At 37.2% G+C, this 288,358-nt stretch overlaps 1 long non-coding RNA gene across 2 annotated transcripts; it reads left to right on the forward strand.

Annotated features, from left to right (window-relative positions):
- Positions 1-85,782: 85,782 nt before the first annotated feature.
- LOC110136081 (uncharacterized) lies at positions 85,783-214,080 on the forward strand. 2 transcript variants are annotated; one of them, XR_011487024.1, is made up of 4 exons: positions 85,783-85,878; positions 146,191-146,349; positions 188,975-189,070; positions 194,155-194,224. It is a non-coding gene; the product is annotated as an uncharacterized lncRNA (long non-coding RNA). The 2 variants fall into 2 exon arrangements; XR_002313522.2 differs by lacking the exons at positions 188,975-189,070; positions 194,155-194,224 and adding an exon at positions 213,767-214,080.
- Positions 214,081-288,358: the final 74,278 nt, after the last annotated feature.

Below are 288,358 nucleotides of genomic sequence, written 5' to 3' on the forward strand. Positions count from 1 at the left end.
CAGGGCTCCAAAGAGCTCTGACACTATAATCCTTTATGTCTCAATGCAGAAGGGAATTCAGCGAGAGGCAGTGATGGATAAGAAGTGATTTATTAGAATAGGATGCTTGTAAGGTTCACAAGAGGGCAGGCAAGCATCGCGCTGCCCAGGTACTCAGTGGTTTACATTTTTATAGTCAGAGGAAGAGAGGGGATGAGAAGATGATCTTTGTCTTTCTCGAGTTCTTGAATAGACGTCACATTTTCATCATTTCCTCCCCCAGGTAGGGCCAGGAAGTTTATCTGTCCCTCTATATACGGTCAGGCCAGGACAGTCTTAGCACTTTGGAAAAAGTATTTTCAAGTCTCAGTACAGTGAGGATCTTTCATTTTGAAAAGTCAGCTTCCCATAAATGATCATTTTTTTGTGTGTGTGCAACAGAGCCTATTTTGGGAGTCATTAACTTGATACCACTGAGCAGGTTGTAGGCCTTATTTTCTAGTATTGTTTGGGGGCATGGGTGCAAAGAACATGCCTTAGGGGCCAAAGAACACATTTTGGAGGTTACTAACTCACTGAGCTTACTGGAAAGATGTAGGTCTCTTGCCACCATTGTTTGATTGTTTGGGGGCATGTCTCCTGTTTCTGTTCCATGGTTTTGTTTCCAAGCAAGTTAGCTGGACTTGATCATTAAACAAGCCAATCTGACTTTGGTGCCACATGACTTGCTTTGTTAGTCAAGCAGGCCCTCATTGTTGCAGAATTTTCCCATTACTTTCTTGAGTGATCATTAGTCTTAGGGTGGTCTCCCCAGTCTCCCTAAAGTTGCCTCTGTATCTATAATTCCCTATTTTGTCCCTATCACCATGGGCTTGTATTTTCTTAAGTCCCTGGTCATTGTGACTCTAAAGCAAAATTTCTCTAAGCCTTCTGGAATAAACTCATGCTCCTATTTTAATCTTCCTACTCTCTGAGTTTGGGTGAAATAAAGACACGAAGTAAGATAAGGAATGAACACTTGAGAAAGAAGCAAACCTTGTAGAATTATAGGCCATTTGTTATTTTAAAATTTTATTGTTTAATTTTCTGTTAAACTTAAAGATTCTCATCTTTTACTTTAGTCAACCAGTTGTGGGAGGAAGTTAAAAAGGGATAGTGACTCAGAATAGACCAGTGTTTTCTTGAACTCACCCTGAGATGATCAGGCCTAGAAGAGAACTGTTGTTTTTCTCTTTCTGAAAGATATTGGTCTAGTAAGCAATAAAAGTAAGCACCACTGTAGATGACTAACCTGGCCTGCCTCTTAACTCTTTTTCCTAGCAGAAGAAGCATTATTACATATCAAAAAAGACAAGATTCTTAGTAAATTGCAATTTAATGGGTCCCACCTTCAGAAATTCTGATTTAGTGTATTCTCGCAGCATTCAAGAATCTGCATTTAGGTGATTTTGATGCTAGAGACTTGGGTCACACTTTGAGAAAAACTGCTCTAATATATATATATATATATATATAATATATATATATATTTAATTACAATTTTGCAGTTGAATCATCTTTCCCCAAAGACTGCATTGACTGTACGTTTATAGTTAGTTGTAGGTTTGATAAGAACAGCTGAGGAGTCCTGAATAGTGTTTAATTGTAGGACAGCTAATTAGCATCTCAAAGGACAGATAATACATTGAGTTATAACTTACTTTAATAGCCACAGATTAAATGGACAGCACTATGAGGTGTAAGCATTCAACTTGATGAATATACTTCAGAACCCATTGAATCTATCATTTTCTTTTCCACTCCTTCCTCTTTGATCTTCATTTCCTCTTTTTACATAGGTTTTTAAATCTTCTTTCAACAGATTATCTCTGTATGTTTCTTCCTCATCTTTTCTCTTGTTTAACATTGAATTCCCCAACCCTTTTTTCTTCCACTCCATCAGGATATCTTTATACCCCACTCAAATCTACTCCTATTTCTTTTTTATTTCCTCCTCTTCCCTCTCCAGTAGGGGTCTTTCTACCCTACAGCCACACTGTGTACTGAAGCACCCTCTTCCTGGTAACATTCCAAGTGAGTAATAATGTTCAGAATAACATTATTGATGACCAAATGAGATCATTTCTATGGAAGCGCTTTGACAATTAGTGAAGATTTATTAAGCTAAAACAAAGACTTGTTTTGGGTTGAAAAATTGCAAAATGATATTTGAGAACAAGTTCATTGCTTTCACAAAGAGTGAGAAGAATACACATGAGATAAGGCTACAACAAATTGGGACACTGCATTCTCTTCCTTGAGAAACATCAAGGTTAGAGAGTGTGCTCACGTGGAGGAAGGAAGCCACGAACCAGAGGAGCTCAGAGCTCTTTTCTGTTGGGAGGAGTGTGGGGAAAAACACATAAGCACTTAGGAAAAATTAGGAATAGTCTTAATCTTTAGAGAATTTAAGAAAATTTTGCCTAAGAGATTTCAGGAAATTTCTATTTTTACATCTTTATATACTATGTAGTTCTATTTATTGCTGTCCTGTCTTATACTCTTTGCTTACCCTAAATGTAATTCATGAACTGAATGCTCAATTGTTTCCCTCCACCAGTTTTCAGAACAGTGAGTGGATATTCTGATTACCTCCAATGATAAGCTATATGTTTTAAAATACCATTATGAACTTACGAAACTTTATTTATTTGACAAAGCTCTTTACATTGCAGTTATTATTATTACCATTATTATATTTTGCTAAAACAGCTCCATTGCTGGACAGCAAGAGCCTGTCTTCTGGTTGGCTCCTGTATCTTTTAATACAGTGGTCTTTGTTTTTTGCCAAAATAGAGTGTCTCAGACATCTCTGGTCTTCCCAGGTGGTACTAGTGTAAAGAACCCACCTGCAATGTAAGAGACATAAGAGATGGGGGTTTGATCCCTAGGTTGGGGAAATCTCCTGGAGAAGGAAATGGTAGCCCACTCCAGTATTCTTGCCTGGAGAATCCCATGGACAGAGGAGCCTGGTGGGCTACAGTCTGTGGGGTTGCAAAGAGTCAGACCAGAATGAGTGACAGCACAGTACAGACATCTCTGATGTATTATCTGATCCAGCTGAAATTATTTGTCTAAGAAGCCTTTGTTCCTCTCAGTAAGGAAAAGTATAGTTATAAATTCCATAATCTAAAAGTTCTGTGGTACCTTAGCATTTATTATAAGTCAAAATAATAACTGAGAAGAAAGGACATTATGATCAGAGGAAGAGGACAGTAGTTTGTATAAATACTTTAAGAAAACAGCAACACTTGAGACCTCAATAATTTAAAAACATTTATCTGTAAATTAAACTTAAACTTTTATTCTAACTTTACTTTTTCTTTGTATTTGACATTTGTCCTCATTTTGCAGATATCTGTTCATTATCTCTTTTTCTTGTTATATCTCCTAGGTATTAACTTTCTTAACTAAAAATTAAAATAGCCACCATATGTGAATTGAACAAGCACACACATTCCCTATGTGTGTTTCTTTCCTGGCTGGTTTATATTTTGCTGAGCAACTTGGGAAAGTATGTTTGGGCTGAAGATCTGGCTCATTAATCATCTACTACTGTAGCCTCCCTTCTAAGTATTAAAGCTCTTGTTAATGAAACTGATGAGTAGTGAAAAAGATCGAATGAGTCCTTGAATTGCATTAGCAAAGAAGCATGTAGAGAACAAGGTGTCTTCGAGGTGTAAGACCTGAAAGAAGTTCCTATTTTCTATCTTAAAGATAGAAATCCAAAGAGATCAGGTAATTTCCTAAATGTCACATAGGTAATATAAGAAAAAAATATTAATTAAAAATCTAACATTTAATGAAATGTATTTTCATCTTCATATATCAAACTTTACTTGGGGAAAAACAGATGAGCATTCAATTTTATTTTAAAGTATGCTTAAATGGTATTAAAATAAGATTGTAAATATTTAGTTGAAATAAGTAATTATATCAACAGGGAAACAAAGCATATTTTATATAGTATCCTCATCATGGAATTACCTCATAGAAGGAAAGGTCAATATGTTTGAAAAAATGTTCAACTGATAATCAAAAATATATCCATTCTCAAATGAGAGTGTTGAAGTCATTGTCTCACTTTTTGGAAGGTTTATTTTACAATATGTGTCCTTTCTGAAGGTGATTTTATAAGTTTCCTTATACTGCAATTCCATTCGGTGTACAAAATCCAAATTAGAAAAGGAAAAAAAATAAATCTAAACAATTGTTTTAAAAGAAATTTTGCTTTTTTTCCCTGAGGACACGTAGCTCGCATTTCTGTTAGCAGAAGTCAGACTGAGCATATTAGAAAGGCTGGTAATTTTCATGAGTGCTTAATAACCACTAGGTGTTTCCCCAATTTTAAAAACATGTTGTTGTCTTAAACATTTGCATAGACATATGACTAAGACGTAATGCCACGGTGACCCTTAAATTTTGTAGAGTTAATATTAAGTAAAGATAAATAACAAACAGTGCCAAATAATACAGGAGATACCCTGGTAATTGAGTCCCTAACCTAAAGGACTGGTAAGAATAAGGGTATCTAATAAGAGGTGCGCAGTAGAAATGTGGCCTCACGTTCTCTGCCTCAGTGTGGAGTCTGTTTCTTCGATCTTTGAATGGGAACCGAACCTATCAGTTCTCTGAGCAATAGAATGAGATGGAAGTGACACTGTGCAGCTTCTCCCTTGTTCTCTTGGAATGCTGCTCCGAGACCATCATGTCAAAAAGCTGTTACTACTGACTGAAGAATGAGGGGCCCCTCGGCAAGGAACCAAGGCGCCCCAGCTGGTGGGACACATTAACTGCCAGACCTGAGCTGGAAACCTGTTCTGCAGTAACAAAGCCTAAACGGGTTTAATATTGGGACAGAGTGACAGAGGCAGGGAGACTGAAGGTAGGTGAAAGCTAGGAAAGTAGAGAAGGCGCGGTGGGAAGCTGTGGCGTCTGGCTGAAGCGTAGTTAAAGCATTCACTCACTGTAATTCAAAAGTTAGGTATTGCACCAAATACCCATATGGGTCTGACCGTCTCTAGACAGAGACTAATGGTGTTTGTGTGCTTTTCCTAACTGTGTATGATTTAGTATGGGGAACTAGAGATGCACTAAAGAAGGAAATGTCTGATTAGAAAGCAAATGTTAGAAGAAGATAGAAGGCCATGTGATTTCTAGATCAAAGAATATTTGGTACTGAATTTGTGAAAAGGGTACCAACTTGGACTTGCCCTTTAGGGATAGAAGTACTTAGAAAAGAGACCTCTGGATAGAGAGTATGTCATGAGAACCACTTAAACATGTGCAAAAGTGTCTTTGAGAGCAGAGCCATGAATGGAGAGAAAGTCCAAATTTACAAGAATGGATTGCGGAACCGAACCATTCTTCGGGAGCATATATGGGTTATGATCAAGGATTATCCTCTACCTTCAGTGTTAGGATAACTGGCCATAGTGGTGGGCTGCATTTCAAATTTAGCCTGAGCCAGTAAATTCTGTGTGTTCCCATTCTCCCTACTGAGTTTATGTATTCACATTATTTCTATTGAGAGTATTTTGTCCGCATGTTACCAATGTATGTTACATGAATGGATGGCTGTGTGTGTGTGCCTATCTGTGTCTGTGTGTGTGTGTGTGTGTGTGTGTTTTGTTACATCAGTATATTTCTAGCTTACAAATCTCTGGACAAGATACAGATAATCAGATGTTGGAGTTTTAATCCAGTGCTACTTGTGGTGGAGAAGGCAGTGGCGCCCCCACTCCAGTGCTCTTGCCTGGAAAATCCCATGGATTTTCTGAGCCTGATAGGCTGCAGTCTGTGGGGTCGTGGAGAGTCGGACACGACTGAGGAACTTCACTTTCACTTTTCACTTTCACGCATTGGAGAAGGAAATGGCAACCCACTCCAGTGTTCTTGCCTGGAGAATCCCAGGGACGGGGGAGCCTGGTGGGCTGCCACCTATGGGGTCGCACAGAGTCGGACACAACTGAAGCGACGCAGCAGCAGCTACTGCTGCTGCTTATGGGGTAAGACTCGCAGGATCCTTTAGGAAAGGTAAATGTATTTTACATATGGGAGGATGTAAATAATTATGGCCAGATGATGAATGGTGATAGATTTAATATGGCCATAAATTCTTCGTAGCTTCTTCCGTCAAGAAGTAGAGTGTCCTCTACCACACCTTGAGTCACATCTGGCTTTGACTCACTGACCCTAATAAAATAGATGAAATGAAGTGGGATCTCCAAAGTCTTGGACTCATGAGATCTTGCAGCTTCCTCCTTTGCCCTCTTCGAATTCTGCTCTGAGACCACGATATCCCCGAGTCGGTCTTGCTAGCGCAGGAGGAAAGGACGTGTTGAAGACAACACCAGCCACACCCGCTGGTAGCAGCCTGCCCTGCCACACATGGGGGGGGTGGGGGGGGAAGGGGGCGCGTTTGGAACTTTCCCGCCAAGTGCAGACACTTAACTGAGAACAGGCAAAATCAGCAGAGAACCTCCACGCCAGAACTCGGAAACATAAGAAATAATAAATGTGGTCGTTGTTATTCTCTAAGGTTTTGAGAGGAGTTTGTCACAAGCCAGTCTTTACTGGGAACAAGTTGCAATGTTCCATAAAAGAGCAGAAAAGATATTTTGGGTAGGGAAGGACCACAGTCAGTTATAGAGAAATGAATGTGCTATCTGAGATTTGTGCTAAAAGATGTGTCTGAATGATGAGCTGAGGACGTGTTGTAGAAGACCTTTACAACTGCGTTGTGGTATTTTAAACTCTGAAGGCAGTGGGGAGCTGGCCTTGTTTGCTTAGAGAGGAGTCACACAAAACCACTGCAATGCTCATAACCAATAGAGGGGCAAGAACATTGAAGGCACCTCTTGAGTGACCACTGAATGTATGACTAGAATTGCTATTTTTTTTCTAAACCATCCGCTAGAATCCAGTGCAATCCAGTGTAGTGCAACTCAATCCAATGTGAGAAAGTGCCAGGTAAAAAACACTTGAATGCTCATCAAAAGGCATGATAATAGAACTAATAAAATGTCTTCATGTATTCTTGAGTATATGGCATGCTGCTGACCTACATGGGTATGTTTTGGACAGATAAGTCTTGGGAAAAAGCCTGCAGTCAACAAAATGACTTTCCTGGCAAAGTGACTAACACTTTTTTATGCATGGTCACAAGGTCCTTTATGGCATACAGCATTCGTGTCAGAAACATTTGCCCTCCTTGGTCATTTGGATTAATTTGTACCATAAATGCCACTTCTACTATTCTGTTCCCAGATTCCTGGGACTGATACCATGGCACTGTTTAGGTCTTTATTTTTTTTTCCTTTTAAATTGGCCTGAGGGAGTGTCCCCATGTGACCAGGCTGATTGATGACCCCCTTGCAGTGACTGACCTCACAGAGTATGGTGAACGGCTTTATGGCTCCTGGAGCTCTGGGAACATTGCCAACTAGTTTCATTTTGTTTCCCTTGTTCTTTGCTCTCTTTCAAAGAGAGGTTTGCACTCACTTTCTTACTTTAGTTCACTCTGGTAGGGAGCTACTCTTGCGTCTTGATTTCGGCTGCGACCTCCTCATCTTGACTGTCTGACTGAGGCAGTCGGGGAGCACTTGGCCTGAGCTCATTTCTGCTGTGTCACTGGCTGCCCTCCCGCCTCTGCCTGTGGGTCGTGTCTGCACCGCGCCAGGCAGAGCCGTGTGTTAGAGAGGCTCAGTACATGTTGAGTATTGCTGATGAGACTCTGTTGTATTGATGTGTCAGTACATTCAGTTTTCTCTGTATTATACTTTGTTGCACATAAGGCATGTGCTGTGTGAACTTGCTGAAATGTCAGTGATAATTTTTAGCATTTAGATTATTCAGTTTCTTGTGCTTGATTCTATTTTCTAAACTCCTGCTAACTAAAACTGCCCTTCTCTTGTCATGTCTCCTGCTAGTTCAAGACACAGTAGGTGTTTTTCCAGTTATTAGACTAAGAAACAGAACACATCAGTTATGGTTAACCTAGAGTAAAGAGCAAAAGCTTTTGGCTTAAAATTCAAGGTTCTTTCACCCTTTGCTTCCATCTACCTGTCTTCCTTCCCCCCTCCCTCCTTCTCTTTCTTTTCTTCTTCCTTGTTTTCCCCTAAGATAATAGTGTTTAATTTCTGCTTGTTTAAGTTATATGAGTCCACTGATAAAATTTTGGCTCAGTGGTAAAGAATCGGCCTGCAATGCAGGAGACTTGCAGGAGATGTGAGTTCAATCCCTGGGTCGGGAAGATCCCTTGGAGGAGGAAATGGCAACCCACTCCAATATACTTGCCTGGGAAATTCCATACACAGAAGAGCCTGGTGGGCTACAGTCCATGGGGTTGCAAAGAGTTGGACACAAATGAGCGACTAAACAACAGCAACAGCAACAATGGAAAAAACCTCCTGGGTTGTTTCCATCCCCTGAAGGTCCATCAAAGTCTACTTTTCTTGCACAGTTCTTCTTTCTGGAACCAAGTGAGACATCTTCTCTCTTATATAGTCAGTGTTGCCAGCAGTTGTTTCTGCCCTGTAAACGTAATGATAGTGATGCTGACATTAATAAGAGTAATGCCAATATTCACTGTACACTCATCATGCATAATCTCATTTTAATCCTTATTTCCAGTTAGGCTGGGTAATTGCCTGGTCACCACCTGTTTGCAAGGTCCTCTCTGCCATGCAGAAAAGCCAAAGCCAAGGCCTTCGTTGTTTAGAATTCCTCTCCCTGTAGGTTGCAGTTGGCCTATGCCAAGCAGAAGCATTTCTGTTTGATAGAAAGGCAGAAGGAAGGAGTAGGTCACTGTTGTCTGCAAACAGTTTAGCCAAATGCTGTGCAGATGAGTGAACACACTGGCTTCCTGGCCAGCTCCTGAGAACCACCCCCTCCATTACTGCAGACAGAGTCTATGGGAGCAGAGTCAACTGCAGAGTCAGTGGGAGCTTCTGTGTGTTTGCAGGGACTGCAGCAGCTTCATGTGAGCTCTTGAAAACAAAACAAAGGCTTAGCACTGCTTCGGGCTGAGGCGGTCAGCTGTGACTTCTCCGGACTTCACTGCCCAGCCCTTTCAATGGCTGGGTAATTCTCTACTTCTTGTATTAATCACTTCACAGTTAGAACACGTAAAGTGGCTTCTGTTTTCCTGACCAACATTGATAACGTGTTGGTATTGATATTCTCCTCTTCTATTAAAGGGACAGGTTTACTGAGTCATGAACTTGAACAAGTGCGCAAAGCCAGCAAGGGAGGAAGAGCGGTAGTCTACAAGCCTGGCTCGGTGCAGCTATTTCTGCTACCTTCTGGAGGCTTCTTGCGCTCACTTCCAGTGGTGTCGCCCCCTTGTCCCCTCCTGTTCTGAGGCTGCAGTGACTCCCAGTACCCAGCTCAGCCACTGATGCTCTGAAATATGAACCCCCTTTTTACTCTTAGGGTTCTGCCCTGGGTCCTGAAATTTGAGTGTATCTCTTTTTACTACTTTATGAGGATAAAGATGCTTCTCTCCCTTACTCTGCCCCCAAAGGTTTCACTGCCTGTGAAGACTCCACCTATATGTTCTGGTTGCAAGGGAGCTGCCTTTCATCTTAAATCTCATGACTGATAGTTGGGAGCAGGGTCACTAGTTTCATTTCTACCATCATCCAAATTCCCCTGTCTGCAAGATTCCTTGTGTTGGTAATCAGTATGTAGATTTATATCCTCTTGTTTTTTTTTTTCTCTTTTAAATAAAGGATCAAAGAAGTATGAAAAAAGTTAATTGTTCAGCGTGTCTGACTCTTGCAACCCCATGGATTGTAGCCCACCAGGCTCCTCTGTCCATGGAATTCTCCAGCAAGAATCCTAGCGTGGATAGCCATTCCCTTCTCCAGGCGATCTTCCCAACCCAGAGCTGGAACCTAGGTTTCCTGCTTTGCAAGCAGATTCTTTATCATCTGAGCCACCAGGAAAGCAGATCTGAGATCAATTTGTGTTTCTTATTTCACAGTGTTTCATTATCTTCTATATCTCTCTACTAAAGCTCATTGAACTTTAGTTTCTCCTGAATTAATGAAATACTTTTTTTATTTTTTATTTTTTTACATCTACATTTGTGACCACAACCCCCAAATCTAAGGTTGCTGTTTTGGAATTCTGTCTTGGAACTCTCTGTGTTTCTATTAAGGGTTATTCATGGTAAAGAGTTTGTATATTTACAGTGAACATTGTAACTATCACATAAATCTGGCATTGTTTGTTAATTTTAGAAGTAAAATGTCAAAGTTATCTAATTTTTTGGTCAAAGATTGACATTGTGTGACAGTTAACTAAAAACTAATTGCTAAATACATCAGTAACTTCATTTTTCTTTAGAGATAAGTGATTCATGGAAAACTGTGGAATAGGATTTCAGTATGTCCTGCTTTATTTCATGAAGCTTTCCAGTTAAATGAATGCTTCTGCTATCAGTTATCATGGGAAGATAAGTTAAATCCACTCAATTAAATACTCATTTTTGAAGATTCTGAATCTAACTTTGACCTATCCCAATATTAATTTGGCCTCGTTTCAAAAGGAAGTCAGTGATTTACCTAAGGATTTCTGTTCATGGTTACAAATTAGTGAACCCATCTGACTCATGTCCAGAAGAGATAAGAGATAATTTGATGGATTATGATAATCTTAAACTTGTCCCTACTCTCTTTCCAGTGCTATGGAAAGATACAAATGCTTTTCCCTCTTGAACTTTATTAAACTGTTTTTACACCTGCTACTGAAGTAAAGTATATATGACTACAAGGAAATATAGCACTTAATTTTAGGATGTGGTTGTACTGACTTTTAGTCTTCACAGTTCTGTACTTTATGTCTTCTCACCTTGTTTATGCAGTAATTCCAGATCTTTATTGAGTCTCTGTTCTAGGTACTCAGTATATCCTATGCATCAAAAATAAATATATATGGTCCTTTATGTGAGGGACTCCAAATTTCAAGGGTAGGACAAATGTGTAAAGTAATAACTGTGTAAAGTAATAACTGTAATGCAAACTAGGAATATTGAAAGAGGAATACAGTTGCATTGGATATCATAAAAGAGGAATGGATAGGATGTGTTTAAATTGTCTAGGAAAGCCACACCCGAAAGACAGAGAACTGGGATCCAAGCAGTATAAGCAGGAACTCTTTAGGCAAAAAAGTGGATTGGAGGATGGGTTGAGAATAAAGAATCCCAAAAGAAGGAACAGTGTAGGGATTTCTTTGGGGGTATAAGAATAATAACAAGAATATGATAGTCATCGTTTCTGTATTTAATATTTATAACTAGGTTTAATTTAAAGTTCCATTTTGTATTTCCTCTCTTATACCAACTAGACTTACAACAATAGTTTGCCATGTACTTGAGGACATATATGTACACTTTTGGCATTTTTCTTAGTTGTTACATAATTCCAGTTGCTGTAATTTAAGCTAAATTAGGTATGGAATGCATTAAGAACTTAGTATTTGTATAGTTACGGTGAGTTAAATGTGGGTATAATGGTTTCTTCAAAGAAATGTTATCAATGATTCCTTCCAGGAGTTAGCAGGAGCTCATAAAACACTAGCTCAAAGTAATTCTAGTTGCTTCTCATAAAAGATAGCCATATTCCCTCAAAGGTTGGGCAATTAGATAATTTGGGTGGGGATTTATTAATTTAGACGGAAGTGCTATTAGCACATTAGCAAATTTTTCATGTGCCTTGGCCTCTCTGACCAGTCTTTTTGATATATGAAATCTTTATGGGGCCCTGGACCAAGAGAGCTTTCTAATCAAATAATAAACCCACAAGGACTGAGAATATGTATGTTATGGTACTGATTTTGGCACTTTGTAGCAGAATGCTCCTATAATTTACTTCTTATAGGTGCAGCAGTTTCCCTACCTGTTAGATTCTGTTCTATGGAAAGGTGAAAATGAAATAATGTAGAGAGGAAAGAGCTATGTAAATTATAAACTACTTTATCAACTCCCTAAACAACACCAGATATTCTTGACTCAAAAGTATGCACAGTGTGGAAGGCACCCTTCCAGGACAGATGAGGGACCCATATGATGCATGGAGTCATTCAAGGGAAGGATAGAATCTTATCTGATGTCTCTTCAGGGTTCTTTCTGCTACGGGATGTTGAGTTTCTCTGTGGGGTTGTGTTAGGAAAATGGACTTAGAATATTGCTGTGTTAGCAGTTCTGCTACTAAAAATGACCACTTGGCAAAAAGAATATTTGTGGCCCATCTGCTTTCATTGTGGGAGTTGTAAATGTAGAAGCAGATACACTACTTGCCATTAATCTGTGCCTAAGAGTGCTTTTCTTTTAAAATTTCTTGAAGCATCTGTCATTTCATACTTAATGCTATAGTAATTCACACTAAAGACTCGAGTATTCCCAAGAGATAACTAAAGTTTGCAAATGAGTAGCAATGAATGTTAAAAGACAGCATTATAAAATTAGGAATGTGGAATCCTGAGATGTACTTGCATTATTTATTTTGACAAGGGTAGTTTACTATTGGTAATTCATAATAAAGTGCTACTGTAAAATAGTAAATGTACTAAAATTGTTTTATTAAAGTAATAAAGCCTGAGTGGGAGTCTTCATCAATGCCCACTACCATAAAATTGTTACTAAATATTGAATTTAAAATGTCAGGTTATTGAGTTTTTTATTTTGGTATTGTAGAACTTCCAAAAAGAAAAAAAAAAACCAAAAAACATAAGGGATTTGGTGGCTATTCTTTCCCGTACTTGTTTTCGGAAAGAAAACGTTTTTCTGATTATCTGAATGAGCCAAAGCGTTCCTTTCCAGTTGCCTAGAATACTTGACTAATAAGACCAGATCATGAGCAGGTTCATGGAAAAGTTCCATGCTGAAAGAACTATGCTGAAATCTTACTCTTACGGCACTTGCAAGCACCAGGCAGAGGCACAGGTAACAATGTGGTCAATGAGTGGCTTCAAGGAGGCACACCTAGACAGTGGGCCCACTCTGGTCCCTGAACTCCTTTAGCTCAGTCTTGCCCACCCGTGGTGTCCATGGCCATTCACTCAGCCTCAGTGTGGTCATCCGTTTCTCAAAGTTCGACACCATTCCTTCGTCTCTTCTGTTTTCTCTCAGGATTCATGATTTATACAGATGCTAAATGCATGTTGTTGATCATAAGAAGCTTTTTCAGTTTTGCTTGTCATGCTAAGGAGAAGGGGAACTATATTTTTTATTTCCTGTATAATTTTTTTTGATACCAAATGCATGTTGTTGATCATAAGAAACTTTTTCAGTTTTGCTTATCATGCGAAGGAGAAGGAGAACCATATTTTTTATTTCATGTATAATTTTTTTTATTCTATAAATTTTAGTATAAGATAAACCAAGTAGTTCACAGTGAGAAAGAAGATTCAGTGGTTAGCAGTACCTGAGAAAAATGTATGGCATCAGTACTCTTGCTTGTATTATTAATAAAGCACCACATAAATGAGTTTGAAAAGCTTAGTAAAACCCATCACCATTTCTGAAAATAGTAAGTGCTAAAGTGCTACTGACTCATGTCCTTTATTCTGGATGATCAGTAACTCCTTTTGTTAATTGTGTGGAACTTGTAGCTACACATAAATGATCTCTGGACTCTATTCATATACCCTTCAGTTCAGTTCAGTCGCTCAGTCATGTCCGACTCTTTGTGACCCCATGGACTGCAGCATGCCAGACCTCCCTGTCCATCACCAACTCCCAGAGTTTACTCAAATTCATGTCCATTGAGTCAGTGATGCCATCCAGCCATCTCATCTTCTGTCGTCCCCTTCTCCTCCTACCCCAATCCCTCCCAGCATCAGGGTCTTTTCCAATGAGTCAACTCTTCGCATCAGGTGGCCAAAGTACTGGAGTTTCAGCTTCAGCATCAGTCCTTCCAATGAACACCCAGGACTGATTTCCTTTAGCATGGACTGGATGGATCTCCTTGCAGTCCAAGGGACTCTCAAGAGTCTTCTCCAACACCACTGTTCAAATGCATAATTCTTCAGCGCCCAGCTTTCTTCACAGTCCAACTCTCACCTCCATACATGACCACTGGAAAAACCATAGCCTTGACTAGACGGACCTTTGTTGGCAAAGTAATGTCTCTGCTTTTTAATATGCTATCTAGGTTGATCATAACTTTCCTTCCAAGGAGTAAGCATCTTTTAATTTCATGGCTGCAATCACCATATACCCTTAGTATCATTTAAATTCATGTTAAGCTGAATTCTATTCTACCATTTTTTCACGGTCTGAAAACTTAGTGTGTATAAGTCAGATTGTTAATCAAAACTTCTAATAGATTATGACCCCATAAAAACAAACAAAAATAGCAAATTCATGTTTTCTTCTTTTGTTCAATTTTTATTGTCAACATGGTTTATCATGAAGTAGAAATAGTATCATATGATTTATATTTGATGCTTGTTTTAATTGTAATTTTTATTTGATCTCTTTTTATTAAGTGGCATGTATTTATCAACTGCTACTTGTGGTTCACCAGGTTACAAATAAATTTCTGACCTAAACATTTAACAAGAAAGCATGAAACAGAGTTAAAGTATATTGATTATTGCATGGTTCCTCCCTCTCTTGTTTTCCCTTGGCTTCTTTACTCTCTTATCTGGACTGCCCTGGCTCATTGTGTGTCATGGACTGAAAAGTGGAGGTAGATTAATGATTTGTGAATTTTGAAGACCCAGGGAAAGAACTTAAAGCCTTGTTTGTGGAGTATGATGTAATCCAGCATGGTCAAGGTTAGAAATTCCCAGATCCGAACGAGAGCAATGAGTTCGTCGTTAAAATATAAGGAATTGAACATTTCTGTGGATAGTAGCTTTTGATATCTCACAGGCTCTGAAATGTTCCAATCTTTCTCCTCTGCTCCTGTCCTGTTTCAAGGTTCATGAAGTAAGCAACTCAAGAGGCCTGAATTTATATTTTAGCCTTATCAGTTGCTAGTTACATGGCTTTTGAATGTGTTAACCTTTCGAGCCTTTGTTTCCTCGTTACTTTCATAGAATTAGTAATTGTTCTAATTGTTCCCTCCTCTATGAAATGTAGTGGGGATTGTGTGTTTTAATACAGGTGATATTTGAAACTTGGATGCTGCCATATTTTAGGTGTTTAATAAGTCCATATATTGAAGAGAAAATTTACTCATGACTCATCTAGCCCCTTATCCCATCGATCTAGCTTCTTAGTAGAGTCTATATCGTAGTCAGGTAGTATATTAGGCATGAGAGAGAGATCTGGTCTGGGCCCTGGTCCCCTCCCTGGTGAAGCTGGTGATTAATAGAGGAGATGGGTGTGCAAGCAACCTGTTATGATACAGTGGGCCAGGTGCTGAAAGATCCATATGAAATCCAATGTGGCCCCAGGAAGAAGGAAATGTCAGCTGAAATATAAACAATTCAGAAAACTCTCTCGGAAAGACGGTTCTTGAGTCTAGACCATCAACAAGAAATATATCAGGTAAACAAGGGGTTGGAGTATCCTGGTCATTCTTGACAAATAACAACCTGGCAAATGCCACTGATACTTAAAATTTCGTTAAGTTTGGAGAATGCTCAATGTTTTCCCCATGGCAAAAAGAGATGTCTATTGAATAGGTATAACTTTAAAAAAAATGGACAGTTAGTGTTATATCCATTATTTAATAAGATTGAATTAAACTGCAAAGAAAATCAGTTTCTCTCAGATTTATACCCTGGGCCAACTCTTAGCTGGTATGAGAATGTTTATTTCTTCTGCCTATGAAGAAGTCCACTAAGATAATACAAACTACTATAATTATCTTGTTTTATGTAAGTAAAAATGTGTAATACTTGTCAGTCTGAGTGGACACTGTGTTTCAGTAAGCAAATATTTACTGAATATACTCTATTTTGGCCATGACAATCAAAGATGTGTTATCATAAGGCATGGTTTCTATCTCTGATCATAAACTTTACAAAATAAATGATTTTTTCTTTTTTTTTTTTTTTTTAGTTCTGCCAGTTTATTGCTACCAGCCCATCTCCCTCCACCCTCATGCACACCTGCTCAGTCATGTAACCCCATGGACTGTAGCCCGCCAGGCTCCTCTGTCCGTGGACTTTTCCAGGCAAAAATACTGGAGTGGGTTGCCATTTCCTTCTCCAAGTAATTTTCTTATCATGGAGTTTTCACAAAGGAATTTATATGGATCTTACTTTTAGTTAAAAAATGTTGTCCTATATTCTACAAAAAGGTGACTGCCGGAGCCTGCCGGCAAACGAACTGGTCGAGAACGCAATTACCAGAGTACCTAAGAAAAATAAGACTCAGAAAGACTTAGAAAGATGGGGTTGAGAGGGACAGAGTCAGCTTGTGTCTGACTCTGCCAACTTTATTGAAGAATACCACACCTATATATATGCTAACAGGAGTTACTAATAGATTAAAGGTTTGCATATGTGCAGAGCTACAGGCACAGATGTTTTAAATTCCTCCACTTAAGATCAGTAAAGCATCACCCTAGCGCCCAACATGATTAAGATCAATAGAACATTAACTAGATAGAAAACAGGCTTCAATCATGACGAGTTTATCAGCACCAGGAAAACAGGCGAAAGGTCACCGGGGTGTTTTTTCCCTGAAGGGGATAAATGCCAGTCTATACTTTAACAAGAAGGGGTGGCAGGACAAAGAGAGACCCTTTGTTCTCTCTTAGGGCCGTAAGGGACCTGTACGTTCAGGCCGGCTCCCTGCAGGTGACAGGTCCAGTAAATGTATTAATTGTTTATAAATTGATAAGTACTTTGCTATGTCTCTTTCAAGTGACAAAGGGATACCTCCTACTTATAATTTTACTGACTGTGATTAAATAAACACAAAGCAGGAATTACCAATAAAGGTCTAGTCAAAGCTATGGTTTTTCCAGTTGTCATGTATGGATGTGAGAGTTGGACTATAGTGAAAGCTGAGCACTGAAGAATTGATGCTTTTGAACTGTGGTGTTGGAGAAGACTCTTGAGAGTCCCTTGGACTGCAAGGAGATCCAACCAGTCCACCCTAAATTAAATCAGTCCTGAATATTCATTGGAAGGACCAATGCTGAAGCTGAAACTCCAATACTTTGGCTATCTGATGCGAAGAAAGACTCATTGGAAAATACCCAGAAGCTGGGAAAGATTGAAGGCAGGAGGAGAAGGGGAAGACAGAGGATGACATAGTTGGATGGCATCACCGACTCAATGGACATGAGTTTGAGTAAACTCCAGGAGTTGATGATGGATGGGGAGGCCTGGCGTGCTGCAGTCCATGGGGTCGCAAAGAGTTGGACATGACTGTGACTGAACTGAACTGAGGAATATTTAATTGCATTTTATTGCTGTGTATCTGTGTGCTTTGATGATTTTATACCTTCATCTTTCATTCCCTTTTTACTTGAAGGACTTTAGCTTCTTTATGTGATATTTAAGATAAGAAACTTGAGATTGCCCAGGGAGTTTCAGAAAAGAGAGGACTATGGTTTGTGACATTGGAAAAAATCATATTTCCTACTTTGTTCTAGCAACTTACTAATGATACATAGTATTTTGATAGTAAAGATTTGTTCAAGCTGCCTTTTTTTCAAGCTGCATTTAATTTTAAAATATCTTCTTCCATAGTGGTAGTGGGGTTTTTTTTCCCAAGTATATTTGGAGGTCAGTCCTTATGGAAGTAAATTCTATATCTCCAGGGGTCATATAAGAAGGGGAGAGTAAAGGGGAAAAAATAGTCTCTTTAATGGAATTAATTAAGCTTAGAATAAAAGGCTGATTGAAGTACTTTTCTTTAAACCAGATATTTGTGTTCTGAAGTTTCTGCACTTATGAGTTTATATAATATAATCACATATTCATGAAATTGAGGTAAATTTTATTTCACTATCTCTGATAACTTTGTCAATATGTTGAAACAAAGGTAATTTTTAAAAAACTCATTTAAGAGGCCTATTTCTTTCAATTTTCCTATTCTACTTTACTAACATTTAAATGTATAAAGTTAAAATACTCCAGATGATTTCAAGTTACTTAAAGACAATTTATGTTCTTTCTTCCATTAAAAAGTGTGTCTCTGTATGTGTGAGAGAGGAAATGTTTTATCTCACTAATCAATTTTTAGTAATACAAGATTTAAACACTTTCTCTTAAAAATATACATGAAATTTTTTCTTAAAAATATACAGCAAAAATTCAAATTCTAGGTGTTGTTAAAAATTTATAAATGAATAATCTAGTGTGTAATACTAAGGGCCATTAACTAAGATTCTAGATGTACTGTACTGATACTGATTCCCTGAATAAAGCAATAAAGCAAATAAAATAATTCGACTTTTTAATTTTCTTATTACTCTGTGAAATAAGTTTTAACCTGCACACATCAGGATACTCTATATAGAGCAACTGTATAGATTCTTTTAAGTAAAACATAGTCTGAGCCAAACTTGAGTTATCGTCCTAGCACCAGCAGCATCAGCATTTCCTGAGAGTGTGTTAGAAATGTGAAACCACAGGCAGCACACCTTAACCGCTTAAATTCTGCTTTTTAGCAAGATCCCCGGGTGACTCACTGTAGATAAAGTTGGAGAAGCACTGCTCTAACTGCACTTCTCTTAGTGAAAAAAGAGTATGAAGCATAGAGTTTAAATTTTCCTGATGGAATGCAAAGTCCTTTTACCAGTCTTTTGCTGATACACAAACATTTCAAAGAATGTTCAGAGAAATCCTTTGGTACTTGAAACAGTTAGTAAAATCTACACTCATACTTTGAGAGAGAAAACCATTTCCTTTTTTTTTTTTTCCCACTCTTTTCTTCCTGTATTTTCTTCTTTTCCATCACTCCCCTTCCAACAGTACATAGATCCTATGTTCACTGCCTTAAGAGACCAATGTGATATGATACAAAAGCAGAAATTGTTGGGACTGACTGTGGTTTTCCAAAGGCTAAGTCCTTAAATCAGAAACCTTAAAATTAGGATCTGCAGACTAAAAGCACACCAGAGTTGTGTTTTATATTTTCTGGTAAAATGTTTGGTGATTTTAGTTTTTAATTAGAAAGTATGTGGGCAGAGGAAGTCCCCTGTGCCTGCTTCCATTGCCACGGAAATAGGGCTGGGGGCTCCTTCAAAGGCCAATTTAAACTTCCCCATGAAACCAGCTGGAAACCAAAATCAAAATTCAGCTAGCAAAATATATATATATATAAATATATATATATATATACACATACATACATATATATATATATATATATATATATATATCTCAATCAATAGTCAACAGTGACTGTGTGCTAGGCACGGACCTGAGTAGGCTCACGGAGGGTGTTAGCCAGGAAGAAGCGTGCTCCAGGGAGAGAAGAGCCATTTCAGAGCCAGTGGACACCTCGGTCAGGCAGCCTGTGTGGCTGGAACAGAGTGAGCCAACAGGTGAGAAAAAGAAGCTGAGGCCAGAGAAGTGACAGGGACCTTCCTTGCTTTAGGGCCTCAAAGGCCACTGGAAGGCCTTGAAGGCTGTGGCCTTCAACCCTGAACGAAGCAGGAGCCATGTGCAGGCTGACTCTTTTCTTGGTTCTACATCATGCTTGCTCTTTGCACCTTTCAGTTGTTAGCTCTGATTTCGTTGCCAGAGAAAGACTTCCCCCAACGCCCAATGCAACTGCCTTTCCAACCTGATCTCTATCCATTTACCTTGATTTGAATTTTTAACGTTTCCTGCCAACTGAAGTTGCTTGATGTAGATGTTTCCTTTTTCTTGGCCTCTATTGTCTATGGATTTCATTCATTAGAATGGAAAAGCAATCGAGACAAGGCTTTTGTCTTGCTCATCTCTGAGTCCCCCAAGCCTAGAGCAGTATCCAGCATACAGGAGCCATCCAATACATATTTGCTAAATGAACTGACATATTTAAGTGGTAAATGATCAGTGTATATGCATGTTTTATTCAGGAAGTGCTCAGAACCAGCCTTGGAAGAGTAAGAAAATTGACCCCATGCGAGTTTGGAATTTGTGTATGAAAGAATGAAGGATGTTTTAAAGAGGTTTATAGGAACAGAACTCTCTGTATGAAGTATTAGATTGATGGTTTTGAGGAGGTTAAAGCACTGACTGTGGAAACACTGCTGGTGGAGGAAATCAAGGAGACCAGTGGTAGTGTTTCAAAAGTGAAAAAATAAATCAGAGGAAGCCCAGTAAGTAGGTAGATACAGACCTTGGACTTGAATAGTTGAGGATACAAATATTGGAGATGAAGAATTCAAAAGTCCAAGAGGTGCTGGGTGTCGGCTGTCATATGAATCATTTAAGTGATGGTGAGTTTCCCAAAAAGCAGTGACAAAGAGGATGACAATAAGTCAGTGTCTAAATCTGTATGAATGGTCATATCTAAGGCTGTTAGTGCATTGCCTTAATTTATACCTTCCACATTATTCTCTTGTTGCCATAATGGTTCCCCCTGCCTTACAACTTTCTCTTATTCCAATGTGCCCATCATACCCCAGAGCATTTTACCTTTCTAAAATGCATCTGTGATATACCATCAACCATGCTGACTCCTTTAATAACTTTTCATATCTGAAACAGTTTTTAATTCTTTATGTTTCAAAGAACTTCTTGATGTGGCCTTTACTTTCTTTTTCAGTGTAATCTCCTATGATTTCACCCAAGACATTTTAGATGCAAATAATAATGGTCTGCTGTTAAATGCTTTATTGTATGCAGAGTTAACATCTCTATCCTCTGCTCCACTTTTATTTCTCTTTTTTTTTCATTTATTTTCTTTATCATAATGTCAAATTTTGTCTTCTTCCTCTGTAAGACAGTAAATATGTGGGGATTCTCCAGGCGAGAATACTGGAGTGGGTTGCCATTCCCTCCTTGAGGGGAATCTTCCCAGCCCAGGGATCGAAACCAGATCTCCCACATTGCAGGCCACTAGGGAAGCCCATTTAATACATAGTTGGTGTTTAAAGCAACAAGACCATCAAGGGAGCCCCAGGTCCTCTTGGGAGATTCTAATGAGTCAAAGAAATGCAGAAGAGACTGAGAAAGGGCCAGAGAAGTAGGAAGAACCAGGCAAATGTGTCTGCTAAAATCCTAGCAAACGAATGACACTGTCTAGTGGAAATTAAACATCTGTGTGAAAGGCTGCTGAAAGATCGGGTAAATGATCTTTGAAGTCTGACTCAAAATGACTCAAAGGTCACTGGAGACTTAAAAAATCTGACTGGAATGGGTTCAGGGAAAAAAAAAAAAAAGTGGAAGTGAAACAAATCAGCTGTGAATATAGACTTTTCAAGGAGTTTGCTGTCAAACAAGAAACGCGGTGTTTCTGTTGGTTCCAGTTAGGACAGACTGCATCCATAAGAGGAAAGGAAGATATGTGGGCACAGGTGGCATCTTTTAGAAATGCTTTTCTGATTGTTTTTATTTTCCCAGTGTGGACAAGGGAGCAAGGCCAGAGGAAGGAGGTATCAGAAATGTGAGGGGAGAGATGAACCCATGAAATAATCATTTGAGATGAATGTAAAAAAATGGGGCAGGAAGCAACCAACTAAGGTTACAGGGATGGTTCGTCTGAGACTGGTGAGCACTTTCAATTTAAAGAAAATCCACTCTGTAGTCTGTTCTGTTCTTTGGCTGAATAGCCTCTCAAAGTAGTTTTTCTTCTGAGTCCTAGCTTCCGTGACCTTAAGGCAGAGAGAGAATCGGATCTGCATTGAAATATACACGGCAGTAAGAATAGCAACCTACACAGAAATGCATCCTTCAGGGAGCATTCAGTATTTCTCTTCACAGACATATAGGGTATGTGTGCACACATATACGTTCAGTTTCATATACATATAGGGCCTAACTGGTTCCCACCTTGGCCTCTATGCTCCTCTTACGGATCTTGTGTTACTTTTGTTCCTAAGTCTTATTTTATCCCTTCCCTGCTGTAAATTTTCAGGGTCTCTTCTCTCTTTTTCTATTCTTGTTTTGTACAGACCTGGCCACTTCCAATTTCTGGAACCATTTTCTTTTGTCAAAAACCTATAATTTCTTCCAGATCTTTCTCTGCATTGACCCAGTGTCCAGTTGAAATCTTTATATGACATACGTGTATAGTACTGAAGCATCGAAATAGCAGTCAAGACTTTTGCCATTATTTCAGCTGAGCCACTATTTATCTGAAAAAAAATCTAATGAGATCATCTTACAACAAACATTTATTTGGCAGACCGTTTTGTAGAAATAGACCCTAAAAATCAAACTGCTTCTTCTTTAAACAATAGACAGGTGGCGATAGTGGTAAAGAGACCGCCTGCCAAGGCAGGAGGTGTCGGAGACGTGGATTCAATCCCTGAATCAGAAAGACCCCCTGGAAGATGGCATGGCAACCCACTCCAGTATTCTTGCCTGGAGAATCCCAAGGACAGAGGAGCCTGGCAGGCCATGGTCCATAGGATCGAAAAGAGTCAGACACGACTGAAGCGATTTAGCTCACATGGAGAAAATAGATATACAGCTTTAAGTTTGCTGTTGATAGGAGCTTTGTTGCTTCATCCCGTCTAGAACAATAGTATTTTGGACATTTGGGGGATTTAATGTAATGATATGTAAATATAAGCCATTGCCACAAAGTGTGCAAGATGTCTTTGTGTTTGCTCGTTGTTTTCAACCAAGAGCAGTGGACTAGACGGTGTGTGCCACACCAACATCTCTTCCACTGGGAGACCCTCTTTATTTCCTACTCCAGGGTGGTTTTCTCATCTATCAAACACAGTTCTTTCACCCTCTACAGACACAAGGAGAGGCTCTAGCCCCAGCTAAGCCATCCCGAGGCAGCAAGCTAATGGGATGGTCTGAACGTCTGCCGCTGCATTTGCCCTGATCCTCTTTCCTATGGCCTGGTGGTTCAGTTCTTTTGTGATGCCATGAATTAGTCTGTATTCTTATACATGTGTTCCTTCAATTCCTCTGGTTTTTAAATGTTCCTACCCCTGGAAAATAAATGGTGGCCTGGATATTTGAAGAAAGCTTGCTGGTGGGGGACGCGGGGGAGGCCAGGCATGGGAATGGAGGAGTGGTTGTCCAGGACACAGAAGCTCCGTGTAAGTTTGCTGAAGGCTCTTCCAAGCCACTGTGGGACTTGTTGTCTGCCTGCTGGAGCCTGATACGTGAAACCGATATGATATCTTTGCTTACATGCTTCTTAGACGTGTATACAGGAATACTTCTTTTTTCCTTATAAGGAACTAGACTGTCTATACTACAAAAGATGAGTTGCCACACAGAGGGGACATTTTTACCCAATATCTATAATTAGCCATCATGAGTTTAATATAAATATTGAATAAAGAAAACTATTCCAAGATAAGGGCTTCAGGAGACACAGGTTTGATCCCTGGGTGGAGGAGATCCCCTGGAGAAGGAAATGGCAACCCACTCCAGTATTCTCGCCTGGGAAATCTCATGGACAGAGGAGCCTAGCAGGCTACAGTCCATGGGATTGGAAGATAGCAGACACGACTGAGCAACTAAACAACAGCTCCTAGATTAAAATCTTTATAGTTCACCAGGTGCCATCTAAATCCTGGCTGGCTTTGTCGCCAATATATTTCAAGTGAGAGTTTGGAAATCAACATCTTGAAGAAGAAAAACTAGTCTAATGTTTCCCAACTCATTCATGGTTCACCTGTATCGTAGACACTCTGTTTTTTTTCTTGTAGAAAAATCAGTTAAGTGTAAATTGCTTTTGTGGCTTTTACCGTCAGCTTTGGACTGCAAAAGGCAGGAATTGCTTATAGGTCATGCTGTATAATCTCAATATTGATCCCTACCTCTTAAGGCTTTTTCAGAGCTTTTGTTAAAGGACTTGCACTAGAATTGAAATGGTCAGAAATTGCTTTCTGAGAGCAAACATCTGAGATCAAATTAAAAAGAAAAAAACACAAGACTACGATCTTACCACTCTCCTTTTTCACTTTTACTAGCTCAATGTATTATAATTTTAGATGTTTTCTTGTCTCAGTAAATAATAAGATAAGCATCTTTTTAGATGTTGCTTCTGTGAGCATTGGGAATAAATTGGAAAGAGAAGGGAAACTGTGTATAATCTGCTGTTGGGGACTAGAATCTCAGGTCTGACTGGTTTAGATATGACCTGATTCCTGTGAGCTGAGTACTGACACAGGGAACTTCAAAAAAGCAGCTACACAGCATGATTCTTAAATTTGGCATCCTTTGGCCAAGATATGTGCGCTCTTTTGATGCCCATTGCTTTCTCTCTCCATCAACATCCACCAGGCCAAAAGAATTGTAAACCTGTCCCTAATATTTTTTCAAAACCCCTTTCCAAAAAGGTGAAGCTCAAGACCTGGAACCCAGCAAGGCAGACATCTAAGAGCCACATGGGGGCTGCGAGCCTGGCAGGTGAAATCTAGGACAGGGCGTCTAGGGTGGTTCAGAAGAAAGCATCAGAAGCTGAGTTCAGATTAAAGTCCCAGTGAATAGTGCAACTGATGGCTCTTTCCATATTCAAAGGCACTGGTATAAATTCCAAGATGAGGTACTGAAATCTGGGGACACAATGACACAACAAATTTATAGGATATCAGAGGCAGAGAATGGGTGGATCCACTGAAGCCTAGGAACTGAGATATAGGTGATTTTCACAGGGAGTGGTACATCTGCCTCTGGTTGAGGATGGAGCTGATAAGGACCAGTCTCCGCAGTCCTCTCCGAAAAGTTTAGGGCTTCGTAGTTTTAACTATTAGATCATAATATATATTTCTAGTGCCAGCAGTTAGACTCCCATTACCGTTGATTCCTCCTGCCAAACCCTTCCTAGAGAACCAGGTACTGCATCTGATCTTGACATATTATTATATGGCAGCGATACTAGGTGTTCTGAACCTTCCTTGCAACATAACACACTTCTAATGCAGGACACTCGGGTAGGCTTCTCAGGAACAGAGCAGAAGTGAAGTTCTCAGTGGCCAGGGCATAGTGGAAAGGAATAAGATATGAACACCCAGGTGGAGTCATGTGGATAACGGCAATTAGAAACACAAACTGATCAGACTGACGATTTCCACCAGCTAGACTGAGTGATGCACGTATATCAGAAAGGGAATTATACAGTGTCTTTCATTCATGTGCTCTCTACCTGGACTCAATATGTATTTGGATCTTCATTCTTCCCAGCAGTAGTCTGTGAAGTCATTCTATGTGGTCTGTTTCTGATTTTTAGAACCTTGGTCATAGCATTGGGTGAGATAGGTGGGGAAAGCTGGTGGTGAAGGCAGGTCATGAGAATGCAAACCATAGTTTCTCGTAGGAAAAAAAAAACTCACAACACTGTGAGTGGGTATATGCAGCAGTAATTCTGTCATGGTATTGCATGAAGAAAAACCATGCTGTCAATCAAACACAGATATAGACCATCTGTTAAGAATTGTTGCTTGAGAAAGGGGTCTTTAAGGTGCAATTTTGCACCTCATTCTTCTCTTTTTTGAAAAAGAAACTCAACAATAATACTGAAATATGCAGGACCTACCAATTTCAGGTACTTTAATGGCAATACTTGGATAGAGTGGATCTAGCAACAACTCCTCCAAATTTTAAGCAAATGGAAGCTTTATCCCAGAAAGAGAATATAAATATATAGGCATACATATTTTCAATAATCTATTGATTATTTTAATATTCAATATTTCAATAATCTGTTGAAAATATTCTGTTACCAACTCTCAAAGTTTACAGCACGAACTGATGTACTAACATACTAATCCTTTCCTCAATGAGGATATGGTGAGAAACTTTAGCCCTTATGACTAAGGTGTTTTGTTTGCTCTTTCCTCTAGTCTTTAATAACTTCTGATGTGACTCTTGGTTTCATCTCAGCTAATTTGATACGGAAGGATCAGTTTTAACAGAAGGTAGAATTTATCAACCTAGTAGGTATTGGCACTGGGCCAAGTACTGGAAACATAAATGAAGGGAACAAAAGAGCCACAGTCTCTGTGTTGTTAGAGTTTAAAATTTAATTTGGAAGATGAGACATCATTCAACTCATCTTCTAAATGAATATAAAATTGCCATTGTGAATAAATGTGAAAAAGAGGCATGGAAAAGCCCCATTTGGCCCAGGTTAGGAAGTTAGGAGAAGGCGTCCTTGAAGAAATGATCTGGTTCATTGGGGTATGGAAGAGGGTCGCTGGAAGAGAATAATATTACAAGCAGTTGGGAAATGATCTGAGAAGGAATGAAAAAAACTGAGGTGGCTGAAGTGGAGTCAGCACAGGGAAACGTGGTGTGAAATGAGGGTGGGAATCATGGTGGTGGGTCGGGCCAAAATGATTCTGGACCTTAAAGGATGTTGCCTTTATTCTAAGAGTATTGAGTGTCCATCAGAAGAATTCAAAAGCAGAAAGAAACATCTGAAATGATCAGATGTTTCTTTGGAGATGATTTCTCTAGTATTAGGCTGGAGAACTGATTGGAAGTGGAGACCAAGCTTGTCTTTTTCTATTTCAAGAAATACCTTAGTTTTTGGATTTGCAACTCTTACAATTTTCCCTTTAGTACATTTTTGTTGTTGTTGGGGATTGTTTTGAAGATGTCTGTCTCTCTCAGTACTGTCTGCTAAATGTGTGATCCTAGCTACTCATTAGAGGAAACTGTTGTGTTTTGTGATGCTGTGACTTCTAACCTGAGCATTCGTAGTTGCATCTGTTGTAGTAAGTCGACTGCTGTAGTAAGCATCGTGTTCCCTACTATGGTCAAAACAAAACAGATCTTTCTTCTGCTTCTTCTGGAGCAATTGTAAAACCATAAAATACAAGTTGAGAGGGAAGTTGTCCTAGAATTACTCCCCTGACATTTGGACAAATCTCCTACCCAGTTGTTGAAGCCAGATCTCGCTAATTTCCTTTCTGTGAGCATGTTGTGTTTTGTAAGTTAATTTGTAAACCTTAAAACCTGGAACTGATTTTTCTGTAGAAGTAAGATTTTCAAACTGAGATAACAGTTTGCATATCAGGTTGACTCACAAAGTTAAAGGAAAAGAGAGAAAAGGAGGGAAAAAAACGTTAAAAGTTATATGGCAGTGCTATTGTGTATTTGACAGATGATATTTCTCACGCAGCCCTCACATTCAGATGAGAGCTATTATTAGAATCCTTATCCTTCAATACTATAGCTGAGAAAATGGGTTTATTATTTCATATGTTTAACTCATATATATCATTGTTTTCATAAACTAATACCTTCCAGTTTCCAGATAAAATCCAGGAATACATCTTTTCTTCTGTAGTTGTAACAGCCAAGTTAGATGGTAAATGTTTATCTTTTAAAGAGAAGTTGGTGAGTCTCCTTATTCCTAATAACTTGTGATGGCAGAAATGGGGAAAAGGTTTCAGGCAGGATGGGTGTAAACTGATAGGTGAAGGGAAAGATTTTTCAGGAGTTTCGATCCATCATTATCACCCCATACCTACCACCTTTGCCGTTACCAACACCTTCCAAGCTACCATAATTGCCCTCATCATTGCAATTATAGCCGCTTACTATTGCTCATAGTATCAACATGGCTCTCATGAAAGCCATCATCGAAAACACCACCACTGTGCTTCTGCCTCCCTATTACTACCCCAGGTCTCCTCCCAATAGGACCACCACTTCCTCTGCTGTTTACCTTCACCAGCATCCTGGTGATGACACTTCATGTAGCTAAGTCAGCTCCTAATCCCACTGATAAGTGTGCCTGGGCTTAACTGTAAGGGATTCTGACAACATTTTCAAAGTTCTGTACAGTCCCCCGCCAGCTCCTCAAATTAGGGAAGAAAACCAAGGGTAGACAAAAGCTGTAGGCATATAGCTAGGGTAAAGCACTTAACCATGGGAAAGGGTGAAGAGGTATACCCTATAGAGATAAGGTGAACTGAAGGAGAACAGGCTATCTCAGATAAGATTAAAGACTAGATGCGTTAACACCATCAAAAGAGGGTAGTTGTGACTACAGGGACTGAAGGAGAACTTAATGAGAGAGAGTTTGGTGTTGACTGGGAGGGGTGCAGAAGTGCAGACTGTCACTCTAGATTCAAAGCTCTTTATCGCTACTGTGGGGGAATCATCATTCACCAAACACAGGAGAAAAACTAGCCATCTGCCATTTGCTTTACCTGACTAGTGAGAACCTACGAGGTGATCTAGATAACGATCATTCAGAACAAAATATAAAAATAAAAAGGAACAGGGGTAGATATATAAACTATGGTGGTAATAGGTAATCTGATATGATACTCGCCTCCTTTCCTGATGATTTATAACAGTATTGGTCAAAACCTACATGTTTTGCCTATTTATTTTCCCTCCCCTGGCTAGTAGGAAAGAGAGAGATGATTTCTCAAAGTTCCTTGAATTGATCATTTCTATTTGAAATGAAGTCTCAATAGCTCACCCTTGATTGAGAAACAAGCAGAACCTGAGGGCATCCACATGAGTCCACTCCGGCCAGTTCCCTTAAAATGAGAGAAGCACAAACAAGTTTCAGACCAAAACTGTAATCATGACTGCTTAAACCCCTTGGCTAAACAGGAAAAATACTCTCTAAACCTACAAAATTAAGCCTTATGACTGTAGTTCTGAAGAAAATTTTCACATAGGCTCCGAATAAGTTAGAAAAAGAACTAGTGAAATTCTATCTACAACCTACGTGTTCAAATTAAGGCCAGGATGGAGTTTCCTTTGCCAAAAATATGATGTGATAAACAAAAGTGCTCAGTGACCTTGAAAACATCTCAACAGAAAAGTAAACAACCAAACAAAAATAATCATAGAAACAAAAATAATCATAGTAAACAACCAAACAAAAAATAATCATATAAATAAGCATAGAAAAATAACCATGGAAATCATAGAAATAATCATAGAAATAAACAAATGAGCTTTTTGTTAGTCCAAACCATAAATACAAATAAGGTTTAAAAAAGTGCAGAAAAAGTGTCTGGCTATAGACTATTTGAAAGTGATATAGAAAAACAATATAACAGAAAAAATGAAAATAATAGAAAATACTATGTAAAGAATAGAAAAGAAAGTAAAAAGGAAGATAAATTTTAAATAATATAACTTAAAAAACAGTAATAAAAATGAGTACATGATTAAGGTTGAGATTTTTCTGAAAATATCAATATATAATAAGTTATAAGCTTTTAACTGTGGAAAATTCTTAAAGAGATGGGATCACCAGACCACCTGACTTGCCTCCTGAGAAATCTGTATGCAGGTCAGGAAGCAACAATTAGCACTGGACATGGAACAACAGACTGGTTCCAAATTGGGAAAGGAGTATGTCAAGGCTGTATATTGTCACCCTGCTTATTTAACTTATATGCAGAGTACATCATGGGAAATGTTGGGCTGGATGAAGCACAAGCTGGAATCAAGATTCCCGGGAGAAATATCAATAACCTCAGATATGCAGATGACACCACCATTATGGCAGAAAGTTAAGAAGAACTAAAGAGCCTCTTGATAAAAGTGAAAGAGGAGAGTGAGAAAGTTGGCTTAGAACTCAACATTCAAAAACGTAAGATCATGGCATCTGGTCCCATCAGATCGGGCAACAGTGGAAACAGTGAGAGACTTTATCTTCTTGGGCTCCAAAATCACTGCAGATGGTGATTGCAGTCATGAAAGTAAAAGACATATGCTCCTTGGAAGAAAAGCTATGACCAACCTAGACAGCATATTAAAAAGCAGAGACATTACTTTGCCAAAAAAGGTCTGTCTAGTCAAAGCTATGTTCTTTTTTAGTAGTTATGTATGGATGTTAGAGTTGGACCATAAAGAAAGCTGAGCCCTGAAAAATTGATGCTTTTGAACTGTGGTGTTGGAGAAGACTCTCGAGAATCCCTTGGACTGCAAGGAGATCCAACCAGTCCATCCTAAAGGAAATCAGTCCTGAATATCCATTGGAAGAACTAATGCTGAAATTGAAGCTCCAATACTTTTATCACCTGATGCGATGAAATGACTCATTTGAAAAGATCCTCATGCTGGGAAAGATTGAGGGCAGGAGAAGGGGACGGCAGAGGATGACATGGTTGGATGGCATTACCAACTCAATGGACGTGAGTTTGAGTAAACTCTGGGAGTTGGTGATGGACAGAGAGGCCTGGCATGCTGCAGTCCATGGGGTCACAAAGAGTCAGACATGACTGAGCAACTGAACTGATCTAAGTTCCTAAGTATATCTCCATCTCCACTTATTTTTTTAAATATAGCTTTTAGTCACCTATCTTAATTCTGCATCTTATTTGCATTCCTGAAGAAATTAATTATAGTTAGGAGGTTTTATTATGTGTCTAACAAATCTAATCTCCAGCTCTCCTGTGAATATGTTTTTATTATCATTATTCTCTTGCACTTTGAGTGATCCTTGTGCTTTTTTCATAACTGATTATTTCTTTTATTGAGTATTGGACATTATAGGTGAAAATTGTAGAGTTAATTTTGAAGCTCAGAATGATGTTATTCATTGGAAATAATTTACTTTTGATTCTGTCAGGTAGTTAGGATTAAGAGATCATCTTGAATTTCACTGCGGGATTGAAGTTTCATTCTTTGTAGAGTTTAACTGTTTCTGGTTCACTGTTACTCTTGAAGTTTAGTCCTTCGGTATTCCTGCTACCTCATAAATGCAAACAGACAAGACACCTGCCATGGTCTCCACCTCCCTGGTGGATGTGCACCGATTCGGTCTTGCAGTCCTATCAGATTTTCAGGAGTTCTGCTCAACCTCCCAGTCATCCTAGATTAGTAACGCTTGCTAACAGTATTCAAGTGATATTGGTTTCGAGTGTTTTAAACTATTTTTACTTCCAATGCAGTAAATTTTTTTCACTTCTCTTTGTGATTTAAAATTCTCTCATTTTCTTGGAGGTTTGAAATTTCATCAGGAAGATTTAGATGTGTCTTTTTCAGGGGAAAAAAAAGCAAACAGTCTTGATTGGTTCTTGAAAGGCTCAATACATGAGATATTTTGGGATTTCTCTTTAGCAATGACAAATTTTATTTTGTTGTGTTTAAGTAGTTCATTCCTTCTGTTCTTTCTGGAGCTTGTAATATGATAGATTTTTGATTTCTCTGAATCTATTCTTTGCTTTGTTAAGAAAAAGCAGAATAGTGAGGTAGTTAAGAAGGTAATCTTCAGATGAGCAATGTTATGTTTCAAATTCTCATTTTAACATTTGGTTAACTGGGTGACTTTAGGCAGGTTAAAAAAACTGTCTGTACACAAGTTTCTTATTTAGTAAAGTGTATTAAAAATATCCATTTCATAAATTATTGTGAGAAAAAGTAAAATACAATATGTAATTATTATCATGCATTTGTCCAATGCTTTGTTTTTGATTAAACTTCCAGATTACTAATTTACTTTCCACTTGTTGCCATTTTAGTGTGTTTTCTCTTTTTCCTTTAGCAGTCAAATTTAAAATGCCTAATATCTCTAATTTAATTATATAATTATTTCTTTTTGGAGATTGCCTTTTTGAGAATAAAGATTTGCATTTCAAAATTCTCTTATTTGCATTATCTGTTTCTTTTAAATTTATCTTAGCCGCCCCCCCTTTGTTTTTGCTGTTGGAGTTTTACTCCAAATATTTGATAATTCTTGATTATTTGTTTATATTTTTAAACAAGGACTGAGAGTGATGAATATGAGTTGTTGTTGTGACCTTTGCAATTTGTCAAATAGTTTCTTATTTGAACAGAATTGCCTGTGGGCTCTGAAGCAATGGAAAATGTGTGTCAAGGTAGTTTTGATTTTTATTTATTTTTATTGAAGTATTGTTAATACATTACACCATATTATGGAGAAGGCAATGGCAACCCACTCCAGTACTCTTGCCTGGAAAATCCTGTGGACGGAGGAGCCTGGTGGGCTGCAGTCCATGGGGTCGCTAAGAGTCAGACACGACTGAGTGACTTCACTTTCCCTTTTCACTTTCATGCGTTGGAGAAGGAAATGGCAACCCACTCCAGTGTTCTTGCCTGGAGAATCCCAGAGATGGGGGAGCCTGGCGGGCTGCCGTCTATGGGGTCGCACAGAGTCGGACACGACTGAAGCCACTTAGCAGCAGCAGCACACATATATAAGTTACAGGTGTATAATATAGTGATTCACAATTTTGGAAGGACATAATCCTTTTCCAGTTACTATAAGATAATGGCTACATTCCCTGTGTTGTACAGTGTATCCTCGTAGCATGTTTTATGTGCTGTGCTATGCTTAGTCGCTCAGTCGTGTCCGACTCTTTGCGACCCCCATGGACTGTAGCCCACCAGGCTCCTCTGTCCGTGGGATTCTCCAGGCAAGAACACTGGAGTGGGTTGCCATGCCCTCCTCCAGGGGATCCTCCCAACCCAGGGATCGAACCCAGGTCTCCCACCCAGGTGTCCCACATTGCAGGTAGATTCTTTACTATCTCAACCACCAGGGAAGTCCAAGAATACTGGAGTGGGGAGCCTATCCCTTCTCCAGGGAATCTTCCAACCCAGGGATTGAACCAGGGTCTCCTGCATTGCAGGGAGATTCTTTACCAGCTGAGCTACCAGGGAAGTCTCAGCATATTTTATACATAATATTAATAGTTTATATTGCTCCTCCCCATTTCTCTCTCTCGTCTAGTTACCAGTAATTTGTTTTCTATATCTGTAAATCTGTTTCTTGTTGTATTAACTAGTTTGTTATATTTTTTAGATATCACATATACATGATCTCATGTGGTATTTTTTCTCTGTCTGATTTAGCATAATACTCTCAAAATCCATCCACATTGTTGCAAATGGAAAAATTTCATTCATTTTATGACTGAATAGTAACTCACTGTGCAGGAGATATATATGTAAATATGTATATATAAATATATACACACACACTCATCTTCTTTATCTGTTTGCCATGTGTTGAGAGACATTTAGGTTGTATCCGTATTTTGGCAATGATAAATAATGCTGCTATGAACATTGCAATACATAAGTATTTTCAAATTAGTGTTTTAGTTTCTTTCAGATATATACCCAGGAGTGGAATTGCTGGGTCATATGGTAGTTCTATTTTCAGTTTTCTGAGAAACCTCCATACTATATTACATAGTGGCTGTATCAAGTTACATTCCCACCAACCACGTACAAGTGTTCTCTTTGCATTTGTTATTTGCGGTCTTTTTGATGATAGCCATTCTGACATGTGAAATGATGTCTCACTGTGGTTTTGCTTTGCATTTCCCAGATAATTAGTGCTGCTGAGTATCTTTTCATGTCCTTGTTGGCCATCTGCATTTCCTCTTTGGAAAAATGTCTATTCAGGTCTTCTGCCCATTTATTTATTTATTTATTTTTTTATTAGTTGGAGGCTAATTACTTCACAATATTGTAGTGGTTTTTGTCATACATTGACATGAATCAGCCATGGATTTACATGTATTCCCCATCCCGATCCCCCCTCCCACCTCCCTCTCCACCCGATCCCTCTGGGTCTTCCCAGTGCACCAGGTCCGAGCACCACTTGTAAAAGAATGAAACTAGAACACTTTCTAACACCATACACAAAAATAAACTCAAAATGGATTAAAGATCTAAATGTAAGACCAGAAACTATAAAACTCCTAGAGGAGAACATAGGAAAAACACTCTCCGACATAAATCACAGCAGGATCCTTCTGCCCATTTTTCAGCCAGACTGCTTATGTCTTGATGTTCTGTTGTTTAGATGCAGTGGCATATAGATGAAATATGGGGAGGGAGGGGAATTAAATGTACGTTCAAAGCATGCCATTTTGAGCTAAACATCTTTTAACTTTTAAAATATAACTAATAAATACACTAGCAGCAGTTTAAAAAAAATCTTCCTCTCATCTATGTCACATTATTAGGTTTTTATTTCTATGTTTAGAGATACCTTCCATGAATTAAGATCCATACATATCCAGGGAATAACTTAGTCTTTACAGGAACTATGGTAAGGTTGTATGATGCAGCTTATTTTCTTTCCCCATCAGAAATGAAACATTTGTTATAGTTCTCATTCAGATCTGGTGTCAAGCTGTTGGTCTGCAACCTCAGGAGCTTCCTGGGTGAAATTATAAACCAGCCCCCACACCCTGGCAGGCAAGGAGAGACTGAGCAAAGAGGTAAATCCCTCGAGGCGGCAGGGATGGTAAACCAAGGAACTTAGAGATGACTCTTGTGTTAGGTGATCACATAATGAGTAGATCTCTGCACCTGTCATTCCAGAAGCTGAAGAAAGTTTATGTGGAGGCCTTACTCGGGTTCAGTCACTTACATTATCCCGATGGTCTCAACAACACATGACTATCTCAGGCTGTGTCCTAGCACAGAGATGGTGAGCAGAATGCAGAGTTCAAGGTCAGAAGTGGGGTGAGAAACCTCGGTGGCCCATGTCTAGCTAATGGTTCACCCAGCAATCATGTTTTCTCAATGACCTCCTCCAAAACAAGTTCTGTGCACTTCTCAACCAGGGTTATTATTATTATTATTATTTTTGGTTGCACTGTTAGAATTTATTCTCCAACCTAATCTTTATTATACGCTGTCAATTTATACAAGTATAAAGGAGGATGTGTCAGAATTCATTTAGGAAATTTCAGCTATACTTTTAGAAGTTTTGAGAAAAAGGAGAAAATGTGTGGCTTGGAATACCAATATCAAACTTACTACCTTCTGAAATTTAATGAACTTTTACTGGAGGATATAAAAAGATAGTAAAAGATGAAATTACATTTTCCATCCTTTTTGAAAATTTTATAGGCATGGAGAAACTTTCATATATTTCCTGAAATACTTCTAAAAAATGAACACAGCTTACAAATAGTGATGTCAGAAATATCCATCGCATGAATTAAGATGTTGCTCCCGAGTTGCTAAGTCATGTTCAACTCTTTGTGACCCCAAATTCTTTGGACTGCAGTATGCTAGGCTTCCCTATCCTTCAACATCTCCTAGAGTTAGTTCAAACTACACCTATCGAGTAGTGATGTCATGTCTGTCGACCCCTTCGCCTCCTGTCTTCAGTCTCTTTTCCAGCATCAGGGTCTTTTCCAAAGAGTCAGCTCTTTGCATCAGGTGGCCAAAGTATTGGAGCTTCAGCATCAGTCCTTCCAATGAATATTCAGGGTTAATTTCTTTAAGGTTTGATTGATTAGATCTCCTTGCAGTCCAAGGGAGTCTCAAGAGTCTTCTCCAACACCACAGTTTGAAAGCATCAATTCTTTGGTGCTCAGCCTTCTTCTTGGTTTAACTCTCATATCTGTACATGACTACTGGAAAAACCAAAGCTTTGACTATATGGACCTTTGTTGGCAAATTGATGTCTCTCATTTAAATATGCTGCCTAGGTTTGTCATAATTCTCTTACAAGGCATGAGTGTCTTTTAATTTTGTGACTGCAGTCACTGTCCACATTGATCTTGGAGGCCAAGAAAATAAAGTCTGCCACTGTTTCTACATTTTTGCCTTCTTTTTGCCATGAAGTGATAGGACCAGATGCCATGATCTTAGCTTTTAAATGACGAATTTTAGGCCATCCATTTCTCTCTCCTATTTCACCTTCATCAAAAGGCTCTTCAGTTCCTCTTTGATTTCTACCTTTAGGGTGGTGTTATTTATGTTTATCATGGCAATCTTAATTCCAGCTTGTGCTTCATCCAGCCTGGCATTTCACGTTGTACTCTGCATATAAGTTAAATGAGCAAAGTGACAGTATACAGCTTTGACATATTCCTTTCCCAATTTTTAACCAGTCCATTATTCCATGTCTAGTTCTCTTGCTTTTTGACCTGCATAAAGGTTTCTCAGGGGGTGGATTAGATGGCCTGATATTCCCATCTCTTTGACCTACACAGTCAAAGGCTTTAGCATAGTCGGTGAAGCAGAGGTAGATATTTTTCTGGAATTTCTTTGCTTTTTCTATGATCCAACAGATGTTGGCAATTTGATATTCAGTTCTTCTGTCTTTTCTAAATCCAGTTTGTACATGTGGAAGTTCTCTGTTCCCATACTGTTGATGCCTAGCTTGAAGGATTTTGAGCACTACCTTTCTAGCATGTGAAATGAGTGCAATTGTGTGGTAGTTTGAGCATTATTTGGCATTTCCCCTCTTTGGGATTGGAATAAAGACTGATATTTTCATCATCTTCTAGGATTTGAAATAGCTCATCTGGAATTTCATTACCTCTATTAGCTTTGTTTGTAGTAATGCTTCCTAAGGTTGACATAACAAACATCAGTTTTTTTCTGATATTTGTCCATTTGTAATAACAGATGACAGAACTTTCCTCTTCCTAAAAATAAAAAGATAAAGGATTTGTGAACATATTCACAGATTAGTCATTTCAAGTCATAGTAAAAAGTCAGGTGCTCAGTAGAATAATAACAATGATGATAACAGTGAAGTAATGATAAGTTTTCTTATCATTTATGTGCTGGTTATATCTATGATTCTTAGTAAAGGCTACTTTGCACTAATTATATCCAATTTAATTCCCTAAGTTATCTTATCCTATTACCATTCTTTTCTTTTGAAAATGAGTGAGCCAAGTAAGAAGCAGTGTGTGTAAAAAGCCTGATTTTTGTTGAGATGAAGTCTTCTTACATTTTTATTAAAAGGGATGTATTGTATATATATCCAGCAGAGTTATTTGCTCAAATACACATATCAAGACAACATAAAAACATATTTGAAATAAACCAGCACAAAAAAAATGGGAAGGAGAGAGAGAGGGAAGGAGGAAGAAAGGAAGGAAGGATGGAAAAAGAAAACCTTTTCTTCAAAAAAAATCATCTTGCTATTTTAAAGAATATTCCTATTTCACTTGGGTAATAAGTATATTAATATGACAAATCATTTTAAATTTCTTCCATTTTTTATTAGAATACTATAAATATGTACAAAATAGTTAATAAGGAGTAATAGTTATTCTAATTATAATACAAAAGTTTAATTTCTCAGTTTAAAGGAAAAAAAACTTCTCAAAAATGGAATGAATTAAAGAAATAGAAAAAACCACTAAATTTAGATCATTTAAACATGTGAAAAACAAGTGCTGTATTAAAATGCATCTGTTCCAGTGTATCCGTGACAGTTCAATATTTTTCCTACATTGACATGCTCATCAGTTATTGGCATTAAATATTAAGAAATACAGGATTAAAGATTTTAAGTACCTGGATGAAACCTGGGAAAAGCAAACCATCTTGTGACACCAAAAACCTAGAATATGGGGTAAATTCATATGAATAAATGCCTTTTTAACAGTTTGCTACTTTTAATAGTATTCTTTTTAATGTTTTAATTTCCATGAACCATTGACTTATAGTATCTTTACTTTTTTTTTTTTTTACTGTGAATATGTATACACAGGAGCATATATATCTGAACAAATATGTATATTCACATATAATGGTCTTTTTATGCCTTCCTGCCTAAGTTTCAAGGATTCCATATAGTATTAAGTATTATCTTAAGATAAAAAATATTTTAAAATAATGATTTTTTAAACAAGAGGATTTCAAAATGATCAAAGAATCATTTTCAAAAATTTAAAAGAAAAAAAGATAAATTAAAAAGTTTATAGCAAACATGATAGAAAATGTTTTATATGATCACTCAGCAACTGTTTACTAAACACAACTCTAAGTCAAATGTGTTAGATGCTGAAGACTGCGTGAAGAGCTCACAGAAGTCAATAAAGGAAAGTTGATGAGCCCAGGGATGCTAGATCTTTGGTCTGCTTCATGTACCACTTTTTGCCCAAGGCCTGACATAGATTAGCTGTTTAACAGAGAAATTCAAGTGACTGATGATACACAAACGTTCAATATTTCTTGAAATAAAAAATGCAAACTAGAGCAACAGTAGTTTCCAGTAGTCATGTATAGATGTGAGAGTTGGACTATAAAGACAGCTGAGCACCGAAGAATTGATGCTTTTGAACTGTGGTGTTGGAGAAGACTCTTAAGAGTCCCTTGGACTGCAAGGAGCTCCAACCAGTCCATCCTAAAGAAAGTCAGTCCTGGGTGTTCATTGGAAGGATTGATGTTGAAGATGAAACTCCAATACTTTGGCCACCTGATGTAAAAAGCTGACTCATTGAAAAAGACCCTGATGCTAGGAAAGATTGAGGGCAGGAGGAGAAGGGGATGACAGAAGATGAGATGGTTGGATGGCATCACCGACTCAATGAACATGAGTTTGGGTGGACTCTGGGAGTTGATGATGGACAGGGAGGCCTGGCATGCTGCTGTTCATGGGGTCGCAAAGAGTTGGACACGACTGAGTGACTGAACTGAACTGAACTGAAAGCAACAAAATTTTTTATCTAGCAAGAGTTTGAGGATTAAAATATAGTATTGTGAAAAGTATCTGCTCTTGAATTTTTGTGGAAAATTTGTACAACCTTAACAGAAGGCAGTTTTATTAATACTTCCCTAAAAAGTATTAATAAATACCTTTAATAAATTAATAAAATAAAAATTTAATAAATACTTTTTAATATGTAAAAACCTTCATATACTTTGAAACACAGGTTTGTTCTAATAGTATATCTTTAGGGATAATTAAAAAGAAAATAAATTATTTATATACAGAGAAGTTTTATTCTGATGCTTTTCATAATAATAAACGCATGGGACTAATCATCCATTGATATAACAGTAATATAATGCAACTGGTCACTTAAAACATTCACAAAAAGCTTTAATATTGTGATCAAATGAATATATTTTGGCATTTATTAGCATATATTAAACACATACTGTGTATAAAACACTGTGCCAAATTTATGTTTATAATTTTCTTATTTTCATATTAATGAAATATGATGAATGATGTCATCATTCCTGTTTTACAGTGGGTAACACTGAGACAGAAAGATGTTGCATGAACTTCTTGAACTTACATCCTTAGAAGGTGACAGAATTTAAGTCAGTATAATTTGACTGTTAGATCCTATACTTTTGTTAACCTGTTTTTAATTTTTAAAATGGAGTATAAAATATGCAGGTCTTTTCCACACAAAGGAGACATGGGTTCGATCCCTGGGTTGGAAAGATCACTTGGAGAAAGAAATGGCAACCCACTCCAATATTCTTTCCTGGAAAATCCCATGGACAGATTTGCCTGGCGGGCTACAGTCCATGGGGTCACAAAAGAGTTGGACACGACTTAGCGAGTAAACAACAATACACACACATACACGAATGAAAATATAAATTAATAGGTATAAAATGGCCATATCTGGTAGAATTATAGGTGCAAATTTTAGACAAACTGTCAAGCATTGCCTTGAGCCTTATCATTGACTTAAAGTCTGACTCTCCAGTTTGAGTGTAAGCCCCCCAAGATCAGGGATTTGATTCATTCAATGCTGTGTCTCTGGAATGTAGAATAGAACTTTCATAAAGTGGGCTCTCCGAAAATAGTTGCTGAATGATTGAATGAATCAGCAAAATGGCTAGGACGTATGAATTGGATTAAAGTTGCTTCCTATTTGTGTCAAGTCCTAAGTTATAGGTTTATTGAAGTTTGCGTGCATGTACATATACAGAGATGAACGACCTATTCCAGAAGTATTTTTTAAATCATACCTCTCCAAAACAACATTTTCAGTGTGTTCTGTAGAAGATTGCCAATGCAAGATGATAATTTAACATCAGGCCCTATTATCAAACAATTTTGGAAATGCTACATGTTACATGTCCCTCTTACAGATTTAAAATGCTCACTATTAATATTTCAAGGAAGAAGTCTTATGGTTAAAAATAATTGTATTTCATTGTTTGGCCATAAAATCCTTGTAAGAAGTAATTGTTAGCATCCTATGTAACCGGTGTACCCTGGAACCTGTGAAACACTGTTTGGTTAATGATGCCATAGGTCATTGGCCATTCAAGATGCTTACCATGATATAATTTTCTCTTTTAATTTAGGAATGTCTTTCCTGGTCAAGTGTTCAGTAATTCAGGCATGAATTCTGACCATAGTTCCTTATTTGAATTTCAGTATATAATTACATAGTTTATGTTCCTGGATAATAAACCTATGTTGAAACAGCATCTGAGGCAAGAAATAAAGGAACTTAAAAGTTAAGTCTTGTTTGGAAGTCCATGGCTTTCTAAAGGTTTTTTCAGAATTAATTCACTGAATTTCTCTCATTTATGGTACTACTTACATTAGATCATCTTGGCAAGTTTTCTAGGAGTATATATTCAGATCAATGATTTTGCTTGCACTTGAATAGTATTGTTATAAAACGTATGTACATTCATTGGTTAAAAAAAAAATGTAGCTCAGAAGATATTATAAACTGTCTGAAATTATACTTTCTAGAAATAATTCCTACTAATATTTTGGTGAACAAGCTTCAAAATATCTGTAGTATATAAATCCATATATTTACAGCTCTACTAATTCCCATAAATGGGCATTTTATTCCACATATTATTTCAAATCCTGTCTACCTCAGCAACTTCCCCTCATCCGTCCATCTCCCTTAGCTCTCTCATCTGGCCTCAGTTCAGTTCAGTTGCTCAGTCGTGTCCGGCTCTTTGCTACCCCATGGACTGCAGCACACGAGGCTTCCCTGTCCATCACCAACTCCTGGAGTTGACCCAAACTCATGTCCATCACGTCAGTGATGCCATCCAACCATCTCATCTTCTGCCGTCCCCTTCTCCTCCTGCCCTCAATCTTTCCCATCATCAGGGTCTTTTCCAAGGAGTCAGTTCTTAGCATCAGGTGGCCAAAGTATTGGAGTTTCAGCTTCAACATCAGTCCTTCCAATGAACACCCAGGACTGATCTCCTTCAGGATGGACTGGTTGGATCTCCTTGCAATCCAAGGGACTCCCAAGAGTCTTCTCCACCACCACAGTTCAAAAGCATCAGTTCTTCAGTGCTCAGCTTTCTTTATAGTCCAACTCTCACATCCATACATGACAGCTGGAGAAACCATAACCTTGACTATAGACGGACCTTTGTTGACAAAGTAATGTCCCTGGTTTTTGATATGCTGTCTAGGTTGGTCATAACTTTTCTTCCAAGGAGAAAGCATCTTTTAATTTCATGGCTGCAGTAACCATGGCCTCAGTGACTTTCTAATGTTACCTTGTATGTCTCTGTTATCTAATGAGAATATCTTTGCCTGGGATGTTTCCCTTCTAGTTTTCCCCTAGTTAACACATATGACACCTTCAAATTCAGCTAAATAGTTATTTTGTCAGAGAAACATTTACACATCTCCCTTTCTAGACCAATTCCCAATACTATATGGTCTTATAACACATGCATTGATACCCCTCCATCTACACTGTAACAAATATAATAGTACAATTTCTTCCAGATAAGTTGATCATTACGTTCCACCCAGCTCTCCACCCCCGCTGCAAAGAGTAAGCCTTCCATGAAGGCATGGCTTAAAACCTTTCCTTGCCATTTGAAGAATATTTGTTAGTACCCACCCCTAGTCCCAGCTCTGGGAGATGGTGATGGACAGGGAGGCCTGGCGTGCTGCAGTTCATGGGGTTGTAAAGAGTTGGACATGACTGAACGACTGAACTGAACTGAACTGAACTGAACCCTTAGTCTCATGTTTCTGTGTTATCTTTACAGCAAGGGTCTAGAAGTTGAACATGACATTTTGCATTCTCTTTCAGTTGAGTGTTTCACAGGTTCTGCCAATAGGTATTCTTGGACAGAGAGATAAGATGTCTGATAGGAGGGTGTGCCATTCTATTTCTGGCTCTAATATTAGCACTGGTAGTAATTACAGGTGACTGCGGGCCCCCATCAGCAGCATTGGTAATTTCAGTGATGGGAACAGAAAAGCAGCTGCTTAGATGAAGCAGACACCTCAACAAACACCAGCAGTGGGTCTGAGCTCATGGAATCCTGCCCAGGTAATACTCCTCAAATCTAGGTGACATCATCATCTCCTCTGTGCCCCCTCCTCCATTTCCTCACCTTTGCAACAAATTTCTTGGGTTGGAACCCTCACTTCCTACTTCCTCTCATAGACAGGATTCTGATTTCCTAACTGGCTCCTGACAAATGAATCTAGTTCATATTGTGACTTTCCAATGAATGGATGGCATCTGCTTTTCCACTCAGTAGTATGCTATAGGTATATTTTATGTAAATAAATACAAGTCTACATCAGCACTGATTTTCCAGGTCTGTTTATATTACTTTTTTCTAGTTAGGCTATAACATAGAAATATAATTTGTTAAAATCTTCTCTTAGAACAGCATCGAAACATGTATATCTAGGGTGAAACAGATCACCAGCCCAGGTTGGATGCATGAGACAAGTGCTCAGGCCTGGTGCACTGGGAAGACCCAGAGGGAATGGGTGGAGAGGGAGGTGGGAGGGGGGACCGGGATGGGGAATACATGTAAATCCATGGCTAATTCATTTCAATGTATGACAAAAACCACTGCAATGTTGTAAAGTAATTAGCCTCCAACAAATAAAAATTAAAAAAAAAAATCTTCTCTTAGTTGAAGTTATGTTTAATGTTTAATGTTTAATGCTGTATTGTTCCATCATCCTTCAACCTCAAATAATGAGGTGTTGTAATTAGGACTCTAGAATTATATGAGTTTTTAGAGCACGTATGAGATTGCATTTAAGTTCAATTTTCACCACCGATTTAGATGTAGGAGAACTAGTTACTTATATTGATGAAAAAGTATCTTTCAACAAGTATTTTAATATATTAGTTGAGAAGTTTGTTAGAAAATAAATTGTTCATAAATAGCTAAATTTGATACTCTGAAATTTTCTTGACTTGTGATGCTATTGAAAGTGAAACTCACTCAGTCATGTCTGACTCTTTGCGACTCCGGGAGTCCATGGAGTTCTCCAGGCCAGAATATTGGAGTGGGTAGCCTTTCCCTTCTCCAGGGGATCTTCCCAACCCAGGGATTGAACCTGGGTCTCCCACAATTACAGGCGGATTCTTTACGGCTGAGCCACAACAGAAGCCCAAGAATACTGGAGTGGGTAGCCCATCCCTTCTCTAGCGGATCTTCCTGACCCAGGGATCAAACCAGAGTCTCCTACATTGCAGGCAGATTCTTTACCAACTGAGCTATCAGGAAGCCCATTAGGGCTAACAAATCTTCTAAGATTCTATATAGTCCTAATGACATTTCTAAAGCCTTAAGGGAGTAGGATAAAGTTTCAGGCATGAAGAACAATTGCCATATAATTGAATAGATCCCTAATGTTAAATTATTTGAAAGCAGAATAATATAGATTGAAAAGAGGAAATAATGAATTACAAACATCATTCTCCCTTTAAATTTAAAAATAATTCTAATTAAAGGGAAACCATGAAGCTGTATCTTTGTACTAAAAAGCCATTTGTTGTATTATAAACATGTTTCAGCTTATACAGAAGAAGAAACAAAAATGACAGGCATTTGAACTAAACAAAGAGCTGATTAATTTTCAATTGATTAATCAAAGTTAAATGAAGTTCCCTAGGAAGATTCTTTTCAACTATCTTCTCTTCTCTAGTAAAAATGATAGATTTTTCTATTATGTGATTTATCACACAATGTAAATAATTAAGGACCCTTATCAAATTTTGTTTTACATAATCTATGTCTACAAATCTAAATTTTAGACCTTTATATTTGAATGGGAGTTCATGTAACATGTTTCAAACACATGCAAAAAATTGAAACATGTCTTTGGAAGGAGATAAACTTATTTTTTTTTCTTCATTTATTTTTATTAGTTGGAGGCTAATTACTTTACATCATTACAGTAGTTTTTGTCATACATTGAAATGAATTAGCCATGGATTTACATGTATTCCCCATCCCAGTCCCCCCTCCCACCTCCCTCTCCACCCGATCCCTCTGGGTCTTCCCAGTGCACCAGGCCCGAGCACTTGTCTCATGCACCCAACCTGGGCTGGTGATCTGTTTCACCCTAGATAATATACATGTTTCAATGCTGTTCTCTTGAGACATCCCACCCTCGCCTTCTCCCAGAGTCCACAAGTCTGTTCTATACATCTGAGTCTCTTTTTCTGTTTTGCATATAGGGTTATCGTTACCATCTTAAGGAGATAAACTTATTTTTAAAGTAATTATTTTAAAGTAATTGTTAACTTATTTTTAAAGTAATTATTTTAAAGTAATTGTTATGTAAACTTAGAGTTTCTCAAAAATCTTTCCTCACCACTCTGGGTCTACAGTTTCTAAGAATTATATAAGAATAGATTAACTCATAGTTCTTGGGATATACATTAAATTTGAAACCTCAAATCTGAAGACATAACACACTTTAATTAAAAAACTCCTTTATATAATGCTTAAACCTAAAGACACTGAGGAACTCAGTTCATGCATTATGTCAGTATCAGTCCTGTGACTTAAGAGAAGCATCTATTTCCTTTGTAGTTGTGAAATCTTACTGTAAATTCTTTTCAGACGTTCAAATTTTTGAAAAGAATAAGAGTACCTCCAGCTCCATCTTTTCTCAAATTATGTGCTAGATAGAGGAAACACTGAAAGATTAAAATATATCCTCAAAGCTATCCTTCTAATGGAAAAGCCAGGAAGAGAGGCAAACAAGAGTAAAGAGGAGATAACATATAATACAACAAAAATTAATTAGATTAAAACTTCCCTAGAATAGCATAGAATAAGTTGCTCAGTCGTGTCTGACTCTTTGCGACCCCATGAACTGTAGCCTACCATGTTCCTCCGTCCATGGGATTCTCCAGGCGAGAATGCTGGAGTGGGCTGCCATTTTCTTCTCCAGAAAACGTCCCTAAGCTTTCTCTAAAAGTTGCCTAATTGCTGTGCAGAGACAACATACATACATGTACACACACACAAAATACAGTTATTGGTATTTGTTTGAAATACAGGTTCATAGAAATTTGAAATGATAGAACAGATTCTGTGTACCAATCACTCATTTCCCCCCAGTAGACACATGTAACTATATCAATATCAAAACAAGGAAACTGACAGTGATACAATGTAATTTTACCTATGTATTTTTTTGTCATTTTATTACATATATAGATTTGTGTAACCATCTTTGCTATCAAGATGTAGAATAGCATTGAAACATGTATATTATCAAGTGTGAAACAGATCACCAGCCCAGGTTGGATGCATGAGACAAGTGCTTGGGGCTGGTGCACTGGGAAGACCCAGAGGGATGGGATGGGGAGGGAGGTGGAAGGGGGGATCAGGATGGGGAACACATGTAAATCCATGGCTGATTCATATCAATGTATGGCAAAAACCACTACAATATTGTAAAGTAATTAGCCTCCAACTAATAAAAAAAAATCAGCAACTTCAAAAAAAAAAAAAAAAAAAGATGTAGACCTATTCCATTAAGAGCAGGATTGTGTTTCTGTTAATCCTTTATAGTTCCATCCCCCACTTCACTGCCAGTCCCTAAACCCTGGCAACCAGTAATTTAAACTCCAAGGTCCAACGACAAAATTCAAATTCTTCCAATAAAAGTGTAACAACAGCAACCAAGCAGGTTGTGTGTGTGTGTTCAGTCCTGCTTGACTCTTGGCAATCCCCAGACTATAGCCCACCAGGCTCCCCTCTTCTTGGGATTTCCTGGGGAAGAACATTGAGATGGATTGCCGTGTTCTGCTCCAGGGGATCTTCCCACCTCAGGGACTGAACCCAAGTCTCTTGCATATCAGCAGGCAAATTCTTTACCTTTGGTCCACCTGGGAAGCCCCTACTGATAGTTAGCTCAGATGGAGAAGAATCTGCCTGCAATGTAGGAGACCCGGATTCAATCCCTGGGTTGGGAAGATCCCCTGGAGAAGGAAATGGCAACCCACTCGGTGATCTTGCCTGGAGAATCCCATGGAGAGAGGAAGCTGATGAGTTACAGTCCATGGGATCAAAAGCAGTCAGACAGGACTGAGCGACTAAGCACACAGCATGCATGAGAATCAGACTGATGACTTCATTAACAACCTAGAACTTACCTTTGGAAGAGAAATTACTCCTGGGGAAACAGTAAAGTAGAAATGTTTATTTGAAGCAAAATAAGTGAGAACACTGTTTCTTATTCTGTAAATTTGTCAAATTTTATCTCTTCTGTGGAGTTTAGTTTTCCACCAAACAATAAATGAAAGAGGGACAGTTTAAAAATATCTATATGGAAATGTTATAAAAGAGGCCCATATAACATGCAATTTATTATTTTTCCCTAAAACTATTATGGGATTTTCACTGATAAAAAAGTTTCTTCAAAGTCTGTGAGTTGTAAATTTTAATATTTAAATGATTATTTATTGATAGTGAGAAAAGTTGTTCATATTTATATATACTATGTATGGTATGTGTTCTCCTAATTGAAGAAACATTTTAGAATCTCTCCCTTTCTTTATTTTTATTGAGGTAAAATTCTTCTAATATAAAACTAACCGTTTTAAGGGTGCTCAGGGCTGGTGCACTGGGATGACCCAGAGGGATGGGATGGGGAGGGAGGTGGGAGGGGGTTCAGGATGAGGAACACATGTAAATCCATGGCTGATTCATGTCAATGTACGGCAAAACCAATACAATGCTGTAAAGTAAAATAAATTAAAAAAAATAAAGTGTGTAATTACTGGCAAGTAGTACATTCTCGATGTTTTGCATAGAGAATAACCTTCATCTAGTTCCAAAAACTGTGTCATGTTTCTTTGAGGCCATTTGACTGCACTGCTGAAAGCCCCTCTATGTCACTTTCTGCTTATATAGTAATAGTACCCATACCCTGATGTAAACTCTTTACACATTGACTCTGGGCTTGTTTTTGTTGCTTGCTTTGGCCAAATGAAAAGACCCAGATGCTGGGAAAGGTTGAAGTGGGAGGAAAAGGGGACGACAGAGGATGAGATGGTTGGATGGCATCACCGACTCGATGGACATGAGTTTGAGTAAACTCCGGGAGTTGGTGATGGACAGGGAGGCCTGGTGTGCTGCGGCTCATGGGGTCACAGAGTTGGACACGACTGAGTGCCTGAACTGAACTGACTGACTTGGCCAAATGAACACAGAGAACATGACTCAACCAGACTTGATAAGTCCTTGCACACTGGGGCTTGCTTTCTTGAAACTCAGCCACCAAGTCAAGAAGTCCAGTAATTCTCTGTTGGAGAAGTTATGCGGGGAGAGTGGAAACACCCGGGCCAGGAGTGCTAGTTGAGTTCATGAACAGTGGAAGCCCTCTGGGACTTGCTGTCTCTGAACCAACACATGGAACTGAGATGCACTCTCCCGGATGAGCCTGTCAAAATGGCCAGCACCAATGGCAAAGAAATGGTGCTTGTTCCAAGCCAATACATTCTGAGGCAGTTAGTTGTGCAGCAATTTGTAATTGAAACAACGACTTTTAACATCTTTCTGTAGCACCACTGTCCACCCATCTAAGTGCAACCTCCAACCACTACAGACTTCCAACTTTGGAAAAGTCTCTGCTTTTTTACTGAATTTTTACTGAATTTACTGAATTCAGTATTTACTGAAATATTGCAGAGGGAAATACAGAAAGAGATGGTGGAAAGCAAAGGGTGCCTGAACCCTTCACGTGTTCATTCAAAGAGCCCCTTATGTCTGACTGCTTATGAAATGCTGTGGACTCAATTTCCTGTTAGCATTCTTAAAGCAGGAAGCACAACAGTCTGCACTGGCTCTGGGCGAGATCGCCCTGATTTATTGATGCTTCTGCTATCCCCCTGTATCATCATCTGGGAACGAGTGGCAGGGACTCTTTCTGATTATCATGACCTGAGGAGAATGGCAAGTCATTAGGCATGTATATTAAACAGGCCCATACTGCCCCCTGCCTCCTGTCTACCCTAGCTTTGCAAATACTAATGGTGTTCGTCCGACATTCCCAAGTAAGAGCTGAACAAAAAATTTCAATTAACCTGCAGTTCCTTTCACAGTGTAGTTTGTCATTTTCATAGCTGAAGTAACTGCAGCCAAAGTAAAGGCAGTCCATTTGTCTCCTTTTGTCATTAGCTGATTTGCTGTGCCTGTTGTTTTAATTTCATTCTAATACTGGGAAGTTCAGTTCTTACAGTGAACTCAAGTTTAAAATAGCATTTTTTGGATGCATGATTATATCAAAATGATAGGGTAGGTCCTATGGGAGATACAAAAATATGTAACAGATTATCTTTCACTGATACAAAATTAGACTCCAGTTAATAAGATGCTGTGTATATCCCATTTTGGCTGAGATGTGTGGGAGGAGTTGGTATTTTAAGCCTCTTAAAATAAAGGAACTGTTTGAAAAATCAACTCTATTTTAGATTATTTACTTAGACTTTTTGTGTGTATAAATAAATCCACAGAATGCTCAGAAGAGAGACAGACACAGACCTGTTATCAGAATGAGAGAGAAAGCAAAAACAGAGATAATCCAGATCACAGTGTAAATCTTGCTTATATCTTTATTATGTACTTAAGCTTAGGTTGTATGGCACCCCACTCCAGTACTCCTGCCTGGAAAACCCCAGGGACGGAGGAGCCTGGTAGACTGCGGTCCATGGGGTCGCGAAGAGTCGGACACGACTGAGCGACTTCACTTTCAGTTTTCACTTTCATGCATTGGAGAAGGAAATGGCAACCCACTCCAGTGTTCTTGCCTGGAGAATCCCAGGGATGGCGGAGCCTGGTGGGCTGCCGTCTATGGGGTCGCACAGAGTCGGACACGACTGAAGCGACTTAGCAGCAGCAGCAGCAAGCTTAGATTGTAAACATTTGCCTATAAACTTCACAGGCTTCAAAAGTTTGATTTTCAGTGACTATAGAGCATTTTATTTTTTGGATATAGCATGAAATATTCAGCTATTCACCTATTGTTAATATCCACTGCTGCATTTTATTCCATATCTAATGTTCTAGCATATTGAAATGCTTTTAGTTTCTATAGTGAAATGTTTTTTTAAAAATAATTCTAGACTATTATATATGCTGTTTTTAATTTCTTAACTACTTCTCCTTCTCCATGTACCACTCTCTCTTTACTGAATTAACTTCTCCTGACTGAACTCCTGTCCAATATTTAACATATGTACAACCAGGAACATAGGTGCTGTTGGAGGCCACATATAATTTTTAAAGGTATAAATCAAGCTAGCAGATGATATATAAAACAAGTAGCTTTTACTTACCCACACAAATAAACCATCATAAATAAAAAGTTTTTCAAAGCATGATTTTTCCACTATTGAATGATGGCAAGAATATCAGGATCAAAGATCACTCCATCTAATTGAGACTGCCGTTATCTGATGTGTTTTGATATACTGAAGATATTTGGATAAAACACATCATTTACAACTCCATAAATTTGCTTTCATTTCAACAAAGCACTGCTCAGGTTGTTCTAAAGAATATTTTCACATGATTTGATTCCATTCTTTTGAATCTTATGGATTTAAAATTGAATACAGTTATTTTGGCAAAGTAGTAGAACATTTCTTAAAGCAGTATCTAGATTGGAAAAAATATTTTATACATCATGTTCAAATATCATAAAAGGGTTGTGTATGATAAATTATCATAATGAGAAAGTAGTTCAACATATTTTAACATCATATAAATCAGTTTTATTTATAGTTACAATTCTCATAATCTCTTATAGCAATGTGTGGATCTACACAGAGTTTCTATATTCAAATATTTTAATGATAGAATGTTTATAAAAACAGCAACTGTAAAAAATAGTACTGTTTTCCTCAAATTGTTTATCCCTCTATTTAATCAAAGCTATTTCTTGGTCTGTAGAGATAGAAAATAAACTCTATATTAAGTAGTTTGCAATATTTGCATGTGAATCTTTTCCTCCAGGGAAACATTTTTATTTCTGTGCTGTATTTCATTGGCTAACTTTTTGCCAGTTTCACATGCAGTTTATTTTAATGGAAAAGCTATAAAAATTTTTTCATGTTTAAAAAAATTAACACTTTAAAATTTGTTCAGCTTTTTAAAGGTTTGTTAGCATTATTAGTAACAGATAAAAGTTACTATCAAATAGCTATTGATGTGCTGAAATTCAAAATTAATTTTTATTTTACTAGACCACACGTCATTCTTCATCTGAGAATATTTGATTATTTCCTTTAATTCTTATGGTATGTTGTAACTTTCTTGAATGTGATCCAGTTGCTTAAACAGCAGATTATATTCCTACCATATGTTTGAGAGAGGTTGTTGGGTAAAATATTTAATATGCTCTTCATATATTGGGCAGATTGAGAAAATGTCATTTATGATATCTAACTGTTTCAAATACTGTCATCAGTCTTGCTGCACTTGAGACTATTTCTTCCAATAACATAAAAAATAACTGACAAAAAGAAGTTCTTGGGATTTTTCAGCTAAATTTCTGGTTCATTCACATTTCTTTCACCATCTGTATTGGCAATATTATTGGAAACTTGATATCTTTATTTAAAGCAAGTTTTATTGAAATATAATAGATTTACAATATTATGTTAGTTTCAGATGTACAACATAGTGATTCAGTAATTTTCTAGATTTTACTATGATTAAAGCTATTATAAAATAATGGGTACATTTCCATTACATGGGTTGTTTTAGTTCTGGGATAAATGGGCTTCCTTGGTGGCTCAGTGGTGAAGAATCCACCTGCAATGCAGGAGACACAGATTCGATCCCTGGGTCAGGAAGATCTTCTGGAGGAGGACAGAGCAACCCTCTCAAATATATTTGCCAGAAAAATCCCCATGGGCAGAGGATCCCTGGGGTCACAAAGATTTGGACATGCCTGAAGCAACTGAACATGCACACACTGTGATAAATGTCATGGGTATTTTGGTTGGGATTGTATTGAATCTGTAGATTTGCTTTGGATAACATGGGCATTTTAGTAATATTAATTATTCCAAACAATGAACATATATCTTCCCATTTGTTTGAATCATCTTTGATTTCCTTCATGAATGTTATATAGTTCTCAGACTAAAGGTTATTTACCTCCTTGGTTCATTTTATCCCTAGATATTTTATTACTTTTGATGAACTTTTAAATGAATTTTCTTCCCTCTTTCTGATAATTTGCTCTTCAGTTCAGAGACTCAGTGGTGTCCGACTCTTTGCGACCCCATACACAGAGCTTGCTCAAACTCATGTCTATTGAGTTGGTGATGCCATCCAACCATCTCACTCTCTGTCATCCCCTTCTTCTGATTTCAATCTTTCCCAGCATTAGGGTGTTTTCCAATGAGTTAGTTCTTTACATCAGGTGGCCAAAGTATTGGAGCTTCAAGCTTCATCATCAGCCCCTCCAATGAATATCCAGGACTTATTTCCATTAGGATGGACTGGTTGGATCTCCTGGTAGTCCAAGGGACTCTTAAGAGTCTTCTCCAACATCACAGTTCAAAAGCATCAATTCTTCAGAGCTAAACTTTATAGTCCAACTCTCACTTCCGTACATGACTACTGGAAAAACCATAGCTTTGACTAGATAGGCCTTTGTCAGCAAAGTAATGTCTCTGCTTTTTAATATACTGTCTGGGTTGGTTATAGCTTTTCTTCCAAGAGCAAGTGTCTTTTCATCTCATGACTGCAGTCACTGTCCACAGTGATTTTGGACCCCAAGAAAATAAAGTCTGTCACTTCAGTCTTTCCTCATCTATTTGCCATGAAGCGATGGGACTGGATGCCATGTTCTTATCTTTTTGAATCTTGAATTTTAAGCTAGCATTTACACATAACCCCATGAACAGTATGAAAACTTTGTTCTTAGTGTATAGAAAAGCAACTGACTTCTGCATATTAATTTTGTATCCTGCAACTTTACTGATTTCATTGATGAGCTCTAGTACTTTTTTTGTAACATCATGAGGATTTACCATATATAGTACCTTGTCATCTGTAAACAGTTTTACATCTTCCTTTCCAGTTTGAATTCCTTTCATTTACTTTTCTTCTCTGACTGTTGTGGCTAGGAGTTCAAATAACATCTTCAACAAAACCAGTGAGAGTGGACATCCTTATTTTGTTCCTGATTTTAGAGGAAAGGCTTTCAGCTTTTCACCATTAAGCTTGACATTTGCTGCTGCTGTTGCTGATCAGTCGCTCAGTCGTGTCTGACTCTTTGTGACCCCATGGACTGCAGTACACCAGGCTTCCCTGTCCTTCACCATCTCCCAGAGCTTGCTCAAACTCCTGTCCATAGAGTCAGTGATGCCATCCAACCATCTCATCCTCTGTTGTCCCTTTCTCCTCCTACCTTCAATCTTTCCCAGGACCAGGGTCTTTTCTAATGAATCAGCTCTTTGCATCAGGTGGCCAAATTATTGGAGTTTTAGCTTCAAGATCAGTCCTTCCAATGAATATTCAGGATTGATTTCCTTTAGGATTGACTAGTTTGATTTCCTTGCAGTCGAAGGGACTGTACTCTCGAGTCCTTTGGACTCTCAAGAGTCTTCTCCAACACTGTAGATTGGTTATAAATAGTCTTTATTATATTGAGGTATGTTTCCCCTGTATCAACTTTGAGAATGTTTATCAGGAATGGAGTTTGAACTTCACCAGATGCTTTTTCTGTGTCTATTGAGATGTTCATGTGACTTTTATTCTTCCTTTTGTTAATGTGGTGTTAAAATTAATAAGTAATTTTATTTAGCTTTATTTTGATTTCTACTGTTACTCACTTTTAAGAAATATGAAAAAGTAAAATTATTATAAAGCATATAAATTTATATTTTCACAAATGGAAATTAATGTAAATCTAAACCATGAATATAGTTATTTTTCATGTTTTAAAAAATTATTTTTCCTATAAAATCCTTATACCTACTAAAATTTAATGGTAAGAGAAATTTTCAATTAATATATGAATTAATAATATACTAATATTTAATTTATATATGAATTGACTCATGTAAGTCAATATATGAACCAAGTTATTTTTTATGAATAATTTTGTACTTAATTCTTGAGCATTTAGTAGAATCTTATTAAAAATTTTTAACAGAGTAAAACTATAATTCTGGCTTTCCATTTGCATCTAGTCAGTATAACAGATTGTTATTATGTTTCATGTATTTGAAATATAGGACTACATATATACAAACTTAGAAGTAATGTGAATTTTCAAATTTCAAAATATTTCTTAGTTGCCAAGTGCAAATATTTAAAATACTGTACTTTTCACTGAGTACCTCTGGACCATGAATTATAACCCCCAAAGAAGAATAAAAACATATGTTTGACAAGAGTAGTTAAAGCTACTTTGTTATGCATGATTTGATTGCATTCAAGTAATCTGATAGGGAATTTCAACTAAGAGAATTTTTAAGTAATTTAGTTTATTTCTTTCTCATATCTAAGCACTTCTGTCAATCAGTTCCCCCTCACGCTATGAAAATGTCCATTTCTGATATTGACAAGGGTGTAATACACAAACATTCAAGGCATTTAGAGACAGGTATTGTTTGCCTTAAAGACAGAAAAATAGATATGTTCCTGAGGATCGAAGGATGTGTTGGTCATGAGTGTGGATGTTTTGTGCTGGACCCTGAGCGGTAGAGGAAGCCACGTGTTCTTGATAGAATATGTAACATCCTCTAAGAACAAAGCCCAGGCAAGGATCCTTCATGCCTGGGTCTAAGGGCAGTGCTATCAACCATCACGTTTCATTTTATATATCATTTTCTCAGAGGCTTTTGTAATTGCCCCAATAGCTCACATCTTTTACATACTTTCACAGCACAGTAATATTTCCTGTTCAGAGTGACAATTGTGCTAATAATTACGTGTTTAAAGTTTATATTGGCTGTTATTACACAGATTTCATATCTCATTTATTGCAGTACCCTTAGTACTATATTGCCTGGTATGTTGTAGGTTCTCAGTAAGTATCTGCTGAGTTTCTCTAGAAGAAAATGATGCTTATTTCTTGTATATAACTACTAATTTACATTTCTGATTGCTGTTTTATTTTTTAAATGGATTCTACTAATTGGAATTACTGAGTCAGAAGGCACAGACATTTAAATGTTCTTGCTTGCTCTATTGCTAGATTTCACTCAAAGTCTGAGCCAATTTACATGTAATAAGCATTCATAATAGTGTGTATTTTACTGTATAGAAAGTCCCATACATATGAACCTTCAAGTTTCAAAGTTTCAAAAGTGTGGACATGCTTTCCTGTGTCCAGTCACAAAGTTCACATGTCCTTCATGCATTGTCACATGCATGCATCCTCTACGGGTAGTTCTGCCTTTGTGTACTTTCCTGTTCAGTACTGTATAGCATACAGTATTACAGTATCTTTATTTTAAGCCCAGGATGTCTGGAAGCTGCAGAGATGTAGCTGGTGCTGCTAAGAAGTGCCAAGAGATAACATGGATATAAAAGTGAAAATAATTGAGTTGGAGTGAGGTGAAAAGATGGTAGATATCTCTCACGTTTGGAACACAGATCACGCAACCATCAGCAGGATACTCAAGATTGTGGAAATGTGAATAGTGTCAAAAATGTCAACAGTAATATTGAAGAAGCATGGAAAAGTAATGGTGGAGATGGAGAAACTTCTATGTGTGTGGATGCAGCGTCAGCATCAAGTCCTGCTCAGCTTAACGTTGATTCAGTGAAAGTGAAGTGTTAGTCAGTCATGTCCGACTCTTTGTGACCTCATGGACCCCATGGAGCCCCACCAGGCTTCTCTGTCCATGGAATTTTCCAGGCAGCAGCTTTGGAGTGTGTTGCCATTCCCTTCTCCAGGGGATCTTCCCAACCCAGGAACTGAACCCGGGTCTCCCACATTGCAGGCAGGTTTTTTGCCGTCTGAGTGACCAGGGAAGCCTAAATGCCTTTATGAAAACTTGAGGCAGCAGCATGGCAAAGATCAGAGCGTGTATCTTTTCATGCCAGCCACGGCTGGTTTCACTGGGTCGTGACTAGAGCTAACGTAAAGTAAGTGATGAGGCCACAAGTGCACATAACATAGCTGCCTGAGGATTTCCTGAAATGCTTCAAAGAAATTATTGATGAAGGCAAGCATTTACCCGAGCAAGTTTTGAATTTGGTTGAGACAGGACTGCACTGGAATAGAATGTCAGACTGAAGTTACATCAGTAAGGAAGAGAAGTTGATGCCAGGCTGCTAAGCAACAAATAGGCTAACACGGCTGTTTGGTGGCAGTGCTTCTGGCACTGTGAAGCTGAAGCCTCTCTTAGGTCATTCAGAGGCCCCAAGAGCCCTTGAACACATAGCCAAGGATTCTTTACTGTTATGTGGAAGAGTGACCCCAAAGCCTGGGTTACACAGGCCATTTCCCAGGACTGGTTCTTCCATCATTTTATCGCAGAGGTAGAGAAATATTGCTTAGAAAAAGATTCCACTCAACATTCTTTTTCCATTCAACAATGCTCCAGGCCACCTCCACTCATGGGTGTCTTTCATCCCAACATCAAAATAGTGGATCCGCCACCAAATACTCCCTATGTACCCATGGACCACAGAGTTGTAGTGACTTTCAAGAAATGCCATTTATAGCACACTTTTTGTCAGGCAGTAAAGACAAGTCACAAATCAGGAATAATCATACAATTTCCAAAAGACTATAACATCCTAAAGGAAATCAGTCCTGAATATTCATTGGAAAGACTGATCTTGAAGCTGAAACGCCAATCCTTTGGCCACCTGATGCGAAGAGTTGACTCACTGGAAAAGACCCTGATGCTGGGAAAGATTGAAGGCAGGAGGAGAAGGGAATGACAGAGGATGAAATGGTTGGATGGCATCTCCGACTGCAATGGACATGAGTTTGAGTAAACTCCAGGAGTTGGTGATGGACAGGGAGGCCTGGCGTGCTGCAGTCCATGGGGTCGCAAAGAGTTGGACACGACTGAGCGACTGAACTGCACTGAACTGAAAAACATCTACAAGGCCATAAAAAACATTGAGTTTGTTTGGTGTGAGGTTATAGCCATCACCATGAATGGAGTTTGGAAGAACCTTTGCCTGAAGTTTGTTTGCAGTTTTTGTGGCTCTGAGAAGGTGGATGAGGAATCCAAAGAGGGCTTCAGCAACTCAGTGATCCTCAGTGAGCAGCTGGAGTGAAATTTGCAAGAGGATGCCTTCATTGAACTTGCTGGGCAACACAAGGAACTTACTAATGAATGAAATCGGAGGCCCAGAGAAAGGGCAAAGAGAGACAGGAGGAAGAAGTCAATGAAGAACTGAAGGGATTCACAGCATAGAAAATGGCCAGGTGATGTTCTTTGTTTGAAGAGGCACTGTTGGTTTTTGCATCACAGGACATGAACCTAGAATGGAAGGGGAAGGTTGCAGCAGCGGTTCAGAAAGCAGTCCAGTGTTGTTGCATCATCAGTGATGAGAAAGAGAAAAAATAAAACAGAGAGATACACGCAGACGTCACTAGGTCATCTTTCTCAAGAGGCTAGGTGGAACGGAATCCAGCAAGGAGTCAGAACCTGTGCCATCAGCATCAGGCGTCTGTGAAAGTGCGGCTTGCCTTCCATTTCCTACTTCTCCTCCAGCTCTGCCGTCTCCTACCTCCTCTCACCCCCCCGGTCAGTAGCTCTTCTTGCCTCTTCACTCAATGCCAGTCCCGGTATGCCAGCTGTTGTCCTGGACTACTGGACTTTTCAAGGTACTGTACTGTAAGATTGAAAATGGTGTCTTTGTTTTTGTTTTTTGTGTATCATTTGTGTGAAAAATATTAGAAACCTATTAGAGTACTGTACAGTATACAGACGACTGTGTCCATAGTTAGTCACTTAGGCTAACTTTGTTGGACTTACGAACATGCTTCTGAAATGGAAGTTATTTGTACGTAGGGGACATACTGTACTTCTTCATTGTTGTTTAGTTGCTTAGTCGTGTCTGACTTTGGGACCCCATGGACTGCAGCATGCCAGGCTTCTCTGGCTTTCACTCTCTCCTGAGTCTGCTCAAACCCATGTCCTTTGAGTCGGTGATGCCATCCAACCATCTCATCCTCTGTCGTCCCCTTCTCCTCCTGCCGTCAATCTTTCCCAGCATCGGGATCTTTTCTAGTGAGTCAGCTCTTAGTATCAGGTGGGCAAATGTAGCTTCAGCTTCAGGGTCAGTCCTTTCAATGAATATTTAGGGTTGATTTCCTTTCGGATTGACTGGTTTGATCTTGTAATCCAAGAGGCTCTCAAGAGTCTTCTTTTTACTCCTCTAAATATTATAGTTTTACTTTTTATCAATTTGCTAGAAAAAAACATTTGTTTATTTGTAATTTTAGTTGCATCCACTTGATTTACAAAGTCAAACAGTTCTCATGTGGGTAGACTATATATTTTATTTATTTTTTATGTTGTCTATATCCTCTTTATTTCTGCGGTGCTGCTTTTCTTAGAAAAATACATTTACAGCTTATGAGCATTCTTTATATGCTACAGATAATGTAACCGTTTCCTGTCAGAGGCTGTGAAAATATATTTCCTATCCTATTGTTTGCTTTTCAGATTCTGCTTTTGAGTTTTCAACGACATTTTAAAATATGAAAGAAAATACTTCGATATTTTCCTTCACGTTTTAAATAGAGTTTTACAGATAGACTTATGCAACTGAGTAATAGAAAAATAATCTTTTTGGGTGTTGGTTTAGATATCTTTGCTTATTTGAGTTTTAATTCCATATAGAATTTATTTTCTAATACACTGCGAGAAAATGATCTAATATGACCTTTTCTTACTCCAAAAGGTAATACCATTTCTCAGCATTGATTATTAACTCTTCTTTTTAAACCTATATTTCAGGAGAAAGTCATAGTTGTAGTTTATAGTTATAAACATGGCTTATAGAAAAGTTAGACTCAAACTCAGTGCTTCAAATTATGTATTTTTTTTAGAATTGTTATAAGCTTTTAATAAATAATAATTTATTTTTATCTCATTCTGAAACACTTCATTTTTTAAATGAAAGCATAAGTTAGACATGCACACATCGTAATTGTCCAGCAAATGTTTATGAATATGAGAGACACCCGACTCTCAACTCAATGCAGAGTATGTCCCTTACTCTGGAAGAGCTCCCTGCTTCTTCCAGGCAATACTGCTCTCTCAAAGAAAACACTTCTCTCACCAGTCACCAGAGTTCAATTTCCCATGTTTTAGGACTTTATGAAACCAAACAGCCTACTATTTTGTGTCAGAGTTCTGTAGCTCCATTTTATGTCTATGAGGTACATAGTTGTCCTTTTTCAATTGCTATTCCAATGTGTGAATATATCACAACCTATAAAATTAATTTTATTAGGAGATTTTAGGAATTTATGGAATTTGAGGCTGTTTAGAGTTTTAGGCTATTACTAATAATTCTGATATGAACACTCATATGCATGGCTTTTAGTAGACATATTCACTTATTTTTTTTACAGTCCATACTGTACCCAGCATAGAATTACTGGTGACTGTGTACCTCTTTATTTAGCTTTAGGAAAAACTGTCAAATAGTTTCCCGTGGTATTTGTACCAGTTTACACACACACACACTACTTTACAATAGTGGAGAAGAATAGCTGCTTTTTCTTCCCTTTGGGTGTACTGCTTTAAAGGTAAAAAGATAATGCCTTTAAAACTTTTAGTCAGAGTCACCTATTCAATTTGTTTTCTTTTTAATAGAATTTCAGGGGTGTTAAGGTTGGGTTTCTTAGGAGAAACTTAGAAAAATGGCTGAAAATCTCAGTTTTGAAGTTATAGAAGACTCCATTTCTAATTAGAGCTCTTTGGCCTACTTTGTGTGGGATCTTGATCTTGAGTAACACAAGTACCATACTTGAATTATGTTGCTTTTTTCCACATCTGTAATAAAGTAGTTAGTCAATATTCTAGAATCTATTCACAGAAGAGTGTTTTTTAAGTTCCAGTGAAAACTCAGGTACCATAGTAGGTGCATGTATTACTCAAAAGATGATGCCAGTCTTTCTCATCACTCTCGTCATCATATTATTATTATAGACTTTCCTTTTTAACCCTAAAATTGCAATATTTAAGTATAGTAGGGTCCCTGAAGCCAATGGGATTTAAAATGAACTTTGCTTGTTTCTAAATTATTCATACTGTTCATATAACTATTTCTTTAGTTTGACTTGACTCATGAAGAATTTATTACATTTAAACTAGCAGCCCAAGAGATCTTGAAAACCACTGTGTGGAAACATTATCAATGTTGAGTATTTTGTCTAAAAAGAAATGTGACCAAATGTTGAAATTTGTCTAGTATGTTAAATTCTAGAATAGAAAGTTTCAATAGAACTTTATAGGCATAGGGGCTGTGAGTGAGATAGGTGTTAGGGGCAGAAGCAGAATACAAAACCAGGCTAAATGAAACAAACTGAAACACAAGATGGGAGTCAGGCAAGCAAACTGCAAATCCAGGAAGTACACAGGTATCAGAAATCACTCCAAAACAAATTGTGGTTGTCAGGAGGCAAAAAAACATACAGAAGTCAGTTGCCATGCCATCAATTCAGGAGCCAGACAGGAAGTTAAGAGTCAAAGCTGCTCCTGGGAAGAGAAAGGCACAGATAGACCGAAGCTTCTTAATTTATTACTGCAGGAACAAGGCTAAATTCTCTTGGCTCTTGGCTCCAGCATCAGAGATTAAAGTAACAGCAATAACAATAATAAGAGAGACCGTTTGTGGCCTGGCAGTAACAGTAGGCATACTTCACATGGCAAACGTAAATGAGTCACATTTTCTTTTTTCTTTCACCACACATTTCAGTGTATAGCTAAACCAAAGCTTTCTCTTGAAAACGGCCTCTGTAATATTAATGATTTTGATAAACATTATTAGTGAATTTTATCCACTTAGCCACAGTCAGTCACATCTAGTTGAATTATAGGAGTTAGGTGCTCAGCGCTGATGCAGAGATGGTTTTATGAACTGGTGATTCTAGAGTATTTTGTCCTTCATTCCATCAATATCTAGTCTACCTCCTCACAGGTCTATTTGACTTATGGGGGAAAAAAAAAGAGTCCATCCTCATAAATTATTAGAGGTTAATTTTTAAACTTCTGGAACTCACTTTTCCTCTTAACATGTCCACCCTCTCCCCTGCCAGATGTTTTTTTTTTTTTTTTTCTCTTTGTTAAGAGATAGATTTAATAAGTGAATAATGAAAGTGGTTCCTTCTAAAGAGTAGTTAGTTTATACCAACATGTGTATTTACTTTGTTGCTAGACAACCAACCAAGCTCTTTCTTTCTGGTAAGCACTTCACAAACTTACTGTCACCGATGGGCATAAAATGTAACAAAATTGATTCCTTTACTTTCAACATCAAGGTTATCCATTTGAAGGGGTACATAAAGATTAAATGACAGCAGGCTTAGGGCCCTTTTCTTTTGCATCTTGGTCTATTGCTTTGCTGGCTTTTTTCTTTTTCTTTGAGACAATCTCATTACTTGTAACATAGATTATTTTGAAGTTGATACTTTAAAAACAAGATCTTGGATAAATTTTGTTTTTAACATTATTGCAGTTTGAACAGTATTGGTAGGCTTTCCTGGTGCCTCAGAGGGTAAAGAATCTGCCTGCAATGCAGGAGACCTGGGTTTGATCCCTGGGTTGGGAAGATCCCCTGGAGCAGGGCCTGGCAACCCACCCAGTATTCTTGCCTGGAGAATTCAATGGACTGAGGAGCCTGGTGGGCTACAGTGCGTGGGGTCTCAAAGAGTTGGACATGACTGGGCTATGAAGCACGGAACACACAGCAGTTTGAACAGCAGGATGTAGCCGCTTCTTTGTTACGTGGATAAAGCAAAACATGGTAAAGTAAAATTATGGGTAGGGTGTATTGGGAAGAGCTGGAAGCCAGAAATCAGCCTTACTTGTTAGTAAAACTTGTATAAATCATTTAATCTCCTTGGGTTTTAGTTTTCTTATTTCTCAGAGGAAGAAATTTATTTGATGGCCTCTTGATTCTTCCAAGTGGAAATTAATTCTTTTATTATTCATTTCCAAGTCTCTTCAACCAATGCTTTCCTTGAAATTGGAAACAAAACAAATGGCATTTACTTTTAGGTGTTTGTTTTGTTTTCCCTACTTACTCTTTTATAGTGGCATAAATAAACAATTTAATTCCCAATGGGTAAACAGCAGGAAGAACAGAGAAGAATGAGAATGAATAAACCTTAAATTGGAAAATGTGATTTTGTTGTAAGAAAATCGTTCTGTTTCTGGACTCAGCTGGTGATTTCATTCTGAAATAGTATAAAATTCATGTATGATACCTGTTTTAAAGGAAGACACTTTATTTTTGTACTTGGAAGATAATCATGAGATTTTGAAAATAGAGAAATACATTTTGTCTCCATGCTATGTGCTGCATTTTCTCCCTTTTCCAAGATGTAGCTTGTTATTTGAAGGGTATTCATTCAAACTGCATTTGGTGGTGTATGCTAGTTTTTATTTCTAAACTTTTAACATTGTTTTAGGAGAAGAATGGATTGTTTTACATTTATTTGCAAATCCCTTATTGTAATGGAAATGGATAAGAATATAGCAGAAGTTTATCTATACTTATTTACTATTTCCCTTGTGGCTCAGCTGGTAAAGAATCCGCCTGCAATGCTGGAGACCTGGGTTCGATCCCTGGGTTGGGGAGATCCCCTGGAGAAGGGTAAGGCTACCCACTTCAGTATTCTGGCCTGGAGAATTCCATCGACTCTGTAGTCCATGGGGTCACAAAGAGTCGGACATGATGGAGCGACTTTCACTTCAGACCTCATTTCCTATTTCAGACTTCATGTATATTACTTTGAAAGTGATTCACACTTTTTACTTAAGAGATAACAAGGCATACCATCAGTAATGCAGACAGATAGTAAACCTGACAAAAGAGGAATAAAGAAATGTATCTCTTTTACCCAAGTGTAACGCAGCAGTCTTTTGGGAAGAGTACCCTAGTGGATGAACCTGCGATGGAAGGAGCCCTCAGCTCAGGTCTGGGTCTGTGGTCCCTGCTGATCCCAGGCCGTTACGTTAGCCTGTCCTGCTGCCTCACTACTTGTGTGGCCTGGGGCAGGAACCGTTTCAAGTCTCTCAAATACTATGGTCCCTCCTGCTTCAGAGGCTTCCCCCTTGCTTCCGCCTCTCCTTTGTGTCATCATCTTCTCTTCACGTTTCACTCTCCCGATTCTTTCTTCTGCTCTAAAACTTCCCTCTGTCAACGTTTCCACCAGGAACAATTTATCCTGACCTCTTCCACCCTACCCTCTCCTCTGTCTAAAGAGGTTTCCCTCTACACAATGTCAAGATCATCCTGGATACATTTCTTTCAGTTGTGAAATGTGACCAACCAAGTAATCCATTGTTTAATGTCTATTTTCTCTGCTAGGCTGTAAATTCTAAAAACGGCAGAGGCTGTCTTGTTTCTCTCTCAATTCACTGCCTCTAATACAGTGGCAGCATCTTGTGTCTAATAAACATTTGATAAATATTTTCTGACTGAATGAGTGCAATGAAATTTAATTCTTTATCTTATTGGAAAAGTAATTATAAGCCCCTGTGTTGGAACTTAGGAAGTGACTGTCATTTCAGGGGAAAAATGAAACAAAATTGTATCTTAAAGTTTTAATATATAAGTTTTATTTAAATTGCAGTCCTTTATAGAGCCTTAACAATTCACTTCTAATTTACAGATTCATTTATGCGTTCTCTTTTTTAAAAAGTTTAAATTAGAAATTGCATGCTTCTTTCAGTTTTTCATTCTGAGTATCAGGCTAATATTGGTCATACAAGATTTATTCCAATTGTCTACTTACAATTTCAATTGAGTTAAAGTATTTATATTCAGTTTTAATGATTAAAGTTAGTGGCACTTTAGTGAAATAAAGATGGTCATGTTTCCAACGTTTTTATGCATTTGCTTTTTCACACCTTTATTAAAACTTATCAACACTGATATATACCTTGACCTCTAAATTAAAACATTCCAAGAAATGTTTTTTAGAAAGCTTTTTTTAACCTCAACCAAGATGAGTTAACACTTACTCTGAGCTCATTTTTATCTTCTAATTATATGTAAAGGATTTTTCAGGTTTGTTATTTACAGTGCTACAGTCAGAAGAGATAACAAGAAAAGTACAAAAGAGACCATGATCAGCACTAGAATTAAACATATTACTATAATACCCACACTCAGAGACTGGATACAGAGGGACTGCTGTATCTCGGGACCAGAAGTCTGTTCAGAGGCCATCTAGTCCCAGTCTGATCCCCACTCACTCCACAATAGTCTCTCATAAGTACTTGAATATTTCAGAAATATTTTACTGCCTTTTCAAGTCCATTCTCATATTTTAGGGCATCCAACACTACTAGAGAGTTTTCCTTTGTATTCATATAATGCATTTCATGTTATGACTCCCACACATACCTACTTTCTGTTTTGGATACACACAGAACATGGCCTGTTGAGTCTTTACTGTCCATTCAGAAAGCGCATCTTTGCTGTTGCCCCAGGATTGCTGTTGGTAGCTCAGCTGGGCTCAGTGCTCTAGAATCTAGTTAATTCAAATCAAGAAGCTTGATCCCACTGGTAAAACTTAGGTTTACTCTTCATGTCCCTATACCATCTTGGACTTCAGTTTGCTCTTGTCTGGGTTTGCCACATCCTTCATGTCTAAAGATGATTCTCTTTGATAGAGGAGATAGGAATAAAATGGAAAGAGAGAAGAGATGGCTCACTAGCATCGATTACTACTGTAGCACTGGGCTGTTCTCTGGGACGAAGGAAGGCAGGAACAAGTCCAGACTGACAGGCAGCAGCCTTCCCAGGAAGTAGATCTGTGCTACCCTCCTGTGGCTGGTAAAACTAAAATTTCCCTTTATGCTGTTCTTATTATTAATCAATGACTTCCCTTGTGGCTCAGCTGGTAAAGAATCTGCCTGCAATGTGGGAGACCTGGGTTAGATCCCTGGGTTGGGAAGATGCCCTGGAGAAGGGAAAAGGCTATCTACTCCAGTATCCTGGCCTGCAGAATTCCATGGACTTGTATAGTCCATGGGTCTCAAAGAGTCGGACATGACTGAGCGACTTTCACTTTTCACTATTATTAACCACGAGTCTCAGTTTATTAGAACCAATCCTTGTAATGAGTGATATACTTAAAAATCTAGGCCAACTTTAAAATTTCTTCTTGATTATGCATTTTATTATAAACTGATTAAGACAGCTGGACCATGCAGAGCTATCAAATTCTCTTTTTGGGAAAATACAGCTAAATCCTAACAATTAGAAGTGGAAGACTCTATTGTTGGCATCCCTATAATCCAGATGAAACTCTGATACACAGTTTTCTGTTCACGGGCAAGTTGACACAAACAATGGGATGAACTTTGTGAGCTGGATGACTTCTGTACTCCATCCTTTTAGTGTTCAGATAGCATATGGCTTGTAGACCTAAGATAAATATAACATTATTTTAGCAGCAGGAATTTTCTGTACAGACTCAGATAACAAACAGTCCTCTGAATCAGTAAAAAGATCCAAGTGCAGCTGAAAATCAAGGTTGAAGTTCGTGGACGGTGGGAACTGTGTTTCTCAATGTTGAAGTGGAGGTTCAGGTAAACGAGGCAGAAGGGTAGAATGACCCATGTGGTGTTGGGTTAGGATTAAAGACATCAACACGAACTAATGTTAGCAATATCAATATATAGATACACGGATAACTACACATATTTATAGCGGTTGGTATATATACTTATATTTCTTAGCACTGTCTGCTTAGGGAGTTTAGATGCAATGACACTCTAGTAACAAAGAACACATACTCAGTGATCACATCTTAGTTTCTGGTGACTTTTTGAATAAAAGAAACCAGTACATCTTAGAGAAATGACCAGTTCTAGGACTGGGGCAGGAGATAGAAAAGATGGAACATCTTTTAGAGCTAGAAAATACCTCAAAATAAAACAGTGGGAAATATCACAGAGATTTTAGGAGCCAAATGCAAGAATTTCCAAATAGACAGACACACGTACACACACACGTTTGTATTCATTGTCCACGCTGAACAGTTTTGCAGTAAATCAGCAGTCCTCAACCATTTTGGCCCCAGGGGTCAGTTTTGTAGAAGAAAAATTTTCCGCAAGTCAGAAGGGGATGGTTTCCTGATGCTTCAAGCACTATGCTTATTTTGCAGTTTATTTCTTTTATTATTACATCAGTTCCACCTCAGATCATTGGACATTAGGTCTCAGAGACTGGGGATCCCTGCAGTAAATTATATGGGCTTCCCTTATAGCTCAGTTGGTAAAGAATCTGCTTGTAATGCAGGAAACCCTAGTTCAATTCCTGGGTCAGGAAGATCCCCTGGAGAAGGCATAGGCTACCCACTCCAGTTTTCTTGGGCTTCCTTGGTGGTTCAGCTGGTAAAGAATCAGCAATGCGGGAGACCTGGGTTTGATCCCTGGAGAAGGGAAAGGCTGACCACTCCAGTATTCTGGCCTGGAGAATTCCAGGGACTGTATAGTCCATGGGGTCGCAAAGAGCAGTAAATTATAGACATCATAATACTTCATTAAGTCTTTTGAACTTGTCTCTTTTATACATGGCTTTTCCGTCGAGTTTATTGTGCAGGCTCATCTATTTCTTTAAACACATTTCTCTTGTTTTATTAAGTGCAATTACTCATGATTCCCATTAAGGACCTTGTTTTGGAAACTTTCCTAATGCTGTTTTATCCATCCTTCCACTTCAAAATACTGACTTTGCCCCATTACCCATTTTTCTGTAATTTTCTCTAAGAAAATAAGTTGTGTCTTATTCAAGTTGCCTGTAATTATCAACTGGAACTTGATTTACATTCATATGACACCCAGGGAAGCAGTTTTATTTTTTTTTAATTGAGATATAATTGGCATGTAACGTTGTGTAAGCTCAAGGCATAAGAAGTGTTGCTTTCATACAATTATGTATATATTGGAGTATGATTACCAGTGTGGTGTTAGCTAACACCTCTATCATGTTACATAATTATCATATATTTTTTGTGGTGAGAATATTTAAGATCTTCTTTGTTGTTTTCCCTATTTATTTTCTGTCAGATATAATTTTCATCCTGTCAACTTTTTGAGATGTTTGATATTTATACAAATGAGATATTCTTCCATGTTTTATTTCATCAAGTTTTCTGAAAGATTTATATATGGTAAGTGCAAATAAGATACATTCCCTGCCACAAGAAGTTTCCAGGCTAATTTGTATGAGAGGAGACAGACAATAAACAGATGCTGATTATTCTGTGTGACAGACTTGAGTATAAAGATGTGCACAGGTGTTTATGAAAAGTTACTGAAGAACTTTTGAAAGCAGCCTTCATGGAGTGATTGGTTAGAGAAGGCTTCTTAGAGGAGGTGTCACCTGAAATGAGTCCTAAAAAACAAAGAGGGATGGACACGGATCTAGGAAAGAAAGAAGGTACTGTAAGCTGAGGTTTCAGTTTAGAGAAAGAAAAATTCATATTCTTGGGATGCAGTTAATTCAGGAGAATGAAGTTGGCGGTAATTGAAGAAGAGCAAGAGATGAGGCTGCAAAGGTAAGCACGGAACACATCATAATGGGTTTTCTGTTATGCTAAAGCGTTTGAGTTATGTCAGGGACTTGACATAATCAGGTTTGTGTATTATAAAGATCATTCTAGGAATAATAAAGAGACAAGATTGAAAAGGGCACAATCAGAATCAGACAGAGCACAGCTGCTCCTGCTAAGATTTAGTTGAAAAATTATGAGGTAATGAATTTAAAGCTGTGGAAATAGGAGTGGAGGGAAGATGAATCTCTGGTGTCAATCATAATATCCATCAAAGTCAGCACTTGACAAAAACATTTTTTAAGTGAATCAGTGAATAAAATGAAGGTTAGGCTAGAGATTGCATAGGTGTCCAGCTTGGCAACAGAGTGGCTGACTATATATAACAATGAGAATTGCAGTGAAGAAAATTTTCACACAAATACATATAGAGGTAATAAGGCCAGATGATCAGCTGGCAGGTAACTCGGAGCAGGTTTCAAGTGAATAAAAACTTTTATTATTGTTACTGATTTACTGATTCTGAAAATAATTTTAAGATGTAAAGCTTACATTTCCAATATCTGATTGGGTAATTCATAATATTCTGCCCTCAAAATATAAATGTTGTGTTCTCTGTTATCTGCATTGGAATGTTTACATCTTCTGGCTTATGGATTTTCATATGAATATTAGGGCTTCCTTTGTGGCTCAGTTGGTAAAGAATCTGCCTACAATGCAGGAGACCCAGGGTTGATCCCTGGATGGGGAAGATCCCCTGGAGAAGGAAATGCCAACCCATTCCAGTGTTCTTCCCTGGAAAATTCCAAGGACAGAGAGCCTGGCAGGTTACTGTCCATGGGGTCGCAAAGAGTCAGACACGACTTAGCAACTAAACCACAGCATTTAAATATTACAGCTTTGTATACAGTACTCTGCTTTCCCCCTTGTCCGTCTCTATCTCTTTCTCACTCTCCCTTAAACCTATGGACATTCACCATGTGTTCTATTGGTCTCATCTGAATGTAACTGCAGGACTTCAATCTATGCCTACAACCTGTAACCTCTTTGGACTCCTGGGGAAGAGAAAGTAAGTCATGTGTTCAAGTCCGGTCTGATGTGTTAATCCAGTTATAACTTTTTAACAGTATAAGATAAGGGTCACAGAGCCTGGGAACACATATACCCAATAAGTATCCCTTGCTCCTATGTTCCCAACCGTGACTCAGAGAAAGGTAAATTAACACAAGGAAAATCTGATGGAACACAGGACCTGCCTTGGATGGCAGGAGGATCCAATGTGGATTTTTCAGGAAATCTTCCATTATGTCTCTGTGAATTCAGCAGACCTCTTCCAAAGAAGTCCTATGAAAATGAATTATTAGATTATCTCAGCTTGCATGCTTTTTCTGTTTCTACAAAATGTTTTCAGGTTTCTTCTGGCTTATATTATAGCTGTTCTGTTGTTATATTTGTATCTTACTGATTTGGCTTCCTCCAAGGTTTTGTTTTTTGGTTTAGAACTGGTCTTTTCCTTCCTCCTTAGTTATGGTCTGAACAGTAAGGTTCTTCTGATTTCTCTGGCTTCATCTTAGTCCTCTATGGATTAGCTCTAACTCTCTCAGGCCAGTCTGCATTTCTGCACTTACCCTGGAGGATAACCTAGGACAAGAGCATCATAGAAGCGAAGAAGGGTGAAGGTCTTTTACTTAAAAGGATGGTCTTTTCAAAGTAATCCATGCAGATGCCGATCATTGTCTAAAGGAAAATAAAACCTGATAAAGTACAAATACCTATTTTTTATAGTCATAGATTCAATCATATTTGACTTGAATGAGCCAAAATTGAATGATTGGTATTCAAATAATTCAATTTTGGCTCATATTTGTCTGGTATTGGGGATTCCCTGATGGCTCAGCAGGTAAAGAAACTGCCTTCAATGCGGGAGACAGGAGATGTGAGTTTGATCCCTGGGTCAGGAAGACCCTCTGGAGGAGGAAATGGCAACCCACTCTAGTATTCTTGCTTGGAAAATCCCATGGACGGAGAACTACAGTCCAAGGGTTGCAAAGAGCTGGACGCGACAGAGCACAACACCACTCATTCATTGTCTGGTATTGATATTAGCTGATCCATAGATTAATTTGGAAAAAAATTCCAAACATGCTTTTATCATCTTATTGGTATAATCTTACCTGTATAGCTTGCATTTTTAAAATCCCCATTTGTAGATAAATCGTAAGGTAACACACAACTTAATGTTACTCAGTATTTATATGGTTCAGTCTCCTGCCTGCCTCCAAGGAATCACTTGATGTAAATTCAGTTTTCCAATTCACATACCATATTTTATCATGATACTTCAGACATGTATAATATTTACTGTCCAACATATTTTAAGATTTAATAAAAATTTTTTCTTCATTTAAAACTGGTACATTTTGTGCAAGTGAGTTGTTGTTAGAAATAAAATTAAATTTAGTTCAAAATCCTAAGATTATGAATAAATTGTGAATTTACTCTGAGCACGGTAAGGCAACAGCCTTAATTATTAAAAACAACCTAGAACTTCGTTATCTAGATAAATTTTGGGGATTGCCATCTGCTAGCTGTGTGACCATGGGCAAGTTATCTGCGCTCTCTGTGTCAGATTTTCTTGACCTATAAATTAAGTATATTTAAAATATTTTTATTGGGTTGTAAATATCGAATGGATTGCAAATCAAACCACCGACACAGAGAAAATAATGGCTATGTGTATGTGTTACATAACTAGAAAATGCTCTGCTAGGACAGAGTTGTACACAGTTAATGATTAGAGATGGTCTATCAAAGAACCATGCAATTTCCTTCAGCTTTCTAAGACTGGGAGGCAATAAAACAATGAAATTAGAATTTCAATGTTATTTTATTATTTATCAGTTTAATGCCTTAGATTATTGTAAGTATTCCTAATTTTTTATTATCTCTTTAAAAATGTATACTGTGAATCATTCAAAGAACAAATAAAAATTTTAATGATACAGTCAGCAAAACCAAAAGGACTGACCACATTGTATATTCATAAAGTTTGATTTATAGCAGTTATTACCAGTGCATTTCAGTTTCCTGTGTGGTGTCTTATCAACAAATAGTATGACTCCTGAAGGTCAAAAATGAAATAAAATACTTTGTGCACCTGCTAATTCATTCTGTTTTAAATGGCAAAGTGATTGGCAATTGCTTCATTGAAAATTTAATTTCCCTTTCACATCTTTCATCCTCTGTGCTGATATAAATGACTGTATTTGAAATCATGCTCTCCCACAGATAAAAGCCCTTTGGGCTCAGTCACTGATTGAACTTTTAAAATAAATATTGATAAAATAAGTTTCTATGCTGCATTTCCCCCATTTTCTTTTTCTTGTTATGATGAAATTCTTTAGACTATTTTAAACTGAACTTTCTTGAACAAATCCTTTTACACTGCTTCTCTTTGAAATTTGTTTTCCCAACTTCAATGTTATACTAATTTTCCTTCCCTTATCATTGCCAAAGAACTAGATAGGAAATAAATATCAAAGAAGGTAGTTTTACTTTTTAAAGGTGGAGCAATTTTTTAAAATCTTTAAATATTTATTAATTGAACTTTCTTGATTCAAATATATCCTGTATGCAGCGCAGCAGTTCAGACATATTCCTGTGTTTCAGGGATTATTCTGTCAAACAAGTGTGCTCACACATATATCTATCATAACATTTCTATCTTGTGTTAAAATGGCAGAGAAAAGACATCCTCATATTTCACTATTTTTAGTTCAATTAGCAATAACATTCTGTTTAAAAATAATCTTCCTATTGTTAAAATGTGAAAAATTTTGCCCCAAACCTTTGTTTTCTCACTATGATTACCTTAAATTCACTTGGATTATTTCTTTTTTTTTTTTTTTCATTTAAATAATGCCATAACATGTGGTTTATCTAAACAGAAAGGGTTGGTCTACACATCCTTCTGTAATTGGTGTTGTTATCAGGTTTTTCTTCTCTGACACAAAACTTCATGGACATTTTAATTTTAGTTGATACATTTAGTTATAGTCTAGTCAGTCAAAGGCAGTGGGTCACTCAATTAAAAAAAAAAACAATCCTCTGAACACATACTATAGAATCATCCACTTTTGTTTGCCAAATGAAAAAAAATACTTATATATACAGGCACACTGAGGTCAATCTATATTTTTGACATGGATCTTGTTTGGTATATTTCTGGTCTGTTTTTTGGTTTCTCTTTCCTAGAGGACTTCATAAAAGAAGTGTCTGTCCTCCTGTATGGGTCATATGGAGACTCTTCATTAAATCTACATTTGCAGCATTTCTTTTTCATATCTTCATTTAATCCTGATATGGCTCATTTTGAAATATGAAATGTCTTATATCAAGGTTTGCATACTAATTGGTTAGAGTTCAGAAACTCTGCAACTTGTCAAACTTCCAGCTTCAAAGTACAGAGCAACATTTTAGCAAAGTTTGTTCAATAGAATATCAGGATCGTTCAGTTAAGTTTGGGAACTATGGGATATTTTATCTTATTTTAGGATGTCTATAATTTATATGGCCATATTAAAGACTATACAATGTTTTACTCTAAAGAAGCCAGGGCGATTTTGTCCACACCAGTATTTTCCCATTTTTCTACCATGATCTCTTTGCATTGGAAAGTGTAATTTCTTTAGCTTTGTTAATGCCGTACTCATGAGTACTTTCAACATTCTTACAATGCTATAACCTAGTGGGCTGAGATTCTTTGCCACTGCCCATTTTATAAAACATGCCTGCTGTAGCTATTTAAGGATGAGTATCTTTCCTTTCTTTTCAACAATGGTGGGAAGTTATATTAACCACCTTGACAATAGAATAGAATTAATTTCAAGCTAAGTAATACCTCAGTGACTCTTAATGCTAAGAATTATTTTGGTTACTTTAGTCTATACTTAGTTAATCCTATGTTATGAAAATTCAAAATAGTTTTGCTATTTAATTATGTCATGTTAAGCTTTACTATTTGAAATGATTTAATTGACTGAGTGGTTGACAAAATTACACATCTATTTATATCTGTATATATAAACATACACACATACAATGATCTATCAGGTGCCAGGCAAATTAGGCAAGCAGACTTATCTTCATGAAGTTTAGAGTTTAGGACCAATATTTTAACATAGAGATTCGCTGAGGAGAAACTCGGCCATGGATATGGATAGCAAAAAGCACCAGAACTTTTTTTTGAATGCCAGAAGCTTGGGATAGATTTGTGTCCTTCACATGACATGGTACATGCCCTTTTTAAAGACTCAGGATCATGGTGCAGTGAGGCCAAGATGTGAAAGGGTTCCAACAAGAGGAGAGTTCTTGTGATGGTCATGCTAGGGGCAGGATACTATCTTGACTTTTCCTTTGAAAAGAACTGGAGTGTGTTTTCTGCTCCATTGTCATGGAAAAGAGAGATCTCTTAAAGAAAATTGCAGATACCAAGGGAACATTTCATTCAAACATGGACACAATAAAAGATAGAAATGGTATGTACCTAACAGAAACAGAAGATATTAATAAGAGGTAGCAAGAATACACAGAAGAACTATACAAAACAGATCCTCATGACCCAGATAATCACGATGTGTGATCACTCACTGAGAGCCAGACATCCTGGAGTGTGAACTCAAGTGAGCCTTAGGAAGCATCTCTACGAACAAAGCTAGTGGAATTGATGGAATTCCAGTTAAGCTATTTCAGATCCTCAAGATGATGCTGTTAAAGTGCTATACTCAGTATCAGCAAATGTGGAAAACTCAGCAGTGGCCACAGGACTGGGAAAGGTCACTTTTCCTACCAATCCCAAAGAAAATCTATGCCAAAGAATGTTCAAACTATCACACAATTGCACTCATTTCACACACTCAAAGTAATGCTCAAAATTCTCCAAGCTAGGCTTCAACAGTATGTGAACCAAGAACTTCCAGACGTTCAAGCTGGATTCAGAAAAGGTAGAGGAACCAGAGATCAAATTGCTAACATCCATTGGATCATAGAAAAAGCAAGAAAAGTCCAGAAAAACATCTACTTCTGCTTCATTGACTACACTATAGCCTTTGTGTGGATCACAACAAACTATGGAAAATTCTCCAAGAGAGGGAATACCAGACCACCTTACCTGCTTCTGAGAAATCTGTATGCAGGTCAAAGAGCAGCAGTTAGAACTGGACATGGAGCAATGAACTGGTTCCAAATTGGGAACCAGTACCAATTGGGAACCAATTGGGAAAGGAGTACATCAAGGCTGTATATTATTACCCTGCTTCAGTTCAGTTCATTCACTTCAGTTGCTCAGTCATGTCTGACTCTTTGTGACCCCATGGACTGCAGCATGCCAGGCTTCCCTGTCCATTGCCAACTCCTTGCTCAAACTCATGTCCATCAAATCGGTGATACCATCTAACCATCTCTTCCTCTGTTGTCCCCTTCTCTTCCCGCCTTCAATCTTTCCCAACTTCAGGGTCTTTTCCAATGAGTCAGTTCTTTGCATCAGGTGGCCAAAGTATTGGAGTTTCAACTTCAGCATCATTCCTTCCAATGAATATTCTGGACTGATTTCCTTTAGAGCTGACTGGTTTGATCTCCTTGCAGTCCAAGGGACTCTCAAGAGTCTTCTCCAACACCACAGTTCAAAAGCATCAATTCTTCAGTGCTCAGCTTTCTTTATAGTCCAATTCTCACATCCATACATGACTACTGGAAATATCTAAGCTTTGACTACACAGAACTTTGTTGGCAAATTAATGTCTCTGCTTTTTAACATGCTATCCATCTTGGTCACAGCTTTTCTTCCAAGAAGCAAGTGTCTTTTAACTTCATGGCTACAGTCACCATCTGCAGTGATTTTGGAGCCTGAAAAACAAAGTCTCTCACTGTTTCCATTATTTCCCCATCTATTTGCCATGAAGTGATGTGACCGGATGCCATGAACTTAGTTTTCTGAATGTTGAGTATTAAGCCAACTCTTTCACTCTCCTCTTTCACTTTCATCAAGAGGCTTTTTAGTTCTTTGCTTTCTGCCATAAGGGTGGTGTCATCTGCATATCTGAAGGTGTTGATATTTCTCCCAACAATCTTGATTTCAGCTTATGCTTCATCCAGTCCAGCATTTCTCATGATGTATTCTGCATATTAGTTAAAAAGCAGAGTGACAATATACAGCCCTGATGTACTCCTTTCTGGATTTGGAGCCAGTCTGTTGTTCCATGTCCAGTTCTAACTGTTGCTTCTTCACCTACACACAGATTTCTCAGGAGGCAGGTCAGGTGTTCTGGTATTCCTCTGTCTTGAAGGACTTCCCACATTTTGTTGTGATCTACACAGCCAAAGGCTTTGACGTAGTCAATAAAGCAGAAGTAGATATTTTTCTGGAACTCTCTTTCTTTTTTGATGATCCAGTGGATGTTGGCAATTTGATCTCAAGTTTCTCTCCCTTTTCTAAACCCAGCTTGTATGTACAAGCTACACACAGCTTGTACTAAAACCGAGCTTGAAGTTCTCGGTTCATGGACTGTTGAAGCCTGGCTTAGAGAACTTTGAGAATTACTTTGCTGGCATGTGAGATGATTGCAATTGTGTGCTAGTTTGAACATTCTTTAGCCTTGTGCACGGATGGATGAAGCACAAGCTGGAATTAAGATTGTTGGGAGAAATATCAATAACCTCAGATATGCAGATGATACCACCCTATGGCAAAAAGTGAAGAGGAACTGAAGAGTCTCTTGATGAAAGTGAAAGACGAGAGTGAAAATGCTGGCTTAACACTCAACGTTCAGAAAACTAAGATCATGTCATCTGGTCTCATCATTTCATGGCAAACAGATGGGAAAACAATGGAAATATTGACAGACTTTGTTTTCTTGGGCTCCAAAATCACTGAAGATGGTGACTGCAATCATGAAATTAGAGACTTGCTCCTTGGAAGAAAAATTATGACCAACCTAGACAGCATATTAAAAAGCAGAAACATTACTTTGCTGTCTAAAGTTCTGTCTAGTCAAAGCGATGGTTTTTCCAGTAGTCATGTATGGATGTGAGAGTTGGACTATAAACAAAGCTGAGCACTGAAGAATTGATGCTTTTGAACTGTGGTGTTGGAGAAGACTCTTGAGAGTCCCTTGGACTGCAAGGAGATCTAACCAGTTCATCTTAAAGGAATACAGTCCTGAATATTCATTGGAAGGACTGGTGCTGAAGCTGAAACTCCAATACTTTGTTCACCTTATGCGAAGAGCTGACTCATTTGAGAAGACCCTGATGCTGGGAAAGATTGAGGGCAAGAGGAGAAGGGGACGACAGAGGATGAGATGGTTGGATGGCATCACCGACTCAATGGCCGTGAGTTTGAGTAAACTCCGGGAGTTGGTGATGGACAGGGAGGCCTGGCGTGCTGCAGTCCATGGGGTCACAAAGAGTCAGAAACAACTGAGCGACTGAACTGGTCTGATCATTACCCCGTGTCTTCCCCACTTCATTCCATGCAACACTGATGCTTTATCACTTCCAGTCCCTGAGAAAGACCTCCCAGTTCTGATGTGCATCGTCTTTCACAAAGTGTAAGACCCCCATTATGTTTCCAGGAGATGATCCTCGGTATTTCCTTTATGACTTTCCTGTCCTATATTCAGACCAGCCCACACAATTAACATCGTTCCCTCACCCCCCGCCCCTGCTGCCAACTTCTGTACTTTTTGTTCATACTGATACCTCTGGCAGTGTTCACAACATCTAACATGTAGAAGTTGCTTACTGTGTTGCTATATTTCCCTAAGATTTTTACGTGCTTTTTTCTCACATAATCTTCATGGCAGCCCTGTGAAGTAGAAACTGGAATCACATTCATGTTACAGGTATAGGAAGTGAGACACAAAATGTGTTAAGTAATGTGTCCAGGGCTATACAGCTAGCTAGTGAAAAAGACAGGAATGAATCCCAGAGAGCCTTAACCAGCAACATCACCTAAGGAATGAGTGTATGTTAATCAGATAAAAATATTTAAGGAAAAAAAAATATTCTTTGCTTCATCACAGTTAGCATTCAAGATGGATAGTAGAGTGTCACCTTATTGACGATAATAGAGAAAAGAAAGAAATAGCTCCCCTCTGCTGTGTTTCAGAATCTCCTTGTCCCTCAAGACTCGACATCGAATAGTACTCCTTCCAGGAAGATATTTTTGTCTTCCATCTTCCTAAAGGAAGTCCACCCACTCCCCTCTTTTCAAACTGCCCTAATTCCTTTTTCTTACTTCCCTATCCACTCTACTTTACCTTGGCGTGAATTTGGGTTCTTCTAGTGGCTCATATCCTTGCATTATGTTTCTACTGATCTGTCAGCTTCTGAAGCTCATGACTTCCTCATCCTTTTGTTCCCGGAAAGAAGTAGGAGCTCAAAAATATTTGTTGCTAACCCTATAGTATAGAACAGACTTGTGGACTCTGGGAGAAGGTGAGGGTGGGATGTTTCAAGAGAACAGCATTGAAACATGTATATTATCTAGGGTGAAACAGATCACCAGCCCAGGTTGGGTGCATGAGACAAGTGCTCGGGCCTGGTGCCCTGGGAAGACCCAGAGGGATCGGGTGGAGACGGAGGGGGGAGCGGGATGGGGAATACATGTAAATCCATGGCTAATTCATTTCAATGTATGACAAAACTACTGTAATGATGTAAAGTAATTAGCCTCCAACTAATAAAAATAAATGGAAAAAAGAAAAAAAATGTAAAGAAAAAAAATATTTCTTGCTGGTTTCAAGTTTTTATGGACCCAGAATTACAGTCATAACTAAGCCTATCTTATCAGACATACATCAGGTGTCTAAAAATTGAAGCATTGCTATTTGTAAGACAACTTTACATGGTGAAAGTATATATATGTGTGTGTGTGTGTGTGTGTGTATTATTTTTTCTAAGATGTATTTATTTACATTTATTTTTTGGCTCCACTGGGTCTTCTTTGCTGTGAACGGGCTTTTTCTGACTGCAGTGAGGGTGGAGGGCTACTCTTCATTGCAGCGTTCAGGCCTCTCATTGCAGCGACATCGCTTGCTTTGAAACAGGTGCTTGGCTGTTGGGAATCATAGACTTTGTTGCTCTGCCACATGTGGGGTCTTCCTGGACCGGGGTTGGAGCCCTGCATTGGCACGGAGGTTCTCTACCATTCGATTACCAGGGAGGTACGCAGGATAGAAGTGTATTTGAATGTTTTCCACAGAAAATGAGAATTCTCACAGCTTTCTTCAACTTTTCTGGTTAAACTATGGGGTTTCTATGTACCTCTTCAGGGAGGGCTCCTATTTTTAGGTATCCAGCTACAACTGTCATCTTTTGCTTCCTTTATGAGTGGCAGAAAGATGTTAAAACCATTTCCCATATAATCATAATATCAGGGAGCATGCAGAATTATACCTTGTGGGGGGGCTGAGAACACTCATGTAAATTTGGGAGGCGGAGCAACTGAGCATGTGCACACAGCATGTATACGGAAAGTGAAAGTCGCTCAGTCGTGTCTGACTCTTTGTGACCCCATGGACTATACAGTCCATGGGATTCTCCAGGCCAGAATACTGGAGTGGGTAGCCTTTCCCTTCTCCAGGGCACCTTCCCAACCCAGGGATTGAACCCAGGTCTCCCGCATTGCAGGCGGATGCTTTACCTGCTGAGCCGCCAGGGAAGCCCATGGATATGGATGAACCTTCCAAACGTGATCTGGCTTGTTGGTTTCAGATGCCGCTTGTTTTTCAAGTTGTACTACAGAATGAAAAGTAGCAATTCAGGCAAATAGGCATTAATCTACAAGGAGCTAGAGGCAGGAAACAGTCAAGGCAGCTATAACTCTGTTTAGACAACTAGTGTGCTAGAATGAGCATTAGGTCACTGGGGGAATAATGCCTTTTCTTCCTTTCTCTGCATATAATCATTTGGTACAGAAGAAGGTCATCATGGAGTACAGTTTGAAGTTAAGGTCCCCTTTTCCTAGTAACATGTGGTTTATCAAATGGATCTGCCATGTAAAGATGCATAAAAGAGAGAAAAGATTGCATTTTCTTTATAGAGTTATAGTAAGAAGATCGTCGACAACAGAGTAAAAAATAGATGCTTCTATTGTTTGGTCTCATCACAGTCCCAGCATCTGCCAGAGGGTAAGAATGCTGTGGACTGTTTCATTTTTTGATGTTTCAGTATATTGAAAAAAAAAAGAAAAAGAAATTGCTAACACAGGCTACAACAACTGTTTTAAAGTTGTATAACATTTGCTTTGGCAAAAGTCCATATTTTATCCACCCTAAAGTTCTCCCTAATTCCTCCAGGGTTAGAAACTGTAATGGCAGGGATAGTCTGTATTTTAAGCTAAGTTTTTAAACAGAGTATTTAACTTGCTTCTAACATTTCATAGATTTTTGTTATTTTTGACATTAAAATGTTATTGGAAGAAATAGAAGGAACAGTGAGATGTGAAAGGGAAGATAAATAGAGTTCAAAGAGAGGTCCAAAATAGAAGCAAAGGCATCTTAGCATTTTCAAAACGTGTTGAGAATGGTACTCAACAGACAGGATGCATTCTGGGCAAATGCTGTGTGCAACCACATCTTCAAACAATGGGGTTGTTTGATCAGTGAACAGGCAATCCACAGTGAACTTCAGGAGTTACAACCCTTTGGAAACTCCCCTCTATTGTCAACCCCAAGGAAACACATAGCACTACTGTAGGAGATTGTGGTTAAGGACAGTGTGAGCAGGCGTCCCTGGTGGTGAATAAGAGTCCACTTGTCAGTGCAGGAGACGCAGGTTTGATCCCTGCTCTGGGAAGATTCCACGTGTTGTAGAGCAACTTGCCACAAACTACTGAGCCAGCATGCTGCAACAACCAAAGCCCATGCTCCTAAAGCCTGTGTTCTGCAACAAGAGAAGCCACCACGATATGAAGTCCAGGGACCGCAGCAGAGAGCAACCCCCGTTCACTGCAACTCGAGACAGCCCACGTGCCGCAGCAAAGACCTAGTGCGACTAAGAATGAACAATTAGAAAAAATAGATTAGTGGGAGCCTCTTACTCTGAGACAGATCAGAAATGGCTGGGATGGTGAAGTTTGGACTGAAATGTTACAGTGATTTCCCTTGTTTTGCTTGACTGTGCCCAAAGCTAATGTGGCCTTGGTGAATGGGAACTAAGATTATTTTATTATTTTTTATTATTGTTATTTTTGTTTTTATTTTTAAAAACATTTTTGTTATTTTTTTTTCATTTATTATTATTTTTTCCATTTATTTTTATTAGTTGGAGGCTAATTACTTTACATCATTACAGTAGTTTTTGTCATACATTGAAATGAATTAGCCATGGATTTACATGTATTCCCCATCCCGGTCCCCTCTCCCACCTCCCTCTCCACCCGATCCCTCTGGGTCTTCCCAGTGCACCAGGCCCTTATTATTTTAGATTTGGCTGCCCTAAGTCTTAGTTGCCACACACTGGATCTTCACTGTGACCTATGAACTCTTAGTTGAGGTATGTAGGATCTAGTTCCCTGAGTGGGTATCGAACTCAGGCCTCCTACATTGAAAGCACAGAGTCTTAACCACTGGACCACCAGGGAAGTCTCACGTTAAATACTTTGTCTGAACGTTTTCCCCAAATATGTCATTGTCACATTTGATTAAGTAATTCACAGTTTGAATTTGAATATTAGAAAGTGAAGTTGTCAATAAGCTAAGAAAAATGAAAACCATTTAAGAGAAAATGCCTACAAAGAGTGACCAGCCAGTTCTAGAACAGTGTGGCTTTGTGCACTGCAAATCTACAACCCAAGAAACACCAAGGTCAAGGGCACACCAAGATGGTGGGTTGCCCTAGATACACATTTGAAGAGTAAAACCTATCTGGTTTCAGAGGCATTTTATTCTCAAGAAGCCCTTTCTCCTAAGCCTCCTCTAACACAGGTAGTGTTTTCTCAATTTCAAGACATCGTTCCAGGTCCATCTGTTTAGACAAGATTCCCTCTGTTGATGGGGGAGATAAACTAGTGTTATTTCTCCTTTGCATTTATGAGGCTCTTTTCTCTGTATGCATAAAATGCTTTTTAAATATCTCATTAATCCTCACAACATCCCTGTTGGTAGGTGAGCAAGCATTATAAGCTTCAGGTAGTGAAGCTTCTTGTCACTCCAATAATGGCATTTTATTACTTAGCTTAATGTGATTTTATTGCAGATTCCTGGAAGTTTGAAATGGAGTGGCTTTTGCAAATGGAAATAGTAAATAAAGAAAAACATCATCTTGAATATCAATGCTGGAGAGTAAATGTTAAAGATTGACAGTGAGGTTTGAGGAGAAGAGCACGTGGTGCTTTCTCTTCCATTTTTGTTCTACATTTAGCTTCTCTGCTTTGTTGGTTTAGCCAGCTTAAAATTGCTTTCTATGTAAATATTTAACACTTTCCAAACTTTTACTATGTTGATGTAAAAATATGCACATTCAGAGTTGGAGGGAATGCTAGAGGGCGTACAGCAGTCTATAGTGATTCAGCATATTTGTTGTGTTTTTTTGTTTTTTTTTTTCTCCATTGAGGAAGGGTGGCATGTTTGCAGTGGCAGAAACGCTGGGCTGAGTTTTCACCTGTGTGTGCCCCTGTTCTGGTTCTGGGACTGTTGGTAAGTCCCTCACTCCCTTTGAGCCTCAGTTTCTTCATCTTAAAAGTGGAAATGTGAATGAAGAAATTGTTAGAGTTCTTCCCAGTTCTGAGATAATGGAGAGCAGACGCTTCAGTTCAGTTCAGTTCAGTCGCTCAGTCAGGTCCGACTCTTTGCGACCCTTGGACTGCAGCATGCTAGGCCTCGCTGTCCATCAGTAACTCCTGGAGTTTAGTCAAACCCATGTCCATTGAGTTGGCAATGCCATCCAACCATCTCATCCTCTGTCATCCCCTTCTCCTCCCACCTTCAATCTTTCCCAGCATCAGGGTCTTTTCCAATGAGTCAGTTCTTCACATCAGGTGGCCAAAGTATTGGAGTTTCAGCTTCAGCACCAGTCCTTTCAGTGAATATTCAGGGCTGATTTCCTTTAGGATGGACTGGTCGGATCTCCTTTCAATACAAGGGATTCTCAAGAGTCTTCTCCAACACCACAGTTCAAAAGCATCAATTCTTCGGTGCTCAGCTTTCTTTATAGTCCAACTCTCACATCTATACATGACTACTGGAGAAACCATAGCTTTGACTAGATGGACCTTTGTTGGCAAATGCTTAGGGGCTCTATAATTAAGCTGGGGTCATGCAGCCAGGACCCATGCCTATCTCTGCATCCCTGTTCAAATATGCCTCACACAGGCTATGCTATCGTTCCTCATGAATTTTTAAGTTGTTTATTCAAGAATGCTACTTTACCTCCTCTGAAATATATCTATATTGAGTATCTTGCCTATGTTTTTCTGCCTCTAACTTCTGAGATTGGAAATACAATGAAACTTGCTTCGGAAACCATCTGGATTCGCAGATCACCTGCTTAAAGAAATGTGTTAGGCACCGGTTCTATTTCCTAGAGGTGCGGTGCATCGTGAGCAGCTTGCCAAGTACTTTAGGTAGTGACATCAGGATTTTTTTTTCTAGTAGGGACATAATAAAAACCACAGTCCCACCAAATCGCTGGGAAATTGAGCCTTGAAAACTTGAAATATTTCTTATTTAACAAAAATTCACTTAGCATAACTTGTAACTTTATCACAAATCAAATTTCTATCCACCCTGATAAATGGTAATTCTGATTTATTTGTCATAATTTTTTCTCCTTTTATTTGTGTTGAAGTGATCTTTTTCTTCTGAGGAACAAAAATTGCTACCTGTCTTGATTGTGTTATTTGTGTATTATCTCACAGAAACTAGAAATATAATCATTTTCATTTAATTAATATAACCAACAGAGTGTTGGCCTTGTGAGGAAAAGATGGAGAGAGATTAAACAGCAGTAGTTGCTGGATTCCCAAGCTGGTGTTTTAGCCGTTAAGGTAATTCTAACTTTACTATTTCATCTCCCCGTGTGGCAGGTTTTATAACAAACATTCTGTCTTGGGCAGTGGTACCATTTTCATCTTGCTATATAATTAAGACAGAATGGTCACACAAGTGATTTGCAGTGTCTCTAGAAGTGGTAATTAAGCTTGCTACCTTCACACTGTCAGGGATTTATCCCCCCCCCCACGCAAACATTAAATAAAACAAACTATTTAATTACCTAAACAGCTATACTTGTCTCTTGGACATTAAAGTTTGCCTCCAAGTGAAGGTGAAACTAGCCATTTTAAACAAGTTCCTGGTCAAGCAAAAAGTTCACTGAGTAAAAATTGTGCCACTGATCATATAGTTAACACATCCCAAATTATAACTTCACAGGTCTTGCAAGAAGGTCTTCACCTTTTCATACCCTATTTAAAATTTATCTTTGGGCCACAAATTCAAAGATACATTGGGAACTTATTACTGGGCATAACAATTTATCATACTCTATTTCATCAAATCTAAGCCACACTGAATTCTGTGATTGACCAAGAAAGTAAAACTGTTTCCAATCAATACTTGATAGATTTCAAAACATCCTAGAAGCAATGCAATATGACTATTTTTAAAAGTTCAGTATCTATTGCCAAAAACCTATGCTAAGATTGTGTGTATTTATATTATAAATAAAGCTGTTATCTTTAGTTTTGGCAGGGTCCAATATGAAGCACCATGATAAGTTACTTATTTCAGCAAGGAAAGTGGAAGAAACAGTGTCAGGGAAGATGATTGTTTTTCTAATACTATGGACTAGAAATAGCTATTTTCTACATAGATAATTCAAATAGCTTGCAAGGGATTTACTTTCTCTTGAATAACTCATTTTAGATTTGAAAATACTTTGTAATATTTCAAAGGCATTTCAGATCTAAAAATACTTTATAATATTCCAATGAAGAAGACATCATTATTGCAAATATGCCTTAAACAATACCTGAAGCTCAAGGCAGAATATCTTTCATTCCTCTTTTGCGCTGGTTCTTAAACCTGTGGGTAGAGAATATACAAATCCAGGAGCAAGGCACTGCTGTATTATTTGGCACTGACATTTGTAGGTGAATAACAGCATCATTTAATATTTTCTTCAACCATCAACCAAATGCTTTCTGACATTATACTCTTATTTTGCAAGATGCAGAATTAGGTGTCATAAATGACAGAGGAGGTAAGCTGCAAGACTCAGTTTAATGTTTCATTTTTCTCATTTTCCAGGGGCTGAGATAGATAGAAACATTCTGAAAAATTCACTTCTATGCATATAAATCTTCATATATGCAAATTATATTGACTTTAATATTCAATTTGCTAGTAAGCTTGAAAGCTTAGAAGTTACACTTGAAAATGCCTTCTTTTTGCCAGTCAACAATAAATATTTTCCAAGTAGTCGATGACGTTAGGATTAAGTCCCAGCAAAACCAGAATGCATCCATAAAGATTAACTGTAGATTTCTATTTGTTGTTGGAAATGTCGTCATCTCTTTAGAGCAACAAAGAAGGAAGCTCAGACACCATTTTTGCTATCCACCTGTAGCAACAAACTCACCTGATACAGAAAGTGTACTAAATGTGTTTGTTCAACTGAACATACTATCATTCACTGAATCACTAATTGTTTCATTCAATAATTATCTTTTGATAACTTACATTTCGCCAGTTCCTCAAGGAAGCACTACAATTGCTTTCTGCGTTCTAGTCCCTGTTCCTCTTTATATTATTTTCTCACTGTAAAATAGACATGATTATCTTCTGCTTGCCAGCTACTACCTCATTTTCGCTTGATTTCCCATTTTCAGGATCGAGTACTTTTCATCTGTCTGGCTGTTATTGTCAAAGCTGGCTTCTTCATCTGTCACACTGACCCATCTTTCCCTACCTAAAGCCCTTCATCAGTTTTCCATTGCATTGAACACCAAATCTGCAATATTCTCATTATTCCTAAAGCCTTTCACCAGAAAGATCAAAATGCTTTCCTTTTTTCTATCTTCACCTCTCCCAGTTGCTTTTGTCTGCTTTGAATTCCCCTTCTTGCTTATTTCTCATTTAAATGATCAACCTGTTTCATTCCTTTGCAAAGCACAGTTTATCTTGGCATACCTTCCTATTCTAGCACACAAAGCATTTAGGTAATTTAAATAGCTTCCGAAAGTCCGCTAAACCTTCATAGACTGTCAGATTATTCAAATTATTAGCAGATTATAATGATCCTGACCAATCAAGATAATGAGATTTCCTTTTATCATGACATAATCTTTCCCGTAATAATGGAGAGTACTCACATCAAATTGTGTTACCTAGAATATCTTTCATTTAATTCTGTTCTTGTATAGCATTTTTTCCAGTCTATTTATCTTATAGTTTTCCATGTCTATACTATCTCTTTGAAAGAAGAGACTGTTTAAACTTTTCTGAAAATATAATAAAACACACTATACATCCAATTTAGCATTTAATTTTGACTTCCTCTGTTAGCTACCAGTTATAATTGAAATAAAGAGTATAATAACGAGATACTCAAACTATATATTGAAAAGATCTCATAAATTAATGGGATGATACTTTATTTTAAAAAAGATTGTTTATTTACTCATTTATTTTGGAGGAGTAGGATTGAAACCTTCAGGACCTTGATCTTGAGTTTTCCAGCTTCCAGAGTGTGAGAAAATAAATATCTGTCATTTAAGCCACCTAGCCTATAGTGTTCTGTTCTGGTAACTCCAGTAGACTAAGACAGCTTCTTGCTATGGTTTTGAAAGTTTAATTTTTAAAATTATATTAGCCCATGTCAGTAGATCAATTTATCCATTATATGTCTATAAAAAAAGATTCCATGAAGCTAGAGTTGTTATCCCTATTTCTCATTAATTTACATTATTATTTTTTTTTTGGAAAAGGAATTAATATTCTATATTATTTTACCTCTTCACTGAAATTTTTGTCAAAATATGAGGCTTTCAAATTTCCTGCTTTATCTATTCTGTGAGAATCCTGAGTCACCTGCAATATTGGGCTTTGTTTTTATCTTTTTTATAATTCTGAAGTGAAATTGACTGTTAGTCCTGTTATAGTGTTTTGTAGATTCAAAACTGTCTTTGCAAAAGGGTTATCAGTGACACTTGTGACAGGAATGTGATGTGCAACAAATAGGAACTTCAGAAATAATTTGTTCTTAGTATTGGACAGGGATGACAAGCTGTGTAGAAATTCAGCATTGTTTCAGCAAGAAGATGATGCTAGAGGTGGGGCACGCTTTTTAAATTTTGAACATAGTTTATAGAAACTTTTTTTCACTTATTGATATGCCTTCTCCTCTTTTCCTACCTAACAAAGGAGCTAATTGTCTCATCCTCTTCTCTGCGATGCACTATCCCTTGCTTAGCAACAATGCTATACCACGGACTCCCACAACATTCTGTTTCAACTTCCTGAACTTCTTCCATCTCCTGTGGTCAGAGAATGGTTGCTTAAGCAAGTGGTTATCAGGATTTAAGAGACTTTAAGCCAAGTTTTCTCTTGAGGATTTTTTCCTTTTACTGCATATTATAAGCATTTGTGATTTTATTTTTAGGGGGAAAATTTAATTTCTATTTAGTTCTAAATAATCACATTTCTTTGTAAAAATCTTTAGGGAGGAGAGTTAACTGATGACTCTACAGTTATTACTGATAGTATTACCTTTGCTTCAGTTTAGTCACTCAGTCGTGTCCAACTCTTCTCGACCCCATGGACTGCAGCATGCCAGGCCTCCCTGTCCGTCACCAACTCCTGGAGCTTGCTCAAACTCATGTTCACTGAGTTGGTGATGCCATCCAACCATCTCATCCTCTGTCATCCCCTTCTCCTCCTGCCTTGCCTAAATGCCATCATATCTGCTTTGGTAATATGTGTATGTCCTCAGTCACTCTGTTGTGTCTGACTCTCTGTGACCTCAGGGACTGTGACCCACCAGGCTCCTCCATCCATGTAATTTTCCAAGCGAGAACACTGGAGTGGGTTGCCATTTCCTACTCCATCGGTAATATGTAGCCCTCTCAAAAAGGCATAAGCCTTGATAAGTCACAGATCTAGAATGGAGAGCCAGTTTATGTAAGTCTGGGGTTTAGAAATTTTGTCATTAATAGTCATGTAAAGTCATTTACTGTACAGTTCTTATAAGAAATTAAAAGTACACCAAGTGTTATACTTTTGGCTTAAGAAAGAAAACATATGAATACAGGGGAAAAATGCACAGAATTTTATGTAGAGAATTTTATAAAGTTAACATATGCTAATTCTATACACATGTAAATATTGTGTTGGCATTCTGATATAAATTCTTAATTCCTTCTTAATATACACCAGTGAAAATTCATTGCCTACTAATCCATGGGAATTTGTGTTAGTCTAGTTTGATCTTGGTATCATTTTCTACATTTATCTAAATTCTGATAATCTTTTGTAGGTAGTTACCACACTGGGTGAAAATACCATCAAATTTGGAAGCCAGGCTCCCTGCCCTTGGCTGTGTGTGGACTGTGATACTAGCCAACCTTTCTTCTTTACATTACTAGCACTTTTTGAGAAGTCATTTCTTTGTGTGTTTAGTGCTACAAATAACACTTTGTAGAGGGATGCTGTCTACACAAAATGGAGTCACATGTATAAAGTACCAGTTGGTTGTATGTTTAATGGTACGAATAATACTTTGTAGAGGGATGCTGTCTACACAAAATGGAGTCACGTGTATAAAGTACCAGTTGGAACACCCACCACGTAGCTGGTTAATAGTGAATGGTAGCTGCTCTTATGGTGGAGTTGATGAGGATGGTCTTTAACTTCTTATTTTTCATAAACTTCTCAAAATTAAGTTCTTCCCTCAGAAAATCATTTCACACCCCCCAGTTTGGGGGTTTAAAAAAACCTGCAGTTGGTTTAAAGAATTTTTTTTCCTCTGTTGTTCTCTGCTAAGGACCTGGCACTTATTATCCAAGGTGTTCTTCTTTGCCCCTGATGCCTCTGTGATCAACTTTTCGGGAATAGCTGGGGCTGGGGCTTCCCTGATAGCTCAGTTGGTACAGAATCTGCCTGAATTGCAGGAGACCCCAGTTCAATTCCTGGGTTGGGAAGATCCCCTGGAGAAAGGAAAGGCTACCCACTTCAGTATTCTGGCCTGGAGAATTCCATGGACTGTGTAGTCTCTGGGGTCACAAAGAGTCGGACACGACTGAACGACTTTCACTTTCACTTGGGAGGAGGGTGGAATTACACTGCTCGGGCTTTGCTGAAAGGTCCATGTTCTGTAGGCAGAAGCTGAGAAGAAAAGCTTCTTGCACATATGTAAACTTGGCTCCCATTACGTTCCCTGTGTTCCCTTGATTAACGCCCTCATGGGGACGGGCATTAGGTACCAGTGCCACTGCCCCGATTAATGGCAGATAGTAGTAGGTACTCGAGAGGGCAGCTCAGCTTGTTCTCTAAGAGATGTCATTGCACCTCAACTTCTCAGGAAATTGTTTTTTTTAATCAAACATTCCAAGGGACTGAGCTGATGTTGGTAAGAATATTCCAGGGACAGGACTTTAGCCTCAGAGTCCCTGTGAGTAATTTATATTTAAAAGAGTAATACACAGTTTTCCTTTACAAAGAGCATAAAAGCAACAAAGTAGTACTCAAATGAAATGAGCTGATCTTCTTTTATTTGGTATATTGGTTTTTAAATACTATTTTTCAATTCAGAGTTTCTTTCCTCACTGGAAATATCTATTGCTTGCTCCCCAAACTCCAAGTGCATGTTAAGACTCCCATTGCAATTTATAAACCAGGGTTCTAAGAAGTGCAAGTCATTTTGTATATTTATCTCACGCCGGCAGTTCTAACAGCTGAGGACTTAGTGTCAGCTATGAATTTCATTACTGTAATTTTAGTCCCATTCCAAATCATTAATATTGATGCTAAATAAATGATAGTGTTATCCAAGCTAAATAATATCATTCCAAACTGCTTAGAAAAGAAAGTACTCTCACAATTTTTCTCACTGCTTTTGTAAAACGAGGAAGAACTTAAAAAATGACAGCAGTTTTATCTCGCAATTGTAACACTGCCATTCTATTTTCTTTCTCTTAATATTTGTCACATTTGTAAAAAAGAAACTTAAAGACTATGGTGTTACTGCTGAAAAATTTTTATTCATAAAGTGTCAAGGCAGAATAATACTGATTTCTATTAAGTGTTCCATTAGAATACTTTATAAAAGAAATGTAGCATATACATTTTCCCCAAATTAGCTGATTTTTTAATATATTCATCTTCAAAACAATTAAAGCACATAAACTGTCTCTTTCCCCACCACCATTTGTCCTCAACTTACATGTCTATTAATGTTCACCTACATTTTAGCACACTTCCTTAAATACTCTACTATTTAATTCAAAGCACAGAGAAAACATGAAGAGATTGTTTGCTGGGAGAATGATTACTATGCTGTGTATGTCTTTTTGATCTTTGCTTCTTGGCACACATTCTCTAAATAACTTGATTTTGCATGCTTTTTAAGAAAAAAGGCAACACCTTTTTTTTTTTTCAAGTATGGTAGATATGTAAAAAGATGTGAATATTTAATATATGCAACTTGAGGTGTTTGAAGATAAATTATACCTGTGAAACGATCATCACTATCAGTGCTATATACCTATTCATAACCTCCAAAAATGTCCTCCCACTCCTTCCTTTTTTTCTTTTGTGATAAGAGCACCTAATATAAGATCTACCCACTTAAAAACCTTTTGTATATACAATGCAATATTATTAACTATAGGCACAATATTTTACAATAGATCTCCAGAACTGATTTATCTGGTATAACTGAGCTTGGTACTCTTTGATCATCAATTTCTTATTTTCCTTTGCACCTTATAACCATTATTTTGCTGTCTACTTTGGTGAGTTTTGGCTATTTTAGTTTTGACCTATGAGATCATACAGTATTTGTTTTTCTGTATTTGACTCTTTTCAGTTAGCACATTGCCCACCAGGTCTGTCCATGTTTTTGCAAATGGCTGGATTTCCTTCTTTTTTAATGCTGAGTAATATTCCATTGTGTATATATATATATACTACATTTCCTTACCCTTTCATGTGCTGATGGATATAAATGGCAACCCACTCCAGTATTCTTTCCTGAAAAATCCCATGGACAGAGGAGCCTGTTGGGCTGTGGTCCACGGGGCTGCAAAGAGTTGGACACGACTTAGCAACTAAACAGCCATATGTTAACTATTATGAATAATGCTGCAGTGAGCATGGGAGTGGTAATATCTTTTTGAGGCTTCAATTCCTTTGGATATACATGCCCAGAAATAGGGTTCCTGGAATATATGGGAGCAGTATTTTAAATTTTTCAAGGAAACTCTTCACACTCTTCCATAGCTGTACTATTTTACATTCCCATTAACAGTATACAATTATTTTCATAGTTTTACCAACATTTTTTTATCTTTTGGCTTTTTCATATTAGCCATCCTAACAGGTGTGAGGTGATATCCTGTTGTGGTTTTGGTTTGAATTTCCTGATGATTAGTGATTTTGAGCACCTTTTCACATACCTGAGCTTCCCTGGTGGTTCAGAGGGTAAAGCGTCTGCCTGCAAGGTGGGAGACCTGGGTTCGATCCCTGGGTCGGGAAGATCCCCTGGAGAAGGAAATGACAACCCACTCCGGTACTCTTGTCTGGAAAATCCCATAGATGGAGAAGCCTGATGCAGGCTACAGTTCATGGGGTTGACAAAGAGTCGGACACGACTGAGCGATTTCACTTTCACATATCTGTTGGCATTTTGTATATATCCTCTTTGGAGAAATGTATATTCAGGTCCTTTGCCTGTTTTTAAAACTGAATTATTTGTGTTTTTTGGTTGTTGTTGTTGTTGTTGTTATTGTTACTGAGTTGTAGGGATTCCTTATATACTCGGAATATTTACTCTTTATCAGGTATATGCTCTACAAATATTTTTTTCCTGTTCAGTTGGATACATTTTCATTTTGTTTATTTTGTTGGGATATGCGGTAGCTCCTTTTGGGTCCCTAGAAGAAAGAGACTCTGGGAGATGGTTGAGTGGGGCTATGGATGAGTTATCAGGCCACTTCTAGATCAGTTCCACACTCAGATCTGCTTTCAGCTGGGCTGCCTTCGGAAAGCTGCTGTCCTTGCTCTTGGACACTAGGGTGCTACATCCTCCTACCTGGATTGCAAAGCTCTTGCAAAGGCACTTCGCTCAGCACATGGCTGCCAAACCAGCGTTTATGTGACAGATGAGGCCTGATACTGCTATTCATCATCTTGATGATGGCTTTCTCTGGCTTATGGTTTCAACATTCTAGTTAATTTCTTTTGAGAAAGGGACTATAGAAAGAATTTGAGTGTCTTGATAATTATAGATTCTCATCCTGATTGTGCAATGCACTAACCATGCCAGACTGAACCTTCCAAAGTTGTTTCATTTCTTTGAACTGTCTCATATGATAGCAAGAGATAATCATTCTCACACCATACAGAACTTTTGGAAAATAAGGAGTTTGCTACAATATTCGCTCACCTCATTTCCCTTGCTTATTTTGTCTTTGCTAGAATGAGTTATTCATCTTACTTGTTGGTATATATTCATGATCTATCTCAGTGTTTGAGACACTGTATGTCCTTACTAAATATTTATTGCATAAATAAATGACATGCTAGTGAACATCATAATACCCCCAATCCCAAGGACTTACTCTGACAAGTTCCTATTAACTGCTCTTGGGTCTCCACTAAGCAATCATAGGCCTATCTTAGGAATGCTAGAGATGTAACTTGCTTACTTTAATAGGTTTGCTGAAATGAATATTTAAGTCATGAGGTTTCTAAGGGGAAAAAGTACAGAAGAAAAATTAATGCAAATTACATATGTACCTTTAGAGGCAAAGGGAGAAAGTATTAGAATGAAAATCATGATTATTCAGTGTCTAAATGTAAAGAAATGAAAAAATATCATGAAGGAAAAAAAGAGTGATCAGTAGTGTCCAATACTGCATAAATGGCATATGAACTGAAAACTCTTGCATTTATTATCGTGAGTTAATTAATCATTGAACAGAGTGCTGAATATTATAGCTATAGTAATTATGGTATAAATAAAAACATATGCTGCTTTATGTAGATGATAAGAACATTTCAAAGGTCTTTACAAAGAGATAGAGTAACAATATAGATCTAAATATCTAAATAAAGTATTGCTTGATATAACCAGATAGAATATTTTAATGTGAGGAGATTACTGTGAAAATACTTTTAAAATAATTCAGTCATCTGTTGACAAAAACCACTGCAATGTTGTAAAGTAATTAGCCTCCAACTAATAAAAATAAATGGAAAAAAAATAATACTCATTTTAAACAGATATTCTTTGGGTTGTCTGAATACAAACTTCAGTCTTCAAAACTGTTATTAAAATCTACTTGATTTCAAAGAACCATTTAAGCAACAGAGACCATGTGTTTAAGCTTTCTCAGTGACGGATTTCTGTAACTAAGCACCTTTATTTTTTATTTTCCCCAAATTGGACTTCACAGTTGCTCACTTAACAAAAAAAGAAAAGAAAAAACACACAATGTGTGAGTTGCAAGTTAAGTTTTATCTGAGGCAAAATGAAGAATATAGCTCAGGCGGCAACATCTGAGATAGCTCTAAGAAAGGGTTCCACAAAGGTAAGGGAGGAAGGTCAGTATATATGTACTTTTGGTGAAGGAGGAATACAGGCATTCAAGCTTATATATATATATATATTTTCAGCTGGTTTCTGCTAGTCATGAGGAGCCATCATAATCATGAAGGAATTTAGTGTTTTTCTAAATATGAGGAGATACAAGAATTGGGCTCATAAAATTGGCTCCTGAATATGCCTATCTGAAGATCTACTCTGCCAGTTTTTCCCAGAGTACAGAGTACCTCATTTCTGATCTTCGTCCTGAACTCCTTTCAGGGGAAGTTAGAGGTCAGCAGCTGCAGCAGAACACGATTTAATCCTTGTAGACGGTACGTAGCAATGACAAGTGCCAATCTGTAGTTGACACACTCCAGTTAAAATAAACGTGGTTGCTGTTCCCTGACATATCATTTCTTTCCCCCTCCAATCCTTTGGTCCTTACTCTTAACTCATGTTCTCTGGACACTTAAGTTTGTTCTAGACTCATCTATAAGATCCATTTCATAGTGAAGTGAAGTGAAAGTTGCTCAGTCGTGTCTGACTCTCTGTGACCCCATGGACTATACAGTCCATGGAATTTTCTAGGCCAGAATACTGGAGTGGGTAACCTACCCCTTCTCCAGGGGGTCTTCCCAACCCAGGGATCGAGCCCAGGTCTCCTGCATTGCAGGAGGATTCTTTACCAGTTGGACAACAAGGGAAGCCCAAGAATACTGGAGTGGGCAGCCTATCCCTTCTCCAGGGGTTCTTCCCAACCCAGGAATCAAACTGGGGTTTCCTGCATTGCAGGCGGATTCTTTACCAACTGAGCTATGAGGGAAGCCCAGTTACTACCATTCCATAGTAACTCAGAGTAACTGAGTAACATCTAACTTTACTTACAAATCATGTGGACACAAAGACATACATGCATGAGATAGAAATCCAAGACAAAGAAATCTTACACTTAAGCAGAGACCCAGGTACAGTTTGAATTTGTGACTTTCATCCCTGACTCATCATCTTCATATACAATATTATAACTGATAACTTTTCAATCTTTGAAAAAATATAACATTTTTCCTATTGTCCAATTTCTATTGAATCCATAGTCTGTCAAAGAAAAATTTCCCTGGGCAGAGTTAGAGAGTCAAGGAATAATTTATTCAAAACTATTGCAATAGGAAAGATTGAACTGAACTCCACTAAAACAAGGGGTAAGAGAGTTTCCCATTAATTGGGGTGAGATAGGCTACTGGGGGGCCTTTGGTCAATGAGATGAAGTCCTTTATATTTGCTAATTGATGTTTAGCTAAATCAGGCTCAGGAAACCTGGAGATAGGGGATCTGTCTCATTAGATTATTACATGTCAAAGGTACTGGCTCCTTGGTCTTTGAAAAAGATACTCCTGGGTTGAAAAACTGGTCAGAGGCTGGAAGATTTATTTATAATTCAAAGGGGTGGCGAAAGAATTTGTAATTCCAAGCTTCCTAAAGTGAATGTTCTCAGAAAAAGGAGATCAGAAACTTAAAGTGAGAATGAAACCCATTTGAAGCTGAGGAGAAGGGTAAGACCATTAAGGCCATCTTGGTCATGGCCATCCGCTAGTGTGGTGACAATAATATACTCCAGGTAGTGCCTTGCATGTCATTGTTCAGTCTCTCAGACGTGTCTGACTCTGCGAAGCCATGGACTCCAGCACGCCAGGTTTCCTTGTCCTTCACCATCCCTTGCGCTTGCTCAAACTCATGTCCATTGAGTCCATGATGCCATCCAACCATCTCATTCTCTCTCATCCCCGTTTCCTCCTCTCTTCAAACTTCCCCAGGATCAGGGTCTTTTCCAATGAATCAGCTCTTCACATCAGGTGGCCAAATTATCAGAGTTTCAGCTTCAGCATCAGTCCTTCCAATGAATATTCAGGACTGATTTCCCTCAGAATTGACTGGTATGATCTCCTTGCAGTCCAAGGGACTCTCAAGAATCTTCTCCAACACCACAGTTCAAAGGCATCAATTCTTCGGCGCTCAGCTTTCTTTATGGTCCAACTCTCACATCCATACATGACCACTGGAAAAACCACAGCTTTGACTAGACGGACCTTTGTCGGTAAAGCGATGTCTCTGCTTTTTAATATGCTGTCTAGGTTGGTCATAGATTTTCTTCTAAGGAGCATCTTTTAATTTCATGGCTGCAATCACCATCTGCAGTGATTTTGAAGCCCAAAAAACAAATTCTGTCAGTTTCCATTGTTTCCCCATGTATTTTCCATGAAATGATGGGACCAGATGCCATGATCTTAGTTTTTTGAATGTTGAATTCTAAGCCAACTTTTTCACTTTCTTCTTTCACTTTCATTAAGTGACTCTTTAGTTCTTCGCTTTCTTCCATATGGGTCAGAATTACTAAAATTCAATACGATTTGTGTATAGTCTCTTTATAGTCCTAATTTTAAAGTAATTCAGGAAGGCCAGCATTTCAATGATGCCTTCTCAGAAATATCATTTTATGCTCTCCCTAAGTGAGGTGGAATGTGGAAGTGGGAGGGATGGGAAAAAAAACAGAAACAAAACAAGTAAATTTTGTACCATTATCATGGGGTAAAATGTCAACATTTAAAAAAATTACATTTAAAAACCTTTCATCTTTAAATATTATTCAGTGGTTGAAGGCTAGCCATAGAACCACTCTACAGTTTCAGAGGCAACTGAAAAATACATCTCAGACCTTGACTTTTTTTAAGCTAACATCTAGTTGTAGGCACAACAAACAGTCCCAGGGATGCAATTAAACTCAGTTGCTTTTTAATGTGTTCTTTACCCTTTATGACTATTTACATTTATAGAGTAATGCATTACTTAAGGTAACAGTTATCCTATGATTTTGTTTTATACAAAATGTTATAAGGGCAAGAATATTATTTACACAGAAACTGTAAGATACAACTACTCAGACGAGAAGTTCAGGAAAAAAAAATGAATTTAACTTTGGTTTCACTTTAGGTACAATTTTAGAAAGTAAACTTAGCTTTCAGTTTTTCTATTGAATGAAAATGACAGTTCTTTTCAAGGATATCATACTAAGGGAAATAGGAAATAGAAGCTGGGATTCTGCTACTTGGAAAAGGTATAAAAGGTTCTGTGGTTTTTGTAGAGAGGCTTCTAGAGTATTCATCTCTGTTCCTCTTTTGCAATAAATTACAGATGTTTCCCCTGATTTGTAAGACTAAAGGGCCAGGGAAGGGGAATTGGGCAATGATTAGTTTTCATTTTTCTTCCACTTTAAGAACAATAATACCTGTTGTGTAGGTCTTTATGGATTGAGAGTTTTACCATGGGTAGTGCTCATCACAACCTGGTTCTTTAGGGCTATCAGTATCCACATCCTGTTTGCAGTTGTGGAAACCTAGGCATCATCAACTTAAAAAAATACACAACATGAGAGTTACCAGTTCAGTTTTATTTGGGGCGATATGAGGACCTCAGCCTGGGAGGAAGCACCTCAGATAGCTCTTAGAGGCTGCTCCAGAGAGACGGGGGGAGAAGGCCAGAATAGACATGGTTTTGGTAAAGAAGGAGCACAGGCAATTAAGCTTGTTTATTATTTAGGAAGTTTCTTCTGGTCTGGTGAAGCTTCTGCTAGACCAGAGAAACAGTTATCCCCATGATGGATTTTAATGCTTTTCTAGATATGAGGACGGAGAAGGCAATGGCACCCACCCCACTCCAGCACTCTTGCCTGGAAAATCCCATGGACGGAGGAGCCTGGGAGGCTGCAGTCCATGGGGTCGCAAAGAGTCGGACACAACTGGGCGACTTCACTTTCACTTTTCCCTTTCACGCATTGGAGAAGGCAATGGCAACCCACTCCAGTGTTCTTGCCTGGAGAATCCCAGGGACGGGGGAGCCTGGTGGGCTGCCATCTATGGGGTCACACGAAGTTGGACACGACTGAAGTGACTTAGCAGCAGCAGCAGCAGATATGAGGAGCTACAAGAATTGGGCTCATAAAACCAGCTCCTGAGAATATCTAACTATCTGAAAACCTGTCCTGCCAGTTTTCCCAGAACACAGAGTGCTTCATGTCTGCTCTCCATCCTGAGCTCCTTGAGGGGGGGTTGGAGGTCAGCAGCTGCAGCAGCACAAGATTTAATCCATGTGGAGGTAGATGGCAAGCACCCATGGCAAGTACCAATTTTCAGAACTAAGATATAAGCAAATGACCCAACATCATGCAGTTAACTTCGAGTCAGAAGTAAAATGCAGACCTGTCTGTCTCTGAATCCCATGTTGTTATAATTTGGCCTTCTACTGTCTGTCTTTAAAATCCAGAGTATTCTTTCATGCAGTGGCATTCAGCAAGGTGCTGCTTTTTTTTTTTTTTTTTAATGCATCATGGGTCAGCACATTTTTGTTTGTTCAGAAGAAATTGATTTTTTTTTCCCTCAGTTAGATATTTGTTAAAAGTTACATATAGATGTCAACTGAAAAAATACACACGACCTAAAAGTTGAGAGTTAGGTTCGATAGGAATCCTGAGGACTTCAAGCCTGGAAGACAGCATTTCAGGGGACCCTAGAGAACTGTTTCCAAGGAGGTTGGAGAAGGAGTCAGGCTATATAGAAGTTATGCAGCAAGGGACGGGGAATCTGAATATTAAAAGATTATTGTTAATTAAGGAAACCCAGGTACCTTGCATTCAGGGATTTAGCACTTTTCCATGTATGGGCAGATACAAGAATCCAGGCTTACTGAAATTGTTTTTCATGTGCATCTCATCTATCTTGGGCCAAATCCTGCCTTTTGATTGTTCATGTCCTTCATTCCTCTGTCACCATAAGGGGTGGTGGATGTGGCAGGTGGCTGCCTCTAATAGTTTCGTGCATTCCCCCAACCTCCCCGCAACCCACTCCTATTCCCCAGTGCTTACCAGGGAAGCGGTTGGTGGCTGCCAAGTAGCTGGTATTGCCTTCTGGGCTCAGAAATTTACATTTGAAAGGCTGAAGGCCCTGATGGCTGTGACATCTTTGTTCACCAATATGGCAAGAAATATTGTATTTCACAGGGTAATACTGACAAAATTAAATATGAGGGGCACATAAATAATATATATTTTGAAAAGCATCTAATAGAGAATCTCACTGCTTTCCAGTACCTGGATTAATTTTAAAGGATTTTCCCCTCTATTTTAAATGAGAAAACTAACCACCAATGGATTTTAGGTATTGGTCATACCAGTGAAAAGCTGGGGAACTCTTCCAGTGCCACACTTTGCTGTAGCTGAGCCCCAGCCTGCAGGACGGTTTGAGGTCAAATTGCTTTACAGAGATAAATAACTTCAGTGGGTGAGTCTTGTAGGTAGAATCCTGTGCTTGGGATAATAAGGAGTGCAAATTAAAACCAAAGCAACTCAGAGGAGTTGATTCCAGCTTCAGATATGCAGAATTTTGGGTCCCTTGTAGACTTGCTGAAATATTGTCTGCATTTGGGCAAGAACCCCAGCAATATGTATGCATATTAGAGGTTGAAAGACACTGTTCTGAAACTGGAAGTCCAAGAGAATTTTAAACTCATTCTTGGGAAGTAATGTTTTGGTTCCTCAATCTATGTTGTTTATCAAAATCCTCAGTGAGGCCTTAAAAAAATAGAACTGCTGGGCCCATTGCTGTGGCATGGTTTGAGCTATTGGCCGGTGGCACAAGGGCTTTGAGGAAAAGCAGTCACACCACCCTCAACACACACATACACACCAGTACACATGTAAGCATTCTTCCTAAGGTAAATCCATCTTAAAATATATATGATGACTTTGATATGACCAGCATTTGAGGAAACTAAGTCTATTTGATGCCGAACAAGTCATTTTATATGAAATCCTCATGAGAAAGGAGTATTTTAACATTTACTCTAATGCCATCGATTTTAAATTTATTGGTCGTTTCAAGTTTGGTAGGATGCGAACCTCATTTTAAAGATCTTTTCTCGATTATCATTCCTCCCAAAGTAAAAGTATTCTTTTTCATTAAATTGCAAGTTATCATTATCTGCACCTCTCCTATGAAACACTCCGCACGCTCTTTTGTGCCATTCTTTGCATTCTTGACAGCACACTTAGACTATTATTGCAGTTCCCCCAATACCTAGAAAATTATGTCCATTGCTATATAATCAGCATTCAGCTTATTGAGAAAACAAATGAGAAAACGAATCAGTAAATGAGACAACTACGCAAAGACCAGTGTGGTGTAGGCAAATACGGCTGGAAGAGGAGTCAGGCAATTTAGGTCAAGACCCTTATCTGCTGGTACATCAAATCTGGTGTTAAGTTCACCGAATCCCTCTTTTTTAGCTATTCAGTTTATAGAAATATTGGGTAAGATTTTTTATGACTTTTTCAATCCATATAAACTTTGACACAAAATAGCCGACTATTTTCTTGGTGGCTCAGATGGTAAAAGCATCTGCCTGCAATGCAGGAGACCCAGGTATGATCCCTGAGTCAGGAAGATCCCCTGGAGAAGGAAATGGGACCCCACTCCAGTACTCTTGCCTGGAAAATTCCATGGATGGAGGAGCCTAGTGAGCTATATAGTCCATGGGTTTGCAAAAAGTCGGACACAAGTGAGTGACTTCACTTTCACTTCACTTTATTTTCTTGAACTAAATTCTCTTAAGCTTAAAAAAGTACCTTTACATGTCTCAAATTTATTTTTAACCTAACTAATGAAGTCATAACATTGTTCTCATTAATCCATCTGTGCTACCAAAATCGATATCAATTTTCTATTGTTGTACAGCAGTTTAATATAAACTTAGATGTTTAAAACAACCCAAATATGTCATCTCATAGATTTTGTGAGTCAGAATTCTAAACCCTAATCCTCCATTCTAAACCCTAACTCCCACTTCTAGACCCTACCCAAGGCTTCTCTTCTTGTCTACATAAAATGAGGGCTTGGGTCTCGCCCTCTGCTATTGATGCCTTGTCCCTACTCTTGGCAACCTATTCCCCTCAGGTCAAGGTGTTGTAGCCACACGTTCTGGGAAACAAATTCCCTCAGAAGGACAACGCAGATAGTGGAGTGCAGTTTATTATATCGGCGGGCCCAAGGTAGAGTCTCCTCTTAGCCAAGGACCCCGACTGACTTTTGTGAAAACCTTACATACCTTAAGTGTGCTGCTCAAGCCCACATCCCCAAATTCCTTCAACCTAGCCTGGAAAGTGTTAAAGGGAGATACAATCAGGTTATAGCCATGATTCATAATCAGAAGGGTCAGCTGATTATACATTGTAGCCTAGACCAATGGGGGCCATACAGATTACAAAGGTGATTGACTACATAGGGGATTACTACAGTCTTTTTGGTGATGGGGGTGTTTATCAGTCCAGGAGGCCAATTTGGCCGTAGGTATATTGTCCCCATGGCTACCAGGCACATAGTCCAAAGCTCACTGAAAGTGCAAGACGGAGTTTCCTTCTCTTTCAAGATTGAGTCAGCTCGGCCTGTTCCCTTCCTCCCTCAGAGGGGTCAGCACAGCAGGGATGGACGGTGCGGATGGCTTATATAGGTCCTCTACTCAGAGCCTTACAAGGCTGCAGTCACTTATTGGGTTGGACCATGTTCTCATCTGGAGACCCCACTAGGCAGTGATTCACTTCAAAGCTCACTCGTGTTGCTGGCAGAATTCACTTTCTTGCACCTGTATGACTGAAAGCCATGGCTTCCCACTGGCCGTGGGGAGGTTGGGTACCAGAGAACTTCGGTCAGGCTGTGTGGGCTGAGAGCCCTCAGATGACAGCCCACAAGACGATGGGGACCTGAGTCCTAGAGTCACAAGGAGATGGGGTCTGCAGACGGTCTGAGGGAGCCTTGCGGGGGGCATTCCGCATGCAAGCTTCTGACCAGAGCTCGGTTCTGACCAACACTTGGATGTCAGTCTGGTGTGACTGCTAGAATGAATAACGTTTGTAATTTTCTTTTTTATGTTCTGCCATCTCTAATTTACTACATGAGCATGAACAAGTCATTTGGTTCTTCCTTGCTCAATTTCTGCATACATAGATGGCAACCCACTCTAGTATTCCTGCCTGGAAAATCCCGTGGACAAAGGAGCCTGGTGGGATACAGTCCATGGGGTCGCAGAGTCAGACACGACTGAGTTATTAACACACACACACACACACACACACAAACACACACACACAGAACAATGTAACATGATAATTAAGAATCTATAATCAGAATCCCTGGGTTCGCATTCTAGCTTTTCTCTGTGTTAGTCATTAACTTCTGTAAACTTTGGTTTGTTTTCCTATATAACTTTGCCATACCATAGTGCTGTTGTGAGGATTAAGTAAGATGCTTATATAAGGTCAGATGGCATCACTGATGCAATGGACATGAATTTGGGCAAACGTTGGGAGATGGTGAGAGACAGAGAGGCCTGGCAGTCCACATGTCTCTGTATTATTAAAACAAGAAGAAATCTCATGAGCCTTTTACTTAGGTCAGATGAAGTCATGATTACTTTCTAGGAATCAACATTTTGTATGAGAATATTTGACATATTACTAAATTTCACAAAAATCTTTTCAACTTGAGAGTACAATTATGTTTTTTTAATATTAAGGAAACATCTGAGTTTTCAATGTTTAGTTTAAGGTGTTATATTAGTTTTAGAAACTAAATTAAGTGAACTCACTCAGTCCAACTCTTTGTCACTCTCTGTCGCCCTCCGGGCTCCTCTGTCCATGGGATTTTCCAGGCAAGAATACTGGAGAGGGTTGCCATTTCCTTCTCCAGGGGATCTTCCTGACCCAGGGATCGAACCTGGGTCTCCAGCACTGCAGGCAGACTCTTTACCATCTGAGCTACTGTCTGAAACTGAATTAACAAACTGTGAATTCCTTCTCTGTCACAACAGCAACATCTTACAATGAGTTTTAATCCGCAGCCTCTTTATTCTTTTCACAGTTGGAAGTTCTAAACCATGAAGCCCTCAGGAAGTGAGAGAAAGGAGGCCACACCCCCTTGTACCATCATCTCGGGGATTAAGATTTCAGTGTATGAAGTTGGGGGGATGAAATATTGAGACCATAGCAACATCCCAACATTTGTCTAAGTCACATATTAAACTTCCAACAAAATTGAGTGCAAATAAATAAAAATTCTGGATGTAGGCAGGTTTATACGTGCCAGAGGACTTCCCTGGTGGCACAGATGGTAGACTCTGCCTGTGATACAGGATACCTGGGTTTGATCCTTTGGTTAGGAAGATCCTCTTGAGAAGGAAATGGTAACCACTTCAAAATTCTTGCTTGGAGGATCCCATGGACAGAGGAACCTGGTGGGCTCCAAGGGGTCACATGGGTCACAAAACAGAGCCAGAAATAAGAATGGGATGAGAGAGCCTTTTTGAGTGATACTAAATAGCTTTCATATCTGAAGGCCTTTAAGACTCCATGAGTTACCAGAGGATAGATTTCTTCAAAGTAGCAAAGACTACCCTCCTTCTTTCTCACCCTCCAACCTTGTTCTGGATTTAACACAACATTGTAAATATAGGAATGTGAAGCAGTGGTAGAAACAGAGGTAACATACGGGTTAGCATATTTGAAAAGCAGTTTCCTAAGTTAGACTCTGGATAGCTGAATTTTTAGTACATCTTTTAAGAACAAGTAATTTGTAGATTCTTGTTGTTTTCAGTATATAACTGCTCTATTTCATGTCTAGATTCTCTATCAGTATTAAATACAAAGTACTAGAGATATTTTTGTTTGCTTAATCTTTATTCAAAGCATTCATGGTATATTTTAAAGACTGTACTGTGTGATGATTATTAAAGTTAATTGCTATCCACTATCAATAGATTTAAGAAATAAAGCACATTTGGGTCTTTTATATTTAAATAATGCTTTTTAAACATTGATAACGCCTAAGATGTCATTTGGTAAGTTTTAATTTTATACAACTTTCAATGAAAACATTCAAATGGTCCAGATGTAGAATGTTGCATAATTTTTCATGATATTGATAAGGGGGAAAAAAAAAACCAAACCTAAAATCCAAGAATGAGAGTGAGGAGAGTCAGACATTAATTTAGAAGTTTCCCTACCTCCAGATGAATCATAGTGCTCAAGGCAAAATCCATTTCTAGAATATATATGTCCAAAGAGGATTTATAAAACTTCAGAACCAGAGAGCCAGCTGCCAATGAACAATTTCAGTTAGGAGAAAATATATAATTGGAATTCTCCCACCACCACCACCCCCCCATATTTTTTAAAGAATCAAGAAAGAAGAATTGGCATTAAGGAAAAGGAGCTGTACTTTTTTTTCCTTAGAAAAAAATTGCTATTTATGATAGCCAACCTAAGCTCAAATACATGATTGATTACTTGTAACAGTTTGGAGATCTCAGTATTATTTTCTAAAGATAGAGTTTAAAAAAATATTTTTTAATGTTTCAAACTAAATATTGGATAAGTATTAGTCACTCACTCATGTCCAGCTCTTTATGACCCCATGGACTGTAGCCCACCAGGCTCCTCTGTCCATGGAATTCTCTAGGCAAGAATACTGGAGTGGGTGGTCCTGCCCTTCTCCAGGGAATCTTCCTGACCCAGGGATTGTACTTGGGTCTCCTGCATTGCAGGAACCACCAGGGGAAAAAAAAATCAAAAAAAGTTCTTGAATTTATTTTTTTTCATTCTTAGTATGCAGATGATTTATGTTTATACACTCATAACTATTAGTCTGTTGTAAGTCCTCCACTTTAAATGCATCTTGTGGCAGAAAATTACTTTTACCTCTTGTTATTATGATTAAAATAATTATACTCAACAAAGTAGATGAGATTTGTTGTTGCTCCATCATTAAGTCATGTCGAACTCTTTGTGACCCCGTGGACTGCAGCATACCAGGCTCCTCTGTTCTCGGAGTCTGCTCAAATTCATGTCTATTGAGTTGGTGATGCTGGGGATGCTGGTAAAGAACCCACCTGCCCGCGCAGGAGGCATGAGAGGCACGGGTTCAATCCCTGGTTGGAAGGTACCCTGGAGGAGGGCAGGGCAACTCACTCCAGTATTCTTGCCTGGAGAATCCCATGGACAGAGGAGCTTGGAGGTCTATAGTCCTTAGGCTCACACTGTCAGATACAACTGAAGCGACTTAGTACGTGTGAATCTAATCATCTGCTCATCTGCAGCCCCCTTTGTATAAGACACTTTTTTTTTTAAACTCATTGAAATTTCATAGTGGAATACAAGAAAATTGATAACAAAGTATAAAAAGTACAAAAACACAATAATGAATGTTTTAAAAATTATTAATATTAGACCCTAACACGAATATCTCTTCTGGAAATTTAGAATTTTAGTCATATTTGTTATAACCTTTATATAGCAAGTAAATTCAAAAGTTTAAATATAATTTTAAGAATCAGTATAATTAATTTTTATGTCTACCTAGCCTCATGTCATGAGATCTGCTAAAAGCTAATTGTGTGTTAGTTGCTCAGTCGTGTCCTACTCTTTGCAAACCCATGTACTGTAGCTTGCCCAGGTTCTCCTGTCTGTGGAATTCTCCAGGCAAGAATACTGGAATGGGTTGCCATCTTCTTTTCTAGGGCATCCTCCTGACCCAGGGATTGGGCATCCTCCTCCAGGGATTGTACTTGGGTCTCCTGCATTGCAGGAAGATTCTTTACTATCTGAGCCACAAGGGAAGCCCCTACAATCTAATTATTCCATATATATTGTAGGGCTTTTTTCCATTTTAGCAATGAAAAGGACACACTTTGTATGATTTCTGTTCTTTGAATTTGTTGATGTTTGTTTTACAGCCCAGACTATAGTCTGTCTTGGTCAATCTGCCATATCCACTTATAAAAAAATGTATGTCCTGCTGTTGTTGGGCGGATTCTACTATAAATTTCAATTTGGTCAAGCTGTTTGACATCTCGGGCCTTCCAAACCCTTACTGATTTTCTGTCTTCTGAAATTGATTACTGAGGAAGAAATGAGAAGTCTCCATGTATACCTGTATGTTTTTCTATTTCTTCTTTTACTATAACAGTATCTGCTTCATGTAATTTGAAGTACTCTTGGTGGCTAATCCATTCTTAGGATTGTTACATTTTCTTGATGAACTGACTACCTTAAAATTATTTGATGTTCCTCTGTACCCTAGGTAAATTTTTTATTCTGCAATATAATTATTTTTTTCCTGGTAATCTAGTCATGTCACCTTTAACCAATGTTGCATGATGTATTTTTCCCAGTCTTTTACATTTAACCAATCTATGTATGGGTATTTAGAGTTGGTTTCCTATTACACATGACATATTTTGGTCTTTTTAAATTTTAATTTGACAATCTACTTCATACTGGAGTATTCGATCACTCCTATTTAATGTAATTATGCGATTTGATGTGAGTATTCGATGTTGTTAGATATATTCTCTATGGTGACTTTGTTCTTCTTTTTGCCTTTGTTTCCTTCCTTCATATGGATTCAGTATTTTTTATTCCAACTCTTTTCTGTTGGTCAGTCAGTTTTATCCTTCTTATTTTTTTTTTATTAATTGGCCTAGACTTAATGAAATATGTCAGTAACTTATTATTGTCTACTTTTTAAAAAAGTCATTAAAGTATAGTTGACTTGAAATATTATTAGTTTCAGATATACAGCATAGTGATTCAGTATTTTTATATTATACACGCCATACAAAATTATTATAAAATATTGACTATAATCCCTACACTGTACATAACTTCCCTGTGACTTACTAGTTTCCTAACTGGTAGTTTATACCTCTTCTTCTGCTTTTTCGTGTTAGGTTTCCCACACCCCACCCCTTATTAGTGGTAATCACTAATTTGTTCCCTGTATTGGAGTCTGTTTCTGTTTTATTTGTTTGTTGTTTTGGTTTTTATTTATTATACTACTCTGCATAAAGTTTATAAAACTTAAAACAGTGTGTTCCCAAATCTTCCCTCTTACCTTTTGTCCTATTTTAAAACACAGTTTATCTTAATAGACCTCGTAAATCTCACACTATGTTGTTTGTATTTTTTGCTCACATAATCAGTTATCTTACATAGGGATGTGAAATAAGACAACAGTGCCTTTTATGTTTACTTCTCTTTGTAGTTTCTGTCTTCTCCATTTACTTTTGCCCATCAAATTTCCATAAGATGATAAACTTTTACTTTCATAAGACTTTGTACAATATTTCAGTTCAGTTCAGTCACTCGGTTGTGTCTGACTCTTTGCGACCCCATGGACTGCAGCACGCCAGTTTTCCCTGTCCATCACCAGCTCCTAGAGTCTACCCAAACTCATGTCCATTGAGTCGGTGATGCCATCCAACCATCTCCTTCTCTGTCATCCCCTTCTCCTCCTGCCTTCAATCTTTCCCAGCATCAGGATCTTTTCAAATGAGTCAGCTCTTCGCATCAGGTGACCAAAGTATTGGAGTTTCAGCTTCAGCATCAGTCCTTCCAATGAATATTCAGGACTGATATCCCTTATGATGGACTGGTTGGAGCTCCTTGAGTCCAAGGGACTCTCAAGAGTCTTCTCCAACACCACAGTTCATCAGCATCAGTTTAATATTTAGTGTACAGAAAGTCTCCTGGCAATACATTCCAGTGTTTGTTTTCTGAAAGGGTTCTTATTTTTGAAGTGTATTTCACTGGATATGGAATTCTGGGTTTATTTCTCACTGCCCCCCTCTGGTATTTTGAATTGTTTCTCAGAAGAAGTATGCTATAATTATTTTTGTCCCTCTTTATGTGTGGTTTTTTTTTTTTCTTTTCCTGGCTGCCTTTAAGCTTTTCTCTTTACTTTTAGTTAGGTTTTTTTTTTTGACTAAGGTATTGTTGTTGTTATCCTGCTAGGGTTTCTCTGTGCTACTGGTGTCTATATTTTGTTGTCTATCTCCTATATGTTTTTATTTCTTTTGGAAAGTTCTCAGCTATTGTCTCTCCAACCTTCCTTTTATCTCCCCTTTCTCTCTTCTCATTCTTGAACTTCTCAAACTTGAATTTAGACCATTTGTTTAATTCCACAGCTTCTGGATACTGTCTTTTTTTTTTTTTTCAAATTATTTTCCTCTTTATGCTTGACTTTGGATGATTTCTGTTGACTGTTGAGTTCATCAAAAGAATTCTTTATCATTGATTTTATTTCTAACAATCCCATTATGTTCTTTCTTACAGATCATATCTCTCCACTAAAATTCCCTAGTCTGTTCATGTATGTTAATCAACCTTTTCCCCTCAAATTTTTCAAAGATTAAATATAGCTCTTTTCCATTTCCTAATAGCTACAATATTTGGGCCATTTCTGAGTCTGGTTCTGTTTATTGCTTTCTGTCTTAAAAGTGGGGCATTTTGCTTGTTTTTTTCATGCACTTTAACTTTTGATTGACTAACATCTATCACATGTAGCATAACAATAGAGACAGAAAAATTCTACTTTTGTCACAGAATAGTCATGCTGCTTTTTCTATTAGGCCTGAGTGTAGGTGGTTGATTCATCTATTTAGGAGTTGAACTGTTGGGATTTTATTCCTATTTTTATCTTCTTGGCAATGTATGGTCCATCATTCTCTGGGCGAGGGCTCTAGATACCTTGTGCTCTAAGGCAGGGCCCAGGAGGCTAGAGGATTTTTCTGTGTTTTGATTCCTCTCTAAGCTTTCTGCTATCCCTCCTCGCTTGTTTGCATGGGGTGGAGGGCTGGTCTGTATCCATGTTCCTTGTGCTCCGTGGACTATCACTAATTGTTTCTTGTCCGCAGGCTTATGATAAAGGCAGATGCAGACCTCCATTGTCCTTGTCCACCTAAATCTTAGATAAACCTTGTGCTCCTGGGCATCAGGATGAGGCTTTCTCAGAAAACTCCTTCATCCTATGTCCTTGGTAGTAAGGAGTTCACTGCCTCTTGTCTTGAGGTTACAGAGCTCCACCTGCAATCAGCATAGGGTCTTTTGCCCAGGATGACTTCCTGATTCTCTACCAGGGCCAAGAGCTTTGGCATCCCTCTAACCCCAGCATCAACATGTTATTGTTTGTGTCTAGGACATGAATAGTTTCTCTATACTTTCCCCAGAGGCAAACTTTATTTTCTCTACTTTACCAAAAGAAGTCATCCTTGTCTGAGTCCTTGAATAAGAGTATCTGTTGTCCCTTCTGCAACAGGTCTTTTTGTTTTGTTTTTATAAATTTTGCTAAGGGATTATTATTAATAACAGTATAAGAACTAAAAACAGAATAAGAGAAAACCTACATATATATATATTACATACATATAAAGAATAAAAGCTAAAGTGACTGTGAAAGAAGTGAAGCTCTACCTGTAAATGACATTGCTGTGTATATAGAAACTGCTCCAAGAATTAGTAAGTAAACTGAGCGAGACTGCATGATAGAACTTCAGTACATAGAAATAAATTATATTTTTCTATAGTAGCAATGGAATATTAGACCTGAAATAGAAAAATACCTTTTTCATAGCAACAGGATATTCATATATCAAACTGTAATATATCTTATAAAATTATGCAGGACATCTCTGTTGAAAATGACAAAACCATGCAGAAAGAAATGAAAGATCTAAATAGATGGAAAAATATATAATTTTCATTGGCAAAAAGACTTCATATTTTCTTAATGTGAATTCTTTCTAAATTAATCTGTAGATTTGAAAAAAAATCATCATTAATAATGAATATTTTTTTGAAGAAATTGATAAGCAGGTTCTGAAAGCTGCATGGAAATTCAAAAGACTTAGAGGAGCCCAAATAATCCTGAATGCTGAATGTCGGTGTCCCCTGGCCCCAGGTTCACGTGTCAAAACCCTTCCCCACAATGTGATGGTATTGGAGGTGGGGCCTTCGGGAGGCAATTGAGTGTGGGCCCTCATGGTTTGTTTAATGCTTTTGTAAAAAGAGGAAGAGATCCCACACTGACAAGAAATCTCTCACCAAGAACTTGACCATACTGAGACCCTGGCCTCAGACTTCTAGCCTCCAGAACTGGAGAAATAAATGTTTGCTTTTTAGTCACCAAGTATATTGTATCCTATTATAGCAGCACAAACTAAGATAAATAAGAACCAAGTTATTTAACCAGTTCTATTAGCTGGTTTTGTGACATCTGATTTCTCAGTCACTCGGTCGTGTCTGACTCTTTGTGACCTATGGGCTGTAGCCCGCCAGGCTCCTCTGTCCATGGAATTCTCCAGGCAAGAACACTGGAGTGGGTTGCCATTGCCTTCTCCAGGGGACCTTCCTGACCCGAGTATCGAACCTGCATCTGCTGCGGCTCCTGCATTGGCAGGTGGATTTTTTTTTTACCACTGAACTACCTGAGAAGCCCATATATTAAACCTGTAGTAAACAGAACAGTGTGTAATTGGTATAAGTATAGGAGAGTCTTAATAAATTATAGTAAAGAACTTGAAAAGCACAATATTGTAATGTGATTTTTGACAAATGTGCCAAGTTAAATCAATGGAAAAGTCCTTTTAATGAATCATTCTGGAACAACTAGGTATTCATAAAAATATAAAACAAAAGATAAATGTCAACCAAAATTTATACTCTTAGGTAATTATGTAAGAGAGATAAAAACATAATGCTACAGATGACTTTTATAAGACTACTTATATGTCTTATAAAATTTCAATATTTTTAAGATAACAGGAATATTCATTAAAAGAAAAATAGATAAGCAGATACTGTTATATTCATATAATGAAGTATTCAAAAATAAAAAAAGAATTGAGCTCCTAACAAACTCAAGAACCTGCATGACTCAAAAAGTAATATGTTGAATAAAATGATATATATTCTATGATTTCACTTTTTTGAAGTATAAGCATAATTAGACTGGTATTGAAAATAAGAAAGTGGTTACTTCTAGTAAGGTTGGAATTGAGTGGAGAAAATCATCAGGCATAAAGGAGATATAAATGTTCTATATCTTACTTTGAATGGTTATTACATAGCTGCATGTAATCATCAAAACTCATCAAACCAAACACTCAAGCACTGTATTATAAGGCATGTATATTTTATTTCAATTTTTAAAAATTTTTTTTATTTTTTTTTTTCATTTATTTTTATTAGTTGGAGGCTAATTACTTTACATATTGTAGTGGTTTTTGCCATACATTGACATGAATTAGCCATGGATTTTTAAAAATTTCTAAACTGAAAAATTTTGTGAAAAATATACCTTTTTGATTTATTGTTGTATAAAACATAGATTAAAGTTTAACAAGTTTCTTATATATCTATGTTTGTAAACAAAACATATATGTGATATAGTCACTGAAAAAATAGTAAGAGGATAAACCCCAAAAAGAGATGTCTGTAAATTTTATATTAACGTTTAGTCTCTAATATGAAAGTACTAATTTTGATTTGCTATGCTTTTCCCCCATAATTTGTGGGAATTCTGAGTACATAAAATGAGGATGCTTTCCTTTAGGAAAAAGTAGCATTTGCTGCTGCCTACATGACAATTAATCTACTCAGCTAGCGGCACTTTTGCCTTTTTCTACAACCTGGGTTTGTAAAGAAGTGTTTAATTGAGTACCTTCGTCTGCCACTGACCCAAATTTTTGTCTCTTGGACTGACATGCTTGGTATTGGAGTAGAAACAGAGAGATTTTTTCCTATGGAGTAAACACCAGTGAGAAAATCTAGTGACTGTTCTGAATAAGGACAGAAGTGTCTTGACCCTGTATTGCAAATTTTCTCTGGAGCAAAGACAGTGGCTGACAACAGTCTCTACTCACCTTCTCCTCTTGGTCTAATGCCATTAAATCTTCAAAATGGCAGAGTCCCACTACACAGGAAACACATTAGATGACTCCTTCTAAATAGATTAGGGAGGCTGGTTTACTGAAAGTTCCAGAAGGGGGTTTAAAAAGAAGAACCAGATTAATGAGCTTTATTTACACTGTGCATTATATTTTCCTTCAGTTATGATGTGTGTATGTGAACAGTCTTAAAAGAAAACGGTGCACAAACTTTGACTTCTTCTGATTAAAATCAAGGGTCAAAGTCTTGGTATCACATGTTCTGACAAGAAGGGAAAATAGTCATTGTACTGCCAGGTTCCATGTACGAACTTTTCAAATATTCCCTCACCAGATTTATTGGCCTGAGTGCATATGTTCCTCTCAACATATTTATTTAGAAAAATTGAATATGCAATACATGAATAAATTTTTCATGAGAAACGTCAAAAAAGACAGATACCTCCAAACTCTATTTCTTGACTATTATCCTATCTCAAACCTCCACTGTGTTGAATTTAAAATGCAAGCCTCAGAATTAAAAACTTTCTTTTTATTCCCTCCCTTTATATTTATTGTAATTTTCCTGAGTTATGCTTTTGCTTGGCATTTACTATAATGCCCTTGTAAGTTTCTTTAATAGAGATGATATTATACTAAACTTTATGTTCTCAAAATTGCATCTTTACTAAAATTTTTCTTTGGCTTTCTCTCCTGGCTCGTCAATTCACTCTATAATATTAGCCACTCTGCTGTATAATTTAGTCCTTTTAAGAGTTGTTCATGTCAATAATATTTCTATAATTTCTATTATAAACAATATTTCTAAATTCTCTTTTTTAATAGATCAGTATGCTTTTGCTCAGCATTATGTAAAAACATATATTTTATATATATATCTGATACAGACAAAGTGGAAGTGGAAGTAGGCTCTTTAATCTTTGGAAAAACATAAATTGACCTAGTAAAATCAGATATTTTTCTTCAAAATACTTCTGTCAAGAATCGGTTATGGTTAGTCATTTTACTAGCCTATATATGAGTATAGCATTAAAGCAAATGACATTCATTTATAAAACCATCATTTATTCAACAAATATTTACTGAAAGCTACTATGTGCCAAAGCAAATCTATATGCCAAGGTTAGAGCTTAAGGGTGAGCCCAACAAAAACAAGGTTGCTATGAGTAACTATTCAATGATGGATTTTTTAACATAGCATCAAGTGTTCTAAGTAATGGAAATGATGCATGTCAGGTGACTGAGCAGTACTGAGTGGCTGCATTAGTGAAGGCTGAATGGCATAAAGACGCCAACAAATCAAAGGTTAGGGGAAATAACATTTCAGAGGGATATTTTGGGAAAGTCATCATGGCAAAAAATGAGCTTAGGAATGCTTACAGAATAGGACTTAGATGTTTAATATAGAGATTCTTGATCAACACAAAATGAGCAAGTAGGAAATATGAACTTATGCCTGAGAGAAAGGCAAGAGCTATAACATGTACATGTGATAGATCACAACAGTGAGTTTTTTTCTAAGTTCAGTCAGTCAGTTCAGTCGCCAAGTCTTGCTGACTCTTTGTGACTCCAAGGACTGCAGCAGGCCAGGCCTCCCTGTCCATCACCAACTCCCAGAGTTTACTCAAACTCATGTCCATTGAGTTGGTGATGCCATCCAACCATCTCATCCTCTGTCGTCCTCTTTTCTTCTTGCTTTCAATCTTTTCCAGGATCAGGGTCTTTTACAAGGAGTCAGTTCGTTGCATCAGGTGGCCAAAGTATTGGAGTTTCAGCTTCAACATCTATCCTTCCAATGAATATTCAGGACAGATCTCCTTTAGGATGGACTGAATTGATCTCCTTGCCATCCAAGCGATTCTCCAGTTTTATCCAACACAAAAAGTCATTATTGCCAACTTCTGTAGAAAGCCACTTGCTGTGATGCTCAGCAGAATGATCTGATTTTATTCATGTATTTCAAAGCTTACTGCCTGATATGTGGAAAATGGATTATAGTGCAGCAAAAGGAGAAAATAGGAAGTATATTGGGGTATTCCTAGTGAAAAATGATGGTGACTTGGAGGATGGACATATAAAAATGGATGAATATGTTCAGATATATTGCAAAGTTAGAAAAGTAAAGATAATTTGGATATGGGATAGTGAAGAAATGGGACTCAAAGGTGAGATCACCATAGCAAGGATATTATATCTGTTTAGGATTATGTTAGGAAGAGCTATTTAAGCTGAGTACCATAGAATAGTGGAGTTAGTTCAATTGTAGTAGAGGAAAGATGCATATCAAGAGGCATGTTAAAAAACTTTTATGGTTATTCTGGAGATAATGGTGAACAAATGAGATTTTTGACTAGGAGATGAGATAATCATATTTTTCAGAGAATGTTGGATCGTTAGACTGTTCTGACTCCTGGCATTGTAACATACCTATTCTAGGACAGTGGCAACTTAGCTTATTTCAAATTTGGAAGAAGTAAAATAGATTTTCAATTTCTTGAAATTGTGATAATGTATAGGTTACTAAGGAAGGATTTTCTGCATGGGTGAGAGGACTGCTAAAATCAGAAATCTGATATGAACAAAAATTGAAAGTCTACCATTCCCATCTTTAACCACCTTGAAGATTTTGCAAGGTACCTTCCAGAAGCTATTAGAGAAGCTGTAATAAGGTCAGGTACCTGTGAGGATGCAAAATGCGATATGATTCTTCCGGTCATCTATACACAGGTTATTTCCAAGCCCTATGAATCACTGCATCTCATTTTCTGAAGTAAAAAAATCCTGAGCTCTCTAATTGGATGTTTGATATGTGAGGAAATATGAAATAATATTAAGACTGCTGCACTGTTTATTTTTTAAAAAAGCATTCCTTGTAATTCCTGTTTCAATACTTTTATTGTTTTTTTTTAAGAGCTTCCAATAGGTGAAAGTGGTGATCCATCATAGACTATCCATTATGAAATTGCTTTTCCTGAAATGAAACAGCCATCTGTAAAGTGAACAGATCTGAATTTTACACTATTTGACAGCACAGATGGTTCAGTAACTACTACAACCACTGGTACTCTTTTCTGTTTTCTCTCCCTGGGCATGTTATTGCAAGTACAGTATTAGCAGGCACTATGCAACTTTATTTCAGTGATGAGTGAGTGCAATATATCAGGAAAGTAGAATTTTGTAAAGTTGAATGTTTATTTAGGGGTTATCAAAAAATTTTCTTTGTAGGTTCTAAAATGTTTCAGGTTTTAGATTTTATGATTGCATTTTCTGTTGCTTCTCTGCCAACCAGTTTCCTCAAAGTGAAAGAAAAATTGAAATACTTTGCAAGGCAGGTGATGAGGCAAGTTTTTGTTGCTAATACTGCTATTCTATTGTATTATATATCATGTGAAATAATTTATTCAGCTGCCACAAAGAGATAAATGACCTTTTTAGGGTTTAATTCCTGCCTTCTTTAAATTGCTGGTCTACACTCACATTTTAAATTTTAGCAAAATCTCTTTAATGTCAAACCTCAAAGCTACATAGTATAGCAATGGAATATATAGGTCAAACAGATTCTATGATGCGGACTCAGAATTTAAGGGAATTTGTCCTCCTGATGCTCGGGTCGCCTTCTTCCTTATTCTGTACTGTTTCTGTTTCACTTGAACCAGTGTCCCTCATCTTGGACTTCTGTCTTCTTACATGGATTAGGGATGCTTACGAATTGTACTTTAATACATCACATCTTCACTGTTAGTGATCTTATGTTGTTTGTACTTTCATTGCTTGTTGGACTTTGCCTTTCTGTTCAAGACTCCCATTCTTTATATCTCTCACTTGTCCTTTTCTGTCAATACAGGAAGGTGAAATTAGGGAAACAACTGAAATACAGGAAAACAAAAGCAGGATGTGGAACTCCCAAGAAGAGATAATGGACTGCTGTATGTATTGTCTCTGAACACAAAGCTTTCCTTTCTAGGTGAATCTTCTCCTTACTTTAGCCAGGGCCAAAGAAGACCACAGAGTGTGTGGCAAGCAGGTTTTCATCTGAGCAGTTGAAGTTTAAAAAGAGAATTTTCCACAGATTTTCTGAATATTAGTTATACCGCCCCAAAATAGCATGTTGGAAATACCAACATATTCGGTATTGAGTGAGATGGTTGGCTATGCTTAACAGTCTGGGTGGTGTATTTGTTTGGATGTTCTCAGAGCCAGACCCTGAAATAGCAATTTGGAAGTAAGTCATTTAGTGGGAGGAGCTCCTAGGAAGCCCCATGCGAGGGTGAGAGCAAAGCTAATGAAGAGTGTCTTACTGAGCAGGAGGCTGAGAGTCAGTCGTCTCTGAAATCTGTGACAGAATGTATGGAGAACACCTCAATATTGTCCTGGCGAGGAAGGACTAACTTACCCTGAAGACTCAGCTCCCTCACAGTGTGAGGGCTACTTGGGGACATACCATTTTGGTGTGTCTGGCCTGTTTCATGGGCAGGAGTATGACTGAATCTGGAGAACAAGAGGTTGTCTCTGTGTGACATCCAAGGTGAGGAGATAGGAGGAGGCTACCGATAACCTTTATTTTACAGCATATATACAAACACATTCTTTTTATGCATTTATGTTTTTCCCTCCCTGCCATGGAAAACAGAAACTTGGAATTTTTAAAAAGTCAGTGGTGGCACTAGTGGTAAAGAACCTGCCTGCCAATGCAGGAAACATGAGAGACACAGGTTCGATCCTTGGGTCGGGAAGGTCCCCTGGAAGAGGAAATGGCAACCTACTTCAGTATTCTTGTCTGGAGAATCCCCAAGGACAGAGGAGCCTGGTGGGCTACAGTCCATGCGGTTGCAAAGAGTTGAACATGACTGAAATGACTTAGCACGCAAGCAAGCATGCACAGATAAAATTAAACCATTCCACCCACCCGCCCCAATAATTCCCATCCTAAAATCAAGCTGCCTTCTCAAGGCATTTCTGTCTATAGTATTACTGCTTTGCACAGTCATGTTCTGGTACCTTTTTCCAGGGGGAAAATCACTAGCAAATTCACTCTTACAGTGTGATATCCACTATGGAATGTGCTTTGAGACACACCTTTCACAATATGCACGCAGTGACCAGGACCGGCTGACTATATACAAAAGGCTTTTTAACACATTGTCAAGGAAAATGGCTCTATGCAGGCCATGATGATCATTTCTAACATTAGAGTCAGCATTTGTATAGTATTTGAGAGTTCTTATAAACAAATTGATATTTTATTTTTTTGAGTTGATATGGTCCCATTGCTCCAGCTAAAAGATGGGAAGGTTTGGACCTAACTAGGGAAACATCTGGAGAAGGCAATGGCACCCCACTCCATTACTCTTGCCTGGAAAATCCCATGGGTGGAGGAGCCTGGTGGGCTGCAGCCCATGGGGTCGCTATGAGTCAGACACAACTGAGCGACTACACTTTCACTTTTCACTTTCGTGAGTTGGTGAAAGGAATGGCAACCCACTCCAGTGTTCTTGCCTGGAGAATCCCAGGGGCGGGGGAGCCTGGTGGGCTGCCGTCTATGGGGTCACACAGAGTCGGACAAGACTGAAGCGACTTTGCAGCAGCAGCAGCAGGGAAACATCACCTTTGTAGATACAGTACACCTGCCAGGCTGCTTGATTCTCACCACATCACAAAACATCTAAACTTCTCCCCTCCTTTCCAAGTTCTGTTGTTGTGGGCGGGAAACGAAGCCTAGCCTTCCCAGCCGTTTCCTCTGGGTTGTGGACAGTAGCCAGGTTTGGTAAGAAAAGTCTCTCCTCAGCCATTTGTGAGTCACTGGTGAAACTTTAAACAGCATAGGATTTCTTATTTGGCTCGTCACTCAGGTCCTGACAGAAATTGAGATGGGGTCTGTGCAAGGAGAGCAAAACCCCAGTTACTTCCCCTGCTTTTGCCCCCAGAGTCCTTTCTGGGAAAAAATCCAAACTTGGACCATCTGTAGTTTCTTAGCAATATGAGAAAGAGAAGAGTCTGATTATTAATTGGGCTAGAATGAGCCGTCCACCAGAGATCTGCATCCTGGGAACCTCCCACTGGACCACGTGGCGTCCTTGCTTTAAGTCTGATGAAGAAGCAGCCCGCCGTGCTCAACCAGCTCAGACTAGATAATTAGTCCTCCTCCAGAAATCACAGTGGAGCCTCGAAACTCACAGTGCAGTACAGAATCTTACTACAGTGGAATTGGAATTGGGCATGATTATAAGTTGCTTTTTGTTTGTTTGTATTTCTGCAGGTGACTTAGGGTTGGGCATCTCAAAAGAAGAAATCATGAATGTGCATTACACTTTGCCCTCAGACAGTTGCATTAAGAATGTTTTACAGTAATTGATCTCTAGCACTAAAAAGGAAAAATGTGTACTTAAAAGTAACATGATCCTTTCTTAGGATACTATATGAGACCTAAAAACTGGCTGCTTTCTCCACTGTCTTTAGTGAATATAAATGATTCTTTGAATCCTTCTTTTTGAATAATTTATTTGAAAAATTGACATTTCAAATAATTCTTTTCTTATACCAACCCTATTTTATGATTGTTCATAATATATTATTTTCTTGTGCTTTTTCTCTTATGAGTTTGCATATTCTATTTTTCAAATTCTTCATAAGACTTTTATCTGATATAGCTTTTATTTCTGAAAAAATTAAAAATAAGAGACATAAGGCTAGTCATTAAAGACAATTTTTTAATAAAGTGAAGGTTTTAAAATACAACATATAACCAAAATCTTGAAAATATTGTTTCAGGATATATATATATATATATATATATATATTTACACACACACATATATATATGTATATAATGTGCGTAATACAATTCTATTAATTTTGCTTCATATAATCTTGACCTATAATATGTTTTTTATGCTTTCTTATGTGTGATATATTGTTTTGATATGGTATGATATTGATATATGGTCATGTATGGATGTGAGAGTTGGACTATAAAGAAAGCTGAAAAATTGATGCTTTTGAACTGTGATGTTGGAGAAGACTCTTGAGAGTCCCTTGGACTGCAAGGAGATCCAACCAGTCCATCCTGAAGGAGGTCAGTCCTGAATATTCATTGGAAGGACTGATGCTGAAGCTGAAACTCCAATACTTTGGTCACCTGATGCGAATAACTGACTTATTGGAAAAGGCCCTGCTGCTGGGAAAGATTGAAGGTGGAAGGAGAAGGGGATGACCGAGGATGAGATGGTTTGATGGCATCACTGACTCAATGGACATGAGTTTGAGTAAACTCCGGGAGTTGGTGATGGACAGGGAGGCCTGGCATGCTGCGGTTCATGGGGTCACAAAGAGTCAGACATGACTGAGTGACTGAACTGACTGACTGACTGAAGAATCCGCCTGCAATGTGGGAGACCTGGGTTCCATCCCTGGGTTGGGAAGATCCCCTGGAGAAGGGAAAGGCTACCCACTCTAGTATTCTGGCCTGGAGAATTCCATGGACTGTGTACTCCATGGGGTCTCAAAGAGTCAGAACCGACTGAGTGACTTTAATTTTGCTTGGCATACTGCGAAGCTACTCTTAACTCTGTCCTCATTTTTCTGAGTCTTGCGTTTGCTTGAAGCCCTGCATGGTCTTGTCTCGTCATCTTCTTCTGAAAGGCCCTCCCCTTACATATTCTACTGCTAGGACTTGTTTCAGAGTTTCCAATGCATCTTGGCCCCTGCCCATCCCCAGACCTTTCAGTTTTCTGCTGGAATGTTCACTCTGTCTCAAATGCTCTTTCCCATCATTGTCTGATTAAATGTTACTTTTTCTGTAAGTCTTATCTTCAAAATATTCTTCTTTGAGGTCCTCCTTGACTTTCTAAGGGAGCTTCTGTGGTGGCTCAGATAATAAAGAATATGCCTACAATGAGGGAGACCTGGGTTCGATCCCTGGGTGGGGAAGATCCCCTGGAGGAGGAAATGACAACTCACTCCAATACTCTTGCCTGGAAAATTCCATGGACGGAGGAGCCTGGTAGGCTACAGTCCATGGGGTCACAAAAAGTTGGACACGACTGAGCGACTTCACTTTCACTTTTCACTTTCACTTTTCACTTTCACTGACTCGCTGAAGTTAGTTAAATTGACTTGCTACATGCTCCCTAGCACCCCGTTCCTCTTCTTTGCTTCTTAGTTTTCAGTACTTATCATGCTAGGGTAATACCATATTTATTTTTTTATCTTTCCACTACATGGTAAGTCTCGTAAGACAGGAATCATTTCTTTCTTATTTACTAATGAATCTTGGATATCCAGCAAATATTCTCTGGTACACAATAGGTGCTGAATAAAAGTCAGTGAATATTTATTGTATGGCTTTAGCCAACAGTAGGAGTTTTATCCTAGGAGAAGAAAACTGATGGGCAGTGCAAACAATGAGAAAAAAAAAAAATCTCCCCTATCTGCAGCACAGTGTAATAGGAACATGTACACACTAGTTTGTAGATATACACAAATAGACAAATGGACCCATAACACACATCTTCCTTCAAAGTCTAGTTGTGAGTTTTATTTGATCATTCCTCTGGTTAGCCAGTAAAATGCAGAAGCGGGCTGAGTGAGAGTGATGTTTCTTGGTAGAGAGGAGGCTAAAAAGATTCTACTTTCATACAATTATGATTAAAATACACAGTGTAAGTTATTTTCCAGATTCAGTAGAGCCCATCTGTCAGATGTAGTTTAAATTCAAGTCATTTTAATATGAAATGTAATTTAACTGTTTTGTACAGGTTTACACGTTTGGTGATTCCTGTGTTTTGCATTCTTAAAAGGTAGTTTCAGCATTTCCTAATGATTTATAAAATTTAAAGGTCTCATTTTTCTATCAGACATTATAGAATTCTATGACTGTGGAAGAGGCTAATGCAGTGAATGGGATTTTCTTTTTTCTCTAATTATTACCATCATTAATTATTCAATATAATTATTGTTTAATAATCTATTTGTCATGCTGTCAAAGGAGAGCATGTTAAAAAAAAGTAAGAATTGGTATGAATAAGGAATGTGGGTGACTATGCAGTTATACAATTTGAAATCACAACATTAACTTATAAACAGGTGTCACTGTAATTAATTTGATAAATACTATCAAAGTATGTTGGAAAACTATTTAAATAAGCTTAATTGCTCTAGTATATAAACTGCTCCCAGAGAGTAAATTAGATACTTCTACAACTACACATAGGAGCCTTGTGGGCTAGAGTCCGTGGGGTCACAAAGGTTAGACGCGACTTAGCAATTAAAGCACCAACTGCCACCACAGCTACACTCACATTTTAAGATTACACAGAATGCCCTGGAGCACTTATTTTTCAATGTTCCTCTATGATTAAAAAGGACTTTTAAGCATTTCCTTAAAGTACATTTCAAAATCAGGTCCCAGTAGCAACATGTTTGTTTGTAGGTTTCCCTTAACATTTAGTAATGGGCAAATCATCTTAAAGATTTAAAAAATGACAGCATACTAAATTTTTTATTTTTACTTTTACTGGACAAATGGTTTCTATAGTGCAAACTTATATGGCAACAAATTTTTTGTTCTTTTGTCATCATGTCTTTTAAAGGATAGGTGTCAGAGTACATCAGTGCCCTAGTTTTTTTTTTTTTTTTTTTTTTTATTAGTTGGAGGCTAATTACTTTACAATATTGTAGTGGTTTTTGTCATACATTGACATAAATCAGCCATGGATCCACATGTGTTCCCCATCCTGATCCCCCCTCCCATCTCCCTCTCCACCCGATCCCTCTGGGTCTTCCCAGTGCACCAGGCCCAAGCACTTGCCTCATGCATCCAACATGATATACACCATGGAATATTACTCAGCCATTAAAAAGAATTCATTTGAATCAGTTCTAATGAGATGGATGAAACTGGAATCCATTATACAGAATGAAGTAAGCCAGAAAGAGATAAAGACCAATATAGTATATTAACATATATACATGGAATTTAGAAAGATGGTAACGATAACCCTATATGCAAAACAGAAAAAGTGCCCTAGTTTTGAGAAACTGTTTTCCACTCATTGGAGAGCAAGCCTGCTATTCTTTAGAATCATCAATCCCATGCACAGTTTAATTAATCTCTCTCTAGGTTTTAAGAATGTTCATGTCCTCAGGCAAAATGTGAATTTAATATTTTCATTTGACTAAAAGGAAAAAATAATTCTAGGTTTAGTTTAGGGAGTTACATAGCACTGCAGGGTTATCAAAAGAATCAGGAATGGAGCCTGGTCTCTTGAATTTAGTATATTTAGCTTCTTTTGCATTATGCTGAGTTTGGAATATTCATTCACTCTTTTCACAAGTATTTGTTGAACATCTACAATGTGATGGTCCTAGGAGCACAATGGTAAATGGGTCATAAAGTATTTTGTGCCCTCATAGGTAATAAATTCTAGTTGAAAATATCATATTTCATCTATTTCCCATTTTTCTTTCTAGGTATTTTAAATATTATTTTTAACATTGATTATATTAAAATGGTATATACACTTCATAAATGTCAAACATTTCAGAAAAGTTTAATTAAGCACTGTCTCTGGGTTAATTATTTTGATGAGCATCCTCCAGTATATCCATCTCCTGTATCTGTGAGCACACACACTTTTCACAAATACAATTATACTATATTTAAAATTTTTTTTTATTTTTGGGGGCAATTCTTTGTTCATGCAATAATTATAGAAATTAGACGTATGAGAGCCAGAGAATGACTGTGCCTTAAAACCTGTCTGTGTGTCTATAACAGTGGGGAAATTAATAATTAAATCTATGGCATTTGCTCATAATTCAATACAAAAAGTGCTTCAGTGGTTCAAACACTTGTATTTTCATTTCAATATGCCTTTCATGCATTCTCGTTATTATATGTGTATTATACTTTAGATTTAACAGCTTATTTTGTTTTCTTGATGTTTGCTTTATTAAGGGTGCACTTCAATGCACTATTGGGAAGTTGCATTAGCCAGGTTATACTATTTTTAAAATATGTTTCACCTTAAGGGTTAACTTTTTAAAGACACTGCTTAAGATGCACTTATCCTGGCTATTTCACATCAAAATCTTGCTACCTGACCATTTTCTAATAAATCGGTATCATGACCATCCAAAAGCTCATTATAATCTGATAAACTGCAGGGTAAACTGGGAATATTAAAATTAGAAGAACTTAGAGTATTTCTCTGTGGCCGGGTGGAGAAGCAACATAGAGTAAACTCGGTTAAAGGACCAGGCAGATGACAACAATAGAATGAAGAGGAGAGAGCTGAATGTAAGTGAATTGGTTTTCTCAGGCTGCCATAATAAAGACCAGAGACTGGAGGTCTCAAACAACAAATGTTTATTTTCTCATAGTTCTGGAGGCTAAAAGTTGAAGGTGCTGACAGAGTTTCTGGCAAGGCTTCTCCTTTGACTTTAAGATAGTTTTTTTCTGGCCATGTCCTTATGTGGTCTCACCTCTGTGTGTGCAGAGAGAGGCATGGCTTCTTATGTGGACACCAGTCCTATCAAATGAGGACCCCACCCTTATGACCCCATTTAACTTTAACCATCTCCTTAAAGGGCTTCTCTCCAAGTATAGTCACACTGGGGGTTAGGGACTCCACATATGAATTAGCAGGTAGGCTATAACAGTTCACACTATAACAAAACACAAAAATGCCCTGTAAGCCCCTATGTGAAATCTATAGTGAAGCCATGTTCAAACTAAGGAGAGTAGGGACTGTTGACAGGAGAAATGTCAGCTACTTCAGTTCTTAATGTAAAATCAGCTTCTCTAGAATTTGGCAAGTAATTATAAATTGTTCCAAATCATCATGCAGGTTAAACAGTACAATCTGTGGACAGTATTTGGTCCTCATGTTATGAAATTTTTATTTCTAGCAGAGTCAAAAAAAGCATGCTTTTACCACTATATAGAGTTGGGTCCAATTGTTGGTCCAGTCATTTATTTACAATATGACATAGTAAATGTACCCTCACCCTCCTCCCTATTTCATAGTTTCTATGTATTCAAAATGAACTTGAAAAATATCTATATCTAATGGGCAATTAGATATTTAAATATGAATGCTTTGTATTAAGTCACTTTAGTCATGTCCAACTCTGTGTGACCCCATGGACCGTAGCCTACCAGGCTCCTCTGCCCATGGGATTCTCCAGGCAAGAATACTGGAGTGGGTTGCTATTTACTCCTCCAGTGGATCTTCCTCACCAGGGATTGAATCTGTGTTTCCTGCATTGGCAGGTGGATTCTTTATCACTGAGCCGCCTGGGATGCCTGCGGTCAATATTAAGATGTTGTAATTCTTATACTTGGAGGTCTTATAAAATTGAAATTTCAAGGACACTTTGGAGTCAGGAGCTAGCATAAAAGTGCAATAGATAATATAATAATAGATTATTTGTACTTCATTGATAGGAACCTTTAAAATTATTCAACCCAAGGACAAGTTCTTTTCAGATATATTGCTAGTAAATCAACCTACAATTGTTTGCCACTGTTTTTTTCCCTCTGCCTTTTTCTCTATAATCCCATGGAAGTACTTCTCAACTATAATTTGTCTTTCCTTTACTCATGCCACAATACTTATAAATGAAAAAAGGCAACTGAAAAAGAATGAGTCATTCATCTTAACACTTTATATCTAAAGTACTACTTGGACTGCATTCATAAATACAGTCTTTTTTTATTGCTCTGACTATTACAAGCACAGCCGTTGTGAAGAAAAAGAGCTCATTCATTGGTCCTTCAGTTAATGTAATCATCAATATGCTGTTAGAAATTTGTATTGCTCCATTGTTTAAGAACTACTAGTCTGTCACAGACATGACAGCCAAATATTATTTTTGATATTTAAGGAGCTCATAAAGATGACCACAGAATCCAATAGGAGAAAGAGTGCCAAAGAACAGGAACAATTCACAGAAGATGAACAAGTGAATTCTCTAAACACACAAATAGGGAAAATCTCATTAGCAACAAAATAAGTGAAAGTTAAAACACAAATTTGGCAACTGTTTCCCACTGCTTATGGAAGCGAAGGAAGAGGCCCTCCTTTGGTTAGCTTTAGCTGAGCCAGCAACTCATGGTTACGTTGAGCTTTGGGAAGAGAAACATAAAGATCCAAAGCTCTTCAGTGAGTTACAGTATTGATGATCTACTCACCCTTCCCATCCCTGACAACATCTTGGTAGAATTCAGAGTTGAGCATTCTTTTGTGGTGACTATGAAGGCTCTAATTAAGGCCAGTGTCAGGGAAAGATGATAAGGTTTTGAAATGAAGTTACCATTAATAATAAGAAATGGAAAAACAGAACCAACATTCTAGTCCTAGTCCTGAGTTAGGAGGAAAGGAATAAGAGAAGTTAATATTTTGAGGCCTTTGTGTTGGCTAATAGTGAATGTGGTCCTGATCTTGCCCTTTTGCTCCCAGCATCTTTGTTTCCTACTAGAAACAGTGTGCTTGTTACTGCCACTCAAGCAGATCCTTGTTTCATGAAAAGACTAATTTAAGAACATGACCCATATCTACTGCAGTCCACGTCTCCTTTTCATTAACCATCTTAGGAGGCACTGGGTCTTATTCTTAGATTGCCACTTTTGCAGGAGTTGACCACAATGTACAAATGACTGAAGGAGAAATCTAAGAATTTTGACCTGAAGTTCTCCGTAATGGTTTGCCAGAGATGTTCTCTAAACAAACACTAGGAAGTGAACCATCTTACCTTAAAAAAAAAATGCCACTGAAGCAGCAAAGTTCAACTAAGCATACATAATAACTACTGAAGCACATAGTTTATACTAAACACTGTGCTTAGACATTACATTTAGTGACAAGCTGTCTGCAGTTGTAGATTTGTCAATAAGCTGTTGATGAGACAGAACCAAAAGATTGGATGCTTTTTCTCCCTGACTCAAGTGAGCCCAGGGAAATCTTTAATCTTAATCAGAGGTCCTTGAGTCTTTAAACAACCAAAGCAATCTTGAAAAAGAACAAAATTGGAAATGTTAAGTAGTTAGAATAGGGAAAAGGAGTCCAAAATGGTGGTGGCTAAAAGACAAAGATAGAGAAAAGCCTGCAAAAATGGAACAAAAGAAAATCCATGGACTGGAGTGAGAACTTCAGGTGAAACAAACACGCCCCCTTCTTGGCTAACTCAACTTGCATAGGGCAGGCTCAAGATGGGGAGGAGACAAGCCCAGATGGATTGAGACCTCTCCTTTGGGGTCGGCCTGCCCTCAAGCTTCCAGAGTGTACTTTCCTTTGCTTGCAGAATAAAATTCTGAGCCGTAATCGAGCTGTAACAGTGGTCCGCCATTTCAAATCTTTGCTGCAGTGAGACAGAACTGAGGAAATTGCATACTCCCCTGACATATCCCTCAAACTTCCTGATTTCAAAACATACTAGAAAGTGATGATAATTAAAACAATGTGGTATTGATGTAAAGACAGACATATAGATCAGTGAAATAGAGTCCAGAAACAATCCTTCATGCATATTGTCAAATGATCTCTGTCAAGAATGCCGAGGCAACACAATGGAGAAAGAACTGTCCCTTTAACAAATGGTGTTGGGAAAACTGGATAACCATATTAAAAAAAGAATGACGTTGGACTCTTATACACAGTACACAAAAAGTAATTCAAATAGATTAAATACCTAAATATAGGACCTTAAACTATACAACTCTTAGGAAAAAACATGGGAAAACTTTGATACTGGATGGTAATAATTTCTTGGATATAGTACTGAAGGCAGAAAATAAAAGCAAAACTGGACAAAATGGGATTACATAAAAACTTTAAAACTTCTGTACATCAAAGGAAGCAATCAACAGAGTGGAAAGGTGATGTATAGAATGGAAGGAAATATCTTCAAGGCACATATCTAAAAGAAGTTAAAACCCAGAAAATATAAATAATTTCTATAATTCAACAACAAAACTAACCTGATTAAAAACTGGGCAAAGGACTCGGGTAGGCATGTCTCCAAAGAAGATTTCCAAATGGCCAATAAGCATATGAAAGGAGGCTCAGCATCACTAATGACTAAAGAAATGCAAATCAAAACCACAATGAGAAATCACCTTATATCCATTAAGCTGACCTTTACCAAAGAAACAAAAATTAGCCAGTGTTGGTAAGAACAAGGAGAAATGGGAACCCTTGTGTACTGTCAAGAGAGGAGGAGAATGTAAAATGTGGCAGCCTCAATGGAAAACAGTAATGCAGTTCCTCAAAAACACGCTTTTAGTTATTTTCAGATGATTTGACAATTCCAGTTCTAGGTATGCATCCAACAGAATTGAAAGCAGAATTTCAAAGAGATTTGTGCACACTCTGGCATTATTCTCCATAGCCCCAAAGTGGAAGTACTCTATTGTCTGTTAACAGATAAATGAATAAAATAAAGAAGTATAAATATACTTAATGGAATATTATTCAACCTTTAAAAAGAAGAAAAAAATCCCATCATTTACTGCAACGCAGATGATTGTCCTAAGTGAAATAAGCCAGCTACAAAAAAAAAAAAAAATACATATATATATATACACTTTATGATCCCTCATATACTAAGTTATCTACAGTAGTCAAAGTCAGATAAACAAAGTAGAATGGTCATTGACAGGGGCTTGGAAAGAAGATGGGAGTGGGGAATTGTTGCTCAATGGAAATAGAGCTTCAATTTGGAAAGATGAGAAAATTCTAGAGATTTGTTGCACAATGATGTGAATATAGTTGACACTACTGAACTGTACACTTACAAATAGTTAAGATGGTAATTTCATGTTACGTGTTTTTGTTATCACACTAGGAAAATAAATCTTGAAAAAGTATAGGGCAAGAACAAATACAAATTTTTTGACCTGATATTTAAATTACATAATTTCAAGTTTTTGTTTACATTTTTTTCCTAAGAATCTTGTAAACTTATTTTGAAAGAAAGGAAAGGAGGATAGAGAAGTGGAGGGAGGGGAAAATTTAAATTTTGTTTCTTTCTTTTATTTCTTTGTTTTCCTCATACTTCCCAGTATAAGTCATGAGTCAACAAAAAATGTTTGAATTAAATTTTTACAAATTATTCATTTTGCTAAATTGGTTTCTGTTATAAAGTCTAGTTAAATCAATTTATAAAAATGAAAAGCAAAACAAAAACCTTAGGTGATATTTAATAAAAAAAAATTGGCTAAATGATTGATACCAAACAATCATTTGGTATAATGAGAAATTTAGGGCTTTTATTCAGATGTTCCTGTTTTGATCCGAGAAAATATTTTCATGAAGTAGTTTAAAGCCTTCTCTTGCAGAAGGTCTTAATTAACCAAATATAAAGAGAAAGAGTCTACACAGAAATAGTTCATTTGCTTTGAGTTGGGTTATTTACAGTTCTGACCTTAAAGCATTCAGTTAACTAAAATGATTGCACACCAATTTACATAAAATACTGTGTAGATACAGTTGGAGTGAGTTTTTCCTTGACATCCTCTAGTAATGGCTACCATGTATGGCATAGGTCAGAGAAAAATTACAAGGGTCAGGCAAACTCACTGCAATTAAGTACTTTTCCAAAAGCAAAGCCAACTCAATTTAGGGGCCAAAAACCAAATTTTTATTCATGATCTAATAAGCGATCAAACGTACATTTATGCTTTAGAGATTTTGCTATTTTAAACATTTTCTGTTGGTGGGAAGCATCTTATGACACCTAGAATAAGTTATGTTCCTTCCCTCAGTGAATTTCAATATCAAATCATTTTCCACTAGAGTTAAGTCAGGGTGAATAATACTAACCTCTCTGGATGTGAGTATCCAAGAGCAGCATATGTGATCCTTGTCATGCAGTTGGTATGTTTGTTTATTGCAATAGTCCTGTGACTGCCTGTTTTGAAAATAATAGAAATTAGGCCATGAACTTCATAGTATGTCAAAACAGTGTGAAATGTAAAACGATAATTGTCTAGAGAATCAGGTGGTTTTATTGTATGGTGGAGTTTACATCACTGAGGTCAAGTGACTGCTTTTTGAGTCTCTAATTCTTTGGAATAATGGGAATGTGGAGACCATAAAGGAAGGATCCAAAGACACCTCTAAAAAGTAATTGTGGGAAGGGTGGGGGAGCAGCTCTACCTAAGGCTTCTCATGGCTGCAGATTTTTGTAAAAGTAGGTCATTAAAAATGTTTGAGAAGAAAAGACTTTAGATATTTGGCAAGTTTTAAAGCAGAAATTAATATAAAATGAAAGATATTCAGGGGATATAGAAGAAACCATTTCAAGCATATAAAAACCACTGAAACATTATGTTTTAGAATGAAAGACTTACAGTGAAAATTTAAAAGCAAAAATTAATACTGAGTTTGTATATTGCCACCCTGCTTGTTTAACTCATATGCAGAGTACATCATGAAAAATGCTGGACTGGATGAAGCACAAGCTGGAATCAAGATTGCCAGGAGAAATATCAATAACCTCAGATACGCAGATGATACCACCCTTATGGCAGAAAACAAAGAAGAACTAAAGAGTCCCTTGATGAAAGTGAAAGAGGAGAGTGAAAAAGTTGGCTATGCTCAACGTTCAGAAAGCTAAAATCATGGCATCTGTTCCCATCACTTCATGGCAAATAGATGGGGAAACAGTAGGAACAGTGACAGATTTTATTTTTTTGGTCTCCAAAATCACTGCAGATGGCGATTGCAGTCATGAAATTAAAAGACGCTTGCTCCTTGGAAGAAAAATTATGAACAACCTAGACAGCACATTATAAAGCAGAGATATTACTTTGCCAACAAAGGTCTGTCTAGTCAAAGCTATGGTTTTTCCAATATTCATGTATGGATGTGAGGGTTGGATTATAAAGAAAGCTGAGCACTGAAGAATTGATGCTTTTGAATAGTGGTGTTGGAGAAGACTCTTGAGAGTCCCTTGGATTACAAGGAGATCCAACCAGTCCATCCCAAAGGAAATCAATTGTGAATATTCATTGGAGGGACTGATGCTGAAGCTCTGATACTTTGGCCCCCTGATGGGAAGAGCTGACTCACTGGAAAAGACCCTGATGCTGGGAAAGATTGAAGGCAGGAAGAGAAGGGGATGACAGAGGATGAGGTGGTTGGGTGGCATTACCGACTCAATGGACATGACTTTGAATGAACTCTGGCAGTTGGTGATGGACAAAGCCTGGGGTGCTGCAGTCCATGGGGTTGCCAAAAGTTGGACATGACTGAGTGGCTGAACTGAACTGAAGGACAAAGAAAGACATTTTAAAATCATCACTTGAAGTGTTGAAGGTTAAAAGAAAAGAGCATTAGAACTAACATTTATTATATTACATTAGTTACATTACAAAATATCATGCACTAGCTGATGATGTGTTAGAAATACATGTTTTCGAACCACATATCTACTAAATCAGGAATTCTAAAGATGCAGGCACCTGTATTTTAACAAACTTGTGGGATGCCATTCTGATGTCAGTTAAAGCATGAGAATTACTAAATTATCTAAGGGTAAATATCATGCGTGGGCTTCCCAGGTGACTCAGTGGTAGAGGATCTGTCTACAGTGCAGGGGATGTGGGTTTGATCCCTGGGTCAGATCTGGGTTTGATCGCTGAATTGGGAAGATCCTCTAGAGGAGGGCAAGGCAACACACTCCAGTATTCTTGCCTGGAGAATCCCATGGACAGAGGAAACTGGCAGGCTCCATGGGGTTGCAAAAGAGTCAGAAATGACTTAGCGTCTAGGAAAGAGAGAAAAGCATCATGTGGTTCTTGTATACTACTGGCATGGCAGCCAGCAGTGACCATGGTGTATAGCAAAGGTTCACTTAATAAATGCTTGTTAAATAAATGAAGAGTCAAATAAATAAAGCGTAAAATTAGAGATCACTAAAAATAAAAAGTAAGGCCCAGTTAAACAGATTTAAAGTATGGTAATTGATAAATATATGCTTAAATAAACAAAATACCAAAAGAAATTATATTAATATTTAGGAATTAAAGGCCCCTTGGGAATCTCCTAAGGCAAGTCTTTAAGTCCTTGTAAATACTGCACTGCTGAGGAAGCAGAAATTTAACTGGAAGAAAGCCAAAATGTAAAAAAGGCATAAATGGTCCTTTATTTTCTCACTCACTTTGTGACCTGAAGTTCATAGCAATTTGGTGGAGTCATTCTTGCTCTATTGAAATAGGAAATAAAGAGTAGGATTCTTATTCTTTATTTTTTATCATGGTACTCCAAGCAGGGAGACCAACCACTCATGTTAATAGTTGTTCTTAGGCATCTTTCTTTGATTCCCTAAGAAATATTGTTGTACTATAGAATAGCAAAGTTTTTCTAAATGTTAAAACAAGTTTTAAATGTACAGAAAAGCACACACAACAGCATAATGAATACCCATACAGCACTAAGCAGCTTGACCATGTGTGCTAGTTGAAATACCTCTTCCTATGCTTTTTCTATGAAAATTGCCCTCTCATCTCAATGAACAAAGACCTTGGAAAAATATCACTGCTAGTATTTCTTAAATGTTTCGTATACCTGTACTTATGTGTCCCCTATTTTCTTTCTTAGATATTTTCACTCTTTTGTTGGTTTTGCTAGAGATCTGTCTTTTTCACGTTTTCTAAAAGAATCATTTTGTTTTTAATCATTTCAAAATAGTTTGTTTCCTAAAGTATTCTAAAAGTTTTTCACTCACTTTATTTTTCCTTTCTTGTGCTTTTCTGTATTATGGGCTAAATCATGTTCCTCCCAAAATCATGTTGAAATCCTAACATACAGTTCCTCAGAATGTGTTTGTATTTGGAGATAGGCTCTTTAAAGAGGTAATTATGGTTCAAAGAGGTCATCAGAGTAGGCCCTAACCTAGTGTGACTTATGCCTTCATCTGCAAAATTTGGGCATCAACTCACACAGAGGAAAAACCAGGTAAAGACACAGGGAGCAAATGGCCATCTACAAGCCACAGATAGGATAGAGGCCTCAGAAGAAATTAACCTTCTCAATGCCATGATCTTGGATTTCTAGCCTTCAGAACTGTGGAAAAAAACAAGTTTCTATTGTTAAGTCTACCCAGTTTGTGGTCCTCCGTTATGGAAGCCCTAGCAAATTAATACTATGTTTTTAAGACTTGTTAGTGACATTTACTACTGCAAAGTCACAGAAGCTGGCAGAAGAAATGTAAGGTCAGGTGCAGGTGTGGGGAAATGGGGTGGTTGTGCTTTAGTCACTAAATCGCGCCTGACTCGTTGCAACTCCATGGACTGTAGCCCACCAGGCTCCTCTGTCCATGAGGAGCTCCTCTTGCCCAGGCAAGAATACTGGAGTAGGTTGCCATTTCCTTCTCTAGCAGATCTTGACCGAGGGATCAAAGGAGTGAACCCTCATCTCCTGCATGGACAGGCAGATTTTTTTTTCTTTTTTTATTTACCACTGAGCCACCAGGAAATTGGAGAAGGAAATGGCAACCCACTCCAGTACTCTTGCCTGGAAAATTCCATGGATGAGGAACCTGGTAGGCTACAGTCCATGGGGTCGCAAAGATTTGGACACAGCTGACAGACTTCACTTCACTTCACTTCACCAGGAAATGGGGTGGCGAGTGTTAATTTTAGGTAAAAAGCTATGTGTGCAAGTATCTGGGCTGCCTGAGAGGTGCCAAACGACTGTTGGAAGAAGCATTGAGATAGGAGAGCCAGGCAAGAGGGAGGAGTCTAGGGTGGAGATAAAAAGGTGGGTCGGGAGCAGAGGAAGTTTGAAGGAGAAAGTAGGAGACAGGATGCACAACTTAAATTTTTAGCACTAAGAAAATATGGCTTCAGAATTTTACTTTGTTTGCTATATGGGTGAGGAAGGAAGAGTTCCAGTGAAATTTGGAATTTTGAAATGAACATTCCAAGTCCGTGGTTCAGGAGGTCATATCATGAGAGGAAGAAATGAGAACTCAAACCACTAGAAAAGATAGGCAGCAATCAATTTACATTCTTGTTTAAACTTGTTTCTACACTATTTGGTCATTTTGATTAGCTTGACTCAGCACCCGAGAGCTCAGTGGAAATGAACACAGGGTGTCAAGTTGAAATGCTGGCCCAGGAAAGCCGAGGGCCAGGCTCTGACTATAACAGTCGTTCCAAATGCAGACCATCCTCCAAGTCTTCATGTGGGTGTGTGTTGGGGTGCGCTTGGGAGTCATTGATTCTCCCCCTTGCTGTACTTTTTAAGCTATCGTTCTTTAAATGCACAAGCCTACGGGCTGAGAGAATGTAAGAGATAGCAATTATTTGCAGCCTGACTGCTTGAATCTAATCACACCGTATGTCTAGAAAAGCAAAAATTAATGGCGGTATAGCTATCCAAACTGTGTGTGAAGGTGTTTAATGTGCGCCCATATGCTTAATTTAATGCTGGGTTCTAAGTTAATACTCTCTGATCCTCACGTGTAGAGGTTTTGAGCATTTTCCCTCTGTTAGCTAATATAATCATGTTGTAACTATTTATGAACAGCTGCCTCGTTACAAAAGTGCTGACATACCCTTTACTGTATTGACGCTGATTAGTGGGTAGAAACTAGCTCACTCCCTTCCAGAACATAGGAAGTTTGTCCTTCTTAGGGGTGTTTTCATACTCCAAAGGAACTTATTCTTTTAAAGTAAGGGGTTCAGCTACCTGTCATCGGATTTTATAATCCTTGTTGACAGATTTTATAATCTTTCTTCCCAAGCCTTTAAAATTTAAAAGAAGAGACTTTGAACCTATTCTCAAACATGATCCTCTCATTGGAAAATGGCTGTTAATTTCAAATCCAAATTTGCAAATGCATATGTCAGTTCTTTTACTGTCTATAAGTTAGTAGCTATTGTTTGTTATAATTCCATTAAAACCATCATGAGCTTCAGTATGTCAAAGTAAGTTGGTAATATTTGACACAAGGTCATACACATATTTCCTTTTTAAACATATTTTTCTTTAGCAGGGTACTGAGGAACAGTGTCACTAAGCATCGTGGAAACATTTTGTGAAGGAAAATTGCCTCTGAGGCATGCCTTTCAGATTCTTAGAAATCCTCTTGTCCAACTGAGCAGGCTCCAGACCTTGAACATTCTCTGAAGCCTATTAGATACACTGTTAGACACACTTACAAAGTATCTTGTGGTCATAATTTTCTGATCTACCTCCTGGAGCTATACTTTTCTGTTATCATGCTGGGGTTCATGTTTTCTCTGAGACTACTTCTTCCTTTAAGTACTTTGCTGGGAGAGACTGTGGTGGAGAACCTGCTTTATTTTTATAAACTGAAAGTCCTGACTCTTTTCTATTTCCTCTGAATATTGCTCAGAAACGAAATAGCTCTTTCTTTAGTTTATCTCTGTCTTCTTGCATTTTTCATTGGCAGACAGAAGACTACAAATGGCACTTTCAACATCTGCCTGGAAATGTTTGCATCCAGATCATGAAGCTTGTTTAACACTCATATATAATCTTTTATTAGCATCATTAGAAGACCTAGTAATCAGTTCATCATAAGCTTTAAAGAACAATTGTATCTGGGAATGAAGGAAAACAATGTATTTAGAATATTTCTATTCAAATGAGTAAGTTAAGTTAAAAAAAAGTAAAAAAGTAAGTTAAGTAAAAATGTTTTAAGACCTGAATTAACTATTAAATCAAATTATTTGATACAATTATTTTTGATTTATGAAAGTAATTTTGCCTCTGAGTGTTCCCCAGCTTAGCATTTTTATTTTACTTTCAAAACTAAGTACATTTCATCGTCCACGTATGGAAGGCTGTCATGCTGTCTATGAATCCCATGCTAAGGCTTATCATTGAATATCACAATTAAAATAATTTATTGCATAAAATAGATGGAAAAGTGACTTAAAATATATTTTATTTTTGACAGTATAAAAATTAAATACATATATTTAAATTTTTAAGAGTATTAGTTAAAATGTAGGAAAAAAAAAAAACTAAGCATGTTACAATTCGTGTAATAGCAAAACTTTCCCAGGATTTCTATTGAAGTAAACTATGGGAAGAAAGAGAGAACCAAAGCAAGACTTTAGCCTTTCAGGCAGTAAGTTCAGTCGCTCAGTCGTGTCCCACTGTTTGCGACCCCATGGACTGCAGCACACCAGGCCTCCTGGTCCATCACCAACTCCTGGAGTTTACTCAAACTCATGTCCATTGAGTCGGTGATGCCATCCAACCATCTCATCCTCTGTTGTTCCCTTTCCTCCTGCCTTCAGTTTTTCCCAGCATCAGGATCTTTTCCAGTGGGTCAGCTCTTTGCATCAGGTGGCCAAAGAACTGGAGCTTCAGCTTCAGTATCAATTCTTCCAATGAATATTCAGGACTGATCTCCTTTAAGATGGACTGGTTGGATCTCCTTGCAGTCCAAGGGACTCTCAGGAGTCTTCTCCAACACCACAGTTCAAAAGCATCAATTCTTCAATCAGCTCAGCTTTCTTTATAGTCCAACTCTCACATCCATACAGTTCAGTTCAGTTCAGTCACTCAGTCATGTCCGACTCTTTGCAACCCCATGGCCTGCAGCACACCAAGCCTCCCCGTCCATCACCAACTCCCAGAGTTGACCCAAACTCATGTCCATTGAGTCGGTGGTGCCATCCAACCATCTCATCCTCTGTCGTCCCCTTCTCCTCCCACCCTCAATCTCTCCCAGCATCAGGGTCTTTTCCAATGAGTCAGCTCTTCGCATCAGGTGGCCAAAGTATTGGAGTTTCAACTTCAGCATCAGTCCTTCCAATGAACACCCAGGACTGATCTCCTTTAGGATAGACTGGTTGGATCTCCTTGCAGTCCAAGGGACTCTCAAGAGTCTTCTCCAACACCACAGTTCAAAAGCATCAATTCTTCAGTGCTCAACTTTCCACATCTATACATGACTACTGGAAAAACCATAGCTTTGATTAGATGGACCTTTGTTGGCAAAGTAACGTCTCTGCTTTTTAATATGCTGTCTAGGTTGGTCATAACTTTTCTTCCAAGGAGCAAGCATCTTTTAATTTCATGGCTGCAATCACTATCTACAGTAATTTTGGAGCCCCCAAAATAAAGTTTGCCACAGTTTCCATTGTTTCCCCATCTATTTGCCATGAAGTGATGGGATCAGATGCCATGATCTTAGTTTTCTGAATGTTCAGTTTTAAGCCAGCTTTTTCATTCTCCTCTTTCACTTTTATCAAGAGTCTCTTTAGTTCTTCACTTTCTGCCATAAGTGTGGTTCATCTGCATATCTGAGGTTATTGATATTTCTCCTGGCAATCTTGATTCCAGCTTGTGCTTCTTCCAGCCCAGCGTTTCTCATGATGTACTCTGCATATAAGTTAAATAAGCAGAGTGCCAATATGCAGCCTTGATGTACTCCTTTTCCTATTTGTAACCAGTCTGTTGTTCCATGTCCAGTTCTAACTGTTGTTTCTTGGCCTGCATACAGATTTCTCAGGAGGCAGGTCAGGTCGTCTGGTATCTCCATCTCTTTCAGAATTTTCCACGGTTTATTGTGATCCACACAGTCAAAGGCTTTGGCATAGTCAATAAAGCAGATGTTTTTTTCTGGAACTCTCTTGCTTTTTTGATGATCCAATGGATGTTGGCAATTTGATCTCTGGTTCCTCTGCCTTTTCTAAATCCAGCTTGAACATCTGGAAGTTCATGGTTCACATACTGTTGATTCCTGGCTTGGAGAATTTTGAGCATTACTTTGCTAGCTTGTGAGATGAGTGTAATTGTGTGGTAGTTTGATCATTCTTTGGCATTGCCTTTCTTTGGGATTGGAATGAAAACTGACCTTTTCCAGTCCTGTGGCCACTGCTGAGTTTTCCAAATTTGCTGGCATATTGAGTGCAGCCCTTTCACAGCATCATCTTTTACAAATTGAAATAGCTCAATTGGAATTTCATCACCTCCACTAGCTTTGTTCGTAGTGATGCTTCCTAAGGCCCAGTTGACTTTAGCCCTTAGACATGAATGAAAAAAGTACAGGAAATTTCTTGCTTTGAGCTTGGTGTTCAGTAGAAGTGGGCAAGGTGGAAAAATAATAATAAAATATAAAATGACTTAGAATTTTCCACAAGTTTTGATCAACAGTAACCTTGAAATTCTGGAAGTTCAATGACACATAAATAGGAAATAAATCTTTACCAAAGCATAACATAATTAAACTGCAGAACACCAAATAAAAAGATAAATATTTTAAAAGCTGCCAGTGAAGAAAAACAAATCAATTATAAAAGAACAGTGATTGATGATCAATTTATTTTTAAAAACAGTATTAGGAGACAGAGACAAAGGAAGCATTTCTTCAATGTGTTGAGATAATATAGCTGTCAACTTAGAATGCATATTTCCTGCTGTGAAGGAGAAATAAAAATACCTTCAGGAAAACAAAAACTTGGAGTTTACTACCAACAAATGCAGACTACATGTATCTCAAGTTTGTCTCTGCAACTTCAGCTTCATCTATCCAACTGCCAAGCAGACATGTGTCTGATTATCCAATGTGTCATGTGCCCACACACATTATCTTTCAACCAAATCAACTCATGTGTATACATGGTAGAAGGTGTCAGTGGATGGCCGTGACTTTCACTTGTTTGTCTAAGCCAGGACTTGCAGGGCATCCTTGACCCTATCTCCGTTTTTTATTTCTAATCAGTGTTAAAGTATGCCTTTTCCCTCATTTCCAGAGCCCCCAAACTCACACATTTCTCTTGATCTTTGCATGGATTCCTTAGGTTACTCTCACCTCTCACCTGGATCAGTGCAGCACAGTCTTAACAGGGATCCCTGCCTCCTGTAACCTTCCTGCCCCTCTTTGGCTGTCTGCTTCATTCTCCAAACAAGAACTCATTTTCCAAATTACAAGTGATCTAAGCTACAACCGTCTTCGTGTTCTGGAAACCACTGCTTCCACCTTTGGCCCATTGCTGCTCAGCGAACAGAATGACTTTGGTCATTTTGAACACAGAGTATGGCGTAGCTGCACTTAAAACTGTCCAGTCTGAGGCTTTTCATTTGTATTAAGGGACATACTCTTTCTTCCTGATGATATTTTCTGTTATCTTGACTCTGTCTCCAACTGCGGCCTTTTCTTATACCCTCCGCTTCCTCATTTGCTCTGCTTCACGTCTGCTGGAATTAGTTCTCTTCATGTAAGTCATGCTCTTTCCAGCCCCCATTCTTTTTCCTCTGCCATTTCAGATTTGCTGAGTTGCTCTTCTCCTAGTTCCTTGAACGTCTGGCTGGTTCTTTAACATTCACACTCCAGTTTAGCTCAGTAGTGCTGTCTCAGAGAGGTCTTCCCTAGCTCTCCTGTGTAAACCGGTCATCTCTAGCTTTGTTACAGCTCACTGTTGTGTTCCTTTGCTTCGTAGTGTTTTTCACAGTCTGAGGCGTTTGGCATACGTCCTTTTAAGATATATTTATTTTTAACATGTTTGTTGGTTGTCTTCCTCAATAGAATGTAAACTCCCTGAGGGCAATGCCTATATCAGTCCTGTTAATTCTGTATCCCCTGGTGTTAGAACTGAGTCTGACGCATCATGATGATGATGGTAATAGTGGGGGATAACTTGTGTTTACTGCTCACAAAACGCTAAGCACTAAACATGTGCTTAGAGTTTAGCTAAGTGCTAAACATGTTATATGCCTCATCTCATTTAAGGCACACAATAATTTATAGAATTAGTACAGCCACTATGGAAAACAGTCTGGAGATTTCTTAAAAAGCTGGAAATAGAACTGCCATATGACCCAGCAATCCCACTTCTGGGCATACACACCGAGGAAACCAGATCTGAAAGAGACACGTGCACCCCAATGTTCATCGCAGCACTGTTTATCATAGCCAGGACATGGAAGCAACCTAGATGCCCATCAGCAGACGAATGGATGAGAAAGCTGTGGTACATATACACCATGGAATATTACTCAGCCATTAAAAAGAATTCATTTGAATCAGTTCTAATGAGATGGATGAAACTGGAGCCCATTATACAGAGCGAAGTAAGCCAGAAAGATAAAGACCATTACAGTATACTAACACATATATATGGAATTTAGAAAGATGGTAACGATAACCCTATATGCAAAACAGAAAAAGAGACTCAGATGTATAGAACAGACTTGTGGACTCTGGGAGAAGGCAAGGGTGGGATGTTTCAAGAGAACAGCATCAAAACATGTATATTATCTAGGGTGAAACAGATCACCAGCCCAGGTTGGGTGCATGAGACAAGTGCTCAGGCCTGGTGCACTGGGAAGACCCAGAGGGATCGGTTGGAGAGGGAGGTGGGAGGGGGGACTGGGATGGGGAATACATGTATTCCCCATGGCTAGTTCATTTCAATGTATGACAAAAACCACTGCAATGATGTAAAGTAATTAGCCTCCAACTAATAAAAATAAATGGAAAAAAAAAGAATTAAATACAAATATTAACTCTTTGGCTTTAAGAATAAAATCTATTATATAAGCTATATCCACTTTAGATCCCATGTGTTACCTAAGGATTACTAGAAGAAAAAAGCTAGAAAAACTAGGAAAAAATAGCTTTGGAAAAACACTAACCCTGCCTCAGATTAGGAGAAAGTAAAAGAAAGGGAGTACAATCCACATGTTGGGAGCCACAATTTTGTTGTTTTCCTTGCCTGGGTGAACTCCTGGGGTCCTGGCTGATTTTTGTTGTTGTTGTTGTTGTTGACTGGTATGGTAATCAGTCTCAATGATGCGCCTTGGTTTTTAAGAACAAAACTTAAAATCAGTTTTCAAAAATCTGTTCCATCTATCTTTGCCTTTTATTTGATGAGAGGCAGGCATCTTTATTCTCTTTGTCAAATGAGCTATGCTGGGTCATGGTGTGACAAACTAGTTTTACAATTTCACAAAATCATCTGCCAGAGATCTTTCTCCCATTTCTGGATGCAAGTAATTGGTGATCTTCTGTGCCAAGATTCTGCAATTAAGCATAAATGCAAAGCCTCTTATTAAAGGCTCGGCCTTCTTAAATATCTTCACACAGTATATATACCAAGTTTTCCCCATGCATCTCAACACATGGTGTATGCAAGTGATGGACCTTTATGTTGTGGGCTCAGGATAAACAGTCAGGTGGCTTCAAAAATAATTTTCTGCCCCAGTTGTCTTCTACCAGAGCCATCGGACATTTGAGAAAAACAGGGCACAAGATGACTGATTAACTTTTTTATTACCACGCAACTAGTAAGTCACAAGCTTAGAATTTGATTCCAAATACTCTGAGAGCCCGTGCTTGTAAAGATGAATCTATATTTTAATTCTGTGATATTTAATGAAGATAAGGTATATTCTGTATAATTGAATAATTTTCCATGTATTATGTTTTTTTTAAATCAAATTCAGTATCTGTCTCAATAACACTTTCATTTTATTTGTTTTCAGCACTTGATAGTTGTGAACATTTATTGAAATGCTAAGAATTTTTAGGTTTGATAACGAAATGGCAAACCTCACATATATGTAAACAAAAATAAAGAACGATTTTGGCAGGTTGCACACAGGGACACACACACTTTTTCATTCAAAAAATAGCTCCGTCTTAGCTCCATATTTTACACCGAGAATTGAGTCCGGTCAGCTAATAGCTTGGGCATTGGAACTGATAAATCAGAATTACAATTACTGCAGACAGATAAAACCAGGCAGAGAGAAGAACGTACAGTTGCCATGTCCCGAGAAATCAGTGGCAATTTTCCTTGGAAAAGTCGAGCTCCATCAGTTTGCGGGAAAAGATTAGAGAAGTTTCTTTAATTAGAAAGTTCACATGCACAAAGCCAGGAAAGTCGTTCACTCTCAGCCTGATGACATTTGGGAGGGTGAAGAAGCAGGTTGCTAATTCAGCTCCTCTCCAATGTTGCTCCGGCATCAAGGCTGTCACCTGTTTGATGGGTAGCTCTCACAGCTCTTCCGTCTGTGCGCCAGTCCTGTCTGTCGGGAGGATACATGCATAAATCCTAATAGAGAGGGTGGATGGTAGATTGGTTCTTAAAGCAGTCAGGAGCTAACAAATTACCATCCCTGGATGAAAAATGAGGTCATGAAGATTTAAATGTGGCAAGAAAGAAGGTGCTGTCTGCGCAGGAAAGATACTTAGTGTGAACCCATCTGTGGTAATAGATTAATTGTCTTCATTAGCAAAGATGTATATCTTATACCAGCCATCAATAAATGTTTCAGGTCTACTCATGAGTGATGGCTCTGTTGATACCAAAGATAAAGCTATTCCCCAACAAAAGTAAAAGTAAATATATTCCTAAACATTTCCATAATCTGATTCATAGTTCCATAATAAAGAATAATTACGTATCAAGTTTTAAAAATGAGGATGAGAAAAGAAGCTCTCTAATAAACTAAATTACATCTAATGAATCATTTTTATCAACCTCTATAGTACCCATAGATGTATTTCTGACTGGAGGAAACTGTCTTTACTGGGCTTGCCTGTGCTTCGTCTTTAAGATAATCTATTTTTTAAAATTATTTAATTCAGTTATGTCCTATCTTAGCTCATAGATTTTTTTTCCCTCCCCAATTCAGAGAAATAATTCCTGCACTTCATTCTTCCATTGCTGTATCATTATTATGCATGATGGACAGTGGCGAAAAACACCTTAGAAAATATTCAAAGTTTTCATTTTCTAAGGCAATCCCAGGGTATATGATAGCAGACGAAGAAATTAATTAGAGAACACCATCAACATAGTTATCTCTTCAGTAGATTTAGTGTTAACTATAAGAAAAAAAGAAAATAGAGATGTACGTTATTAATATAATCTTGTCATAGCATGTAGGAGGCTCTGTAATTCATTCATTTAGCCAGTCATGAAAAAGGGTTTATCTAGCACTTACTATAGCACAAGCAAGGTGCAGGTTCTGGAGAAAAATCTGTTGGCAGAAGAAATAAAACATTCCTTCTTTTTAATAGAATTCACATTCTGTTTGGAGAATAAAATAATTTTTTAAAGTAAGTTATAAAAGTATTGGAAAGGTATAAAGGCTAGAGAATGAAAACTGAACAGCGTTAAGAAAACTGCGAATGTGGTGGTAAGGGACAGCAGTTTAAGTGGGCTGGCCCTTGGAAGTCTCTCTAAAGAGTCAAGGGTTTTCAAACTGATATCTCATTTTGGTTTTGATTGCGTTTCCCTGATAATTAGGGATGCTGAGTGTCTTTTCATGTGTCTGTTGGCCCTCTGTATGTCTTTTTTGGGAAAATGTCTATTCAGGTGCTCTGTCAGTTTTTAATTGGGTTGCTTGTCTTTTTGATGTTGAGGTGTATGAGTTCTGTATAGTTTGGATACTAACCCTTTATAGATACAGAGAGCACACAGGTGGTTGACAGAGGGGAGAGGAGAGTGGGGATGAGTGAAAGAGGTGAGGGAGATGAAGAGGTACAAGCTCCCAGTTACAAAATTAATGAGTCACATGGATGAAATGTAGAGTGGGGGATGTAGTCAATGATCATGTAGTATCTTTGCAAAGTTATACTTGGTAACTGGATCAATCATGGTGACCATTTTGTTTCACTGTGTTGTGCACCAGGAATTAACATAGTGTTGTGTGCTGAAGATCAGATTTGTGGTTACTAGAGGCAGGGAGTAGGGTGAGCTACAAACCTCCAGTTACGGGATAAACAAGCAGTAGAGGTGTAATGTACAGCATAATTAATATAACAAGCGCTATTGTGTATTACACATATAATTGTTGAGAGTAAGTTCTAAGAGTTCTTGCCACAAGGAAAACATTTTTTTTTTCTTTTGCACTACTATAAGATAATGGATGTTCTCTAAATGTATGGTAATCATTTCATGATATATATGAATCAAATCATTGAGCTAGGTACTGTAAACTTACACAATAGTGTATAACAGGTCAATTATGTCTCAATAAATAAAATCAGAGGCAGAAATAAATTTTTTAAAAAGTTGAAAGGAAATAAGGGTAATTTGGAATGAATGTTTCTCAGTGAATTCACAGGACCTTTATGATGTTGGTTTTCTTTTAAATTAGCTTTTTAATTATTTTTTCAAATGCCACTGCTTTAATCATTTGACTTAAAATGTTTTTATAATTCCACCATTTTTTCCTTGTTTTGAAAATCATAAATATATGTCTCCATCAAAATTGCCAAAAAAAAAAAAAAACCCTTCTTCTGAAACATTACATGTCCCTATCCTGGTCTCAGTTTCAGAGGGCCTGTCTGTCTGTATTTTGTATTAAGACAATGAAGTTCCCTTTTACGTCTAGATGTTTTCTGGAAATGGAAACATTGAATCATCATTAATATAATACCTTAGATGATCAGATAGTAACACTTAACATTTAAAACATGCTATAGCACTTTAAAGCATTTTCACATAATTAACATAATTTGGTCCTTTGAAGCATTGTTAACACCTATCTTGCAGATCAAGAAAGTAAAGCTTATAGAAATTAGTGATGTGAACTTAATCATATTGGCTAGTAAACAGGAAAGCCCAACCCACATTTCAGATTGATTCTAAGTGCAGCTCTTCATTTTACAAGGTGTGGTGTGTGGGTACATGCTAAGTCGCTTCAGTCTGTCCAACTCTGTGACCCCATGGACTGTTGCCCACCCGGCTTCTCTGTCTATGGGATTCTCCAGGCCAGAATACTGGAGTGGGTTGTCATGACCTCCTCCAGCGGCTCTTCCCCACCCAGGGATCCAACTTGCATCTCCTATGTCCTCTGAATTGGCAGGTGGATTCTTCACCACTAGCGCCACATGGGAAGCACGAGGTGTGGTGGGGAGTTGATTCCGAAGGACCCTGTCCTCGCCCAGGCTTCAGTCAGGCTCTTCGGAGCTCTCTTTTCAACTCGGCCTTGTCCTTGGTCTGATAGGTCCAGTCCGGCAAGAATCCTGGTGAGCCACTTAAGAATCTCCCATTAGGGTAGACCCTAATGGGTATCACTTTGATACCTAATCAAACTCCTCAGAGTAATTTTCATCCATTGACGCCCCTAGTCTGCCTGCTGGCTATAAGTCCTCACTTGTCCTTGCTGTATTTAGAGCTGAATTTCATCTTTCTTCTTCCCTATTGCAACATCTTGAATAAAGCCTCTTAATCTGTTTAACTCCAGCTGGTGCAAACTTTCTTTGATTCAACCCAAGACAAAAGTCACTACATAGAGAGCACAGGCCATAGTAAAATGTTCCAGGCATTTATCTTAATGTTAATAGTTTTTGTTTTGCCTGATAATTTTTTTTAACTAGAATTTGTCTTAGAAATCAGACTATTTAAAAATTATTTTAATGTGTATTTTTAGCTTTTGCAAGGAAGTTTATCATGGTATCAAAACTAACTCATTTCCCCATTTCTGAGTAATGTTGATTCAGTAAAATATTGAATTGAATGAAATTGATGTAACACATAACATAACAGGAGATTAAGTAAATCAAAATTCTTTTACACAAGAATAAATCTGTGACTTGCTAGAAAAACTCTTTTAAGAGATAAGACTTTTTTGACATTCTCCTTCCATATAACTTAAATCAGTGTGGCCAGCTTTCTCACCTGAAGCATGGAGATAATATCATAGACCTCATCTTGATATGAGTAATTTTGTAATATTAATATTTCTAATAAGCTTATATTTGGTATTGGTACCATTCCTAGCACACTGCTCCTACAATCCTTGTAATTTCCTAGGTGGTAAGAATACTGAGAGCATCTTTTATTAAACTCTTTAGTTTTTTTTTGTCTTCAGTTCTGAAATAGCTCCATAGTGATAAGGTGAAAGGAATATCTTAATATTCATAACAAGTTTTTTTAACCACAACCAAGCCTATGTTAATGAGGCGCTTTTTTGGAAAGCTCTTAGTTAACCACCGGATGAGGGCTGGTTGCCAGGATAACCATCCTGTGATTAGAGGCTTGGGACTTTCAGCCCCACGCCCTTACCTCCAGGAAGGAGAACGTGGCTGGGGGTGAAATGCATCACTAGTGGGTGCTGATTTAATCAATCATCCCTGTTTAGCAAAGCCTCCAAAAAAATTCATAGGGGGTGCTTCTGGGTTGATGAGCACCAGGAGGTGCTGGGAGGGGGCACCCCTAGAGAGGACGGGGGAGATCCATGCCCCTCCCACATACCTTGCCCTGTATGTCCCTTCTATGTAGCTGTTCATGAGTTGTATCCTTTTATGATAAACCTGCAGTCTAGTAAGTAAACTGTATTTCTGTGTCCTTTAAACTGCTCTAGACAATGATCAAACCCATGGAGGGGTCTAGGGGTGTCTAATTCACAGTCACTCAGCCAGAAGTACAGGTGACAAATTGAATTTGTAGTTGCCAACTGAAGTGGAAGAGGGGGCATTCTTATGGGACTGAACCCTTAATTGGTGGGTCTGTGCAAACTCCAGGTATGCTGTGAAAGAATTAAATGGAATTGTAGGACACCCAGTGGTATTGGAGATCTGGTCAGTGAGACAAACATCATACATGTGGTGATCAGAAGTGAAGTGTTGAGAGCAGAGAGAACTCTCAGGAAAGCTTTCCTTTTTCCTGATTAAATGAGGTTGCATATTTAAACTGCCTAGTATAATTTTTGGCCCATGGTAGAAATTCAATAAAAAAAAATAGAGAGGCAACCTTTTATTCCCTTTTCCTATTAATAGGCAATTCTAGCATCTTGTCTTCAAAATATAACTGATTAAATTAGCCAGAATCAAGCCCACAATAATGACAATATGTTGCACTATAAAGGCCAGTATTTCAGAAGAGAGCAAAATAATTTCATAGCAAGGCTGTAATTCATCAAATTGGTTGAATGTACTATCAGTTAACAGTTTTATTAAATTTCTCCCAACTGTATATTTTATTTCTGTTAAGAATACACAATTTAGTGTGTAATTAGAGAACACATTTGGGGCTTTTCCTTATGAGAAAAAGGACTTTTTATAAAAATGTCCTCTAAACTTGAAATACTATGGAAACATTTTGATCTTGAATCTCACAGGAAATTAAACCAATGCAAACTTTTCCAGAAGTTTAAATACTGTATGTATTTTTTCCAAGAAAATGGCAACTTCTTTTATCTTTCTCTTTTTCAGTCCTTTGCTAAAGGACTTAAAATAAAAATAAAAAACTGCTTCAAGTGAAAGGTTCTTTAGAAACAAAATTAACTCAGGCGATGAGAGTAGTTTTCATCAGTTATTGATCTTATGCGCTTCCCAGGTGGCGCTACTGATAAAGAACCCGCCTGCCAATGCTGGAAACATAGGAGGCGTGGGGTAAATCCCTGGGTCAGGAAGATCCCTTGGAGGCGGGCAAGGCAACCCATTCTAGTATTCTTGCCTGGAGAATCCCATCAACAGAGGAGCCTGGCATGCTACAGTCCATGGGGGTCGCAAAAAGTTGGACATGACTGAAGCAACTTCGCAGGCATGCATGCACCAATATATTTCCTACATAATATTCTAGTGAGGTGAAGAAGTTAATATATCTTCTAAAAGGCTTTCATAAACCCCTAGGGAATAAAAACACCACTCATTGATAGGGTTTAGTTCATTCTTCTATATTAAAAATGAAGTCATGCTGATGACATTGCTGAACATTTGCACGCTACTATTTATGAGTTCAGAGTAGGTGGTTTATAGACTTTTGGCCATGAAATTATGAATTTTACTAAGCTATGACCATGTGGAATCATGGAGCCAGCTTGTTAGAGAACTGTATAGAAGTTAAAGGACCAAAGTCTGAAATTCACTCATAAGGATTTTAGAAAATAAGCTGAGATAAAACATTTCCCTGTAACATAGGCAGTAATTATTAAAATCCATAAGGAAATGAATGAGCTGAACTATGCAGCTCTCTGGGAATGTAGCATTCCCTGCAGAAGGAAAAGCAAATGTGAAGTCCTTGAAGTGTGAGCTTGTTTGCATTGTTTGTGATTAAGAAGCAGTGAGGACAAGTGTAGATCACTCAGATTGGTTAAGGAGGGATGTACTAGAAATTGAGAGGGACCCCTGGGTTTGTTCTATTTTTTTTTTTTTCTGACATACACACACTGCTATATTTATTTATTTGGTCACACTGGGTCTTCGTTACTGCACGTGGGCTTTCTCTAGTTGCAGAAAGTGGGAGCTACTCTCTATTTGCAGGGCATGGGCTTCTCATTCTGGCGGCTGCATTTTTTTTTTTTTTTGCGGAGCACAGACTCTGAGCATGCAGTCTTCAGATAGTTAAGGTTTGAGGTACAGGGGATCATCACAGCAGTGATAAAAAAAGAAATAAATAAATAAACATGAAACAAAGCCAAAACAAATGGCCTCTGGACCAGATTGGCATGCAGCTCTGCATTACTATTTGGATGGCCTTGAACCCGCACTCTGTGATGGTTGTGAAGTACCCAGGAACTTCCCACTTGCCTGGACCCTCTCTCCTACTTCTGAAGAGTGAAAATCTCCCCGGGATGCAGTGGACAGAGTCCTGCTTTCTATCATCCTCAGCTGAAAAGCTATCACTTGGGAAGCTTTTCCCCCAAAAGGCAGATATGATTTTGACTGGGATCTAACACTGTAGGGTTCAGTTACGTTTTCAGTTGAATTATCTTGGGTTAGCATTTGAGGAATGAATACCATTTAATTCACTAAAGCAGGAAAATCAGGAGGCACAATTTTACATTACTGTGTCTGCTAAAGTTCAGCTATTGCATATAATAAACGTTAAAAATAACTAACTTAGAAAGAAGGTATTTAATTACTTTGTTAAATATCAGATATTATTGAGAATAAAAAATGTGCTTTCTGATACCAACTGAAGTTATATATATATTCCAGATGCCAGCTTATACCTTTTGCTTGTGTTCAACCCACACATAGGTTTTGATAAAATAAGAGTGTACAACATAAGGAAGGACTCAGTTCCTTCAAAGTGAATAAAATAATAATTAGGTGGCTTGATCAAGGAATTCCAAGAGATGGACTCAAGTTTGATTTTAGAATACACAGATTGCATACAACTTTATCATATTGTGAAAGAAAGTGAAAGTGGAGTCTCTCAGTCGTGTCCAACTCTTTGCAAACTCATGGACTGTAGCCCACCAGGCTCCTCTGTCCATGGGATTTTCCAGGCGAGAATACTGGAGTGGGGTGCCATTTCCTTCTCAGGGGATCTTCCCAACCCAGGGAATGAACCCAGGTCTCCTGCATTGCAGACAGATGCTTTACTATCTGAGCCACCAGGGAAGTCCTTCATATTGTACAGATACATATTGTACAGTGGCATTTACTTGATAAATATACTTCTTTATAATCAATAATAATAAGTTAAACATTTAAAAATTAAATATTAATAAAAAATCCCTCTCCCAGTTGTTTAAAAATGTTTTCAATAGAGGTTTGTTAGTGTGGAAACCATTGTGTCTCTTGAGAAATACATAAAATATTCCTCTCCCCTTCACCACTGTCTCTAGTAACCTATTATTGGGTGTATTTAGAAGTGAATAACCTTAGAGTGAATGCCAGAGGTAGACAGATGCATTGCCTCTTTCCTTCTTTATGATTCCATTAATTAAAAAAAGAAAGCTAATTATCTGGGAGGGAATGTGTTTATTTTTCATGCCTCAGCCCTTCTCGTTGACTGATCATATGAACCCAGTTATTGTAATACATACTTCATATACTATGTAAGGAGACACAGAGCTTGAATTAACATGTTCAGTCCCTTATTTACTGTGGGAGAGAATAGCTTGTGTTCCAATGGCTGAGTTTTTATTTTGAAGAGCTTAAGTGTCTATTACTGTTTGTTGATTAATTTGCAGGATTGACTTATCTTTTGCACGGATCTTCTCAAACATTAAGAGCTTCATTGACTTATTGCCTGGTAAATGGATCAGCCTTCTCAATCACAGTCTGAACCTAGAATGATGGGGTGTTCGTCTCAGCCAACTGCCATTCTACACATGATATAACTACAGGATGTAAGTGAATTATATAATTTTATTTTTCTAATTAAACTATGGTTGGTTTATGATGTGTTCATTTCTGGTGTAGAGCAAGCTGATTCAGTTTTGCATACACATATTTATGCTTTTTCATATTCTTTTCCATCATGCTTTGTGACAGGATATTGAATAGTTCCCTGTGCTATACAGTAGGACCTTGCTGTTTATTTTATAAATAGTAGTTTGTATCTGATAATCCCAAACTCCTAATTTATCCCTTCTCTATCCCCCTTTTCCCTCTGGAAACCATTAGCTTGTTTTCTATGTCTGTGTGTCTATTTCTGTTTTGTAAGTAAATTCACTTGTGTCATATTTTGGATTCTACATAGAAGTGAGACCATATGGCATTTATCCTTCTCTCTCTGACTCACTTTACTCAGCCTGACAGTCTCTAAGCCCATCCATGTTGTGGCAAATGGCATTATTTTGTTCTTTTAAAATAGCTGAGTGATATTCCATTATGAACCACATCTTCTCGTCCATTCATCTGTTGATGAACATTTAGTCTGTTTCCATGTCTTGGCTTTTGCAAACAGTGATGCTCTGAATGTTGGGGAGTATGTATCTTTTTGAATTATTATCTTCTCCAGATATATGCCCAGAATTGGGATTGCTGGTTTATATGACAACACTCTTTAGTTTTTTACGGAACCTCCATACTGTTTTCCATAGTGGTTACACCAATTTCCATTCCCACCAACTGTGTAGGAGAATTGCCTTTTCTTCATACCTTCTCTAGCATTTCCTATTCATAGACATTTTAATGATGGTGATTCTGACAAGTGTGACGGATACCCCATTGTAATTTTGATTTATATTTCTCTAATAATTAGTGATGCTGAGCATCTTTTCATGGGTTTACTGGCCATTAGCAAGTTATAGTTACTTCAGATATAATTCTGAGGTTTCACAAATGAATCTTCTGGACAAAGTCATGTTTCCTACATCTAAATGCATTAGTGTTGATATTTTTTGATCATGACATCTGCTTTAGTAGTGTGGTATGGCAATCATTCAATGGCTTTTCTAAAGTATTCTGATTTCAAAATGAGCAGTTAAGACAGATGTAAAGGTCTGTGTCCACTAACTGCATATATCCATTCATTTACCTACTTACTTTTTCATCTATTTAACTAATGTTTATTTACTGTTAGCTTGTGTTTAAGGTTAGGAGTCAGGAAATGGAAATGCAACCATAAAAAAAGACTTGGCTCCAGACATCCAGGAGCTTATTATTTAGCTGGAAAGAAATATCCATGCAAAAGTGCAGGTCACAGGGCAATAAAAGCAGCTCATAAAAGGCTGAATTTTATTTAATTCACAGAAAAACATTAATGTTCAAGATTTATTACTTCAGTAAAAACTCAACCTAATGTGACTCTATTATAGTTAATGTTATTTTATTATAAAAATATTATCTTATAAGTTCCTTTTACTGCAAGTCTGGTAGTCATCCTAAAAGAAACCATATTTGAAAAATTTTAAGGAGAGCAAATATGTGAATAATCTTTATGCTATTAAAGCTCTGTGCTCTTTTGACTGCAAGGATAAGAAAATTCTTTCACTTGATTTTTCTCAGGCCTTTGCAGAATTATTTGTATTTGACAAATTATAAAGAGAGAGGTTAGAAGAAGAGAATGTCATTTCTTGATTTTCACATCACCTGATATTGTTGTGGTTTTGCCTCTGCAAAAAACTAAGAGAACAGAGCTATAGTAAACATATATCCATGCTAATGAGGGGGAAGTGCAGGATTACAGTTTTACTAATCTTCTATCCCATATTTGTATGCAGGAAGAAGGTGTTTGTACTGTTTTATCGATAGTATTTCATTTTCTGTTTTGTATATAAAAACAAATCTTATAATGTTAAATTCATTAAGTCATTCAAATCAGAAATATGTACAGTGTGAATAAATTGAGAACCAAATACAGCTATATAAAGAAACATGGCTTTACTAACTTCAGTTCCATAGAGAAAATGTTTCCAATGGTTTTAATCTGTAAAATCTCCCCTTCAAGAGAGGTGTTATGTGGAAACTCTCTGTAAAACTGAAAAATCAGGAGACTCCTAACCTTATGTCCCATTTAAACAAATCCTCTCAACCTCTAAAATGAGGTCTTGGCAAAAGTGCTAAGCTCCACAATTTATAAGAATGAAAGCAGACGAGGAGCCAAGATGGCGGAGGAATAGGACGGGGAGACCACCTTCTCCCCTACAAATTCATCGAAAGAACATTTGAACGCTGAGCAAATTTCACAAAACAACTTCTGGTCGCTAGCAGAAGACATCAGGCGCCCAGAAAAGCAGCCCATTGTCTTCGAAGGGAGGTAGGACAAAATATAAAAGATAAAAAGGGAGACAAAAGAGCTACGGATGGAGACCCATCCCGGGAAGGGAGTCTTAATAGAGGAAGTTTCCAATCACCAGGAAACCCTCGCACTGGCGGGACTGGGGGAAGTTTTCGGCAATCTAACTGGGAGGAAAAATTAAATAAGGCCCACAGATTACGTGCCTAAAAGCAACTCCCAGCAGAAAAGTACCCCAGACACCCGCACCCGCCACCAACAAGTGGGGGCGGGACGGAGAGGAGCGGGCGGCATTGCTTAGGGTAAGGACCGGGCCTGAAGGCCCTGAGAGCAATTGGAGGGAGCTTTTTTAAACTGTGGGATAGCAAGGGAGAAAATTAACCAGCCCGAACACATTGCCGGTGGTTCGCAAAACAAAGGGACTGAGAAACTCCAGAGAAGAGCCGGCCCATCCCCACTGGAGGAAGGAGGCACGGGGGACGGGAAAGGGGCAAACTCAGACCCAGAGAAGCCACCCCCTCCCACACTGCAAACAGGCCTCCGGTGTCTATCTAAAGACTTCCTGAGATTCTGGATGGTTGATATCTGCAGCCGCCGGGCTCCTGAGAACAAACACAAGCTGCAGGCACCCGACCTGCACGCACTGGGGCCGCGGAGGGAAAAGGCGCACCGCACCTGCGGAGAGTGCGCCCAAGCCCCTGGCTGCCTGAACCGCTCAGGCCGGGGAAGGCACAAAAGGCGCAGGTGCAACCAAATCCGCGCTTTTTTGGAGTACCCGAAAACTGGAACCGCACTCAATGCAGGGCCCGTGCCATATAGAGCAGCCAGGAGCCCTAGCAGTGTAGACGGGGAAAGCACAGACACCCATGAGCGGGGCAAATCCAGTGTGGCCGGAACACAGTGAGTGCTATCCACACAGAGCGGTATCTGTCTGCAGCGCCACTCCGTCCCCGTAGCAGGACTGAACTGAACTAGCGAACCTAAATAAGAGATCACCTCCGCCCGCCTGTGTCAGGGCGGAAATTAGACACCAAAGAGACGGCAAACAGAAGCCAAATAAACAAAGGGAACCGCTTCAGAAAGGACCAGTGCAACAGATTAAAATCCCTAAAGGTAACACCGACTACACCGGAAGGGGCCTATAAATATAGGGAAGTGTAAGGTGGAAAGAGGAGCTATCTGAAATTGAACTGAACCTACACTGACCACAACAGCTCCAGAGAAATTCCTAGATATATATGCATATTTATATATTTTTTTAATTTAAAAAAATTTTTTTTTCCTTTTTTAAAATTTTTTCTCTTTTATTTTCTTTTAAAATTCCCTATTACTCCCCCATTACTCCTCAACTTTCATTTTCATATATTTTTACAATTTTTTTAATTAGGGAAAAACAAAAATTTCTTTCTTTTTTTTTTCCTTGTTTTTCTCTCCTATTTCCTTTTAAAGTCCTCTAATACTCCTCTATTGTTCCTTAATTTTCATTTTCATTTCACTATAACCTTGCAAAAAAAAAAAAAACAGAGAAGCCCTATTTTTAAACAGAACTTCATATATATTTCTAAATTTTTTGTGTGTGTTTTTGTTTTTGTTTTTAAATATTGTATTTCAAAGATTCTAACCTCTACACTAGATTTTTAATCTTTGTTTTCAGTATGTGAAATAAATTTTGGACATTTAAGAATCCAATATTCAATTCCCATTTCTATCCAGGAGTGTGTTGATTACTCTCTCCCACTTTTGACTCTCTGTTTTCTACCTCAGAACACCTCTATTTCCTCCTTTCCCCTTTTCTTCCCAATCCAATTCTGTGAATCTTTGTGGGTGTCTGGGCTATGGAGAACACTTTGGGAACAGATAACTGCATAGATCTGTCTCTCTCCTCTTGAGTCCCCCTTTTTCTCCTCCTGCTCACCTCTATCTCCTTCCTCCCTCTCATATTCTTCATGTAACTCTGTGAACCTCTCTGGTTTTCTCTCACAGTGGAGAATCTTTTCACCATTAACCTAGAAGTTTTATTATCAGTGCTGTATAGTTGGAGAAGTCTTGAGACTATTGGAAGAATAAAACTGAAATCCAGAGGCAGGAGACTTAAGCCCAAATCCTGAGAAAACCAGAAAACTCCTGACTACACGGAACATTAAGGAATAAGAGACCATCCAAAAGCCTCCATACCTACACCAAAATCAACCACCACCCAAGAGCCAATAAGCTCCAAAACAAGACATACCATGCAAATTCTTTAGCAATGCAGGAACATAGACCTGAGTGTCAACATACAGGCTGTCCAAAGTCACACCTAACACATAGACCCATCGCAAAACTCATTACTGGACACTCCATTGCACTCCAGAGAGAAGAAATCCAATTCAACGCACCAGAACACTGACAAAAGCTTCCCTAACCAGGAAACCTTGACAAACCAATCGTCCAACTCCACCCCCTGGGTGAAACCTCCACAATAAAAAGGAACCACAGACCACAAGAATACAGAAAGCCCACTCCAGACACAGCAATCTAAACAAGATGAAAAGGCAGAGAAATAACCAACAGGTAAAGGAACATGAAAAATGCCCACCAAGTCAAACAAAAGAGGAGGAGATAGGGAATCTACCTGAAAAAGAGTTTAGAATAATGATAATAAAAATCATCCAAAATCTTCAAAACAAAATGGAGTTACAAATAAATAGCCTGGAGACAAAGATTGAGAAGACGCAAGAAATGTTTAACAAGGACCTAGAAGAAATAAAAAAGAGTCAATTAAAAATGAATAATGCAATAAATGAGATAAAAAACACTCTGGAGGGAACCATGAGTAGAATAACGGAGACAGAAGATAGGCTAAGTGAGGTACAAGATAAAATGGTGGAAATAAATGAAGGAGAGAGGAAAAAAGAAAAAAAGAATCAAAAGAAATGAGAACAACCTCAGGGATCTCGGGGATAATGTGCAACGCCACAACATTCGAATCATAGGAGTCCCAGAAGAAGAAGACAAAAAGAAAGGCCATCAGAAGTTACTCGAGGAGATAATAGCTGAAAACTTCCCTAAAATGGGGAAGGAAATAGCCACCCAAGTCCAAGAAACCCAGAGAGTCCCAAACAGGATAAACCCAAGGTGAAACACCCCAAGACACATGTTAATCAAATTAACAAAGATCAAACACAAAGAACAAACTTTAAAAGCAGCAAGGGAGAAACAACAAATAACACACAAAGGGATTCCCATAAGGATAACAGCTGATCTATCAATAGAAACCCTCCAGGCCAGAAGAGAATGGCAGGACATACTTAGAGTAATGAAAGAGAATAACCTACAACCTAGATTACTGTACCCAGCAAGGATCTCATTCAGATATGAAGGAGAACTCAAAAGCTTTACAGACGAGCAAAAGCTGAGAGAATTCAGCACCACCAAACCAGCTCTTCAACAAATGCTAAAGGATCTTCTCTAGACAGGAAACACAGAAAGGTTGTATAAACGTGAACCCCAAACAACAAAGTAAATGGCAACGGGACCATACCTATCAATAATTACCTTAAATGTAAATGGGTTGAATGCCCCAACCAAAAGACAAAGGCTGGCTGAATGGATACAAAAACAAGACCCCTATATATGCTGTCTACAAGAGACCCACCTCAAAACAAGGGACACATACAGACTAAAAGTGAAGGGCTGGAAAAAAATATTCCACGCAAATGGAGACCAAAATAAAGCAGGAGTCGCAATACTCATATCAGATAAAATAGACTTTCAAATAAAGGCTATGAAATGAGACAAAGAAGGACACTACATAATGATCAAAGGATCAATCCAAGAAGAAGATATAACAATTATAAATATATATGCACCCAACATAGGAGCACCACAATATGTAAGGCAAACGCTAACGAGTATGAAAGAGGAAATTAATAGTAACACAATAATAGTGGGAGACTTTAATACCCCACTCACAACTATGGATAGATCAACTAAACAGAAAATTAACAAGGAAACACAAACTTTAAAGGACACAATGGACCAGCTAGACCTTATTGACATATATAGGACGTTTCACCCCAAAACAATCAACTTCATCTTTTTCTTAAATGCACACGGAACCTTCTCCAGAATAGATCACATCCTGGGCCATAAATCTAGTCTTGGTAAATTCAAAAAAATTGAAATCATTCCAGTCATCTTTTCTGACCACAGTGCAGTAAGATTAGATCTCAATTACAGGAAAAAAATTATTAAAAATTCAAACATATGGAGGCTAAACAATACGCTTCTGAATAACCAACAAATCATAGAAGAAATCAAAAAGGAAATCAAAATATGCATAGAAATGAATGAAAATGAAAACACAACAACCCCAAACCTATGGGACACTGTAAAAGCAGTGCTAAGGGGAAGATTCATAGCATTACAGGCCTACCTCAAGAAACAAGAAAAAAGTCAAATAAATAACCTAACTCTACACCTAAAGCAACTAGAGAAGGAAGAAATGAAGAACCCCAGCGTTAGTAGAAGGAAAGAAATCTTAAAAATTAGGGCAGAAATAAATGCGAAAGAAACTAAAGAGACCATAGCAAAAATCAACAAAGCTAAAAGCTGGTTTTTTGAAAAAATAAACAAGATTGACAAACCATTAGCAAGACCCATTAAGAAACAAAGGGAGAAGAACTAAATTAACAAAATTAGAAATGAAAAAGGAGAGATCACAACAGACAACACTGAAATGCAAAGGATCATAAGAGACTACTACCAGCAGCTCTGTGCCAATAAAATGGACAACCTGGAAGAAATGGACAAATTCTTAGAGAACTATAACTTTCCAAAACTGAACCAGGAAGAAATAGATCTTAACAAACCCATCACAAGCAAGAAAATCAAAACTGTAATCAGAAATCTTCCAGCAAACAAAAGCCCAGGACCAGATGGCTTCACAGCTGAATTCTACCAAAAATTTAGAGAAGAGCTAACACCTACCTTACTCAAACTCTTCCAGAAAATTGCAGAAGAAGGTAAACTTCCAAACTCATTCTATGAGGCCACCATCACCCTAATTCCAAAACCAGACAAAGATGCCACAAAAAAAGAAAACTACAGGCCAATATCACTGATGAACATAGATGCAAAAATCCTTAACAAAATTCTAGCATACAGAATCCAACAACATATTAAAAAAATCATACACCATGACCAAGTGGGCTTTATCCCAGGAATGCAAGGATTCTTTAATATCCACAAATCAAACAATGTGATACACCACATTAACAAATTGAAATATAAAAACCATATGATTATCTCAATAGATGCAGAAAAAGCCTTTGACAAAATTCAACATCCATTTATGATTAAAACTCTCTAGAAAGCAGGAATAGAAGGAACATACCTCAACATAATAAAAGCTATATATGACAAACCCACAGCAAGCATTACCTTCAATGGTGAAAAATTGAAAGCATTTCCCCTGAAATCAGGAACAAGACAAGGGTGCCCACTCTCACCACTACTACTCAACATAGTTTTGGAAGTGTTGGCCACAGCAATCAGGGCAGAAAAAGAAGTAAAAGGAATCCAGATAGGAAAAGAAGAAGTGAAACTCTCGCTGTTTGCAGATGACATGATTCTCTACATAGAAAACCCTAAAGACTACCAGAAAATTACTAGAGCTAATCAACGAATATAGCAAAGTTGCAGGATATAAAATTAACAGACAGAAATCTCTTGCATTCCTATACACTAACAATGAGGAAACAGAAAGAGAAATTAAGGAAACAATACCATTCACCATTGCAACAAAAAGAATAAAATACTTAGGAGTATATCTACCTAAAGAAACTAAAGACTTATACATAGAATACTATAAATCACTCATGAAAGAAATCAAAGAGGACACAAACAGATGGAGAAATATACCGTGTTCATGGATTGGAAGAATCAATATTGTCAAAATGGCTATACTACCCAAAGCAATCTATAGATTCAATACAATCCCTATGAAGCTACCAACGGTATTTTTCACAGAACTAGAACAAATAATTTCACAATTTGTATGGAAATATGAAAAACCTCGAATAGCCAAAGTAATCTTGAGAAAGAAGAATGGAACTGGAGGAATCAACCTGCCTGACTTCAGGCTCTACTACAAAGCCACAGTCATCAAGCCAGTATGGTACTGGCACAAGGACAGAAATATAGATCAATGGAACAGAATAGAAAGCCCAGAGATAAATCCACGAACCTATGGTCACCTTATCTTTGACAAAGGAGGCAAGGATATACAATTGGAAAAAGACAACCTCTTTAACAAGTGGTGCTGGGAAAACTGGCCAACCACCTGTAAAAGAATGAAACTAGAACACTTTCAAACACCATACACAAAAATAAACTCAAAATGGATTAAAGATCTAAATGTAAGACCAGAAACTATAAAACTCCTAGAGGAGAACATAGGCAAAACACTCTCAGACATAAATCACAGCAGGATCCTCTATGACCCACATCCCAGAATATTAGAAACAAAAGCAAAAATAAACAGATGGGGCCTAATGAAACTTAAAAGCTTTTGCACAACAAAGGAAACTATAAGGAAAGTGAAAAGACAGCCCTCAGATTGGGAGAAAATAATAGCAAACGAAGCAACAGAAAAAGGATTCATCTCAAAAATATACAAGCAACTCCTCCAGCTCAACTCCAGAAAAATAAATGACCCAATCAAAAAATGGGCCAAAGAACTAAACAGACATTTCTCCAAGGAAGACATACAGATGGCAAAAAAAAAAAACACATGAAAATATGCTCAACATCACTCATTATCAGAGAAATGCAAATCAAAACCACAATGAGGTACCATTACACGCCAGTCAGGATGGCTGCTATCCAAAAGTCTACAAGCAATAAATGCTGGAGAGGGTGTGGAGAAAAGGGAACCCTCTTACACTGTTGGTGGGAATGCAAACTAGTACAGCTGCTATGGAGAACAGTGTGGAGATTTCTTTAAAAACTGGAAATAGAACTGCCATATGACCCAGCAATCCCACTTCTGGGCATACACACTGAGGAAACCAGATCTGAAAGGGACACGTGCACCCCAATGTTCATCGCAGCACTGTTTATCATAGCCAGGACATGGAAGCAACCTAGATGCCCATCAGCAGACGAAAGGATAAGGAAGCTGTGGTACATATACACCATGGAATATTACTCAGCCATTAAAAATAATTCATTTGGATCAGTTCTAATGAGATGGATGAAACTGGAGCCCATTATACAGAGTGAAGTAAGCCAGAAAGATAAAGACCATTACAGTATACTAACACATATATATGGAATTTAGAAAGATGGTAACGATAACCCTATATGCAAAACAGAAAAAGAGACACAGATGTATAGAACAGACTTGTGGACTCTGTGGAAGAGGGCGAGGGTGGGATGTTTCAAGAGAACAGCATCGAAACATGTATATTATCTAGGGTGAAACAGATTACCAGCCCAGGTTGGATGCATGAGACAAGTGCTCGGGCCTGGTGCACTGGGAAGAGCCAAAGGGATCGGGTCGAGAGGGAGGTGGGAGGGGGGATCGGAATGGGGAATACATGTAAATCCATGGCTGATTCATGTCAATGTATGACAAAACCCATTACAATATTGTAAAGTAATTAGCCTCCAACTAATAAAAATAAATGAAAAAAAAAAAAGAATATGAAAGGAGAAAAAAAAAAGAATGAAAGCAAAATGTTATTTTTGTCAAAACATTCATCACCGCTGATAGTTGCAATAGGAGGCTGAAAGAAACAGGATGGTGGAACTGAGAAACATGCTAAGTCTTTGGCCAGTTGAACAAAAAAAGATGAGTGCATCACAGAGGGCAGAAGTTACATGACAAAACATTCATTAAAAAGGGCTTGTCCTGTACCCTATGCTCTGTTCAGAAGACGTTACTCTTCCATAGTTTCATTCCTTAGATGCCACAGGAACTAAGTGCCCAGTTTCCCCCAGAAACCTCATCCAGACTCCTGGCATCTCAGGGATCCTATGTGGAAAGGAGTCCCCTTTATCCCACTCCTGGAACACTGAAAACGTTCCTACTCCTCATTTAGATGAACCCTGCTGCCAAAGCCACCACCCTCATTACCTAGAAGCATCAGTCTCCATCATCTTCATCTTTTTCAAAGTCTCAGTCTTTCCAAGTCAAAGACTTATAAGTTGCATGATTTCAGACATCCAAATCTTTAATAGGAACATGGATTATTCAGACAGAAAGAATGTCACCTCTTTATCCTCTTTACTGAAAGGATGCCAGAATTTACAAATTTGAAAGGCCTGGACAATTATATCTTCCCACAAGATGATGTCACTGTTAAATGTGTGTGTGTATATATGTATTTATGTGTGTGTGTGTGTGTGTGTGTGTGTGTGTGTGTGTGTGTGTATGGGCTTCCCAGGTGGCACTAGTGGTAAAGAACCCACCTGCAATGCAGGAGACATAAAAGACTCAAACTCGATCCCTAGGTTGGGAAGATCCCCTGGAGAAGGGAATGCAACCCACACCAGTAGTCCTGCTGGAGAATTCCATGGACAGAGGAGCCTGGTGATCTACAGTCCATGGAGTCACAAATAGTTGGACAAGACTTGGCAACTGAACAAGCAATGTGTGTGTGTGTGTGTGTATTTTTTCCCTCTGAGTTTTATAGGAAAAGCATCTGAACAAGTTGAGCTATCCTACTTTTACTTGCAGTATAAGCAGACCTCCCTCCCCACATTTCTTAGACATAAACCTACAGGTTTTTTGGCTTACACTCTCTAATCACTGTGCTATGAGCTAGACCTATGCTACTAAAGGCCCTGAAATCAGGGTAAATGCCCAGGATAACCTATCCTTAAAGAGCAGACCTAATTTTCCATAATTCTTGGGTTATGCGCTTCTCCCATGGTAGGTTGCCAAAGGATCTGGCAAGTCAGTTGATAACAAGTTACTCAGATCCAAGAAATGTTGTAATTCTTGACAAATGAGTTGAGTTTTTACAGCTTTGAGCCAATTTGTTGCCAGTGATAAGAATGAGCATCCAGGCAACTCACTAAGAAATTTTGATGAACATCAACATTAGTGAGCTTCATTTTCCAGTCCCAGCCTACATGTAGCTGAGAACAGAAGCTTTCTATAAGGCCATGCTGGAGATGTACATCACTGGGTGACACAGACAAACCTAGAAGAAAAAGGCCTTTTCCCTGATAATCATTGAAATGATTAAACACTTAAGGATTGTGTTCTGTTTCTGGCTGTGGCATTGACTTTTATCAGTTCTAGAAACTAAATCTGTCTTAATATGTCACATCCAGGTCTTCCTCTTGTTTTCTGCTGGGTTTTCTGGATTTCTAAAACAGAGGGTTTTGTTTGGCTATGGGATTTGTTGATGGTAATTCTCTGTTGGGTGTAGAGTACAATCCCTGAACTTTGTTTCCTGGGGCTGGAGTAATGTGCTGGAACTTCCAGATCGTAATTTTCTGGTTTCCTGAACTGATGGACTTTTGCTTTCTAAAGGTATCTCCTGTATTGGGTTTGCTGTCCTACAATGGAATGTTTATCTCGGTTCTTGGTCTTCCCTATTCTAGGCCGTTGTACTGTCAGCCAAGTGCCATTTCTGTTGATGTGGAAGAAACCAGAGACTGATGCTTTTCTGTTGGCAGGAGCCTACATTGAAAAACTTAGATTCTTTTGAAACAAGGGTAGGAAAAAAGAAAGGAGCTAATATAGAGAGCTATTTTTAGGTACTAGGTTTATGCTAGGCAACTGTATGTTTATATTATCCCTAGGCCACTAAGTTCTTTAGGAGCTGGATACATGTCTTTTTAAAAAACAGAATCTCATTAGAACTGATTCAAATGAATTCTTTTTAATGGCTGAGTAATATTCCATGGTGTATATGTACCACAGCTTCCTCATCCATTTGTCTGCTGATGGGCACCTAGGTTGCTTCCATGTCCTGGCTATTATAAACAGTGCTGCGATGAACATTGGGGTGCACGTGTCTCTTTCAGATCTGGTTTCCTTGGTGTGTATGCCCAGAAGTGGGATTGCTGGGTCATATGGCAGTTCTACTTCCAGCTTTTTAAGAAATCTCCACACTGTTTTCCATAGTGGCTGTACTAATTTGCATTCCCACCAACAGTGTAAGAGGGTTCCCTTTTCTCCACACCCTCTTCAGCATTTATTGCTTGTAGACTTTTGGATAGCAGCCATCCTGACTGGCGTATAATGGTACCTCATTGTGTTTTGATTTGCATTTCTCTGATAATGAGTGATGTTGAGCATCTTTTCATGTGTTTGTTAGCCATCTGTATGTCTTCCTTGGAGAAATGTCTGTTTAGTTCTTTGGCCCATTTTTTGATTGGGTCATTTATTTTTCTGGAGTTGAGCTGGAGGAGTTGCTTGTATATTTTTGAGATTAATCCTTTGTCTGTTGCTTCATTTGCTATTGAGATGGATGAAACTGGAGCCCATTATACAGAGCGAAGTAAGCCAGAAAGATAAAGACCATTACACTATACTAACACATATATATGGAATTTAGAAAGATGGTAACGATAACCCTATATGCAAAACAGAAAAAGAGACTCAGATGTATAGAACAGACTTGTGGACTCTGGGAGAAGGTGAGGGTGGGATGTTTCAAGAGAACAGCATCGAAACATGTATATTATCTAGGGTGAAACAGATCACCAGCCCAGGTTGGGTGCATGAGACAAGTGCTCAGGCCTGGTGCACTGGGAAGACCCAGAGGGAATGGGTGGAGAGGGAGGTGGGAGGGGGGACCGGGATGGGCAATACATGTAAATCCATGGCTAATTCATTTCAATGTATGACAAAAACCACTGCAATGATGTAAAGTAATTAGCCTCCAACTAATAAAAATAAATGGAAAAAAAAAGAAAATAAATAAATAAATGCCAATTTAAAAAAAAAAAACAGAATCTAGCAGAGTATATGTTACATTGTGAATAAATATAATAAATTATCACATTATCTTTTATATACAACTTATAATGGGAGATGCTGCTGCTGCTGCTGCTAAGTTCCATATTATAGATAATCAAATTGGCATTCAGAGAAATTAGGCAATTTGTCCAATGACATTTTAAAAGACAGACCAGCTCTCAAATCTGATGTCTGATTCTAAAATCCATGATGTTTACTTTATTGGTCTGTTTTCATTTGTTTCCAGTTTACATATAATTTATAAATACTTTAAGAAAGAGTTGAAGCAACTTAAAGATTAACAGGTATATAACAAAATAGTTTCTTTAAAATAAACATCCTATGAAAAAGGAAATAATTTTTTAAAAATTGAAATAAGCTATTTTTTTCTACCAAGTGATACAATAAACTTAAGCTCTTTAGAAGGCAAGGCAAAGAACTACATGGTGGATTATATACATAGTTTAATTTTCTAATAAATGAAAAATACAATTTCTTTCTGCTAGCAGTTTTTTCTTATGATAAACATAAAAAGGAAAAAGACTAAACTCTCCCTAGGACCAACATGGACTCCAGAACAAATAAAATGATTAGATAATATGAGAAAAGTTGTGTTAATTTTAGCTTATGATTCCATTTACAAGCTGGTGACATCATCCAGGTGATAATAGCAATGGTGAGGGTGCTTTGATTACTGAATCTAGTTGTTGCTTTGTCACAAGTCACGTCCTGTTCTTTTTGTGACCCCATAGACTGGAACTCACCAGGCTCCTCTGTCCATGGGATTTTCCAGGCAAGAATACTGGAAAGGGTTGCCATTTTCTTCTCCAGGGGATCTTTCTGACCCAGGGATCCAACCTGCATCTCCTGCTTGGCAGGTGGATTCCTCACCAATGAGCTACCTGGGTGGAGGCTGGGGGGGAAGCTATAGTTTGCAATATGTTCCTTGACATTTTTTGAGTGAAGGTTCCTGATACGGGGATCTGTGAATATAAAATAGTCATCAGGGAGGTTTCTGCACTCTTGAACATATGTGTTCAGTTGTCTCAGGTACTATTATCTGGTATTCACGTGAATAAGTTCCTCAGATTCACAAAGGAAATTGAGATTCCAAAATGTTATGAACATTTTAAATTAATAGCAGTTGTTATTCAGTCACTCAGTTGTGTCCAACTTTTTGCAACCCCATGGACTGCGGCAAAACAGGCTTCCCTGTCCTCCACTATCTCCCAATAGTGAAAAACCCCATGAACAGTATGAAAATAATAGCAGTTATGAAAATTATCCAGTGAAATAATAATTATTGAAACCACTTAGAATATCTACCAGCTGTGAAATACATGCTAAATATTTCACAGGAAGTAAATTCTCTGAACCTCACAGCTACCTGATGATGTAAGTACCATCATTATTCCCACTTTTCAGATGAGTAAGCTTAGGTAAAGCAAGATTAAGTGATTTCCTCAAAGCTGCACATCTATTGGGTAATAGAACTAGCATTTAAATCTAGGGAGTCTAGCAAAGAAGTTTACATCTCACCACCATACCATCTTGAAAGAATGGAAAGTTTTTAGTTGGGAAAATCTTTGTTTTATTCCCTGATTAATTCCAAATGCTAGAATTGTGCTTGGCTCATTGCAGACCTTCAATGTATCTTTGCAAAATTACTGCTTCCCCTTTCTCATCTTCAAATGAATACCATTACATCTGTAGTTCTCCCCTCCAAATTCAATTCTGTAATGTATTCCATTGATTACTATTGATAATTCTCTTATAACCTCATTGGCCACTTTTTGGTGAATGATCTAACATAACTAAGAGAAAGTATGCAATATTTCCTATTCCTATTTAGAGTTATTCTCCTAAAGACTTTTACAGTAAGATCATTTGCACTTGAGGAGTAAGTTAAAACACTAAAGGTCACAAGTGAATCATAAAATCATGTATAAATATTTTGTATTCATTAAAATAAAACACAACCAATGTAATTAATGTCCATTTATAACTTATCAAGATATTTGTCCTCTACAATATTAGTAAAATGCTTCAAATCTGTTTTACTTTGTTACAGGTAACATGCATATCAAAAGCCTTTTGTCCTCTATGCCTACTTCTCATCAATTCAATTCTGATTTTATGGTTTGAAATTTTTGCTTCTAATCTCAGAAAACCCAAGTGAGTATCTTAGGGTTCAGAATATCTTCATAGCTAAACCATCATATGAAGAAATGTTAATATTTAATCAAATCAACTTAGCCACGAAATATGTTGGAATTCTTCCTCTATATGCCCTTACAGAGCCTTAGTTCTATCCACAACTTAATTCCACACCTGTGGGCATGAAGACTGAAAAGACTTTTTAAATAACTTTTATTTATATGTGTGTGTGTGTATACACAAAAAACATATACACACATACACGCATATATATGGGCTTCACTTGTAGCTCAGTTGGTAAAGAATCTGTCCTGCAGTGCAGGACACCAGGTTCAATTCCTGGGTTGAGAAGATCCCCTGGAATAGGTACTGGCAACTCACTTCAGTATTCCTGCCTGGAGAATTTCATGGACAGAGGCGCATGGCAGGCTACAGTCCATGAAGTTGCAAGAATTGGACATGACTTAGCAACTAAACCGCCAACCACCATACACATATATATTCCACAAAAGCTAATGCTCTCATTTACAAGGTGCCCATTTAAGAAGCCGAATACACCAGCACTCTGGACCTGCCCACCCCCCAGCCTCTTGCTCTCCAGCTACTCCTACCCCTGCCGTTTGCAGAATGAGTATCTAAATTTCTTACACTATAAATTAGTCTTGCCTTGGTACAAGTGTTGTCTGGAATGATATAATATACATTTTTCCCCATGACTTCTTTCTCTCAATATTATGCTTGTGAGATTCACACATAATGTAGTGAGGAGCTGAGGACTGTTCATTCTTATTCATGGGCACATGTCTTTTGATCAACACATGTATGTATTCTTGTTAAGTATATGCCTATATGAGTAACACTGCTGCTTCATAAGCACTCTATATTCAGTTAACAGATATTGCCACACACATTTCTAAAGTGACTGTAACAATTGTCAATTCCAAGAGTAGGTTATGAAAATTTCTGCGTTCTACATCTTCCCCTCTTTTTTTATTTTAGCAATTCTGAAGATTATTTAGTGATATCAAATTGTGATATATTTCTCTGTAATATGTATTTTTCTGAGTAAGTTCATCATTTTTACATGATTATTAGCAGTATGCATTTTCTTTTGTGTGTGTGTGTTTCACACTTATATTTTAAAAAATATATTCTGGATATAAATCATTTCTGAGATATATGTATCTAGTGATACCATTTCTCATTCTGTTGTTTGCTTTTTCATTATTTTGATGTCATCTTTTGATAAAGCAAAAGTCCATGGTTAGTGTATTCTAGTTGTTATGGTTTTATTTCATTTGTGTCTTGTTTATGAAAACTTAGCCTTGCTCAAGGTCATTCTCCTTTATTTTCTTCCAAAAGCTTTATTGTTTGCCTGTCACACAATTTAGATCTTCAGTTCATCTGGGATTGATTTTTATACCTGGTATAAGCAAGGGTCAAATACAATTTTGTTTTTCTTTGTAGATATACAACTGATGCAGCTCCATTTATGGAAAATACTATCCTTTCCCTACTGACAGGATGACTTGACTTTCTCTTATCTCTTCTTCCCGGAAGATACACTTTCCATTTCATATACATATTCTTTTCTTAGCCCCTTTCTTCATTTCTTTCATTACCAATATGTGTGGCTTAAAACCAATATATCTTGTTTTAAGGAAAAGATGTACAACATGAAAATCTTGGATAAACTTGGAATTATTTTTTTAAATGTACCTTCTTCATCAAAGAGGGCAGACCATGATTATAATCACCACGATTACTAAACAGTTGGCTCAACAACTCCCAGTGTGGGCCGGCTGTGGTGGGTGGAGGGGAAGGGTAAATAGGCGATCAGCATCTGTTCCACTGTCCTCCTTGCATGACTTCCTGGCCCCTGGAGCCAGGAAGTGTAAAAACGACATGAAACAACCACTACTACCTTTTATTTAGTCCCCCGTAGAGTTAGTGTTTCTATGTTGATTGTCATGTTTATACAAGATTTGAAAGACTGAAAGGAGCAGAGGTTATCTTCATGTACATTTAGCTATGTCTCTTCTTAAGCTCCATTGTGGAGAAGTGGGCAGGCTCCACAGCACTTCTCAGCATTCTATTTTAATTTGGGGCACTGAGTAGTCGTTATTATCTGTCTCCTGATCCCTAGAGCAAAGCTCCATCAGGCATCTTTAGAAACTGAAATCCTGTTTTCTCTTTTTGTATTTGTGAGAGAAATTGATCATTTTTCCAGAAAACCTTACCCATTGTTCATCCTGGGAAGTTTTTCTGGAAATCTAGCTTCTAGCCCAGCTTTTCAATATTTCTAACATACATATAAGCATCTGGTTTCTTGGAGTAAACTCCTGCATGCCTAAATAACTAGAGCAAATTATTTCCTGCAATTTTACCCTGCTGAAAAAAGGAGGGACTACAAAATTTTGCTGAAACAGAAGAGGGGCACATTGCAAGTTGCAACAGTCAACTCCAAGACAGAATTTTGACCTTCAGAGGCAAGGTTGAATAATTCAAACATATGTTGAGAGCTATCAAGGTAATAACACAACAGTACTGGTGGTGAGGAAATTGTACCATTGAAGCAAATATGATCATTAAATAATCACATTATAATTTATTAAAGGGGTTAAACTGAAACATGCTTTTTCTTCGTAAAACCCCTTCAATCTTTGCTGCATGATGTAGCTATGCTGATCCAAATTTTTGATATTAATTTTCATAATAGAGACAAGTGTTCAGAGGAAATAAAAAGTAATAATTGATTCCTTTTCCTTTCTTATTCATAACCCACCTAAATCCAGGAAACTTCTGAGCTATTTTATATAATAAATCATTAAAATAAAGCTAAAGTATGATGAGTCACATCAAATCAAATATAATACTTGTGCCAGAACATATAGATAGAGGCCTGAAGCAGCAACTGAGTACAAAGTTTGCCTTTAAGACAGTCAGAAACAAGGTAATATAGAAAACATTTTGCCTCTTTTCTAGGTTTTATCATCTAAGAAAAGGAAAATTCCATGCTATCAGAATAAGTGAAGATCTTCCAAATATAAATTATGAGAAAAATTTAGAGTTGCCAAAATTTAGAGTTGTAATATATTAAATGTAATATAATAAAAATTAAAATTATCATATAATTTAGAATGTAGTAAAGTAAAGCTTAATCAAACATACTTCTGTATTTGAAGATTAATGGTAGATTCTACACACTAATAGATCAAAGTATATTAAATGCCATTCTGGTTTTCTGGTGACATCCAATTTAATCATTTTTTAAGATAAAGTAGACTATAAACAATAAACTCAGCAAGAAAATTATTGAGTTTTTTAAATTATTGAGTTCCTTTATATCAAGAAATTTAATAAAATATGATTTATTGTATTTTCATAAAGCTTCTTATCATTTGCTGACCTAATGACCTATGTGTAAATGAACATGTTTTGAAAATATAAAAGCAGAAAGAGGTAGAGTTGAAAATGAATATAAAAAAAGAAAATGAATATAAACAAAACTTCCTTTTTAATATTGATTTTTTAAAGTTATTCTATCAAGAAATTGGGTTTCTCCTCTTAGGATGTGTCAAGTCAAAAGACACAACCAAGCCAATGAATGACAGAAGGAAAGATTTATTATTTTCAGCAAGTAAGGGAGAGAATACTAGGGATCCTTCCCAAAGCAGTGTTCTTGGAGCAGGCAAATTGGGAAAGTTTTCAGTTAAGGGTATATCCATATTCATGAAGGGGCTTGAGCAGAGGAGAGTTCAGCATCGAACTGGGGTCAAGGACTACAGAGTCCAAGCTTTAGTTGTTGAGGTCTGGAGGTTTAATATCATCACTCCATCTTCCACCTGGGTGGGGGCCTTAGTTCCTGAAGATTGTATCAGATTACTATGCATATTCCTTGAGGAGGAACTAGGACTTGGTTCTATGACTAAACTGTTATTTTCTGACTGTTTTTCCTTTGTTCCTTCATTCTTTTGCTTCCTTTAAGACAGCTGATTACTGAGACCTATTCAAGGGCAAGCACTGTGGCCAGACTTAGATCATAACATGGCTTATAGGCCAAAAATGTCTTCTCTTATGTCAAGAAAACTTGCTTGGTTCTCTTTCTCCAGAACCCCCTAGGCTATCTGCTTACACTTACTGAGAACTTATTTTGGTTTGAGGGCAATAGGAAATACTGGTACTATAATGCTATTTAAGACATTAGACTTGCATGATCCAATTTTTATTCAAATGCTCTGATTACTTTTTAAACATAGATGAGGCAGAACAAATTAAACACCGTTCTAATTTCTATTTTCCTTGTTATGAGCTATTATTTTCTTTCAGGATTCTAACAGCCATCCTAGCAGCGTTTCTGCTCTGTACCCTTGGGTTCATACCAGACTGTTAAACCTTTTTTATGAGAGACTACTTCTATGCTGATAAACTCTAATGTGTCAGATTTATGTATCACACTTCATATTCCAGTCTTACTTATATTCTCTCAGTTATTGACAGTATATGATGTTACGCATTGCAGCTTCCCCACTGTGCACTCTCTCTTTTATACTGTGAAGCTGAGCTGTATTGGGATTTAACCCTGATTGTTAGTTGGATTGTCAGGAGCAGATTTGTTTTTTAAGGTCCCTGTCTCACTTGAGGCCGCAGCGTCTGCCAGCATGGTGAGTTATAATCTTCCAGCACCAAAGAGTGAAGGGCCACATTGGCAAATTCAGTGGGTTCAGAGGAATCTAGGGTCTCATTTACTGACAGTAGTAGCACTTAATCTCAGTGCAAGCTAGCTGGCAAGTGAGCCATTTCCAAAATCTCATTTTAAAATGTGCTTCCTAGACCCTTAGGCTTCCCTGGGAAGCCTCACATGGTAAAGCGTCTGCCTGCAATGCGGGAGACCCGGGTTTGAACCCTGGGTTGGGAAGATCGCCTGGAGAAGGAAATGGCAACCCACTCCAGTACTCTTGCTTGGAAAATCCCATGGATGGAGGAGCCTGATAGGCTACAGTCCATGGGGTCGCAAAGAGTCGGACACAACTGAACGATTTCACTTTCGCTTTCCTAGACCCACTTCTGCTACTGGCCATCTTAAATTGTCTTCCTTGGAAAAGATCTGTGAGATAGAGTTGTGCCAGAAGATTTACTGAAGAGTGGTGTCGGGGGACTCACCTGTAAGGAACTGAGAGAGACCCAATGGGACAGAGAAAGAATTTATCCCATCATGTGTTTGGAAGTGAGACCTTAACCATTTTATGGAGAGCTCTGCATCTAGCTGCTGTTTCAGAACTTTTCCGAATTGAGACAAAGGAACTGGAACTTATCTCCCTGCATCAGTCAGTCACTGTCTTCAGACGGAACCCTGTGCAAGGCAATAACTTTATACGAGGGTATTCCCTGTGGCCAGTGGTAATTCCCTCTGAACAGCACACAGTACAAGTCATCAACTGTCAGTATTCTTAGCTGCTGAAGTTAGGTGCATTGACCCTAGGGACAGGAACTAGGTAGAATATCACAGTATTCACTATAACCTGAAAAATCTATGTGGTACAATTTACTGTCTCCAGGAGGTCATAATCTTTTGGCAAGAGGAAGCTAACATTTTTGAAACAATGAGAAGGACATTTATGTGTTTAATAGTGCTGTGAGGTATTTGTTGTAAGTCCTTCAACCTATCCACAAGGAACCAGCGGTGGGAGATTCTACCATAAAGGCAAGCTGATATTCACTGGGTCTGGTCTAATATTTTTTCCATGAATATACCCATAGGTTAGGATTCCCATCACTTCTCTCCTCTCTTAGAAGTACTTGTGACAAGGCTTCTACCATTGTCTCCATTTGTTCTTATGGATAAATAGATTTTTCTGATTGTGAGATAGGGGAGACTTGGCATCAGCCAGATAACAGCAGCAATAGGGCTCTGCTGTAGCACCTGGACTCATCACTTGTGTTTTCTTCCGTGGCTTTCTGCCCTCAAATGTGCAAGCTTTACTCACTGCCTTCTTCCTTCATCAGCTCTGTGAGCGACCACTGTCTTCACATAACCCATCACTGGGTGTTCCAAGTTCCACTCTGCCTGCCTAACAGCCTTCTATTTCTTCCCACACAGATAATCACATCTTCCTCTTTGCTTCCACAGCACATTTGCACATACCTCTTTCATCTCCCTGCTTTGAAATTAATAGTTTACCTGCCTGATTCTGCTTGTCTTCCTCTTCCACACCACATGCATTCTGCAAAAGGGTGACTGAATCTTACTTTTTTCTGTTCACTCAATGAATGATTATTGTACTGAAAAGGTGTCAGGAGATCCTCAGATACTTAAGACAAACCACTGCTCTCAGTGAAATCAGAATCTGCTAAGGGAAACCAAACCATAACAAATAAATTACAATGGATCATAATGATATTCCTATATTTTCATGTCTGTGTATGCAAGCATTGTGTCTGGCACATCTTGAACTATTTATCATCCCTGAACATGACACCAAAGTACAGACTTCACTTTTGCTCAGACATTTCCTTATGCCTGAATCATGCAGCCTTCATGAAAATAAATCCTGTTCTTCCTTTACAACTCAGATGAAGAGGGTGATCCTTCTTGGAGAAGGTCTCCACAGACAACCTGATATATTTGTTTGGGTTCGGTAGGAGGTTGAACCTCCTCTGTACCTAAATAGCAGAACCCAAGCTCTGTCTTGCATTTGTTAATGAATGCCATTATTTAAAAATAGTTGCTTTTATTTATTAATAACGATTCTTCATTCACTGTCACTATGTGTTGGAATCTGTCCCTATGCTTTGCATGCATTTTTACAGTAATTTTTTCATATAATCTTAAACAGCAAACATTATTATTTTCATCTTACTCAAAGGCAGCTTTTGGTGCCTCAGAATGATTTACCAATTGTCCAAAACTGCTGTATTACTGTCTTCTTCTTCTTGAAAGAGCCTATTACACTTATGGACCACAGCCTTGTCGAACTCAAAGAAAATATGAGCCATGCTGTGTAGGGCCACCCAAGATGGACAGGTCATGGTGGAGAGTTCTGACAAAACGTGATCCACTGGAGAAGGGAATGGCCTTCAGTATTCTTGCCTTGAGAACCCATGAACAGTATGAAAAGGCAAAAAGATAGGATACTGAAAGAGGAACTCCCTGTCGGTAGGTGCCCAATATGCTACTGGAGATCAATGGAGAAATAACTCCAGAAAGGATAAAGAGACAAAGCAAAAGCAAAAGCAACACCCAGTTGTGGATGTGACTGGTGATGGAAGTAAAGCCCGATGCTGTAAAGAGCAATATTGCATAGGAACCTGGAATGTTAGGTCCATGAGTCAAGGCAAATTGGAAGTGGTCAAACAGAGATGGCAAGAGTGAACATCAACATTTTAGGAATTAGTGAACTAAAATGGACTGAAATGGGTGAATTTAACTCAGATTACCATGATATCTATTATTGTGGACAATAATACTTTAGAAAAAAAGGAGTAGCCCTCATAGCCTACAAAAGAGTCCAAAATGCAGTACTTGGATGCAGTCTCAAAAACAACAGAATGATCTCTGTTCATTTTCCAGGCAAACCATTCAATATCACAATAATCCAAGTTTATTCCCTGACCAGTAATGCTGAAGAAGCTGAAGTTGAACAGTTCTGTGAAGACCTACAAGACCTTCTAGAACTAACACCCAAAAAAGATGTACTTTTCAATATAGGGGACTGGAATGCAAAAGTAGGAAGTCAAGAGATACCTAGAGTAACAAGAAAATTTGGCCTTGAAGTACAGAATGATGCAGGGCAAAGGCTATTAGAGTTTTGCCAAGAGAAGGCACTGGTCATAGCAAACACCCTCTTCCAACAACACAAGAGAAGACTCTACACATGGACATCACCAGATGGTCAACTCTGAAATCAGATTGATTATATTTTTTACAGTGAAAGATGGAGAAGCTCTATACAGTCAGAAAAAACAAGGCTGGGAGCTGACTGTGGCTCAGATTATGAGCTCCTTATTGCCAAATTCAGACTTAAATTGAAGAAAGTAGGGAAACACACTAGACCATTCAGGTATGACCTAAATAAAATCCCTAACAATTATACAGTGGAAGTGAAAAACAGATTCAAGGGGGTAGATCTAATAGACACAGTTCCTGAAGAACTGTGGATGGAGGTTCTTGACTTTGTACAGGAGGCAGTGATCAAGACCATCCCCATGGAAAAGAAATGCAAAAAGGCAAAATGGTTGTCTGAGGAGGCCTTACAAATAGCTGAGAAAAGAAGAGAAGAGAAAAGCAAAGGAGAAAAGGAAAGATACATTCATCTGAATGCAGAGTTCCAAAGAATAGCCAGGAGAGAGATAAGAAAGCCTTCCTCAGTGATCAGTGCAAAGAAATAGATGAAAACAATAGAATGGGAAAGACTGGAGATCTCTTCAAGAAAATTAGAGATACCAAGGGAACATTTCATGCAAAGATGGGCACAATAAAGGATGGAAATAGTATGGGCCTAATAGAAGCAGAAGATATTAAGAGGTGGTAACAATACACAGAAGAATATACAAAAAAAAAAAAAAAAAATCTTCATGACCCAGATAACCGCAATGGTGTGATCACTCACCTAGAGCCAGACATCCTGGAATGCAAAATCAAGGGGGCCTTAGAAATCATCATTATGAATAAAGCTAGTGGAGGTGATGGAATTCCAGTTGAGCTATTTCAAATTCTAAAAGATGATGCTGTGAAAGTGAGGCACTCAATATGCCAGCAAATCTGGGAAACTCAGCAGTGGCCACAAGACTGGAAAAGGTCAGTTTTCACTGCAATCTCAAAGAAAGGAAGCACCAAAGAATGCTTAAACTACTGCACAATTGCACTCATCTCACAAGCTAGCAAAGTAATTCTCAAAATTCTCCAAGCCAGACTTCAACAATATGTGAACCATAAACTTACAGATGTTCAAGTTGGATTTAGAAAAGGCAGAGGAACCAGAGATCAAATTGACAACAACTGTTGGATTATTGAAAAAGCAAGAGAGTTCCAGAAAAACATCTGCTTTATTAACTATGCCAAGTCCTTTGACTGTGTGGATCACAACAAACTGTGGAATATTCTTAAAGAGGTGGGAATGCCAGACTGCTTTACCTGCCTCCTGAGAAATTTGTATGTAGGTCAAGAAGCAACAGTTAGAACTGGACATGGAACAAAAGACTTGTTCCAAATCAGGAAAGGAGCATGTCAAGGCTGTATATTGTCACCTTGCTTATTTAACTTATACACAGCATACATCATGTGAAATTCTTGGCTGGATTAAGATTGCTGGGAGAAATATCAGTAACTTCAGATATGCATATAACACCATCCTTATGGCAGAAAGCAAAGAACTAAAGAGCATCTTGATAAACGTGAAAGAGCAGAGGGAAAATTTGGGTTAAAACTCAACATTCAGAAAACTAAGATCATGGCATCCAGTCTCATCACTTAATAGCAAATTGATGGGGAAACAATGGAAATAGTGAGAGACTTTATTTTTGAAGCTCCAAAATCACTGCAGATGGTGACTGCAGGCATGAAATGAAAATATGCTTGCTCCTTGGAAGGAAAGTTATGGCCAACCTAGACAGCATATTAAAAAGCAGAGACATTACTTTGCCAACAAATTGTCTAGTCAAAGCTATGTTTCTTCCAGTAGTCATATGTGGATGTGAGAATTCGACTATAAAGAAAGTTGAGTGCCAAAGAATTGATGCTTTGAGCTATGGTGTTGGAGAAGACCCTTGAGTCCCTTAGACTGCAAGGAGATTCAACCAGTCCATCCTAATGGAAATCAGTCCTGAATATTCATGGGAAGGACTGTTGTTGAAGCTGGAACTCAGATACTTTGGCCACCTGATGGGAAGAGCTGACTAATTTGACAAGACCCTGATGTTGGGAAAGATTGGAGGCAGGAGGGGAAGGGGATGACAGAGGATGAGATGGTTGGATGGCATCATCAACTTGATGGACATGAGTTTGAGTAAACTCTGGGAGTTGGTGATGGACAGGGAAACCTGTCATGCTGCAGTCCATGGGATCTCAAAGAGTTGGACACGACTGAGTGACTGAACTGAACTGATTACACTTTATCTCCTGAAAATATTTCCTGGGGAGGTTAGTGAAATAATTATGTACCTAAGATATTCCCATATTCTCCAAGATGGTGCTATTCTGTCAAACATTAACCTTGTGTCCCTGGTCACCTAGAATCTCTCCTGTTCTGATGTTGATTTTCACAGGAAGGGTGTGAAATATCACAGCAGTATTCATTAGGATGTGGAGATGAGATTCCATCCTAGAAACATTTAGTTTTTTAGAAGAAAATGTGCATCAAGCCTGCATAAACAAATTGACTCTTTTTTACAAATTTTTCTAAATTGTTTAAATCTTGTCTTTCTACAAGTGTCATCCTTAACCTGGAGGTAATTCTAGTCTCTTTATAGATGTTCACCTTCCTCATTTAATTTACTGACAAAGAAAATGAAAATGGCCTAAGGGATAAGTTTCTTCTGACAAGATGAAAACATTCATCAGAAAGTCTGTGATCTGCTATTCAAGCCTGTGGAATATATTAAATGTGAATTCAAACAGAAGACAATGTGCATGTGTATATCTGTGTCTATGTAACATCTGTGTATATGCATGTTTGTTTGAGTTTATGTTAATGTGTGAAAAATAACCTGCAGTTGTGTGACTTTCAAACAAGAGTTAGCTGAATTTAAAGCCATGGTTTAGAAATGTAGACCATAAAATTTTCTTTCAATTAAGCAGAAAATAATTTTTTTAGACTTTGAATCTTTATCACATTATATTTACTTTTGACTTTTGCAGCTGTTCTCTTGAGTATTATATCTGTATATGTCTAAAGTTTTGATAATAATGACTAATGTAAATAATTTTGTGATCACTCTAACACAGCAAGTGCAGTGCTTTTATTACTGTCTCGATATCACGACGTTCTTTTTCCGAGTTTTTAATAAATGTAGTTATCAGGTGATGAAAATCGTTTCCTGCTCAATGTAAAGCAAAATACATTTAATGCTCCTGGAAATCAAAAGAACCACTGAAAATAGATCTCAATTTGCCTTTATAGCTTCCATTTCTCTTTGTGAGTCAAAGAAGTCACACTGGGAGAGAAACAGGTGCTGGAAGGCTGCTTTTACAAGAGAGCATTAGCCTCAGGAAATGATAAGTACTGGGAAATATTTTCTTTTCCCTGATTCACATTCAGGTGTGACTTTCTACATTTAACTTGTCAAATGCCTATGTCTAACCACATCCTATCTCTTTTTTCTGATTTCTTGCTACTGAAAGACTCAACAAAATGGTGGTTTGCTACGTGCTATAGTTCAAATTTTATTTAGGAAAAAACTTTTCTGTGCTGCTTTCCTTCTGAGGCATTATAGTTTTCTTTGTGAAAAGCAAATATAATTTTTTGTTGCAGGTCACTAGTTTCCAGTAACATAGTATTTAACATAATGATTACCTCCTTGTAGAATGAGGGGGGAGGGAACCCTGTTAAATCACTCCTTATTTTGAAGAAAGATGAACAGTGTTTTGTTGAAACTCTTGTTTATAAAAATAGTAGGCAAAAAATTAAGAAAGTAAAGATGTTTTCCTATCAAATTTTTGTCATACTAATCATTAAAATGGAGTGGCATTATTACAGAGAAACCTTAATCTGCCTGAATGTATTGAATATCTTGTAAAACCATAATTATAATACATTCAGGTATATTTAAAACACAAAAAGCTCTGGTGAGTAAGCCCCCAAACAAGCTGTCATTAAAAGGAATATTTTTATCTTCTACTTACCAAAAATCAAAGAGCTGTTTGAAACAAATTACATACATGCCTCCAGCTTTAACAGAGAGTGTAAAAGTGTATCAGATAATTTGTCCAGCAGATATTTTCCTGTGCCTGAACTGTGTTTGAAGGAATTGAACAGCACAGGCTATTGAGAAGGGGGAGGACAAAAAGCCTGTTATGTATGGAGTTTGTAACTATTTTAGGATAGTTCTTCAAAACCCCGTTCCTCTTTCAAAAATTCCTATTTCAAGATTGATGATTTGTAATAACTTACTGAAAAAATTCAGTATATTATCCCAGTTTACTGAAATAAATGTAGCCACACATGCTGTGTGGTGTAATTTAGTGAGCTATGGCTGCTTATAAGACCTACAGTTAGAATAATAGGCAAAAAAATCTGTGTGTAGGACAATTGGATTCAAAGATCAATGACTTGGAATTAGGTCCTTGGACGTGCATTTTGTGCTAGTTTTATCACACTGATGTTTCATTTAATTTTAAAAGCACTTGTCTATATCTACCTTGCATTGGCTTCACTGTTATAAAAATTCATGTCCAAAAAATATTTTTAACTGCTGATAATTTTACTATTTTCTTCTCTATTCCTAATAATTATGTTTGCTTTAGGAAGATATGATTTTAATCTTTCTCTCCATAACCCAAAATATCACAGTAAATACGGTATTAGATTAGTTAGGAAAATTTGTGTTTAGGAAGCCTGTGTTCAGACTAGTTTATGGCAGTGGCCTGTGACTCTTAGCCTCACTGGGGTTCAGTTTTCATAACTGTCAAACCAAAGAAACACCCTCTGGTGCCTCTTCTTTTTTTTTTTTTTTAACTCATTAGCCTCACTGGGGTTCAGTTTTCATAACTGTCAAACCAAAGAAACACCCTCTGGTGCCTCTTCTTTTTTTTTTTTAACTCAAGGTGTCAAGCTATACTTGAGGTTTTAATGCTTCTATTTTATTCCATTTACCAATATCAAAGCAGAGAGGATAGCTTATTTTTCTCCTCTCCTCTTTGTTTTCTGTAATTTACGTTCCTTTAAAAAGAAATGCATTTGAATTTGGTTAGAAGTGTCTGATTCCACTTGTCTTCTGTATTATCAAAACAGAACAGAATGTGCCTCAGGGTTACAAAGTTTGGGAATATAAGGAAACAAAATTGAAAGTGAGATAACCATCCAACAGAGCAAATTTAATCTGTAAATTAGATATTTCTTGAGCTAATATCCTTTTCTCTTAACAACAAAGTTGTTTCTTCATATGGTTAACAAATATTGATGATTATCAACAATCATTGAGTTCTTTGTTGTAGGAAAAAAGTCCCTGGAGAATTTTATTTCTGATTTTTAAATAAGCAGTATTAGAAAAAGTCATCTTTACACAATATTACAACTTTTTCCCTTTTTTTTTTAATTGTTATTCGGTCACTGAGTCATGCCCAGCTCTTTGCAGCCCCATGGACTGCAGCATGTCGGGCTTGCCTGTCCTTCACTGTCTCCCGGAGTTTGCGCCTATTCATGTTCACTGAGTCGGTGATGCTATGTAACCATCTCATCCTCTGCTGCTTCCTTCTTTTGCCTTCAACCTTTCCCAGCATCAGGGTCTTTTCCAGTGAGTCGGCTCTTCACACCAGGTGGCCAGAGTATTGGAACTTAAGCTTCCGCATCAGTCCTTCCACTGAATATTTAGGGTTGATTTCCTTTTCTACATATAAACCAATCTATTTTCATGCCTTTTAACTACCTCTTATTTCATTGTTTTTCTAAAGAAATGTATCACTTATTTCAAAACTTACATAAGCACTGCCATCAAAAGTGATAGTATTTGGAAAAACACAAGATGATAGTTACGTAAATATATGCTTGCATGCGTGCTAAGTCGATTCAGTTATGTCCAACTCTTTGTGATCTCATCAGGTGCAGCCCACCAGGCTCCTCTGTCCAGGTAAGAATTCTGGAGTGGGTTGCTGTGCCCTCCTTCAGGGGATCTTCCTGACCCAGGGATCGAACCTGGGTCTTCTGCATTGCAGGCAGACGCTTTATCCTCTGAGCCGGCTGATTGTGTTAATTGAGTACCTTGGCTAACATTGTTGGACTTACAAAAAATTGGACTTATGAATGTGCTGACGAAATGAAACTCCTTTGTGTGTAGGGGACTTCCTGTAATTTCTATCCTCTTAAAATTTGTTTAGACTTGTTTTGTGACCTATACTGTTATCTATTCTGAACAATATTCCATATGCACTTGAAAAATATCTATTAAATCCAACTAGTCTATTGTGTCATATAAGAACACTGGTATCTTATTGATTTTATTTTATTTATTTTTATTTTAAATGAGGAGATTTAAATTTACCAGATTTTATGAGATACTTTAATTTAGGCTTTTTAGAAAAGTACCATATTCAGGGTCACAAAAATCAGAATATTTTCATGATAAAGACAAACTTAATATGATTTTCTATGTCTATTTTTTGTGATCAAAATTGTGATGTTATCTACTTGTGAAGTACTTGCAGGAAAACATCAGTGAAATGGAGCTGACCTTGCCAAACTTTTTGTTTTCTTCTGAAATTCTCTCTTAATGTGTTCTACTTCTATCTGCATCACATGCCTAGTGTATTAAATTTTATTACTCTGCTATGTTGAATTTTTTGACTTGTCGTTTGATAAATATTGTTTTTCTCCTGCCCCCAAAAGCCTATCTCCTGTTTATTAACATATCATACTCATAGTCAGTTTTTCAGGATCTGCTCAAACCTTTGTAGACCTTATCCTACCTGGTAAATGCAGAAATTTTATATTTTCAATACTTTTTGTTGCCATAAAAATAGGTTAATGTCCAGCAGTTGCAATTATTTCGTGTTGTGATATTTCTGTTTACATTTCTGGGTTTCTCACTCATGCAGACTAAAGTACAGATAACATCCTGTTTATTTTGTATCAGCTGTGTCTGGCTTATTTCCTATTTTATAATATGCATTCATCAAAAGTATTGAAAGGATGATCAAATAGGTCACAGTGATATTAGAGAAAACAGCCAAAGATTTGTTCACTGAAAGCAGAGTGTATTGGTTGAATTTTTCCTTTGTTACTGAATATTTGAATACTATGATGACACTGCATTAGAGATCAAGGGAAATTATTGGGTCCACTAAAATGTTTTATTTCTTTAGACAGATTTATCTTGCTGTACTATGTTGAATAATCTAGAAGTAATGACAGAGTGACATAAGAAATAATAGAGGAAGTCATAGCAGTAATATATTACCAAAAGATGCTACACAGCTGAGCTTGAGCAAAGACAGAATTAAGAAAAGTACAAAATCTTTTAGTGGTAAAAGAAGATTTGGTGACAGCTGGCTATATTCAAAATGGTGCTATAGATAGAGGGGTTTCAGGTGACAAGATTATTATTGCCTGGCATTCACAAAATATGAAATGAAAGAGGATAAAAGTATTTCATTTATTCTGTTAATGGAATGGGAAATATAGGTGAAGAATATGATTAAGTTTTAAACATATTGTCATATTGTCATTGGAGTACTAATAGGCAATTTAGATAGAGATAGAAGGTAAAGATAATGTCTAGGGATTAAGAAAGATCTTTTAACAAGTGATGTATTGCAGATCATCATCAAGAAAGATAACCATTTAAAGCAATAGTTTACCAATTATGTCTTGAAAAATGGTATGAGAAGTGAATGAGAACATTAAGAATAGAGAGATAGGAATAAAGGTATACAAAGAAAGCTGAGAAGAAAAAAATCCAGATGAAGAGAACCCTGTGAACACAGGCATCAAAACAGCAAGAGTAGAGTGCTTTCAAGAAAGAGTAAATGCACCAATCCATGAAGATTTGAGTGAACTAAAACCAGTTTTAGAAGTATTAGTGTATCGCTTTCATATCTCAGCTATTGTAAATAATGCTGAAATGAACATTGATTGGGGGTGTATGTATCTTTTGGAATTAGTGTTTTTGTTTTCTTCAAGTATATACTTTGAAGTAGAATAGCTGGAACACATTGTAGATCTGTATTTTGTTTTCTGAGGAACTTCTGTACTGATTTTCATAGTGGCTGTACCAGTTTACATTCCCAGTTCTCATCAATCATGCATAAGAGTTCCCTTCCCCACATTCCTGCTGACACTTGTTACTTCTTGTCCTTTGATGATAGCCATTCTGATGAGTGGGATGTAATATCTCACTGTGCTTTGGATTTGCATTTTTTTTTGATAATTAGTGATACTGAACATCTTTTCTTGTGTTTGTTGGCCATCTGTGAGCACCATTCTTCAGTGCTCAGCCTTCTTTATAGTCCAACTCTCACATTCATATATAACTACTGGAAAAACCATAGTTTTGACTATATGGACCTTTGTCAGTATATAAATGTCTCCACTTTTTAATAATATGCTACCTAGATTTGTCATAGCTTTTCTTGCAAGGAGCAAGCGTCTTTAAATTTCATGGCTGCAGTCACCATCTGCAGTGATTTTGGAGGCTAAGAAAATAAAGTCTGTCACCATTTCCATTGTTTCACCATCTATTTGCTGTGAAGTAATGGGACCAGACGCCATGATCTTCATTTTTTGAATGTTGAGCTTTAAGCCAACTTTTTCACTCTCCTCTTGCACTTTCATCAAGAGGCTCTTTAGTTCCTCTTCAGTTTCTGCCATAAGGGTGGTGTCATCTGCGTATCTGAGGTTGTTGGTATTTCTCCCAGCAATCTTGATTCAGCTTGAGCTTCACCCAGTCTGACATTTCGCATGATGTTCTCTGCATAGAACTTGAATAAGTTGGGTGACAATATACAGCCTTGACATCCTCCTTTTCCAATTTTGAACCATTCTGTTGTTTTATGTCTGATTCCAACTGTTGTTTCTTGACCTGCATATGGCTTTTTCAGAAGGCAGGTAATGTGGTCTGGTATTTCCATTTCTTTAAGAATTTCCATATTTTGTTGTGACCCACACAGTCAAAGGCTTTAGCATAGTCAGTGAAGCAGATGTTTTCCTGAAATTATCTTGCTTTTAATTTGATCCAGTGGCTGTTGGCAATTTGATCTCTTGTTCCTCTGCCTTTTCTAAATCCAGCTTGTAAATCTGGAAGTTCCCACTTCATGTACTGTTGAAGCCTGACTTGGATGATTTTGAGCATTACCTTGCTAGCGTATGAAATGTGGGCAATTGTGTGGTAGTTTGAACATTCTTTGGCACTGCCTTTCTTTGGGATTGGAGTGAAAACTGACCTTTTCCAATAAAATATCCAACCTTATTATGGAGAAAAAAAATATGTCTCACACAAAACAGAACAATAAGATTTCAGATTAACTGTAGTCTCTGAAATTAGAAAAAACAACAATTTAACATGTTAGAACATGTATTATCTATAGGACTGCTAATTTATTATCTTTTTCCTGTAATTAATTTTATTTATCAACTTTCTCATTCCATAACACTCACTGATGGCCTTCTATGTAACATGAATTTTGTTAGGAGATGGGGGTACAGTAATAATCAAAACTCATAATGTCCGTAATTCTGTAGAAGTACAGAGAAGAAGTACCAGTTGCATACTGGAAAATCTGGGAAGGTGGAAGATCATAGATTATAAGGCAAAAGATTTATTAGAGAGATAGAATGGGTTGAAGGAAGAAAATTTTCCAAACATCAAAACAACATATGAAATATTACAAATGTAAAAGATTTATTGGTGGAAATTAAAGTTAGTTGAATGTGGTTGGATGAAAAGATAACAAGAGGAATTATGTAGGGCCTTGGATAACTTAGGAGCTGGGACTTCATTTCTAGGCTAATCAGAAACACTTGATAATGAAAATAGAGGAGTAACACATCCATAAGTAAAAATATTATATCAGTGTAGAGGAACAGTGAGGATGGATTGAAGGATGTATTTTGATGTTGAATTGGATGACTCATTGATTTACTAGATGGGAAGGATAAAGGAAAGGGGGAAATGGAGAGAAACAACTTTTGATTTGAGCAACTAGGGAGATAATGATGTCATTTATTGAGATGTGACAGACTTTGAGAAAGACAGATTGGGATATACAGCATGTTAACTTGGTAAGTTTATATATAGTAATATGACTGCCAATGCAACAATATTTAACACCTCTAGGCTAATAGAGTTATGCCAAGAGAAGGCACTGGTCATGGCAAAAACACTCTTCCAACGACACAAGAGAAGATTCTACACATGGACATCACCAGATGGCCATATCAAAATCTGATTGATTATATTCTTTGCAGCCAAAGATGGAGAAACTCTATACAGTCAGCAAAAAGAAGACCAGGAGCTGACTGTGGCTCAGATCATGAGCTCCTTATTGCCAAATTCAGACTGAAATTGAAGGAAGTAGGGAAAACCACTAGACCATTCAGGTATGACCTAAGTCAAATCCTTGATGATTATATAGTAGAAGTGAGAAATAGATTTAAGGGACTAGATCTGAAAGACAGAGTACCCGATGAACTATGGATGGAGGTTCATGACATTGCACAGGAGACAGGGATCAAGACCATCCCCAAGAAAAAGAAATTCAAGAAAGCAAAATGGCTGTCTGAGGAGGCCTTACAAATAGCTGTGAAAAGAAGACAAGTGAAAAGCAAAGGAGAAAAGGAAAAATATATCCATTTGAATGCAGAGTTCCAAAGAATAGCAAGGAGAGATAAGAAAGCCTTCCTCAGTGATCAATGCAAAGAAATAGATGAAAATAATAGAATGGGAAAGACTAGAAGTCTCTTCAAGAAAATTAGAGATACCAAGGGAACATTTCATGCAAAGATGGGCTCAATAAAGGACAGAAATGGTACGGACCTAACAGAAGCAGAAGATATTAAGAAGAGGTGAAAAGAAAGCACAGAAGAACTGTACAAAAAAGATCTTCACAACACAGATAATTATGATGATGTCATCACTCACCTAGAGCTAGACATCCTGGAATGTGAAGTCAAGTGAGCCTTAGAAAGTATCAGTACGAACAAAGCTAGTGGAGGTGATGGAATTCCAGTTGAGCTGTTTCAAACCTTAAAAGATGATGCTGTGAAAGTGCTGCACTCAATATGTCAGCAAATTTGGAACACTCAGCAGTGACCACAGGACTGGAAAAGGTCAATTTTCATTCCAGTCCCAAAGATAGGCAATACCAAAGAATGCTCAAACTACTGCACAATTGCAGTCATCTAACACACTAGTAAAGTAATCTTCAAAATTCTCCAAGCCTGGCTTCAGCAACATGTGAATCATGAACTTCTAGATGTTCAAGCAGGTTTTAGAAAAGTCCGGGGAACTGAAGATCAAATTGCTAACATCCATTGGATCATCAAAAAAGCAAGAGTTCCAGCAGAACATCTGCTTCTGCTTTATTGACTATGCCAAAGCCCTTGTGTGGATGACAATAAACTGTGGAAAATTCTTAAAGAGATGGGAATACCAGACCACCTGACCTGCCTCTTGAGAAACCTTTATGCAGGTCAGGAAGCAACAGTTAGAACTGGACATGAAAAAACAGACTGGCTCCAAATAGGAAAAGGAGTACGTCAAGGTTGTATATTGTCACCCTGCTTATTTAACTTACATGCAGAGTACATCATGAGAAATGCTGGGCTAGAAGAGGCACAAGTTGGAATCAAGATTGCCAGGAGAAATATCAATAACCTCAGATATGCAGATGACACCACCCTTATGGCAGAAAGTGAAGAAGAACTAAAGAGCCTCTTGATGAAAGTGAAAGATGAGAATGAAAAAGTTGGCTTAAAGCTGAACATTCAGAAAACTAAGATGATGGCATCTGGTCCCATCACTTCATGGCAAATAGATGGGGAAACAGTGTCAGACTTTATTTTGGGGGGCTCCAAAATCACTGCAGATGGTGATTGCAGTCATGAAATTAAAGATGCTTGCTCCTTGGAAGGAAAGTTATGACCAACCTAGGCAGCATATTAAAAAGCAGAGACATTACTCTGTCAGCAAAGGTCCGTCTAGTCAAGGCTATGGTTTTTCAGTCATATATGGATGTGAGAATTGGACTATAAAGAAAGCTGAGCACTGAAGAATTGATTCTTTTGAACTGTGGTGTTGGAAAAGACTCTTGAGAGTCCCTTGGACAGCAAGGAGATCCAACCAGTCCATCCTAAAGGAGATCAGCCCTGGGTGTTCACTGGAAGGACTGATGTTGAAGCTTGAAGCTCCAATACTTTGGCCACCTGATGCGAGGAGCTAACTCATTTGGAAAGACCCTGATGCTGGGAAAGATTGAGGGCAGGAGAAGAAGGGGATGACAGAGGATGAGATGGTTGGATGGACATGAGTTTGAGTAAACTCTGGGAGTTGGTAATGGACAGGGAGTCCTGATGTGCTGCAGTTCATGGGGTTGCAAAGAGTTGGACACGAATGAGTGACTAAACTGAACGATCATGTTATATAATTATCACTGCTTTTTAGTGGTTGGAATAATTAAGTTCTGATCTCTAAGAAAGTTTGATGATTATAACATTTTATAGTTAATTTGATTCCTCAGACTTATTTACTACTGGTGCAAGTTTTGTGCTTTTAAATGACAGCTGTGATAGCAGGTTATAGCAACATATTATAGTGACATAGACCTACCTCAAGAAAGAAGAAAAGTATCAGATAAATAACCTCATTTCCATCTAAAGGAATTAGAAAAATATGGACAAATTCCAAATTCAGCAGAAGGAAGGAAGATAATAAAAGTCCAAACTTAACTAAATAAAATAAAGCTTGCAAAATAGAAAGGTCAATAAAATCAAGAACTCTAAAAAAGTCTTAGAAATAAGCACATATGAATTACACTATGACAAAGAAGGCAAAAATATACAATGGAAAAAAGACAATTTCTTCAATAAGTGATGTTGGGGAAAGTGGACAGTTACATGTAAGGAAATGAAATTAGAACATTCTTCTCACACCACATACAGGCACTTTTCCAAGAAGACATATGAATGGCAGCAAGCACATGGAAAGATGTTCAATATCACTAATCACCAGGGAAATGCAAATCAAAACCACAGTTAAATAGCTCCTTACTATGTCAGAATGGTTACCACTATTAAGAAAGCAATAAGTGTTGATGAGTATATGGAGAAAAGGGAAGCCTCATACACTGTTTGTAGGAATTTAAATTGCTCTAGCAACTATGTAAAACAGAATGGAGTTTCCTCAGAAGATCAAAAGTAGAAGTAATATATCATCCACCAGTTCTACTCCTGGGTATATATCTGAAGAAGAAAATGAAATCACTAACTTAAATATATATATACACCTCAGTGTTTCTAGCAGCATTATTTCTAGTGGCTTAGATATGGCAGTAACCTAGGTGTCCATCAACAGATGAATGGTTAAAGATGATGTGGAATATATCTACAATGAAATATTATTCAGTCTTAAAAATAGTAAAGTTTTGCCATTTGTGACAACATAAATGGACCTGGAGGATACTATACTTAGTGGAATAAGTCAAGAAAGAAAAATACTGAGTTTTCAGTTATATGTGGGATCTAAGAAATAAATAAGACAAACAGAAGTAGTAATAAACAGACTCCGTGAAACAGAGAACAAGCTAGTGGTTACCAGAGGATATGTGTGGTGGGAGGAACAAGATCAGGGAAGGGTATTAAGAAGTATATGTTTGCATATGTTCTAAGTCGCTTCAGTTGTGTCCAGCTCTTTGTGAACCCAAGGAGCGTATCCTGCCAGGCTCCTCTGTCTATGGGATATTTCAGGCAAGAATACTGGAGTGGGTTGTCATGCTTCCCTCCAGGGGATCTTTCCAACCCAGGGATTGAATCTGCATCTTACATTGGCAGGCAGGTTCTTTACCACTAGCTGATTAAAAAATAATATACTACTAAATATAAAATAAATAATTTATATGAATGCAACATATAGCACAGGGAATGTAGCCAAAATTTTGTAATAACTTCATATGGAAAATAGTCTATTAAAATATCAAATCACTATGGTGTACTCCTTAAACTAATATAATACTGTAAGTCAACTCTAATAAAAACTAAAAAAATAAAATAAAGGAATAACTAAGAAATGTAGAATAAATGAGACAAATAAAAAGATGAAAGTTTACAAATGAATACTAAATTTTAATGAAAAATATTGGTTCAGAATTGGAAATGGAGTATGTCAAGGCTGTATATTGTCACCCTGCTTATTGAAATTCTATGCAGAGTACATCATGTGAAATGTTGGGCTGGATGAAGCACAAGTTGGAATCAAGACTGCTGGGAGAAATACCAGCAATCTCAAATATGCAGATGATACCACTCTAATGGCAGAAAGTAAAGAACTAAAGAGCCTCTTGATGAAGGTGAAAGAGGAGAGTAAAAAAGCTCGCTTAAAACTCAACATTCAAAAAAACAAAGATCACGGCATCTGATCCCATTACTTCATGGCAAATAGATAGGGAAAAAAAGATGGAAACAGTGACAGATTTTATTTTCTTGGGCTCCAAAATCAAAGTGGATGGTGACTGTAGCCGTGAAATTAAAAGATGTTTACTTCTTATAAGAAAAGCTATGACAAACCTAGATGACGTATTAAAAAGCAAAGACATCACTTTGCCAACAAAAGCCCATATGGTCAAAGCTATGGTTTTTCTAGTAGCCTTGTGCTTGTGTGGATGTGAGAGTTGGACCATATAGAAGGCCAAGCACCAAAGAATTTATGCTTTTGAATTGTGGTGCTAGAAAAGCTCTTGAGAGTCCCTTGTATAGCAAGGAGAGCAAACCAGTCCATCCTAAAGGAGATCAGTCCTGACTATTCATCGGAAGAACTGATGCTGAAGCTCCCATACTTTGGCCACCTAATACGAAGAGCCGACTCCTTGGAAAAGATGCTGATGCTGGGAAAGATTGAGGGTAGCAGGAGAAGGGGACGACAGAGGATGAGGTGGTTGGACAGCATCATCGACTCAAAGGACATGAGTTTGAGCAAACTCCAGGAGGTAGCGAAGGACAGGAAATCCTGGTGTGCTGCAGCCCATGGGGTCACAAGAGTTAAACATGACACGGACTGAACAGCAATACACTTGACCTAACTGATTATGTGGAACACAACACACTGTAATTGCAGAAGACACATTCATTTTGAATGATTAATTTGCAGAACTAACCATGTGTTATTGTGTAAAAGAAGTTTCAACAAATTTCAGAGGCTTGAAATCATACAAATCAATCATACAAATCATACAAAACATATTTCCTCTCCATACAGCAATTAACTGATTATAAGGCTTAACGGCAAAGTCACTAGAGGTTCAGAAGTTAAGGCATATACTTTACATGTTTTAAAACTAAAAGCATAAATTAAGTGGTATTTTACTGTACATTAAAATATGTAAATTAAATTGACTACAACAAACACATTAGACACCAAAACAGAAGGGATACACCTAAATTTATGACTCTTCCAGAGTTGATAAATTTAAATGCATACATTAGGAAAGAATACAAACTGAAAACTGTTTTAAACTTTCTTCTAAGAATTCAGTAAAAAAATCATAAACCAGGTCGAAAGAAAAGAGTTATGGAAGTGTTAAAGATAAAAAGAAAATTTTCATAGAAAACCAATAAACCATAGGAAAATATCAGCAAAGCCAAAAGTTGCTTCTTTGGAAAGACTGATAAAACTGATACACCCTGGAAAGTGAATGGAAAGGTAGAACAGCAGTCTGGAGGAAACAACCAAATAAAGCAGTATTATAAACAAATCTAATCCAAAAATTTGCAAATTTAGCTGATATGCATTTTGGGGAGAAGAAATTTCAAGCTTTGTAAAATCTTTGAGAACTATAAGAAAAGAAAATAAACACTTATCAGTGTGTGTGTGTGTGTGTGTGTGTGTGCGCGTGCATGCATGTGTTTCAATAAGACAGGCAAGTATAACCTGAACAAGGTCATGATGTCAAAGAAAAAATAGTTGTTAATCTCATTCATGTTTCATTTTACAGACCAAAAGACATTTTAAAGATTAAAAAAGTATTTTGTTAATCAATGAGAAAACTAAGTATTATAAAAATGTCCCTTCACCCCAAATTGCCCTATAGGTTCAGTGCAATTTTATTTCAATTGCTAATGCAATTTGTCAAAAATTTACAGGCTAAATCTAAAATTTATATTAGGATACATTAGAATGCACAGAACCAAAATTAGCCAGCATAATCTCTTTAAAGATGATGCATTTTTGACTGTGCTGGGTCTTCATTGCTGCGCAATCTTTTCTCTAGGTGTAGCCAGCAAGTGCTTCTCTCTAGTTGCAGCATCCTTATTTCTTACCGTGGTGGCTTCTTTTGTTTTGGAGTGCACTCTATAGGTTCACTGGCTTCAGCAGTTGCAGCACTCATGTTCAGTCGTTGCAATTCCCGGGCTTTAGAGCACAGACTCAGTGGCCGTGGCTCATTGGCTTCATTGCTCCACAGCATGTGGGATCCTCCCGGACCAGGGATCGAACCAGGCCTCCTGCATTGGCAGGCGGGTTCTTTACCACTGAGCCACCAGGGAAGACGTTCAGTATACTCTTAAAGAATCATCTGAGAGAACATGCTCCACTATATAGCAAAATTTACTATAAAGTTACAATAGAAACAGCACTGTATTCCTGTAGGGGCAGTCAAATAGACCAGTGGATGTGAGTGCTATGATTTGTGTAATTCAGCTTTGACAATTTTGCCTTGCCTTTCATTCCCATAAATCTTTAAAGCTGTGGCATATTTTTTAAGACTGGAAAGAGAGGAAAAGTGACAGGATTATTTGATGCAGGAATGACTCTCCCTGTATCCTTGGAAATAATTGGCATAAGCCTTGCAGCAGAATAAGTGCTTGAATCTTATCAATGCAATTTAAAGACAGTAGATTTAGACTAGAAGGAATTTGCCAAGTGGATAGAGAGAGAATGTGAAGCAGAATAATAATTAACAAAAATACTCTTCCCTGGCTGTTATTACCAACTTTGGTGAAAATAGAACCTTTAAGGGAGAAAATGAGAATATTGGTAGAGAATGAATTAAGATCAGATTTTCTGTTTCCAAAAGCCTTCCCATGCTTCAGTGGCCACTTTAGCCTCCATATTTACTAGAAAAGTAAGTCACTGTCAATTATTGATTTCCTAAGGACCATGGAACCCAGAAGGTAGTCTGTTAAAGGCCATTTTGTGAAGAAATCACAGTGGAAGACTGACTAATTTTTGCCAGCAAAACGAACACTGAGGGGATGAAGGCGGTCATATCACTTATAGATAAGGGTGATTTAAAGGGATTATTTGGGCTCTCAATTAATTGCAAGGGACTGCAAGGTTCTGTGAGCATGTAATTGTGCACAGAATGAAAACTATAATCTGTCTCAGTGGGTAAAGAAAAAGGAGTTTTCCATATTTATGCTAAGAGGAGAAACTACTCTGTTCACCTCTATGTATATAGAAGAATGTACCTTCTGAAGGAGAAGTATCACAGATGCTGTCAGCCCCAAATTGTCACATACTGGTATGGTGGTAGAGAGACACGTTTAAATAAGGGTTTTTGACCCAGACAGTGATAGATGCTGTGATACAGCCAGCTTCCTGCTTCCCTGCCAATCTCAGGATTTTTTTTTTTTAAATCTTGCTAATAAGTGCCAAGAAAATACTCAAGAGACAGTGACTCGTTTGCTAGTTTAGTTACTCTGCCTGAGAATAAACAAAAATAAGGAGGTGATGGGAGTGATTACTCTTTGTAATCACTAATGGAGATTTTAAATAGCTATTGAAAAATAAAAACGGAAAAACGATTTGATTTCCAACAGAAAGCACATTATCAAATTTAAAAGCGATTTCTTCCAACTCGAGCTGTTTTTGTCAGTTCTGGTGGCTATAAGAAATTACCATAGACTGACAAACATTTATTAGATGACAAACATTTATTTCTTACAGCTCTGTTTCTTTTTTTTATTGATGTATTTATTTTAATTGGAAACTAATTACTTTACAATATTGTGGTAGTTTTTGCCATATATTGACATGAATCAGCCACCGGTGAACATGTTTCCCCCATCCCGAAACCCCCTCCCACCTCCCTACCCATCCATCCCTCTGGGTTGTCCCAGAGCACCGGCTTTGAGTACCCTGTTTCATGCATTGAACCTGGACTGGTGATCTGTTTCACATATGGTAATATACATGTTTCAATGCTATTCTCTCAAATCATCCCACCCTCGCCTTCTCCCACAGAGTCCAAAAGTCTGTTCTTTATATCTGTGTCTCTTTTGCTGTCTCACATATGGGGTCATTGTTACCATCTTTCTAAATTCCATATATATGTATTAGTATACTGTATTGGTGTTTTTCTTTCTGACTTACTTCACTCTGTATAATAGGCTTCAGTTTCATCCTCCTCATTAGAACTGATTTAAACGCATTCTTTTTAATAGCTGAGTAACATTCCATTGTGTATATGTACCACAGCTTTCTTATCCATTCATCTGCTGATGGGCATCTAGGTTGCTTCCATGTCCTGGCTGTTATAAACAGTGCTGAGATGAACATTGGGGTACACATGTCTCTTTCAATTCTGTTTTTTTTTTTTTTTTTTTTTGGTGTGTATGCCCAGCAGTGGGATTTCTGGGTCAGATGGCAGATCTATTTTCAGTATTTTAAGGAATCTCCACACTGTTCTCCATAGTGGCTGTATTAGTTTGCATTCCCACCAACAGTATAAAAGGGTTCCCTTTTCTCCACACCCTCTCCAGCATTTATTGTTTATAGATGTTTTGATAGCAGTCATTCTGAGTGGCGTGAGATGGTACCTCATTGTGGTTTTGGTTTGCATTTCTCTGATGATGAGTGATGTTGAGCATTTTTTCATGTGTTTGCCATCTGTATATCTTCTTCGGAGAAATGTCTGTTAGGTTCTTTAGCCCATTTTTTGGATTGGGTCATTTATTTTTCTGGTATTGAGCTGCATGAGTTGTTTGTATATTTTTGAGATTAATTCTTTGTCAGTTGCTTTGTTTTCTATTATTTTCTCCCACTATGAAGGCTGTCTTTTCACCTTGCTTATAGTTTCCTTCATTGTGCAAATGCTTTCAAGTTTAATTGGCCCTATTTGTTTATCTTTGCTTTTATTTCCATTACTCTGGAAGGTGGGTCATAGAGGATCTTGCAGTGATTTATCTCAGAGAGTGTTTTGCCCATGTTTTACTCTAGGAGTTTTATCATTTCTGGTCTTACATTTAGATCTTTAATCCATTTTGAGTTTATTTTGGTATATGGTGTTAAAAACTGTTCTAATTTCATTTATTTACAGGTGGTTGACCAGTTTTCCCAGCACCACTTCTTAAAGAGATTGTCTTTTCTCCATTGCATATTTTTGCCTCCTGTGTCAAAGATAAGGTGTCCATAGGTAGGTGGATTTATCTTTGGGCTTTCTATTTGTTCCACTGCTCTATATTTCTGTCTTTGTGCCAGCACCATACTGTCTTGATGACTGTAACTTTGTAGTATAGTCTGAAGTCAGGCAGGTTGATTCCTACAGTTCCATTCTTCTTTCTCAAGATTGCTTTGGCTATTTGATATTTTCTGTATTTCCATAAAAATTGTGAAGCTGCTTATTCTAGTTCTGTGAAAAGCACCATTGGTAGCTTGATCTGGATTGCATTGAACCTATAGATTGCTTTGGGTAGTATACTCATTTTCACTATATTGATTCTTGTAATCCATGAACATGGTATATTTCTCCATCTATTTCTGTCATCTTTGATTTCTTTCATCAGTATTTTACAGTTTTCTATATATAGGTCTTTTGTTTCTTTAGGTAGATTTATTTCTAAATACTTCATTCTTTTCATTGCAATGGTGAATGGGAGTTTCCTTAATTTCTCCTTATGTTTTCTCATTTTATTGTTAGTGTATACGAATGCAAGGGATTTCTGTGTATTAATTTCATATCCTGCAACTTTACTATATTCCTTGATTAACTCTAGTAATTTTCAGGTGATGTCTTTAGGGTTTCTATGTAAAGGATCATGTCATCTGCAAACAGTGAGTTTTATTTCTTCTTTTCCAATCTGGATTCCTTTTATTCTTCTCTGGTTGCTGTGGCTAAAACTTCAAAAACTGTGTTGAATAGTAGTGTGAGAGTGGGCACCCTTGTCTTGTTCCTGACTTTAGGGGAAATTCTGGAGGCTACAAAGTCTAAGATCAGGGTTCTCAGTAAGGGCTTTCTTCCTAGTTTGTAGATGGTTGTTGTCCTGTATTTTCACATGGTGGAGAGAGGGAGAAGCAGCAAGTTCTAAGGCATTTCCTCAGAAGGGCACCAATCCCACTGTGAGGACTCTACCTTCATGACCTAATCACTTCCCAAAGCCCCTATCTCCAAATACTATCTTATTGGGGATTATAAATTTGGAGGCAGGGCACACATATTCAGCCCATAATATTCCACTCGTGGCCCCCAATGATACTTCTTAAAGTGACCTGTTAAATTCACTTTAGATAGCCAAACTTACATGAATTTAAATCCTATCATAAGTACTGTGATAAGGAACAGAAAATACTTTAACATAGTGCTAAATTTACACTCAGATTAAGAAATAGAGTGTAAAAATGATTGACTGAAGGGTTGTGATTAGTTTCCCAACTCCCAGCAGGATGTCCAAAACATAGGCCAGATGGTTTGGAGGTAGTGTGAGAAATTTGGGGGATAATTAATGTGCAGTAATTCCACAGCAGAGTGGGGGAGCACCCTTACAGGTCCAGATATGAAATCTAGAGGGCACGTAGATGTTGGAGGGTATGTAGGTTATAACTAAGCTACAAACTGGAAAATGCAACTGGAGAATATACTCCAAGGTTCTGTTAACTTTGTTGGAATGTGAAATTAGAATTGATAATTACACGTGAAAGGGATGCTATGTAGTTTTAATTAGACATGCTGAATGGAAACCTCTGTACTCCCAAGTACTTTTCTTTCAGAAAATTAAGCAAATAGAATTCCATAAGTATGAGACCACTCTTCTTATTAAGGAAATGATTAAAGTGGGAGCATTAAATTTCATTCATTCATGGAGAATGACAATACATATTTAAGGATAAAATAAAGTGGTTCTCCTCACTACTTAAAACATAACCAATATAATAAAGACTGTACAAGAAGGGTAACTGGACAAAAGTGATTGGTGTGCCACAATAGACTTGATGAATAGCTTCATTTTCATACCTATTCAGAATGCAGTATGACACTATTTGCATTTTTGTGAAGTGATTTTCAGTATATATTTATGGTTTTTCCACAGGGATATTTCAATTCACTGGCACACAGTATAATTTAGTGAACTCGATTACCATTAGGAGTAAGTTGGTTCCCTGCATTTGTGATATCATGGTAATTGCCTCCTTGGAGAGAGGAATGTAGGAGAATTTAAGTGGTCCATATTGACAAGTAGTGGCTGACTGATAAACACAGCTGAACTATACAGCTGGTCCACTGTGTTAAGTTCTGAGGAATTATATTGCTTGGAGAAACCAGAGATATCCTTCAAGCTATGAGAAATAAATAACTGTGTTTTCTGACCCTGCCATTAAACAGGAGACCAAAAGATAGGGAGATTTTGGGAGGTTTTGTGAAAGCACATGTCCTACTAAAGAATTCTGTTAGTCCCAATTTGCAAAGACACCAGAAAGAAAATGTGTTTGTATGGAGCCCTGAGCAAATCTGAGCACTAAAATTCCCGCTTGAACCTTCTGACCTGATGGCCAGCTGGTTTAGTAGTATCTCTAGGATGTGTTCACTGGCACCTCTGGCAGAAATTGGATATTGTACTGAGCAAAATCACAGGGAATTTGAACTCAAAAACTGTAGAGAATCTCAAAAGATGCAGAGGATCTTTTCAGACCTTTGGAAAGATAATTTGCCAACTTGTTACTGAGGGCATTCATTGGTGGAAAGTTACCCTAAAAAATAGTGATAACAGATAAACTCAGGGCCAGAAGTGCCTCTCCTGTCTTGGGTGATGTCAAAGAAGGCTAGACAAGAAGTTCATCAGAAGTGACTAGTAAATGGAAATATTATGTTCAATAGCATGTGAAGAAATTCAGATGTGGCCAACTATAGATAGCTTACTTCACTGGCTCTAAGGCCAATGACAGAGCTCACTGTGGTCTCTCTCCCTCTTCACCTCCCTATTACCTGCTGCTGTCCTGGCTGATGCCAAAAAACAGTTCACTTGGTTCACTGATGGGAGTTCCTAAATCTAGAATTGAATCACAATTGGAAAGTGGTCACAGTACATCCCACAGAAGGTAAAGTTCCGGTGAAAAATGAAGGAGCAAATTTGCAAAACAGACAGAACTGAAAGTTGTTTATTTAGGAATAAACAGAAGGAAGGCATAGACCTGGGCCTGAGTAAACAGTATTTGAATATTTTGAATATTTACATATTCTATTCCACAGTCAATGGCATTTCCTTGTGGTTCTAGATAACTGAACACAAATCACAGCCCTGTTCTCCTTATGGAATAAATAGGTTCTGTGAGATTTCAGAAGAGTCAGAATTAAGGTGGGTTGAATCAGTTCAGTTCAGTTCAGTCGCTCAGTCATGTCCGACTCTTTGCGACCCCATGATTCGTAGCACGTCAGGCCTCCCTGTCCATCACCAACTCCTGGAGTTTACTCAAACCCTTGTCCATCGAGTCGGTGATGCCATCCAGCCATCTCAATAGATGCTCACTAAAAATACAGGGATAGGAATACTCAGACAGATGCCTTAAGTTCTAAAAATAGTTACTTGAAATAAGTTTGCATGGACGAGCAGGGCCATGCCCAGTTGGACTGAGGACAATAGATTTCCTTCTTACCTAATTGAGCTGATAATGTGGGGAGGGTCTCTACTCCCTACCAATTGGAGAAAAATTTTACTTGAAGACGGACTTATAAAAAGTTACTGAGTTGGCTTTGGATTGCCATTGGAGGGTCATACAAATATTGATGGGTATTGACTGGAAGTGATACTGTATTACTGTAGGCCAAGGTTTAAAAATCAGAGAACTGTAATGTTACAAAGACATATCGCATATTATCTAAACTTCAGAGCTGTATTCTTATTGGAAATTAGAATCAGTAATTAAAATATCTAACACTTAGAATGTCAGACAGAAATTTGGATGTTGCTAAGGCTAGGGAACAATTGAATCTCTCAAATACCATTTGAAGAGTTTTGAATTTGTACAACCACTTTGAAAACCTACTTCTGATTTTTAGTTGTCTTTAAATATAGACATTTTCTTTTAGCAGTTTTATTCCAGTAGAATTATATATGTACATGTACAATCTGACTTTTTCATGAAAGTATCATAGCATTATTCATAACAGTTAAAAAGGGAAACAATAGAGATTTCTACTGACAATAAAATAAATAATGTGCATATATACTTTAATAAAACATTGAACAATCACTTAATTACAACTCTATGGGAGAAAAATGGATAAGTCTCACAAATATTGGGTTGGTCAAAAAGTTTATTCAGTTTTTTTCCCCCTAACATGTTATGAAAAATCCAAATGTACTTATTGACCATCCCAATATAATGTTGAGTCAAGGAAGCCTGGAACAATATAATACATTATATAGCATACAGTTGTATGCTATAAATGCTCCTTGTAATTAAAATTCAGAAAGAGACAAGGTACGTTTATACTGTAATAATTCAAGATAGGCTTCAACTTGAGATGAACTCAAGTGGTATAATTGGAAGAGTGCATGAATAGATCCTTTGCTGTTCACATATTCTATTTCTTCCCCAGTTTTATACAGCTGGTGAGTGGCAGATCCACGATTTGTACTTAAGGCAACTAATTATAAAATCTACATTGTATCTACTACATAATAGTGTTTCCACACTAAAAATATTTCTTCTCTCATTAAATTAGTCAAGTTCATGTTTTAGGAGAGCTATACATCCACAACACAAGTGATCTAATCTTAGATTTTACAAACACTTAAGGGTAACTATCACATAGCTTCTCCACATAGCTAACCTGATCTCCTCACATTATAGCAGTATTAGGAATAAATTCCAGGCTGAGCTCCTGTTGTTCTACATTTTTAAAAAGTCACAAAAATTGTGTTTCGACTGAATTTGCCCTTTAGTTATCCTTCTGCAGTGAATGATAATCCAATCTTTTCTACCGTGTATTTCACCTGTCACTGGTCAATATATTTCTCTTTGCAAGTTTTGTTAGCAAAACAAAAATATTTCAGCTATCTATTTCTGTTTAACAAATCATTCCAAAATGTAATGGTACAAAGCAAAAATATATTATCTCGTAGTTTTGTGGTCTGACAGGGTTTAGCTGAGATGTTTTTGCTGGGAGTCTCTCACGTGTTTTCAGATAAAAGTTTTATGTGATGAGCAATCTGAATATTTAATTAGATAACTTGATTCATAGATCACATTGTACCACTTTTAACACATTATATTCTTTACTAGAAAATCACAGGACAAACCCAGATTTATGAGTCCAAAAAAGCTGTGAATATTGAGGAATATGCTTTACTCAGGTAGGTGAGCAGATTTGTGGAGACTAGCAACCAAAGAATTTTTCACAGAAATTTACTAATATTTAAAACCCCACATTGTTTTCTAATGGATTTATATGCATATGGGCATACAGTTTCTACAACTAAATTCTCAGCGTCCTTTGCACTTGGCAGTTGACCAACTTTGGGTTCTTTTGTACAATCTCTACCCAACCCATTTTCTTCATGCTTCTGGTGTGTTAGAGATTAATCAAAGGCTTAAGTAATCCACGTGTCATTATCCCCGTTCATTGCTGTAGTTTCTCTGTAACAACTAAGGAACAGATATATATGTATATACTTTTAGATCAGCCTTCAGGGGAAAAATATTAATTAGCATTCTTAATTTACAAACTCTCACAAGATACATACGATCAACTTGAAAAATTCCATTTCATATAAAATTTATGTAGCAATTTGTTTTGTTATAGTGTAACAAGTCTAGTTTGAGTATAACATACTTAATCAACTAGCCTTGTGCACTGTAGTTTTGGCACAAAAGAACTTCCCACGTTTTGTCATCATTTGAAAAAAGGTCACTTATTTCATAGGATGAAGTTTTTGTTATTTGGACATTTTCTTATTTTCAAGCCTTGTCACATCTGACCTTTAGCTTAGAGGTAAATTTTGGCCTTTTGCTGCTACTGTTTCACTAAATACCTTTAAAAGTAAAATAGAAGCATATTGCAGAAGCTGTATATTTAGAGAAATGTAGCAATACAAATGCAATGTAAAAAAAAAAAAAATACAGGAGAGAAAAAAATAGATGACTATACGGACTGTTACACTTTCTAAATGATTCCTGGATAGTTGAGGAGAGTGGAGGCTGTGTTAAATGAATTTCAGTGTTTAAAAGCTTTTGATATATATTTATATCATATATATTTATATATCAAAACCTTTGATAAGGAAAGCAAGCTCAGAGGAAAATTTGTGCATAATTCCTACTGAATGCCAGTAGTAACTATTGCTTCACAAATGTAGACTCTCCTCAGAAGTCTAGATATATTTCACAAATCTGTTTTCATAAAAGAGAGGGATATAGTGACTAACATTTATCAAGGGACAGATGTCATCACCCAAGTTAGATATGAGACCAGACAGATAAAATGGGCCTTAACATATAGATTTTTTAAGCCACTGAAAACTTTGTGAATATATTACTCAGCAAATTGACCTCTGAATAAGCAAACAAAAGATACATGTGAGAAATAAAATGTACAGTTTATGAAAGTTTTTGTCTAAAAGTACTATTAAATTTAAAAGAAAACACACACAAGAGTTGTAACTTCATTTATATCCATGATCTTCAAATCATCGTATCTTCACATTTTTGTGTAACAGATTGCCCCAAATTTAGTATCTTAAACAACAAATATCCATTATCTCACACTTTCTGCATGTCAAAAATATGAGTGGTTTTATCTTAGGATCTCTCATGGGTTTGCAGTCAAGATGTTGGGCAAGGTTGTGTCATCTGAAGCTTGACTAGGGCTGGAGGATCCACCCTCAAGCTTACTTGCTTGGTTGCCGGCAGAGATCTTGATTCCTTCACAAGGCAACATGGCACCTGCTTTCTCCAGAAGGAGGGAAAGAGGCAGAGAGGTGGGAGGAAGAAAAACAAAGAATACACTAAAGGGAGGCTGCAGTGTCTTTTTATAAGCTAATTCAGAAGTGATATACCATCCCTTTGCCATTTTATATTCATGCCACTACAGACCAACCATGATACAATGTGGAAGAATGAATGAGAGGAGGAGAGTGGATCATTGGAAGCCATCTTGAGGTTAGCTACCATAATACCCAATTAGATATTTAAAACAAAATGCGTCTTTTTCAATCTTTATAATATTCCTATTTTATTAAATTTTTCTTTCTTTAAATACGATAAACAATTTAAAGATATGCGATGGTAAATGGAATCTATGAACAATGTATAGGCACCTATGATAATGCATGTGTGTGTCTGCTGTTTATTTTCAATGTATGTATTCCTGTTTCTCTTTCATTTAGAAATAGAACAGGAAAACTCTTGCCATATACACTTTTATATTCTAATAGGAAAACAAACTCTTACTTGGTCAATACCTACTGAAAATCTTTCCTGAAAATCAGGCAAATTCTTTTTTTTTTCCATTTATTTTTATTAGTTGGAGGCTAATTACTTTACAACATTGAAGTGGTTTTTGTCATACATTGAAATGAATCAGCCATGGATCTACATGTATTCCCCATCCCGGTCCCCCACCCCCCCACCGCCCTCTCCACCCCATCCCTCTGGGTCTTCCCAGTGCACCAGGCCCGAGCACTTGTCTCATGCATCCCACCTGGGCTGGTGATCTGTTTCACCCTAGATATACATGTTTCGATGCTGTTCTCTTGAAACATCCCACCCTCGCCTTCTCTTTAAAAATGATATTAGTTTCTGGATAGATTAAAGTGATAAATGGTAATCTGAGTTTTCCTCTGGCATGCATATAATATCCTAATACAATGTCATTGCAAATATATATTTTAACATACATGCATATTTGAAGTGATAATTAAATCCATGATTATTGATAGGACATTTGTCTTGGACAATCACACACATTTAATTTTTAGGCTCTATTCTACAATTGCTACTTAATAATTCCTCTTAATTTAAGCATTTCATAGAGATAAATACAGTATTTTCTCTGAGGGAATAGTCTGTGAAATTTTGTTAAATTGTAGGGTATGACAAATTAATTTTAAGCTAACATATGTCTAAGTTGATTAGCTTATACATTATATATTACATTTTAAACATTTTAATTAGCCATAAAATGCCAATAGCTCATAGATTTCCTTAACTTTGACATTAAAATATTATATTGAAGAGTTTTTTCTTTTTTCATGAAACTAGCTTGTGGACATTTGTTGTTGTTGTTTATCATATAGGAATAATTTAAATCTTAAATTCTAACCAGAAGTTATGACTTAAATCATAGCTATTAGATATTATTTAGCTTTCATCACACACATTGTCATCATACCCTTCCTTAGATTTGGTTACTGGTTTAAGTTTTAACTGGGATTAGCTGCCCTATGTACTAAGAAGATAATTGCTAAAATCAGCTCTTTTGGCTGTTTGCATTAACTGCTTTTTCCTTCTCTCATATTGAGAACCAGGTTATATAAGGATGACATTGGTGCTATTGAATCATAGTCTGCCTTTGTGAAAATATAGTTTATGAGTTTGCCACTTTTATATAAATGCAATGTGAGCTAGAACTTACTTATTTTCATACTCACCATTTAAGGAATAAAAATTAATTGTAAAACTGCATTAAGCACAACCATTTGTAATTTTTAGCATTGATTTCCATTTTCTCCAAAATATTTAAGAAAGATTGAGATATTTAACATAACAAAATCAATCACTTTGAATGTTGCCAGATGGCACCAAAAAGTTTATTTAGATAATTATGAAATTTTAGTAAACCTGTATAAATACTTATCTAGATATCCATAAATAGAAATTTATTCATGTGAAAACCTTTAAAGTGAACTTAACTATTAGTGAACTTAACTTGCCACTTTGTCTTCCTTTTTCAATTCAAGAAATTTCTGCAGTATTATTTTCTGTTAAAGAAGCAAGAGTAGACTAATCAAGTGACTTACTCAAGGGAAAAAATGGTAGAGACAGAAATAGTTGTTCTAAATTCTAGCACAATTTTCAAAACATCAAGAACATCTATTATAGAAATGTCTCTGATGGGGACAAATAAATGAATTTTCCAGTTTAAAATTACTCCCACTTACACTTTCCATGAAAGCCACACTCCTGAAAGTCAAACATATCTTAGTCCTCACTGAGTATCACCTTGTATAGCCCAGAGCTGCCTTCCTCCTTGAGATTTCATATTGCACTCCTCCTCACCTCTGTATTGCAGCTCTGGGTTTCCAGAGTTATTTTTGTATCTAACAGTAGATTTCCCTTTGGAATGTGGCTCCTCTGATATCTCTACTTTAGCAGTTGATTATAACAAAGAGAAAAATATGAATAAAGGAAGCTTCTAAATTTATGTATAAATTCTTCCTTTTATGAATGTTCTGTTCATGAGACAATACACTAAAGGATTTTCTGTTAGTGCTAATGATTTTCAGAATTTACTAATTTATTTAAGTTGAGGACAGAAATTGCAGTACAAAATTTGAAAGAGCTCATAAGGAGCAAGGTGGAAGTGGGGGGTATATATATATAAGGAGTTAGGAACCACCTTTCAGAAATCCAGGATTCCTTAAACTGACATGGAAGGGTACAGAATTTATATTCATATAGTTGCCGAGTTTTCACTTTTCACAATGAATACTTAACTAGTCTATGAGATAAAAATATTTCAAGAAAATTAAAATATATATATTTTTACATTTCAATGAACAATTTTAAAGTCAATGTAAAAATTAAGTATAACAGTTGTCTGAGAAAATATGATTTGGTGAAGATTGGGCAAGTGAAAAAATCTAGTTTTGTTTCAATCATTTGAGCTTAAAGAGTGTACTAGACTTCTAGTAATATATGAAACATTTACATGTCATGTGGATCATTTTCAGTTCTGGTGTATAAAGCAGGGAAGCTAATGTGATATTGTAGGGGGGAAATCTACATAATGAGTGATCAAAGAGCCCGAAGGACTCCTATTATATGTCTTAGATTTCATTTTACCTCTCATTTATGTGTAGCAATGAGGTGTGAAAATTGTTCTTTGGTTGTCTTAAGTGTCAGTAAACTGCATCACACCATACTTCTTTACAACTTAATGGAAGTAGGGGAGATTCACTTTACAATTAATTTCTGTGTGTAAATGAAAAAGGTATTATCCAAATGGGGCTGTACGGCCTGTTCAAGTGAAGTTTTGCAATGAATGATTCATTAGCTGTTTCAAATCTATTTAACAATACTTCTTTTCTGTAACAACTTTCTTTCATTGAAGAGCTTTCTAAGGCACTCCTTTTTGCACAGTTTATTAATATTCTCAAAGAAGATTAAGGTATTGAATTAAATATATTTTCACTGGAGTGCTTGGTAGCTAGTGATGATATATCTAAGATATAACTTAGGGGCAGTGTTACATTCTCAGCTAATAGAGGGCTAAATAAGTGAACTTTTAAATACATCTACTTTATTACAAATAACTTTTAATGTTGTGATTATTTAAAATTTAAAGTTCTTCTCATGTGTAACTGCCAAGAATTTAGAGAATTTTAGACCCTTTAGTCCAAGAAGGGGTTAATGTAATCTATTTTGGGTTAATTATTGAGTGTTTTGTCCTAAGGAGGTAAGGATTTCAATCTACTTAAAACTGGTCAACATTATGGAGTGCATTTGTGTCCACACCCCACTCCCAACCACCCCACCAATTTCATATGTTGAAGTTTTAGCCTCCCAGTGTGACTGTGTTTGAAGATGGAGCTGTGGAAGGTGGTTAGTTTTAATGCTCCATCATGGCATTAGTTCCTGTACAAGAAGAGAAAATCAAAGAGATGACTCTCCTAGCCATGTGAGGAAATAGCTGAAAGGCAGCTAACCATGAGCCAGAAAGTGGGATCTTACCGGACGCTAGATCATCTGGTCCTTTAGGCTTGAATTTCCCAGCCTCTGTAACTGAGGAAGAGAGGCTTGTTCTTTGAGACACCCAGTCTCTGATATTTTTGTTATGGCAACCCACACTAAGAGTCAGTTTCTTTTTACTTCCAAAGTTAGATCATTCCTCGTCTTTCTGCTGTGTTGGCAAATGTATTTAATAGACCTTGTGACTCTGAGTAATAGCCAATCTGTATCATAATTTATCTAAAAGAAACTCAAAGATGTCACTTTAGGAGCAATACAGAGCAGTATTAATGGCTTCTTTCCAAGACAATGTGTCTGTTTATTCATTCACACAAAAAATTTTTGAGATCATATTTAAACCAAGTATTGCTTTGTCTGTGATTGTGATGCCCCCAAAAGGTTCAGTTCAGTTCAGTCGCTCAGTCATGTCCGACTCTTTGTGACCCCGTGGACTGCAGCACGCCAGGCCTCCCTGCCCGTCACCAGCTCCCAGCGTTTATTCGAATTCATGTCCACTGAGTTGGTGATGCCATCCAACCATCTCATCCTCTGTCGTCCCCTACTCCTCCTGCCTTCAATCTTTCCCAGCATCAGTGTCCTTTCAAATGAGTCAGCTCTTCACATCAGGTGGCCAAAGTATTGGAGTTTCAGCTTCAACATCAGTCCTTCCAATGAATATTCAGGACTGATTTCCTTTAGGATAGACTGGTTGGATCTCCTTGCAGTTCAAGGGACTCTCAAGAGTCTTCTCCAACACCATAATTCAAAAGCATCAATTCTTCCGTGCTCAGCTTTCTTTATAGTTCAATCTCACATCCGTATGTGACTACTGGAAAAATTAAATCCTACCTATAAAGGGACAAAAGGCTTATATTTACCACACTCTTGTTAATAGTTTCATTCCTGTTCTTGTTTCATATTCTTCTGTTTTTCAGTGTGGCTAAAATTTTACGTTACATACTACCTTCTACAATGTTAAAATAAGCATATAGCTCAGGACACAGATTTTCCAGTCTGAAAGAGAGCTCTTATATAGTCACCTGAATTTAAAAGTATAATCAGAAACATTTGTGAGACTTTAAAGCAATAATTAAATTTAACTGATGTTTTGGAGTGACTGCCTTTTTCATCCCATAGCTCCAAGTCTTCTTGTGATTATGGCTAAATTAGAACTACCTGGTGTAAGAGAATATTTTCCTTGTCAGAAAAGTGACCTCTTTTTGTCAAGTATCAAAAAAGTGAATCCTTCATAAGAAGAATCAATTCATTTTTTAAAATATATATATTTTCATGGTCCTTATAATTTTTAATTCTATAAAATACTCTTAGTTGTTCTTGCTTAAAACATGTGAGATCCCATTTTTTAAAAGCTTGCAAACCACAATGACAAATACATATCTAATATGCATATATATTTGAATTATCATAACTAATATTAATTCATCATTATTTGATGAACTTGCTGGACAAATGAAGGGTCTTTATAAACCAAGTCCAGTGAATAAGAGAGCTACCAGGCTGGAGAGAACTATTGGTAAGCACAAGTGTGAAATGGTAATAAAAAGTTATTTTTCTTAGTTGCTCTGTGGATTTATTTTTGTTGTTGTTGTTAATTTAGAATAAGAAATGTTACATTTTAAAATACTAAATGATTTTCACAAAGATCTTCAAAATATATATGAGCTCTCATCTTTGTCAAAATACATATTTATAGTGAACATATTATCCTTCTTTTAGTGAGAGCTACACAGGTGGCGCAGTGGTAAAGAATCTGCCTTGTCAATGCAGGAGATTCAAGAGATGCGGCTTTGATCCCTGGGTTAGGAAAATCCCTTGGAGGAGGAAAAGGCAACCCTCTCCAGTATTCTTGAGTGGAAAATCCAATGGATACAGGAGTTTGCGGGCTGCAATCCATGGGATTGCAAAGAGTCGGACATGACTGAGTGCATACACACACATACTTTTAGTAGGAATTAATCATAGTAAAGCACACATTGTCCCATTGGTTTCTCAGAGAAATATAGAAAAGTCTAAACTTTTCCCTTAACTTCCCAAACAAAAGGATTGGTGTAATTGGTCCGTATCTTTGAATAGATCACCCACCCAAATTCAACTCTACAATTATTCTCTAAATATTAACCTACATTGTGTGTGTTCAATCCCTCAGTTATACCTGACTCTTTGTAATCTCATGGAGTGTAGCCCTTCTGCCAGGCTCCTATGTCCATGGGATTACTCCAGGAGGAATACAGGACTAGGTTGCCATTTCCTCTCCCAGAGATCTTCCTGATGCAAGGATCATCTCCTGAATTGGCCGGTGGATTCTTTACCACCGAGTCACTTAAGTAGCCCAATTGCTATTATATGCAACATGCTAATTATGCTATGCATACAGAAATAATTGGGGGAATTATAAAATACCTTAAAATTCATTCTACTGATTCTTTTTTTTAAAATAAACTCTTTCTAGGACTTTCTATCTATGGTGGCATTTTCTTTTCTATTACAATTAATTCCAGGACCTCCTTCACCACCTTCTCCCATAACAATGGTCTCTTAAATATTTTACTTTTTCTTCCTTATAGATATAAGTATGATTTTCTTTACAAATAACTTGCTTTCATGCTCTATTCCAACTTTTCATCATTTGCAGCTTTTATATTCTCTGTCTGGACTTTTTATGGGTAGTAATGGAAGTGCAGGGCATGCAATGATTTGTGGTTTTGCTGAAATCCCAGTATGAATCATGGACACTCTGTACTGGTGTGGGGAGCAAGTCACTGGGCCAGGAAAGTACCTGAAGGGGACCTGAAGGAGTCCCCAGGATCTTTCACAGTTTTTGGTTCTTCTCTCCCATAAACTTATCTTACTGAATTTATTTATTTTTAAAAAAAATGAAGCTTTTTTGATTCTTTCATAATATGACCATAATTAGAAAAACAATCTAGTTTATTATCACTAAGTAGCAGTTTTTCTTTTCTTTTTTAATTGAAATACAGTAGGCCAACAATATTAGTTTCAGGTATACAACATAGTGATTTGATACTTTCATAGCTTATGCACCATAAAAAGTTGTAATATTGTTACTCTACATTACATCCCTATGACTTCTTTATTTTATAACTCATAATTAGTACCTCTTAATTACCTTCATCTGTATTGCCCATCTTCACACCCTTTCTCCCCTCTGGCAACCACTAGTTTGTTCTCTGTACCTGAGTCTGTTTCTGTTTTGTTATATTCATTCATTTGTTTTGTTTTTCAGATTCCACATATAAATAAAACTTCAGTTCACTTCAGTCACTCAGTTGTGTCCGACTCTTTGTGACCTCATGAATCGCAGCACGCCAGGCCTCCCTGTCCGTCACAAACTCCCAGAGTTTACCCAAACTCATGCCCATCGAGTTGGTGATGCCATCCAGCCATCTCATCCTCTGTCTTCCCCTTCTCCTCCTGCTCCCAATCACTCCCAGCATCAGGGTCTTACACAATACTTATTTTTGTCTGACTTACCTTACTTAGAATAATACACTTCAGGACTATCTACAGTGTTGCAAATGGCAAGATGTCATTCTTTTTTACAGCTGAGTAATACTCCACTGTGTGTGTGTGTGTGTGTGTGTGTGTGTGTGTGTGTGAATGCATCTTCTTTATTTGTTCAACTTTTGTAGGTTGCTTAGCTATTGAAAAATCTTAGGTATTGAAAATATGCTGCAGTGAACATTATGGTAAACATATCTTTTTGAATTAGTGTTTTTGCTTTCTTTGGACAAATACCCATGAGTGGAATTGCTCAATCATATGGTAGTTCTATGGGATGCATGAGAGACTGTTGCTCACAAGGGCCCTTGGAGAAGTCGCATCAGGAACTTATATTTGCTTGTGATGCTGTGAACCGTTATCTAGGGCAGACAGTCACAGCAGGGGCTAGTGTCATGTCAAGGGTCTGCAGCCTGCCTGGCCACACAAAAGAGATGCTGACACAACTGATATCCTGGTCTAGCTACTTGACTCACATACCCAGATCAGTTCAAGTGACACTGGGAAAATTTGAAGTACATATATACAATGTCATTGGTTTGAACATTCAGATTCTAGTAGAGCTAATGAGACTTTAATATACATTGTGCTTGGAGTGGAGACTTGGGAATATTCTAATTCAGTCATTTTTCCCCCTCGTTTACTTTCTTAGTTAGTGATGATCACTAAACTCAGTGGGTTCTTGATTACTCACAGTTGGCTTTCATTTATGCTTTTGATCTTGCACACAAATGTTCAATTCAGTTCAGTTCAGTCACTCAGTCATGTCCAACTCTTTGCAACCCCATGAACCACAGCACGCCAGGCCTCTCTTTCCATCACCGACTCCTGTAGTCCACCCAAACCCATGTCCATTGAGTCAGTGATGCTATCCAACCATCTCATCCTCTGTTGTTTCCTTCTCCTCCCACCTTCAATCTTTCCCAGCATCAGGGTCTTTTCAATTGAGTCAGCTCTTCACATCAGATGGCCAAAGTATTGGAGTTTCAGCTTCAGCATCAGTCCTTCCAATGACCCAGGACTGATCTCCTTTAGGATGGACTGGTTGGATCTCCTTGCAGTCCAAGGGACTCTCAAGAGTCTTCTCCAACACCACAGTTCAAAAACATCAATTCTTTGGCAGTCAGCTTTATTTATAGTCAAACTCTCGTATCCATACATGACTCCTGGAAAAATCATGGCCTTGACTAGATGGACCTTTGTTGACAAAGTAATGTCTCTGCTTTTTAATATGCTATCTAGGTTGGTCATAACTTTCCTTCCAAGGAGTAAGCATCTTTAATTTCATGGCTGCAATCACCATCTGCAGAGATTTTGGAGCCCAGAAAAATAAAGTCAGCCACTGTTTCCACTGTTTCCCCATCTATTTGCCATGAAGTGATGGGACCAGATGCCATGATCTTAGTTTTCTGAATGTTCAGCTTTAAGCCAACTTTTTCACTCTCCTCTTTCACTTTCATCAAGAGGCTCTTTAGTTCTTCTTCACTTTCTGCACACAAATGTTACTAACACACAATTCAAATTTCTGACAAAATTACTACTGCTCTTCAGAGCCATACAAATAATAAACATTTTGATTTACTTTATTTCATTTGCCTACTAACTGGTTAATGTCTGAAATTACTTAATTTTTTTCCTTGTATAATATATCTGTGTCTTCTCTTATAGAATTTATAATTCATACCTCTTCATTAAGGACTTTTAAGTTTTCAATCTGTTGATTGTTGGAATTGTCCAAAAGATTATAGTTACCCAGCCTTAACCCATTTCCAGAGATATAGCAGTAATCCACAAAGTTGGAAAGGCTTCAAGCATGGAGTGGTAATACTAGAAATAAATGGGGGACTGATTTCTAGGCCTTGGGGCAGCCTATTAGCTGCCCAATCAATCAGTCACTATTAATTCACATTCCTGTATTTGAATTTTTTCAATACAAGCTATAAGGTAGATCATATTTCAGGCAAACTCTATGTTTGCAATTTTGCAAAGGTTCCAGGGCTGCCATCATTGTTCACTGGGTAGTCAGGGATTAAAAAATGGTTAGTTTTTTTTTTTTTTTTTTAATGTAAATGGTTAGCTTTTTAAGGATGGGATTACTGGCACTTGTGTTACCCTCTCCTACTCTACCTCATTGCCAAAACAGCATCACATCACTTTCCCGATGAACACAGGTATAACATTAGAGTTGTTCTCCACAGTTACACTTCTACCAGTGTAGGTGCACAACTTGAAACCCATTTTTCACCTCTTTTTCTGGCTAAAAGTTAGTTGATGATCTTGACTGCATGGCAACTAAATAGCCTGTTGGATTCAGCTTTCAGTATCAATAGAGTCTATCCCAGGTGAGATCTTTGTGATATGGCCGGAGCAAACGATATTAACCGAGTAAGAGGACTTGCGTACTGTTTTTAAATATTATAAGGGATTCCCTGGTAGCTCAGATGGTAAAGAGTCTGTCTGCAATGTGGGAGACTCAGGTTTGACCCCTGGGTTGGGAAGATCCCATGGAGGAGGAAATGGAAACCCACAACAGTATTCTTGCCTGGAGAATCCCATGGATGGAGGCGCCTGGTGGGCTACATGGTCATTAGTGTCGCAAAGAGTCGGACACGACTGAGTTGTTCACAACTGAGCGACTTTACTTTCACTTTAAATATTATCCAACTATTACAGTCCCTCTACCGGACTTCCTGGTGGCTCAGATGGTAAAGTGTCTGCCTACAATGTGGGAGACCTGGGTTCGATCCCTGCGTTGGGAAGATCCCCTGGAGAAGGAAATGGCAACCCACTCCAGTGCTCTTGCCTGGAAGATCCCATGGGCATAGGAGCCTGGTAGATTACAGCTCCTGGGGTCGCAAAGAGTTGGACATGACTGAGCAACTTCAGTAATAGCCCGTTTATGACTTGTGGGAAGTGTTTCCATATCCAGCGTATTGTAATGGTGGAAAATTTTAAAACCGAAATTAAAATGGACCTCATGCATTATCTAGTTCAACCTCTTTATGTTTTATACGGGTTCAGTGACTGCCCAAAAGTGCGCAGCTCCCTAGTGGCAGGGGCGCCATCACTCCTGCCTCACCATTTGTGCATCACCAGAATGGCAACCCTGGTGGTACCTAAGAGCCTTAAGAAAGCATCGTCTACGTATAGTGATTGTAGGTAATTCTTGTATTTGAAAACTGCACTTACAGATTTTAACACACATTGAAACTGAAAACATGTATTAAATACGTTTTAGAGCAAATTGACTGCCATTGAAAGTATGGGCTCTTTTCAGAGCTTCAAAAGTGTGAGACGTGAGTACAATGAATGCTAAATTTAACATCGATTTCTCAGAATGAAATGCAGGTTTTTCTTTCCTAATAAGCTACATATCTGAAGTGGTTCAGCTTTAAAGATGAGCACTCATTAGCTTAATTCATAATTATTTTAAGGAGTTCATTGCCACTCAGTTTTCTTTGCATACAATTCCTAATTTGTAACAGTCATACTCATGGTTTTGTTCATTTGACACATCCTAGGATATCTCTTAGAATTCAGTAAGTGTTTGTGAAGCTCCATAATGACTTAAAAACTATGTGTCAGTATGTAATTAACACTAGTCAGATATGTCTTAGTCTGAAGAACATCAAGTTAAGAAGATAGCAGAGTGTGAGGAGTGAGGGGGAAAAGGGCATTTTCCTCATCATAGCATGTATTTTCCTACATTAAAATATAACCCCACATTGCAATGAAGTGTCTCATCTAAAAGTGTTGACATACTTAGTGGAAAAATAAATTGTAAATATCATAAAATTGCTAAAATACAAGACATTAGAAAAATCAACAAAAAACATAAAAGGTATGGGACCAATTCATTTTTTTTCTCTTTTGTAACTTTATGCAAAACACAAGTTTTTGATCAGGATAGAAACCTAATATAGTATTGAATTCTAAATGTCCAGCCTCAAAAATATACCCCAATCTGTCTACGTTTATCCATCTTCATCGCTATCTCTTATCGCTCCTACTGCAAGAACCTTTAAGTGAACTTCCTTTTTCCAAGATTATGTCCCCTCTCCTCTCAATCCACTCTCCTCTTGGCATTCAGACTCATTTTTGTCCCTCTTTCAACTGAAAAAACAAACAAGCAAAAAAGCAAAAATCCTGAAACCAAGGGATACAAGGAACTGGGAGGTGGTAGACATATGTCTTACCTTGATTACATGGAACCGTGGGTGTTTGCATATGTCTAAACTCAGAGTATATACAGTAAATACATAGAGTTCTTTGTGAAGAAAACAACCATTCAAAGTAAAAAATAAAACTACCCCTGCATCCCCATCACCCTAAAAGTAAAATCCAGAATCCACTATGGCCTTCTCACAGAGTCCTATGTGAAGAAGCTTCCATTTTCCTCTGTGATTTCTTCCTCTGCCCATTTCCCCTTCTTCATCATGCTCCAGCCACACTGGCTTTCTCTTTGTTTTCCCTCCTCCTTGAAAATGCCCAGTCTTTTCTCGTCCTATGAACTTTGTGTTGATATTCATCAAGATGTCTTGGGGATAGCCTTCTTGTCATTGAGATCTTAGATCCTATGTTACCACCTCAGAGAGGCTTTCCTGATCATAGTACCTTGCTTTTTATATAAAATATGATCATAAGTAGAAATCATGTTGTATAATTAATTACTTGCCAGTTAGATGCCACAATTAAGGTCCATAAAGCTAGGGTTTTTTTATGGCATATTTATTACTGGATTCAAACAATCTGTATCAGTGCTTAGAATATATTAGACATGCAGACACTTCTTAATGGATGTCTACTGTCTCCCAACCCTTGGGTTTTATTCATCTACCCTATTAAGTAAATTCATATGGAGCAGTGAAGTGGTTAGTTTTAGAAATGGTAGTTAAAATAGTTGTTTTAACATCCCATGTGGCCTTAATAAATTTTCAGAATTGTTTATTACAGAATTATGAGGAAGTATAAACATTGATAAATCATATCAAAAAAGTCACTCCAGGTTCCTCTTTTACTTTCATCATAAACACATAGTACAGACAGATGATATTTTGGACCTTACATTTATAAATCTTTATCGGCTGTCTAGGTCAAAGAGGAAAAACAAATGAAACAAGACAACTTTTCTCTCCCAACAAATTTCTCTCCCTTATATTTCTAGCAGTATTTTCTCTCATGATAATTTCAGTTGCATATGTTTTGTTTGTCAGAGATATTCTGTGCATACTTAGGAGTCAGTTAGACGCAAGGACTTCATGAAGTGGAGAGCTGCACAATTAGATAATTGGAAATCACTTTTAATTTTATTTGCACAATACCAGAATAGTACTCTTCAAAAGAAAATTATCCCAAATTTCAAACAATGACTCTTGTATTTTGTACTATAAATACTAAATTGTTAATATGAAGTCTTCTCCCACACACAAAACATTACATAATCAATTTTCCAGTATCTATCTGCTTCTCCCAAGCACTGACAAAGAGAATTTTCTTTATCAGATGCTAAAATTTTGTAATTATATTGAAGCTTTCTAAAATTATTAAAATCCTAAATGAGTTAATTCAATTAAATATTATTTTTAAAAGTAATATTTTTATTGTTTAGGATAAAAATGTATTTGTTGTTTTTATTTAGTCATTCAGTCATGTCTGACTCTGCAACCCCATGGACTGTAACATTCCAGGCTTCCTTGTCCTTCACGATCTCCTGGAGCTTGCTCAAACTCATGTTCATTGAGTTGGTGATGTCATCCAACCATCTCATCCTCTGTCGTCCCCTTCTCCTCCTGCCTTCAATCTTTCCCAGCATCAGGGTCTTTTCCAATGAGTCAACTCTTCGGATCAGGTGGCCTAAGTGTTGGAGTTTCAGCTTAAGCTTCAGTCCTTCCATGAGTATTCAAGACTGATTTCCTTTAGGATGGACTTGTTGGATGTCCTTATAGTCCAAGGGACTCTCAAGAGTCTTCTCCAACACCACAGTTCAAAAGCATCAGTTTTTCAACACCCAGCCTTCCTCATGGTCCAACTCTCACATCTGTATATGACTACTGGAAAAATCATAGCTTTGATTATGTGGAACTTTGTTGGCAAACTAATGTCTCTGTTTTTTGAGCCCAAATTTGCATGATATTTAGCAAGTGACATAAACACCATGACAATGAAAATTTTGCAAATTTTTGAAAACCTCATCATTTTAAGGTTGAAAACAATTTCAGGAATGTCTTTAATAGGGAGAAATGTGTATATCATTATAGATTATCTACTTGTCTGGGTACTTTTATAAGTGAGGACTTTGAGAAGGTTTTTTTATTTGCTTTATTATTTGATTGATTATTCTAGTCTTAAATTGTTTAATATTTTGAGTTTCCAGTTCATATTTCTGGCAGAAATCAGTTAATGGCAAAGATGTTTTGGGGTGCCTGTTAAGTGCAATGAACTGTGTTAGGGGAAAAAATTAGTATAATACAATCACTTTTCTCATGGTAAATCAGAGGTTTATGTTTAAACATGAAAGAAGAGAGGCATATCACAAGTAAAAATTTTAAATGGTAATACAGATTTTTGAAAATTACAGAATGTTGTAAAAGTGGATAATGATGGATCCTAGTCATGGAGACCTGTTAAGATGACCAGGCGGGGCCTTTCTGAGAGGTTGAAATTAAAGGTGATGCCTGTGTTGTGTGGGAACATCTTTTTTCATTTCAGGCTCAGTGATTGCTTTGAGATCATCTCTGCTGAAAGGTTGTATGTCCTATGCTGCTGCTGCTGCTAAGTCACTTCAGTTGTGTCCAACTCTGTGTGACCCCCTAGACAGCAGCCCACTGGGCTCCCCCATCCCTGGGATTCTGCAGGCAAGAATACTGGAGTGGAGTGCCATTGCCTTCTCCAGTATGTCCTATGGCCCCTGGCCAACTCCACCATTACTTCTATCCTACAGGAGCAAGGGGCCAGGACAGGGTTCTTTCCACTGTGCTATAAGAGGGACACATATGGACAAGTTTTCCTGTGTCCAGGGCCTGGAGAGACCCACTGGCCATGGGGACCACTGCCCACTACAGCAGCTGGCCTTGCTCTGTCTTGCTAGTTTTATTTAAGATAATTTTACAGGATAAAGTATTTATATGCATATTAATATTTATTTATATTTGGCTTTTTGGCTGTGCTGAATCTTCGTCACTGCAAGCAAGCTTTCTCTAATAGCAGCATGTGGGGATTGCTCTTTGTTACAGTGCATTGGCTCCTGATTTGGTGGCTTCTTCTGTAGTAGAACACAGACTCTAGATGCACGGGCTTCAGTCGTTGCAGCCCGTGAGCCTAGTAGTTGTGGCGCAGAGGCTCAGTAGTGGTGGGACATAGGCTTCGTTGCTCTGCAGAATGTGGAGTCCTTCCAGACCAGGAATCGAACCTGTGACCCCTGCATTGGCAGGCAGGTCTTATCCACGTCACCACCAAGGAAGTCCCTGAATATTTTTAAACTTGAGCAGCTCAAAGACGAGAAGGAAACAGTCTGGGGGTAAGAAACGCCAAGAGTTTAGATTTCAGCATGTTGAGCTCAAGTATACAGATGTGTAAATACCTGAGAGAAGAAATTGGAAAAAAATTGACACTCATGAGTAAGCTGACAGGGTTTAGTGTCATGAGAATGAGATTATCTCCAGAGAGAGTATATATAGAGAAGGTGGGACCAGAACCAAATCCCAAGAAATTTCATCATTTTAGGGTAAAATTAACATACAGACATTAGCCAGAAAAAAGAAAAGAAAAAAACGAGTGTAAAGGAGGAGGCAGAGGATTAGCTGGGAAGTTAAAATCATGTGCTGTCATAGAACCCAAGAGGAAAGCAGTTTACAAAGCAGAAAATCACCTGTTTCAATGGTACTTTGTTAAATAAATTAAGAAAGTATATACTGGCTTCGAAGAAATGAAGGTTGTTAGTGATCTCTGCAGAATCGAATCCTTTAAAGTGGTTGGTGGATGTGGGCGGTGGTGAGTGAGAGTCAAGTGGAGTGGTTTGAGAAGTGATGCGATGTCAGCAAGTGGAGGTGAGAAATGTAAGTGATTTTCTGCAAAAGTTTATGGAGAACTCTTGCTGCTAAGGAACTTGAAGTCAAGGGAGGATAAAATGATTTAACTTGAGAAACAAAAGAATAGCTTTATATGATGAGAATAATCTAATAGGGAGATATAGATAAGTCAAGGGGAAAAAGGAAAGACAGAACATTTTTTATCAAGTACGATGGAGGAAAATATTTACCTAAAATAGGGAAAAATATCCCAAAACATTTAGTTCATTAGAAGCAAATTGGAAGAGGGAACTGGCAGGTTTGCAGGTTTTGTCATGGGGAGATGAATGAGCAAAACTAAAAATGCTCTTTTTCTTTCTCCTTAAAGATGTGAAAGCAAAGTCAGTGACAGAAATCAAGAGGTAGGTACATTCAGAGAAATGAGACTCTAGGAGAGAGCTCATGAAATAAATTTGAATCTCTCATGACAGGCACATGATGCCCAGTTTCTTAATACTCTCTAACGGCATTTGCTGCATGGAGTGTCAGTAATCTTGGCCTAAGTATATTCACCAAAGTGGATGGTATGTGGGACTTGCAGGTCTGGGCACTGACAACTTGAATGGCTAATTTCACTCAGCTGTTTCAACTGTTTCAGGGGTGGATAGTAGTATAGTAGACACACAACTTTGAGCAGTCCAAGTACAATTTTCTATGCTGTTGCTATGGCGTGAATGTCCGTGGCTATGTTGAAATCCTAATGACCAGTGTGGGGGTATAAGGAGGTGAGGCTTTTGGGAGGTGTTTACTGCATCACGGCAGAGCCCTCATCACTGCCCTTCTAAAGGAAGCTCCAGAGAGCTCTCTTGCTCTTTTATGCATGAGAAGTCTGCGACTCAGAAAGAGGGCCTTCACCCAACCCTGCTGGGACCCTAGCCTCCAGCTTTGTAAGCTTTGTAATCTGCAGTATTTTGTTAGAGTAGCCCATACAGACTAAGACAATGCCCTTGAGCTGCTTGGGATATTTAAACTGTGTACCTTGAAAATTTTTAACTGTCTGAAAAAAGAAAAAAAAATCAATGCATTTTAAATATCCCTGCTGCTGCTTTCTTCAATCGCCTCCTGCCTACCCTTAGAGGATATCTGTGAGTTCACAATGAAATGTGCTTATACATATACATATATAGATATGTCTGTATATGTCTACATATCTATATATATCTACATATATATCTATCAATGCAAAGAAATAGAGGAAAACAACAGAATGGGAAAGACTAGAGATCTCTTCAAGAAAATTAGAGATATCAAGGCAGCATTTCATGCAAAGATGGGCTTGATAAAGGACAGAAATGGTATGGACCTAACAGAAGCAGAAGATATTAAGAAGTGGCAAGAATACACAGAAAATCTGTACAAAAAAGATCTTCATGACCCAGATAATCACGATGGTGTGATCACTCACCTAGAGCCAGACATCCTGGAATGTGAAGTCAAGTGGACCTTAGAAAGCACCACTAAGAACAAAGCTAGTGGAGGTGATGGAATTCCAGTTGAGCTATTTCACATCCTAAAAGATGATGCTGTGAAAGTGCTGCACTCAATATGCCAGCAAATTTGGAAAACTCAGCAATGGCCACAGGCCTGGAAAAGGTAAGTTTTCATTCCAATCCCAAAGAAAGGCAATGCCAAAGAATGCTCAAACTACCGCATGATTGCACTCATCTCACACACTAGTAAAGTAATGCTCAAAATTCTTCAAGCCAGGCTTCAGCAATATGTGAACCATGAACTTCCAGATGTTCAAGCTGATTTTAGAAAAGGTGGAGGAACCAGAGATCAAATTGTCAATATCTGCTGGATCATCGAAAAAGCAAGAGAGTTCCTGAAAAACATCTATTTCTGCTTTATTGACTATGCCAAAACCTTTGACTGTGTGTATCACAATAAACTGGAAAATTCTGAAAGAGATGGAAATACCAGACCACCTGACCTTCCTCTTGAGAAATCTATAAAAACCTTAGGATCCCTCAAAACCTAGAGTGATTCTCAAAAGATTAAAATATGGGTAACTGATTAAGCATCCAGACATTAAAGATCCAAGTGCAAAATGCTTACATTTTGTTTTCTCCTGATACTTTCTTCGGGTCCTTTTACTTACCATCAACGTTTACTCCAAGTTCTGGCATGTTAATTGAACCCTCCTTGTAACTGATAAGAATTTTTCAGTATTCAATACTCACTTTGTGCCTGTTTCTTGCTTTTATTTTGACAATTTTCATCTTTATCTGAATGTGTTCTCTGCTGATGCCAAGTGGCTCCCATTGCAGAGATTCAGTGTATTCAGGTATTTGAGAACAGAATGGGACCCATTCCCTCTGAGTTTCCTCTTCTTCCTTTAGGTACTGTTACTCGATAGAGGGATGTTGACTCAGCCTTCCTCAGTGACAGTCTCAGGAACACTGACAGTGCCTTCAATTGTGTTACATCACCTCTACTAAGTGGCCGCTGGGAATACTTCCTGACATCTCATGTATGGGTTAGTAATTTCTCCTATTTATATTCTCTCCTAGACCTTGCTTTTCTCTGCTTGAAATTTTTCTGTTGGAAAATGCACTTAAATTATAGTTTGTCCCATTCCCTGACCCTACTGAACTGGGAGCATATACCTTCTCTCAATCTGGTCCTATATGAACTTCATCTTCCAGAAAGATAAGTAATCCATCCTATTTAATGCAATCATTGCCTTTCTCATAAATTGTTAGATAAAGAGAAATGGAATTAATATTGCTTTTGCTTTTACCTATAGCTTTCATTTCTTCTGATATGTTTGGAAAGGTCAGAACTACTTTTTAAAATTTGACTACTAAAAAGCCAACAAAGTTTTTTCTAGATTGTACTAACATACTTGAAGTATAGATCAGATGAGGAAATGAGATTGCATTCTCCTTAACCAATACTGATATATTTGCAACATTGAACTTTGCTGAATGTCATATGTAAAGAGAACATTTTTAAAGTAGGCTATATAGAAGATGATGTTTGGAATAAAGATTATTCACATTACTTCACATTACTTGTGAAGAATTGGTAAAGAGAGTAGGAAGAACTGAGCTAGTTATGTGAGCATGTGATAGGAATAAGAACTAGGATGAGAAATTGAAATTGCTTGAGCAGAATTTGTCTTAATAGATGAAATCACATGATAAACACTGGAAGGCCCAAACATGAAGAATGGGCTGTTCCCAAGTGGTAAGCTCTTTGTGGTGGAGGGGGCATTAAATCAGGGGCTATATGGGCATTTGTCAAGGATGATGTGGAAATAATTCTTTCACTAGAGAGGTGGTGGAATTGATGTTCCTTCCAACTCTAATAATCTCTAATTTCATGAGGGTCAAATTGAAAATGCTATCTCTTAAAGGGTAATCTGATATTTCTTGAACATTTCTTCAATATTTACAATTGCAAGCATAAAAATAGTAACAGATTGTGCCCAGAAAAATATATTACTGCAATCATGCAGATTATTAGAAGGTTTCCCAGGTGGTTCAATGGTAAAGAATCCACCTCCCAATGCAGGGTACAGGGGTTTGATCTGGGTCAGAAAGTTCCCCTAGAGAAGGAAATGGCAACACACTCCAGGATTCTTTCCAGGGAGATCCCATGACAGAGAGCCCAGGGGCTACAGTCCATGGGGTCACAAAGAGTTGGACACAACTGAATGATTGAGCATAGCACATTCTTAATAATGGATTCAACTGAATTAAGAACAAAATTTTAAAAGGGACAGTGATAACAGTACTTTACATGAACCCAAATGGTGAGGTATCTGTCATGTATATTTGTGTTCCAAATAATGACATGTTATTTGTTCACTTACTGTGCCCCTTTCATATGTCAGTCAAACTGCTAGGCTTCTAGATTATGAATAAACAAACAACAATAAAATTAAAAAACAAACAGAATTAAAAAACCCTTTCTCCCCGCTTTTTTTCTTTTCATGTAAGTGGTGAAACAGAAAATCATCATGTGTTATTAATATGATTATAAAGAAAATCTAAAACTGAAGAAGACAGCAAAACAATGATATGAGAAGACTTTAATTTGCTTCTTTAAATAAATGACAAATAGGCAAAACATAAATGAAAATATGAAAGATGAATAACACATAGCTCATTTTTGACATATTGAATTCTATACTCTGAAGGCAGAGGAGAAAACAGTTTTACCGCCAAATGTTCAAGGAACAGACACAAAACAGATCAAAATTTAGGAAAATGTCAATTAAACATGGAAATAGTATTAAAAATATTCTTTCTTTCTGAAGTCAAATAGCTGAAATTAACTCTAAATTAGGAAAAAAATATTGCTTGAAACAAATAAACAGAATTTCAGTATACACAGAAGTTTTGTTTTAGAATGTACAGAGGATATAAAATTTCTAAAGGTAAAAATAGTCATGGAAATGGAAATACCACTGTTTTAAAGGCCTAGAAAATTCCATTTAAGCAGCTGTCAGAATGAAAATAAGTAAATTTAGAATTCAACATAAATGTTATTAAGAAGAAAACAATTTAGTGAGGGCCTAAGGATAAAAAGATGCGGCAAAGATCAAAAGGAAATTAATAAGCTAGAATTAAAATGGTAGGATCAGTACAATGCAAAATTTGGTCTTTTAATTAACTGAACTGTAAGCTCAGAAAACAAAGAAAAAAATGTATAAATCATAAATATTAGAACATACTGAGAATAAGAAAACAATCATAAATATTAAGCAACTAACACAATTTACATTTTCACCACCATTTAGAATTGCTTTGGAGGTAATAAGCAATACAATCAAACAAGGAAAATAGATTAAAATATAAAAATTGCAATGAAGAAGTTAATGCCATCATTATTTGAAGATAATATGTTTGTACAAGTGGCAATCTAAAAGGCATTAACTGAATAATAAGTAATTCAAAAATTTGCTTGTGGACAGCATTTATTCATTTTATTCATTGATAAATCTGAGATAAAATAGTGCCATAAGTTCTTGATTTAAATTTTCCCTGTCTTATGCTAAATAAGGATAAACGAAGTCAGAAGGCAACAATGTATACTGAATTCTTAAGACTAACAAGCCCTACGCAGGGCCCAGACAAAACTCCACTCATTCTGGAGTTAGAGGCGAAGTTTTTTGCCTTTGGTGGAGGAGTAGGAAACTGTCTTAGATCCATCATACAGGCAAAGATCCATTGTTGCCCAGGGAGGGGCAGAAGCCAAAACCTTCTGTCCTCAGAGTAGGTACGTTCATGAGCTTGGAAGCCTCATTATTGTTAAATGTCAGTTCTCCATGATTGATCTATGAAGACAATCCTAGTGATTAGTCCAGCATGCATTTTACAATTTGACAATTCAATTCTAAAATGTAAATGAGAAATTGCAGAAAATAGAATAGCCAGCACAGTTTTGAAAGAGGACTGCTAAGTGAGCATTTGCATTACCTCATTTTCAGGCTCTGAAGTTGTAGTAGCATGATACAGATGCAGTGACATTTATGTAAGGGCAAACATGCAGGTGGGGCTTCCCCTGTGCCTCAGCTGGTAAAGAAGCCACCTGCAATGCGGGAGACCTGGGTTCGATCCCTGGGTTGGGAAGATCCCCTGGAGAAGGGAAAGGCTACCCACTCCAGTATTCTGGCCTGGAGAATTCCATGGACTGTATAGTCCATGGGATCACAAAGAGTCGGACAGGACTGAGTGAATTTCACTTTCACTTTCAAACATGCACATGAGCAGAATAAGCCATGTCCAACTCTTGCGGCTCCATGGACTGAAAGTCCATGTAATAGCATAGGTAAAGAATCATGCTAAATGAAAGACCCCAGACATAACAGGCTACATATTCTGTGGCTCAGTTTATGTGATGTTACGGAAAAGACAAAATTAAAGGGGCCAAGTCAGATCCATGATTCTCAGGGACTGGAGGTGGGGAGAGAAATGACTACAAAGTGGCACAAAGAAAAATTTGGGGGTGATAGATATGTTTTACATCTTGACTAAAGTGGTTATTATACAACTTTATACATTTGTGGAAATTCATAGGACAGCATATCCTAAAACCTGATGCTGGGAAAACTTGACGGCAAAAGGAGAAGGGGCTCAGAAGATGAGATGGTTAGTTAGCATCACCGACTCAATGGACATAAATTTGAGCAAACTTTGGGAGACAGTGGAAGACAGAGGAGCCTGGCATGTACAGTCCATGAGGATGCAAAGATTCGGACACAACTTAATGACTGAACAACAAAAAATGTGTGGGTTTTACTCTTGGTAAATTGTACCTTAACTTAAAATATCCTCACTCAAGTTTAGAAAATTGAATATGAAATCATTTTAATATATAAAATTCGCCAATATCCAAGAAGTAGGTGATAGCACCTTTGCTTGTTGCAGTGCTTAGGGAAAGCAATGTGTTTAGTGAAGTGTCAACTGACATAATATTTATGTAGAAAAATGTGACTATAAATATTATAATCTATATGTTATTTGATCCCTCAAATCTCTAGGAATTTATACTAGAAACATAATTTTACATGTACCTGAATAGGTACAGTAATTCTCATTGCAGCATATTTGTTGAATTTGAAACAATTTAAGTGTCTGTTAGTATGTGATTGGTTAAGTTATGGGGTAATCATACAGTTGGATGCATAGTATGTTGCTGTTTTTTTAAGAAGGTCCGTTTTACAGCTATGAGTAGCAACTTGATGCAGGGGAAAAAGAAAAGCAAGGGCCAGATAACTGACAGTAAAAAAAAATTATAATTCAAAGTATATATGTATGTGCCCCTGTGCATGGATTGTCTCTGTAAGTATTAAAAGCATTAGTATATGATGAAGGTGAACTGGAGGATGAGAGACACATGTGGAAACAAAATTTATGTTTCATGATTTATCATCTCATAATCTTTTTAAAACTCAACATTCAGAAAACTAAGATCATGGGGTCCAGTACCATCACTTCAAGGTGAATAGATGGGGAAGCAATGGAAACAGTGAGAGACGTTATTTTCTTGGGCATCAAAATCACTGCAGATGGTGACTGCAGCCATGAAATTAAAAAAGACACTTGCTCCTTAGAAGAAAAGCTATGACCAACCTAGACTTTATTTTCTTGGGCATCAAAATCACTGCAGATGGTGACTGCAGCCATGAATTAAAAGACACTTGCTCCTTAGAAGAAAAGCTATGACCAACCTAGACAGCATAAAAGAGCAGAGACATTACTTTGCTGATAAAAGTCCATCTAGTAAGAGTTGTGGTTTTTCCAGTAGTTATGCATGGATGTGAGAGTCGGAATATATAGAAAGCTGAGCACCAAAGAATTGATGCTTTTGGATTGTGGTGTTGGAGAAAGCTCTTGAGAGTCCCTTGGACAGCTAGGAGATCCAGCCAGTCCATCCTAAAGGATATCAGTTGAATATTCATTGAAAGGACTGATGCTGAAGCTGAAACTCCAATACTTTGGCTACCTGATACGAAGAACTGACTCATTGGAAAAGACCCTGATGCTGGGAATGATTGAGGACAGGAAGAGAAGGGGACGACAGAGGATGAGATGGTTGGATGGCATCATCGACTCGATGGACATGGGTTTGAGTAAACTCTGGGAGTTGGTGATGGACAGGGAGGCCTGGCGTGCTGCAGTCCATAGGGTTGCAGTCAGACACGACTGAGCAACTGAGCTGAACTGAGTCTTTTTAAGGCTTTGTGATATTTGCATATAGTTAAGACTATGGTAACTATTTTAAAATGAAACAGAAATCAGAAATATTTCAGAAGAGTGGCACCTTGAGCATGCCTGCTTCTCTCTTTCCTCAACTTCCCTGTAGTGAATGTAAAAGCCAGAGTGGGTACATTGCAGATTCTGGGTCACACAACTCTCAAACTTAATTAACTATCCAAATCCATGAGTTTCTGCTCTTCAGTGGCTGGGTGAGAACCAAGGTAAAAGTAGCCAGTGGTCGGACTTGCCTTGACTCTCTACTTGCATTGAAAGTCAGCCAACTAACTACAAAAAAAAAAAAAAAAAAAAGCCTAGACAGACAAACAAACACGTGAAACCAAATGACCCTATGTTGCTTCATTCTGTTCAGTTATTAGAGGTGGAGAGAATTAACATGAGGCTGGTTGGGAGTCTGGGAATATCAATGCTCCTTCTTGGTCCCTCATTGCAGAAATTCAACTCTACCGTTTTTTGGTGTGTGTTGATCTTGTCACCCCTTGCCTTCTAGAGCAGAGATTGCTGCATTCTCTTTTATTCCCTGGTTCCCATATGAGATGGACTGACCTAGTGCTTAAGCAATGAAAATTCTTAACAAGGAAAATATCAATAAAAACTCACTTAGGAGTATTAAAGCATCAGAGGACAAAACAAAAATATAATTTTTGCTAAAGAAGTCCTTTGTGAAATGTATTAGGTCTCTTAGTGAGAAGCAGATAGAGTGCAAAATATTTTTTAACTCTAATGTGAAAGTTTTTGAAGGAAAAATTCAATACATACACTTAAGAGGAACACAGTCAAGGAAAATCTAGCCAAACAGATTCTATTATCTTGCAAGGAAAAATATTAAACTTGAATCAAGAAAGAACCGTGAAGGAATTGAATCAATAATAAAATACTTCCAACCAAACTCTCTCACAATCACTTACTTTGACAGGTGCATTCCTCAACATTCAAGATAGCTCCTATACACTACACATAATTTCAGAAAACAGAAATGAAAAGTGCTTCAAAGCCAATTTCTGAATGAAACAATTGCTTTCTAAAGCCGGAAAAAGATAATGTAAGTAAAACACTATAGGACCATTCACTTGCAAATATATTTTGTTTCCTTAAAAATATTAAATAAATTTGAACCAGAAACAGCAGTGTAATGAAAATCATAGTACATCATGATCAAGTAGAAGTGAGGGTGGTTTAATCTAAGAAAATCTGTTGCTGTAGTGATGGGCTAAAAGAGAAACAACATCATAATATTGTCTAAAATAATGGAGAAGACGTATGACAAAGTCAAAAGTAGTTATGATTAATAAAGTCTCATCATATTAGAACTAGAAGGAAAATTCCTTACTTTGATAAAGCTTATCTAAACTAATAACTAGAATTGAATATTTTACTTTTGAGGATAGTTTTGGTGGTGGTGGTATTTTTACAGTCTTGCATGGTTGGAGTGAACACACTGGACTTGAGAGTCATCAAACATATGAAAGATTTTTTTTCCTGAAGGGATCTGCCTGTGTTTGAAGCTTCCCTGGGAGGACTTTGCAAACACAGACTTATAAGGAGGAAGATGGTTTGGCAGTTCTCTGTGCTTGCAGACAAGGAGCAGAGTTCAGGGTGTGCCTGGGAGAAGAGCCCTGAAAAATGTGCCAAGGAAGTGAAGAACCCCAGGGTTGAAGCCTTAAGAACAGTAATTTTCTGCAATGTCGTAGGAGCCCAACTAAATTCCTGAAGTCAGCATTGGTTACATGATGAGAAGAAAGGGTGAATCCTCTCTGGCAAAAAAAAAAAGATAAATCATCAGGCAGTTCTGCCAAGTTTTTTATTTACTGCTAATCAATGGTGTTAGGATTCAGTTTACACGGTGAGGGGTGTGCACCTAATGATGGGAAGGGGGTTTCTAGGGTACTGCTTTGGATGTCTGGGGGCTTCCTTGATAGCTAGGCTGGTAAAGAATCGACCTGCCATGCAGGAGACCCCGGTTCGATTCCTGGGTCGGGAAGGTCCCCTGGAGAAGGGAAAGGCTACCCACTCCAGTATTCTGGCCTAGGAAATTCCATGGACAGTATAGTCCATGAAGTCGCAAAGAGTTGGACACTATTGACTTTCACTTTCACTTTGGATGTCTGAACTTGTTAGTCTGAGCATTCACTATGTGACACTTGAAAATTTTTTCATTAAAAATTACTTTGCTTTCATTTAAATATATTTTTCTTCACTTAAAACCTTAAAATGCACATACATGTAAAATAATTTTAGTTCCAATGATCCCTATGCTGAAGCAAATACATTTCAGGGCTTTGCAAATAGGAAAAATAGATTGTGACTGCTATGTTGTATATTTAAAGAAGGTAGAAATCAATTTGTTTCACAGGAGCTAGGAAATGAAAATTTATGCAGTAATTATCAAAAAGAGTCTTTTCCGCTCATTCTTCATGCCTAAATTGATACTAGACTCTGCAGAGTACACTCAGTTTTTCAATAGCAATGAATGTAAAAGGTGAGGAAAATGGTACTATGAAAAACAATGTTCCTTATTTTTATATCCAAAATTATTGACAAGCATCACTTCTGTGTCAGTGCAATGAATATTCTAATCAGGTATTATTTTAGTGTCAGTTATAATGCTCCATAAAGAATGCATGTCTTTTAAGTTGGGGGGGGAACAGGAGAGAAAGGAGAACTTCTAAATTCAATACTTCTCCTTTTGTATCATCAACATCTTTAAAAGGATGTTAGCAGTTAATCAACACAAATTTAATGTTATCATTTTAAGTCTGACTAGGCAGTTACTTTAACGACCGTCATTTTCACACCATCTCTCTGTCAATATGAGGTCTGTAACAGGCAATACAACTCCAAATGGGATGCTTCAAAGACTGAGTGCTGTATAGATTTAAATGTCTGATGAAATCCATTTAAATGGTAGCTCACGGTATTTAATAATGTGTTTCCCTTTGTATTTGGCATGTACTGAAAAGCACCATTCTTCTAAAGGTCATTTATGTCTTACTGTATATATTTTATTTCTTGTCAAGCTCTCTGTTACTCATGCCTTTCTCTCTGGTACACAACTGCTATAGTCACTGCACTTGGCACAATAGTGCCCTAGTGTTCTGAAACTGTTAATGGAGCTCCCTAAGCATATGGTTTAATACATGAGGGTGACTGGGGTACTGATGATGAGCTAGCTCAATATATGTTATAGAGAATCAGTCATTCTTGTGAAAGTGGTTAAATACACTTTAATTGAGATTTTTGTTACAAGTGGGAAGTTTTAAAAGTGCTGATGAATTAAGAATTCCTTTTAGAGTCAGACTTAATGTTTGGCTACAGGGCTAATGTCTAGAGTGTATTTAAGATAGCACAGGAGTGGTTGTAGACAAAGTAGGAATAATTCATGCATCTGATGGATGGTTGTACAAGATGACTTTAAGATCCTTTTGAATTCTGAGTGCATGATTCCATGCATACTAGAAATCTAGCCCTGGAACAAATTTGCATGAGCAGTCACACTATAAAATCAGAGCATAAAGGGAAAACTATAAAAATAACCAGAGTGTGGAGGAAGATGGACAGTTAAAATAAGATCCCTGGCTTAAATCAGAGATTTAAAATAACTTAAAATGTCTTAGTTTGAGTGTCCTTTGGCTAGTGGTTTCCAGGCTTCTAGGATAAGGACTGGTTTTAACAGACAATTTTATTATCTCCTAAGATACACCATTACCATCTCCTGAGACAATGTCTAATAGCAAAAAAGCTATGTTTTGCAATGATTTTCTATGGTGTACTAACTCATGTGCATGCTGCATTGTTTCTGTAATCAGCAGAGCAGACTGAGTGTGCAGGTGGTTTTGTAGAAATAATCTCAAGCTACCACAGAGGTCCAGGGTCATAGATTATATATTGCTTTTTCAAAGTGTCATTTCTTAAGAAGATGAGTTTAAGACTTTAGATTGGTTTCTCGGTTGAAATTTAGAAATTCAGTCCAAAGTTCCTAAGCACCTGATGTGTAATGGGCATCATTAGAAAGAGCACACGAACATAAACCCCTCAACAGGAGATGGTGATTGAGATGATGTGCTCCTTATAATCCACTTGCCAGAAACAGTGTGAAGAACTTCATATTTAGCCTCGCAAAGATCTTAAGAATTATACTATTATTATTTTATACATGCCAAAAATGAGGCAGAGAGATGTTAATTGGCTTAAAGATAAGCAGATGTCAGCCTAGTGTATCTTTCCCCATACATTGTATTCCTTTCTCTAAATGACAATGCTTATGATATATAATCAAGTATAACCAATATTATAAAATTGGCATTAATATACTGGAAAATATTGTCTTATTTGAAAACACATGAAGTTTGAATTGTCAGCACCAATAATATTTTCAGTAATCTGAGGCTTTTGACTTTTCCCATAGAATATCTGATAATGAAAATATTCTTTTTTTCTTTCATGTAATTTGTGTAACATTTTGCACATGCGACCGAAGATTACTTTACATATTTAAATGCCTAAAGTTAGGGACTAGTTTTGTCTTCATTTTACACATGTGGATTCAGAGGCATAAAGAGATTATGTGACACCTTGTAAGTCCATAGGTAGTAAGTGGCAGAACCCAGAATTTAAGCCTAGTCTAATTCTAGAATCTAGTCTATTCTTTACTTATGGCTTTAAATAAATATACAATGCTTGAGCAAATACCAAAAGTATGCAAAAGAAGATAGCTAGAAAGCAATGGAAAGATACATTTTTTCAGAAAATCCCATTCAACACCATCTGGCAAGGTGATCAAAGGCCACATAAATACTGTCATTGGATTGGAATTCTGCAATTCTCAAGTGATTTCATATATAACAGTTAGTTGTAAATTATTGAAGGTGCTAGAATAGTTATAATTGCCTCCATTTTGTAAATGAGTAACCTAAACCTAAAAGAGGCTAAGTTTCATTTTAATAGGTGATGGACCTCTTCTGTTGACAGGTTTTATTCCCATTCAGGTTCTCTATAGTCAGTTCATACTTTTTGAGATCTCTGGGCTTTGCACTTTGGGATTAGGGGCTGTGTGAGGTAGAAAACTTCTGGCAGAATGAGTTTAACAGTATTTTGAGACACCAAGAGTTTCAGAGTAAAAGAAGATAACAGATTAGTGGCTTAAATAAAAACATATTAACTCAAGTCTTACTGTCTTATGAGAACTTAGTTGTCATTCCTAAATTTGGTTAAAATGAAAGAACCCTATAGTGAAATTGAAAGTCACTCAGTCCTGTCCGACTCTTTGCCATCTCTTGGACTATAGAGTCCATGGAATTCTCCAGGCCAGAATACTGGAATGGGTAACCTTTCCTTTCTCCAGGAGATCTTCCTAATCCAGGGATCGAACCCAGGCCTCCCACATTGCAAGCAGACTTCTTATCAGCTGAGCCACAAGGGAAGCCCAAGAATACTGGAGTGGGTAGCCTATCCCTCCTCCAGGGGATCTTCCTGACCTGGGAATCGAACTGGGGTCTCCTGCATTGGGCAAATTCTTTACCAGCTGAGCTATCAGGGAAGCCAGAAGAGCCATTTGTGTCTGCATAAATACAGATATGGCAAGATCAAAGTCTCAGCTTCACATACTCTTTCTATTTCTAGCCAAGTCCACAAACATACACCTGCTGCTTAAGAAAAATTATTTACTTCTGGTGTGATGAGAGGTAAAAAAAAGTATGTGCCTGGAAAAAATAGAAACACTTGGAAGGAAAGGACTTGAGATGAAAGATAGCTATTGAGACAAGGATGTGAAGAGAGAACAGTCTAGTAGATAGATGAGAGACTTTCAGATACAGGAGAGGGAGGCAAGAAAGGAAGAGTTATGAGCAGCTATTCGAGCAGTAATTTCAAAGAAAGGGAAAAGGTTCACAGTTGCTTTGGGAGGTGTGTGTGTGTGTGCAAGGTTACAGTGTTTTTTTATAAATTTATGTGCTTTAATATCATTTGACAACTTTTGAGCTTGCCTTCCACTTAAACCTAGAAAGACTTGTTTCACTTGGGTTAAAAATAGAATGCATGTGATAGCAATAGAAAATGTGTGAGGTCTTGTTTTCATTTGTCCTATCATCTAAGTTTACTGATCTCAGTGCTTTTGCTTTCCTACTGAATGGTAAGAAAACTGCCATCTATTTCCCCCCCCCCCCCAACATACTGTGGAGATGAATTAATTCCTCTCAATTCAAAGTATATTGTTCTATGATTAGAGTATCATCCCGTCTTCCTGCTCAGCTGAACAATACATCTTTATCTGCAAGGATCATTACACAAGATGCTAACCTGATTTCAGTCTTTAATGGCAGAAAGGCAGGGACACTACTCTGCTTTGGATAAGGAAGATGTAATATCTGTGTATAGAGAACAAATTGACCTTGTGAATAGTAAGTTAATTAAATGAACCCCATAACTGAATGCCAGTTTGCATTAAAAAATGGTCTGCCACCTTCTGAGATTCATCTAAGAGCAATTGAGACAGTCGATGTCTAGGTGTTTATGGGCTTGACATGCAGTCACTGCAAGTGCCTATTAGCAATTACTGCCTTTATTATCCTGCTTATGAAGGGTGTTCAGCTTTCTTCTTGTTGGATGTGCATATTACTTAATAACATAGAAGCCATGTTGAGCATCGACTTAAAAGTAACCTTGGATTCAAGTGACCTGTACAACTCAGTGATTGATTTTAAGAAGGATTCTGGAAAAAATCACAGATCCTGTAGTTCCGTGCATAAATCTCCTGGCATTTGCCATTAACAGTTTTTTTTTTCCTACGGATGAATATAATGGCTATTGATAATTTAAGTGTTTATTTGAAGGAACATTTGCCATAATAGCTGCAGTTTTGTTCTATAAGATGTTTGTCCATTAGCACTGGGTAAGGATAAGTAAAGTCAGGCATGCTGCAGTCCATGGGATCGCAGAGTCAGACATGACTTAGAGACTGCACAACAAAGGATAAATAATTTATATTCTTTTGTTTAGGAAATGTGCTGTCTCTCCCTATAGAATAGACATGTTTACAGTCTATTTAGAGAAGAGAATGTATTTTCCTTTACTTAAAATGTATTAAACTTTGCCGTGTTCAGGTGGATTTTGTCACCAACCACATCCAATATATCCTCGGTCATATCAGAGGAAGATGATAGGAGGGAAACAGCTAATCATCACATTTAGTGGAAATAGATGGTCTAAGAATTTGTAGCAAATATTCAGCTCTAGCCAGTCAGTAAGCACATGCAACAGCCAGCTCCCATACAAACTACCCCAAATATGTACAATGAAGTGTAACTTTGGGTTCCATGTCCACTTGAAATTTGATGTTTTCTTTATTTTCAGAGAGCTGAAAGCAATGTCAGTGTATTTAAGTATAATGTGTGAATGGTAGGAGAAACAAAAAGATTTTCAAAATCCTTTGACCAATTTCTATAACATGATTTCTCAACACTTTTTTTTACTCATTGTGTTTTAATTAAAATAATAAAAATGTCCTCCAGCCTGGGGTGTTAGTCAGATTAGGCTAAGTCATTGTTAGGTAGCAAAGAAGCCCTGAAACACTCATAGCCTAAATTTATTTCTCCAGGGGAGTTCCCTTACAAGTGATTTCTAAGATCCTACCCTGTGGTTTTGCGGTGTAAATATGGAGCTTCCAGGGTCACAGTCATTGCTTGAGCAAGCTAGAGGGTAGATCAGAGACTTTTCAGTGTCTTAGCCAAGAAACACTTGTGGCTTTTGTTTATACTCCATTAACTGGAACTGGTCACATGATCCTGACTAATTGTAAGCAGGGTAGAAATTTTTGTCTTCTGGGTATCCAGGAAGGAGAGAAGAAATGAATAATGATGAGAGTTAGTAATTGCTACCACCCCCAGAAGAGTATCATTTCTCATTACGAGTAGATTCCAGTATAACTGCATGTGAATTTTGCTTGTTGTTACCTAAGCTTATTGGGCTTCTGAGCCTTTTTGAACCTTCAGAACTAAGTTCTATAGAATTGGGACATCTTGATTTTCTCATGAACTTCTTTAGGCTACTTTGATTCTGTTAATCCCTAGTTATTGAAATGTTGATTCAACCTCTAAAATTGCTTTACTTTCAGTATTGTGGGAAATCAGAGCTGTGAATTGAATGTTTCTGGCAGAAAATTCACATGACAGATTATTTCAAATTATCATTTGTATGAGGGGAAGAAACAGATGTTTATCATCACTAACCACTAATATTTGATGAGCACCAACTTGGTGCTTTTCATTTCAAGAAGCCTTAAGGATGGTGGTGGGGAGTTTAGAAAAGTCTGTAAGCTGATAAAACATTGTTTTAGGCAAGGGATTCTTAACTTGGGCCCATGAAACCTATAGAACACAGATGGCCTTTGGTGTAGTATAAATGAAACCTTTAAATTATATGCAAATTTTGCACATGTATGTATATTTCACTTTTTTTTTTTCTGTTTTCTCAGAATGATCAGTATCCCAGAAAGGTTTAAGAGGAGATCTTTATTTTGCATTCACAGATACAAGAGAAACAGAGTAAACAGGATATGAAGTAAGAAATGAGACTGTCTTGCAAATATTTTAGGTCAGCATTTATGTCTGGTATTATGTTTCTTAAATAACTTTTTAAGATTTAAATGTACTTAAGATACATTTTGAAATGTAAGGGTTGGCATTCTCAATTAGACATGAGATCCAAAAAGAACTCTCTGTAGTTGTTTTTTTAAACCTGTGATAAACTTCTTTTGGATTAAATGATTTTTTTCCATGTTTTTACCCAAAATAACTGTCTTACATCTTCAGCATTAATTTAGCAACACTGCAGCTGTTCATGAATTTAATGAAATGAGGAAAAATGTATTCATTGATATTTTAGGTTGCTTTAAGAATAAAGTATTTTAATAAAATTATTTTTGCATTTATTTTAATTTGAAAGTGTTTCAAGTTTTGTTTTAACAATTCAGGAATAAAATATATGGAATGACCTATAGTGTAAATAAGACAACATATATGAATTTGTAATAGTAAATTAGTTTTGGGGTTTTTAAGAGCCCAGAAATGCTTTAAAAAACATACTGTGACTAGTAGATAGGCATGAAGAATTTGAACACATTTTCTTTCTTCTTTTTTTTTTTTTTGAACACATTTTCTTTACCAATGATTTTTTTAAAAAATTTTATCAGAACCTCAGAACTTTAGTTCTTACAATTTCATATCACCCTGTGATTAGTTTCCTGTGACCAATTCCTTTAAAGCGTGGAAAGCCTCAATTATTAGAGTAAGATCAATATTTTTGTCTCCAATTTGCTACTTTCCTCTAAATCTTTTGCAAAGTAAGTAGGGCAGTTGGAGCTGCCTTTTTTTCAAACTGACTAGTTTATGTAAATTCATTTCAGATGTACTAGAAGAAAAGAGAATACGTTAGAAAACTAGTGGAAGAATAGACGTATTTGTAAATAAATACATACTGAGAAAATAACTTTGAGACAGGAAAAAAAGAGAACTGAAAGTAAGACTATTAATTTCCTTCCTTACCTTTCCTCCCTTCTTTTTTAAAAAAATTACCAGAACAGTTGTTTCTTATAAGTAAAAATGAGACCCTATCAAATCTAAAAAAGACAATATTTAGATGTGTGTTGTCTGTGAGATAAGCTAGTCTTTATCAGGATACCTATGTTGAAAACCAAGGCCGTCCCATGGGATTCATTCAGCTGGTAAAGAATCTGCCTATTGTGCGGGAAATCTAGATTCAATCCCTGGGTTGGGAAGATCCCTTGGAGAAGGGAAAAGCTACCCACTGCAGTATTCTGGCCTGGAGAATTCCATGGACTGTATAGTCCATGAGGTTGTAAAGAGTCCGACAGGACTGAGTGACTTTCACTTCACTTCATGTTGAAAGCCAAAGCCATTTCCTCATGCCCAGAAAATACACTGTCTAGTTTTATAAGTATAAAACAACAGCTGATGAAAAGGTTTTTCTTCTAAAAAAAAATTCAGTTCAGATGCTCAGTTGTGTCCAATTCTTTGTGATCCCATCGACTGCAGTACGCCAGGCTTCCCTATCCATCACCAACTCCTAGAGCTTGCTCAAACTCATGCCCATCGAGTTGGTGATGCCATCCAACTTCACCCCCTTCTCCTCCTGCCTTCAATCTTTCCCAGCATCAGGGTCTTTTCTAATAAGTCAGTTCTTCACATCAGGTGGCCAAAGTACTGCAGCTCCATCTTCAGCATTAATCCTTTCAATGAATATTCAGGAATGACCTCATTTAGGATTGACTAGTTTGATCTCCTTGCAGTCCAAGGGACTCAAGAGTCTTCTCCAACACCACAGTTCAAAAGCATCAATTCGTCAGTGCTCAGCTTTCTTAATGGTCCAACTCTTACGTCCATACATGACTACTGGAAAACCCATAGCTTTGACTAGACGGACCTTAGTCAGCAAAGTTATATCTCTGCTTTTTAATATGCTATCTAGTTTGGTCATAGCTCTTCTTCCAAAGAGCAAGCATCTTTTAGTTTCATGGCTGCTCACCGTCTGCAGTGATTTTGGAGCCCAAGAAAATAAAGTCTGTCACTGCCATGAAGTGATGTTAACTGAATTTTTTTAAGCTTTTTTTTATTGTGGTAAAAATTATAAAATATTAAACATACTATTTTAACCACATTTAATGGCATACTGTGGTTCATGGGGTCGCAAAGAGTTGGACACTACTGAGTGACTGAACTGAACTGAATGGTACAGTTTAGTGGCTTTAAGTAAATTCATATTGTGTACAACTCTCACAGTCTTAATTTTCTTACCTTCTTAAACAAACTCTGTCCCTATGAAACACTAACTCCCCATTCCTCCTCCCCGCCCCAACCCACCTCCTGGTCCCTGGTGTCTACCAATGAACTTCTGACATTTATCAGTTTGACAATCCTAGTTACCTCCTATAGGTAGAGTCAAACAGTATTTGTCTGCACCTAATATATACTGGACTGCAAGGAGATCCAACCAGTCCATCCTAAAGGAAATCAGTCCTGAATATTCTTTGGAAGGACTGACTGATGTTAAGCTGAAACTCCCAATACTTTGGCCACCTGATGCGAAGAGCTGACTCATTTGAAAAGACCCTGATGCTGGGAAAGATTGAGGGCAGGAGGAGAAGGGGATGACAGAGGATAAGATGGTTGGATGGCATTACCAACTCAATGGACATGAGTTTGGGTAAGCTCTGGGAGTTGGTGATGGACAGGAAGGCCTGGAGTGCTGTAGTCCATGGGGTTGCAAAGAGTTGGACACGACTGAGCGACTGAACTGAACTGAATATATATTGGAATGCATTTTTTAGGTTAACTTAATATATGTCCTACAAACAGATTGTACTGTCTTCCCCACCGCCATGCTATATAGTAGGTTCTCATTAGTCATCTACTCCATACACAGTAGTGTAGATATGTCAATCCAAACGTCCCAATTTATCCCACCTTCCTTTTCACCCCTTGGTGTCTGTATGTTTGTTCTCTACGTCTGTGTCTCTATTTTTGCCTTGCAAATAGGTTCATGTGTACTATTTTTTCCTAGATCCCACATATATGTGTTAGTATATGATATTGTTGCTCTCTTTCTGACCACTTCACTCTCTATGACAGTCTCTAGGTCTATCCACATCTGTGCAAATGGCACAATTTTGTACCTTTTTATGGTTGAGTTGTATTCCATTGTATAGTATATATGTCCCATATTTTTTAAATCTAATCCTCTGTTGATGGACATTTAGGTTACTTATATGTCCTGGCTATTGTGAATAGTGCTGTGATGAACATTTGGGTGCATGTATCTTTTGGAATTATGGTTTTCTCCAGGTATATGCCCAGGAGTGGGACTGCTGGGTCACACAACCAAAGCTCTATTTTTTGTTTTCTATAGAACTTCCATACTGTTCTCCATAGTGGCTGTATCAGTTTACATTCCCAACAACAGTGCCAGAAGGTTCTCTTTTCTCCATACCTTCTCTAGCATTTATTGTTTATATTTTTTGATGACAGCCATTCTGATGGATGTGAGGTAGTACCTCATTGTAGTTTTGATTTTCTTTTTTTTTTATTTTTCTATTTTTTTTCATTTATTTTTATTAGTTGGAGGCTAATTACTTCACAACATTGCAGTGGGTTTTGTCATACATTGACAAATAATTATTGATGTTAAGAATCTTTTCATGTGCCTCTTGGTCATCAGCATGACTTCTTTGGAGAAATGTCTATTTAAGTCTTCTGCCCATTTTTTATTTTATTTTATTTTTTTTAATATTGAGCTGCATGAGCTGTTAGTATATTTTGAAGATTAATCCTTGTTAGTTGCTTCATTTGCAAATATTTTCTCTCATTCTGAGGGCTGTCTTTTTGTCTTGTTATGGTCTCCTTTGCTGTATCAAATCTTTTAAGTTTAATAGGTCCCATTTGTTTATTTTTACTTAAGTTGTTTCTTTTTATTCCGAGGTCATCTATAGTAGTTATTAACATTAAACTGCTATGTAATTTGGTCTGTGTGTTTGTGTGTGTCTTGTTTTAGTTTAGTATTTGATATTAGACACTGCCTGAATTTATTTTTTTTTTAAATAAGAAAATTATGGGATTTTTTTCCAAATCAAGTAACATAACTCTCTCTTTTCAGAATGGAAATGTAAGATCCAAGGATCTTGCTGACAACAGTTCTGTTGGATAATTTTGTCACTTTCATTATAATATTTATCTAAGTGCAGTGCACACATTTTTCAAATGCAATAGATTCATAGTGGAATATAACATCAAAGCATGAAAATGTATCAGCTCATTTCTGACATTTCATGAGGTGACTTGGCATGATCCTACCAGACATAGCAGCTTAAACTGAAAAACTGCTTCAAGCTGAACGAAGCAACCCATACATATACACTCCCCAGACACATACACACTTAATTGATTTACTTTCTTTCTCTTACACCAGTTGTCTATATGTGTTGCTTAACTAGTGTGCACCATGCTGTTGTTCCTAAATTGTTTACTTTTCTACATAAAAGTGTTTAATACAGCATTTCAAACATGAATAAGAGTTCTGGTTTTTGAGAATCCAAATAATGAACAAAAGAGAAAGCCTTAAGTAATAAGGATATTTAAATAACAAAACACTTTGAAAGAAAGAGAGAATCAAGCCTAAAGAAATCACATTGTTATATGAAGCAAGGGTACAAAAATAAATGAATTAGTAACAATGAAAGCTCTACACATCACCGTAATCATCTCCTTTAAGTGGAATTGAGAAGCATTTTCAGTGGATTGAAATTAACAACTATAAAACTGAATATAGGAGGATACCATTTTGTAGCATCTGTTCTCACTTGGCACTATATGAGCAATTTCTGTATCTAAAGAGGTAATTGTCCAAACAACAAATGCTAGGTTTCTATTTCAAGCCAATGCATTAAGAAAAAAAAAAAAAAAACTAAGAGTGAACTACAATCATTCATCTTCAGAGTCCACCTGATGTCTTTCTTTCTAGTGTATCTCTTTCCACTTTAAAGAGCCACAGTGCTTTTCTACATCCAGTTCTATCAAGTGACTTACTAGATTTTCATAAAGTACTGTGTGTGTGTGTGTGTATAATACTTTGGTGACCAACCCAATTGGATTTTGTGATAAAAATTAATATTATTTTTTTCTCTTTGGAAAGAAAATATCAACATAATTAAAAGTCAATTCTTACTTTTGAGTGCATTTCTTTCATTGGATGACAAACTTCTTATAGGGGAAGGATTGGATTCTGTTCCTATAGTAAACTATAGATACTTCTCAGCATAGTTGCTCATTAATTGTTCCTCAGTGAAATTAAAGAGAACAAAGAACTTCTCAAAAGATAATTTTTCTCCCATTTCACAAAATGGGATTGTTGGCCTTTCTCAGAGGTGAATGTTATTGGAGACTCTCAGCAGTACCCCTGATCAGCTCATCATTTGATTTTCTAATCTCTCATGGATTAAGTAAGTGATTGGTTATAGCTGTGTCTAACTACAGTCAAGAATTCAACACGCTTAACAAAGGAATCTTAACTATTTTCCAAAATATGTATCATTATCTGCTTAATCCACTTTTCTGGCAGGACCTTGGCTTTCCCGTTCTTCCAGTCCTCATGTATAAATTCTAATGGCTTTGCTTACCAGTCACATTTCAAGTCCATCCATTTCTTTTCATCTTCTATTGTTCTATGCAGCTGTCTACTAAAACTTTGTGAAGTAAAATTCAAATTTTATGGCAAGACAAGAAAAATTGAAACATAAAAATTCTCTGCCCTTTTATCTCCTCTCCCCCCATACTGTGCATTGTGTATTTGCATTATGCATTGACCAGACCTCTCCTATCAGCAGAAATACCTGCTCAGCCATAAAGAGCAACATTCTTCTAGCATCAGCAAGACAACTGCTTAAAAGATAACATTACTTTTGGATCTTGTAAAGGGTCACATAACCCACCAGGATGAGGCTTAGATCTAGGTCATGTAAAGTGTCAATAATATGTCATTTGAGGTATAGCTTTCTGTCTCAAAAAACTTACATAACCGTGCCTTGACTTCTAATGGGCAGAACAGTTCTCAGAGCTTTCTGAGTTTCCCTTCCTGGATTATAATCACCAAATGTGAGTCAAATAAATTGTCCACTTCTTTCTTTCAAGAACTGATTAATGTTTCGAAAACAATCTCTTAATTAGGTTGTTTCACTAGCATGTCTGAACTTGAAATAACTGCCTTTGCAATGTATGTTATGCTCGAGCTAAGTTGCTTCAGTCACGTCCAACCCTTTGCAACCCCACGGACTGTAGCCTGCCAGGCTCCTCTGTCCATGGGATTTTCCAGGCAAGAATACTGGAGAGGGTTGCCATTTCCTCCTCCATGTTATGCTCAGTTATGTCTGACTCTTTGCAACCCCATGGACTGTAAGCCACCAGGCTCCTCTGTCCATGGGACTCTCCAGGCAAGAATACTGGAGTGGATTGCCATGCCCTTCTCCAGGGGATCTTCCTGACCCAGGGATGAATCCAGGTCTCCTACATCTCCTTGCTGGCAGGCAGATTCTTAACCACTAGTGCCACCTGGGAAGCATGTCCAAGCCTAAAATAATTTTGTCTTTTCAATATGAGACAAGTTTTTTGTATTAATCTCTCAGCATTTCTCGTCACCACAAGAAATGACCTACTGCCCTCTAATCAAAATATTTGTGGCTAAATACATGTTTTGAAGAACACTGTAAAGTGTCCCTGAGGTTCCATTTGATGGCCAGAGGAGCAATAAGGGATGTTATTTCCCCAGTGGGTAATGACATGCTGATGCTCAAAGTTTATTTACTTGCCTTCTGGAAGGTGAGCACTATTTCTGACAGAATCTTGCTCAGAAGTTAAATAAGACGTGCCGACTGTGTTGGAACTCAGGACACAAGGAAATCTGTTGAAATGGTAATCATCCACTAATAAATTCCTCTATACCCATTGTCTCCATTTCTAGCATACTCTTCTAAATATATAATTTTTATAATATAATAAAATGATAAATGTAAAAATAAATGTTGAATTTCAGAGATACCGTGAAATTAAGTTTTCTGAGTTCTACAGAGAACTTTGAATTAAATATAATTATTTTAATCAATAAATAAGATGATTCTGGGAGCACAGGGGCCTTAGAACTCAACTTTCATAGAAATGAAATATAAACAAGTTCAATAATAATATCTCAAGATACACTTTTATATTGTTATCTCTATGACAAAAATAAGGATTATGTCAGTAAGCAGCAGAATGATAAGTATAAATGTTAGGAGAAGTAAAAGGCAAACTGGATGTGTAAATTAAAGAATAAATCCTACATTGAATATTTTCAATCATAATATTTCCACTGATGTTATTTTACATAATTGAAACATGATGCCTTCCATGTCCATGACAGAAAGGCCCTGATATACTGTTATTTTGAGATTGCATTATTAGAAATGGAAAACAGAAGTGGAAACATTCCAGAGATAAGCAATGTGTCACCATTTTGTAAGTAAAGTCACTAAGTCGTGTCCGACTCTTTGTGACCCTGTGGACTGTAGCCTACCAGGCTTCTCCCATGGGATTTTCCAGGCAAGAGTGATGGAGTGTGTTGCCATTTCCTTCTCCAGAGGATCTTCCCCACCCAGGGATTGAACCCGGGTCTCCCACATTGTAGGCAGACGCTTTACCATCTGAGCCACGAGGGAAGTTGAAAACAAGAAAAACTGAGCTAGAAATACGTCATAAAATAGTCTTGATCAAATCAGATTTTGGATGTCTTCTGTTTCTACCAAGGAGATCAAATTTGATTCTGATAAACTGTATCTTCTTTTTTCTTTAGTAGTTGTCTTAGTCCCTTATGGCTGCTATAGCAGAATACCATAGACAGGGAGCCTTTTAAACACCCTAAATGTATGTCTTGGTGTTCTGGAGGCTGGAAGGTTTAAGAGTAAGGCATCAGCATGGTTGCATTCTCTGAAAGCCCTCTTTCAGGCTGCAGACTACCTCACTGTGTCATCACATGGTAGAAGGGGCTAGGGAGCTCTACAGGGTCTCTTATAAGGGCATTAATTTCATTTATGAGGCCTCCTTTCCAGAATTAAGCATTCCCTCAAAGGCCTCACTTCCTAACACCATTACACTCAGTGTTAGGATTTCAACATATGAATTCAGTGAGATGCAGACATTGAGACCACAGCATTTCACCACCGGCCATGCAAAAATCATGTTCCTTCTCACATCCAGAATACATTAATTACATGTGAATAATGCCAAAAGTCTTAATTCATTCTAGCATCACCTAAATCCATATAAACTCAATATCTTCATCTCATCTAAATATCTAAATCAGATATGGGTGAGACTGGGTGTGAAATCAAACAAATTATTTGCTTCCAAAAAACAATGGCAAAGCAAGACTAAGGTCAACACTCCTCTGCTAATAGAATTTAGTTTAAATAAATACAAGAATTTCCAGATTTTTTTAGTCCTTCAAATATCAGTTTTGGTAAAAGTGTTTTCCTGAGAATTTGGTGATTTTATCTAGTTTTTCAACTTCATTGCATAAAATTAAAATGATTATAAGATCTGTAGACATGATATCTTTATATGCTTGATATTAAGAAATACATCTTCTCTATGTTTTTTTCAGTATTCTTAAATTTCTGTGAGGGATTGCATTGTACCTAGAGGTCAATCTGGGAAGAATTGACTTCATAATATCAAATCTATCAATCCAGAAACATGTTTAATTTCATACATATTTAGTTCTTTAATTTTTCTCTAATATATTATCAGTATAAATGGCTTGTATATTTTTCTTTAGATTACTATTAATAGTAAAATTCTGATGTTCTCAGTGCTTGAAATGGCCTTCTCTATTTATATATATTTTTGGGAACAGCATTCCAATTTTATTTAAAAGAGAATATTCACTATTACTACCTCTGTAAGCTGTAGTGTAGGGGCTTCCCTGCTAGCTCAGTGGTAAAGAATTTGCCTGCCAATGCAGGAGAAGCAGGTTCTGTAACTGAGTCAGGAATACCCCTTGGAGAAAAAAATGGCAACCCACTCAAGTATTCTTGCCTGGGAAATCCTAGGGACAGAGGAGCCTGGCAGGCTACATTCCATGGGGTTGCAGAAGATTTGGACACTATTTAGTGATTAAACAACACCAACGAAGCTGTAGTCTAAAATTAGAATCTTCCATTTGTATCTCTTTGATTACATTCCTGTGAGAAATTATCTTTAGATACTACAACCAATACCTTCATTCTCATTTCAGCATATGTGTGCTGCAGTAGAAGGGCAGAAGTAACAGCATCAGCAGCAAGCTGGGACATCCAAATAAAAGAGATAAATCACACCAGTGCTTTATTCTTGAGCACAGAACCACATGTGGAAAATCTTCACTTTGAAGGCTAGAGCTGAGTGGAGTTGGGTGTTTCCCCTCTGCCAGCTCACTTAGGCTCTGATGTTACCCCAGCCAGTTAGACTGGTTAACTACTTTCTCCTGAGAGCAGGTCTCATTAAGAACAAAGTGCTCTGACAAATTTCCAAATTGTTCTTTTCCCCCTTCCTCTGTGGGAAACAGGAAGGGTTTTCTTTGATATGAAAGACACTGATCCAGCCTCTGGAAGTAAATCTCACAGAATTGCAGGGGACCCCCTATGACCAGGCCCTGCTGGAGCTTTTAGATCTCAGATTTGCCCACACTAAGCCTCCAGTGATTTATCAATTCCATGTCAACTCTCCTACTCTGGTTCCTGTTCCTGCAGTGGTTTCCGTTCATGAGTCCCTCTAGCAGACCAAGACCCTCTCTTCACCATCTCTCCAACCTTGAGGATGGTGATTTACCTTATGTTCTCACCTCTCTTATGGATCTTAGAATAGTTGCCTTTTCAATTTGTTCAGTTTTTTACTTGCTATTAGGCATGTCTATTTTTATTTGGGTATTTAGAAATAATGTCTAAAGTGCTGCCGTGAGCAAAATTTGAGTGGTCAGGTAGCACTAGGCATTATGGTTAATTTTATTAAATTAATGAAATGTAATTCTTGTAATGGTTTAACATAATTTCTTAGATAATTACTGATTTTTAGAGCTTATATTAGGAAGCTCTATAACTATCAGATCTTTGGTAACATCCACTTTAGATCAGGTACCAATAGAATCCTCAATATGACTATAGTTGGATTAAAATGACTGATTATTGTGTAGTTCTTCTTCCACCTTGAGTATACAGTGTTAAGTCAATACTGAAAAAAAATATATTCCTCAGAGTTTTATATACTCTGAGTCTTACTTATAACAGTGAATATAAGTCTCTCTATACAGATGTTTAGAAAGGGCAATAAGGAATAAACAAGCTCAGAAAATGTAAGGGAATTCTGGTTAGTTATTAGGTTAGGAATTTTAAAGATGTTATGGACTGATAAGGAAAACTGCTGAAATGGTTGTGAGAATACCTGTATAATTTCATGCATTACATATAGACCTCAGAATATAAGACCGAATGCAACTGTAGTTTGAGTAACATTTTTACTTTTGCTTTTCTTCAGTATCTAATTTTAATGGCCTCCTTAGTCTTTATTTATTTATTTATTTTTTTTTTTTTTTTTTTTTTTTTTTTTTTTTTTTTTTTTAAATTTTTATTAGTTGGAGGCTAATTACTTTACATCATTACAGTAGTTTTTGTTATACATTGATATGAATTAGCCATGGATTTACATGTATTCCCCATCCCAGTCCCCCCTCCCACCTCCCTCTCCACCCGATCCCTCTGGGTCTTCCCAGTGCACCAGGCCCGAGCACTTGTCTCATGTCCCCAACCTGAGCTGGTTATCCGTTTCACCCTAGATAATATACATGTTTCAATGCTGTTCTCCTGAAACATCCCACCCTCTCCTTCTCCCAGAGTCCACAAGTCTGTTCCATACATCTGGGTCTCTTTTTCTGTTTTGTATATAGGGTTATCGTTACCATCTTTCTAAAGTCCATATATATGTGTTAGTATACTGTAATGGTCTTTATCTTTCTGGCTTACTTCGCTCTGTATAATGGGCTCCATTTTCATCCATCTCATTAGAACTGATTCAAATGAATTCTTTTTAATGGCTGAGTAGTATTCCATGGTGTATATGTACCACAGCTTCCTCATCCATTCGTCTGCTGATGGGCAATAATAGCAAATGAAGCAACAGACAAAGGATTAATCTCAAAAATATACAAGCAACTCCTCCAGCTCAACTCCAGAAAAATAAATGACCCAATCCAAAAATGGGCCAAAGAACTAAACAGACATTTCTCCAAGGAAGACATACAGATGGCTAACAAACACATGAAAAGATGCTCAACATCACTCATTATCAGAGAAATGCAAATCAAAACCACAATGAGGTACCATTACACGCCAGTCAGGATGGCTGCTATCCAAAAGTCTACAAGCAATAAATGCTGGAGAGGGTGTGGAGAAAAGGGAACCCTCTTACACTGTTGGTGGGAATGCAAATTAGTACAGCCACTATGGAAAACAGTGTGGAGATTTCTTTTATTTATTTTTTGAATTGAACGTTTAAATTTTAATAGGTGATGCGTATAAACTTTCCTAAAACTCAAAATATAGAATTTCATAAAGTAGAAAGTATCCCTTTTACCTTGACTTCCCAGTGCTAGTTCTCAGTATCCCTTAAATGTGATATCATTTAATTCTCATACATTATTTCCACAGATCTTTATGACAAAAAATTCATATGTTGATTTTATCAAAAAGTAAGTATAATTTAATGCAAAGTGTGTTTTTCCCTGTAATGTGAAGGGCATTTATTAAATTGATTAAAGGATTGAAATTATTTTCAAAAGTGTTTTGTTGACAACAACCCAAGGAAGTCGTTATTTTAGCTTCAGACTACATCTATAAATGAAGATGTAATTATCATGTATAATTATTATTATTCAAATTAATTCTTCTTAAGCAAGAGGAGATTTATTTATTGTCTTGACAAACAAAAAGTCTGGATATAGAAACACTCCAATGCAGTTTAATTCAAGATTGAAGAATACCCTCAGACTTCTAGACTATTTCCGTCTTTCTACTATCTTATCTCATTATATTAGGTTCCATCTGTTTCTCATGTTTGCAAGAAGTAAAGTAGTTCTAGATGTCTTATGCACAGACAGTAACATCTAGGCAAGACCAAGACTACTTATTCTTGTGTTTCCCCCTTTAATGATAAGAAGCCTTTTAATGAAACATTTTGCTCCTCAGCACATAAGATGTTTTTCTTCAGAATATTGCACCTGCTTACCAATAAACTACTAACAGTAAGGGTAGTTTCAGTGGTTTAAAACAAACACACTTTTACTACATAATTATGTTGTAGGAAAGCAAGCACTAAAATAAATTGAGGTGTCTTCTCATAAAAGGAAAGTATAGAATAACAGTGTTTTCTATACTGGCTGAGATCCCTCAATTATTCAAATAAAAGAGAAAGCAACAAAAATTTTTGATTAATGAAGGAAAAGAAAAACATTGAGTAAATGTATAAATAAAAGATCTTGGGGAAGTGGTTTTGGGGAAGTGAATGTGTAGTGAGTGGATATGTCTTCATTAACCATTCAGTATGATATATGTACTAGTCAGCCCAGGCTGCTATAACAGAATACCATAAACTGTGTACTTAAACAACCGAAATTTAATTTATCACACTTCTGGAGGCTGGAAGTCCAAGATCAAGGTGCCAGCTAATTTGGTTTCTGAAAAGGGTGCTTCTCATACCTTGCAGACTATTGCCTCCTTCTTGAGTCATCACATGGCCTCTCTTCAGTGTTCTTACAGGAAGAGAGAAAATAGGTTCTCTGATATCTCTCATAAGTACAACAGTTCTCTTGGATGAGGGCCCTGACCTTATGACCTCAGTTAAGTGTAATTATATTTTTGTAGGTAAAATGGCCTCATCTCCAAATATAGTGACAGTATGGGGTTGGGGTTTCAACATATGGATTTTGGGAAGACACAGTGGGTCCATAACCATATATTCCTATTAATAGCAATATGTAATTTCAGGAGATAATGACTGGTGTATAGACTGCTGTATAAAGAAAACAACTATTGCAAACCATTTTTCCAAAATTTAGTGGGAAAAATCTCCACTCATGGATTAATGCTTAAAAAGTAACTTTGAAAAGCTCTCACTAGCAAACATTACCATAACATCTTTGGTAATGATGATTTGGTGCTTCCAACAGGAGTAAATGATTTAGATAGTGAGCTAGTAATACTTTCAATTTACCCTTTGACTGGCTTTATCACCCAAACAAGAGCAAGGTATGCTGTCCTGCACCAGAGTAACTTGTTTTTGCTTCTGTAGACTTTTGAAGCTGTAATTCTCAGACACAAGGTCAGGAAAAGGAGAGATTCTATGAGGATTTCTAGATCATTGCCAATTTCTCCAGGAAATGGGCTTTAACTTCTTATCAATACAGTTCAGACACAATGACCCCCTTGAGACATAGCTTATACTGCCCTTTGATTATGTTAAGTGTTTGGCTGTGTTCTTCTTTAAGCTATGTTGGACTAGAAACCATTTTGTCAAATGCTAAGCCAATGAAAAATGGGGAACCAAACCCTAAGATAATACTGCTTTCCCATAGGAATAGGCACAGTTTCAAAATTTGGAGAATTAGAAAGGACAGTTGCTAGACAGTATTTTGTGGTTTTTTACATTATCGTTTCAAAAGGAGTGATGAAAAAGTCACCTGTAGCCCATGAATCATAATGGGAAAAGCATGGGCATTAAAATAAAGCGTAGGGATAACTAGATAAAAAGACACTATTGAAACAGTTGATGAAAAATCATACTCTTGAAAATAATGCTTTTATAATCCTGGCAGAGATAGGTGCTGGTTAGCAGGTCCCTGTGAATCAGAGCTCATAATACAAAAGCCTTTCCACAGAGCGGGTAGGCTTCAGTTTTAAGCCAATTCGAATGGTTCTAATTTTCACTTTGGGAAATAACAAAGCATTTTATTTCTTAAACTGAAAAATCCCTGAGTTACCTTTTTTTTTAAAATTTTTATTTTTTTCCCCCATCTGCCTTAACCCTCTCACACAAGATAACTATCTCAATGTGAAGGGAGAAAGTGATATATGTGCAGTGCAAATGATAATATATCACATAATTTATATGAAAATCAGCCTTATTCAGGAGTGTGAAATGAATCGAACCTTCTTTTATAGCAGCTTAAAATGTGTTATTTTATATTCTGAAAAGTCTTTGTTTATTGAATAATGTAGTCGTTTTCATAAATATAACTAAAAACTTGATAAAAGTTAGAAAAATAGAATATTATTTGAAGAATCTATGAACTATATTTGGATTGCTTTTTTATAAACTACAGTAACAAGAAATTAGCCCACATCTTACAAAATGTGTCCCTCATATGTAATTTTTTTCCTCAGAAAGTAGGCATTTCTGCAAAGTATTGAAATGTTATTAGTGTAGAGTATGCTTTATTGTGGAAACATCTTTAATTTTTATAGTTTGGTATGATTATTATTATTTTTTTTAGTTTGGTATGATTATTATACAAATACATCCACCTCTAAGAATCTCAAGATAATATGAAGGAAGTTATCAATATAGTATATAAATGTAATGAACCCTTATTTAGTTGCTTTAGCTTATGCAGTTTTTATCTAATGCCCTTTCTTATTCCAGCAGCTCATCCAGGAGACCACATTGCATTTATTTTTTAAATAAATTTGTTGTTTAACAAATAAAAAAACATTTGTCATGTTTCCATAGGTTGTTATTTGTTGCTAATGGTTTCTCAGATGTGTTTTGTTTTTATTTGACCTTGACAGTTTTGAGGGGTATTGGTCAAATACTTTTTAGAATGGCCTTCTGCTAGAAATTTTCTGATGCTTTTCTCATGACTGGATTGTAGTTAAGGGGTTGTTGTTGGAATACTATCACAAGGTAGAGGGCCATTTTCATCCCATCAGATTAAGAGTACAGAATATTAATAAAGTGTATCACTGCTGATGTTGACTTTGGTCATCTGGCTGAGGTGGTGTTTTGCAGGTTTCTCCACTGCAAAGTTGCTGTCTTCCATCTTTTCCTAGTGTGCATATATGTATAAATATTTCTATATGTTAACATTGGTAGCTATAGTAAACTAATATCATTTATACAAATGTTTACACTAATGTCTCCAACCCTAATCCATTATCACATGAATCATTCTAGCTTCTTACTTGTATCTACCCATTCCCTCTTCACCTGTGAGAAAACTGATTTCTACCATTCATCATGCATGTATCTAGTTGTTCAGTTGTGGTGTACTTATGCAGTAGTATTAGGGTTCTTTTCCATAATACTTGGGGATACAACTTTATCAACTGAAGTACTGTCCTTATGTGTAGTCCCTTGCATCTTCATTCTCACAGAGTCCATTCATTTCCACAGTCACTTAGGTAAGGATCTTTTCCTCCATGCCCTTCCCGGAGGTTATCCTAAACTTAACATCACAGTTTGATTCCCTTGACACAGACTACATTCCTTCCTGGGACCAGCAGCTGTTTCAATGAGCTTTTCCTTACTTTTTATACATTAAAGATTTACTGTTTGTGTTATACATTTATGTGAATCTAAAGGATGCATAGGTTACTCTCAACCATTAAATAGCTTAAAAATAGTCTCTCTATGCTTCATCTGTTCAAAACTTTTCTTCTATTCCCAAATCCCAGGCTACTAAAAATTTTTTTCCTGCCTCAGTAGTTTTGCCTTTTTCAGAATGTTTTATATGGGGGATCATATGTATATATATATATGTATATATATATATATATATATTTTTTTTTAATCAGCCACAGGCATATATATCCCCTCCCTTTTGAAACTCCCTCCCATCTCGCTCCCCATCCCACCCTTATAGGTAATACAAAGCCCCTGTTTGAATTTCCTGAGATAAACAACAAATTCCATTGGCTATCTATTTTACATATGGTAATGTAAGTTTCCATATTACTCTTTCCTTCCACCTTACCCTCTCCTCCCCTTTCCCCATGTTGTAAGTCTATTCTCTATGTTTGTTTCTCCATTATTGCCCTGCAAATAAATCCTTCAGTACCATTTTTCTAGGTTCTGTATATATGTGTTAGAATATGGTATTTATCTTTCTCTTTTTGACTCAGTTCAGTTCAGTTCAGTCACTCAGTCATGTCCAACTCTTTGCAACACCATGAACTGCAACATGCAAGACCTCCCTGTCCATCATCAACTCCTGGAGTTTCCTCAAACTCATGTCCATTGAGTCAGTGATGCCATCCAACCATCTCATCCTCTGTCATCCCCTTCTCCTCCTGCCCTCAATCTTTCCCAGCATCAGGGTCTTTTCAAATGAGTCATCTCTTAGCATGAGGTAGCCAAAGTATTGGAGTTTCATCTTTAACATCAGTCCTTCCAATGAACACCCATGACTGATTTCATTTAGGATGGACTGGTTAGATCTCTTTGCAGTCCAAGGGACTCTCAAGAGTCTTCTCCAATACCAGAGTTCAAAATCATTAATTCTCTGGCACACAGTTTTCTTTATAGTCCAACTCTCACATCCATACATGACCACTGGAAAAACCGTAGCCTTAACTAGACGGACTTTTGTTGACAAAGTAATGTCTCTGCTTTTTAATATGCTTCCTAGGTTGGTCATAAGTTTCCTTCCAAGGAGTAAGTGTTTAATTTCATGGCTGCAGTCACCACCTGCAGTGATTTTGTAGCCCAGAAAAATAAAGTCAGCCACTGTTTCCACTGTTTCCCTATCTATTTCCCAGGAAGTGATGTTACCGGATGCCATGATCTTAGTTTTCTGAATGTTGAGCTTTCAGCCAAATTTTTCACTCTCCTCTTTCACCTTCATCAAGAGGCTCTTTAGTTCCTCTTCACTTTCTGCCATAAAGGTGGTGTCATCTGCATATCTGAGGTTATTGATATTTCTCCCAGCAATCTTGATTCCAGCTTGTGTATCTTCAAGCCCAGCATTTCTCATGGTGTAGTCTGACTCACTCCACTCTGTATAAAATGTTCTGGGTTCACCCACCTCATTAGAACTGACTCAAATGTGCTCCTTTTTATGGCTGAGCAGTGTTCAGTTGTGTATATATATACCACAACTTCTTTATCCATTCATCTGTAAACAGACATCTAGGCTGCTTCCATGTTCTTGCTATTATAAATAGTGTTGCAATGAACAATGGGATACATGTGTCTCTTTCAGTTTTGGTTTTCTTAGCGTATATGCCTAGGAGTGGGATTGCTGGGTCATCTCGTGGTTTTATTCCTAGTTTTTTAAGGAATCTCGATACCATCTTCCATAGTGGCTTATCAATTTATATTCCCACCAGCACTGCAGGAGTGTTCCCTTTTCTCCACACCCTTTCCAGCACTTAGTGTTTGTAGGCTTTTTGCTGAGGGCCATTCTGACCCGTGTGAGGTGATTTCTCATTGTAGTTTTGATTTGCATTTCTCTAATAATGAACGATGTTGAGCATCTTTTCATGTGTTTGTTAGCTATCTGTATGTCTTCTTTGGAGAAATGTCTGCTTAGGTCTTTTTCCCACTTTTTGATTCAGTTGTTTGTTTTTCTGGTTTTGAGTTGTGTGTGCTGCTTGATTATTTTGGAAATTAATCCTTTGTCAGTTGTTTCATTTGCTATTATTTTCTCCCATTCTGAGGGTTTTCTTTTCACCTTGCTTATAGTTTCCTTTGCTGTGCAAAAGCTTTAAGTTTAATCAGGACTCACTTGTTTACTTTTGTTTTTAATTCCATTACTCTAGGAGGCGGGTCATAGAGGATCTTGCTTTGATTTATGTCTTTGAATGTTCTGCCTATGTTTGAGTTTTATAGTTTCTGGTCTTACATTTAGGTCTTTAATTTATTTGAGTTTATCTTTGTGTATGGTGTTAGGAAGTGTTCTAATTTCATCCTTTTACTGTCTAATGTAGCTGTCCTATTTTCCCAGCACCACTTTTTGAAAAGGTTGTCTTTGCCCCATTGTATATTCTTGCCTCCGTTGTCAAAGATAAGGTACTCATAGGTACATGGGTTTATTTCTGGGCTTTCTATCTTGTTCCATTGGTTTATATTGCTGTTTTTGTGCCAGGACCATACTCTCTTGATGACTGTAGTTTTGTAGTAAAACCTGAAGTCAGGACGCTTGATTCCTTCAGCTCCATTCTTTCTCAAGACTGCTTTGGCTCTTCAGGGTCTTTTTTGTCTCCATATGAATTGTGAATTTTTTTGTTCTAGTTCTGTGAAAAATGCCATTGGCAATTTGTTAGGGATTGCATTAAATCTGTTGATTGCATTTGGTAGTATAGTCATTTACACAATATTGATTCTTCTTACCCAGGAACATGGACTATCTCTCCATCTGCTTATGTCATCTTTGTTCTTTGATTAGAGTCTTATAATTTTCTGTGTACAGTTCTTTAGTCTCCTTAGGTAAGTTTGTTCCTAGATATTTAATTATTTTTGTTGCAATGGTAAATGGGATTGATTCCTTGATTACTCTTTCTGATTTTTTACTGTTAGTGTATAGAAAGGCAAGTGACTTCTGTGTATTGAATTTTGTATCCTACAACTTTGCTAAATTCACTGATTAGCTCTAGTAATTTTCTGATACTATCTTTAGGGTTTTCTAGGTACAATATCATGCCATCTGCAAACAGTGAGAGCTGTTTACTTCTTTTCCAGTCTGAATTCCTTTTATTTCTTTTTCTTCTCTGATTGCTGTAGCTAGGACTTCCAGAACTATGTTGAATAATGGTGGTGAAGGTGGACACCCTTGTCCTGTTCCTGATCTTAGGTGGAATGCTTTAGGTTTTCACCATTGAAAATAATGTTTGCTGTCGGCTTATCATATAAGGCCTTTACCATGTTGAGGTATGTTCCTTCTACACCCATTTTTTGAAGAGTTTTAATCATATGTAGGTGCTGAATTTTGTAAAAGGCTTTTTTCTGCATTTATTGAGATGATCATATGATTTTTATCTTTCAGTTTGTTAATATGGTATATCACATTGACCTCATATCAGACAAAATAGAGCTTAAAATAAAGATTACAAGAGATAGGGAAGGACACTACATAGTGATCAAGGGATCAATCCAGGAGGAAGACATAACAATTGTAAATATCTATGCACCCAGCATAGGAGCACCTCAATACATAAGACAAACATTAACAGACATAAAAGGAGAAATTGACAGTAACACAATAATAGTAGGAGACTTTAACACCCCACTCACAACAATGAACAGATCATCAAAACAGAAATTAATAAGGAAACACAAGTCTTAAAGGATACGTCAGATGAGATGGATCTCACTGATATCTTCAAGACATTTCATCCAAATGCAGAAGAATAAACCTTCTTCTCAAATGCACATGGAACATTCTCCAGGATAGACCATTTGAGTCACAAATCAAACCTGAGTAAATTTATGAAAATTGAAATTGTATCAAGCATCTTCTCCAACCACAATGCTATGAGACTAGATATCAATTACAGGAAAAACAGCTGTAAGAAACACAAACACATGGAGATTAAACAACACATTTCTAAACAAGCAACATGTTACTGAAGAAATCAAAAGGGAAAATAAAAAAACTTCTAAAATTTCTGCATTTCTCATTTCTAGAAGCAAATGGCAATGGAAACATGACAAGTCAAAACCTGTGGGATGCAGCAAAAGCAGCTCTAAGAGGGAAGTTTATAGCAATACAATCCTACCTCAAGAAACAAGAAAAACATCAAATAGACAACCTAACTTTACACCTAAAGCAATTGGAAAAAGAAGAAGAAGAAAAAATTAGTAGAAGGAAAGAAATAATAAAGATCTGAGCAGAAATAAATGAAAATGAAATGAAAGAAACAATAGTAAAGATTAATAAAACTAAAAGCTGGCTGTTTGAGAAAATAAACAAAATTGACAAACCCTTACCCAGATTCATCCAAAAAAAAAAAAAAAAAAGAGAGAGAGAGAAGAATCAAATCAACAAAATTAGAAATGAAAAAAGAGAAATTGCAACAGACAATGCAGAAATACAAAGGATTATAAGAGACTATTATGAACAACTATATGGCAATAAAATAGATAACTTGGAAGAAATGAGCAGATTCTTAGAAAAGTTCAATCTTCCAAGACCGAACCAGGAAGAAATAGAAATCATGAAGAACCCAGTTATAAGCACTGAAATTGAAGCTGTGAACAAAAATCCTCCCCCCCCCCCGCAAAAAAAAAAAAAAAAAAACCAGTATGGCTTTACAGGAGAATTCTATCAAACATTTAGAGGAGAGCTAATGCCTATTCTTCTAAAACCCTTTCAAAAAGTTGCAGAGGAAGGAACACTTCCAAATTCATTTATAAGGCTGCCATCACCCTGATACTAAAGCCAGACGAAGACAACACAAAAAAGGAAAACTACAGGCCAATATCACTGATGAACATAGATGCAAAAATCCTCAACAAAATTTTAGCAAACAGAATTCATCAACACATCAAAAAGCTCAAGTGGGTTGGGTTTATTCCAGGGATGCAAGGATTCTTCAATATATGAAAATATATTTGGGATCATATATTATGTAGTCTTTTTCAGATTGGCTTCTTTTACTTAGTAATATTCATTTCAGATTTATCTGTGTCTTTTAGTGGCATAACTCATTTCTTTATTTTTTTCTGATTATTTCATTGTATGGCTATGCAACAGTTTATTCATTGGTTGAAGGTCATCTTGGTTGATTCCTGTTCTGGGAAATTATGACTAAAGCTGTGGTAAACACTTTTGTTTCTATTTTAGTTTAGATGTAAATTTTCAAATCAATTGGGCACATATCTATGGATGGTTTTGCTAGATCCTATGGTGAGATTATATTTAACTTTGTAAGAAATTGATGAAAAAAATTTGTTTCAAAATGGTTGTATTATTTTGCTTTCCAACTAGTAAGAGCTACACAATTACAGGATAAACTTGTATATCTTAAGTGATTTGTGTGGACAGATTGAAAGTACAAGAGAATTTGGTTAAGAATTTTAGGTTTTTCACTTAGGTTAATGGCACCATTAACTAAGATACTGAACAGAGAAAGAGTAAACTTGGCATACAAAGATACAATGAGATAAGGTTGAGATATATTGAATTTAAACAGCCTGTGGGATATCCAGGCATAGATAATACATAAGACATCCTGTATAATGATTAAGGAATCAGAAGATAAATCTGGACTGGAGAGACAGATTAGAGGAGAGTTTCTTCACAGGTTGTGGTTGTAGCATGGATTACAGATAAAGGCTTCCAAAGACGAGGTGGGAAAAGAGAGGGCTGGCAGAGTACCTTCAGCTTACAATCAACATGTAGGAGGTGAGCACACGAAGACAAGTCCAGGCAGATTAAGAAACTGTGACCAATGTAACTGAAAACAGGCTTGTCTGAGGAAAAGAATTAGAGCCACAGCAGTTTCTTGTTAAAAAAAAAAAGAATCTAGATTATTGGATTCTACCAGAGACTCACCGAATCACAATCTCCAAGATTTTAAAAATGTTCATTTTAAAAATTCAGTAAATATGATCTCTACTGTGAAAACCTATTGATACTAGATACCATTTTGCTGTGCACTGACGATGTGTCGAAATGAGAAAATGCAGGCATTTTGGAAAATTTACAAACACAGTTTAAAATTTGGTAGCGAGATAGGAGAGAGACAGAAGATACAGAAGGATGAGTGGAGATAAATGTGTTAAATGTAAAGAGTGAAAAACAGGAAGGAGATGAATAAAAGGCAAAGACTCTGATGGGAAAAAAATGCACTTGAAATACACATATATATTTATATATGCTTATGTGCACACACGCACACATACATACACACACTAGCAGTTAACAATGTGTATAATGAGACTTAGTTCTGGGAACCACTAACCTTAGCATCTTGGGCATCTTCCCTGTCTGTGTTTGTGGTTTCGTCTTGTATGAGAGATAATAATAGCAACTTCTTTCTAAAGAACTTTGAGAAAATTAAATAAAATAATCCAGAAAAAAGCTTGGCACAATATTTGCCCCATGAACAAGCACTAAATAAATATTAGATATTTTGTTAGTGATTTGTCTTCAGTTTTTAAAAGGGCTCAGGTTAAAAATAAGGTAAGAAATCTAAAAGTCAATACCCAACCTTGGTGTATTTCAAACATTCACTAACTAGAAAGAAAATACACTTACAAATAAGTGCATTTGTACCTTAATCCTTTTTTCAATCCAAATCCGATTCTCAGTGATACTAATATAAAGCTCTTGAGAACAAGAAATCCAACATTTCTCAGCTAGGATCCCAGAAGAAAATCCCCAGCAACAATGCCTATTTCTTAAAGCAAGAAGGTAAGTTTTTCTTATATTTGGGGGGGAGTGGGTGTTGTTGTTCAGTCCTGTCCAATTCTTTGCAATCCCATGGATTGCAGCACGTCAGCTCCCCTGTCCTGCACTATCTCCCAGAGTTTGCTCAAACCCATGTCCATTGAGTCAGTGATGCCGTCCAACCATCTCATCCTCTGTCGTCCCCTTCTCCTCCTGCCCCCAATCTTTCCCAGCATCAGGGTCTTCTCCAATGAATCAGGGGCTAGGGGAGGGAGCTTTTTTCTGCAACCTGCAAATATGCCTTGTTGGTAGAAATGTCCCAGTACTACTGAAATTCTGTTCAGTAGTCCGAATTTCAGGCATTGGTTGATTTCTAGAAATGTACATGCTTAAACCCCTGGATTTGCATTATTCTGTTTGTTAGTCAAATCAGTAAACTAGTCTTTGAGGAAAAACTCACTGAAAGTTTCTCAGTTATAATTTAGACAAAACATGTGCGAATATTTGCCTATATGTGCTTACTGAGGTAGACCGATCTTAGTGAATCAGAGGAAATGCTTGGAGATTAGTAAACTGCTTTTAATTTAAAGTTTCTGAGCCTTTTTATTTTCCTCTGCTGTCCTTGGTTAATGCCTTCCTAGCAGGGATATATTTATAAATGCGCAGTATGTACACAACACCCAGGAGTGGAAATAAATCTCTGATCCTCACAAATGAGCATTCCAGATAAGCACACATTCTAATTTATACTTGGATTTGATCTTTAATTAGGTGAATAGTCATATTTACTCTCTCATAAACAATATTTACTGACTTCCTATGTAAATAAAATGTTAGTTCTTTCCAAATGCCTTAGCCACATGGTTTTAGTTTAATGATAAACTCTTGGATGAATTTAGATAGTATTTTACAATAGTTACATGATTGCATGTATTTTAAGCTATAACAACTTTGTACTGTTAAAATATTATTACACAATTTTAAAACAATTACGTGTGAGAAATTCAACACCACCAATAACAAACAAAACAAACATTTTATTCCATGGAAATGTTAGGATTACATGTTGAGCCTGTAAGTGATTTTAAAATACTTTGTGATCCCTAGCACTTAGGAAAATATACATTTAAAAAAAAGTAGTATGTCAATGAACTTTTGAAAAATAAATGGTCACTTTACAACATAAGACTAAGATGTAGTCACTTCTCCCCCATGTCTATGTCTAAGGACAAATGACAGATTGGATTTGATTGTAGTTTTTGAGTGGATGTTACTTATTTTTTCATGTAGTTAGAATGTATCATAAATATTGGAGTTCCAGACTTGATATTGTAAATGTAAATAATAACTAAGAAGTCCATCAATCCTCAGAGCTAAGTGGGCTCACATCAGATATTTGTTGACCAAGAGTTTTAGTAGTTGAGAAAATTTTAATACTGTAAGAATGGAGATAGGGAGCAGAGCTAGCTTGGTTTTGTTGGTGTTGTTTTTGTTTGGGGGTTGGTTTGTTTTTGCTTGTGTAGTAAAATATACAATTTTGACCAGTTTAAGTGTACAGTTTAGTGACATTAAATGCATCCACATTGTTGTGTTAGGTTGGACTTTAGGGGCTACATATCAAGTCTTACAGATGCTGTTGTTCAAAATTACTTTTTGCCTTTCAGAGTATGAATGTTTTTGGGAAAGAATGATCTAAATTAGTTACGTCTTAGAGAGAAATATATTGATGGTTAAAAAGAGATGAAATAGAGATATTGCATGCTCAACGAAAGGACTTGTTTCTATTACTAAAAATAAGGTGAAGCTAGGGATCCTGGGCTTGTTGCCTACACATACCCATTAGTAGAAATGATAAAGTTTTGCTTGTCTGCTTGTTAATATTTTTGTCTTATTTCTAAATTGTTTCTAAACTTGAGGAAATCAGATGCTTCTGTTTACTACTCATTCAACTACTTTCAGAATAATACATGCTTAAAAAACCATTTAAAATGAATGAAATTAGAAAAGATTGCTATATTTTCAAACTGAAAGTGTGCATGGTAACAATGAACTCCTTTACTGTTTAAATGAAAAGTTGATTTTCCATGTTGAGTTGCTCCCAGTAAAATGGATACAGTTCCAATAAGCTCAAATATGACAAAGAGAAAACATTATTTTTTTTAAATCAGTGAATATTTATATCCAAGATGTTTAAGAATATACATGATTAATTTGTAAATCCAACCCATGTGTCCCCTAAGGTTTGATGTAAAATATTACTGCTAATTCTCGAAAGGAAAACATTCAGCAAAGTGCTATATACTATGTGCTTTAGAATACTGTATCTACACTCATTATTTGTCTAAAAAATCAGCTTACACAACAGACATATTTTATAGGTATAATTCAGTTGTCCTGGCAGAACAGAAATCTCATTCTGTCATGAATTTAATTGGTTCTGTCTCTTTTCTATATTCATAGCAACTCATCAAATTAATAATTTGTTTTATTCTTCCAAATTCATACTAACTATCAAGGCAATCAGGTCAAATAGATACATAGAGAGAATGGCATGATGGGAATTGGTATTACTATTTAATTTACTGCAGAAGCCCTTGAATTATTTTATACAACTCTCCTCATTGCAGGCTGAATAAAATGCCCATTTCCTAACTGGTCCCTTTGAGATTTTGGGACATAAATTTTTTAGTGTATTAAAGAAATTTCTTATTTCTCACTGTATGAGTGATCTTCAGTAAAATGACTGTATCTTTACATAAAATGTATTAAAACTGGCAACCATTTTAAACATATTAACTGCAGGATGGATTTCTATTATTGCTGAATACTCCTTCCTGACCACAATCCACATGATATTTCCATGGAGAGATCTTGTTGAATAATTGTCAGACTAGATATGGATCAGGTTTAGACATTCCCATTATTCCAATTAGGAAATGTTAGCAATTACAGTTCATTCATTAAATGACAAGTGATGTTGATTTTTATAGATCCTATTTCTGAATGTCTTTCTCAATTCATCACTTAAGGGTTTTTGTTTGTTTGTTTTGTTTTGTTTTCAGACAGGGTTTAAGTCTCAAATTTGAAAAATTCTATTGTAACTCCCAATGCCAATAGGAAGCAGTATGGTCTAAAATGATGGTGAGACTTCAAGTAGAGAGCTATTATTATTGTTGTTGTTATTATCATTAGTTAGTAAGCCTGATCCAAAGTGAAATCAGAAATAGATAAAATTTGTTCCCAGGTCACCTCTTAAATCATCTTTCTAATATAAGAAACTCTTTGGCTCCTTATTTCCAGAGATGCAGGAGAATTGGATTACTGTCTCGGTGGAGACTTGTTTTCCATTCACTTGTTCCCTTGCTCTTTAGAAAAGCAATAATGATTACTCATTTACACTGTATTCTGCCTAATCAGCAATGTGGATTATTTCACGTGGACATATTAATTGGAAGTAGTAAGCTTCACCACAATGTAGTGATCTTTTTCTGCCTCCCCTTCTGAAAAGGGATTTTTCTCCCTGCTCATCTCACTTTCTTCTATTGTCACGTGCTGTTTTACTTCATATCTGTAAGCCTGCTTGGCTGAGTAGTCTCCTACTTGTCTTATTTCTGGTATCTACATTCTCCCACCTTTCAGTAGTTTAGACATTGTAAGTGCTGCCTAAAATGTATCAGTCCACCTTTGCAGCATTTGCTGGTGATTTTGAAGGCCTTATGCCTGCCTGCATGGTCAACAAAATTATTTCCAGTGTAGCTACTGAAAATACTCAAGCATTTTTTAAATCAACTTTATTGAGCTATAACTTACATACTGCAAAATGCACTCAATTTAAATGTATAGTTTAGTAAGTTTATGTGTGTGTGTGTGTATATATATATATATGTATATATATACACATATATATATACATATATATATATATATATTTATATATGCATACACAGGTATATAAAATCATACCACAGTTAAGATTCAGAGCATTTTCATAAAAAATCTTGACTCCAAGTAACCCTTGGTAAATAAAATATTTAAAACATTATTATTGCATTGTTGAACTGGGCAAGAAAATAAGGACTTTTTTACAGGCCACAAACAATCCAAAAATGGGAAAGCAGAGGCATAGACAAACGCTGGTGTATACAAGTTCCTTGAAGGTTCACAACCTCAGTTTTATTGGAACATTTGCAAAAATTGAACATGTACTAGGTAACAAAGCAAGTTTCAACAAATTACAAACAGTTAAATTCACATAGACCATGTCCCCTGTGTACAAAAGTAATAGAAAGGCAATCAAGTTAGAGACAATAAAAATATACTTTTCAGTAACTCAAAGAGGAGGGAAGACATTATAATAAAAATTTTAAAAATTAGAATTGAATTATGTTATAAAAGGTATTTATGTGAATGGAATATGGCTAAATCATTTTAAGGAGGAAAACTGAATGCTAAATGCTAAAAAAAATTCAAATGCTCCTGTGTAAAAAGAAACAATGTCTGAGAATGTGACCTGAGTTTCTGAAATGAATTCGAAAAAAGACAGTATATTACATTGAGCATAGCTTACCCCGGGAAAGTGGTGTGACCTTCAACCAATTAAGACTTCAATTCCAAAAGGGAGGCCTGGGCAGAGAAATACAGGGTCTACCCTGTGAGGTAGTCTAAATGCCACTGCAATTTTTTTTTTTTTTAACCATCTTATATAAGCTTGGGAAAATCCTCTCAATAGCTCTTAATTCTGATAGAGACCATGACTTAAAACCAACTGAGAGGGATTTCTTCTTTTAGAGAAGTTGACATGCAAAGGGTGAGCTGAGCTTTGAGGGTTTCTTTCTGGCCTGAATGAGTAGAAGGAATAGAGTCAGAAGAAACAGTGAGAAATAGTGAGCCGCAAATGTGTGAAGGGGAATTTAAGATGCAAAATAATCTAGATTCAACTTAGGTTTAAGTTTTCCACACTATTTTTTGTCTTGATCAAGAACTCCTGAAGGAAGCAATTTTGAAATCTGAGATCTCTCTCTCTCTTTTTTTTTTTTTTTTTGCAAAGTTCTTTATATCAATCAAAAGTGCACACCCTTGGATGTTTAGAAATTTGTCTTCTTTCTTTTTCTAGGAATATGTTTTCCCTCTACATTTTGGCCATGGGTATGATTACCACAGCTTAACTTGATATTTTTTCTATCAGATGGTCCCTAGTAAAATATAATGGACTTCCCTGGTAGCTCAGACGGTGAAGCGTCTGCTTACAATGCGGGAGACCCGGATTGTAAAATATTTCTAATAGCATCCAAATCTGGTTCTGTAGCCCAGATGGAAGTTTTGGAGAAACTTAACACTCCTTAAATATCTTTCTGCTTAAGCTGGCTAGAATAGATTCTTCTGTCGATAGCTATTATCCTACACTAATACATTATTCCAGAAAACTAGAAATGTCATGCTGGAACGTTGCAGTCTCTTTGGGTATAAGACCAGTACACTGAACCATATCTTTCTTGAGAAATAATCCACGTGCTATGCAAGCCACCCATTGAAATGTACAATTTAATGGTATTTTTTGAAGTATACTCAAGAGTTGTGCAGTCATCACCAAAATCCATTTTGGATCATTTCCTCATCCCAAAAGTAGACCTGTACACATTAGCAGATACTTCCCATGCTTTCCTCCCTTCCCAGCCACAGGCAGCTGCTAATTTACTTTTTGTCTCTGCACATTTGTTTGTCCTGGAAAGGTCATAAAAATGGAGTCTTACAAGATGCGGCCTTTGTGTCCGTCCACCCCAAGTGTAGCTTCGTCATGCTGACTGGGGTAGGAACAGCGACAACATCCGTGTTTCTACTGAGATTCTTTAGATTTTCTTGAATAATGGTTCTCCATTTGCAGTATGACCTTAGGATACTTCTCAGAGCCTTAGTCCATTTTATTTATTTTTATATTTTACCAGTTAAATGGATTTTGCTGGGGAGAAGTTCCTCTGGGCTCTCTGAATTGCTATTCCCAATTCCCATTTTCATAAGAAGCTTTTTTAAATGAGCATTTTTATGTATTGGAAGTTCCCTGAAGTGACCATTTGATTGTCATTATACTCTGCTGTATTTTTATATTTAGAAATAAAAGTGCAAAAATGGGTCCTCTACTAAGAGTCATACACGAGGCAAAGTTTTCATCCAGGGGAGACGTATACAAAGATGGATACAAATCCATGAAAATGTTTAATCAAATATGTTGCTTGAGTACCATGTGTATCAGAATCCTAGCCTAAGAGTTGGTCCTTTACAACTGGACAACTGACAGATATGCAGTCTCTAGTAATAGAAGGTATTGATCATCTTGAGCAGATCTTTGCTAGACCCAGATTCCCATGGACAAATTATTTGAGAGATGACTCCAGTGAAACATTGATCGTTAAGGACATTAGACTATTGCAACCTATCATTTGTTATTACTTGTAGCTGGCTTGAAAGACAAACCTAGATCTATATTTGTCCTTTGTCCTTTAATTTACCCTTAAATACTAACAACAGAAAGAGATGAAGGTGGATAGAGAGATGCACAGAGTCATTAGTAAGAATAGAGTTTTTAATATAGAATATAAATTTTAAAAGTTGATCAATTTATAAAAGGATTCTTAAAACATGTGTATACATTCCTAGGATACACAATAAACTCAGTGCTTGGGATTTAATTTTAAAAAGTAGGAATTTGTACTCAACATAGAATATAGCTCACCGTTCCAGAAGGAGGGCTCAAGCGACCCTGGAGAAAACTCTAGTTCTGAGGTAGAGATCTTCAGTCATGGTAGCAAAGTGGTTTCTGTTGGATCTTGGTGGGGTATCCAGAACTGTTGAAAATCCCAACCCCACCCCACCAGAAAATCCTCAGGAAAATATCTTGATCAAGCAAGATTAAATTTATTATACTTGATATAGCAAAAGAGAACCTGAACTTGGCATAGCCTTATTTGTGGGAAGGTAAGAAAGGTTATTTAAGGAGTTTTAGGACCTCTGTTTGGTGATTTAGGGTGGATTTTGCACAGTAAAGAATCTATTAGAATTAAGGAGAGTTTATATCATAGCTTTTGTTTCATAGACACAGCAAGGTGATGGCCTTAAAATGAGTCTTGATGATAAGGCTGTTAGTTTCCATGGAGGCTGATTTCCTTGGGTTACAGAGCTATTTTCTGAGAGTAAATATTTCCTAGGGTCAGCTGATAGGTTATTTTTATTTGGTCTGAGTTGTTTAACTGGGAACCTGAAAATATGCCCAGCTTCATTTTTTTACAGAGACAGGTAATTATATTGGCATCATTTCTCACCATCTATATCCTATTTTAGAGAAGGAATGTGGAAGAAATAATATCAGGGGAAAAAGAAACCCAACAAATCAGGTACATTTTGAACATGTTAAACTTGATTACATTTGGTTTTCAAACTTTCTGTGTATAATAAATATATATATATATTTTAATAAATATATTTTAATTAAGTTTGCTAAAGCAAACTTTTAATGTTTTTTGTTGCAATTACAGATTTCTGGGTTTCCCAGGTGGCACTAGTGGTAAAGAATCTGCCTGCCAATGCAGGAGACAGACACAAGAGACATGGGTTCAATCCCTGGGTTGAGAAGACCCTCTGGAGGAGGAAATGGCAACCCACTCCAGTATTCTTGCCTGGAAAATCCCATGGGCAAAGGAGCTTGGTGGGCTAAGAGTCAGACAGGACTGAGCACATAATCCTTTCCTACAAGTTAAGTTATTCAGATAAGAATCTGAGGTCATATCTCTCCTTAGGTTTTGAAATGTGGTTGTTTATTTTTAAATTGTTCTAAATATATGTCTATTTTTTGGTCCTAGTAATTTGACTTAATTGTATGACATTTTTGTTTCCCTGTTAATTTCCAAAATGCTTTGATTACTAAATATTTATTGTAATAAGTGTCACAGAAGTAGGAAAAATGTATTATACCTTTTCTTTATAGTCTTCCTTTAATTTGCGTGAACTTCATCATTCAACTTTTAAGATATTTACCAAGACAGGATTTAATATTTATGATTCACAAATAGCTGAGTCCCTATCCTATTTTTTTGGGGGGTGGGGGTCCCTATCCTATAGAGACAATTTGGTTTTACTGTTATTTGGCTTATTTTCTGCCACTGTAGGCATTTTTTTCATCTTCCACATAGAAGTACATTTTCTCTATTAAAGTTCAATGCCATTCAAAAAGATATTGACTTAGAAGGCAGTTTGGCAAAGCAAGATAAGTAATCTTTAAATTAAAACATTAGTAGACAAGTCAGAATTAAGTCATCTTCTGATATGTTTGCTAAGGAAAAAGTTCAATTGACTGACTATATCTATTTATTCATTGTGTAAGTAGATAAACTCATCTCCTCCTGGCCTAAATTGTGGTAGTCCTATTTTCTGTTTGGTTGGGAAGCATATATAAATACATTAAGTTTTCTTTGTTAAACTGTATCTTTAAAGTATGGAAAGTATTTTGGCATTCTTAGAGAAATTATTTTCATAATGAGTTTCTATTAAAATTTCAGGTCCTGTCAAGTGTCATGGCAGTGTTATGAGACCATACTTGCTGTGGACTGTAAAGTACACTGTATATCATCTGTTGCAAAAAAATAATCTTAGGCAGTAATGTAATAAGATAGACTATGCAGTTTTTCTAGAAAATTAATAATTTCATAGCAATTAGGCCATTTTTATGACCTTTGGAATTAATTGCTATTCACTACAGCTGTAGAAGTTTGTTTACATGCATAGATCTTTTAATTCTGAATTTCAATTACATCAGGTTTTTCTCTATAGAGCTTGTGTTCTGTGATAAGTCTTCCAAATTAGCATCAGGGTTTGCAAAAAAAAACCCTGTTTAAAAAGTCACACTTCTCTGAAATTCAAGCTTATAGGATTCAGATATTACAAAGAGAGGCATCATTATTTGGATACAATAAGAGGATTGCATCATATACAATATGCATGATTAAAACCCAAAAGGACTGAAGGCAAATCTTTTTTTTTTTTTAACTTCAGTTGTTTTCTTTTGAAAAAATCAATTTGCAGTCATATGTTTGGAAGCCTAGAGCAGCAATTCATTCAGCCATGGTGTGAAAAGTGAAAAGGGGCAGAGAGGTTTGCAGATGTCATGGGCAAGTTCACCACCTTTCCTGATTAGCAGCTATTAAGATATGATAGGTACACCACCATTAATTGTTAACTGTATCTGGTTATGATTTTCTTGAAACTAACTATTACTGTACTATATTTTAAAGACATGATCAAAATAAGCAAGCTAGTTGCTAATGTTTGTCAAACACAAACTGACAATGGCGTGGCTTAAAATAATGGATAATGATAATTTCTATCCTGGAAAAAAGTTATAGTAACAAGATGCATTCATTGTGTTCATTCCTGGATTCAAATTAAAAATAGGTTTTCCCTGGGGGAAATATGAGTATTTGTGTAAGATTAAAACGAAAGTGTCCCTTCTGTGCCAGTCACAGGAAGTGTTTTTCTTTCTTTCTTATTCTGTTATTTAAAAAATTTTATAGTGTAGCTATATTTACATTTGAAGTTGTTTTATATTTTGTTTCTTACTACCCTAATTGAAATCCATACGATCAGATGAGTTTCAGAAATTAGATTACTTTCATTTTTGTGTTTTAGAAAGGAATTTGGAACATATTTCAAATACTGGTCTCATAATCAACTACATTAACATTTATGTAACAAAATATGTAAATAATTATGCTCAATAAATAAAGACGCACATGAGCTTTACATGAGTTCTAGTGAAGTGTTATAGTCAGATCAATTGTGGACTAACATTGAATCTTCAGACATTTTTGGTCTTAAGAATTCTGGATAGGGATTATGTGTCTGTGGTTGTTTCTCTGAGAAATTTATATTTAAATAAGGTCTCTAAATGTTTAAAAAAAAATACAACAGTAAATGTGTCAGAAGATTATCAAAATAATATAATGGTCAATCCTTTTTGTAAAGAAAAATCACCAGGGTAAAATAAATATCTTGTCTAATTTTCCATTGTTATTAAAGCATTATTATTTCCAAACTATAATTAGAGCCAGGATTCCAAATTCAAATGCTTATTTTCTAGGGTCAGTCTAGTATGATAAATGCCTAGTATGATAGTCAGATGGTCAGATATGAGGTGACTGGAAGTGCTAGAGAATGTAAACCGAAGATGGAAGAGCTAGACTGTAGGCAGCCATAGTCTGTCAATCTGTCTGTCTCTGTATGTCTTTCTCACACACATATACACAGAACCACGTGTGGTTATTGAATGAGAAATATATATATATGTATAAGTATATATATATATGTATTATAGTGGAAGATAGATTTATAGTAACCTATAGTTGTCTTTATAGCAACCTAAGTAGTCTTTCAAATTTAGCTTGTTGTTGCCACTCTTATCTACTTCTCTAAAAACAATATCTAACTTATTTAAATATTCATTCATCTTATTCAGTCTTTTGACAATTATTAAATTTCACTTTATTAAAAATGCATGTAAGACTCTGGGGAAATAGAAGTGCAAGAGTCGTTCATGCCTTAAAGGTGAGCTAAACAGTGTATGCTTATCACACAGATAGGAGGTGCTGCCGGGTCCCACACATGAACACTCTTCCTGGTCTGAGGATGGGAGGGAGCATCCCCAGAAATGGCAAATGTGAAGGAAGAGGAAAATCTAGTCAAGCAATGGATGAGACGAGGGTTTCCAAGGAGAGGGCAGACTGAAGTGTCACACGTAACTGAGGAACTAAGGAGAATCCATTATGGCAAGAGCTCAGGATAAAAATGTATTTCCTGTTTTAAATAAGCAGGGCAAAAAATAGAGCTACCTCCATTGTTAATATTGTTCAAATTTTTGTTAATTCACATTTTCATCTCTTATCAGTTCTAAGTCAGTGTAATTTGAATGTGAGACTGTTGAGGGGTGTGTTTTATATTTCTTTGCAAAAAAAAAAAAAAAAATCTCTGTACTTATACTCTCAAGAGACCAAATAAAGAAACCAAACAGCAACTACAACAACAGAAATAAATAAACATACCGCCCAAAATACTTCTGGTTATATTTGATAAAGGTGCATCATTTTTCGGGCTTCCCTGGTGGTTCAGTGGTAAAGAATCTGCCTGCCAGTGCAGGAGATGGGGGTCTGATCCCTGTGTTGGTAAGATCCGCTGACAAAGGAAATGATAACCCAATCCAGAATTCTTGCCTGGGGATTCCTATGGACAGAGGATCCTGGTGGGCTCCAATCCATGGGGCCACAGAGTCGAACATGACTTAGCAACTCAACAACAACAATATCATTTTCAATATTGGAGAAAGAAAGTAAATTTATATTCAGAAAATGAAGATTATGGATTCCAGTCCCATCACTTCATGGCAAATAGATAGGGAAATTATGCAAACAGAGAGAGACTTTATTTTTCTGGGCTCCAAAATCACTGCAGATGGTGACTGCAGCCAGAAATTTAAAGACACTTGCTCCTTGGGAGAAAAGCTATGACCAACCTAGACAGCATATTAAAAAGCAGAGATGTTATTTTGCTAACAAAGGTCCATCTAGTCAAAGCTATGATTTTTCCAGTAGTCATGTATGGATGTGAGAGTTGCACCATAAAGAAAGCTGAGCACTGAAGAATTGATGCTTTTGAACTGTGGTGTTGGAGAAGACTCTTGAGAGTCCCTTGGACTGCAAGGAGATCCAACCAGTATATCCTAAAGGAGACCACTCCTGAATATTCATTGGAAGGACTGATGCTGAAGCTGAAACTCCAATTCTTTGGCTACCTGATGTGAAGAACTGACTCATTGGAAAAGACTCTGATGCTGGGAAAGATTGAAGGCAGGAGGAGAAGGGGATGACAGAGGATGAGATGGTTGGATGACATCACTGACTTGATGGACTTGAGTTTGAGCAAGCTCCAGGAGTTGGTATTGGATAGGCAAGCCTGGCATGCTGCTGTCCATGGGGTCATAAAGAGTCAGACACAACTGAATGACCGAACTGAACTGATATAAAGAAATGTGTATAAAGAATATAAAGAAAGAGAAAAGAAAAACAAGCAAGAAAGAAATTAGTTCTTTCCTAAACCTAAATTTATGGGATAATTCTACCTCCTGTTTAAAAAAAAAAAATTTGTATTACAACTGGAATTCAGTATTGTTTTATCTTGCCAGTATATTTTATTTTTTGATATCAAGTTCACCACATAACTTGGAAGAGCAAAAGTATACACTTTACTCCAAAGCAAGCATTCTACTGTTATTTTAAATTCCTGTACAACAGCTAAATGGAAGAAATTGAACTAAATGAAATTATATTTTGCCTTCTTTTATTAAAAATTCCTACAAATAGAGCAAAAATATCTGTATTCCAAAGGCATCCAGTGTTATGATATGAAAACTGTAATCGAGCAACAATGGCATGCAAAATCCACTGGGAGAAACTTCACAGTGACCTGGGTAAGACTGCTAATTTAATTTTATCGTTTCAAGTGAAAGTGACTTGAAACCGAGGGAGACTAATCTGAAGAGTAAGCCTAATTGCTAATGCCTCAGTACATTATGCAGATAATAACAGCTCCCGTGTGGATAATAGAAGTTAGAAGAGTACTGAAAATTATACTTTCTTTAGCCGTTGTGAAAATGAACCGATATTGCATCTTATCTCCTGATCCACATACTACACTGGAAATTGCTTTCCAGGTTTTACTAATTTTATTGACAGGATATTATGTGAAACTTTTTTTTTTCCTTATGCACTTATTTTTATTAAGTTTAAAAGTACACACAGTAGCAATATTTGAAAATAGCCAAAAAATAAAGCCAGAAAAAGGAAATTCTATTCATATACATCTATGACTTCATATGGTTTTATCATCATCATTCATTGTTGTTATTGTTCAGTCACTAAGTCCTGTCTGATTCTTTCCAACCCCGTGAACTGCCAGACTTCCCGGTCCTTCACTATCTCCCAAAGTTTTCTCAAATTAAAGTCCAGAGTCAGTGATGCTATCTGACCATCTCACCCTCTGCTGCCCTCTTCTCCTTTTCCTTTCAGTATTTCCCAGCATCAGGGTCTTTTTATTATGGCATCTCAAATAAATTGAGAAGGTTTCCATTTCAAATGAGTCTGTATTAGGTAAAAGATATTCTGTCCATATGCCTGTGAAACTGAATGTATCTGAAATTAGGGTGAGCTGCTAAACCATGCACAAAATTTACACTGTTAAATAAAACACGGTAAGTGCAATTGTGAATAAGCGTTGAGATATTTAATATTTGCAAGTAGACTTACATCATTTCAGTGAATTATACCTCACATGAAAATGAGACTTTCATACCTCTAATACAGAGATTGAAGACCATCAGGTGCTGAGAGGGACTGTACCTTATGCAAGCCCAAGAACATTCTGGCACAGACCTGACACTGAAGTGAGAAAGAGTGTCAGACTCAGGATATTAGTTCCTGTTGAGTCCCCACTCAGGCTAGGACCACTGGTGATTCTCAAGGGTAGTCTTTAACCATTGATCCACTAATTCTACATTTGTCCCTGTTGATGTGTGCAGTGCTCTTGGTGATACACACACTGGCCCACATATGCACACAGACATGCAGATATTTACAAACATTCTTACAAGCATTAAATTGCTCATTCTCAAGTTAAAGTTATGATTCAAGTTATATTTATTAAGGATACTCATACATTTTGCTCTACAGTGTGGTACTTCTTGCTGTAGTTTTTCTTTTTTGGTTTTGGGATTTTGTTTTATTTTGATTGTTGGCACTGAGTAAGCTTTTTAAAACTTGTTTACTTTAAGCAAGTTAATGCAGCATAAAGTATTTTAAGTTAGGTAATAGAGCAGAATGCTCTTGTATGTTTTAAAATTCAGTTGCTTCCCCAAATGGTGTTCATTGCAATAAAACACAAAGTTTCTGAAGTCTGAGGAATTCTAGGTAATTCCAAAAAACATACTAAACTGATCTGTTAAACTTCATTCTGGGAGATCATTTACTATACCCCATCTAATAATGAGAACTATATATTCAAAAGGAACTTAATAAAGAGAATAACAAAGAGTTTGGCAGGGATCTGAAGATGAAAACTTTTTTTACCAAATAAAAGCAGATTTGACTTTATTCAAGTTAATTTAAATTAACTAAATTAATTTATGATACTTTATGTCAATAATGGCATGGTAAACTCAAAGTTACATAAATGAACTAATATTATTCTAGAATATTCATTTTCTGAAAGTCATCTTAAGGCCAAAAAATGTTTGAAGCATTGTCACATTGCATTCTATTACGCTGTCTGATTAAAGGGCGTGGGGTGCTTTACTGTAACTGTTATTGAAATATTATGCATAATGGAAATATCACTGAACCACAATTTAGGCAGATATCCAACTTAAAATGTTTTAATGTACTAATACTGTCCTACTGAACATGTGAAAGATTGTATGAAGTACTGGGAATGGTGTGGAAAACAGATACCATAAGCCTATTCTTATGAAACCTCTAATCCAGTAAGGAAGATAGATAATTATGCAGTTCTGCAAACAACAAATATAACGGGATGTTTCAAGAGAACAGCATCGAAACATGTATATTATCTAGAGTGAAACAGATCACCAGCCCAGGTTGGGTACATGAGACAAGTGCTGGGGCCTGGTGCACTGGGAAGACCCAGAGGGATCAGGTGGAGAGGGAGGTGGGAGGGGGGACTGGGATGGGGAATTCATGTAAATCCATGGCTAATTCATTTCAATGTATGACAAAAACTACTGTAATGATGTAAAGTAATTAGCCTCCAACTAATAAAAATAAATGGAAAATAAATAAATAATAAATAAATAAATGTACAACTTGCCAGCTACATGGAGAATGACATGGTGCTACAAAAGCATATTTGATTTGACAAAGGCCCTGAGACGAGAGATGATTCCTCAAATGAACTGTTGCTAAAGTGTAATCATGAAAATGTTTAGATAAATCTATATCCAAATTGTAACTGCAGTACTGTTCTTGCTGTAACTATGACTTGCTACTACATACACTTATGTAACCATCTTTCACAGCAATATGATCAGCAAAAGCTTTTAACTTTTAGGCATTTTTGTCTCCATCACTCTTTGTGCTGAATAATATCATAAAATTTTGTGTCCAAATGGAAGTTGATCTTATGTTTTTATCACATAGACCCTTCAACTCTGCCTTTCATTAAAAAAAAATTTTATTGGGGTATGTTTGATTTACAATGTTGTACTAGGCATATCCTTGCCCGGAAAATCCCACGGACACACGAGCCTGGTAGGCTATAGTCCATGGGGTCACAAAGAGTTGAACATGACTGGGCGATTTCACTCACTCACTCATCAGGTGTATCAGCATTGTTGTATCAATGTAACATTGTTGTATCAATGTTATATCAGCAAAATGAATCTGTTATACATATACATATATCCACTCCACTTTTTTTTTTAAGTTCTTCTCCCATACAGGTCATTACAAAGTATGGAGTGGAGTTCCTTTTGCTACAGAGTAGGTCTTTAGTAGTTATCTATTTTATGTATAGTAGTATGTATATCACAACCTTCCAATTTATCCTTCCCCTCCCTTTTCCCTGGTAACCTTAAGTTTATTTCCTATACCTTTAACTCTATCTCTGCTTTGTATATAAGTTCATTTGTACCTTTGTTTTGGATTCCATATGTGAGGGATGTCATATGAAATTTCTCTTCCTCTCTGTGATTAGCTTCCCTCAGTATGATAACCTATAGGTCCATCCATGTTGATATAAATGGCATTATCTTATGATTTTTTATGAGCGATATTCCATTGCAAATATATATACCACATTTTCTTTATCCATTCCTCTGTTGATGGACATTTTAGGTAGCTTCCATGGCTTGGCTGTTGTAAAGAGTGCTGCAGTGAACTTTCAGGTGCATATATCTTTTTGAATTATGGTTTTCTCTGGATATATGCCCAGCAGTGGGATTACTGAATCATATAGTAGTTCTGTATTTAATTTTTTTTCCATTTATTTTTATTAGTTGGAGGCTAATTACTTTACATCATTACAGTAGTTTTTGTCATACATTGAAATAGCATTGAAACATGTATATTATCTAGGGTGAAACAGATCACCAGCCCAGGTTGGGTGCATGAGACAAGTGCTCGGGCCTGGTGCACTGGGAAGACCCAGAGGGATTGGGTGGAGAGGGAGGTGGGAGGGGGGACCGGGATGGGGAATATATGTAAATCCATGGCTAATTCATTTCAATGTATTTAATTTTTAAAGGAATTTCCATGCTGTTTTTCATAATGGCTATATAAATTTACATTCCTACCAACAGTGGAAAAGGATTCCCTTTTATTCACACCTTCTCTAGCGTTTATCGTTTGTAGATTTTTTGGTGATGGCCATTCAGACTAGTGTGAAGTGGTACCTCATTGAAGTTTTGATTTGCATTTCCCTAATAATTAGTGATGTTGAACATCTTTTCATGTGCTTTTTAGTCATCTTTATTCTTTGGAGAAATATCTGTTTATATTTTCTGCTCATTTTTTGATTTTTTTTTTTTAACTACATGAGCTGTTTTTATATTTTGGAGATTCCTTGCCAGTTGCTTCATTTGCAAATATTTTCTCCCATTCTGATGACTATCTTTTTGTCTTGTTTATAGTTTCCTTTGCTGCGCAGAAGATTTTAAGACCTATTTGTTTATTTTTGTTTTTATTTTCTTTACTCTAGGAGGTAGATTGAAAAAGATATTGCTGCAATTTATATTGGAGAGTTTTCTGCCTATGTTTTTTTCTAACCTTGCCTTTCTAAAAGCTTTCATACATCCTTTTGTTGTTGCTGAACAAGTAAATATTCCATGAACTTCTTTGTATAACTATTCATAGTCCACATGTTGGAAAATCTTAATATTTAGAAGAATTATTTTTGTTTGATTTTCCAAAGAGGAACTGTTTTTACATGTTCTATATTTGAGGAGGTATATATTTTGAAAATAAAAGTAGCACACTGTTTTGAATAAAAACTTTAACTTTGTATTAATATTAGAGAGCTAGAAGTTCAAATACAGCTTTCATATTTATAGTCAGGTTTGACTTTTGGTATGACTTTGGTGTAATCTCAGTGCCTTGGATTTTTTATCAGTAGAGGAGGAATAAAAATAATTACCTAGCTATAGGTGTCTTGTAAGGATTACAGAATTAATGTATTTATTTTTTCTGAGAGTCTAAGATGAAAAGTCCTAGACGAGTGTGAAATACTATTCAGGACAAATGTGGTAATTAATCTCACACTCAGGCTAATAAATGTCACTTAAGATCAAAGGTTTATTTTGTGCATTTCTGCAGAAATATGAAGGAAATTATTTATCTTCAATAAATATTTTTTAAGTGCCATGAACTGTTACTAGGTACTAAAAGAAATAGACTTGACATTTTCCAACTCTTTATTTCTGGCATTATATACATTAACTGTATTGTGCAAATGGCTTTCAAAATTAAAATGAACATTGTGGGAGAAATATTAATAACCTCAGATATGCAGATGACACCACCCTTATGGCAGAAAGTGAAGAGGAACTAAAAAGCCTCTTGATGAAAGTGAAGGAGGAGAGTGAAAAAGTTGCCTTAAAGCTCAACATTCAGAAAACTAAGATCATGGCATCTGGTCCCATCACTTCATGGCAAATAGATGGGGAAACAGTGGCTGACTTTATTTTGGGGGGCTCCAAAATCACTGTAGATGGTGATTGCAGCCATGAAATTAAAAGATGCTTACTCCTTGGAAAGAAAGTTATGACCAGCCTAGATAGCATATTAAAAAGCAGAGACATTACTTTGTCAACAAAGGTCCGTCTAGTCAAGGCTATGGTTTTTCCAGTGGTCATGTATGGATGTGAGAGTTGGACTGTGAAGAAAGCTGAGTGCTGAAGAATTGATGGTTTTGAACTGTGGTGTTGGAGAAGGCTCTTGAGAGTCCCTTGGACTAAAGGAGATCCAACCAGTCCATCCTGAAGGAGATCAGTCCTGGGTGTTCATTGGAGGGACTGATGCTGAAGCTGAAACTCCACTACTTTGGCCACCTCTTATGAAGAGTTGACTCATTGGAAAAGACCCTGATGCTGGGAGGGATTGGGGGCAGGGGAAGAAGGGGATGACAGAAGATGAGATGGCTGGATGGCATCACCAAGTCGACGGACATGAGTTTGAGTAAACTCCGGGAGTTGGTGATGGACAGGGATGCCTGGTGTGCTGCAGTTCATGGGGTCTCAAAGAGTCCGACATGACTGAGCAACTGAACTGAACTGGAGCCAAAGAAAGACAAAAAACCTATAAAGACATAAGCAGTTTGAGCAATGACAAATTAAAATTAGGTAATATTGATAGAGCAGAGAAGAAAAGAAAATGGCATCATTGAGAAGATTGTAATGACAAGTTTTTTAATTAGAGCATCTCTATTAAAATGTATTTAAAATATCATAGCCAAATGTAAATTCTTTTAAACTGTAATATCTATGAGAATAACTCATTTTAAGATAGATTTCCCTTGTAAAATGCTGTGTCTAGCATTAGTTTTCACTGCATATGGCTCATAATTTAGCAGCAAAAAATCATATTTTATAACTAAATGTTTGATTGAAGGACACATGATCCTGCCATCTTTTGACAATATGATTTTAAGTAAGTAACATATCACATATGCAGATAAAGTGCAACTATAAATACAGCATAAGATTAATAGAAGTAACCTAAAGTGTTCTCAGAGAGCAATTCCTTGCTTACAGGTTTTAAAATATGCTTTATTAATATTTATTTATATTTTGTTGCCTTTTAAAATAAGTGAAATCCAATGATCAGATGTAAAACTAAGAAAATTCTACCATTCTTATGTGTTCCCCAATGACCTGAATGAGTGTAGTTAAAGGACATGTTGTCCATGGATTTGTATAATTTTGCCACTGGATAAAAAATACATTCTTAGCTTACCCACCATCTACATCAGATAAATCTACTACAAAATTTATTAAGCTATATAATTATAAATGAATAGTTTTTCCTACCAGTAGTATTTTTTTTTCTTTTAGGTACCATAGGAATTATATATAAACAGAAACTAATAATATCGCCTGAGAGTCTCAGAAAATGGTTCTAGGAAATAGTCCCTTGAATGAATTTGAAAAATAGCGATTAAAAGAAATTTTGAAATAGTATAACACTTAGCCTTTAAATGTGTGTTAAGAATTCTTTTACAATTTATTCATAAAAATAAATAGCTTGGAAGAATGATTTTTTGTGTGTGCGACAGAGTAAAGGAGGGCTAGAAATGAAGGGCCAGTTAACTGATCAAGTTTCTGACATGCAGGCAGTTTATGAAGAACTTTATTACATGTATAGCCACAGAGATGGACAAGATTTTAGGCTTGTTATTGTAAAATGTTGCTAAGAAAGAGCCTCTAGTGTGCCCCAAAGCAGGGAGGCTGAGTGTGGCCCCTCTTACTTGGAACAGATCACTTCTGAGTTTACTTTTTATATATAGCACAGCTCCATAAAAGATTTCATTGGAAGAAATTGCTCAGCTGCTTGAAACAGTTTGAAATATACTGCTTTACACTGCTCTTTCCATTTTGAGATGAGGCATTTCTTCTCACCTGACAGCCAGAGGCCCAAAGGGATTTTTATGTCATAAAGTTAGTGCTTTGAACTTTGGTATCATTCACCCACTTTCACCGCAGACCTCAGAACTTCCACGTAAGTCCTCTGTTGTGCGTAGTCTGCCAGAACTGCAGTCACCTCCGTTGTTTTCTTTGATAATCCAAGCATATCCCTGCCTTAAAGACGTTGCTCTGGATGTTCTCCATGACAGAATGATTTTTCCCAAGACAATTTCATAGCCCTTTCTCATACTTTTTTGTATTTTAACTCAAATGCCAGCTTTCCATTGAGGCCTTCTGTTTTATCCTCTCATGATTGGTTGCAAAAAATGGCCATGATTCTGTCCCCCACCACTGATAATGTTTCTTGCAATATGACCTTGCAGCTGCCACTATGATGATAGAGATTAGACTTTTTCCACTCTTTGACTCTAGGATTACCTTTGCTTTGGGAAGTAGCCAGCTATGGAAGTGATAGGTTTCAATCCTGAGCATAGGTTTTAGGGGACCTTGTACACTTATGCCTACACTTTTGGAGCCTGGTCACCACCCTGAATACAAGCTGAGGGTCAGGAGGGTGAAAGGCCATGTGCATTAGAGCCAAATCTTTCCAGTGGTGGTTTATCTAGACTGGCCACCTCCAGGTTTTAACCACAGATGCGAGTGACCCTGACTCAGATCAGCCAAGCTGGGCCCAGATCACTAGAACTGTCATAGCACCCCATAGACTCATCAAACAACAAATGGCTTTTCTTTTAATCCACTACATTTGGGGAAATTTGCTATGCAACAGGAGGTAACTAAAATTGCTGAGTTTCCTAGCAAACAGGACTTAAGACAACAGGGTAGGTAGGAGTATGTAAGAAAAACGAAAGGAAGTCAGGCGACAGCAAAGAAAACCATACAAGATGATCCTCCTGAACTGTTGATGGCCTCACAAGAAATTTCATTCATTTCCAGAAGTGATCTGTGGAATCATTGCTTCTTGGAAGCAAGCATCTGTGAAAGGAAGAGCAAGTGGTTTATATGGTCTCTTTGCTATCTTGGATTTTTCGCTAGTCAACGTTTACCTGGGGTGTAAATTCCCAAATACTCTGGTCTGTGATACCCAGTTTTTCTAGGCAGTCAGTGGGGAAGACAGAACCTCTGTTGGTCATTTCTGCTGGAGCAGGGCCTTAGGGCTGTTGGGGCTTTATGCTGAACACAAGAGCCTTGTTTATGCTGAACACAAGTCCTGCTCTCATTCCTGTGGAAGTCTAAGTGGTACTTTAAAAAAAATGAGACAACAGATGGAATGTTATGTGCCAACAGAGAGAATGTTATAACTATGGGACTGCTGTGATTTGGGCAAACCAAACTGGAGTTGGATGGTTCATATAGGACTGTAGTATCAGGCATGTATAATCACCAGTTCCTGGGTACATCCTTGGACTCCTGGCTACATTCCGTGTCCCTCCCACACCAAGTCTGCATACTCCTTTCATATCCATTTTTCTCCTTAGTCATTTCATATTTACATATTATATATTTTGATTTTATATTGCATATTATTTATTTTCCTCTGCTAGAATTTAAACTTTGTGAAAAAAGGAAATCTTATATGATTTTTCACTATTACTTCTCCAAGATCTGGAACAGTGCTTGGAACATAGTGGTTTTTCAGTAAATATTTGATTATTGAAGGAAAAGAAATACTTGACTAGAAAAAAAAAATACTTGACTAGCTAGATGTTCAAATAATGTTAAACTATTTGCAAACTTTTTAAGAATTGAATAATTCTTAAAAAAATTTTAAACTATCATTTTCAGGTCAATTATGCAACAGTGGTCATATTTGCATTACTAAATCTATTGATAAGAATTAGTTTTCATTCAAACAGCTGTCCCCTTTCTTATTAATATATGTGGATCTAACTGGGGAGAGAACTTAAGTGATTATTTTTAGACATGAAAATGTGGGCATCACCATCTAACAAGATTACTTTTTTGATTATTATGTAATCACTTATTCACTCTGCTCACAAATTTAGGCAAATCTTGATTAAAATTACCACTGTTATTTTAAAATAATGTAATTCTGCTTCTTAGCTTGAGCTCATTCTGCCCTACACATCCGGGGGACTTTCTTGATTAAAACATTGAATTATCTAATCACTTCTGTGCGCTATAAATGTATAGCATGTGTTGAAAATCTAGCAGCTTGTGACTCTTTAAAACAGATATTCTACTTGTCCTTGCTACTTATAATTTTAACTTATGTTACTCTATTGTCTGTGTTCAAGTATTAAAGATACCCAATAAAATGTACTACTGGTACTCCCTGTATTATGCTCACTTATAGTTTTAGAAATATTGTCGACTTTCCCGGCGTACTCTATGGTACTAAGAAAAGGGGAAAGTTGTATCTCCCTAGGATATATGTTAAATCAATTGTGCCTTGTTGCCTTAATTTCAAAAATTCTTTTCAGTTACGTGGATTTTTCGTATAGTCCAGAGAAATGATCAAAGTGCATATAAAATATTACTCATCAAATAATTAACATTAATCACCTATAAGAATCCTCATTGCCTAGCTTATTTGTATTTCTCCATGTCATTTCTCAATAATTGTTGTTTTCTCTTTTCTGGAATATAAAACTTATATTCCTTAAAGCATCCATATTAAATTTTAGTTTTGTGTACATAGTGAGCTGGGGCAAGTGCAAGAGGGAGAGAAGGGCTCTATCCTGAGAGTAAACTGTGCCAAACTTGCGATTCAGAAACGAGGTCCAACAGTGTCTATACTTAAAGGAGCGGTGACTCGATTAAGTGGAAGTCTATTTCACTGGGCACGGGGGACCCAAGTTCTTGAGTAAATTCCAATTGGTTGTATGTTATCATTTTTATATACTCTTCTCTTAGTGTTTACTAAGTTCTCCATATATAATGGTTAACTTTTATCTTTACTCACACTGTATAAAATGACCAACAATAGATCATGTAAATGTCAACAACAAACTTCAAAATATATAGAAAACAGAGGTGAATGAATATCTTGTGATTCTTAAACTGAAGAAATATTTCTTATGACACAACAAGCAACAATGATAAAATTTTTTTATTTTAAATAAAAACAAGGACTTTTCATTATCAAAATATTTAAAGTGAAAAGACAAGTTACACATTTGATTATATTAATACATAAAATTGAAAAATAATTAGAAAGTTATGCAATGAACTTTTATAAATCAACAAGAAAATCACAAACAGCTTAATAAAATAGTGACAAACAAGAGAATAAACATATAAGAGGAAACACATAGTTAGCAAACACACACAGAGATGTTCAAAATCATTAGTGATCAAGAAAAGAGCAAATTGAGATCACCATGAAATACAATTTTATGCTTATTTGAAGTCAATATTGTTTTTAATCCACTTGTCAACATTGAATGTTGAAGAGCAAAGGATCCACAGGATCTTTAATTGTTGATGGTAATGTTATAATCAATTGGAAAAAAAAAGCTTAGCATATCTCCTAAATGTGAACATAATTATACAGGATGACTTATCAATGCCACTCCCAGGTAAATGTCCAAGATAAACTTGCACATATTTATTACCAGACATGCACAAGATTCACAACAATGTTACACAGAAAGGAAAACAAAATGAAAACTACCTGATGAAATTCTGTGCAGTAGTTACCACAGATGATCACTCACAGACACATGGAACTATAGATGAATATCACCAATATGATTCTAATTACACCAATATGATTCTAATTACAAAAGCATGTCCCCAAACTTAAAATATAGCATAACACAGTTTATATATTATAGCTAAAAAATCTTAAAGTTTAAAAATGCTTTTTTAAGAAATACATGTGTGTGTTTAGGCATAAGGTTATAATGAAAGCATGCAGGGCATTGAAAGTGATGGTTAACTTGGACTGAAAGAGATTGGGACTTGGGTTGGGGAGTTAACACATGTTGTGGTTCAATGTAGGTTCCTGTCAATATTTTAAATGACTTTGGGTAACTGGCTTGGGGGTGCCTATTTTATTAATGAAAACAGTCAACATCAGTGGGCCATACGTTGAGCATTGCTTGTGTCAGGAAACAAGGATAATGATTAATTCAGTTCTGTACACGGACAATCTGGAGATAAACCAAGACCCAACTCACTTTCTTCCTAAAGCCCACCTAGGACAGTGTTGTGAAAGTGTGATTTGGAACCATACAAATGGAGTTTGTAGGGGGCACATTGTCTCTGGAGATAGAATCCTGAGCCCTAATGGGAACAGAGTAATTTGGGTTCATTTCAAATTTATTCCCTGGGCAGCCCTTCTCCCATATTCAACTACAGTATGAGGTTGAAGGGTGTGACTTCGTGACCTGCTTTTTTTTTTTGACTCCCTTCCCAGTTTCTTTATTTTGACCTGTGGTTCTCAAAAGGAGCCCTTAACCAGAGCATAAGCATCACCTCTTAGAAATGCAAATTATTTGGCCCCATCCCAGATCTCCTGGATTAGATGTCTTGGAAGTATCTAGTCCCCTTTAACCCAGCAATATGTGTCACACTGTGCCCTTCAGGTGATTCTGACACATGCTAATGTTAAAAAGCCACTTCCCTCTATTCCTATTTCTCCATATGTTTTCTCTACACTCATTATTTATTCTTAACCTCTTAGTTCAGGTAAACATATCTAAATTTAACTAAATAAACTATGGCAGTGATTTTCTATTAAGTTTCTCTGAATTCAAAGCTCTTTATCTTCTAATCCTTTCCCACTTGGAGCCAGAGTGATGTTCTAAAATGTAGAACTGTTTATGATTAAAATGCTTCAGTGACTAACAAGCGCCCTTAGCATAGCATCTAAACTTATCACAGGATACAAGTTCTTCCACAATTTTGCAGTGTCTTTCTCTTTAGAATCTTTTTTCCTTCACACTATCAGGTTCATTTTCAAACCTTTCAAAAGATTAAACTCTATTCAGTTACAAATGCTTTTCCACATCTAGTTCTTGGCGCATGCTGAAATCTTTTCCACCTATTCCTTCTCATCCTCCTGGTGCACTTTTAACTAAGTAACATCTAGCCTTGACCTACTTCTTGCTATGAACCTCCTTATCCCTGAAATTCTTTTTTCTACTCTAAAAGTTGGTCAATTCCATTTGCTATCCATTCCTACCTTCATCCATGATTAATGGACATTATACTTAATTACAATTAATTTTAAAATTGTTGGTCCATATATATCACAGGTTAGGTTTCATCTGCTCAAATCTCTAGCATCACTGTTTTAGTTTCTCATTAGTATAATAAGGATTTAATTGTATTCCTAAGAGAGAAGTAAAAACAAAGTGAAACAAAAAACTCAGCACATTGCTATTATTACTGTCTTTGGTGTGTTGAATTAATGAAACTTTTCTCTGCCCAATTACTATAACTTGTAAATTTCATATTTAATATCACTTCGGGTTTCTCTTGTGGCTCAGCCGGTAAAAAATCTGCCTTCAATGCGGGAGACCTGGGTTCAATCCCTGGATTGGGAAGATCCCCTGGAGAAGGGAAAGGCTACCCACTCCAGTATTCTGGCCTGGAGAATTCCAAGGACTGTATAGTCAATGGGATCACAAAGAGTCAGACATGACTGAGCGACTTTCACTTTTAATATCACTTTCGTCATAATGGTAGACACATATAACTATTTGGTTATGGTTAAATATCTGTGAATTAGGAAGACAACTACCAAAAGAAGTTATATATGCAGTGATGGTGTCTTTTTAAATGTACATCAGGATTGTTCATTTTATTCCTGTGCATAATATATAGGGAAATAGACATATGGGCTTTATGGAAATCCCTTTGGGAGCTGTCAAAAAAAAAAAAAAATCTGTCAGCTGGCAGATTGCCAAGGAAGACACACGATGCAGTGAAAACCAGTCAAAATAATGCTTCATTTGGCATTGCAATCACAGATTCTTGGATAATGAGTCTAGATACTTTTCTTGATGATGTGCTGGTCTTGGAGCACTCTGAAATTTTATTCAGAACTTAGAAGTTGTATTTCTCATAATTAGCAGGTGCTGAATGGCTAGAATTGAATCTTTGGAAAATCAAGGTAAACTTGGTGAGTAAACATTGGAGTGTGCTATACTTGATGCATTAGTCTTATACTAATTTAGCCAACTTTTGAATCTGCAAATGAGATATATATATATATATATATGTGTATATATATATATATATATATAATCAAGGAGATTGCTCTTAATTGAGTTTTTAATCAAAATGATCAGAATGTTTAGAAATATGTTTATGAATATTGGTTAACCAAGAGAAAGATTTTGTTCTTTTTTTCCATGGATTTTTTTGAACAGTGGAATGCCTTTTACTGTGTCTATCCTGGAACTTCATCATTGAACACGTGTCATGTTATGATGAATCATCAAATGTTGAATCAATTGGAGTTTGTTGTACTTTTCCCCTCAAGCAGTATGAAGTGGCTGATGAAATCCAGCATGACAAATTACAAAAGATGAGTCTCCTGGGGTTGACAAAAATCAGTATTCATTTACTGTTTACTGTAGGAGACAGAATGTGCTACAATGAACATCCTGTAGCCTTAGCTGTTAGTGTCTGGAGGGCGGGAGTGTCAGGAAGGGAACATAAAGGGTACTCACAGGACAACTGCTAGTGAGAGGATCTGACTGAACAAGGATTACCACACGTAACTTACAGCATTTTCTCAATATACATTCTCGCAAGCTTGTGCGCAAATCTCTGTGTATGTCACCTCACCCGAGAGCAACTGAATCAAAGTTGCATTCTCTACTCCATACTGGAAATGCAAATACTCAAAAGTTGAGGAGGTTTTCCTCTGGATACTAGAACTAGTTGAGAGATGAAGATATCCATTCATGTGAATAAGCGTGTCTCTACAAAGGACTCTTGAAAGCACAAACTTTGGCTTTTGCATTAGGCTGTTATGTATTCACATTTTTGAGTATAAAGGTGTTTCAAAGGAGAATACATGCAACCCCGTGACTCTGTCTTTTATTCAGGAGGGTAGGTTAGCTCTCCCTGGACTGAATCATCTGCCTCCTATCCTGCATCTGACATAGGCTCCTTTCCCTGCCTTTCATGTTTTGAAATGAAATTGACAACCCATACAAAGCTGAAGAGACCCCTACAATTAACCTTGAAAAGTCTTGGTCAAATATGCTGTTTCTTCTTGTTCCAATGTTATTCACAAACGCAAGGAAAATGGCACATTTTGCTGAGTAAGACCTATCATGGCTGATGATAAACTTCTTTACAGAAGTTTAGTATTTGGGCTACTCCTCTTTCTTCCAGTCAACTAATATCTCAATTTCCCTTTCAACCAAGTCTTAAGGATCATGCAAGCATCTCTGTGACAATGAAAAATCACTCTATGATTTTGAAACATATACAGAATTCAACTAGTTAGCATCACTCTGAAAGCCCTATGCTAGTCCGAGGCAGCATGATTCCTTTGCTGAATTATTAGAGTAGAATTTCAATTACCACTCTATTTCTGCCCTGACACCTCCTCAGTCTGTTTTTAATAAGGAAGCTAGAGTTGTACTATTAAAGTGTGAATGTTAATTGAGATTGGATTTTATAATTCCTTTTTCTTATATAGACAGTCACCATTCTCCATGTGCACATATTTCAATTACCACACATTAGTTAAATACCAGTCCCCAACAACAAGGTTCAGATTTCAGTTACTAGGATATACTAACTGTAGGTAATTATGTAAAGTGCAAGCGTGGTCGCTATTACCTCTGTCCCACAAACCACTATGTAAATTTCATATCTGCATCTTCATTAGTCCCAATCACAACACTTCTCTCAAAGTCTGTTGGAGATTGGTCATTCCACATGTGTCAATCATTTCATGCACAGACACTGAACATGTGTTTATAATGATTCTTTGGCCCTGCTAATAAAGGCATGTGACATTTCACAAAAATAGGTCATTGAAAGAAAATGTTGGCTCCAAAAAAGGAAAGCATAGGTAAAAAAGGAAAAGTAATATCACTAAAAGAGAAATTTGAATCACCGTAAGGACTTCCCAGGTGGCACTAGTGGTAAAGAATCTGCTTGTCAGTACAGGAGACACCAGAGATGTGAGTTTGATCCCTGGGTTGCGAAGATCCCCTGGAATAGGAAGTGGCAACCCAGTCCAGTATTCTTGCCTGGAAAATTCCAGAGATGGCGGAGCTGAATGTGCTACAGTCCATGGGGTTGCAAAGAGTCAAACATGACAGAGCCCGCATGCACCAAGGGAATTGCAGCAGAAATAGCTGACCTTGGGAATGTTTATGCAACAGCTGTTTGAGAGTGTCTAGATGACCACCAGCAGAACAGAGTGAGGGCAACATAGAGATGTAAAGGAAATTTGCTTTGAAGGAAAGCATGGAGGAAGTGACACTGGCAAAAAAATCACACTAAATGAACACTTGCAGACATTTTATGTCATTGAAAGGGCAAAGGATAAAATATTAGCACTAATCAATCTAATTCAAGCACTAATTCTAGAAAGGAATATGACAATTTGCCAGGACATAATATGCTGGACATAAGATGCTGTTTCTCTCTGTATCATAAATTACATGGTGAAAATATAAGCACTATCTAAATTACTGTTGATAAGTTATTTACAAAGAAATAAAACACTTTAATTGTCAATGTTTCTATTGTTTTAAATCACAGTACATTTGGTACAGTACATTACATAGATGTCAATTATATTTAAAAATTTTTCTTATACATTTATAACTGACAAGAAAAATAATATGTTGTAACAAAGGATTTTAAAAGTCACAGAACAATTATTAAGATCACAAATTCCATGGTATTTGTTATGGTATTGTACTATTATGCAGAGTGAGAACTGCCTATAACTATTTCCCAGTTTGCAGAGTTTTTTTTATTATATTAATTGACACAAATTGGTAGAAGCAAACTAGAATAACATCTCACTACATAAATTTTAGGGAAAAAGCTACAGAACTGAGAACATATAGTCTCTATTGAGCTCATGTTTTTATGCTAGTAGCAGCTAACCATGAAATCAGATAATTCAGAAGTCCCTTTCAATGTATATTTTTCATCTGTAGAACTCTAGTAGGAACCTCTGAACCTTTTTACTCATGAAACTTTAAACAAGGTCACAAATACCCAAACCAACCCAATTTCAAGCACGTTGATTGATACAGTCCCAATGTTTCCTAAACTGACCTCTACCTTTTGCCTGTGAATGCAGATTGAAGGTGGTCTGTAGATGAAAATTAAGGAAAATTGAATACATGTTAAGATTTTACTATATTAAAGTACTTTATGCTGTGCTTAGTCACTCAGTCATGTCTGACTCTTTGCGACCCCATGGACTGTAGCCCACCAGGCTCCTCTGTCCATGGGGATTCTTTAGGCAAGAATACTGGAGTGGGTTGCATGCCCTCCTCCAGAGGATCTTTTCCAACCCAGGGATTGAACCCAGGTCTCCTGCATTGTATGCAGATTCTTTATCATATGAACTACCAGGGAAGCCCAAGAATACTGGAGTAGGTAGCCTATCCCTTCTCCAGGGAATCTTCCCCTCCCAGGAATTAAACTGGGGTCTCCTGCATTGCAGGCAGATTCTTTACCAGCTGAGCTACCAGGGAAGCCCTGAAAATACCTTCTACACATAATTTAATTTGATTTTCACCTTTCTTTATGGTCCAACTCTCACATCCACATATGACTACTGGAAAAACTGTAGCTTTGATTAGATGAACCTCTGTCAGCAATGTAATGTTTCTGCTTTTTAGTATGCTATCTAGGTTGCTCATAGCTTTTCTTCCAAGGAGGAAGCATCTTTTAATTTCATGGCTGCATCACTATCTGCAGTGATTTTGGAACCCAAGAAAATAAAATCTCTCACTCTTTTCACTTTTTCCTCATCTATTTGCCATGAAGGGATGGGACTGGATGCCATGATCTCAGTTTTTTGGGTGCTGAGTTTGAAGTTTGAATTTTACTGGTAAGAATGACGTTCAATATGGTTAAACCTTGAAGATTCACGTATACATTTATAACTAAATATGAGTGGAATGAATATATTATGTTTGGAAAACAAATAACTGGAATTTAGGATTTCCAGATTAAAATCTCTGATTTTTTATTAATAATTTTTCTATCTCAGATCAGTTACTTTTGCTTTTTGAATCTCAGTTTCCTCAGATTCAACTTTACTAGGTTATCTCAAAGTGACTATCTCATTCCAAAGTATTCTTTACTTTTTCCAGAGGTTAAGCTTTCAATAATTGCTAAGCTGTAGTTCATGTTTCTGGTATGAAAAATGTTGGTATATAGAGGAAAGAAAGAGAATAGGTAGATTTAGGAAGACAATATTGTAGTTCTTAAGAATATTGGATATTGTAGGACTTTTTTCCTAATATTATCTTAACTTACTAAAATGAAATATAACTATAAATACAATTTTAAAAATAAAATATTTTTGCTTGCCAGATTACCAAATAATGTCATTTAATAATGTTTATTTTGCATAACTAGCTTGGATTCCTATTTAGCTTGCTCTTTTATAATATGTCTAAATATATCTTGATTTATCGGCATGGTTTATGAAATGGTATCTAACCCTAGAATCAGTGAAGCCATTTGCTTCGTTGATATCCTTTTAACTTAGTAAGAATTATTATTAGTAAGTATCTCTTGAGGTTTTGCTACATTGTTTCCAGATTTTTTTCCAATTCTTACCATACCCTTTGAGATGGATATTACCACATTTTTATAGATAAGGAAACTGAAGATTATAAAGTACAGGTAAATTAATAAAATTGGCTTTAATTTTTTTGTTTTTAGTCTATCCATTAGTCTCTACATAATGATTTTTTTCATTTATTTTTATTAGTTGGAGACTAATTACTTTACAATATTGTAGTGGTTTTTGTCATACATTGACATGAATCAGCCATGGAGTTACATGTATTCCCCATCTCGATCCCCCCTCCCACCTCCCTCTCCACCTGATTCCTCTGGGTCTTCCCAATGCACCAGGCCCGAGCACTTAGTTACAAGCACCATGCCACCTGGATCAGGCAGATAACTGTAAGTGATTCTGAGTGTGTGAAAGAAAGACAACAAAGAGGACAAAAGCAAAGCCTCATAATAAACAGCAGCTGATAAACAGCCTTAGATCATTCTTGCTCATTTAAAGATAGAATTTGTTTTTTCAAATGCATAAGAATGCCTCCTCTTTCTCCTACTTCTCATTCTTCTTAAAAAGAAACATAAATTCAGACATGTATTTGAAATATTCATATTATTCAAAGTTTGCAGCAAATGCAAAAATTTTTATGATAGTATGGTGGACCGAATCACACGTGCTGTCTAGCTGCAGCTTGTGTGCTAGTAGTTTCTGACTTGTGATCTAAGGAGATAGCGGGAAGAAGTGGATACTTTGATGAACTAATATGTCTGTACTGGGCTAGTGCCTTTCACAGAGCATGGTTATGCCATGCTGGGCCTAGAGTGTTGTTGTGCTCCTGTTTTATCTCTTCCTTAAAGTATCTGTATTTTATTTATGGTGGGAATATCCATCTCAAAGGGTATCGGGAAGATTAATTGGGAAAACACTTCTAGAAATACTATAATAAGACCTCCATTGTGCTCATGTTTTGTCACTTCCTAACAATATCCATATGGAATAAATTATATAAGAGTGTGAGTTCCTGATCCCCATAACCTGTGCTAGCAAGAAAAATAAAAATCACTGAAAATGTCACTTTCAGACGTTAAAAAAGATGTTTAGAATTAAATTAGGTTTGATTTATTTTAACACACTTTCTCAACTTTTCATAAAAGATAAAGGATTAAAAAGGCAATAAAATGAAAGTCTTCCTGATTGATGCTTCTTGTCAACAACCGCTAAAAGTAAAACTTCAGATGCCTGACATTATAATGAATATTTCATAGTTACACATGCTGTCTTCCAGAGCTCTTGGTACACCTTATCAGTTTTAGTATGTTGGCCCATAAATACCTTTCAGTTAAGGATGCACATAATATCTTATTTTATTGATGGGGAATTGATAGCCAAAGCAGTAAAATAACTTCCTGAAGTCGAACACACATACATACATACATATATATATATGTGTGTATATGTATACACACACACACACACACACACACACTTACATATACCAAGTAATTAGGAATTCTAAATTCAACTATTTAAATATTACAGAAGCATTTTTAATATTTTTACCTATTTTCAAAAACAAGATTATGGGCAATCAAAAACACCAATCAAATTTTCAAGTGTCCAGGTTAGTTCTGCATTTTAATTACAGAGCAGGAAAAGTTAGATGATTTGGGGAGATAAGTGTATAAGAATACACAGAATAATAGTGGCCTTAAACTGTAACCATGTGTGTGTGTGTGTGCATGTTGGTGTCACACGCGTCACAGTTAGGATTTCCATTGGACAGCAGATAATTTTCTCCGGCTCAGAAGTTCGTCTAGCTTTCTTTTCACATTTACTACTTGATCTTTTAGCTTCTTATTGTTAATGGCCTCATTTATTTTGCCAGGCTGCCTATTCTGAATCCAATTGAAGAAGCAATTTCTATTGAATGATTTCTTTCATTTTCATTTATCAAGCTAACTGGTTTCTGATTTTTTAATTATTATACTATGAACTGCTTTCCCATTCAAGTTCACATGAAGATTTGGAGAGATTGAAGGCCCTTTAAACCACCTTTAAAAAAAAGTAAAGACACCTTTGGTCACTTCTTTCCCTGTGGATGCATTTTTTTCTCTGAGTTAAGTACCTCACATTATCAAGCTATTGCATGTGTCCATCAGGAGATATATCTGTGAATTTAACCTATTAGTCATTAATTAGTCTGGATGTACGTGTTATAATTTGGGAAATTAGCATATTTATTTCCATTTGTGATTTGGCAAGGTATGGCAACTTTTGCAAGTCATCTAGTTTTATTTAAATAATATGATTAAAAGCAACATTATCTCAAATCATACTGGCATATTTTTTAATAGTTGAAAATCTACTTGGATTTTGATTATTAAAGGGAAATCCTAAAATGATAAAACTCTGTAATAATATATCTCACTAAATAGTCTACATAGTACTATCTCAATACAGTATATTTAAAAAATCTTCCATTTCTATAACTGTCAGAACTAAGCCACTAATCCTAATTTTGTTTTTATGTATAATAACTTCCTATACAGTTGTAATTGAGAAATTTATATGAACTAAATTATGTTTAATTTTAATATATATTATTTGCATTATTTTATTTATATTGAAACAAGAAAGCCATATTTTTAACATTGCTATTATGTTTCTTGGTAATCTGTAATGTTTGTCACATTCTCAATGTCAAGTAAAGTCTGCTTAATACATTAGTTACAATTTAAAAGAATTCATTCTCCTTTATCTTTGTATTCAGAACTCACCTTACCTTTGTTAAGCTGTTGAATAGTGGATATAGAGTTTTACTGCTTTTTTTTTTTTTCCTGTTTAGGCCACTTTATTTTCTTTTCCATAAGATAATCAAGTGTGTTCCACTTGTTTTGGTTTTTAGAGACCTTGTCCCTTTCTCTTTAACCCTCAAAAAAAGAGAAAAATACTATTTCCAACAATCTGTGATCTCTCACTTTAAGAAGTGCTGTGTTAGCAATGAATGTCTAGATTTGCAATATGTTAGGGTTATTAGGAGGATCCTTAGAAAGAAAAGAGGATAAATGGAAGAATAATGAAGTTAGCACAACTACGAGTTGAGATCTTCATACAGGTCTTACGTAAAAACAAAACATTATCCATGATAGAAAGGAAAGAAACTAAAAAAAAAAAAAAAAAAAAAAAAAACTAGCAAGTTAAAAAGAGAATACTGTGTTGCTTACCAAGCTGAGCCTTAATTGGGATTCGATCTCCTCAAGGGCTCTGTGAATGCACTGATGTGCATAGTGGTGGTGGCTGAGGCACTTGATTGCCTCTGGGTTCTTTGGGAAGGGTTTGTTATTGTTCAGTTGCTAAGCCTTGTACAGAGCTCCTTGCCACCCCAAGCATGTCAGGCTCCTCTGTCCTTCGTTATCACCTGGAGTTTGATCAGATTCATTTCCACTGAGTTGGTGATGCTATCTAACCATCTTATCCTCTGATGCCCCCTTCTCCTTTTGCCTTCAATCCTCCTCAGCAGAAAGGTAAGGTGGTCTGGTATTCCCAGTTCTTTAAGAATTTTTCAGTTTATTGTGATCCACACAGTCAAAGGTTTTAGCGTAGTCAATGAAGCCAAAGTAGACATTTTTTTCTAGAATTCCCTTGCTTTCTCCACAATCCAACGGATGTTGACGATTTGATCTCTAGCTCCAGTACATCTTTGAAGCCCAGCTTGTACATCTGGAAGTTCTTGGTTCACAGACTGCTAAAGCCTAGCTTGAATGGTTTTGAGCATAACCTTGCTAATATGTGAAATGAACACAATTATGCAGTAATTTGAACATTTTTTGACATTGCCCTTCTTTGGGAGTGGAATGAAGTTAACCTTTTCCAGTTCTGTGGCCACTGCTGCGTTTTCCAAATTTGCTGACACATTGAGTGCAGCACTTTCACAGCATCATCTTTTAGGATTTTAAATAGCTCAGCTGGAATTCCATCACCTCCAGTAGCTTTGTCCATGGTAATGCTTCCTATACCTCAGGTGATTTCACACTGCAGGATGTCTGGCTCTAGGTGAGTGACCACACCATCATGATCCTCTAGTTTATTAAGACCTTTTTTGTATAGCTATTCTGTGTATTCTTGCCACCTCTTAATCTCTTCTGCATTTGTTAGGTCTTTATCATTTCTGTCCTTTTTCTTGGCCATTTTTTCATGCAGTGTTCCCTTGATATCTCCAATTTTTTGAAGAGATCTCTACTCTTTACCTTTCTACTGTTTTCCTCTATTTCTTTGACCTGTTCATTTAAGAATGCCTTCTCATCTTTCTTTGCTATTCTCTGGCTTCTCTTCTTTCCTTAGCTGTTTGTAAAGCCTCCTCAGGCAAACACTTTGCCTTCTTTCATTTCTTTTGCTTTGGACTGAGTTTTGTCATTATCTACTGTACAATGTTGTGAGCCTCCGTTCATAGTTCTTCAAGCACTCTGTCTCTACCAGATCTAATCCCTAATTCATCACCTTTGCTGTATATGACCTACTATGACACAAGGGATTTGATTTAGATCATACCTGAATGGCCTAATGATTTTCCCCTCTTTCTTCAATTTAAGTTGAATTTTGCAGTAAGGTGCTCATGTTCTGAGCCATAGTCAGCTCCAGATCTCCTTTTTGCTGACTGTATAGAGCTTCTCCATCATAGGCTGCAGAGAATATAATCAATCTGATTTCAGTATTGACCATCTGGTGATGTTCATGTGTAGAGTTGTATTGCTGGAAGAGGGTGTTTGCTATGACCAGCGTGTTACTTTGACAAAACTCAGCAATCTTTTGCCCACCTTCATTTTGTACTCCAAGGCCAAAGTTGCGTGTTTCTCCAGGTATCTCTTAACTTTCTTCTTTTACATTCCAGTCCCCTGTGATGAAAAGGACATCTTTTGGGGGTTCTTAGTTCTAGAAAGTCGTATAGGTCTTCAATTTCAACTTCCAGTCAGCTTCAACTGCTTTGGCATCGGTGGTTGGGGTGTAGACTTGAATTAACATGATGCTGAATGGTTTGCCTTGGAAATGAACTGAGATTGTTCTATCATTTTTGAGATTGCACCTAATTACTGCATGTTGGACTTTTTTGTTGACTATGTGGAGTACTCCATTTCTTCTAAGGGATACTTGCCCACAGTAGTTGACATAATGGTCATCTGAATTAAACTTGCCCATTCCCATCTATTTTAGTTCACTGATTCCTAAGATGTCAGTGTTCAATTTTGCCATCTCCTGCTTGACCACATCCAGTTTACCTTTATTCATGACCTAACATTCCAGGTTCCTATGCAATATTGTTCTTTACAGCATCAGACTTCACTTTCACCACCAGACACATCCCCAGCTGAATGCACAGAAAGAAGTTCTTACCTTGGCCCATCTGCTTTAATCTTTCTGGAAATTATTATTAATTACTCTCTGCTCTTCCCTAGTAGTGTACTGGACACCTTTCAACTTAGAGAGCTCATCTTCCTGCATCATAACTTTTCTTTACATCCTGTCTCTGGGATTCTCCAGGCAAGAATACTGGAGTGGGTTGCCATTTCCTTCTTCAGTGGACCATATTTTGTCAGAACTCTTCACCATGACCTGTCTATCTTTGGTGGCCTTGTATGCCAAGGCTCATAGCTTCACTGAGTTACACAAATCCCTTTGCCATGACAAGGCTGTGATTCATGAATGGTTGGGAGGGATAAGAAGATGGAAATATGCTGATTTCTGCTCTTACACGAGCTCCAAAGACAGTGCCTAATTCCTGTGAGAGTGGTTCTAACCATAGTAGACAGAAATGTTTATGTGAAACAACGTATAAGATTCAGGACACGCAGATCAGGCTGGTGGTTTTTCCTCCACAGTCACAAGTCCCTCTCACTCCACTGTTCTGTGTTTCTCTTCTAGTTTTAAGAAACTTTTTGATTGAATCGGGCTTCCCTGGACAATCCAGGGTAATTTTTCAATTTTAGTGCTAGCTGTTTTCCAGCCTTAATTCCATCTGCCAGCTAAATTCTCCTTTGCCAGGCAACTTACATGTCTAGTTTCCTGGGATTAGGAGACAGACCTTCTTGGAAGAGGGGCAGAATTATTCTGCTTTACCACAAGTTTTACCTCTTCTTCAAGAGAACCATGTGGTCTCTGCACTGACACAATTGTTTTGATTAGCTATCATAGGCTTTTCCATGTAGAGGATGACTTAGGGAGGAAAGAAGAACTAACTATAACCTCTATTGTACTTTTGTTAGCAAAGTAAAGCCCCACTTCCCATGGACACTTCAGTTCTATCAGCAAATTGTAATATTATATTGATTTTTAAAGAGTGAGACAATTTATTGCTAGCTCCAGATGCCCCTCGTGTGCGCAGTGCACACGCATGCAGCTGGAGGTGGTGTCACTAGTGATGAAGGGGCATTTTCTCAGAGAACAGTATCAGCAAGTTGACACTGACCTTGTTGATAGAGAGATGCCACTCAAGTAGGTTGTCGACATCAGTAAGGTGACCAGTGGAACACCTGAGTAATTTTCCTCTGCGTGGGTCTGATCCTTGTTAGATTACAGAAATAAGTGAGGGAGATTTTGAAAGGAATCCCAAGAGAAGTTGACCACTGAAATAAAGTATTAATATTATACTACTCTATGATTATACGTTTTACAAGGTGCATTAAATCTTTTTCATAGCAGTATTTAAGTCAACTTTCATGGTGTGCTCCATTCACAAATCTTTTATTAGAAGGTTACTGGAAGAAAGGAAATAAGACTGTGTCTCTCTCTCTTCTGATCCAAGTTAAGCCCTTGGATGTTTATTTCCGATCATTCCACTTCCTCAAGTTCTCTTTCGTCATGTTATTATAAGTGTCACATTTATTATTTACACTTTAGATAATTCTTAGATAGTTACAGATAATTAGGAAAGATAGTTTTTGTGAACTGTTGTCATATTTTCTACAAATCTTCCTTTTTTCTTCTATGGATATTTAACCCTATTTTATTCAAAGAATTGTAAATTCAAGAAGCGCGGTGTTTCTCTCATAGTTTTGGTAGGTAGGGGGTTTCCTAGGTGACTCCGCCTGCCAATGCGGGAGACAGGGGCGGGTTCCATCCCTGGGTTAGGAAAATCCCCTTGAGTAGAAAATGACAAGCTGCTCCAGTATTCTTGCCTAGAGAATCCCATGGACAGAGGAGCCTTGTGGGTGACAGTCTATAGGGTTGCGAAGAGTTGGACATGACAGAGCATGCACATGTTTTTGTAGGTAGGGATGTGAATGTGTTTGGCGACATCATAGAGAATGTGCAGTGGTCTTTAAGTACCTGGCAAACTGCCTGCCATATACAACATAGTCCTTTATTTCTAGGCCCCACCCAAATAAAATGTCCAAACTTGTAATTTTTTTTTTTATAGTGGAGGATTTATTTATTTATTTATTTTTCATTTATTTTTATTAGTTGGAAGCTAATTACTTTTATTATAGTGGGTTTTGTCATACATTGACATTAATCAGCCATGGAGTTACATGTATTCAAAAACGAAGACGTCCACATGCTTTCATTTGCCTTGTCCTGCTTTCGATCTGTTACTGGAATTCCTTGGTAACCACAGAAAGGCCCTAATGAGAAGCTGCCATGGCAATCTTAAGAATTCTACTGAAGTCTTCTGTGTAAAATTCATTAGGGCTGCGTTATTGCATGGAGTTCATCTTGTTTAAAGCACTGTCATTATTTCCCTTTGTCTTCATAGAATGAAAAGTCAAGACTTCTGCCTTTCGAAAATATCTTCTCTCATACTTGACTCGTTAACTGG

Source organism: Odocoileus virginianus, chromosome 3 (genome assembly GCF_023699985.2).
Source record: "Odocoileus virginianus isolate 20LAN1187 ecotype Illinois chromosome 3, Ovbor_1.2, whole genome shotgun sequence".
Classification (NCBI taxonomy): Eukaryota; Metazoa; Chordata; class Mammalia; order Artiodactyla; family Cervidae; genus Odocoileus; species Odocoileus virginianus.